This window comes from Phalacrocorax aristotelis, chromosome 3 (assembly GCF_949628215.1).
Source record: "Phalacrocorax aristotelis chromosome 3, bGulAri2.1, whole genome shotgun sequence".
In the NCBI taxonomy this organism is placed as follows: Eukaryota; Metazoa; Chordata; class Aves; order Suliformes; family Phalacrocoracidae; genus Phalacrocorax; species Phalacrocorax aristotelis.
Genome location: NC_134278.1, coordinates 37,271,389 through 37,559,746, shown reverse-complemented (window position 1 = coordinate 37,559,746; position 288,358 = coordinate 37,271,389). Strand labels below are relative to the sequence as shown.

Here is a 288,358-nt window from a genome sequence, read left to right as displayed (position 1 = left end):
GCAATTCATGCTATCCAAATATAGAGGCGAACAAGTGTCTACTGGCAGTGCTTATTTTTCTGTACTAACTATTGAGGGAACCCAGACAGTGAGGTTGGTCTAGGGTCCAGATTCAACTCACCTTACATCAGTTGTCTTACACTTGTCTATTTGGTATATTCTAGTCATCTACCTCCCCTTATAGTCACTGCAGAGAGATACAATGCATTCAGCAAATTATTCATCCCATCTTAAATGACGTGCCTGAAACAGATGGGACAAATTCACCTCTGGATTTGCCTATTTCTCTGAACTGTGAACAGGGAAATATAGAAGACCCCTCTCAGCCCAGATACCTAACTTTTAAATGGCTGAAGTTACATACAATTAACCCTCCCCTCAGGAGCAAACAGTACATTTATATAAGAAAATAATGAGCTTAGACAATGAAGCAGAAGAGCTTAAACACCAGGCAGAGAATATGAAAGTGGATGGGATGGGGATGACAGATACTGGAGAATAACAGTAGCTGTTGCAACACAGCACCAAAGGGCATACAAGGATGCATGAAAGGCAGAAATGCAGGTCATAAGACAGCAATATATACTGCTGATTTGATAAGACTCTGAAATTATGAAAGAGAGCATGAACAAAACAGAAATGGTTTTGTTCAAAGTCTCTTGTTAACAGTCTTAAAGGAATCATGCAAGACCTAACTACTAGACAGCCCCAGGGATGTAACCATCTGTTTACATGCATAGAGAACTTCAATGTTACTAGAGAATTAGCTAATAAGGCCTTTGAAAACCATGATGTTATGGGAAAAAAATATATTTTCTGATATGAGACAGAGCACAAATGTTCATTATCATGGTAAGGGTCCAGTTAGTATGACAGCCAGTAGGGTTCTAGGCCAAATACACAGAGATCCGTTTTCAGACTACTTACTGTGGCATTTCAACAAACTTTGTGTCTATTGTGGCATCTCAATTCTAGAGTGAAATGAGTAATTCAGCACCCTGCTACCCAGAGGTTCCAAAAGCCTGCAGTCACAGTTTGCTATTGATGCCAAACACAGGGTGCACTCGTACCTGGATTTTGTGTCTTCACTCCTCAGTTCCAAGTCTATCTGATTTGCCTTTAACCTGAAGATCTCTGCACTTCACTGTGTTGTGTAGTACAGGTACGTCCTTCTAAATCAGAGTACAGTTTAAGTCCCTTTCACAGAATCACAGAATCACAGAATGGTAGGGGTTGGAAGGGACCTTTGGAGATTATCTCATCCAACCCACCTGCTTGAGCAGGCACACCTAGAGCAGGGGGCACAGGAACGCGTCCAGGCGGGTTTTGAATATCTCCAGGGAAGGAGACTCCACCACCTCTCTGGGCAGCCTGTGCCACTGCTCTGGCACCCTCACAGGAAAGAATCTTTTTCTCATATTTAAGTGGAACTTCCTGCATTGCAACGTGTGCCCATTGCCCCTTGTCCTGTCATTGGGCACCACTGAAAAGAGCTTGGTCCCATCCTTTTGACACCGCCTTTAGATAATTATAAGTATGTAGTTTACATATTGAGACTTCCAAGCCTTTTGCAGCACATCACTGTTGGAACATGCTTTGTATAATCAATGGGAGGCACTGCTGTCCATACAGCAATGTGGGCCAGAGAGTTGCCAGGTGAGGAACTAAGGAAAATCTGACCTGTAACAAAGAATGGGTTACTTGCTTGTTAACCCAACTCAATGACAACTTATGCTACTTTCAAGTGTTAGAAGACCACAGCAAGTAGGAGAACATGTGAAGCAAGGGCCAGCTGTCGCTGGTGGATGTAATTGTCCCTGAGGGGGTGGAACAGAGCATTTCTGCATAGCCCCTGGGAGCCTGCAAGCACTGACATTATAAAAACAGAGCAGAGAAGAAAGCAGGGAGAAGAAAATCCTGACCTCACAATATCAAGGAACAGCATGAGGATCTGTGCCCTACTCTGATGACACATAAGGACTGACACAATCTTGCTTACCTCTAGCCTTGCTAGTTTATAGCAGACGCTGAATTAGTGTACTGTATAGTTGTTGATAGTAAAGTCATCCTGTCCTGACTAGTGACAGAGAGTCACTATTTGCCTTTCAGGTGCCATGATAAGTCAGAAGAGGTCTTTGGTCCCACTGTAAGGAATCCCTTGCCAACCTCCTGTAAGAACCAGCTAGCAAAGGCACCAGAGACATAGCCTCTGCCAAGGCTGGTCCACAGTGCCACAGTCTACAAGCAGACAAGGGAGAACATCTCCTTTCCACAGAGAAACAGACCACAGAGCAGACTGCCAACATCAGCACCGTGGCCTTAGTGTCAATGTGCAGGGTAAGGGGATTAGAAATTAAAGGGAACTTTAGTTAACACACTTTTAAAAACAAAGGAAACTAAAGGACAGAGACTTGAGGCATATTTAATTGTCTGAAATTAGGGTCTACCACCTACTTTCCCTTCACCCAGAAATAAAAAATTAAAACTTGTGTTTTTGGCAACCAGGATGGAAATGAGAGAAATCATGTTTTGCTAGGGCAACCAGTATTTGGATATAGGTCTTTTGTTTCTAATATTGACATTCAAATTTGGCTCAGGCCATCAGGGACTGGAACTCACCAGTGCCTGGCACCTCTTTGGTAGTTCATACAGAAAGAAATGGTCATCTCAAGCGGGCTCCTCATGGACAATTGTTCGCACCAGGGGAACCATAATCGCAGTTAAACCTAACTGAGGTAATTTTGGACAGTTCCTGGGGAGACACAGCAAGCTGAATGGGTGGGGAAATGGAAGTCTACCTGTCTTTGTTAGGATAGTGCTGACGCGGAAGTCACGGACACCGCACATGACCAATATGATCAAGCAAATGCCAGTTTATTACAGACACAGCGCGGTTAATATAGCTCTGCAACCACCTTATCACACACAAGCCTCTACTGTTTATTATATACAAGCCTATTATTAGTTGGTCAGCACGGCCTTGGGCTTTATCCCAAGGATAGCTACTAGCAGCATTGGCAACTCCCGCCTTGTTTTGCTACGCTGTAACGAGACACTCCTGCCGGTGGTATGGGATGCGGCCCCTGTTGACAGAGTAGCACCTGTGGCCAATCTTGGAATGCAACTTATCAGGAAGACGTAATGCCATCCCACACGTTCCCACAGTAAGTTCGTACCATGCCGCTTTGTAAGCCTTGGGAAATACAAAATCACAGCTGTTATTAATAGCTACATACATTGGTTTTAACTCGTAACGTCCCTGAGGCCTTCTTGTTCCCAGGCCGATTAAGTCCGCGCAGTCCGAGCCTGGATTGTTCACTACGTGTCCTTTGCTTTCCAGATATCCCACAGGATAGTCCCTCTGTACCTCCCCTGTGTACTTGGACAAGGTAGAACTAGCTACTAGTTCTCATTAGGGACATCACCATCAAATTGTAGGGGTACACTGGTGGAGTAATAAGAAGGTTCATTGGTGATACCACTATTTTCTAAGTAGGCTGAAGTCTGTCTCCAACTAACTGGGACCTGAGACAGGAAATAAACAGAAAAAAAACCACTAGAAGTCATTTTTATATATATATATTCAACACCTCTGTATGCAGTCAGGCAATTGCCTAGAGGTGCCAGTATTAGGTCTGATTGTTGGTTTTTGTCATTATGAGTGCCTGAAAGACTCTTCTATTTTTAGTCTGCCTGGTGTACCACATCTTCTATCACAGCTACTCCAAAAATTTATTTTGTGTTACTCCGGTTTTCTAGCTTTGAAAGGAAGGAAAGCTTCCATTTGTTTAAAGAGAAATCTCCAGCAGGAGAAAAAAAGCCAGCGGGATCTGTTCCTCTGTGTCCTCAGCTGAACTAGGCATTCCAAGGTCATTTAAGAATTCTTCCTTATCCAAAGATGTAGGATCAGACATACAAAAAATTATGGTGCAGCCAAAATATCATTTCTTCACAGGAAACACCAAATGAAAGGTCTATGAAATGAAAAATATTTATCTGAAACTGTCTGAAACTGGCCCTGTTGTTATGCTCATAAAAGAGTTATTGACTAAGTACTTCTAGCACAGAAAAACGCATTAAGACACATATTAGAAACTATAGTAGTCAAAAGTAAAAAGGCATTTTGTCCCATTTCCCAATCTCTTCGTAAGAGTAAACAAATCTGGCACAGCCATCCAAACTCTCTCTGGTTTAGATTTTGGTCAGTGATTGTGATGACCATTTTGACAGCATCAAAGAGAAACTGGGATCTACACTTAAATAATAAGAAATCCCAAATTGAGGTGTGACACACTTGTTTACCAATTTAGACATCCCCACCTGACCTTGAATCCCTAATCTCCCCTTACATCTGGTCTGTGTCTCTGCTCTAGGGTTACCTGTACCATGCTCTAGACTAAATGATCAAATTGATTCACTTATAATAAAGGGATGTGGAACTTTCAGCATACTGGGAGAAGAGTTTGGCAACTGTGAAAAATAAACCCTCTTAATTTACAGGAAAAATAGCTGGAGTCATTAAAAAGATGAATGAAAAATTGTACATGACCATTGTTCGTTTAGGTCTCCATCCTTTTTATTTTTCTCACAGGTTATTCACAAATTCCTTTAATTCACATTTAGCACTTCTTTGGACAGTGATTCCTGCTTTCTTTAATATCAAACATAACAAATTTAAGTAGCATTAAAGAGAATAATGTCCTTTTTTTAGTATGTCACACGGCCCTGACTCCAAACCAAACCAAATCACATAAAAGTTAGCTATTCTAGAGGAGGTGGCCAAACACTAACTCACAAAATCAAGCTATGTTATTTTTTTATCATGTTTCCTCCAAATGTAATTAAAAATGGATATAAGCATGTAATCCAATATGACTTAGTAGACTACTTCCTGAAGCAGAGCTGCAGATAGTTTGAGGGAAGAACATTCAGATTAATTAATAAAGCAAATCCTTTTAGCTTTACATAGGATGTTTTCATTTAATTATAAATGGCCTGCCTGTTGAGTAGTCAAAAATACTGTATTTTCCCTCCACCATAAAAGGTTTGGTACTAATTTCTCAAAAAGGCATTGGTGGCAATGAAAACAAGGAATATATATCATTTAACATGCAAAAAGCATATGTTGACATTAGCTTCTCGTATGAAAAATAATTATTCTTACTGATATTATAAAAACTATTTCCCTTTTGCAAAGAACACGAAATTTGTAGGCTGATAGCTTGGAAAGCACAATGGTAGTGTATAGTTGAATTCATTTAATCTACTGCAGCTAGGTAGAAGTTATATACAGGAGAAAATTCAGGTCTTTTTTCCCAAGGATTCTGTGCTCAAAACTTGTTTCAACAGAGCAGCTTCATCCTAGTACTGGGAAGTTCAAGCACCAGAGGAAGATCTGGGACAAAATCAGCCATAGAATAGACAGCCCTATAAATTGACCTTCATGGAGAGGTTCTTTATATGATATGTTGTGGGCAGAATGACATAGTTCCCACATAAATATTAGGTGTTTCCTACCTTGCAGGCAGATCAGAAAGAGTCCTAGCCACAGGCCACATACAGTCAGTGATTAGACCTCCTGATGAAAGAAGACAAAGACACATTTGATAAATTCAGATGTTTGCTGGTCTTAGTAGTAATAGTGGTCATCAGTCTACCTGCTGACAAAGAACAGTGATTTACAGGTGTCATGATAAAAGAGGTGTTTAAGGAGATGTTTAAATGAGAAAAAGATAAGTAATATTCACATTTTTGATTGAGACCTCCTCCCAAACATAGGAAACAGACTATCACAACACAAATGACCATCTAACAGTACATATTGATTGCACAGGGATTTAAGAGTATAAATTACATGCCATGAGAGAGGAAACAAAAAATGGGATAAACCAAAAGAAACAACTAATTTGAAAATAGGTGGTAGGTGCATTGGTTAAATGTTTTCCCTTCTTCCTGTACTACAGTCAAAAAGATCAGGGCAAACTACAGTGAAACTATTGAAAATCTGCTCTTAAATATATTCCCAAACCTATGAAATGCTCTCTCTTCAACTGCCTGTTGGCAGACAAAATAGCTGCAAGGCGAAAAAGCTGAAAAGAGGATGCATCACAGAAATCCTGGTGTTTCCACAAAGTCAAGAATTTGTTAGATTTGTTGAGATTACTTTGTTGTTATTAAGGATTGCTATTGCTCCTGGCCAGTTAGTGAAAGAAGATGGTCTTAAATCTGCAACTTAGTCAAATCCTCACAAGAACAAAAAGCCCTTCATCCTTATAACATGAGATGTTACCTGACAGTCTGTGGGGGTTCCCAGGAGTTTTTCATCTCATGTTTTTCTGACCTTTTATGGGAATGGCTCCAAAAGTATTTAATTGGGTCTTCTTATTCATTGATTATTCTGCCGAGTGCAATATTGCTCTGCTTCCTTTAATCCATTATTCTCAAACACCTTAGTTCTGGGAGATGCTTTGGACAATGGACTAATCCCAAATTTTAATTAGTCTTTGAACATAAATGTTTTCCTTCACTCAGTAGGCTTAAAACGGGAGGGCTCTTTCTTGCATCATCCTTGTCCTTAAGATGATCAGTGAAAAGAACTTCCAAGTTTATTAACACCCATAAATTGTCTCCTTTCTGAGCTAACAGCAAAGCAAAAGTGCTGCTTCTCAGGTCCACAGCTCCATAGCAGCCCAAGTTCTAAAGGCCTTCTCACTCACAATCCAAGGTACATATAAATCATGCAATTGTAAAATACTCACAGCTCTACAGCCCATATTAGATACCGACTTGGTGTCAGATCAAGATCTCAGCGGACCTTCTTCCTTCAATGCATTCTGATTTTTACCAGAAGTAAAACTAGACACAGAAACATTGAGGAGGGTAGCTGTGTACTCAAATGGACCCTAGCATCTGGATGCGCTGAAGACCCAGAGTGTTGGGTTCCTTTTTATTTTACAGAAGCTTTCAAAAATATTGGAAATTTCGTTTTACCTGATCACATTTTGAAGTACTGAAAAGAAAGTATTTTCCTTTACTCATTTTCAGTTAGGATAACCATTTAGGATGACTCTCAAATAGAAAAAGCTAAATGAGAGCTTTCAAAGAAAAGCCAAACAGCCTATCAGTATGGCTGAAGGACTATTAACTATCTTATTAAATATCCCATCTTATTTTCCTTTATGAAAAGCTTGTAAGAACAGTGCATCCTTAGCCGTGATAATCTGGCAACTGTGGTTACAGTCTCCCACATTATGTCATTATCAATCAGTAGCTATGTTTAAAATTAGTATTTCCAATAGTACTTGAAGGAAACCACAAGATTTGACAGTCCTCTGTGCCTTCATTTTCTTTACTGGAGCTGTCTGAGCAAATTTGTGCTAGTTTTGGCTGGGATAAAGTCAATTTTCTTCACAGTAGCTAGGATGGGGCTGTGTTTTGGATCTGTGCTGGAAACAATGTTGATAATACAGGGATGTTTTCATTACTGCTGAGCAGTGCTTACACAGAGTCAAGGCCTTTTCTGCTTCTCACCCCACCCCACCAGCGAGGAGGCTGGGGGAGCACAAGGATTTGGGAGGGGACAGAGCTGGGACAACTAACCCCAACTGACCAAAGGGATATTCTATACCACATGACGTCATGCTCCGTATATAAATCTGTGGGAAGAAGAAGAAAGTGAGGGGACATTGGGAGTGATGGTGTTTATCTTCCAAAGTAGCTGTTACAGGTGATGGAGCCCTGCTTTCCTGGAGATGGGAAGTAGTGAATGAATTTCTTATTTTGCTTTGCTTGTGTGTGTGGCTTTTCCTTTACCTGTTAAACTGTCTTTATCTCAACCCAAAAGTTTTCTTACTTTTACTCTTTTGATTCTTTCCCCTATCATACCACAGGGGGGAGTGAGTGAGCAGCTGGGTGGTCCTTAGTTGCCAGCTAGGGTTAAACCATGACAAAACTGAAGGGTGTTGGAGGGACCAGTAAGCAGCTTAAATAGTTCACCAGCTTCTGTGGAGATTAAAAAAAATTAAAAACTATAGAAAAAACTGGGTTGAAGAAAACATATCAAATAAAATCACTAAGATTTTTCCATTTAAAAATATGAACCATCACTGATATCTTAGGTTGGAAAATGTTAGTCAGCCTTCTATTTCAGCATCATTGTTTCAAAGATCTCACAAGTAGATCCAGTGCTTGATACCAGTTCATTCTGCTCCAGCTGAAGCGAGTTGTATTGCAGCACCACAAGTACAGCACCCTCTTAATTCAGGCATTCTGGCCTTTCACGTCATACCCCCAACATCACCACTGATGTAATTTTGCTCAAGATCTTTCTTCCTTAATTACACATTTTTTTCCTTGAGTGAATAAGAAGTTGACACATTTGTTTTGGGAAATGTATCGTTTCAGTGTAGTACAGCAGCTGCAGGTGTTAGCACAGCACAGCAACAGCAATACCTACCTGCAACAAAAAAGTATCTGCTGGAGCATTTCACAAAGCAAAGAGCAGCCCACACAAACAAGACACCGAGCAAGCACACCAGCTGTACCCTGAGGCACTGTTCACGGAAGTTTGGAAGGAGGGGAGTTGTTAGGTTTGTTTTGGGTTGGTTTTCCAGAAACTAAGCACAATGGGCAAACTTTTGTCCTGTTATAAGCTGATACATTCTGCAGCTGAGTTTCGTAATGCCTCATTTAGATTTCTTCCAACAAAATGGGAGAGTACAGCTCTGGAATTTGTTCCAGCAGTTAGACAACTATATGGTATGGAAAGAGCACCACTTTTGCTCAGAGCATGTTTTTCAATAATACAAGCAGCAACAGGATAAATCCGAGTCTGTTATTATGTCTCTATTTAAAGAGAAAGCTAAGGTAACAAGGATTATAGGCAGAGAAAAAAAGAGAAATTGAAGGATTGAGATAATTCAGTAGTAAAGAACATAGCAAAAGAGTATCCCATGAAAGATGGGTGTACGTGGAATGGGATCCCTGCTTTTCCTTAACAGTGATTTCCTGCAAAACTATCTGCTGATGATAGAGGAGGAAGTATCTGTGGGAATTTGAACTGAATACTCAGTTGTCACCCAAGCCTGTACTAACCCACAAGTAAAATATCTTGAGTGGTGAAAATAAAGTATATCAGACTTTGTGTAGCTTATCATAATTTAATAACAGAATTTTAAAATGTAATTAAAAAGATAATGAGAGCCCCCCAAAAAATCTAGGCCAAAACCTAACATCCTTTCTAACTATTTCTGAACCAAAAGGTCCCAGTTTTAGGGTCCAGTGAAGCCTAGCTTAGTCAAAGACAAAATCAACCTTTGTGTTCATTTTATTTGGAGTATTCATTGCCCCAGGGAGGTCTGCAGTCCCAGGAACAGTAAAAGGCAATGCAGACCAGCTGCAGTTTTCCATTGTTAGCTGGTCTCTGATCAAAAAGGTCTACAGACAGGCAGAGGTCCAGCTGCTCTGATAAGCCCTGACGGGCACAGGTATACCTGTAATCCTTCTTTCTCACTTCCAGTGTCAAAACCATGCAGAGGATTGGGGTGGCTGAAAACAGGGGGCTTTGGGGGACCCAAAGTGTGCTCATGGCTTCTGCCTTCACCCCATCCCTCTAGCAGGGGCATGGGCTGACCGACAGGATAAGGCTTGAGCTGCCCCTCTCATTTCCCTTTCCATATCCCTGTGGGCCTCTTTTTAAAACCCACATGTCACCATTTCCCACAAGAGTAAATAGCAAAGTCTAAATTAACATACCATTGAGAAAGGCAGTGTTGTCCTTTAATTAAGGAAACACTCTGGCTCTATCACCGGTAGTTTTATCAGCTAGGTTTAGCTTTCTAAAAGAAGTGTTCCCTGGGTTATCAGCCTGTCCATTTCTTTTCACTTTTCAACAAGAAGCAAAGCTTGTTTGGAGAGCCAATATCTTCTGACATTAAAAAATGAGCTGGTTTGCTAGGAGATATTCTCCCCTGTCTCACTCATGCCTGTGAGCTTCCTCATTTATAAATCTCAACAGTACTACAACATTTTTTAGGCAGTTATGTGATTCCTGAATTTTTAAAAACAGCCGCTTCCAGTGGAGGGAGGTGGGGGAAAGGCATCAGCTGTTACACTGAAAATCCTTACCTCTTTTCCTGCACCTTTTTTCCTCTGGAATGTGACTGAAGCTTAATTAAAAGTCATAATCGAAAGGATAAAAGCAAGAGTGTTTCCTCATTTTTTGCAAAGAAATCTTGCAGGAATCTTCCATATAGGAGTCACTTTTTAACTGTTTGACCACACAAGGAGAAGAGGGTTTGAGGGATGGAACACCTCTCCTATAAAGAAAGGCTGAAAGAGTTGGGGTTGTTCAGCCTAGAAAAGGAAGGCTCTGGGGAGATCTTTGCCACCTTTCAGTACGTAGAGGGGGCTTATAAGAGAGATGGGGACAAATTAGTAGTAGGACCTGTTGCAATAGGACAAGGGGTAATGCTTTTAAACTAAAGGCGGGTAGATATAGACGAGATATAAGGAAGGAATTTTTTACACTGAGGGTAGTGAAGCACTGGAACAGGTTGCCCAGAGAGGTGGTAGATGTCCCATCCCTGGAAACATTCAAGGTCAGGCTGGACAGGGCTCTGAGCAACCTGATATAGTTGAAGATCCTCCTGCTTATTGCAGGGGCATTGGACTAAATGAGGCTTAAAGGTCCCTTCCAACTCAAACTATTCTACGATTCTATGACAGAAAGAGTTGAAGCGAAGGAAATAGAAAGGAGTAGTCTGGCAGTACCACCATACTTTTTAATATCTTTCAAGCCTTTAATTACCTCTGTCACATGGTGCTTATCAGTGTAAAATGGAAGTGTTACATTTCCACAGAACAGACTTTATTAATCCAGCCTTCAGTTTGTACATGTGAGTGCAGATGTGCTCCTCTCCGTAACCTTTGCAATTCAAAGACAAGCGTGCCCATGTGTTAGATAGCTATTGACTGAACACTGCAACAGTCTGCTGGACCTTTAGTTATGTCTTTATTAAGGACTGTGGTGCCTGAATTGGAATTAGAAGTAATTACTTAGTCACAGACTGAATGAATTTACAAGACAAACTTGTGCTGACAATCCCATGATTCAGACAGTATTTTACAATTATCAGTTCAGGATAGGCTCTAATTTGCTTTTAAAAAGTAATGGTTTAGGTATGAAATAAATGGAATTATATTTATTAAGTCCTGAACCCACTTGATTAAAAGACCATTTCTTCTTTTGTCTTTGGCCAATAAATCACCCTATTCTTCTTTATTCACTTGGTGACAGTAGCCATCAGTGAGTTTAGAGGAAAAAGGTTGTGGCTTTCTGCTTCATTTTCCAGACCCTGGGCTTAGGTGAGGTTAACATAGGCTACATTACATCACCCATGTGATGTGAGTTCGTGCTCATTCTTTAAGGATGTTTTCCCCACACAAGATCACTTTGGGTTTTTGAAGCAGCCTCCTCAACAGCCAGCATGACCCATCTTCCTCTGCTCCCTGACCTTCAGGAAAGAAGAATAAAGAATGGTTTGAGGAAATGAAGGAAGGCATTTGTGGCCATAGTTGGCTTCATTTGCACATTATAACACTGGAAATTAGTAATTATGGAGGTGAGATGTTTTTCAGGGCATTTCAGTTCCCTAAAATATGTTACCTTATTTGTTTCTATTCTGGTAGAGTTCTTTTCAAACCAGTTGGGATATACAAAGAGAAAACCTGATATCCTTGATTTTATATCAACTTAGGTGAGTTTTGTTGACCATGCTTTGGAAAATGCAAGTTTTTTCCTGTCTGGAGAAGTTTAGCTCTCCAAGTCCAGGGCTCAGGGGTAGCTCTCTTGATTTATAACATTTAGGGAAAAACTTGAAATGTAATGTCAGAAGTGAACAAAATTAAGCATAGTAAGGAGGATAGTAGTAATGCCAGAATTCTTTCTCCACTGCCCCAGTTTCTTAACTTGTGAAATAAATTTAGTCCTGGCATGAGTGAATGTGACACCCACTGAAGTCAATATGATGTCTGCTATTTATACCAGGACTCTGACAGGTTATGTTTCTTGTCATTTGTATTTTTCATCTGCAGTAGATAAGAGGAAAGGGAAAGGGGAAAAAGGAAAGGGAAGTTGTGGGGTGGGGGGAAGATAAAATGACAAATTCAGTACAAAGTTATAAAATCTGTATAGACAAATACCATAAAACTTTTTAAGATTTGAACCCAAGAACTTTGGAAAACACTGAAATGGCCTAGTTACATTAATGATTAAAAAAATTTATGTTCCCAGAGCAACTTCAGGCAGGACTCCATGAACTCTACTTACCTATGTGACTTTTTTAATTACTACTACTAAATCATCTTTCCATTTGCTAAACCCCACTCGGTTTATACTGGAGTCCTACAGTGCACAAGAATTTCCTGAGTAGCGTGATCAGCTCTTATTCCCTCATTACACAAGTCTACACTCAGTTTGGCTGTAGTTCTTCATCACATAATGGTCAAATTAAATGAGGGAAAAATAAGCAGAAAAAATATGAGACTTTAATTGCAAATTCATCCCTTACCAAAGGAACATAGGAGTTCTGTTATTTTAATTTTATTTCCATTACCAAAAAACTTGCAATTTGTTTATAGCTTTGAGAAAAGATTATGCAAATCAAATTTGCCTTTGGATGTAATTTTCTATGTTTGCCAGCAAATTGGAGTAGGGAATTCCTTAACCTCGAGCACTTTTTGCCACAGGAATTCTCAACTGCTTATAGTTTTGACGTCCAATTTAAAACCCCATTTAAAAAGTACTCCGTCAATATTAAAAACCAAGGAAATCTTTAAAAACTAATAAAATTTTAGTGGTATAGTGCATATCCATAGTCAGGCCACTGCTTCACATCTCAGGAGGGCATTCTGATGAGCAGGATGTGTTATCATCTCAGCAAAAAACAACAGAGAATACCAATTTGTACTGGAAAAGGAACATTTCTTTCCTTGTTTTCCCATGGAAAAAGCTAATCTCCACTCTGAATTCCTGAAAACTATGAGTAGATCTTGTCCCTCCATCAAGCAATAAAGGTCTGCTGTTGTTGGTTGCATAATTATGAACTACAAAAAGAAAAAAAGAAATACAGAGAAGGCAAGGGCAGCTTTGTTACCACTGGGAATTCATACCAGAGCACAGGATCCACCCAAATATCTTCAATCCTCTCTGATCCTTCCAGCCTGGGACTGCCATGAGACCAGGGTTGTCTCTAACCATCTGCAGTTCCCTCACACAGTTCATCTGTAATACTCTTCCAGGCATTAGGATGTTCCTGTCATTCAAGGAAAAAAAATACAAACAAAAAGCAAGGCTACAAACACTGTCTTAGCTGGATTTTGTTAGTACGGCAAGATCTGCACGTAATTTTCATAAGGGAAGAACAAATACAAAAGGTACATGATTTAGCTTTGTTTTTTATATCTGAAAATAAGTCCAAAAAAACTTGTTTTCTACAAGCTACATGCTATTTACGTCTCTCATGGCATACTGACACTGTAGCAAATTTAGACCAGTGCTGACTTTATTTGAACTGGAGATTTGGATGCTCCACCTCTGCTAGTTTAATTTGCTTCACTCCACAACTGCCTTGCAAATATGGCATGAAAGTTTCCAAAGAAGTAAAGCAAATCTCTTAACGGCTGATCACAGAGGGGAAAAAAAACAACCAACCAACCAAACATAAAAACCAACAAACCAAACAAAATAAACAAACAAAAAAAAACAACCCGAACTCCCTGATCTTGCTGACTTATAGATTTATCTTCTAAGCTCTGTTATTTTATCAGCCAGAAGACAATGCACTGCTCTGAATTTCAGTAAAAGTAGATACAAGTGCATAACATATAGTTCATCCTATGATGTATTATTTTTGGACTGCTCCCAGAGAGGAAGAAGAAGAGTTAGTACAGAAACAAAGCTATTTTTTCTTTCAGGATAAAAAATAAAAATATCTTACCACTGCCACCAGGCTTATAAAAAATATTTTGCAAAAGAAATTTTAGCCAAAATAACATACAAGAGAAGGTTTTACAGCAATGATTTCTAATTAACTCCTAACCCTAAACAGAGAACAAGAATCTCCCAGAGTCAATCATGTTCCAGTATAAATCCATTCTGGTCCAGAAATGCACTCAGGACAACTTCATTCACTGACAGGTTAAGAGGTATTTTGTTTTGTGACTTGGGGTTACTGATAAACTTAACGTCCCAAGCATGTGTTACTTCATTTTTGAAAACCACCATGCTCAGCCAAGCTCCGTGTTCTCCACCCAGGGTGGATCTCCCTGGGTGCAGTTGACAGCATGCTATATAATACAGGATAATGCTATGTTATTACAGTACTTACTATATACAGCCAGACAAATCAAATTACAAATGTATTTATCCATACCACATTTTCTAGTAAACCATGTAACCAATTCCTTATATGTCTGAGGTTTGAAGGAAAAGAGTGTGAGAACTTGGTGCACAGCGGGCTGCCACTTTGTACTACATATTTTTAAGGGGCTCAGATCTCTTTAAGTTTGATTTTTTCCACCTTTCCAGACCATTGCAGGTATGTCTGGATGCCAGATGGGTGGTAGAGATCTGGGGGAGGTTTTCTTCTAGTTTTGCCAGAACAACAAATAATAAACCATCCAAATTCAACAGTATGTGCAACTGACTCTTCCTCCCAAACTTTCTCTGGACTCAACAGAGACTACTAAAGCTGAAAAGAGCAAAATGAGTCTTGAGCTTCATTGCACAAGGTGTTAGACATATATAAGAAATTTGACTACAGCATGCCTGGGAGGAAAAATGACAGAGAACAGTGAGCCAGCACAGCGCTCTGGCTGTTTTATGTTCCCAAAATGTATGCAGCCTCAGGGAATGTACATTTCAAGCACATTTTCCATTCCTGGTGAAATTACTTTCACAATACTGAGCAGCAGTTAGACTTATGGACAGGTAGTAATCAATGCTCATATTCATAACAACTTTTAACTTCCACAAACAGAATCTCACAGTCCTGGTCCAGGGCTAGTCACAACATTTTGTCAGCCTCAGCTGTTAGGGTATGGGCCTTGGTTCCAGTATTAGTAGCTACTTATTTGCTGGACTCAGACATCTAACGTGTGAATGTCCTATGTTCCCAGTAAAATACTTCAAAGACCAGAACAGTTACTCATTTGGTCACCTTCTTAAATAAACTCATGTCTCATTATTGGGTTCTAACTTTGCTTACTCATTTTCAGAGTGGAGGGATTGTTGGGGTCTATTCTTTTTTTAAATACATCGTGAAGTGACGTCAATCTGTGTTAAGCTATCCTTTAGTTTTGCCAAATTTCCAACCTGGTTTACTGTCTTTTCTGTTCCACAACTTTATATGTCACAAGCTAATGTCAGATGGGCTAAAGACTAGTATTTCTTCTTTAAATCTTAGATAGAGGTCATGTTCTTACCCTTTTTTCTGTCTTAGCAATAATGAACTTCAAATGGTTCTGTCATGTTAATGAAGCATAGTCTTCTCTTGCTGAAAATGAAGTATGAAGTCCCCTTTCAAACACTGCTTTTACAAATGTTTCTCCATTTGACCTCCTTAAAACACTTCCTTAAACTTTTCTTATATATCAGATAGTCTCTATTGTATTTCATATAATCCTATGATTTTGAAGGTTGACCAGTCCTCAGGAATGTCTCCTGAACTGAATGAACTTGTGAAAATATCTGTGAAAACATATCTTTCTGTTTCCGCTTCCTTCAGATCTCAGTAATGTTTTCTCTGAACAGAATGCCATGTCAAATTTACAAGCTTATAAATGTCATACGTATTTTTTGCTGTTGCCTACACAGTTCTGAGTCCCTTATCTCAGGAAAACCTGAGACTTTTGCAAACAGTTATCATTCTTCCCTGCAAAATCAGATGCCAAATGATTCTTGCTACTATTTTGCTGGTCCTCTCATGCCAGTCTCTGTTTCTCTGTTGTAATCCTTGAAAGTGCTCGTGCTTGTTTACCAACTGCATATTTTATTTTAAAATTGCAGTAGTTATTTAAAATTATCCTAAAGATACCCAAGACCAGTTTGCACATATCATTTTAATCCTCTTTCTATTTTATTTTAGGCTTCTTAATAATCTCCTCATTCGCATATGCAAAGCTCTTTGTAACTTTACACAGCACATCAGCATTTATGTTTGATCCATAGTAATAATAATGGAATGTTGTTTTTCTGTTCCCATTTTCTATTAAAAAATGTTCAGCAGAAAATAACTCCAGGTGCATGTGAAAGCAGAAGGGTCCTGATTATTCTACTAAGTTTCAAATACTTCCACTGCTGAGGACCAAAAGAAACAACGTAATTATTATCTAATCTCACTTCCCACCTAACAAAGACCAAAGAACATAACTCAACTCATTCTGCAAAGTCCCTGTTTCCCTTTCAAGTATATAATACCTTATAAAACAAAGAGAGATTTCGCATTTTAGATCAAGACCAATGTCTTGATTTAAAGGCAGAGAATCCACCATGCTTTACAGGTACAATTTTTTTCCAAATTAGATCACCTTCACTTCCAAGTTTACCTTCAGTCTCTAGCCTATGGATCATGTTAAGCTTTCTGCTGTGGAAATCAATATTCTCTTATTATCAGAAAAGACTTTCCTGTCTAGCTGTTTTAAATTGTGATCGTATTATTCCTTAAGGCATTTTAGAAGAAATCGACAGCTTCTTAGGAGCTTTAATGCATAAGCACCTTTTTTAAACTCAGATAACTCAGGGTCTATCCACTGTACCTTGTCTAATGTCTCTATATCTTTTGTGAAGGGTGGACACCAGAATAGTGTAGGATATTTACACCTGTACCTTCATTTTGGTTCAGTCCCTGTTTCGCTGTGGAGCTCAGATCCCTCAGAGCTTGGCACTGAACACCAGTTAGTTCATTCCTGTGCTATGATCCTTCGGAAATCACAAAATTCTGTCCTCAGGGAAGCTAGAAAAAAGGAAAGGGCATAGCTTTGCTCAGACTGAGTAGCCTACAAGCAGCACAGTTGTAGACTTTGCTAAATTTTACTTCTTCTACTCCAGACAGTCCTCCAACACAACCCTAGCAGGATCACACACACTAAAACATCACACCATGGTGCTATTTGAGGAGAATACACCCTCTGAAGTACAGTATCAAAGCAAAAGGTGTCTGGGTTATGAAGCAATCTTTTTCTTATTTTGACACAAATTCAAACTCTGGGGGGAGAAAATGCTGCAGAGCTGAAAGTGACGGCATGAAGCACAACAGAAAAGAGCATTCTGGTCAACGTCTGTAGGGAAACCAGCCCACATCCAGCATCCTGCCTCCCAAAAGGCATCATGGACACAATACCAGGAAGATAAAGGCCTGAGATGCACCTCGATACAGCAACATTTGCATATAGCCCATCACTTACTGTATGACTGGGTTAACATGTTACCACTGTTAAAATGGTTCCAGATACCCAGGGAACACACACTCTCACTGCACATCCACAATAAAAACAATGGCTTGTTGGGCTCGATTTTATCTCTTGCCCTCTGCTACTCCATTATATACACTTTCCCTTCTCCCCTGCATTGAAATACCACCTTCACTGTCCAGTCCCAGCAAACATCCACACATGGCCCAGGAGGTACTCTCCCTGCCCACATGAGAGGGTCCTGCACAGTCATGGGGAAAGGGGGAGGAATTAAGTTACAGCCCTGAATTTGCTCTTGCAGGGCAGGAAGGGGTCTCTTCCACTTACCACCCTCAGAAGTCCCTGGGACTTTTGCCCTTTCTTAGGTCAGTTCTTCCATGGTATGCTTGGGCATGGAGGCACTCAGGATACATGTTGCAGACAAACTTCTGCAGCAGGCACTCCAGCCAGCTGTGCACTTGCAGGAGCAAACCACAGAGAAATGAGTTTTCCCGTTGCATGACATCAGTCTGTTCCTGACTGGGAAACAGCATAAGGCATGCAGTAGTAGTGTGTCATGCAGGGATGACAGTATCCTGCAAGGCTACCTCTGCCTTGCAGGAGGACACACAGAGAAGCACGCAGCTTGGGATATGCTGACAGCAAGCTGCAAAGAAACTGCCCAGAAACACCATTGTCATGGTAGCCGCAAGCTATTTTCTGTTGTTATGCACACTGGCAGGATTTCCCTCCCCCATAAGCTCCCACGAAGATTCCCAGAACACTAAGGATGCCACTCTGATGCCATCTCCTGCAATGTTTGAGACATTTGCTTGTAGCAGGTGGAATATAGTCTGCCACAGAATGAGGTTAGCCCAGGTATCTTCGCATCAAATCCATGTAGCCTTGGGACACAGTCAAGAAACGCTGAAGAATATTATGTTTTCTAAATATCACTATGTGCTGCTACACTTGCTAAATCAGTCTCCAGACATACCCCTGAGGAATAAGAAACTTTTTAGCACCTGCCAAGAATAATACCCGCCAGTCAGCCACGTGGCTGCAGCAGATTGTTTGGCAGAAGACACTGGAGGCAGTTCTGGACTAACTGCCCTGCAGTCATTTACCTGAGAAAAGAACTGAGATGGTATTAAAAGGGCAGCTCCTTTGGGTGTTGCAGAGCAGGGAGCTCTTTGCTGTTACTCCTGCAGTAACACCACTGCTGCCATCCGTTTGCCATCCGCTAGTGCTGCTCTGACCTTCACTCCAAGCCATCTGCCCTTGCATGCTTTGGCACTAGTAAAATACATATTCTTCACAGAAGCTCATGAGTTGCAAACCTGTAAGGAAACAAATGCCCCATTTGCAATTCCTTTTTGAACAGCTTTTAATTCATTTTATGTGTTGCTAATCTTTTGGTAAGAATAACATTTGTGGTTAAATTAAACCTCTTACAGGAGTCTCCAGTTAGGTGCCTCTGCTTGACTGTGACTGAACATGAAAGTTTAAGTTACCACCCATAAGATCAGCTGCTATAACTGCTTCACACTTTCTATCTCCAGCTATAAGGTACCCTGATATATCCTAAACTTTAAGCCAAACTTTCTCTCAAAACTGGAAAGGGCATGAATTATTCCGGCAGTGAGATGATCACCTAAGTTAATCGAGTTAAAAGATGAGCTTATATTTTAAGTATATTTTATCCACTACTGTTTCAATCTAACTTGTAATAACTCATAAAAAACTTTACCTCAAAAAAAAACTCAGAGATTAATTATCCATGCTGTAAGCCTTCAATTTTTGATTTACTTGATTCTGTGACTGCCTTTCTACAACTCTGTCAAAGGCAAATATGAAGTTATCTATTTTCTACTTATATGGGTGATCTCCTTTGCCCATCTTACTTAAGGACACATCATTGACTTTTCTCTAGTTTTCAGAACTCCCACAATATCCCATGGTATGTTAATGAAAGAATTTCCAGCCCTAGTCTTCCAGAAATTTTAAAAGTAATTTACTTACTCCTAGGCATTCACAAATGCCCTAAAATATTTCATGTTTAACTCATCTACATATTAACATGCAGCTCTTTTTCATTTCCTTGAAGATGTAAATACTTATATGATGTAAATGTACAAACACATTTGCCAGGGCTGTTTTGTCACTTGGTGATCTATAATTCAGTCCCTGTAGTGCAAATAAGGTCAGAAAAATAACCATAGAAAATATTTTTTAATCATAGAATCATAGAATCATCAGTTAGTTTGGAAAAGACTTATAAGATCATCAAGTGCAACCGTTAACCCAGCACTGCCAAGTCCACCGCTAAACCGTGTCCCTAAGCACCACATCTACACATCTTTTAAATACCTCCAGGGATGGCGGCTCAACCACTTCCCTGGGCAGCCTGTTCCAGTGCCTGACAACCCTTTCAGTGAAGAAATTTTTCCGAATACCAAATCTAAGCCTCTCCTGTCACTACTTGAGGCCATTTCCTCTTGTCCTGTCACTCGTTATTTGGGAGAAGACACCAATACCCACCTTGCTACAAGCTCCTTTCAGGTAGCTGTAGAGAGCGATAAGGTCTCTCCTCAGCTTCCTTTTCTCAAGGCTAAACAACCCCAGTCCCCTCAGCCGCTCCTCATAGGACTTGTGCACTAGACCCTTCACTAGCTTCATTGTTACTCTTTGGATGCAACACTGGACTTCAACTCAACATGTTGATTTCCTGGCTCTAATTCCAATTTGGTTTATACCAGTCATACTGGCATAAGTGCATTGGCCCTTTTGATTTTAACCCTATCTGAACACATATGGTCTAGAGCAAAAGTACTGTTTCAAATTCATGTTTGTTTTCACCCAGCCCAACTTACTCTTGCAGATAAAAACATTTTTATCATTGTTAGTAATGCAAATCCAATATGCTCAGGACTGAGCAATTGGTATGCTATTCTGCCTCATATATTACCAAAAATAATTGTCAGTCAAAGTTTTCATTACAGGTTATTTATCTTCACCAGTGGAGATAATAAGAAGCTCGTATGTTTTGATCCCATTTCCTCAATGGACATTGTAGCTCTAGTAGCTGGAAAAATATTAAATTTTAATTTGTGAACCCAACACAAGTTATAAACTTGATCTTTGACTGCTTTTCATAGCTTAAAATGGATGTAAATTTGGCATTATGATGATCTATTCATGTTTTGCTTTCTCTTTACATGTAGATCACTGGTTATATAAGGACAGAGTACTTAATGATTAGAATATATTTGTATGTATACATATGTGCATTTATTTGTATGTATCTACATTTACTTGATTTGAGATGTGTCAGCACAATGCCAGCTGAAATTATTCAGTGCTTTCGTCTAGATTTTCTTCTCATCTAAGAATTAAGCTCCTCTACAGTAATATATAAACTTCTGTGTGATAATGTATAAAAATGTTAGCAATTTACAAAGTTAATAAATTTTAGAGACTTCAGCTCCAGAAAAAAAGTAAAAGCCAAGCAAAATTCAAACAGCCTCTCTCCTTCCCACCTTGCTCTCTAGCTTTGTAATTCTTCTCCACTGCCAAAGCCTGCAAAAACTTTAGACTGCACTTGCATTTACTGTAGCTACATTTTGAGCAAATATACAGCTGTCAAACACTTACTTCCTTGATCCTGGCAAAATAAGCATTTTATGAGGTTTCAGGGCAGGTGTATTTCTTGTAATTGTCTTTTTAAAAGAAACAATGATTTGTAGGACAGGATAAAGGGCTGATTTCCCCAGTCTATCAAATGGCTTTACATTGATATCTGTGTTAAGCTAGTGTGAAGTGAGTGTAAAATGTCACCAGTAAGAAATCAGCAGCTTCTGTGAGTCATAGAATCATAGAATCACGGACTTCTCCAAGTTGGAAGGGACCCACAAGGATCATTAACTGTAACTCCTGTCCCTGCACAGGACAGACCCAAAATTCACACCATGTCTCTGAGGGCCTTCTCCAAGTGCTTCTTGAATATTGTCAGGCTCAGTGCCGTGACTGCCTCCCTGGGGAGCCTGTTCCAGTGCTCCACCACCCTCTGGGTGAAGAACCTTCTCCTAATATCCAACCTAAACCTCCCCTGGCACATCTTCCTGCCATTCCCTTGGGTCCTGTCATCGGTCACCAGAGAGAAGAGAACAGCGCTTTCCCCTCCTCCTCCCCTTGTGAGGAAGCTGCAGACCGTGATGAGGTTTCCCCTCAGTCTCTGCTTCTCCAGGCTGAACAACAGACCAAGTGACTTTAGCTGCTAAGGAAGTCTGTTGAGGAAAAAATCAGAAGATGGCTGGTTCTGTCACTCCATCATCCAGAAGTATCATGCAAATGTATCATCCTGTTTTGAAAAGGTACTAGATTTTTTTCCCCTGTTCAAATACAACAGCAGACACTCCATACCTTGGCTGCACAAAAACCAAACCATCCTCTAATACAGAATGACTTTCACTTGCTTTTGCCCAAGAATGTTTTGGTGCCATGTACTATTTGAAGCTCTACACTTTTGTGAACTGGGAGAAAAAGATTTCAGATGAACAAAACCTTTCCCCTTGTTTATACCTTTTTCTTCTTAATTGCAAGGCAGACAGCTGAACTAAATAAGAAATTTATTAATTTAAATTAATTAATTAATTTAAAGTCTTCAGTCTTGTCTTCTAGTTGTGCTGTCTGATCTATGGCCAAGTCCTGCTCGAGTCATTACAGATATGCTTTCAGTTAAGTCCTCTGAAAAAAGATTTCATGCTGTTGCTTGAAGTGGCTGATATATTGTAATTGCTAAATGACTTCAGCAAGTGCATGCTTCTGCCTCAGCTAAGGCATATGAGGGATTTTTTTTGTTCCCCAAATCTGTGATCACTCACCTAAAATGGAAGGATTTTTTTTAAACTGCCCAAGAGGTTAGAAAATGGCTTGTTCAGTCTACCCTGTTTTCCTAGCACCCTTCTTTAAAGTATCTAATGCTATGGGGTCTTACTGCTAATCACAATGAGGAAAAAAAATTAACTCTAGTTTGTTTTTTAAAGAAATGTTGTCCAAATTCAGTAAGAGGGACTGATGCAGAAGAATCACTATGTACTTCGTTTTTCCTATATTTCACTTGTTCCCACGTGCTGGCCGCTGTCAGGAGGAGGACACTGGGCCCTTCACTCTCATTCGTCAGGGTTACTCTTCTGGTTTTATGTTTTGTTCTGAGTTTTAACAAAACTCTCAGATTCATTCGTACTTGCCATATCCTCTTACTACAGAATCTGACGAACAACCATTTCCAGCACACACTGCCCCTTTACTTGATCCCACTTCATTTAAAATGGGATAAACCTGAGGATATGCACCCAGTTCATGGGAATTGACTACAGAAGAGAAACGGGTTTTGCTGGTGCTTTTGATTTAGCTATGATCTAACTTTCTGACTGAACCTCATCTATAAATATAAAATATTGCTTGTTCAGCACATTCAGTGTGGTGACTGAAGAGCCATAGAAAGAAGGTGCATATTGGTTAGAGGAAGGCTATTGGTACAGGGCAGGTAGGCAAATTATTATAACGCTAAATTAACATATACTGCCACTGCATTGGAAAAGGAGAAGCATGCTCCTGTCTCCAAACAAAACTGCAAGCAACAGCATACATTACAACTGCCAGAGAAAGTGTTTAGAAAATAGAGGTTAAATGCTACCAGATGATATGAACAGGAAAATCAGAATTTCAGCTTGAACCTTTTTTGGGGGGGTCAGATGGATGTTTCTGGCTCCAGTGAGACCCGGTAGAGAGATGCCCCACGTCAAGCCCCAGAGGCTGCCTCCCACAGCCCAAGATGCCTGGAGGTCCCTGCCGAAAAGCTCAGGACAGTGCAGGCAGACTTTATAGGGCTTAGAGAAAATGCACGTATGGTGCTGGGCTTCCCACTGCTCTTGTATGGACTGTTGTGGTGTTGCTGCAAAGTCTCATAGCTCTGGGTTAATGCAGTCAGATTACAGGCAGCCTGATCACCACCTCACTAATAAACAGTTTCCCACTCTTTTGATCTTAAATGACTACCAGAATATAGTTGTGCCTGGAGTTATATGAATGGCTAAGAAAAAAATTACGCCAGAAGGCTTTACTGATGATCAGAGAAGAAGTATAGATATTTCCAGAGGATCATTCATTTAATCTAAAATAGGGAGAGTTAGTCACCCTGCAAATGCTGTTTTCATTCACCATGCCATTAGACACTATGCTGAAGTTCTGCCATCTACAGGAGGCCATGATCCATCTCCAGCTACAAGTGGAATAAAATAAACTCTAACAACAAGACTTTGGTTTAGAGCAATATGCAAACAACCTACATGTCTTTGCTTCCAGATTTTTTCATACACTGCTTATCTACCTAACAAGCAGCTTCTGCAGTCAGTTATTTCCATGGCTCCCTCCAGCTGCCAAAATGCATCCTGTCCTCCAGAAAATTCTCTTTCAATTTAAATCTGCAATGTAGTTTTACCATATGTTCTGAGAAATTATGAAGTCAGCAATGTTTTCTTTGCTATCTTCACTTTATTCCATACGAATCAAAATGCTATAGTCAAATAGCCCTTTTCACATTAATTTTTATTAATCACACCATTACGTATTGTGCAAAAAAGCTAACATGCCTGCATTAGGTTATTTAAATGGATGTTGCAACACTGTGCAAAGTCTAATTTGCTAGGACTTTACAAATACATGCAAAACTCTTCTTACTCTTGTGGGAACAACAGCTTTAGAAGACAGTATTTTAAATGTATGTGGCACAAATTCAGGGGTTTGCTGCACATATTTTATAGATGCTAACTGACAGGTTGTTTAGCTTGAGGGCTCTTGGGAACCTGTAGATGAAGCGATTTTGCCAGACATATCAAAATTCAAATGTTATTTTACTATAGCAAGCTTAATTCTACAATTAAGGTAGAGTGAGGTGTTGAAGTAGTGCAATGGACGTATACCAGTGTACAACATCAGAAGATGCTGTTTATGTCTTTTGCAAATATTAAACATCCATGTGTCAAAGAAGTATTTGTTACATTTATTACATCCTGGCTTTAGGAACTTTTCACGTCTACTTACCTTTTCTCTGCCCCTTTTGTTCTGTTGTTATCAGGTGAACTGAACAGAATTAAAACTGAACTAAAACAAACAGAAAAGCTGGTAAGTGTCCATAAAGTTTATTTCAATGGAAAATTTTCATCTGTTTTAAAATACTGAGATCTCTTTCATAGTTGAATAACACTCTGAAGTATAATCAATGGCAAATCACCTCTTTGAATGGGGGGCTGTTACTGGAGGAAAAGGCAGAGAAAAGGAAAACATTTCTTTTGCTGTGTTTGGCATTTCTTGGTCCTGGCCATGTTTTCATTTAGGGTTGGATATTTTTTTCTTCATGAAGGTAAGATCAAAGAAAACAGAATCTCCAAAACCTGAATTCTTAGAGTCAAGGATGAGAAACAGTCATTATTATGGTAACTTACTTGACTTCTTTTCTTTTTTTTTTTTGTTAAATACCGCTACACTGGGTAGAAAAATGTGCAGAATGACCTCACTGTTATCTGCGAAAACAGCTTGCTTTCAGATCAGTAATTGCAGAGGAATGAACTAATCTCTACTAGAGAAACCCTCTATCATGAAAGCACATTTTCCTTGCAACAGCATGGGACAAAGTAATATGATTCGGTAACCGTTAACGAACAGGTGGCAAGTCTCATAATCTCTCCTGATTATGGAGCTATAAACCAGAAGAAGAAATCTTACAAGAGCTCAGGCAAAGCTGAAGGCAATACATAGCTGAAACAACTTGTTCAACGGCACTGCAATGGATGCAGATGTTTTTTCACTAGCTTAATTCTGAAAATCTTATTTGCTTACTCATTCTTTGACCTTAGTGTTGGTTTTATTTGAATAAACACTGGTTAGGACATCCTGTCTTAGGTTTAATAAGTTAGGAGCACTAGCCAAGACCTGATTGGGCTCAACTAGATCTGAAAGGTCAAATTAAAAATAGAGAGCATAAAGATGTGGGTGACTGAAGCTGAAGTCAGACAGCCTACAAGACATGGATGATCTGGGTGTTGTGCCTGCTTCTCTCCCTTGGTCCCACAAGGGAGCAGGGTCTAGTACCTCTCACAGGTGGATGGTCTGAGTCCCCCAATGCTCAAACCTAGTTCTGAGTGTTAAATCAGACACCTGCAGATACTTTGCATATGGCCTACTTTTTGGCAGCTCTACCAAACCAGCTCTTTCACTTATTTGTCACATGGCTAGTCTTTTGTGTGACTTCTGCCCATCAGTTCTAATTCAGACAGGAACAGGTTTCAAAGTTCAGACTTTTACATTGTCAAACTCTCAGGGACAGATGGATGAGCCAGAAAATGATCAAAAAAAGAGCAGGACATGGAAAACAGCATGAGACCCAGACTGTTTCATAAGTGACCCCATGTGGTTAAGTATATCACATTCTGAAAGAAAATGTCTACTTTAAAGAAAATGTTGCAGAAATTCTTTGTTCAGGAGATGGATTTGATAAAACTACTTTATTATAACACTCTCATGCAGCTCAGTAGACCTGCTTACCATTACAAACTATTTCTTTAGCATTTAAAGTTATTTTTCTCTTTTATTTGCAGTACAAAAGAGCAGTCCTGTGGTTTTCCTGAACTATATGAATGAGTTGAGCCATCTATGAATCTGATAAAGAATGAAGGTAATATGTGAAGAAGCAGCATACTGAATAGAAATTCATGCTTGCTATGAATGATGCATGAAGGTTCTCTTCTAGAAGAAAAATATGAAGCTACTGTAAGGTCTCAATACTAGAGTAAGTTCAAATATTTTTCTAAAGGCATCTTTGTCTTTTCGTTCATTATTAGTAGTCAAGCTATTCTTTCTGTCCCTCATAAAAGATATTACATGTCATTATGGATAAAGCATAATATTTTTATTTCTCTCCAGTGAGCTCAGAAAAAATATAATCCAAACCAAAATAAAATAAATTCTTATTCTTTCCAGCAGAAAGTGGATAGCAACACAAAATGAGTTATATGTGGGTCATCAGTGAATTAATTTTCAACAATAAAAACTGGTTTTCTGCCAGATAACATAAAACTCACACCCAGAAAAAAGTAATACAAAATCCAAAGACTCCCAGTTCCTGTATTTCCTGACATAGTATCCAAAAACATTTTAATACAATCTCAGATGTCAGTGAAAATAAACACTTGTCTGTTACTTTGGGCCTCTTCCACTCCCTCTCCTTGCCATGCTGATTAATTTAAAAAAAAAAAAAAAAAAAAAAAAACCAAAAAAAACAACCAAGCAACAAAACTATCTGCACAATTTACAAATGTGATCAAACTTCATGTTTCCAGACATGGAGCAGTCACCAGCATGTTTCCTTACACGCACAACGTGAAGATTAATAGTAGAGCAAAATAAATAGGTCAGGACGGGGAATTTAACAGACACCTGCACTGAGAGGTGACAGAAAGTGAGGATTAGAACAACCACTTGAGATGTTCTGGCTGTAAGAAAGGCTGTCCCTGCTCTTACGCACCCTTAGCAAGCTCTTTTCCATACGAACACATACATATTCTGCTCAGTTATACTCATGTTAACCATTTACTATTTGTTCATGATCCAGAAGAAGCCCACTGGAAACTGCCTTTTTTAGAGCTAAGAGTTGCAACAAACCCCTGCTCTAAATACACCTGAGATCAAATTATCAGTAGGATCCTTCTATCAATTCCTTTTTCAAATACCTATTTCTGAATAATGTGTTCTTCGTGTATTGGTAGGAAACCATTCATAGCTAAGCCATTCAAAGTTTTAAATGAAGGTTCAAGCAACAAAAGTGAGGGAAGCCCTGCTGTGAACTAGGGCAACATGTGAGGCACTGCTCTGTCCCACCAGCAAGTCCCACCAGCCTGCTAAGGCTCCCGTGCAGCACAGAGAGCCAGAAATCCCAGAGAGTTATGTCACATCAGGCTCGACCTTCTGCCAGGTCACTAAACCCCCATGCCTTTCTTGACAAGGGTGATAGCACAGTTCTGGGCAATTGTGTAACTATCCAGAGTGCAGTGGGTGTGATCAGGTCAGAAATATTCTCCCTCTCTGTTCCCTGACCCAAAAAACATCAAGCATTCTGTTTCTTCCAGAAATAAGTCTTAACACACTCGTGGGTTCAGTTTCTCTGTCTAGGTCAGCTTCTGCTAGGGCAGCCCTGTGCTGTGCTGCAAGGCAGAGTCGTCAACACGTGGCGATGGCAGCAGGAGGTAGTTGGGGTTTTAGTCCAGGAGACAACCCTGGTAAGCACAGCATTAACATTCACAGCAAATGGCAGTGGGCAAGACAGTCCTCACCTGAGATAATAGGCTTCTTCCAGTGATTGCTCCTTGTCACTTAGGAACACATCAATCCCAACATCTGCTACCACAGGCTGTCATGTCATATATTGCCTTCCCTGGGGCCTATTTTGTAGCAAATAGTTAATGTCTACTTCTCCTACCAGCAGCCTGCTCCAGACCCTCACTGTGATGGTAAGAAAATTGTTTCTGGCTTCCAGTTTCAATTTATTCATGACCAGTTTATAACTGTTTCCTCCTGAGCCAATATTGTCCTTTAGCTTAACCAGCTCTTCTCCCTTCCTGATGTTTATCCTCCTGATATATTTATGCAGGGCAGACGTATCCCCTGTTAGCCTTTGCTGAACAAGGCAAGCTCAGGCAGTTCCACACATGGGATTAACTGAATCACTTCTCCTCCCACCCAGCACCCACCTTTCTTAAATCCATATCTATTTGCTGTTCTGTATTTGCTGTTCTTCAGGCAGATGGTGCCATCCCTGTCTTGATAGAGTTATGGCAATCTGGACAGTGGATGACCCTCATCTGATTATATCTTCTAATTCTCCCAAAACACAGGTTTTCTATGATGACGATGAATTAGTTTGGGAAATCAGTGCATGGTACAGAACTCTGGATCCCAGGAGTTCATGTCCTTAAGCCTGGTACCCCCAGGAAAAGCAGAAACCCAGAGTCTTTGGATATTAATTTAGTTGCTTTCAAATTCCCTTGTTCGTCCTAATTCTCTACAGCTCTGAGCGTAGCCTGTAGCATCTGAATCTCTCACCAGTGTGACAAAAAGAATAAATAAAAATGGGTCTTTTCATCCTGTGAGGAAATGTAGTGGCATTTGGGATTTAATAACATGCATCTTCACCGTCCTTCATGCATATTTCCCTTTCCTTTCTCCCCATACCTCTACCTACACTTACATGGATGCTTCAAATTCAGCCTGTTTCTTTGAAACCTAAAACCACCAGTATTTAATGCGATTCTGGCTGAACTGAGCCAGCACAGTTCAACAAATATAACAAATGAAATACAACTACAAATGAAATGAAACATAACTAAATGAAAACCCGCGTCATGTTATACTTGTAAATTTTTATCTTTGGACTTCTGAAGTTTAACATATCCTTCAGAAAATCCTGAGCTGCTAGGACTGACACGTGACTCAGGGAGTTAGTAACCACACACCTGAGGCCAGAGTGAGCCAAGCTGGATCATGTTTTCACAAGGGGGATAGAGGACCCTTCCCCCTTGCAGTTCCCTCCTGTTAGCGGGCACATGTGGGCACAACCTCTGCATGTGCTGGGGTCCAAAGCAGCCCAGAAGGGACACTGTGACTCTACTGCCACTGCCAATCACAATCCATGGGACATACCAGGATTTCAGCACCAAACTTGCTTATTCTGGCTTTTTTGGGAAAATTATGACAGTGAGGAGCTATTGCTTTCCAGGAGGACCTTGGGAGAAACTACTCCTGCTCTTGGTATCTGGACTTCTTCCCACATTTGCCTCGGAAGAGTTGGTTGGCAGTAAGGGAAGAAACTGCAGGAGGACTGGGCTTTGCCTGCATCATTTAGCATTCAGCTTCTTTGTCACAGCTGCCACCAGTTGTCCAAATGAAGGGTAAAGCAATGTTAACATCCTGTCTGGAAGAATAGAAATAGGGAATAAAATGTCTGTTATGGTTGAGAGATGCTTCAGGAAACATTTGCCTGTTGCTCGTGACGCTTTGCCAGTATACCTTTATAGTCTCCACACCCAAAGCATGTCGGTATCAGAAGCAGGACCCAGAGGAGTGCCAAGCTGAGGCATGTCATCCTTCTTTCCTGTTCACTGTGGTTTCAGGAATTTCAGTCCTTTCATTAGCTGTTTAATTATCCTGCAAATGTCTTGAGTCAATATTTTTATTTCCTGGTTTTACCTGCCAGTGGTGAACAGTCTGCTCCCCTTTTCAGAGCATCTAACTAAATTTAACAGGCAGGACAAAGAGGAACACTCCCATCGCTGCTGGATTGGGAAATTTAAGTATATTTAACAATTTAAAGTATGCGTGCAGACCTTGAAAACAACCATTTTGTTCTGAATAGGACTACTGTTCTGCTGAGAATTTTTTTGTGTTGTAGAAGTAGAAGGGTTTGGATTATATTGAAAATATGTAAAAACAAGAATGCTGGAGCTCCATGGATAGATTAACAGTCTAAAACTAAATTACTAAAGTATTAAAATGAATATTTGGAGGGTACCTTATATTATATAGTTTCTGAAGTGTGAAATCAAATTGGTTCTTAGCTGCTGGCCAATGACACATGGAGATAAATGGGTTTTTTTTAACTCTATCTTTCATTTTCTTTTATATAACCTGCAAAAAGTTGATCTGAACTAGCAACTCATCAAAAAAATCATTATTCATTAAAAATGCTGATGAACTCTCCTGAGGAGGAGATCTCCATTTAGGAGGTGATCATTCCTCAAAACTTCATAATACAAGAAATACAGTGTAGCAAAGCCATGTCGTAACTAGCACGCACTCCATGTGATGTCCAGGAAACACATCCTTCTGTGTTTAGTCTTCCTGACAGGAACTCTGAAAAGGTAAGCTAATACAATGTTGGCATCCTGCCTGGAACAATATATTTGGGGCATAGAGTTAGCTTTGTCGGATGCAAACCAAAAGCAGACTAAAGAAGGAGGCACATTGGTATTGTTATTAGTGAAAAAATGGGAAAGAAAAGGGCTGTGAGCATGCTATAATGCCCTGATTCAACATTTCTATCAAAAAAATTGGTCCATTGTTTATTTTTTGGTGGAAACTGAGCCTTTTAGAAAGCAGTACTGCAGAAAACAGCTGGATTTATACTCAAAGAGAACAGAAAAGGTGATTTACTGTATCTTTGTTTTGGAGGGTTTAGAGGAATTCAACAGGCAGGCTCTGTGGTTCCATAAGGAGAAGCCAGCCTAGCCAATTCTGAATTAAAATCAACAAAAATGGGGGCTGTACATCTAAGTAAGACAGCCATCATATAAAATACAGGTCAGATGGGTTTCCCTTGATGTACATCCAATTTTAACAATCCCAACTTTTTATTATTGTTATTTCAAAAATCCCAGCTGCACAGTGTTTTCAGGAAAAGGGGAACAGAGATGGCAGAAACAGGTACGGCTGAGTTCTTTGCCCTTTTAAATCTTGCCTATGGTATGTCAGCACGTCCTCACTGCACAGTTTCACAGATTAATATTTTCTGGAGCTGCTGGAAGCTCCGTTGCATAATCCAAGCAAGCCAGAAAGGATGCTGTTGACCTTCAAACATGCTGGACAAAATCTGGAGCTTGGATGTTCGGATATGCAAGTGGACTTTAAGGAACCAACCCTTGCACAGGGTATCGGTAGCACCGAGTACAAAAGCTGTATGAAGACTGCTTGTCTGACTGCTGTTTTCCACTGAGCCAAGCAAAACACCATCAGCAAATTACAAAACAGATGAACGTGATCCTATTTTTTTACACATAAAAGGAAACCTTCCTTACCCAGCCACATCTGTTCCTTTGATTTAACTCCATGTTCATTCCTGTTAGCAGTGGATCAGTGGTTTGGCAAGTGCATTGCAACCCGCTTCACTGAAAAAAAAAAAGGGTTTCTGGTGAAAGGAACACCTTTCTGAGACTTTGATATGAACATATTTAGCAAATTATTTTATTTACCCCTCCTCCTCATTAGTGTCTACATTCTGGGGTCGGTTGCAAACATTAAAGAATCTAGTTTCTTGCAAATTAATTGAAGAGGAGACCTCTCTCTCTAGTCACCCTAGATGCTGTCACAGCAGGACTGTGACTCTTTATAAGGCGCTTGCAGAGAAGTAGCAAATATATCCTGCTGATTTGTAATGTAGTTCCAGTGCAAGAAGTAAGGCTGCAATGTAATGCAACTCATTAATCGCTAAACTGTGAAACTACTCAAGTTGCAAGAGAATTATAACTTCTGAACAGAGAAACAGAGATAAAATTAGAGTTTCAGAACACAGAGACTACTAACTTGGAGCAGAAAACCATAGCTAAATGTAGAATAACTCTACACAGGGTGCACATACCACACATGCTTTTTAAAGAGAGATTAAACAGATCATAAGAGATGCTTATAAACTTTGCATTTATCCTGTGCTTATGACCTGGAGCTTGTCAGTCAATCAGCTAACAGCTAAAGATATGCAGCATTGCTCACAACATTTTAATGCTAAATGGACCCTCACCAGAGCTCACCTAACGTGTAAATTGCTGGGTGCATCTGAAATAGTAATGATAGACACTTTGAAGAGTCACTATTTGTACACAGGCTTCATTTTCAAGAATACATTTGCATCAAGCATGAGGCAGGGGAGGATTTTTCCATGATTAAACAAAAGTGACTGTGATCACTCTGTCAGCGAATATTCAGCCCAACTCTCTCCCTGAGAACTGAGGGCCGGGCCCCACTGCACTGCGCTCATCCACCAGAACTCTGCTAGACTGTGAGAAGATAAAGCATGTCAAGAAAGGGTAGGCAATTATAAATCCACACTGATCCAGGTTAATGAGAGTACCGCCCCATCGGTGTATGGCTGGTGAACACCAGTAGGAACGCAATTTTAGTAACAGAAACAGAATCCCACAAATATGCCTATAAATATGATGCGGGTCAGGGAACTCGTTTAAACATACTTTATGGCTTGAAGTGTCACACAGTCAGAAAGCGCAAACAAATGGCAAATAGCAGGCTCCCGAGCTTCAGGAATTCAGGGCTTGTGAATGACTGAAGTTGTCCAAATGGGCTATAAGCAGAATTTCAACAATGTGCAGGCCTTGAGCAAGAGTTCTGCATAAGATGAAACTTTGTATTTTCCTCAGAAGCTAACGCCAACACCTGATAGACAGACAGACAGACAGACAGACAGATGGATAGATAGAATGGCCAACTAGTAAGCACTGGTGTTGATAGTATCTAAAACGTGAGCTTGAAACATTCTTTCCTTGAATTCATATCCACTCCTTAGTCACCCTTTACTTCTATTCCCTGAATACATTTTCTATCCCCTATCTACCAGCCCTCACCTCTTCTCTGCCAGAAAGTACCTAACCCCTGGCATCCCTCTGCTCTTTTGTCTTATTTGAGTCTGGTTGCTTTTTACTCCCTTCTTTCTTTAGAAAGTTCCCCCTCCCACTGGCAACTTCTCCCTCCTTTCTTGCTTTCCAATACATTTTAAATACCCTTCCTTCTATTCAGCTGACAACTTCTCCCTTTGCCTTCAAATTCCTCTTTAAAACCTAGGAAGGCTGCCTGTCTTTGGCTCCTCACTAGTGATTAGCCTGAGCACATTCAGAGTATTGGCTTTCTGGGACAGTAGCTTTGCTTATCTGTGTAATTTATAGGCAGCATGTAGATTTACACTGCAGAACAAATAAATAATGTAGAAAAATAGGTCTGATGGAAAGTCTTGCTTTTCTGTTTTCATAAGCAAGGGTACTTTGAGTCTTCAGTATAAATATCTGAAGGGTGGGTGTCAGGATGATGGGACTAGGCTCTTTTCAGTGGTGCCCAATGACAGGACAAGGGGCAATGGGCACAAGCTGGAACACAGGAAGTTCCACTTAAATATGAGAAAAAACTTCTTTACTTTGAGGGTGCCAGAGCAGTGGCACAGGCTGCCCAGAGAGGTGGTGGAGTCTCCTTCCCTGGAGACATTCAAAACCTTCCCGGACACGTTCCTGTGCCCCCTGCTCTAGGTGTGCCTGCTCAAGCAGGGGGGTTGGACGAGATGATCTCCAGAGGTTCCTTCCAACCCCTACCATTCTGTGATTCTGCAATTCTGTATGCTGCTACTTCTCTACTTTCTTTATGTTTTAAATTGTCTAAGTGCGTTGCTGAAAATATAAAAGGTTCTGATAAGCCTTTAAAATAAAGTAAAATTTTACTTTAAAATATTATTTGTTGGAACTAATATCTTTTTCAACATGACCTCATCTTCATGATCTAACAACTTACACTGGAAATGTGCTGATTTTTTCAAGCTAACATTAGAATCATATTCTTCCAAGTACCCACCCACTGATACTCTCCACCTTGACATAATGAGATCACTCTTCTCTCTCCTAAGATCATGTATAACATATTGACAGCCAGACCCTACAGTTAGTTGTCAAAGGCTTTGGAAATGAGTCAGTGAGGATGTTCTGAAAATTTTGTTTTCATTAATGAATTCATGCTATCAGCTTCTTCTAGGATGCTATGCCATTGAAAAAAAATGCACAAAGTCTGGTTTCCCTGAACATAGCAGGAATGAGAAATGAGGCAATCACTATTTACAGCTACTGGTCTTCCTCCAACTCGCACGTTGCTCCAATTGTTTTATTTTTCTCTCACACAGATACCTGTTTTTCTGGTTGCTTCCAACTCCCTCTGTTCCTTGTCTGCTTCTGCTGTTAAAACACACGCACACACACTTTTATTTCCCCCAAACAGAAACATCCCAAAATATCTTTGCATTACAATCTCTGCAAATACTCTCTGACTTAATCTCTGACTAGTCTTGGATGGCCCCAGAGTTTCTGAAAGTCTCTCCTCTTGTTTCAGCTCTGGAGCTCTGAATTTTATTTTTTTCCCCTATTTGTCCTGAAGGACAAGTGGCAAATGTGGCATACTCTTTATATAATCCACTTTTTAAAGTGAGCATTTTTCAACTTCTTTATTTTTCCCCATTGTACTCCCCATTTCCACTCAACTTAGTGTAAGTCAATCTTTCTGGTTTTTTTTTCTTTTTCTTTTTAAATCCAGATTATTTTCTTAGTTCTTTTTGTGTGTGGAATGTGCTGTTCTGCAGCTCTCTCACAAACAGAGACTGGGAGGGGAAGCTGTGCAAATACTACCAGTTGCTGTTTTGGAGATAACTTCTAGATAGACGGGGAACTGATCTGCTTCAAAGTTTCATCTTGAGTGGTAGTTCTAGTGATATTTCTGTTCAGGACAATGTCCTTATCCCAGTGGTCAAATTATTGCCCAAATTCCAATTGCAGAAGTAGAGGCAAGATTTTATTTCTAAACTTTTGCAATAATATCTTGATGAGTTAAAATATCATAAACATAAACAAAATAAAAAATATGTTAAGCTATATAGAAGACAATAGTTAGGATTTATTTGTCTCTTTTTTTGCAGAAATGGAGAACCGAGGTACAAGGGGGCAGATGACTGAATTGTTGCAGGAAATCTGCCACAGGTCTAGGAGCTGGATCTAGATCTTTAAGTCCTTTTCCAGTTCCTTGAAAACAAACTTCCATGATTCGTGTACAGAAAAATGTTCTTGGTGTTCATTTCTAACTTACACAACTAAAATGGCAATAATCACCTCATCTAACTTTGCCATCACCAGTATTTAAGTTGTAAAAAAAAGTTTTTATTAAATAGAAAATGCATGTGAGCAATAGTCCAGGTGCTAGTCTAGGGGAAAGCTTACTTTGTAGTTTCATCCAGTATAAAACGTTCCCATGTCTTTTACTATGAGGTCAAAAATGTCCAGGAGAAACACCAGTCTATGGCATGGTACAGGAGCTCCTCCATGCCTCTCCAGTTGTGCTCCTTGCTGCCCGGTGCTCATTTTTACCTCTGCCCGGGGACGTCGCTGCTGTCCGAGCAAGCAGAGCAGCTCAGCAGGCAGCAGTCTGTATTTTCAGAGTTGGCAATGAGTCATGCGTGAAGCTGGCTGACAACCCATGCTGTCTGTATGTATGCAGCCATGGATCGTTACACAGCAATAAAGTACAATATCTTGTTCAAAACCTGTCTCATTTTATTTGGATCCCTGCTGACTTTGCTGGCACTGAGCCATGCCTGGTGTTTACTGACCTTTCGGAGCAGCACTGTCGGCCTTAAGAATAAAAATAACTTCTTCTGCGGTTGTGCACAGATACTGAGGCTGTAGGGTGCACGCTCAGCGATGTGCACAGCAGCCTTTAGGCCCATCTGTAGGCCATGGGGAAGGATCAGGATGGCCAGCCAGTACCGTTGTTGCTGGAACTGTTGCCTTGGTTTGAGCAGTAATGTGATCTTTGTAATGAGCAGCCCTGAAGTTTGGGGGGTTTTCAGCCCTTAGGTTAGGAAGGTTTGATTGCACGCCTACGGGGAGAGGGATCTGGCTGCACTGGGGGTCTTGCTCAAGTTGGCTTAGATGAGACATGCAGAAGTTGAGGGACCCCGACTCAGTCAATGCATTGGGACAACTGTTAGCTTTCTTTTAACATGAATGTGGTGTGATGTTTACATACTCCAGTTTTCAAGAAAGCATTATTCAAGTACTAGGAAGATTTCTACCTGGATGTCGTGTGCCTCTATGTGGCAGGGGCTTGCCAGTTGTCTCTGCAGGGACAGATGGACACTATTCAACCGCTGGCCAGCACAGACACAGAGTTAATTTAAGTTAAAGTTAATTTAACTAAACTTAATTAATTTAATTTCATTTTATTACTTTTATTCAATTAAATGTATTAATCATATAATTCCAATAATTAAAATATTGGTTTAATTTCATTAAATTTAACTTAATAAATTTAATAAATTCCATTTAACTAAGACAAAACAAAGCAAGCCCTGTGTTTTTATGTAAGAAGACAACTAATACCTTGGTAGTGTATGATGGTCACTCTATTTCAGAGAAGGAGTTGCAGTATCCGGGCCACATTTGCTGGTTTGTGCTGAAAGGCCAGGCTGACAGGGGATTAGTAGGAAGCTAGTTCTAGGACAGATTATCCCTGTGCATGAAGGTAAAGAAATTTCACTTATAGTAACACATACTGACACCGCATTTGTAAGGCTGCCTCTGGCAGTGTATTCCTAGGGTTAGCACAGTGGTGTCCTTCCAGGCCTGCAAAAACTTGCATGGGATTTTGTTCCAGGCAGAAAATGGCTTGTCTGACCTGCTTCTGTGCTTGCAGTCTCAGCAAAACTTCCCAAACCATCATTGTTTCAGAAGGTCATTTTCCCTCTTGAAAATCCACGACAGCTTCAAGGAACATTTCATCTCCATTTCTGTAAGATTTGGTTAGCTCATGGTACCCCCACTCCATGCCACTTCTCACAAGCATTGACCTGATATTGTCAGACAGACGAGCAGATACATAACAAGAACAACCAAGATAAATCTAATTGTTTCAGACATTTGAGACATGTGTGGTATTTAAATTGTTCATACCATGGAATATGACAAAATAAATTAGTAGCAGAGAAAAATACTACATAGTGCCATTACAGGGCAAACATTTTTGTGTGTTTAGTCAAAGCACTGCCTAATAAGATGTATGAGTGTCAGGGAATATCCATTTTAGCTATGCACTTAATTCTCCGTATTCAGCATACCAGTAATTTAGATGCCTTCATTTAAATTCTTCCAACACTTTTATTAAAGTAATAGTTTCTGTTTCTCTCTTCTTTTAAAGAACACAGCACTTGCTTTTGACACATTGCTGACACTTATTTTTTCTCTTTGGGGATACAAGCTGTATTTTTTCTGTAATAGCCAGAATAAAATCAAGAGACAAGAACCTAGTATTTTTATTCCTTTGTCAGATAAATACTCCACAGTAAAAAGGAGACAGTAAATTATAGAAAGAAACCAACACTATGCCCACAGAATTCTAGTATTTATTCCTACATCAAGAGACCTATATACAGTAACTGAAATTCCTCTTTTTTGATTCAAAAGGGAGTTTTGCATGTTTGGTGATCAAATACTGTGAAGGAAGTTACATGTTTTTTGCTAGTCATAAGCAAGCCACGGGATGAAAGAAATGCAGTTAGAAGAGGAACTGACTAATGTATAACCTGTTTTCACTGTAATCCTGCTGTATGGAGTGAATAAAGCAATGTTTCTCCATGTCTCCCTCTGCAAATGAATGAAAAGGTTTCTTAATATTTGTGCACTGGATTCAATAGAGGCATCTTCACTCCTGTCCCACCGGAGAGTATCCTTGCAGAGGTAGTCCACCTTTGACTACTACAGATGCCTGAAGCCTGGAGGAACTATTTTTTTACCTCTTGAGTGGAGGAACTTCATTTTTGCTCACCAAGTAACAGCACAGAAAGCATTATACATGACTGAGCTCCTTCCCCTGCCATCACAGGCTGGGCTGCCCTATTCACCTTTTGTACTTGACTGGGAAATGTAAATGATCAGATCTTTACGTGCCCAGACAAAAATGATCGAAGCTTTAAGAGGCATGAACAGGATGATAAATAGCACTCATTTTCCACAGTGGCATACCTGTTAGAAGTGCTAAACATCTTTGCTGTACTAATTTCTCTCACAGTAACCTATATAGGTAGTTACAAAGATTATATGGATAACTGTCCATAGAGAGTGCAGTCCAGCTAATCAGTGACACTGTGTCAACATTCAGATTTGTATACTTGTCACAAATGAGCACACAGAGGTGTATGAAATACTGTGCTTTCCTACTTCGAAAGCACAGAGTGTCAAAGACACCATGATGGTGCAGATAGATAGAATACCTTGAAACTATTCCTAAAAATGTTTCAAAAAAATCATAAAAGTCATAAACCTTTCCACTGGCTCTAGTGGCAGGTCTCCCATCCTTTCACTTTCCAAATCATCTGCTGTATTTACTCAAAAGTATATTCTGGTTGTCAGTTCTTTCCCTCTAAACTTGCTACATGCAGTGAGAGGGAGAAAATGGTAAAACAGAATTATTTTAACCTGGAGTTATAGAGTTTATTTAATTGCATTTTGGGGTGAACCTCAAGAACATTTTCAGGAGCATCTTGATCATCTGTGCAGAGAACTTTACAAATGCAGAGCAGGTCTGTGCAAGTGTCCTGTTTTGAGTCAGGATACGGTTAATTTTCTTCACTGTAGCTGGTATAGTGCTGTGTTTTGGATTTAGTATGAGAATAATGTTGATAACACACTGACAGTTTAGTTATATTGCTAAGTAGTGTTTACACTAGTCAAGGACTTTTCAGCTTCCCTTGCTCCACCAGGTGCACAAGACACTGTGAGGGAACACAGCTGAGACAGCTGAAACAAACTAACCAAAGGGATATTCCATACCATATGATGTCATGTTCAGTATATAAACTGTTGGGAGTTTCCTGGGGCAGCAATCGCTGCTCGGGGACTGGTTGGGTATCATTTGGCAGGTGGTGAGCGGTTGCATCACTTGTTTTTCCTGGGTTTTGTTCCTCTCTCTTTCTCTCTTGTAGTTTTCTTTTTAGTTACAATTACAATTACATTAATATAATTTACTATTATTATTATTATTATTATTATAGTATTTTAATTTTAAAACTCTTCTTACCTCAACCCACAAGTTTTCTTACTTTTGCCCTTTTGATTCTCTCCCCCATCTCACTGCAGGGGGGAGTGTGAGTGAGTGGCTGGGTGGTGTTTAGCTGCCTGCTGGGTTGAACCACAACAGCAAGGCTGCTGTCTGTAGCACACATGCTGCCCAGTGCTCAGGCAGACCCCAAAACTGTGTCGCTGGTATTTCATTAGGTGATTTCATATCTGTAAAATGAGAGTGCACAGAAATCGCAAGAAGCGGTCTGAATGCTGAGGGAAAATAGCCCTATCTTCCCCTTAGGATGGATATAAACATAGCCTAGGAGCTTCCTACCTTGCTCTTTCTCAGGAGACCATTTAGGAACTATTCAAAGGGCACCCACTGAGGTCTCTAGGGACTACAGCTTACTGGGAGTTGGTTGCACTAAAAATGGCCTGTGCCCATTCCCCTGCACAGGGAATTCCTAATTCTACCACTCAAAGGTAGGCCTCTGCATAGAGGCAGACCTAGACAAACCAGTCCGAGCTCATTGCCTATCACAGAGCTTCTGTGTGCTAGCTAGGAAATTTAACTCATCATCACAACACAGCTTTGTTAGTTTCCACAAATGGTATAAAAATATCTCTACAGATCAAAGTGAGGCAAGTGTTGAAGAAGTCGTGCAAGCAAAAGGTCCACCTATTGCAGAGTCTGCAAGTTATTGTTCTAGGAGACATTTAAAGAGGTTGGTCTTGCTAACTGCTATGCCTGCTTCTGCGAAAAGCACCTATACCCAGCAAATACATGGCAATATTGGCTAGACCTCTCTTCAGTGTAAGCATGAGGAGATGGCAGGACCTCTCAGCAGAAGAAAAAGCTTTCTCTCAAAACATTCACATTCCACACAGGCCAGATGCTGATGTTAATATTAGCAGAAAAGACAAAAAGAAGTTTAGAAACCCAGAGAAAGCAGAGAAAAAAGCAGGCAGGACACAGAAAACCCCAGTGGCAGAACAGTTCCATCAAGATCCTGGGCTTCAGGCCATACCCAGCACAGCTGCAGAAATGAAACCGAGATACCACAGAAACAGGAAAGGAGAGTCTACCTCCCCAGAAACAGGGAGAGGAGAAACAAGTCCCTAGGAAGCTGGGGAAGCAGCAGGGGAAACATCTTGAAGCAGAGACTTGCTTTGATGCTGATTATAAATCAACTTCGCCAAAATGGATGAGCCATTTGGACCCATTCCCTGCTGTTTAAGGATTTGTCCCTGAAGTGATGAGCACATGTGAAAACCCACATGTGCACTGAGGAAGGGAAGGCAGATGACATCAGGCTTGAATTCAGATTAGAAAAATGTGCATGAAAGAGAAAAAAAAAAAAACAAACCAAAACAGCCTCACATTGCAGCGTAGGAAAGTTTGGTTCTCCTTTTCAGTCTTCCTCCAACAGATGGGATTTTCGGCTCCAAAAGGCAAATTTGTTACAGATCAGCCACCTCTCTAGGTACCCAGGCTGTCTTAGACCACCATCTTGCAGGAAGGTTGAAACTAATTTGTACAACTAGTACTCCACAGTGCTTCAGCTGGCAGCAGCTGCTCGTCTGTCAGGGCTGTCAGAGGCAGCTGCCCTGTGCTCAGCTGCTGCTCTGGGTCCATCATACAGACTATAGCAGTCATTTCCTGGGCGTGCAGAGGAGATGGATGAAACCAGGGCTGCTGGTACTGTATCATACAGAAGAAAAAGTAAGACCTCCAAACCATGTAAATGGTCTTAAAAGACCAAGAATCTTCAAAGCATTTGCCTTCAGAGATAAGTGTTCACATTTTGGTTTTGTTTTGTTTCTCTACTAGGGAGAGTGAATTGCAAGGACTGCACACACCAGGGCCATCTTCACTCAAAGAGGAATTTGCAAAATTAATACCAAAACAGGTACAAAACAAGTAATCCATTACTTCAGTCCCTGACATTTTCCAGCATCTGGTGGATGTTACTATTATGGTCATATTAATATTTAAAATGGAACTTTTAAAATAGGTTCACATAGGCTTTTTAAAAATTATTTCACCTCTTCTAAACAGCCCCTTAGAAATAATCTCAAGACAAGACCATCACATTTTTAGGTTCTTGTGCTGATACCATCACTGTATATAACACACATAACAGGGCATTTTTGTTTCATCTTCGTAGCATTCACAGTTTTCTTATGATTGTATATAAAAACATAACCTAGGAGTGCTGATTTTGCAGCTTATTTTGGACGGTTTGATGCTTCCAATTATTAAATACATGAGCTGTGATGGCAACACTGCATGCATTTTAACTAGGAAGAAATAAGGGGACAAAATGCTGAGAATACGGCTCATATCAGCCAAATCTCTCTACTCCCAGGGAAATAAAATACATCTGTGTGAAAACACTATCACCTCATTCTCATAATTTTTATTTCCAAAAGTCAATGGGGTAATGACATCAGAGTTTGTACAACTTATTATTTTTAATGTTGCAGGAATATTAAATAAATGTACTGGTTTGGGATATTCTGAATGCATTCAGCATCTCAAACAAATTCATTCTTCTAAAGCTTGAACACACCTGATTACAAAAAATCCAGGTCAGCAAGAATACTTGTGTTCACAGGGGTATTTAGAACCTTAATTTGAAGCATCCCCTCTCTAGTTGATCTGGTCAAAGTCCTTTTACTTCGAATTTAAATTAGAGGTAAATGCTAGGGAGTTGTTAGCAGCTCCCAGTCAGTCCTTCCTGTCCTACATTTAAGCTAAAGACAAGCGTAGATCATGTGTGGATCCAAGAGCTGCCCACAGCCGCTGTATATTAGAAAGGTCTGAGTATGCCCCATGTGACTCAATAGACTGCTGCATCTCAGCCAGCTCTAGATCTGCAAGCACAAGGGTGGCTGACAGCTGCTTCAGGCCCATAGGCTTTCTACAAAACCTGGACACACAAAAATAATGCTTTGGTTGTTTATTAAACATAATGAATTTTTTTTTTAAATGAGCGGTCTCTCAATTGGTTTGCATGTCAGTGTTTAGATCTCACAGATTCCTGTAGGAAATCTGACATAAAAAATTGAACCTGAAGCAGGCTAATTTGTGCACAGTTGAAGATTACAGAAATGTGTGTTATACTGATATAAATAATGAAAAGCAACTAATTTTTTAATTTTATTCTAAATCTTTGTGTCTATATAAATTAACACATATGCAGATTTTTTAAAAGATATGTCTATCTAATCCTAGCATAATTAATAGCCTGTAAAACTCAGCTGTCCTCATTGAGCCTGAGCTATAATATTATGTTTTCATTATCTTAATTACTCTGAAGACAGGCTGCCTAGCAAGTGTACAATGACCATGGGAAACAAAGTTCATAATGAGATCTTGAAGATCTGCACAACAGAGTAAATTAGAGAAGTTCTGTGTATGATTTCATTATGCACATCTCAGTAATGGCAGGAAAAATTCTGGCTTATTTAGCATAACCTGTATTAAAGACACATTTTTCAGTTACCCCAGAACACTGTGCAACTAGATAGCCATGCTTTTATAAAAACATATATAAAGCAAAGCCTCAAACTTAGCCACTGTGGACTCCACTGTGGTAACCTACTGCATAGATTTACATTGGCAATGCCATAGAAGTCATGCACGCTGAAAGAATTTATTTCTGAGTCTAATTTTCCTCTGTGGATTTTGCCATTTGATTAACATTTTTGCTTTGTCTTTTACAGGCTCTTTGAAGGCGGTGGAAATTGCATCTAGCTCTGATTAATGGTGCGATTCATGCTAGAAGATAAAACCTTCACTCAAGCTGGAATGTAAATGAAACCTTTCAAACTAGCAGAGTTTTTAATAGAAACAAAATGAATTAACTTAACCTGGAATCTTACACATGCACACAAAAAATCAGGTACCTAAATAATCTCATTTATCTCTGCTACAGTTCTTGATAAAAGGCAAAGGCTATATCAAATACAGTTCGTTGTGCTGCCAAGATAATACTCTTGTTTCCCAAAGCAGACAGCACTAGCACTGTGTCAGTACTGTGCAATCTAAGGGATCAGCCAGTAGCAAGTCCTGCCGGGTGTATGCCACGTGAAGGCAGTTTTCAAACCTGTAAACAGAAATCAGATGCCCAGCCATCACTGGCTGTCAGGAGGAGGAGCTGGGTGCTCAACAGCCCCTTGCTCCCCCACTTTGAGGTAGCTGACTCTACTTAGAGTCACAGCAGCTACACCGGAGGTTGCAAGCCTGACAAACACAATCATTAATATCATTATTTGGGATGTCATGGTGAAAGAAGTAGGTGTTACATCTGAAATCGAGTCATAATCAGAAAGTTTAAGAATTGCTCTTCCAAGGTATCATTTTGGAGTTGGTGCTAAATCGTTTGAGAACAAGGAGATTCCTGTCTCTAAGTCAAGCCATCATTGCAGAAGGGATAAGGTTAGGAGAGGAAGCTACTCATCAGGGCATATTACAAGCGTCAGGTGAATTGTGGATTACCTAGAGCATGAAATTAGTAATTAGCTCCTAAAAAATATCTCTTTCAACAAAAGAGAAGTTTGTCCAGACCAAGATATGAAAAAGCATAGGTTCCCTCTGCAAAAGCACAGAATGAACGAACAGGAAGAGAAGGGATGGGGATGGAGAGCATACCCACCTCTGCACCCTGTGCACACCAGGAAAATCAGAACTGTGCTACCCTTGCCTCTTCTCAAAGGTCCCTGAAGTCAAAGCTGGGGAGCAAATAATATGAGAAAACTAACATTTCAGACCTTGTTCCCCACATAAGGAAGTGACTCCCACCTCCAGGCCTGTCCATCTGGTATCTCTCACTAGTGCCCAAGTGCAGGAATGTTCTTTGCTTTTGTTTCTGAGGAGGATCCCATGGCAACAAAATGAGGCAAGGTCCAAGAGCACGTAAGAGTAACCTACCCGTTAAAACACTTTGCTGAAATGTAAAGGTCCCCACTTCAGCTGAGTTGGTTTGTTTCATTTTAGCTTATTTGTCATAAGAAGTCTGAGACTGCACACAAACCCCACTTCCTTTATTCCCACTCCCCTCCCTCACTTATACATCCACCTACAGTGCTATTAAGCTGAGGAGCAGGAGTTTTCTTTGACTACCCTAGAGGCGCACCAAGTGTGGGGTGGGCATGTGTTTGCACACACCAGGATCAGGGTATAAGGAGCCATAGAGTATGTATAATTTCCTTATCTCACACCTGCCTCCATGCACTGCAAAAGCCTTTCCTTCCAGTGCATGCAGGAGGGTAGCATGGAGCCAGACACACCTGAAGGGAAAGTGGACAGCAGAATAGGGATGCTGTAATGCTGTACCCTTCCATCCACGTAGCTGGTAGATTAAGGCTTGGAGGCATGTGTCCCAGGACATGGGCATCTCTTTACACATCAAAGCTCAAATTTATTTCATTGCATAGAAAACAGAAATTAAATTTAGCTTTGGTTGTCAAAAAAATTGTTGTCGTAATGGGCCAGATTAATTTCTGGCATGAACAGACAAAATTGTTATTGATTTTGATGATTTATGGTAGCAATTTGTCCTCAGTGTGACTCCACTGACTTTGCTGCAGTTACATCAAAGCTTAATTTAGCCTGATATTTTTATCAAAGGGAGGAACAGAATTAAAAGAGCACGTGTCTCGGTTTGGTCATTTGTTTTCTACTTTTCCATTTTACACAAACTGCGTTTCTTTAAGCTATGTATCCTCCAGCTCTCTGTTTACTGATATTGCAATAGCCTTGGGGTTTTTTTTCCTCTGACTACTATTTGAATCTGGGTTTATTGACAAATTGTCACCTGTGATGTGTTTGCTGTCTTACAAGATTACAGATGACTGCTGCCTTGCACTGCTTCTCTTCTCCCTATACCTCTGGCATACTGAGTGTGTTGTTTTCTGGCCAGTGAAAACCACCAAAGAACTTGTATTAAATGCTTTTTATGCATTCCTCAGCCTAGAACTTTTCTTCTTTTAATGACTTCGCAGATAACGTCCTGAACAACTGCAGGGCAAAGATCTTCATATAAATTGTTAACACCTTCAAAATACATATATTTCATAGATGGTATATAATTGATAATAAAATCTCTCTTCTTTTTAAAAAACTTCATTCTTTGGTCATCTGCAAAATTACCATTACAGTGAAAAACAAGCACAATACTCAAAATGGTTGCCATGTGCAAGAACACGAATATCTGTTCTCTTTGTAAGCTGGATTCTTGGAACCCACGTAGTTGCCAAACCCAACAGCTTGAACTGTTTTATCATGCCTGCTTAATTCATATTCTGGGCATCTGCTGGCATGAGTGTTTTACAAACATTGACATTCTGTTTCACAGCAATGGTGCTGGTATGGGTAGCCCCTGGAAGCTCTCATTTCTGCCAGGTTGGGCATAGAGTTGTTGAAGAATAACACAGAGCTACCAAAAATGTTGTCGTGCTGTATAGCTGGGTTGCTAGAGACAGAAAAAAAAACAAGTGAAGGCCCCTGAAAGCACTTTAAAGACACTCTGAAATCCTGTCTTCAGGCTTGTCAGAGCAATATCAGAACCTGTTAGAACATGGCTACCTAGCAAGGTATCTCCAGAGAAATCTGCAATAAGGTTGCTGCAGACCTTGGAGCATAGCATGTAGACCCACAGGAGACTGGGAGAACAACAAGGAAACTTCAAGGCACTCAGCAGTCATCAGAAATTTACAAAATCAACCTGAAGCCATACCTGCTCCTCAGGGGTTTGTCTCTCCCCACACACTTGAGCATGTGGGCACTGAAGGCAATTAGCTACAGTGCACAGAAGAAAGTTGTTGCTGAGCAAGATGGAAAACTACAGGCAGTGCTGAAGGAGTAGGTGTGTATGCACCGGTACCTGTGTTCTGCTGTTCGTTTTCTCTGTGTATTCTTACTTAATTTCTGCCACAGAGATCCTACTGCAGTAATTAACTGTGGTGTGACAACTTTTCGATGTCTTCATGCACAAACAGTCCCATTCAGTAAGCATAATGAGTCACCTGAAATGTTCCTCAAAGCCCTTGAACAAAGCATACGAGGATTTGTATCACCTTTTCTGACAGGAGACCATCGAAGAGGTACACTGCCTGTTCCTCTGGATCTGCTTACTCATTCCCTCTGCTGCTGAGGCTCTACAGTGGAGGAGTTTCAGACTTTTCTAATTACATTCGCATTTAGCAACCTTCTGCTGAGCTACTGTTCAAAAAACAGCCATAATAAATAAAAAAAATCAAACCCAGGGCTGCCAGTTCAGACAGCCGGCATGCTCGCTCTGAGGACATCTGCCCTTTCCCTAGCACGAAGATCACAGATTGTCAGCAGTGGCCTTTCCACTCATAGTAGCCTTCCTGCATTAGGCTTCTATGTCCTTGGCCCACCAAAAAACCAAAAGACCTTAGAGACTTCTTTTGGATTTCTTCTTTTTTTACTTCTTTATTGGGCTTTGCACAGCCCTGGAAAAATGTCTGCAATATCTTTCATAAACATCATCATTTATTAATGTACTGCAAGTCTGAAACAGCCCAGTTGTTTGGGTGCTTGGTAACGTCTGAGGTTAGCTCATTTATAAAGAGGAGCAACATTGGAAAGTGTTTCTCTTCAGAGAACCATGCTGATGAAAAGTTGCTTAGAGCTCATCCAAAATTCTGTCTCACACCAGATCTTTAATATAGTTTCTTTTGGATGAACTTACAGCATGTGTGGTTTTTTCTCCCTAATAACCACCAGTATATTTGTATGCATTATTTTAATGCAGAGATTTTATTTTGATGTTATGTGAGAGATGTGGAAACCGCACCTGGGAAATTTGGCTGGCATTTCTGTAGAAATGTAACAATAGTGTGACAGCTTAACCAAGTGAGTACTGGTATTTAACTTGGTTTTTTTTTTTCACCTAGTAATTTCAAATGTAATTTGAATATTCATAAGAGCAAGACAGTGACTCATTAAAAGATATATCATGTTCTACAGAGTGAAATGCTGTGGAAATAAGCAGTATGTTTGCAGGTTGAACAGATCAAATACAGCACAGGCTGCAAGAGAAGGACATGCAAAAAAACTATCACCTTTCTCTTTTCTGAATGTGTGCATAAGGCAAGGATTAGGATCATCATGTAATATTCAGGAGAGTTGCATGGGAAATACATTCCCCATAGCAACAGCTGTTTTAGACGTTAGAGCAAGATTAAAGAGAACCTATTTCATCTATCTTTTGTTTTAAATGAATGGTTATCTGCCAAACCAGCAGGTCAAAACAGGCGCTTCTGTGAAGATAAACATCTCTTTGCAAAAATTATAATCTTTCTGTGGATTTGGTTTTCTTATCTGATAATGGGCATTCATGTGCCATACTCTAGGTCTCTGTGTAATTACTTATTCACCATTTCAGTTCTACAAGGTTAGCCAAAAAGGCCCTGAAGTAAGTAAAAAGGAATGCAAAAATAGTAATAAATTCAAGATGTTAAACTCTGATTTGTACCTAATTCTGTTAATACATACAGTTCAAATTAAAATGTAACATCAGACTTCTGGATTTGTTGGCTTAAAAAAACCCAAACAATAAAAGACAAGATTGTATTATAAAAATATTATAAACCAGTTTTGCTCTTATCTCTAGCTCTGTTAAAAGACAACTAGAAGCAAGTAATAACTTCTGTAAAACAGTCATTATCAGAGATTAGTATTTTGAAATAGCGTCCAAAAATTTGTCAGTCATTAAAGAGCAAATAGAAAAGATTTGACCTCACTCCTTGTACAAAGAGATTAGGCACAAATCCTCAAAGGCTTAGATACTCAAGTTCTGTTGAAGGCCCAGGTTCATTTCATCTAACCAAAGGATTTTAAATTAGGAGTCAACACAGCCTCCCTCTAAAAATCCTTAAAGAAAAATTAGGGGTACCAGATGGATGACCCAGCTTCTCTAAAAACTAAATAGCCTTCTGAGGAAGTCTGCCTGTTGCTTCTGGGGTGCTTGCAGGGGCCAATGCTCCTACTGAAAGCAACTGAAGGCAAAATTCAAGCACTGTGCTGGAAGTGCTGTGGCTTATTAATAGTTCAATGCTTCAACACTTGTGACAAGTTAGATGTGTGGGATGTGCCAGCTGCCACTGATAAACAAGGAGAGGGACAGAGAGAAACTGGATAAAATTTATGGCAAAGGACTATGTACTCATGAATTTTTTACATAAGCATGTCCTGATGGTACTTGCAAATTTATTAAGTGATTAATTTTACTTATGTTAACCAGATCATGTACTGCAGGCAGCATGGAAGAAGCATTTGTCTTTGAAGTAATTTGAAGACCAGATAGTGGCTTGGTGAGCAGGGCCTGAATTTGTCCTCAGTTCCAGGTATGCGTTCACAACCTTTTTGTGAGTCTCTAAATCAGAATATATAATATTTGAGCTGATATTCACAAAAATCTACATGGAAAATCTTACATTTGACAGTTAAGAGTGAACATGTTGATTAAGTTTTGATAGAAGGAACTTAAATGTCCTGGCTGCTTCGGCCATTGCATGTATGATTTATCTGTGAAAAAATCAGTTATGGGACCTTGATTGACCATGAAAAAAGGCATCTGCTGGTATGTGGGAGACTCAGGTTTAGCTCCCTGTTTCAAATATTTCACAGTCCACCTTTCCAAGACAATACTTTGAAAGTACCAGTCTCTCAGATAAGCTGGCAGCAGGGTGATCGGGATATGTGCCTGAACTATAGGATCACAAAGTTTCCAGTTCTCTGTCAGATTTTTTTCAGCTCCTTTGTGCCCATTAGTCCCTCTGACCATGGATGCAGCTGACACTTGCTGTGCTATGGGACATGCCCAAGGTGTCCTACTCTCTTTCCTTTGGTTATGGTGATGTAGGCTGTAGACACTGGTCTCTTTGGAGCACCAAAGAAATGGCACAGCTTCAGTCAGATACACATCATCTGAGGGAAAGCATCTGGCACTGCATACCTCTTGCAGTTAGCAAGGATGCCTTCTCTCACTTGCCTACTCCAGCTTTAGCTATCTTCCCAAAAACTGAGTTCAGGACCAGAGGCAGGGCCAGGATGAAGCACATAGAAAACCAAAAGAGAATTAAAGTCCTTTGGAAAGACCCTCTGCTACAGCACATCCTCATGAATAGGCCAGAATTTCATGTCTGATTGTTTTTCGGTGGCACAGGGGTACGTCATGTGGTTGCACCCGTTCAAAGGAGGGCATTTATATATTCCCCACTAAAAGGGCTGAATTACTCAGGCAGAGGAAGAGGCTGTTCAGTCTGTCCCTCAGGCTTGCCAAACCTCTCTCATCTCAAGGGAGAGCCTCATTACAAAGAGGGTTTCCCCCTTCTTTCACAGAGCACTTTCAGTCATTTCAATGTGAGCTGGGATCTTATTGTTGTTAGAAATGTATACCTTTCTTGGAGCTAAAATGGTCATTGCTAGAACTAAAACCAAAATGTCTCTATGTCTGGGAAAATAAGAAGTAGCACAAATAGTCACAACTGCAAATGGACACTGCTTTTCTTTCCAAGTGACTGTGACCCCAGATGGTAGGACATGACTGCATGCTGGCAGCCCTTAAAATACTAAAATAAAGCCCCATTTCAAGTACATTTGCATCTAGAAATAGAAACGTATCCTCTGTATTTATGTTATATTAGTGGTTGGTTTTGGTAATTTTGCCTAAAGTTGTCCAGAAATTAAAAAAAAAAGAGAGAAGAAAAAAGTTTTGCATGAATCATCCATGGTCTTCATAAATCTACATCATTACCAAAGTATGTCCCAAATTGCTGCATGAATACCAGGCTTGAAACACTGGTGGGAAAAGGAGGGTATAAAATTATGTCAGAGTACAACTGGTACTAATATGAAGGCAAGGCAATAGCATTCTGTTAGTCTATGAAATTTCTGTGGTGCTACTCTAACTTTAAGACATATGCCTTTGATACAAGAACAGATGTGGTAATGGTCTATTTTACATACGATGTTATGCTTCCATCAGTCTGTGGCAATGTAACCTCAAACCATTAGAGCAAAATAAGGCTGAACTTATAACTTTTTTAATACTTATTATACAATGTAGCATTGCAATGGCAATACTCACTACAGATCTGACTGAGGGAGCCTCTGAAGAGAAGCTGCTGACACACTATGATTCTCCTGATGACATCTTAAAATGAAGACTAATTTATTGAAGACAGTTGTACTTGTCTTTCAACAGCTATCTCATGGAATGGTTTACATATTTTTTTCATGATCTCTTAGTTATATAAAGATTTATGAACATTTGCTAGTGGACACATTAAATTGTCACCCACAAAATGATGATGAGCATATCCATTCCTTCTAATTTTTTTTTTTGCTTGTTTACTGTTAAACATAAGAAGGTGAGGACAGTCTAGCATGGGAACAGATTGCCCAGAGAGGCTGTGCAGTCTCCATCCTTGGAGGTTTTCAAAACCCTTATGGATACAGTCTTGAACAATCTGGTCTGATGTCATAGCTTTCCTTGCTTTGCGATGGAGGTGGTCTTCCTAAGGTCCCTTTGCTCCTGAACTATGCTATGATCCTATGATCCTAAGATTTATTATTTACAATTTTATAGGTAAGATAGTCTGCACTAGAGTCTCATCTTTCAGCATTGTATTTCCACCATAGCAGAATTAAATTGTACAGAAAGCTCTGTATCACAGATCCTGGATCTCAACAGGTATTGCCTGGAGGATGGTATGGTGGAACACAGTCAGTCAAGAGGATTTGTGGAAGGGGATAATTCGTGGCTCGAGTATAGGCAACTAAGGGTGATGCATGGTTGGATCTACTATTCACTAATAAGGAAGAGCTGATCAGAGATGTGATAATCAATGGCAATGTTGGCTGCAGTAACTGCAAAATAATGGAGCTTGAAATCCAGAGGGGAGCAAGGAAGGAGATAGCAGAGCAGAGGAGAGAGCAGACTTCAGGCTATTCAAGGAACTGGTAGGTGGCATCACTGCATCTCTGAAGGGTAAAATGAGCTCAGGGAAGCTGGCAGATCCTTAAAGAATAAGCCATCACAATCTTTAGGAAACCTAGCAGACTTATCAGGATATTGGTTTGGCTGAGCAGGAAAGTCATGACAAAGCTCCAGTGCAAAAAGGCAACATAAAGGGGATGCAGGACCAGGCTATAAAGGATGAATCTGGAAATGTTACCAGGGCATGCAGAGATGGTACCACTGTGCTGATTTTGGCTGGGATGGAGTTAATTTTCTTCATAGCAGCTAGTGTGGGCCTATGTTTTGGCTTTGAGCTGGAAACAATGTTGATAACACAGGGTTGTTTTCATTACTGCTGAGCAGCGCTTACACAGAGTCAAGGCCTTTTCTGCTTCTCACCCCACCCCACCAGCGAGCGGCTGGGGGTGCACAAGGAGCTGGGAGGGGACAGAGCTGGGACAACTAACCCCAGCTGACCAAAGGGATGTCCCATATCATATGACATCATGCTCAGCATATAAAGCTGGGGGAAGAAGAACTGAGGGAATGTTTGGAGAGATGGCATTTGTCTTCCCAAGTAACCATTACATGTGATGGAGGCCTGCTTTTCTGGAAATGGTTGAAAACCTGCCCGCCCATGGGAAGTAGTGAATTAATTTTTTATTTTTCTTTGCTTGCATGTGGAGCTTTTGCTTTACTTATTAAACTGTCTTTATCTCAACCTGAGAGATTTTTCGCTTTCACTCTTCTGATTCTCACCCCGATCATACCACAGGGGGGGAGTGAGTGAGCAGCTGGGTGGTGCTTAGCTGCGGGCTGAGGTTAAGCAACAGTTATAAAAACCAAAGGCCAGGTGGAGTTGAGGCTTTCAAGTAATACCATGGGCAACAAGAAGATCTTCTACGACCAAATTAATAGTAAAAGGCTGAACAGGGAAAATGTGTGTGTTGCTAAATGGAGCGGTAGTTTAGCAAGAGCAGGCAAGTTGATGTATTCAATGCCTTCTCTGCCTGTGTTCACCAATAAGGTCTCCCAATGAAAGGGTTCAGGGAGGAGAGCAGCTAACAGCACAGGATGAGGACCGAGACTGGGATTACAGACAAAAACTTGAGCCAGAGAAAAACTGGTCCTGGGCACATGAAGAAGGAAAAGCAGATTGCCAGAACAGATTTACTAGAGGGAAATCATGCTTGACCAACCTGATATTATTCTGTGATAACTTTCCTGGATATCTAGCTGAGAGGAGAGTGGTGGGTGTCATTTACCTTGACTTTAATGAGGCTTTCATCATTATCTCCCATAATAATCTTGTGTCCAAGTTAAGACTTTAAAGTCTGGGTGGGTGGAAAAAAAAAAAGTGAGTAAAAAACTGGTTGGACAATTGGGTTCACAGGTTAGTGTTTAATGGGTTGTACTCTACCTGGTGGCCAGTGACAAATCAGCATTACATGAGTCTATACTGGAACTTGTCCCATTTAACGTCCTTATCAGTGACCTGAAGGAGGTGATAGAGTGCACCCTCATCAAGTTTGTGGTTAATGCCAAACTGTGGAGACCAGTCAATATGCTCAAGGGCAGGGCTACTATCCAGAGAGAGCTATGCATGTTGGAGGGATGGATCAATGTTCTGAAATTCAGAGAAGAATTGCTGGACTCCCCAGAAGAGAGTGACTGACCCACACTGCAACTGCAGAGCCTCAGGGCTGGCTCGTTTTCCCCTCAACAGGAAAAACACCTCTGCTTTGTGCCCTTCTTACATGCATGTATTGACAACCAAGAGTAGACTCTCCCCACCATGTAGAAATGCTGCTGAAAACCTACCAATGCGTCCTGACCACCCAACTGCACTACAAGTCAATCCTTAGACTTTCCATGAACTATCAGTCTATGGGCTCATTGACTTTGCTGCAAATCTTTCAGCAGATTGTAACAGACTTTGGGTCAAGACCTCTGTAAGCTATGACTCTCCTTTGTGTCAATATATTAGTAACTAGTTCATTGCTTGCCCTATTTATACCCTTGCTTTTTTTTTTTTTTTTTCAGAGTTGATCCTTCTATCTGAATGTCTAAACTCAACTCAGTTCTTTTATCTTTGACCCCTTTTTCATCACTCTTCAGAACTTTGTAGCTGACCCTGCTTTGATCAGGAAGCCAGACTAGAGAGCCCCTGAGCTCCCTTCATATCTGCATCATCATATGATGTTATGAACTGCTATTCTCTGCTACAATAGTAGCTGGAGAGTCTCTTTTCGGCTGTTTTATGGAAGAAACTAAATGCAGCTGCAGCACTAACTGGACTCCCTTTCTCTCACCCTCAGCTTTCCCCACACTCTTGGGTAATAGATAGCTAGGCATGTTTATGCTGCTCTCAGTTGATGAATTGTTTATGCAATCTTTCATGACATAACTGTAGCAAATGCTTTTAAAATAAACAACCAACAGACAAAGAGTTTGGCTCTTTTAGTAAGGACTAGGCTGTGACTTTGTTCCAAGACCCAGGACCCATGTTCACATTCAACATACTGCCTCTGTGGGAGAAGGAGGAAAAAAGGGGGAACAGAAGCAGGAGAATGTGAAAATTGTTGCTATCCTAGGCCAGCACCAGCATGTACACACCTCCTTACATTCCCAACCAAGTCTTTTTCCAGTTTTTGTCCACCTGCTGGGGGGGTGTGGGAGGGTGTCATATACAGATGAATTAAATTTGTATTGCTCCTCAGCCAAGGTATTGTAATAGGAATTTCAGTCTTCAGTGCTCTAGCCAAAGAGAGAGTAGGAGCTTTCTTAAGCATCCTCAGTCATACACATTCTTCATACCAGGAGCTAAAAATATTTAAGTCACTGGCACAGCAAACTGACATAACAGCTAAAACCTTTCATCTGCTAAACATATTAAAATAGGGAAAAGCTGTCCTACAGACATTGTCAATACATTTGAGCAGCTCTAGTGGAGTCTAGAGAAGGAAATTTAACACAAAAAAGATGCAAAAAGTATTTTGAGTTCCTCAGATATAAAGGTTACTTTACCTACCAAAATACAAGGCAGGAAGGAGAAGAGAGGAGAAATTTGACAAGACTTATAAAATTCTCCAAAATCTAAGTATCCATGTGGTAGGAATCTCACAGTTATGAACTTGCAGGAAATATCCATGGCCAGATTTCCAAGGGTACTGAGAATCTTGTGAGCCAGGCTTGAGGCCCTTCAGAAAAAAATCAACATAGGACAGAAGGACTTAAGGAGGAAACCTATGACCTGACTTACCATGTTAGATAGTCATGCTAAAACAGTCGACCCACAAAAATGTTGCATAACTCTTCCCAGTTCTGGTAGATACATATTGTCCTGGAGTTAGCTGGGATAGCATTAATTTTCTTTCTAGTAGTTGCTACAGTTCTGTGTTTTGGATTTAGGCTGAGAATAATGTCAATAACACACTGATGAGTTACTCAGTTACTGCTGAGCAGCGCTTACACAGAGTCAAGGCCTTTTCTGCTTTTCGCCACACCCCACCAGCAAGGAGGCTGGGGGTGCACAAGAAGCCGGGAGGGACAGAGCTGGGACAACTAACCCCAACTGACCAAGGGATATCCCATACCATATGAAGTCATCCTCAGTATATGAACTGGGGGAATTGGCAGTGACCGCTGCTCAGGGACAGGCTGGGCCTCATTGGGTGGGTGGTGAGCAATTGCATTGTGCATCACTTATGTTGTATATTCTTTTATCATCATTATTATTTTCCCTTTCTTTTCTGTCCTATTAAATTGTCTTTATCTCAACCCATGAGTTTTACCTTTTTTTCCAGTTGTCTCCCCCATCCCACTGCAGTGGGTGTGAATGAATGGCTGTGTGGTCTTTAGCTGCCTACTGGATTAAACCACAACACTTATTTATCCATTTCTTTGATACTATAATATATTGGGCATTTCAAGTTCTGTCCTGAGTGTCTCCAGAAGTGCCTCAGTCCTGGCAATGCCAAGCATCACTTCAGGACAAGGCAATGCAAGGCAGCGTCATAACTGGGTATTACTCCTGCCAGCTTTATGCCGAGCCAGGTTTGGCAGTGGTCCTGGAGTTCACCAACACAAAAGAGGGAGGAGGGAGGCTACATTTTAAATCTTTAATTGTAGCTGTAAGATATCTGGATCTAGTATCTATACCCACATCTCAGTTCCTCATGAACACATTAATTATAGATCCAGAGGGTATGCTACCAAGGCGGAGGAGGGCAGGGAGCTGGGTGGAAGTACCATTCCTGTCCGTTGAAGCTGTCTAACTTTTCATTAATTTAATTTAATTTAGCACTCCTTCCAGCTAATGCCACGACTTGTGGGACAGGGACCTGTGCAGCTACCTGCTCTGCCTCATTGACACTGGCCCTGTCCCATATAGAGGGGTTCTTTGGAAGGGGAGAGTTGAGAGCATCCAGGTGAGAGCATCCATTCCAGAGAGTGGCTGGGATCTGGCTTTGGGACTGGGGAACTCTCTTGAGTGTCACCACCTATTTGAATCTTCTCAGTCTCCTACCTGCTGAGTGAGTGCTTCACCTGCTTAGCAACTGCAACTGCACAAGGATAGAGAGCCTCTTCTGTCAGCCATGTCCCAAAAGTGACAACCTCACTTTTGGAAAGTATCCTGCATGTAGCACAGCAATTTTCTGCCATCTTGGATAAGGTACCAAAGACAGGGGCAAAGTATAAACATCATTTCTTCTCTTGAGTGTTTCCCATTGTATTCCTACCCAGCCAGAGCTCCATGTAGGCTCAGATCACAAGTGGGATGCTAAAGTCCCCCTGACGCACTCCAGATGGAGCTCGCATACCCAGCCTATGCTGTATGAATCCTTGCAGATGAATAGAAGCCTAAACACCCACCTTGCAAATCCAGCCTGAAGAGTGACTGGGAACCTTGAAACTTTTTGGAACGCTGTTATTTTCATGTACCACAATAAAGAGAGCCCTGAAAAGAGACAGAATCATCTCCTGGTACTGAAGGCCTTAGACCCCTCAAGAAAATATGTGAGTACAATGTATTTTCACTGCAAATGGGGACAAAATTCCAATCTCAGTATTATTTTAAAGAGCAAAGCTGAATTTGGTTTCAGTGAAGGTCAGACAGATGTTCCACCCAAGGAGCCAAAGCATTACTAACTATTATATTTGTGTTTTATTACAGAACCTCAGAACCGTAGTCATGAGCCAGGACCCAATGTAATGGATGATATATAAAAACTGAATATCCTTCCTGACATAAGTCTGAGAAACCCACTGGCTTCAGTGTGATTACTCACATTGCAAAGAAGCAGCTAATTTGCCCTAACAAATAAACAACCTATACAGTTTTACACAGACAAAAAAAAACATTTAACTATCCAATATCAGGCTCTAAAACAGGTTCACCATGAAAACGAGTATATGCATTTGTAACAAACAATGTGCCTTTCTTTCTTGGAAACAACGAACATCAAGAGAGTCCCTCTTCTTCTTTTGCTTTGGCATTTTTTTGTGTTGGTGATTTCCAAAGGGCAAGGCTGGCCCCATACCAAGAATAGCAAATTTAGGCAATGTAAAAGTTTATTATAAAACTACTTTAATGCAACATTGCATCTCTTGCTTGCAAATATAATTGAATAGTACATAAAAACCTTCTAGTAATTAACTCTTAAACTATGACTATGATTAGACCAAAGTGTTTTAATCTGTAGACAAGTTCTATCAGCCACACACAGTAACTTATTTTGCCAATGACCATGACTGGGCTTTACCTAGGAATTGGCCAAAACCTGCCACAAAATTGGAGATGTCCTAGAAGTTGCATGAGAAAATTACTTTCTTGCCTTCTTTCAATCTTAAATAAATAGCAGGGTACTGTGTGTGCTGAAAGGGAATCGTTTATGTTGGAATGAAACAGAGAAGGAAAAAAAGATGCAAAGACCAGAATAAAAGTAGGCTGGATGCCTGGAAATAAATATGAATATATTAGAAAACTATTTCAAACTAAGGATGTGAAAAATTGAAAGTCCAAACCAAAACTAGGAAAGGAACTTAATATAATTTGGTTTTACAACTAAGAAGTGGCATAAAAACAATTCAAAGCAGGGCAAGATTGCTTCTGAGATCTGGAAAAACTGGGAAAATTTCTGCTCCTTAGCTGCACTGATGTTAATCTCAAACTCCTTTGTTTTTGCAGATTTGCTCCATGATTAGTCCCAAATATTTTGCCTAAAACTCCTGCAAATGCAGGGTGATCATAATGCAACCTCCCTGTGGAAGCACAGAGATTATCTTTCAAATGACTTGTGGGATCACAGGTTTTTTCTGTCTGAAACGAGAGCAGAATCTAGGCCCACAAAAATATGCCTTCACCTTCACCCAGGGCTTCCGTTGGCAACAGCACAAGCTTTTTGTGCTTTAGCCAGAGGAATACTCTAATCTGTCTGGGTATGCCCGACAAACACCACCACCCTCTGTGGCAAAGGCACAGAGAGCGGGACGACAGCATGCACCAGATGGCGATTAATAAAAACTCTCCTTATTCACTTCCTACCACAGAATCTGGGAAGACTTTTTCTTCCTTATCTTTACCATTGAGAAAACGAAGAAATGCAAGACTAAAGCTATTAAATGGTACATGGCCAGATGGTGATAAAAGGCTAAACAGTGCTATGAAGTCATGACCAAAATGAGGGTCTTTCTGATAGTCTGCCTCTGTTTTGCAACATATACTATAAGAGAAATTTTTGCTGGTTTTGCTGTTTCATGATGAGCAATATCTCTTTTGTGGCTGCCAAATAAAGAAGAACTAGGTCATCATGTTTATTATAACGCAAAAGAAAAATAGTGGTCTCTTAAACACAATGGAGTCTGAAAAGGTTAATGACAGAGGACCAAGTGGCTTTACTGAGAAATTATCTGTAAACACAAAAGTAGAATGACTGCAGAAAGAGATCAAAAGCAAGAGCACGGACAAAAGGACTACAGGAAGGCCTAGGGAACAGAAAATGTACAGGTCTGTAAATAATGAATCGAAAAAAAACTACAAATGGAAAAGGTAAGAGTGGAGGACAGCCAACACATAAAACAATAAAAAGTATATTGAAAAGATGATATTTAAAAATATCACATAATAAAGAGGCTTTTGAGAAAACATGCACTAAAGAAAACCCACTGAATGAGCAAGAAAACCCATCAAACTGGAGGCCAGAGAGAGAAAATAGTCTGAAGCAATGAATGGTGAGAAAAGACATAAGATAGGTTAATAGAGGGAATATAGGATTTTAGACAAATGCTGGAGGACTTGGACTGTATATAGGGCAAATTACATGACAGGCAAAGGAGCAATTAGTAGAAAATAAGCCTGTCATTTAATCCTAGGAGCTGGTTAGAACCCAAGAGGATGAGAAATGTGGTTTAAGTGGTTTCTCTAAGATCAGCATCCCAGAAGCCCAGCTAAAGAACATAAACAGAAAGCTGGTGTCAATCATGCTTGTTGGAAGCGAAATGGCACAGAAATGATTTAACTTCATCCCTGAGGGCTAAATGTTGATTCCAACTTTGTTTTCGGGTTTCAGCCTACATTTAAGAAAACCCCTCTGTTCCATTTGCTGCCCAGAGCTTTTGACATTCCACTTCTTAACTTTCTTCCTTTTTTCATAACTAAAAGTATTACTGATCAAACCAAATTCAACAAATGTCAAAGGCATTCTTTCAAAGCTAGTATGTGGTCTCAAAACATCTCACTTCTTGGCAATGATTGAGAGCAAGAAGATTGGGCCTGAGACAAGATGATCATTATTATTTATAAGGAAAGGTATTCATATTTAGTCATACATTCCATCTAAGACATCCTATTTGAAGGTTGGTTGTAATTCCAGTCGGCTGTGTATCACTAGCTCTTATGGGAACCTTGGAGTTGAAGTGTCATGTTTAGTCATTGGAAAACTCTCTTCCACACAGGCATCTCAAGGCCCATGCAACTAAACAAAGGCATAGCTTTTTACTTTGGGGGGGAGCTATTGCCCCAGAGCTTCAGGCTACAGAGCATGTCAGGATACTGCAGGCTCCTGTTTGTAAGGATCATCGCAGATACAGGGCAGAAATGTCTTGATGCCAGCTACTGCTCTGTGAATTCCAACTGTGTTTTGTAAAAGTAATTAAAAGTATTTAGCTATAAGTTTAAAATAAACAGGAAGGCCTTATTGGAAAAGATAATCACAAGTAAGTGTGCATATATGTAAGAGCACACATACACATATAAACACACAGAGTCGTATGTACATCTAGATGTCTTTGATAGATATACTACAGCATCAGTCAGAACAGTTGTGTCACCACATAGGATTAGCAATATTAGAATGCTCAGGGCTTCTTTAGAACCAGTGGAAATCTTCAGGTAAGAAAAGCATTAAAAAAATTACTTCTCTTTGGAAATACACCTTCTTAGTGGTGGGGTTGGCTTAATATATCTGTATACTGCACTTTATGCTGATTCAGGAGCATATACAAGTCTAGACCAAAACAAATTGTAATGGGACACATGCAAACCACCAACATGAACTTTCTCAGCATTTAAGAAAACACTTGGCTGGAGTGAGGAAGACAGAGTAACCCTCCAAAGTAATTTTGGGTCAGGTGTGTTGAAGAACATTCTGGGTGTCTGTGTTACTGCAGAGACCTGGGCCATCTGGCCCTAACTGCTTCATCATAGAGCTTTGGCCAGGACTGTCCCCTGTAGTGACTGCCCTCTTCATTTCACTAAGGACTGCAATAAAATTATCTGTTCACTCTTTATACACATTGATCTTTCCACACCCAGACAAGGTCCAAAAACCTGACTGCCTGCTGCACCACACACTGTTTTCCACATGTACAACTGTGCACCCAGGGTGGTTCAGACACACAGCATGAACACCCAAGCTTTGCATGCAGTGAGCATCAGGAGTCTGAAACACCCTGACTCCTGGTCATGGACCTCCACACATCCAGAAAGGAAGGTGAGCTGGCATCTGCTCCCAAAACCAAAAGAAAAAACTCCTACCTACATTTCAATGAACACAAAAGAGTGATTTTGAGGTGTTGGCATCTTGTAAACAAGTCAGTGCAATTAAAATTGAGTTATAGTTTTTTGCTTTATTTCCAGATTTCTGTCTCCCATTGCCAGTGTTGCAGGTGTATACAGCGACTGCTTTCCTGTACATGGACAGGACCACAAAATCCCTTCATCTGTACATTTGTTTCTGTAGGCTCACAGAGCTATTTTTTTGAACACATCCATGACAAATGTAATTTAAAAAATGTTTTCCTTTTTTTTGTCATTATTTATTTCCAAAGTAATTAGTGGATTTTATTTATCTCCACCACCTTAGTAACAACACAACTGAAGTTGACACAGGAAGAGATGGGCAGAAATACTGCTCTTACCACAACACATTATTGATGTTTCTGCACCAACTGTGATTCTTGGCAATCCAGTCTAGCCTTTCCCAGCTTTGGTCGATGAAGTCATACCCACGACATCAACAAAGACAGATTCAACTTCTCACTCACATTAGGTGGGCTCTTCAATGTGCTCCTAAAGGAAGGTGATGCCTCCAGAAACCCTGTGAGAAACACCTTGAGATTATTTCCACGGTCGTTGCTAGCATCTGTGTGCCACGTGCTCCCTGAAGAGAAGGCAAATCATTGCTTGGGAACATGGGATCCCAAGGGTAAATGTGTTTTGCATTTCTCTAGTTCACTGAATGCCGCATGACTAGTGCCGATGGTTAGGTTTCTTGGGTAAGTGTGGGAAGCAGGGCTCAGTGCCTTTGTTACTTCCATCTGCTTTACCAGAAAAGCTAGGGGGGAGATGGCTGGGATTTCCATATTGCAAGTTTATGTCTTAAGCCTTTTAACACCTCAGTAAGTTTACTACAACAGCTGACGGTCACTGCAACACATAGCAAAGAAAAAAGTAATCACAAAATGTTCTTCTCTGTGTTTATTTTACATTCAACCTGCACGTACCGTCTGCATGTATGTTTGTCTGTCTGCTCAGGGACCCAGCAGCCCATTCTCCCCCCAGTCCAGTAGATTTGAAGCTGTTGAATGATATCAGTTAAATTTGACAGAAGACTGGAGGTCCCAACTCTCTCTCAAATGTTTCCGCAACACATAGGCTAAGCCCTGGTCCCTGGACCAAGTGGTACAGGATAACTCACATCTGCTCTTACTACAGGGCATGATCCTTAAGGCCACTTCCTCCCTTCAACATCTCAGTTTCTCCTACCCTCTTCATCCTGGACTGGAGCCTGGTAGGTGGGTGCCCAGTTACTCAGTTCCTACCAGCTTCCCAGGAGGTGGAGAGCTGCAGCTGGTGTCCCCAGGGAGAGAAAGGCTGCAGGCAATCACACTTCTTCCTGTACCAGGGCACTCAGCTCTTCCAGCTCCAGGCTATCTGCTTCAGAGTCTATTCCTGTTGCCAGCTTCCCCTTACTTTCACTGACGGTCTCTGTCACTGTAAAATATTCATATGTATTCATTTCCCCTGCCTTTCTAAGACGCACAGAAAAAAAGTGAGTCCCGCCTTAATGCTTTTTTAATGCTGTTGGGATTGTCACAGATCACAGCAGAACAACATTATGCTGTTGTAGGTACGAACTTCCAGTGGTATTCAAAAAAAATTTTCACTCTTCCAGGAAAACCTGTATTTTTATCAAGTATGGAGCATTTGGCAGTTGTGTTAACTTTGACAAGTTACAATGGGAGACAATAAAAATTAATAGTACCAACTTTTCTTTTCAGGTGTCAACAAAATTTATTTCATTACGGCAAAATTTTGCCTTTCAACAGTTTTTCCATTATTTCATTTTAACTTCTAGATCATAATTTTAGTATTATATTCTTATACATATTTCATTTTTTATATTGCAGTTTTGACATTATGCAAGTGAAATATTGCAATGGCTCTAAACATATCTTTTTCTAGAACAACAGGCTTATAACTCAGATTCTCTTTATAAACTACATTCTGTAGAGCTCAGCAAATAATAGAGTTTGTAGTCTGTGACTGAACCAAAAAAGTTAAAAAAGAAATTTCATTCAAGCCAAATTAAAACAGAAACTGACATTAAAAAAATAAATGAAAAATGGGGTAGATTATTAGCAAAAATGAAGTTTTTTCTTTCCTTTTAAGATCATTAATGTCTCTGCCCTTAAATATCTTATTAGCCATTGATTTGCCATGTTCAGCCCAGGATTCAGCCCATAAATGGTTTCTGTCCATGTGAAACCTAATTTTTGGTGGGCATAATGGGAAAATACTTTCCTTACTCAGCTCTCTTCTCAGGAGAGGATTTGCCCTGTGCCTCCTTTACCAAGCAAGACCTTTGGTCTTCGGAGAACCTAGCATGGGCTAAGATGCTCCTGTTTCTTTTTTTTTTTTTTTTTTTTTTAGATATTACTCATGTTTAAAATTATCTGGGAGCACTGAGCAGCACCAGTTTCATGTAAGCTTCCAGCATGTGGCCACCTTCATTGCCAGCACCATCTTTGGCCAGAAATGCCACATGTGCTTAACTTGAAATGACAGATTTTGTGAGTGGGAATACAAGGGGTAGTTATCAGCCAACAGATCCTGTGAAAAAATAAGGTTTAGGAGCTCCCCATGTCCTAAAGCAACTTGCCCATCTCCAGAAATCCTTTTGGTCTCCGTAGAGATCAACGTGGCAACTTGATCTAGTTACTAACATTGCTCTGACCAACTGAAGAGTGGGACTTGCTTAAAAACGCAGTTCTGAAGGGAAGAATAAAAAACAGAGGCAAACATTAAAATGTAAAAGATTTGCCTTCACAGGACGATGTTGCCAGTACAACAAAAAGAACTAATCCCCTGGGCGCTGGTGCTAACAAACCCTAGTTTCCCATGTTCTTTTGTCTCAGGACTGAATTCTCTGGTGTCCCCCAAATTCTAAATGCCTCGTTAAAATACTGTCCAGTTTGGGAGAGCTGTAATGCTACTTTCTTCTGTGGGACTCTGGTGTCTAATAAACACAGGGTGACAGGAATATCAAGGGCCCTTGCTCTCTTCTCCACCTGGCTGCTTATCTTTCAGAAGGTCACAGGAATCTTCCGGAGTTTCCATTACATTTTGTGAAACTAGCTAGGGAACTGAGCTAAAAACAGCAGCAGATACCAGAAGCCCTAATTCTGCCCTTTCCTCTGCTTCTATTGTTGGTTATGCTGCAACATAATACTAAGCAATACTAAGAAAGAGCTTGAACAACATCTGTCTGATTCAGGCAGCCCTTTTCTTGGTAGGTATGAAACCTAATCCTTTTGATGTTCTCCATTTCTGGCTTTTCTGGTTCAGATTCTCTGCTTTATACAGGATCGATCACCTTTCTTCCATTGACCTGCTCACTGAGCTCCTCATAACTGAAAAGGCAGGCTTTCATACTTACCATTATCTTATGAGAGACTTTTGCTAAAACCAGGAAGAATTTGGTCTTTCCTGGGATGCTGAAATCAAGAGTTAGAGTCTATTTTTTGTAAGACATTTAGATTCAATTCAAATTTTCTTGAATGCTCCCCTTTATCCTAAGACGCATCTGAACATTGCTCTGAAAAATACCTGCTTTAAACGGTCCTTAAAGTGAAAAAACAAGTTCACCATTGTGCTTCTCTAGCAACTAGGTTCTGCTCTCACCAAAATTATTGTAACTTTTTTTTGCTTATTTGACAATGCCCAGGAGGGAGCAAGGTGCTTTAAAACACAGATAAGAAAAGCCAGGTTACTGCCTGCAGCAGTTTGCAAATGTGATGTGGTGTTGGGGATGACAATAGAATAGGGAAACTCAGTGGGAAGCAAAAATCAAATATGAATAGAGAGACTGTCTGCTGTTCCCTGAGATCTACTGTGCAGCATGAAGGGGTAGAAAATCAAGCACTTTTAAATAACTATGAAATATAGCACCCCATTTTCTTGGAAGCATCATCATAAAACCTTGATTTTTAAAGAAGTCTAAATAAAAAGAAAGCAAAGCTCTTGTCATCAGCTCAGAAAAGCATTTTGACTTACCATTTACTTCAGTGGCAGCTTGATCACATTAACTCTTTTACTTTTTTGCCAGAATGGGAATAAGTATGGAATAAAGTCTAAGCCAGTGACTACTCTGGAAATACTGACATCAGAAACATTTTATTTCTCAAGCATTTTGCCTTTTTGAAATTTAATTACAGCATTGAATTTCTAGAATGTTAATTAATTACTGAAGTTTTTCCTCCAATTAATTTTTATAAAGATATAATTTTCAAATGGAGCCATTGTTTCTTAGCGCACTGTGGACAGAACAAAATAAGAGCAACTTTTTGAAGAAAAATGTTGTGGTTTCAATAGATTTTAACATTATTCTACTAACAAAAGAAGTGTTTGACTGCAGAAGCTACTTTAGGCTGGTCATGCCCCTAGCTTGGCTTGGGAAAACAAATCTAGGAAGCTCTTTATTTTCATCTATTTTTCTAAGCGAAAACTGCACCATTGACTCCGTAAGATTTAAAACTTGCTGTGGTGTGAGCCACAAGACTTTCTGCAGCTAGTTATAGTGTTATTTCAGTCTGAAACATCACCAAAAATAACTAGTATAAACTCATTATTTTTAAAGAAAACAAACTTATTTTTGTAGAAATTCAGAATACATACATTTTTGCTTGGACTTGTAATATCAGCTGAAGCCAGTGCTAAAAATTAAACATCCTTTAAAAATATATTCCTTATTCCTGTAAAGAACTTGATGAATCCATGCATCAAGCCAGCTTGGATTTCTCCAGACAATAGCATTCTAATTGTTATTATTCATGTAGCAATAGCATCTAAATACTTCAATGATTTTCAAGCCTCAGGGTGTTAAGTAATGTGAAAGGGAGACAGACACTGCTCCAAAGCATTCATGTTTGAAATGAAAAAGCAGTACAACGGATAGGTGGTGGGGAAAACAGAAGACAGAGGGAGAAGTGACCTACACAAGACATGTAACTGGGACAAAATGAAATTAAAATCCTAACCCTCACTGCAATCCCTTGTCCAAACAGATGTACTGTCTGTATGGTGATGGCACAATAACAAGGCTGAAATCCTAGCCCAGTAAAATCAGTGGCAGAATTTCTCACCAGTTTCAAACCAAGAATTAAAATCTCTCATGAGACCACACCTGGAGTACTGTGTTCTGCTTTGGGGCCGACCCAGCATAAACAGGACACGGACCTGCTCAAACAGGTCCAGAGGAGGGCCATGAAGATGCTCAGGGGACTAGAGTACCTCCCCTATGAGGACAGGATGACAGAGTTAGGTTTGTTTAGCCTAGAGAAGGCTGTGGGGAGACCTTATTGAGGCCTTCCAGTACTTAAAGGGGGCCCACAGGAAAGATGGGGAGGGACTCTTTAACAGGGAGTGTAGTGATAGGACAAGGGCTAATAGTTTTAAAATGAAAAAGGGCAGATTTAGATGATATATTAGGAAAAAATTCTTTACTGTGAGGGTGGTGAGGCATTGGAACAGGCTGCCCAGAGAAGTTGTGAATGCCTCATCCCTGGAAGTGTTCAAGGCCAGCTTCGATGGGGCAACCTGGTCTAGAGGAAGGTGTCCTTGACCATGGTGGGAGGGTTGGATGTAGATGATCTTTAAGGTCCCTTCCAACCCAAACCATTCTATGATTCTATGATTCTAAAAGGAATTTTAAGACTATGACACTTCATCCATCAAAGTCATTGTCAAAGTTCCTATTGACTGAGTGACTGAAGTCTTGTATTTCAACTCTATGCAGCATGCACCGGCTCCCAGCCGGTGCATTTAATAACTCTTTTTGCAGTTTTTTTCTAAACAGTTACTGAAGAACTTTTGTCAATACTCAGTGAGTCTCTCTAATCGCTCAAGCTTTCTGCATTTGGAGTTATTGAAATTTTTAAAAACAAAGGAGGAAAGCTGATAAGATGTATACCTACGCAGGCTTTCCTAAATATTGAGTTCCTGTGAATTCAGCTTCTGAATTTATTACACACATTAGTGTGTACAATTATGTTTCACTATCCTAAACTGTTTATTCTATTCTGAAGTCTGTGAGATATATTATAAACACACCAACACAAATTTTCTAATTCTTTTTAGTGATGCACTCTTTGTGAATACACTATATAACAGAACCTAAACACAAGTTTAAAACCTCTTGGCAGAGACTGCCTTCAGATTCCATATTCAGGGAGATGGAGATTCCAGCAGAGCGAAAAGCTTGTTATAACCAGAAGTATGTTAAATTTTGACTGATTCAATTATTCATTTGAAATAATATTGATTGCATATGTAATTATTTCTTTTCACTTTGAACAGCTTATGGACTAATGTACTAGCTCATTATTAAATTGTTTTTTAATCATAAATATTCATAGCGTAATCAAGATAATCTTCAGATTCAGAATGTTCACCAGATGTTCACTCTGACCACTTTTTGTTGTTATTTGTGCTGTGTGATTGGCCACTCAAACCGTATGGGATTGTTTCTAATCCCTGAATCAATGACAAAGGCTTAAATCTGGATACTGATGAAAAACAAAAGTTCACTTCTATTATGAAGCTTCAAATGAAAAAATCATGTCCCAAAAAAATCTTTCCTTTTTCATGAGTTATGAATGTTTTCACCCACTCCATGCAGACATCCAAATAATGATGAATAACATAACACATAATCCTAGGGCATTGCTTTTTCTCACAGTTTGGACAGGCCAGTCTTCTCTCATTTGACAAGCTCTGACTTTTCCCCAGGGTCTAAATATTAATGACAGCTTTGGACTTGTGTTGCTATAATCATCATCATCATTATTATTAGCCTTTGAACTTGCATTTCTTCAATTAATTCAATGTATTGATTCAATCAACATATTTACTTTTCACAACATGCTTTCAAATAAATATTTCTGGGCAAGGCAGACATATTGGCTCTTTGCTTTAAGAAAATAAATACCATTTTAGGAATATTAGGGGAAAGGACATATAAATTGGAACTTTTCTTAAAGATTTCTGCACATAGCAGCACATTTTTTCAGTTATATAAAAGTCAACTTTACTTGAACATTTCTGAGAAAACTAACAGTTTTCTTCAATATTTGGAAATTATTCCTACGTAAAACAGCATGTCTTAAACTTCCAAAGTTAAGACTATTAAAAACATTGTCCACATGGCATATTTCATAATGCTAGGGTATTCTATTCATACCCTTCCATCAGTCATCACCTTGGTATCTTAATGCACAAAGTTAAAAAATATGTTTTCCCTATTAAAAAAAATTTAAAACTGCCTTCTCAGAGATCACAGAAAGTTACTCCAGAAAATGACCAAGAATTTGCTCTAGTCTCAGCTTTAATCTGTATCTTTAAATATGAACTGAGAGAAAACAGAAAAATATGGCTACTGTTTAAATTTATAATTTTGCTATCTGCAAAATAACAAATAATTTGGGGGACACAAGAGTTAGATCAATTTGGTTCAAAACACACTTTAACCCAGACAAATGAAGGTGATATGTGCAGGAAGAATGACACAATTCACAGTAATCAAATGAGAGCTGTTTCCCTGAAAATCAGTGACAGGTAGGGTCTTAGGGTATATGACATGGAAGAGCTGATTAATGGTCATGGTTGTCCCTTGTTTACATAAAATTCTGTGAAGCTGCAAAATGCAGGAGATCCAGTCTGTACACCAAACAGCAACAAAATCTGGAGCTTGACCAGCCCTTTTGCAGGCGGTAGATTTCTGACATTATTCATTCATCAAAAGCTCAGCCTTTTTCTTCCATCATTCCAGTGTTTCATCACCAAGATGACATTTCATCATGAGTAACATTTCTGAACAGAAGTAGTATAAGGGAGTCCTGCCCTTGAGCAGTATTTTTCCTTCTTGAATTGAATTAAGACCTTGATACTATGCTGTAGTCATGTATTTAGAAGGGTTGCATTAGCTACAGTAACTGAGGACTACTTCAGGAATTATCTGCTGTGACTGACAAATCTCAGACCATGTTTTGCATGCATGGCCTCTAGAAAATAAAGCAGGAAGTTTCACATCCTTCTGTTCTGTGTTTTCCAGGATCATGAAGAATATCATGCCACTTAATGAGGTTTCTATTATATCACTAAGTGGTGCATTTGTGTAACAACTATGCACAGGCAGCCTGACATATCCCACCTAAACTGGATTTACTGGGCATGAACAATACATGCTGACCCATGCGTGCATTATGAATCTAACTATGGTTTCTACATATACAGCAGCCAGGCTGGAGCTACTTTACCTGCACAGCAGCATCCAACCTGCTAGAAGCTACCAAACATCCAGAGGATCCTAGGCAAGAGTAAAGTATCTCCAAAATTCACTTAGAACTTCTGAGTGGAAAAAAAGGATTCAGCTAGGAAAAACAGACATATAGTACCTCTAATGTAGAATACATATTTTGCTGAATTAAGGCCTTCATGCCTTTAAGAGAAGTGATTCATTCCTAAGAGAAGAAAGAGAATACAGCTCCCATTCTTCCCCTGCTTGTAGGAACAACATTTTAATCATGCATTAGTTTAAGTGTGGAAACAACAACTGGAAGAATAATGTAGAGATGCCCCCTGCTCCACGTGGTTATTCACGTATAACAGGAAACACCTCAGGCAAGAAAGGAAATTATTGAGTTCTGGGCAAGGTGGTCCCTGTTAACTTCTGTGAAGAAAAGGTATAGAAAGGGATCTGATTTGGGCCTCTGAGGCAGCTGGAGGTATTTCCTTAGCACATCCTTTTGAAAGCTCAGCTCTTTCATCAGCTTCAGCCAGCTCTTCACTGGCTATGAACGGTCCTACACTCAACCATGGACATTTGGGATCATGTTTACTCTTCTCAGTGGTTTCTCTCAAACATTGGATAGGGAGTCTTAATTCCTCGCTGGCAGTCCTGAATTTGACTCCAAGGATCAGCTGCCCATGAGTTATGCAAAGTTAATGCAATCTCTGCATGCCTCCTCTTCCCCCAGCCCCAAAAATATTGCAAATATATAGGATTGGGCACCTTAATGTATAGGAGACACTGATACTCTGACCTTTCAGAAAACTTTCTAGTCTGCCAAATTTCAGAAAACTTTCTAGTCTGCCAACATTAAGGAGAAAAAAAAAGAAAAGAAATTAAATCCTAGTCCTGCATCATAAAACATAATGGGTGAAAATGGATGATGACATTGTTCATTTGGAAGAACTGTTTCTCATTAGATCCCAGAGCATTTCTCCTACCACTTCCAATGCTGATTCAACCTGGTCATTTTACTCTGGAGAGAACCATATGTTTCAGATAAAAATCTGCAGTGGTCTTACTGTGGTTTTCACCACTTCTGCAGTACTCCAGTTATTTGTTTGTGTTCTCATTTAACTGGTTTCATTCTTCTAGGCCCACTGAGTGCTGCTATAAACCGTTGTTGCATTTAAAATGTATTGAATACTTCAAATAGATGAAGAGACTGAGATGAGACAGTCCGACCTATCTGTCAATAGTGTGAAATAAACTCAGTCCCACTTCTGGCTCTCTCCTTGTCTTCCATCTCTTCCAGCCTTTGAGCAGGATATTAATCATACACCTCCTGACTGATCACCATCCAAATTCAGCCCTTGTGGAAACTCAAGTTTTTATGAAATTGCACCAGAGGATGAAGCTGGCCTGCTGTGCAGAGAGCATAGAACGAATGAAGCCAAGAAAAAAACTGGTAAAGAAATGTAACGTAAGAAAAAATTCCTTGGTGTATACAGTAACATCCACAACTTCATTTCCTATTAGGGTAACGGACATATATACTACAGAAGGATAGTTATTCTCCATTTCTATCAACAGCAATTTTCATGCTACTCCATTTGCAGTGGCACCAGCTATAACCAGACAGGAGAATATTCAGGTCTCATAGCGACAGCCAGGAGGAAGAGCCAGGGGATGTACATACCTATGTATCTGCACAACCGAACTAAAGTAAGCAATGGTACAGGAGGCCTAGATGGGTTATTAGGAATACTAGATATGAATACTCTGCTGAAGATGAAAGGTGATATTTTTAATTCCAAACCTGATGATTCCTAATGACATGCCTCATTCTTAGATGAAGCTGGAGGGCTTCTGTATATGATCTGAATTTCACCCACAAGATCTGTTTTAAACTAAGAGAGTAGAAGGGATATACTTTTCTTATTTTATGTGTGCCTCTAAACTCAGCTTTAGACGGGAACAGAAAATACTCATAAATAAATAACTGTAATTTATTTGAATTTGTGTTGCATCATAGAGTTTTTTAGGAATTACTATCTCATCACTATCTAGTTATACAGATTTCTAAGAGAGGAAACTTCTTAGACCAAGGCAACCTACATTCCAGGTTGGAGGGAGGCAGGGGGTGGGGGGTCAGGCAGAGTTGACATCCTCATCTATTAGAAAATTCTTTAATTTGTAGAAAGATCTCTAAATAATATTTTATGAAATATTGTTGGTTTTTAAAAGGTTTTTTATTATTTTAATGGTAATCCATTTATTGATTGGTTTTATTTTCTGCAGGGCTCCATGTCAATGACTGGACACAACAAGAAAAATATACCAACACAGCTACAGAAATTTCAGGCAGATAGCTAGAAATGCCTTAAAACCATTTTAGAGGTTTGACTTCATTTCTATCCTTTGGGATTCTCAGCTACCATTGTACATTTTGATAAATCAAATTAGCAACTGGAACCCAGCCCTTCCATCTCTGTTTATACACTTCAAAAAACAAGAGCAACAAAATTTGAAAAGGATGGAGAGGGAAAAGGAAAATTACATAAATGAGACCGAAGGGAATAACAAAACAAAATCAAACATATCAGAAAAAATGAAGAGCAGAAGGCCAAGCTTATGTCTTCAGCTTTGCAAAGGATTATTTCCTAATGCATATTTTCCCACAGAGGTGATTTAGAAAAATAAAAATACCCAGGGTAGTCATTCAGTTCTGTAATGTAATATTAAAAAGCCACCATGTGTTTCTATCTTTACAAGACAAAGAATTTTCTATTTGTTGAAGGTGCAAACCAAAAAATTTGAATCTCTGAAAAGTTTCAAGTAAAAATAATTATTTCTTGCAGCTTTTTTTAAAACAGATGTCAGCTTGAAACAAGGTTCAGTTTACTTGTCTCTTCTTCAAAGGTCTCACTGTTTTGTTGCCAGAAAACATCTTCTCATTTTTATTTTGCGGCCATTCATAATGAAGAATCCCACCCTAACACACTTCGATGGCATATCATAGAAAAGGTGTAAGCTGGTCCATACCAACAACCAACAACAGCACAACAGCAGCAAAACGCCTGGCTGGCAGTAACAAGGAACTTGAAGACAACTTGAAGACATTGGGAGATGTTGTGCCTATGGGCCAGGCTCAGGCAGACTCACAGAACAGCAATGAGACTCCCAATGTCCATCAGTCAGCATGCAAGCCAACCCTGAACATAAGAAGACAGGACTGGTAATCCAGATTATAACATTTATTCTGATCAAAGGGAGAAGGTATGTTCCTCCCATCTACTTACATTATGCAGGACAAAGCTGTACTGACTGCTCTGGAGTGGTTTCAGTTCAGAAAGAAAGCTCATGTTGCATCCAAACTAAGGCAATCTCCACAGTCTCACAACATGTCTTTCTTAAAAGACAATATCCTTTGAATATTTGTGACAGTTAAAAATAAGTTTTCCTTCTTAAAAATGAACTCATGGAATACCTGTATTCAACATGTGCACAAATGCAGAGACATGGACAGTCTCATACCTACAACACTGTGCCTGGTACACAGCAAGGTTTGCTGCAGGGCACTGTTATTTTTTCCACTAAATTACCGAAGCACAACTAGTTTTGTGACAGTTTGGTAAACTTGGTGATGTGGGATATTTAGGCAAGACTTGGAATTTTCTGTTGGACATTTCATACTGTATTGCTATTATTGGCATATTTGGTGTTTAGACATTTTTTACAGCCTTCTGTAAACCAGTAAGTCTAAATAATTTAATTTTCTGCTGGAATTTTATTTCCAGTGAAAATGACCCATGTGTACTCCATCTGATTAAAAAAAAAATAAACCAACAACAACAAACAACAACCCACAAGTTTTTAACAAAAATGAAGCACCAGACTTAAAAGACGAGAAAAATTGCTGGCTATTTTCCTGCTTTGAGGTCTAGTCTGTCTCATGCAAAACCCTTTTCTTCCTTCCTTTTCTGCCTTCCCCACCAAAGAAAGATTTGGACTTTTTTTTCCCCTTTGAATTCTTCTTAAGTACTCGGAGATTATTCATTGGAAAACTATCCTGAGAAGTGGACTGCCTTATCTTCCTCTCACACTTTTCACAGCATGCAACCCCTGAGAACAGACTCAGTGACCTGGGAAACAGAGCAGAGCTCAGGGTCTAACCCCAATCCATTGCAGTCAACAAGCTATGAGCCTGGTCAAAACCCAGATTACTACAGAATCAGTCATCAACCACTGCATAAGCGAAAGACAGACCAGTTTTTATCAAAAACCGGTCCTCTTAAGTCAGGAATCCCTCTGCTGAAACACTGATTGCTAACCACAATGTCTGGAACACAGTCTCTGATTTTAGGAAAGCTCTGGGCAAAACAAAGACATTTGCCTTCCAGACACCGGACAACACAAACCACTAGAATGAAGCAGTACTGTGGTTTCATGTTGCATGCTTGTAATTAGAGCTCAGATTGATAGTTACTTCATTATCATCCTTCAAATCCTTCCTTAAGCTGTCTTTTGTCAAGACAAAAAGAAGTGGCAATGCTATTATGACTGCTTATAAAGCTAAGGCATATCTTCTCATTCCTGCTCAGCCTGTATCCATCTATTGCCTCATACTTAGAAGCTCTTTATTCTATATTTGTAAAGTGCCTATTAAAATGGGATCCAGTCCCATGACTGGCTATCCTGAGCATCACAACAAGATGAAGACAAGTCAGCATTGGGCTTCCCAGGCTCAACAGGATTATAATCTGAATGCATTTTTTAAGTTTATCTTAAGAAGTAACCCAACTGAGCTTACAAAATAAGTGGTTTTACGTTCTCATGGAATAAAGAGTGCATTATCCACTGTATTGTTTTTGATGCACTCAGCAAACCAAATTCATTATCGCAAATGTGTGATACAGTGTCATCATCCATGTCAGGGCTGTCTGTGTTAGCAGGTTCTGCCATACATATGTTCCCCCTCTTTGCTAGTACTACCACACCTGTGATGAAACCAGGCAGTCAGAGTACCTCAGGTGGCCATCAGCTGGGATAAGGTAACGGCAGTCAGTGGAACAAGACCTCCTCAGGTCTGCAACAAAAGTGGCCCTGAAAACCTCCAGATAGACCACCACCATTTTCCCTGTCAGCAGCATTTTACCCACATCAGGAGGAGGAAGAAGAGCCTGAGCCCAGGTTTTGCCCATATAATTAGCAAAAATTGAGGCAAATTTGCTGAAGTAAAGGATTTAGCGCTCAAGCAGTGCTAAGGAGGCTCATGGGATGATTTTCTGTGATTTTTGTTAATAGGAAAAAGTTTATCACTAATGCTATTAGGAGTAGGAAAGCCTACCTTATGCTGCTGGTAGTCATCCTAAGTTTGCCTTTCACACCCACTGGAGGTAAAAGAGGATGCTCTGGACCTGGTGCCACTGACACATCATTATTAGCCCTTCCCGATAGGAAGCAAGCCTTTAGCAATGTCTGAAAGTGGGAATGCTCTGCGTTATTATACTGTGCTTCCCTAACAAACATACTGCTCTGAGAAACTAATTTTCCTCAGTCTCCACAGCTTGCTTCTCCCTGGGACATGTGGATTTGTGACTGGCCACAGGAGGAGCTATCGCGGTCAGTGGAACGCCATGTTCCCAAGGTCCAGACCAGCATAACTCAGTGAAAAACAACCCAGTGCCTGGGAAGGGTCTTCCTCTTTCTTCCAGTGCTGGCTCTTCATTCCATTTGATTCTTTTCTTGAAACCACGGTCTCTCATATATTTTTAAGTCCCAGGGAAAACCAATCCAGCTTGTTCCTGAAATAACTTGAGCTCTATTATGGCAAGGCAAGAAGTCAGGGATTTGTTTTTCTTTCTCTCCTGGTTTAGTGTTTAGTGCTTTTTATGAGACATGCAGGTGGCAAACATCAAATTAAAATATAATCAGTCTTGACACTACATTGAGAATGAAGACAACGCTTTCCTTCATACTCATTTGAAAAGTGCTTATGTCTATAACAATATATGTCTGTCACCTCACTGCATGCAGATCCACATGCACTGTGTTTCAAAATGTACAGGGAAGGGAATAAAACACTTGTGATCAAGCTTAGTTTCCTCCAAAACTGAAAAATAACATTGGAACAGATGTAACTGTGTATTCAGATGCAGATGTATACAATTAAGCACTAAAAGAATATTTTAATGAAAAAAGTCGTGGTTGAATCCAACAACAAAAATTTGAAAAACAGTGAGGTCACTCATAATAGATGTATTGGAAATGGTATCTATACCTGAATTACTCTGCAAAAATTTACTCCTTTGTTGAAAAGTTCAAGCTTTGCCTCCCATCCTTGTAACAAAGGCTTGAAATTTGGTGGAAAGACTGCACTAACATTGGGCAGGAATGTTATGCCCGAGAAAAGCTGCCCAAATCTGGCTAAGGTTCTGAAGAAAAAAAAATTAAAATCCAAATACTTGTTAGCGTTTGGCAGCAAATCTATCCCAAAATGTATTTTACTGAGCATGCTCCACTGTGGATTGATGGGGCTTGGTCAGGACTTCACCGGTAATTGCTTTTACCTCTTGCTGGAGGCCACCATGGGAACAGACACAAGGAATGACCAGAGGGAGTTTGCTCCCTCCTGTTTTCTCTCTGGACACTTATTTTTCCCCTCATCATGCCATTCAGATTTGTTCAATAAACTAAAACATCCAAATAACCTGAGCTCTGTTCCACCCTACAAGAGCCTTAGCTTTCCAGCAAGTAGAAGAAACTTCTATTGACTATATTGTGGTAAGAACATGGTTTCAAGTAACCTAACCCCGAATGACAAAGATATTACCTCTACAACACATTCTTCTAACAGAAATTTTGTTTGGCTAATGACTTACTGTAAAACCCTCTTTATTTACAAAACACATTCCTGAAGTAAGAATATCATTTTGCACTCCTTGAAACACAAAACATGACTCTTAGGGAGGTTTTGTCCATGGTATAAAAGATGAAAAAAAAAAAGTTATGGTGTTCTGAATCCTTCAAAATTTGACTTTAGCATAGAAAGTCTGGAAAGATAACTTGCACAAATTAATTTAGCTTTCATTTAAATACTTTTACCTTCTTTTTTTTTTTGATGCTAGCTAAATGAAAGTTTGCACAGTGCAAACAGTAAAGATACATATTTGCTTTACTTCTTGAAATAGCAAGGGAATTTTCTATTTCTTGAAGATGGTAGCCAAGCTGAGAAATGGCATTTCCTAAGAGCTGAGCTGCAGCTGAAGACCAGAGCTACGCTCTGTTCTGGTTCGAGGAAGGATGAGATTGGAATCAGAGCAAATATGTTAGAGTTTTTTTGGACTTTCTTAGTCAGAGCAAGTACCTGGCAAGATTATTCATTTTATTTCAATTTATTATTAAAAACACTCTTTAATTTTTCAAGATTCTATGAGGCAATTTCAACTCATCCAGGGCAGATGGAATATTATTGATAAGGAGATGAAGGGGAATGTATGCCAAGCTTCTTCACATAAGCTGGTCCCCAGTTATTTTTCCCAGTAAAGATGAGTCAGTTATTTTATATTAAAGGCAGAGAAAATTATGCACAGGTGCTATACTGCAGATGACATGCACTGAAATCCCACATTGTCATACCCCAGGGTAATGCACCTGTAATCCCAAAACTCACATACACAAGAGCCTCCTGAGCTGCGTGGGTTGCTGCAGTTCAGGGAAAGCCCCCAGAAGAACAATAACTGACCAGAGACAAATTTCTGTCTCTTCTTCTTCCTTCCTTTGCAGCCTGTAGGAACCTGTTTGTTTTCCTTGCCCCAGGCACCTACATTTCCTTAAACCAGCTCCCCTGGATGACAGAGAGTAATCCAAATGGCAACGCTAAAGAATAAGCATTCCTGTTACCAACTGATGAAAACATCTGTGTAGGAAGTTAATAATGAAACCAGAATTATACAAGCATACTGTGTTAAATCTGAAGTGCCCCCACCTTTGGATTTCTTAAGAGGCTGCCAAACACAGCTGGGCAGCATTTATTAGCTGATGAGAGATTAGCCAGTGCAGCTTCAGATGGTTTCAGAAGTGAAATTGATTGTCCTAATTATTTTTTTAGCCACACAGTACCTATCAATATTTATAAGTGGCAGGAAAGTAAAGCCGACTTACTTTTAAATAAATTAGAGAAGCACTAATCTAGAGCAGTTACATAATTCAGAAATAACCTGCTTAACCTTTACTTACATTTCCCAAACCACTTCCCCAGAGTGAGTAGCCTCTACAAAGAAAGGAAAAGAGGCAGACCTGTAGTACAGTGTACTTTTCCATTACACGTAAGTAATATAATATAAAATACTAGTTTAAACTGAACAAAAGAGTGTAACCCATATGAGCTCATGGTCATTTCATATAATAAATTGAGTCCAAAATGCAATCTAAATTGCTGTGTCTTATACCCCCTTTGCACACAGTACATTTCAGCAGGAGATGTGATGAAGCAGGGTGAAAGGATCAAACAACAGCCAAGTTTGCTGCCTGCAGACCCCCAGCCCGTAGGCACACTGAGGTTCAACGGACACTGACTGTAAACAAAATAACTGAGACGTGTCTGTGGTGGAAGTCATCTCAATGACTTCTTGACATCTGAACATTCTTAAGATGCCCTCATGCTTCTGGGAAGGTTGCTGAAACTAATATTATTATCAAAAAGTTAGTACAACAGAATGTTAACAACTCTTTTATGTTTAAACCTTCTCAATAGTTGCTGATTATTCTTTACACACTTGATAAATTTTTCACCATCTCTTCCTATACATGAACCTCATGAGGAACATCAGATGAGAGGAGAAAGGGGCAGGCTGAAGCTAAAGAAAAGAAAATATTTCTTTGCAAAACAGGTTATTCAGCTGCAGAAGTCCCTTCTGCAATAATGTTGAGCATGCTAAAGCGCATGTGAGCTTGACCATGCTGGGCCAGGCCAAGGGTCTATATGGTGCAGTACCCTGTCTTCAGCAGGGTCTTCAGCCTTAGAAAGGAGTCAGACCCAATATGGCTGTTCTTACCTTCTTATACAACCCTTCCCTGCTGGCCTGAATCCTTTTAGGTGGACACTTTCATTGAAAATATCTCCAAAGGAGACTTTAGTATGATCTTCTCTATACCCAAGTCATCACAAATCACCCAAATATCTTTATTAAATCCAGAAACTTCAACTAAGTAATTTCCTTCTTCAAGAAATTAAAAGTAAGATGCACGCAGAAAGTGGGAAAGAGCTCGGAGCCACAAGGCAAGCCCTCTACAAAGGCAAAAATACTGATCACAGAAAAGATCAGATTGTAACAGAAGCTATGTTACACCTTTAGCTACTAAAGAGGTGGAAAATCACATCAAAATCCCTGCCAATGTGCTGAAGAGAAGGCCAGGAGGTAAGATGTCCTGTCAACTTTGGATCATGAGAAGATGAAATGCATCAGGCAGACAGCGAAGCCAACAGGATTTGCTGCACAGTCTCAGGGGGTTCATGAATCCTGCCTGGCAGCCAGACCTTGGTACTCTGGGGAAACATGCAATAGAACAAGAAAACAAAAAACGTCAACAAAGAGAGAACATGTCAACACAGACAGAGCTTCTTGGAGAAAGGCTCTTCTTTAACCTGTTTAAGAAGACCTAAAACTGCAACTTTTCTCCTCAGCACTATCGAAGTTTGACCTGTGAAACAGTTTTTGCTTGACCACCTGCAATAAACGGGTCCAAACATTATGACCACAGACATGTCACATTTCTGAAACCAAAGAAAACCCTCTCTCACCCTGGATTACATACTCAAGACTTGTTATCATTCTCCAGCAACAGCCAACGTAACAGACTTTTTAATATTTGTCCGATTTAAACTTTGCACAACATATGCTCAATCCTTCAGTCCTAACAGATGGTGGGAAAGGAATATTCCAGATGCTATGGTTTAAGCCCCATTGAACCAAGAAATAAATCACCTCTTGTTTATTTTTTGGGACCTGGCTTGGAAACTTGGTTATGTTAAATCAATGAAAACACTGCCTTTGACTTGAGAGAAGTTAGCATCTATGAATATATTATTCAAAGCTGGAGTTGGGGAAAAAATCTGTAAAACACAGGCAGCAAGTGGCTCTTCAGTATAACTGGACCTGGTCCTCCTAGAGAAAACAAGTACATATTCCGCAGCCTCATAGGATCCATGAGACCAGAGTTCACCAAAGTGCTTAGGCCTTGCTCCTTACTGCAGCCCGGAGCCAGATCTCAGTCCTCCTCCTCCCAGCCCCTGGCTGTCTCTTGCCCTTCCTGTACCATCTCTCACCCAGCCTGTACCACTGCCACCATCCCAAAAGGTACGGCCCTCATTCAAGGGAAAGGGCACAACATTTCACCCCCCACATCCCACTGGTAAATAAGTATATTTTCCTCTAGCTTCCTTCCTGGAAAAAATTGCCCAGGAATCATGTCAAATTGCTGAAATTTCCAGTTCTTCCTTCAACTTCCTGTAAAAACAACAAAGAGAAAAACCCCAAACGAAAAAGCTTGAGGTCAATGCCCAGGATGGCAAATTTCAGACCAAATGGTTAAAATCTATCAAAACTATTGGTGCCCAAGAATAGGACCTTGTAAGAGAGAGTACTAAGGAGCCTCACACACCACTGAAGTGTGTCCAGGTTTGAGCTGCACTGGAAAAGTCGTTTTGAATTGCCAGTACTATGCAAAGGCTTGTAAAGCAAAGGAAGAAAGATGTGAAACTGCCCTATTGGGATTAGCCTCTGTTTGGCAGGGGACAGCCATGAAACGCCTGACCTTGCCAGAAATGTGGTGACATAACTGGAGCCAGGTTCAAACACTCTTCCAGGAGACAAGGGGAATATCAGCTGCGTAAGGGACCTTGGCTTGGATCAAGCTTTTATTGACCAATCATCAAAAAGTCCTGCTGAGATTTACAGAGGCTGCTGAATTGATTCATTGCCGGCTGGGCAGGAGTATGACACTCTTCAATCTGGCAACCACCTTCAGCACTTCAGCACTTCAGCACTTCAGCACACTGACTTGTGTGATTGGTGGTATTTTGGCATAATTTGGGAGGCAACTGGGATCTGGGCAAAGACCTGAGCAGTTTTCACACCTGCTAGTGGTCAATGATGGCTTTTCTCCATACCTCTTGCCTTGACACACACATGCAGAGAAAGAGTACTTTGTTTCACCTGTGTGTCTTTTATACTGTTATCTGCACTTTAAAACACATTCAAGTGAAAGAAATAATGCAAAGCCCACATAAGACACTACACATCTCCTGTGTAACAAATGCATCCAGACCACATAAAATATCTTCTGCCATCAAGCCTTTTCAGTGTTCTTAGAAATTTTAAAAAGGCATCTGTGCAACAGTAGAATAACAAATACAGCCCATTTTATTACATAGCAGAAAATAACAAACTTCTAGACACACATAAGTCAGGAGCACAGAGGATTTTTCTTTTTAAAGAAGGACATTTTCACTTTAAAATTCAGGATAAAAAAGTTCTTCAGAGCATCAACATAATACAGCTTTCTTATCTCAGATTAAGAAAAATATTCTCTTCTGGGCAATTATTGATAAATATGCATTTTGGCACCCACTTCTGCAGCTACCAAGCCTACCTAGATAGCTTAGAATCATAGAATCATAGAATCATTAAGGTTGGAAAAGATCTCTAGGACCATCAAGTCCAACTGTCAACCCAACACTACCATGTCTCCTAAACCATGCCCTGAAGTGCACGTCTACACGTCTTTTAAATACCTCCATGGATGGCAACTCTACCACCTCGCTGGGCAGCCTGTTCCAATGCCTGACCACTCTTTCAGTAAAGACATTTTTCCTAATATCCAACCTAAACTTCCCCTGATGCAGCTTGAAGCTGTTTCCTCTCATTCTATTGCTAGTGACCTGGGAGAAGAGACCAGCACCCACCTCACTGCAACCTCCTTTCAGGTAGTTGTAGAGAGCAATGAGGTCTCCCCTCAGCCTCCTCTTCTACAGACTAAACAACTCCAGCTACCTCAACCTATCCTCAGAAGACCTGCTCTCCAGACCCTTCACCAACTTTGTTGCCCTTCTATGGAAACACTCCAGCACCTCAATGTCTATCTTGTAGTGAGGGGCCCAAAACTGAGCACAGGATTCAAGCTGCAGCCTCATCAGTGCTGAGTACAGGGGGATGATCACTGCCCTACTCCTGCTGGCCACACTATTCCTGATACAAGCCAGGATGCTGTTGGCCTTCTTGGCCACCTGGGCACAGTGCTGGCTCACGTTCAGCTGGCTGTCAACCAACGCCCCCAGATCCTTCTCCACCGGGCAGCTCTCCAGCCACTCTTCCCCAAGCCCGTAACATTGCATGGGGTTTTTGTGACCCAAGTGCAGGACCCAGCACTTGGCCTTGTTGAAGCTTATACAATTGACCTTGGCCCATCGATCCAGCCTGTCCAAGTCCCTCTATAGAGCCTTCCTACCCTTGAGCAGATCAACACTCCCACCCAACATGGTGTCAACTGCAAACTAACTAAGGATGCACTCGATCCCCTCATCCAGATCACTGATAAAGATATTGAACAAGACTGGCCCCAGCACTGAGGCCTGGGGAACACCACTCATGACCAGCTGCCAACTGGATTTAGCTCCGTTCACCACAACTCTCTGGTCCCAGCCATCCAGACAGTTTTTTACCCAATGAAGAGTACACCCATCCAAGCCATGAGCCGCCAGCTTCTCTAGACGGATAATGTGGGAGACAGTATCAACGGCTTTACTAAAGTCCAGGTAGATAACATCCACAGCCTTTCCCTCATCCACTAGGCAGGTCACCCTGTCATAAAAGGAGATCAGGTTGGTCAGGCAGGACCTGTCTTTCATGAAGCCATGCTGGCTGTCCTGCACATGCCTAGTGACGTCACTCAAAATGAACTACTCCATAACCTTCCCCAGCATCAAGGTCAGGCTGACTGGCCTGTAGTTCCCCAGACCCTCCTTCCAACCCTTCTTGTAGATGGGCAGCACAATGGCAAGCCTCCAGTCATGTGGGACCTCCCCTGTTAACCAGGACTGCTGGTAAATGATGAAGAGTGGCTTGGCAAGCTCCTCTACCAGCTCCCTTAGTACTCTTGGGTGGATTCCATCCGGCCCCATAGACTTGTGAGTGTCCAGGGGGCACAGCAGGTTGTAAACTGCTTTCTCCTGGATTATGGGGGGTTTATTCTGTCATCTGTCCCTGCCTTCCAGCTCAGGGGGTGAATACCCTGGGGGTAACTGGTCTGAGTGTTAAAGACTGAGGCAAAGAAGGCATTTAGTACCTCAGCCTTTTCCTCATCCTCAGTTGCAATGTTCCCCATCACATCCAATAGAGGATGGAGATTCTCTTTGATTCTCTTTTTGTTGTCAATATATTTGTAAAAACAATATTCGTTATCCCTTACAGCAGTGGCCAGGTTGAGTTCTAGCTGGGCTTTTGCTTGCCTAATTTTCTCCCTGCAAGACCTTACGAGGTCTCTGTACTCTTCATGTGTTACCTGCCCCTTCTTCCGGAAGCGCTAGACTCTCCTTTTTTTCCTGAGTGTCAGCAGAAGCTCCCTGTTCAGCCAGGCTGGTCGTCTTACCCGTCGGTTCATCTTGCAGCACTTGGGGACAGCCTGCTCCTGTGCCTTCAAGACTTCCTTCTGGAAGAAAGCCCAGCCTTCCTGGACTTCTTTTCCCTTCAGGACTTCCTTCCAAGGGACTCTCCAAACCAGTGCCCTGAAGAGGACAAAGTCTGCCCTCCAGAAGTCCATGGTAGTGGTTCTGCTGACCCCTCTTTTTACTTCGCCAAGAATTGAGAACTCAATTATATCATAGTCACTAAGTCCAAGACGGCCTCCGACCACCACATCTCCCACTTGTCTTTCTCTGTTTGTGAACAGGAGGTCAAATAAGGCATCTACCCTGGTAGGTTCACTTACCAGCTGTGTGAGGAAGTTATCTTCCACACACTCCAGGAACCTCCTAGACTGTTTCTTCTCTGCTGTGTTGTATTTCCAGCAGACATCTGGTAAATTGAAGTCCCCTGTGAGAACAAGGGCAACTGATTGTGATACTTCCACCAGCTGCTTGTAGAACACTTCATCTACCTCTTCATCCTGGTTAGGTGGTCTATAACAGACCCCCTGCAGGATATCTGCCTTGTTGGCCTTCCCCCTCATCCTTACCCATAAACACTGGACCTTATCATCGAAGTCACTAAGCTCTACATAATCAAAGCACTCCCTAACATACAGAGTCACCCCACCACCTCTCCTTCCTTGCCTATCCCTTCTGAAGAGCTTATAGCCATTCATCGCAGCACTCAAGTCATAAAAGTCATCCCACCACGTCTCTGTGATGGCAACTAAGACATAGATATCCTGCTGCACAATGGCTTCCAGCTCCTCCTGTTTGTTGCCCATGCTGCATGCATTGGCATAGATGCACTTGAGCTGGGCTGCTGGTTTCACCTCCAACCCTGGCATGCCACCCCTAGGCTCTTCTCTGGTGGGCCTGGCTACATCCCCTTCCCCCTTCAAACCTAGTTTAAAGCCCTCTTGATGAGCCCTGCCAACTCATTTGCAAGAATCCTTTTCCCCCTTTGAGACAGGTGAACTCCATCTGCCACCAGCAGACTTGGTGCCACATAAACCTTCCCACGATCAAAAAACCCAAAATTCCACCAATGGCACCAGCCTCTGAGCCACGTGTTAATCAGACGAGTCTTCCCGTTCCTTTCAGTATTGTTTTTCCCTGCCACTGACAGGATTGAGGAAAACACTACCTGCCCTCCCAATCCTTCAACCAGTCACCCCAGTACCCTGAAGTCCTTTTTGATTGCTCTTGGGCTTCTCTCTACAACCTCATCACTGCCCACCTGCACAATCAATAGCAGGTAGTAATCAGAGGGCTGTATCAGACCAGGGAATTTCCTAGTAACATCTCTGACCCAAGCCCCAGGGAGGCAGCAGACTTCTCTGTGGGATGGGTCTGGTTGGCATACTGGGCCCTCTGTACCCCTCAGAAGGGAATCGCTTACAACCATTACCTTCCTTTTCATCTTAACAAAGGTGGTCATAATGCATGGGGCTGACCAACTCTCCCTAGGCAACTCCCCGGATCGACCTTCACCTACATCCTCATCTGCCTGACCCTCAAGATCCAGAGCCCTGTACCTGTTGTGTAGGGGCAGCTGGGAAGGTAAGGGAGGCTGGGAGGGGATTCGCCTGCTGCCCCAAGCAGGGACCTGTTTCCATTCCCCCCCATCTTTTAGGTTCCATCCTTCTGCTTCTGATGGTGGAAAGGGCTTGTTTCCACATGGAAATGTCTCTTGCTCATTCCAGACATGAGTCAGAGGTTGAACTATGAGCCAGTTTGAGCACCCCAATTCCTGGCAGCCCAGAAGAAAAGTGAGGATGTAAAGGACTCGGAGACAAACCATGATCCTATCTTGGTCATGATTTGCTCAGATCAGTCAGACGTGAAACCAAGTTCAGTGCACAAGTGACTTCTCCAATGTGACCAGTCGTGCCCTCAGAGGTCTCAGACACATTGAGGCCCAGCTTTGCTTGTAGCACTTTTCTTTTCCAATGTGTCCTCCTCCTCTTCCCTGGCTCTGGGATACCAGAACTTACCTCCTCAGAATAGGAGAGCAAGGATAGACAGGGAGAGGAGTGGTGGGGCACCACAACCAAGGCCTGTGCTGGAAGGACAGCTTTGGTGAGCATTGCACCCAAAGGGAAAAGCCTGGGCTTCAAGGGACAGGGAAGCTCTGTTTGCTGGTGCTGTCACCCCCTGCCCCTGCTGGAGCTGGAGCTGGGATGGGGGTAGAGGCAGTGAACGCTGTCTGGAAGTATTTTAATTTGCTGTCAGACAGCAACAAGCCAGCTGCTGCTGAGGATAGAACATCATCTGCCACTTGGAAAGAATTAATGTGCAGTAAGACGCGGGCTCTGGATGCAAACCTGCGGTGCCTGACCTCAAGCCAAGGCAGAGCCTGGGCTTCATCGGTTATAGGCATGTCTGTGTGGACAGAACAACGATAGGTGAGCCGCTGGCTGCAGTCAGTGCAGCAGTCCCTATGGCCCTGTGTTTTCCTAGCTAATATTTAGTTGAGAGGCCTCCAAGGAAAACCCATGGGATGCTGGTGCTGGTGATTCAATAAGTGTCATTCTTCCCTCTGACTCAGTGCGCAACCATTTCCCATAAACAGGGTTAACAAGTAGTCGATGGCCAGAGTTGTCTTTTCGGCCAGACATAAAAAACAGAAGTCCTGAACAGTAGTGTGAAAAACATTTGTAACTACAGCAAACTAAAGGGATTTTCCTAGCTCAGTATAAACAAATGGGTTCACTTCTGCACATTTTGTTATAGTAGGATAAGGCCCATTTTCCACTGGGGGCATGCCAGCTTTAGAGCAAAGCTAGTCCTGGTTTAGGGTGAAAATTACTTTTTTATTATGTATGAACAAGGTGGTATTTTTGTCTGGGTTTTGTCCTGCTGTGAGGGATGTAAGGTCAGGCAGAAAAGAGGAGCTGCTGCACCCAGAGCATGAAGGAAGTGATGGAGAGCAGGAAGGATCATGGTGGTGGAGCTCCATCCAGCAGGGTGCCTTAGCCTGGCGTTTACCAGGCAGATGTTTGAAATGATGCCCTGATAAATGCCACTGGTGCCTTCATCCATCGCCAAGCTGAGCAGTGGTGCTGAGCCAGTGTGCTGATGTTCCTGGCGGCCGGGGACATGCACAGCTGCACCAGGCTGCCCCTGCAGAGCTGTGCTTTGCTGGCAATAATCAGAGCTCACATGCAGCCCCGGAGTTTCCTATTCTTACATATGCAGATTCTTCCTTCTGGCAAAAAATATATATAGTTATAAGGCAGGGTTTAGTTACAAAAAAAAGAGTAATTTGGGTTATATGGGATGCAGAGAAGGCAGAGTTACTGAATGCCTTCTTTGCTTCAGTGTTTACTGCTCAGGCTAGCCCTCAGGCATCCCAGCCCCCAGAGGAGAGAGAGAAAAACTGGAGAAAAGAACGCTTCCCCTTGGTTGGGGGGATTGGGTTAGAGATCATTTAGGCAAAATGGATCCTCACAAATCCATGGGCCCCAATAGGATGCACCCGTGAGTGCTGAGGGAGCTGGTGGATGCTTTCGCTAAGCCACTCTCCATCATCTTTGAAAGGTCATGGAGGACAGGAGAGGTGCCTGAGGACTGCAGGGTAGCCAGTGCCACTTCAGTCTTCAAGAAGGGCAAGAAGGAGGACCCAGGAAACTACAGACCAGTCAGCCTCACCTCTATCCCTGGAAAGGTGATGGAGCAGTTAATTCTGGAGGTCATCTCCAGGCATGTAGAGGAAAAGAAGGTTATCAGTTGTCAACATGGATTCACCAAGGGAAGATCATGCTTGACCAACCTGATAGCCTTCTATGATGGCATGACTGGTTGGGTAGGTGAAGGGAGAGCAGTGGATGTTGCTTACCCTGACTTCAGCAAGGCTTTTGTCACTGTCTCCCATAACATCCTCACAGGCAAGCTTAGGAAGTGTGGGTAGATGAGTGGGCAGTGAGGTGGATGGAGAACTGGCAGAAGGGCAGAGCTCAGAGGGCTGTGATCAAGGGTGCAGAGTCTGGATGGAGGCCTGTCACTAGTGGTGTTCCCCAGGGGTCTGCGCTGGGTCCAGTCCTGTTCAATATATTCATCAATGACCTGGACGAAGGGACAGAGCGTACCCTCAGCAAGTTTGCTGATGATACCAAGCTGTGAGGAGTGGCTGATACACCAGAAAGCCATGCTGCCATCCAGCGAGACCTGGACAGGTTGGAGAGCTGGGCTGAGGGGAACATAATGGAATTCAACAAAAGCAAGTGCAAGGTCCTGCACCTGGGGAGGAACAACCCCATGCACCAGTACAGGCTGGGGCTGAACTACTGGAAAACAGCTCTGCTGAGAAGGACCTGGTAGTGCTGGTGGACAGCAAGTCGACCATGAGCCAGCAATGTGCCCTTGTGGCCAAGAAGGCCAAATGTATCCTGGGGTGCATAAAAAGGAGTGTGGCCAGCAGGTCGAAGGAGGTTATCCTCCCCCTCTATTCTACCCTAGTGAGACCTCATCTGGAGTACTGTGTCCGGTTCTGGGCTCCCCAGGTCAAGGAAGACAGGGAGCTACTGGAGGCAGTCCAGTGGAGAGCTACCAAGATGATCAGGGGACTGGAGCATTTCTTACGAGGAAAGGCTGAGAGACCTGGGTTTGTTTAACATGGAGAAGACTGAGGGGGGATCTTGTCCATGCTTATAAATATCTGAAGGTTGGGTGTCAAGAGGATGGGGCCAGATGCTTTTCAGTGGTGCCCAATGACAGGACAAGGGGCAACGGGCACAAGTTGGAACACAGGAAGTTCCACCTAAACATGAGGAAAAACTTCCTTCCAGTGAGGGCGACAGAGCAGTGGCACAGGCTGCCCAGAGAGGCTGTGGAGTCTCCTTCCCTAGAAACTTTCAAAACATGCCTGGACACAGTCTTGTGCAGCCTGTTCTAGGTGTACCTGCTCAAGCAGCGGGGTTGGACAAGATGATCTCCGGAGGTCCCTCCAAACCCCTACCAGACTGCCATTCTGTGATTCTGTGATTCTGTATCTAGATCAGAAAGCTATAGTGAAGACATCTCATAAAAAACAAGTTAAAGGCAGGTACAAGCTGTGTTGTGCAGTGCTGGCCAGGACTCAGGCACTCACCACATCGCACATGGGGGAACAGTCATTTACATCGTCTCCAGTACTCAGGCTACATAGGTGAAATGGATACCTTGCATGGCACAAAACTACAAAGCCAGGAGGTGTGGAAGTTCCTGAAGGCGGTACAAGGTGCTGTGTGGAGGAGGGCTGTCGGCCATGAGCAACGGAGGAGACCTCCACTGAGGGGGTTAATCACAGCAGCATTCACTGCTGCCAGGAGTGGAGGGACAAGGACACTCTCCACACCTGCCCAAACCAAGTAACTCATCCTTCCCTGCTGTTTCTCTGCTCTTCCGTGTGCCATGTGCAATTTCAGTATAAGGTCTTCAGAAACACAGCTCATCATTTCACTTTTATTGGCATGGGTGGCTATGGCTATTACTGTATGTTTAAGGATCTTAAACATGCAATGATTAGAAAACGGACATCTAATGCATATCTATCATAAGCCAGAACTTGTCCCAGTCCCACATGATGCCATGCTTGGCACATAAAGCTGGGGGAAGAAGAAGGAAGGGGATGTTGTTTGGAGTGATGGCATTTGTCTTCCCAAATAACTGTTAGACGTGATGGAGCCCTACTTTCCTGGAGATGGCTGAACACCTGCCTGTCAATGAGAAGCAGTGAATGAATTCCTTGTTTTGCTTTGCTTGTGTGCACGGCTTTTGCTTTACCTGTTAAACCGTCTTTATCTCAACCCACGAGTCTTCTCACTTTTACTCTTCCGATTCTCTCCCCCGTCCCACCAAGGAGGGGAGTGAGCGAGCAGCTGGGTGGTGCTTAGTTGCTGACTGGTGTTAAACCACAACATAATTACCATCTAGTAATCTGCTAGCAGGCTATGCAAAAACATGACTGTTACCCACTATCCACTGGACTTCACATGGCACAGAAACAACAGCTCTGGAGAGAGGCAAACTCTCCATCCATGTGTGGCTTCAGTCAAAATCAGTGCAAGTGCCCAGTGCCGCTGGAAAGCCAGTACTTTGTTTTCTCCTTGCAACCTGAAAGCCACCATTCCCATCTTCTAATCTCATGTTGTGTATCAGCTTAGGAACCCCCACTGGCTTTTTTCAAAATGTTTAGAGGTTCTTTATTTCTGTTCTCACTTCTTGTGAAGGGAGCCTTGGACAGACACACTGTTGGAAAGGAACTTGTCTGCTCAGGGAGGTTAAATTACTTGGTTACAGGCAGTCATTAGAAGTCAATCATCACAATTATTTCTTCCTGTTGGGCTTTATTTAATTGGTATTTTATTTCACCCCTGGGTGAGCTCAAAGGTGTTTTAAAGGGACTGGGAAAAAAGTCTCATTTGCAAGAAGCCATTGTTTCTCCTACAGAGAATACTTAGGCCTGGATGCAATTCAAGGTTAAGACACCTAAATTTAAGTGCCTCCTTGTGAAGTAGGTGCCTGAAATCCAGTTAGAGATGGAGCTTGGAGGGTGACTCAGCTTACTGTGAACATCCTGCAACTGCGCAGCTGAATCACTGCGTAGCCTCTGCCAACACTTAGAACAGGGTACAGAGCGTATTTTTTTGGTGCTTTGGCATTTCCCCTTTGCCCACTTGCTGCTCCTGAAGAGATGATCGCCTGCCCTGCACACTGAGCATGACTGGTGGGACTGCATGAAGCAAGGAGGGGAGACCTGTCCCCAGGCACCCACACCTCCACCCATGTACCCTGGTTCCTGGGCCTTGCTGCCATAAAACTGCCTTCACCATTCAGTAGCAGTACTTTTGGCACCAGCTTTTGGAAAGCCCAGAGTTTATCATCTGAGACCTGTAAAAGCATCTGACACTTTCAGATACCAATGATTTACTATTTTTATTATTTATGCACAGATAACCATGACTTATTATTTTCAGATATGAGCTCTTTACCATTTTGTCAAGAAAATGTTCCCATTGATGCATTTTGTTTCTCTCTTTCCCTTTTTGTGTGGTGACACAGCCACCCCTTTGCTCTGCCATCCATTAGCACCTCATTGGAGCACTGATGGGACTGGGTGTGTGGGACAACACATTTTTGATTTGCTTGCCCGCTTCCAAATGGGAGCTCATTTCCTAGTTTAACCAGTGCTGTACAGAGGGGTTTTGTTGATCTTAGGGCAATTGGGAGGTTAAGTTTACTCAGCGCTACAGCCTTTTGCACATATTTCACAGCTACCTAAACACTGTTTCTGTTCTTTCCCACTTCTGCCTGTGCTGATGGCTGCGGCCCCTCGGGTACAGCCACACGATGCACACACACAAACTGTGTTGCAATCCCCATGTGTTTTTAGGAAAGGCGGTTTTCGCTGAAGGCATAAATGCTTCACCGGGTAATGCAGATTGCTTCTGAACAACAGACATACTAATGAGGAGCTGCTGATAGGTCTCCCCCTTCCGTGCCTGGTGTTTCTCTTCCAACAAAACTATGAAAGCCATCAAAGGTGAATGTCTGATGTCTCTGGGAAGGAGTAAACAACAACCCACATCCAAACATTCACACTAATAAGCACGTTCTCAGAATTTCCTGATTAAAACTTTTTTTTTTCCCCTTAATTACATGCTCAAAATGCTTCAGGCTGAAATTGAAAATATAGCAGGGATCCAAATGAGAGAGATGGCAAGGCCATGGAAGCACATTGGAAATAAGCAGCTTGAGAGAGGGCAATGCCAAGAGCCATCCTCCCTCCTGTTTTGCTGAACTCCGCCTTTCCCATTACACTGTGGAGCAGGTCTGCTCCGCAATGGCAGACCTGTGCTGAGTCTCATGAGACTGGCTCCACCTTGGAGCCACAAGCAGGCATGCTGGGAAGGTGTCCCTGCATCCTTCGGCACTGGGCAATTGTTATAAAAGCCCTTTGTCCCAGGTGGGCTTCATCCATCCCTCCACCCCTCCCCAAAGTGCAGCCCACAGCAGCCCCAGGGACAGGGGCACAGTCAGCCTTTCCGCAGATGGAGATTTTTAATATCAGGTGACTCTCTGGACTGTGTTCGTAAATGTACATTCATACATCCAAAACCATTTCATTAGATTCCAGGCTCATCAGACCTAGAATTAAAGCTTAGTTTTATAAGAATGTTTCATTGTTACACGTTTAACTAAGCAGTAATAGTATCTACAGTTGAAGACTACTGAAATCAGAGGTGCCAGCGAGAAGCATAAGCACAAAGAAATCATCAGGGGAAAGAAAGGATATTTCTGCGGTATCACTCTGACAGCAGTAAAATGTCCATAAATGTAATTGAAGTTTAGCAGGCTACTGTTTCCCAGATCTTACGCACAAATGCCACCGAAGCTCGCAGTCTGCAGTTAGGCTTTATACCCATTCCTCCCAGCTGTGGCAAAGCAGAGCCCCAGAAACTCCGATCCAATAAAGTAACCCCACATGCGTCGCACACAGGGGCTCACTTTCAGCCAGCCTCATAAACAACAGGCAGAGGAACGTATTTATGAGCAAGAGGAACATATGAAAAGTGCTACAGCAGCTGAGTGCATGTAGATAAAACAGTGACAACCATGTAAATAGCCATTACCTTTGACATTTGGCTCCATAAAGACCTTCCTAAATAGCCAGTAGCTCCGCTTTAACTAAAAACAGCAAACAAGGCTGCGTGCTGATGATATCTGTCCATAAAGGATATTTATTTAGTTCATGCCTCAGGTAACTTGCAGAACATCCCTCATTTTAATCCAGCAAATAAGCCAGCACAGTTAAAACATTCCCATTTTGCAATACCTTAGTCATGATTGTTTAATAGGAAGCAATGGGATATTTTGCTTTGCAACACAACATAGCCAGCACTGATTTTATAACACACTTACTTCAGGTATTCTTTTCTTGTTTAGAGAAGGGGAAAAAAACCAGACTGAATTTAGCTTGAAGTCTGCATTAGCTCCTTGACTTGGAAAAATGCCTAAGAGAAACTCAGCAGAGATTACCAGTCCATTGCCATTTGTGGCACTATACAAACATGGTTCTCAATCCAGATCTGACAATCTCACACTTATCACTGAAACGCTGACAGTCTGCCCTGGGGCTAGGCGTTCAGCCCAGGGTGACAATGCTGTCATGGTAATCACAGTGACGCATGCATACAATACTTTGCCATGTCCTCTTTTCATCCTGAAAAATACTTGGACTTGCAGCAGCTCCTTAGAGCACCAGCGCAGCCAGATGTTTTGATTTAACCCTCAGTGCCCAAAACAGTGCCAACTCCACAAAAGGTCTACTGACTTCAACAAGCTCCTTTCACTTAAAAACAGAAATGAAACAAAAGTTAAATGGTTAATTACATACACTATCCCTTATCAAAATGAAATACAGTAAATAGTCCCCCAATTTCAGAAAGCCCACTAGGGTAAGGAGTCTATGTCCTAACTCATGAAGACAGGGTGTGTAAATGTGCAAGGAATTTGGCTGTGATAAACGCCTCCCAAAAAGGCACCTCTGGAAGTGACACTTGCAGCATCCCTTCCACTGACAGGCAGGCTCCTGGGGAATGAGGGACAGGGATTGGGGACAGCGGATGAAACATGCTCCTCTTCCATCGTACCAGAAGCATTTAAATCCACAGGGACATCTCCCACAACAAACCTACCTTTTATTGACCATATTCACTAAGGGTAGGGTTAGAAAAATCAGTAAGTTAATAAGATGACATCTTTCTCTGATGGCAACGACAGTACTAAGGCATCACTGGAGCTGATCTGACTCTGTGACTGTTCAGCACATACTGAAACCACACTAAACTTCCTTAAATCATCAAGCACCCAAGCTCCACTGCTGTTGAGTTTCCTGTTGATGCAGAAGTTATAGATCTCTCTTGCTGCCTACAGTAACAGTAACTTTCTCTTTTAAACATGCAGAAAAGAGAGTCATAACTCTTTTTGTGAAATCATCTCAGTGACAGTGCTTACAATGCCGCTACAACCTTTAGCATAATTTATGTAACATCATCATGAAGCCTGACGGATAGATAGTGGACAACTCTGGAAAAGAAAAGGTAACCAGGATACCGATCATGACATGTTTAAAACATATACTTGATGTTTCTTCAACAACTTGAAGCTGGAGCTGAAAGTCATAAATGTGTCATGGGGTACCTCAAGTCAGCATTATTTTCTGATGATATCTGTAAATGAAAGATAAAGTATGTTTTATTACCACGTGAGTACAATCTTTTAAAATGCCCCAGTTCATTAATAAATTATGAATTATTTTTGTAGGTAAAGAATTGCATGAACATGTAGAAATCTCAGGGGAAAAAAATGTTTCCATAATAAATAATGTTTTGCAGCTCTTCATTTAGCTATAGAATGTTTTCCAATTTTAAAAAAATTAAAATCATGTCTAAACTGCATTTTTAGACGAGTTATACACCACTGTTCCTACAGAGTTAATTAAAAAACGTAGATTTTAATTATTTGAAAAAATATATGCCTTTCTTTTAGCTACACCTGCAAGAAATAAAATATTGACCAATTATTTTTTTTTATTTTATAGTTTTTGGGGGGGCTTCAGCAGGAGAAAATGTACTTACATTATGAGTAAAGTGATTTAGTGATTTTTCTATTGGCAAAAACAATAAGGAACAAGCCAATTAGTGCATCATTAAAATTTCATGGAGGAAATCATGCTATGTCACAAGTTACTTTGCAAAAGAAAAGCTAAGAAATGCCACGTAAGCTCTGTGAGCCGTATGGCTACACCCAGTGCAATGTATGATGACCCCAGTTCATTAGAGAACAGAAGCAGATGGTAAAGTCCTTCCACTTAAAGAAGAATTTAGCACATGTGTAAAATCCCGTAATCATAAGGGTCATATGGATAAGGGTCATATCAAACATGCTGAGGTCATGCTTATTACCTCAGCACGTTTCACAGAATAGGGCTTGTCAGCAGCTTCACTTCCAGCGGGGGTAGGTAGGTGCTGGCGGTGCACGAGAAATGTGGGTGGCCGTGGAGAGGTCAAGTCCTGGGAACCGCTTTTGTTTTGTTTTCAGCAGAGCTGTTTGGGCCTCGTGACTCACTTAAGGACTATTTTACATCGTGATGCTTTTCCACATTTCTTAAGTAAATTCTACATTAAACGTGAACTAAAACAGACAGAGAAGCAACTTACCATAGAAATGGTGAGGGCTGCAAGCTGAAAGTAGAAGAGAAGTATTATTTTTAATCATTCCAAATCCTGCCTACAGCTCTGGAGTTTACCTGAGTTCAAGCTAAAATGAGGCTCGCAAACCACCGCTGAGGAATAAAAAACATTACAGGAAAAAAAGCCTTCTACATGGACTTTTTTAACATTTCCGCAGGGACAGGTTTCTTAGGTGTTAATTCGGGGCCTGGGAAGGGGCCAGAGCAACAGTCCCTTACAAACGAAATTGTGGGAAGGGTTTAGATAGGCACCAGAAGCTCTGGGGAGAGAGATGAGAAGGCAGAAGCAGGAATCTCGGGTAAGGACGAGATGCCCATGAGGGCAGGAACACGTTGGGCAACCAGGAGCCAGGTAGGGTGGGGATGTGCTCAGAAATCTTTGGCTGAGCTGGTTTCATCGCGAGGGCACTGTGTACTGTCACGTCAGACTGAGATGAAATGAGACTTAATTAACAGCCCTACAAAACCACAGTTTCATTGAAACATGCATCAAAAGGTGAGATTAATGTTTCTTATAGCTAAAATCAGTGCTGTTGCTTGCCTTGGTTTTTTTTCACACAGTTTAGGAAAAGCTAGAGAGCATGGTCTCCAGAAAAGAGATTAGGGACAATCACTGGACAACGAGCTGTTTAAACATGGTTTTATATCATATTGCATTTTTATACATTCTTTAAGCATTTCTTCACCATGCTGATCAATGCGCTACCATGATGTATTGGTTACAAAAATCATATCCACCAATATGACTATGACACAATAACCAAGACAACAAGATACAGTTACAGTTCGCTTTGAGTCTCATAACTAATTAAAAATAATTAATCGGGCACTATCGACATTCTGACTTAAAAAGAAAACAAAAAACAACTTTGTTATCCCTGCCATCCAGTTCAGAGGGTCCCAGAAGCTGATGAAGGGAATGAAGTACAACCTACTAGTTGTCTCCTCCAAATATTAGTCCAAAGTGCCCTCAAAAGGAAGCAAAAAGGTCTTGTGCTGTTGAATGCCCTGGGACGGGAAGAAGCCAGAGCTGCCTGAGAACAGCTTGTATCTTCTGCAGGACATTTGTTGCAGCCCCATGTGACTTGCTCTCTGGGTATTCATAAACTGCTCATTTTATCTAGTTTTATTGAAATATGAGCCTGTGGCTCCTTCTCAGGGAACCAATTGTTTTGCTGTTTCTGAGGCTTTATCAGGAATGAAATCTGACCACTGGTCTCCGTCATCCAGACTGTGAGACCGTGTTACATCCAATGCGACTGCAATGAAAAAGCACGGCAGAGTTGTGGGATCTGAGTTACAGCTTTGGGAGAGGTGTGTGTCATTGTGGGGGAGCAAGGGAGGCTCTTATATTTCCCAGCAGATAACTGGGGTCCATGGGGCAAGAGGGCAATTTGTTCTTGCATTTGAAAGCCCTCATCCGGGAGTAATGGCATGTGGTTGATGTGTGCGCAAATAAATACACATTTTACATTGCTGTTGTGATCCCAGGAAATGAGGGAAAGGTGAATCCTGCAGCTGATGTGTTCTTTGCTCATGTCCAAGACAAAGTGAATGGGAGTTTAATCTACAGATTCTCTTAGAAGTGATCAAGGAAGTAATTGAATTGAGCAGACAAACAGCAACAACAATCCCCTAAGCCCAAACCTGATCGAAGAGCAAGTGCTGATAATGCATGAGCTGTGATAAAACTGATTAGGCTGCTGACTGGGAAAAATTGGTCTTTTTTTGTTGCTGTTATATTGACCAGATCCTCTATTAATTCCTTAAAGCTGTGCTTGGGTAACACTTAGAGCACCACAGAACCTATTCTTTGAGAAATAACCTCAGTAAAGCCACAGATGCAACACACGCAGAGATAAATGAAACAGGAATCAGAGCTACACAAGTGGGCTATGATTCTTTTATCAAAAGGGAGGTAAAAATCATTAACTAGTTCTCAGAGAGAAACTTAAACAGAAAGCCCAAGGGGGTGGGTAGGGAAAGCGGTGTTCTTTCTAGGCTCGTTCACTCATATCCAGAGATAAGAGAGTGTTTCAGCTGGCTGAAGACCCATCCTAGATAGTTTGCTCTGTTTTTCATTTGGGAATGATTTAGTTTTCATCTTTTGCTTTCCTTTTCTGGTGTTTCCTAACCACCACCGAATATGAGTTGCAATCAGTGTAATCTCCACATAGGTGTTGGACAGAAACATGCAGGTTACATCCTGAAGATTGTCACCAGATTGAAGCAATCATTATCCCACTCCTGCCCACCTGTAGTTCTTTAGTAGTCCTCAGGAGTTCTGCAAACAATATCCAAACTACACAAATGCCGTGTCACTTTTCCTTCCTGTTTACATAAAAGTATACATTTGTACAGATAAACTTAGACCAGCTGATTACTGTGGGCTGACCTCCAGCCAGAGGGAGGGAACATCTGGAGGATAATAATTTTAGCCTCAGCTGCTTTCGCTGGGCATGGGAAGAGGCTTTAATGCACTCTTCCAAAAGGCAGAGGACAGAAAGTAGCTTTGTTTTGCACACATCAGCTTTCTAAGCAGCATGCACTGCAAGCAGCTCTGCAAGACCATGGGCAAATGAAAATCTGAGCAGAAGTGGTTGGATGATGAAGGGCAGATCAAGGGTTTTTAGTACACAGCAGACCAGTGTAGAAATGTGGGAGAACAGCTCAGTGCAGGCTAACCACAGGCCAGGTACTGTATCCCCTACTATCTTCTTCCAGCTAAACTTGCAGAGGAGCAGTTGCAAAAAAACGGGTTTTCTTTGCCATTAGAGTGAAGGATTTTCAAAAGTTCCCCAGGGATTCAGGTACAGAGCTGTTACTGGCTTTCAGCAGTTTCCTCCAAGCTTTTGAAATCCCAGCCTGCTTGCCTCCTGTACTCACATGACCTTCATGACTGCTGCATCTGGGCACCTCACCATCTTTCACACGTTAATCTTCCCAGCACCTCTGCTAGGCAGCCCAGCTGTAACAGCTCTGGTTTATAGCAAGCGGTGAATGGCAGTACAGAGACCAAAGGTTAGAGCCACAAAAAGACTCCTTGCCCAGCACTATGAAGTGTAGTATGGGTCTGGCAGTGCGTACAGCCTGAGGCCAAGTGCTTTTACAGGATACAGAGAGGCTCAGGGGTGCTCAGGGACAAGCAACTGCCCGTCCAGTGCCTCACAGGGACTGCAATCCATGGGGCAGCAGGAGGCACAGTCACTGCACCAGCAGAGCTCAAGGACATCTGAGGGTGCGAAGGCTCATCCCCAGTGTCACACAAACCTTTCCATACACACAGCGAGGTCCTTCTGAAACCATCTCAACTCACTGCTCCGTTTTGTTAGAAAGTTCCTTCCAGATGCTCTTTCTTGGGCAACCGGACAATTTCTGATCTAATTTTCTTCATCATCAATTTTTTTCTACTGTCAGCATTGCCATTTAACATAAATACTTCTTTTCTCTCCCTATGATTTCACATCATAATTTTTTAATAAAGGTCCTGCTTTCTTCGTATCATTAAACGAAACAAGTCACTCTCAGTCTCCACATGGAAGACAGAGTTCCCATTGCCTTGATCACCCTTAGAGCCTTCCACCACATCTGTTCCAGTTTATCTTTTTTTAAAACACAGCTGACCAGGGACGGAAACAGTTTTCTAAACAAAATCATACATAAAGCCTTGCACAGCAGTGCTAATGCTTCCAATTTCTACTGGGATGATGTTGTCTGTCTCATCCTAAAACTTGACTAGATTGTTTTAGCCCACATTTTGTCTGCAGCTGGTAACTCTCCTCCAGCTGGGCTCAGCTGCAGTCGCTGCTTGAGAGGAACGAGGAGTCCAGCCCGCCTCACACCTCGCTTCATGTTGTGTGTCCAGCAGCCCTGTGATGAGCACCTACTTCATACTTAACTTTTGGGGCTTTACCACTGGGGTCTTTTGTGAAAAGTGTCCATGGGCACTATAGGAAGCAAATGGAGGGAAAGCCACCCTCTCTTTTTTGGCTATTTCGCCCATCACCGAGATCCCAAAATAGTGAAGAGGCTCAAACCTGACTCCCGCAAGTCAGAAGCTTTTGCTTGCAGGCGCTTTTCCTTTCCAAAGGCACAAAAGATTTTCTGAAGTCTCAGGGGCATCAGAGCTACATTGCTGCTCCATGAGACCCCATCCCCTCTCCCCTGTCCTCACTTGCTAAGGAAAGTGCTGGGAGGGAATATGTGCTTGGCCTTTCTGATTCACCGGACCATGGTGCTGAAACTAGTGCCTCTCCATATTTTGGGCAGGTACCACTGAAGGAGGCAAGACAGCCAAGACAGCCAGCCGCATTTGCTTTCTTTTTCTTAGCCAGTGTTATCAGAGCTTTCTGACTAATTAGCAAATAGCAAAGGACAGTCTTGGGCTTTTGAAATGCATGTGGTCTGACGCTCAGAGCAATTTCTAGGGCGTAGAGGCAATTACTCCAAGGAATACCCCCATGTGCAATAAGAAACAGCTCCCCGGAGCTCCCCGTTGCCTGCTGCATCCACCTGGCTGGGCACTTAGTCTCTTTTTTCATTAATATCATTCTCTATAGGAGCCCATAATCAGTTTTAAATACCTGCCATAACCTTCTGGAATATGTACCCAAACACTTTATGAAACTTAAAAAAACTAAGAAAAGGGCTGCATTACAACAGGAATACTGAAGCTGCTGTGGTGCCTGGTGCCAGCCTTCCCGTGCTTCTGAGGTTAAAAGAAAATGAACAAAAAGTAAACACAGCAGAGAGAGCACAAAGTAAAAATTAATGAACATACTGAGGTACAGTTTGATAGAGGTATCAAGCAAGGACGCTGTAATTGTTTGGCTTAGTTCTTAATGTAAGAATCTTCTAACACTGAGAGGTGTCTTTGATCTGAACAAGGGAACTAGTGTCTTTGATATAGCGAAAAATAAGTGTGCTTGGAGAGAGACATATCCTGTGCCTCTTGCATAATTACGAAAATGTAACCGTTCGCTTTGGTGAGCTACAGGCATCTTTGATGGGATTTGCACAAGGAAGTGACTGGACAGACTCTGGGAAGTTGTGGGCCGGGAGCTTACTGCACATGTGAAGAGATGTACTGTGGTCTCCAAAATGTGGCCATTTGGGGGGGGGGGGAATTAAAAAAAGGTCTAGGTCTAAGTACAGATGATTATGCAGAAAACACATTTAGAACTTATTTTGAAGTCAGTCCAATTTTTATATCATAGCATTTCTCAACCACATTCCTAGCATTGCTTTGGAATGGCAAATGAAAAGGAAACTACCCTTTCTAGTGAAAAGCCAAACTTCTGTTCAGTTGAACTATTTGAAATGACCTGTGAAGGAACCACGTGCCTTATATTTCGGGGACTGCAGTAACCAGGAACATCCCATGACCAACTGCATCAAAGTTTCATTCAGGATAAAAAAGATCTGACCTCTTCCTATAGGTGAAAGATGTTCTGACAAGACTTTCAGTTCTGTCTGCTGGGTGAAATCCTGAATTCGTCAACTAGAGCTGTAGAAACTGAGCCCAGGTAGATCACCATTACAGTTTCTTCTTCCACTGGTCTTCCTATGTGTACCCTAAGCTTACTGTGGTTGTTGCTGTTATTAGGAATTACGATCACAAGATGTGATATGCCACTATTTACACAAACAGGAGGAAAACACTAGCACATCTCAGACTTTCCCGTTTAAGTCAATGAGCATCAGGACCAACGGAAGACACCAGATCTATCAGTCAGACTGGCGTCCCTATCCACTAGGCACCACGAGGCTGTTAGTGACTGAGAAAGAGTCAGTGTCACATACATAAACTACTTCCATCCCACTCTGTTACAGATACAGATGCAGCCATACACACACATCTGGCCATGAGTGCGTGACAGCTGTCGCCTCTCCAGCTATTGCCCTGGGACAGAAAGCTCTGCACTGCAGCGTGCATGAGTCAGTGGCTTCATGGGAAAGGAAAGTAGCCGCAGCTATAAGGCCGTGGGATCCAGCAAAAGCAATCTGGTGTTGTAATGCTCATCACCACTTCCAGTGTTGCACCGTAAACATAGTAAATAGATGAAATGAAAGCAAGGGAACAGCCTGAGGTTCCCATGTACACTTAAAATCGCTGGCCACCAGATTCACAGTAGCAGCGATACAAGTGGTATGAATTAAGCTCACAAGCGTTACTAATTTTTCTGGGTGTAAAAGGTCCTATTTTTTAAATTCAGATAAGGAGGGAATCAGCAATACAGTACATGCAAAATAAATTAGTCGTTCATCTGCAGGCCCAGCAGGTCATAACTGGGACTGCCCATTTCTTGTTCCTATCTGGTTTTGGTCTCCATGACTCATAAACCCAGCAGATGATTTCTCCAAAACCGCAGCCATTGGCCCTTTCATCGTCTTCTTTCCAGCTGATCTTCAGCTCATTTAGGTCTTCATTAATGTTTTGTTGACACAATGCTCTTGGTCATCCATGGCCTCTCTTCCCAAACATTTTCTGGACACGTGTTGGCCACAGGACCCTGCCAGCTTTCCACTTCACTATGTGCCTGACCTCACCAATGTTGCTATCATAGCTTACTGGCCACAGCCAGCTATCTCAGGCATTTCCAGACCCATAACTCAGCATGTTCTCTCAGCTCTTATCCTCTGTCAACATTATGAGACAAAGTGAACAGTTTTAACTCTTACCATCCATATTTATTTCCACCAGAAAGCACAGTGTTGGTACTTCACTGCTTCAATGTTTTACCTGTTGAAGGGTTTTCACCAGCTTCTCTCCCTGACCTTTCCTCTGGCTTTTCCATTGCTGCTGTACCAGTACAGGGGCACCAAGGAAACAAAATTCCTCAGCACTACTGACCTTTACTGCCTTTTGTTGAGCTGCATCTGCTGTTCTCCTCCAGTGAAAAGCAAACAAATCTTATCCAGGCCTCCTTCCTGTGTCAGACACTGCTTGGTACTTTTGCCTGCATGCTAGGAGTAGGTGCTGCAAGGCATCTGCTCACCTGCACAGCCAGGGCTCCTGCCATCAGCCGACACCACCCCAGCATTGCTACCTGAGGTATCTCTTAGCCCGCCTGAAAAAGAAGATGCAATTTTCATCACCTTTGCCCAATTTCTGTCATTACCTTAAACCAACCTGCTGGTTTGGGGATGGGGTTTTGCATGACGTTCACTGTTGGTGTAGAGTTGCAATTTTGTTTTTCTATTTCTTCTGACATCTCCCAGGTACTACAACCTTCCCTGGGCTCTTTCCAAACCACCACACCTATGAGGAGACCATTGCCAAGGCAATACGGCTCATGGTTGGCCCTGGCTCTCCAGTTCATTTTCTGTAGTCTCTGCCAGAGCCTATGTTTGCTCTGTACATGACCTCCCACCTCTGAAGCCTTCTCATCTACCCCTATTGGCAGCCACCGTCTCTTCCTATAGAACTAAGCTTGTCTTGCTGGTGGGAGATCTCACTGGAATTAAGCATGTAACCAAGGCATTCCCAGTTATTATTATTGCAGTTAGCACATGTGCCCCTGGCCTGGGCAAGCCACCGTGCCCTCCACTGCCGAAGACACCCCTCTGGGACCAACTATTGTTCTCTTGTTAACTTGCGCCACATTTCCATGAACACGATTTTGCCCATAGGAGGCCTCAAGAGCAAAAGCTGGTATGTTTTGTACAGGACAGCTCACCTCGACAAACATTTGCGGTGAGGATCACGCCTGGAGCACCAGTTTGTATCAAAATGTGAAGCGGGATTGTGGGAGAACATGGTGAAAAAGAATACTTCCAAAAAATATCAGCCTGAAAAGGTTGCTACATGTTTCTGGCACAGGGACCTGAATTAGAAAACTTTAAATATGTAAAACAACCCCAAAATGCTACACAAGATCAGTCCAATCATATCTGCCACATGACTGACTTTATTATAACTGGAAGCCATACAGGTACTGAACTTGGAATTTTTTAATACTTTGAGATATTTTGTGAGCTTCAGAATGGAATGCTTGGCATAAATATTGCTTGCAAAAGGGCTTTTCAGCAAATGTATTAATCTTATGGGATCTGTCAAAGTGAAAAATCCATCTATTTTTCCATGGATTTCCTGTATCTTTTGGCATGTGTATGGATTGGAAAAAATTTGGGGTTTTTTAATTATGATTATTATTTTGGAAGCTCATTAGTGTTCTTGAGACTTTAATCCTGGTAGCTGAACTGTGCAGCGTAACTACTGACCTGTGTACTAGTTGAAAACTAGAAAACTTATAAAGGGCTTGATAAAAGTTATTTCTCTCTGCAAACCCCTAAAGGTGCCAGTAGGTTTGGGTCCAGGTGCCAGCCCACGGCTTCCCCTTGAGGACATGGAAAACAAGGAACCAGCTCTGATTTTCACCCTGGGACCCCTGCTGCACCGGGAGCCACAGTCGGGGCAGCGGCGGGCTGAGACTCCCTCGGCATCAAGCGAGGGGCAAGCTCCCCTGCGGCAAGCATTCCTGTAGCATCCCATCCCACCCCCACCACTGCTTCCAGAGCCCACACGGTGCAAACCCCCTTGGCTGGTCTCATGACACTGGTTTCCTCTGGTGTGCGAGAGGCGACATCTGAAGCTTTGTTTCTCAGCAGGCCCCGCTCAGTTCAGTGGTAATAACATGTTTGCTGCTGGATGTAAAAATAGAAATGTATGGATATGGTAATCCCTCCCTGAAAGCCCAGCCAGTGTTGCTTAGGGAAGGGCTAAATGTGCAAGCTAAGCCCCATCACACTCTCTTGCATGTTCTTCATCGTCTTTAGCTGTACGTATGCTGCAGGCTGAGGGTGGCCAAGCCTGAGAGGCAGTGGCAAGAAAAAAAATAAATCAAGGACTTTGTTTAAACAGGCTTTTCTGTTAAAGAAAGTGTGTCAATATGGAAATCTTACATCCACATGAAAGTACTTTTAGCTGTCATTGCTACTAGCCCTGCCTTAAGTCTCTGGAGCTAAAACCAGATCCCAGCAAACAAACCAAAGTGTAATCCTTCTCTTCCAATGCACTTACCTGGGTGAATCTCTGGCATTTGGCACGCTGGCAGAAACTCAGCAGTTTTCTCTCAGGTGTATTTTCTCATGCAAGTAAAAGGAAGAGAACAAAAAAAAAAACATTTACAAAAGCAAAAAAGAAAAAACCCTGATGGTGGAAAAAAATGGTTTGGGGTGTTCAGGCTGATATAGCAGGACTTAAACCAACTTCATTCTTTTAAACACACATCTGGGTGTCAAGTTCACATCAAAGAATGAATTTAGTTCATTGCTGGCCAGATTTTTAGATGTTCTCCACATAAATCACTGGAGAAGCCTCTTGGTCATTTTTTCCCTTCCAACAATGACATAACAAGGAAGGAAAGGGGAAGCAAAGGAATTAAGCTGAACCTTGGTAATACATGCAGACTCCAACCGGGCAAAAAAATACAGTGAGTCTGCTAATATATACCAGGCTGAGTACATATAATACGGACACATATCAGCATACAATGTTTACTGACAATACCATGGTAAGCTTGAACTAGAAATGCAAGTGATGAGGTAGTTTTTAAGGTGATCATGCTGACAGCACTGAGGGAGATGCTCCTTAGCTCTTCCCTGATGTACCTGTGCCTCCCCCTGTGACAGACGCTGGCTGTGAGGGTCGGTGAGGATCTCATCCTGCTCACTCCATGTTCTGCAACGTTTCCAGTGGCCTTGCATAAGTAACAGCAAGTATCCCAGGGACTGAAGTTTGGGCTGGATAACGTCTTTTTGTTCCCAGCTCCGTGGCAGAGCAGGGCTGCTGCCTGCTTTTGGCACTGCAGCACAGCGTTGCCGGCCCTGCCCGTCAGCCATGCAAACAAGAGCTGCTGCAGGCACCAGCACGTCCATGTCGCCCTTCCCAAAACATGCTCCCTGTGTGCCAGCAACGCTCTGGGCGAGCTGATAGTGCCTTGGTCACAGCCCTCCATATCCCCGAGCACCCCACCACCGCCCTCGGGGAGGTTTGTGCTCTTTCACGGGCTGGCAGCTCTGCTGGGGTGCGTGTGGGAACTGGGGTCCCTGTGCCCCTGTGGCATGCTCATGGCCAGTTTATTTCCATGTTTAACAACCCAGCCCTGTGAGGTCCTGCACCAAACCCCAACATTTCTCCAGTCCAGGAGCAGCCAGACACACAGCCCCATGGTCCGTCTGTCCATCTCATGGCTGCCATCACCGGGGTCCCCCTGGTTTGCAGATAACAGCCAGGACAACAAAAAAGGGTTTCCAGGACTTTCTCCTCCTGTTTATACTGCTTGGATCAACGTTTTTCTCATAGAAATGTGACACTGCCAGACCTCAGCAGTCAAAAGGCAGAGCTGCAGTTACGCTGGGGGCAAGAGGAGCAAAACAAAGAGGAAAACAGAGCAGCCTTGAAAACAGGAGCCCAGAAGGAAGACGGGGCACCGGGCAGGTGGCAGCTTGCTCAGGGATCTGCCCCCACGCGCCTGCATCCGCTGCGCTGCGAATGCCTCCCTGCCTGGGGTTGGCTCTGACGGCACTCAGACAGGCAACGGAGGGAGCCGTGACTGGCACTTTGGAGTAGGATAATTATAATCTGGGCTCTGCAAGTGTGGGTTAGCTTTCACTGAAATAAACTGCTCAAATCTATGATGAATATCAACATTGTAGGCACAAGGGGCAAGGCAGTAAATTGTAGTAGGATGAAATACCTACATTTAATTATGTCAAATTATATAGAATTTGAGAGAGTTTTTCTGATGCATGCTATTTAAAGTTACGCCTAAGTGCACTTCCTTGCCTGAATAAAGCAGCTCTTGTTGCAAGATGTGGGCTTGCTTTGTAGTTTATGATTTATAGTCTTCACCACATTTTGTCACTTTCTTGTTTCTTGACTGAGATGTTTCTGAACATCTCATTTCAGATAATGGGATGCAGCTAGAGTGGTGTACTATATACAGCCTCTTAAAAATGTATGAGCAGTGTTTTGGTTTTTTTCTTTTTTTTTCTCCAAGATACTCAAGTATCTTGAGTATGCTCTTCACCAGAGTGTATATACAACACTTGCACATGCAGCCAGTAGTTATTGCTCCACCAGCCTAAAATTGACGCGTTTCTACAGCAGCTGGATGGGAACAGCACCACCAATCTCCATCGCTGACAATTTTTGATCAAGTCGATCAGGAGAGTATAAATGGTCCCAGACCAGACCAGCTGAGCTCACCCTTCGGCTCCACATCACTAGCAGCCTTCAGGGTCGAGCGCTGCTTTGGGATGTGCCTTGGGAGCCCTGTGCCCTGTGGCTGGGCTTGGCCCACTCCTGTCATTGTGGGACTGGCAAATTACAAAGCAAAGAGCGTCCGTCTCAGGGCAGAGGGACACCTAATCGTTTCCACTGTGGGCAGAGGAAACGACCAGCTGGTGAAGCCGAAAGGGTTGCCACCCACACAGTTCAATGGCCCTGGAAAGAAAAGAGGGTTTATGTACAAATGAGAGCCTGAAATCTTCCTGCCCGACGGGCTCAGCATGCAGGACCATGCAGAGAGCGAGCCTGCAGCTGTGTGCTGCACAGCCATGTTGGCAGAGCACCTGAAATTTTGTTCAGCCTTGGTAAGCACAACATTTAGCTGGCGGTGATGGCCCGGACCTGAACCACTTATTCGCATGCAAACATGCATGGGAACATTTCTGATTTGGTGCTCCTGCCAGCACGTAGCCCTTGGCACCCTCCCCGAGCCAGAGGGACGCGCTGAGGGGTGGCCGGTCCTGCACAAGCCTTGTCGCTGTCTCAGCTGGCACAGCCGGGGCCTGGTGATGGGGTGGCAAGTGCTAATGTTTTCCAGGTGTACAGGACCCGGGACAATAAAGTCATGGCTTTATTTCTCAGACACAGTGTCAGGTCTCTAAGTTCCCTGGCAGTGAATGGGGAGTGTTTGTTTGCAGCCATAACTCTCCTCGGTGCAAGGGACTGTGGTGAGGCTTGCCTAGCAGATTTCTCAGCACAGCATCAGAGCTAATGAAAGGATTAGAGAGCTTCATAAATAAGTAATAAAATAATAAAGCCTACATGAATTTAACTATTCCCCCTGGTTGAAAAATAAGCAAATAAATCCAAAGAGCCTGCTTAGAAAATGGCCCCATATTTCATACCTAGATGAAGGACCATAAGGTTTCATCTATGGATATGGACAGATGTTACCAACACAGTGGAAGGAAATGACTTAAAGCCAAGGATTGTTCATCCTTAAAAATAAAATTAATCAAACTTGTTGGGAAAAATACTTTAAACTTCAGCCTCAGGGAGCCAGATTCATTCAAGAGCAGCCTCACCCATTTCCCTGAGTGTGTCTAGATACAGACACACACAAATATCAGTTTGCTTTTGCAGCTATGCTCCACCGAGATCATTTTAACCATATCAATAATGTGAACAACCTTCTCCGCAAAACAGCAGGCTTGAACACAGGCAGTTCCTGTGCTGCCACGAAATGGCTTTGCAAGAGCAGAGGTAGCATCAACCTGAGGAGAATGAGCAACAGCAGAAACCCAGACAGAATTGCCCCAGGTTTCCCTTAACCCCGCACTATGGTAACTAAGGGCTCCGTTAGCGAAGCCGACAGCAAAACACTCGGCAATTTCACTGCTCATAACACAAGATGAATCACAGGTTCTCTGCTGAGAGCTGATTAGGTAAAGCGCCATCTCCCAAAGGCTCATGCTGTGCGTATGACAACACCCCTATCACAGCCCGAGTGGGTGTTTCAGCCTCTTGATGGTCCTGAGCAGTGAATAGCTGTAAGTCACCAAAACTGCCTCCACCGGGGGAGGGGAACAAGACCGAATGACAAGGGGTGGGAGGTGGTAGCAGGTAGCACACTGCAGTATCTAACAGCTGCACAGTCCACGATGGCCAAGCTGGTTCCCTCTCCTGAAGGGCGGGGGCTGAGATTGGCAGCAGAGGGGAAGCCTGGGGAAGCTGGGATCACTGGCTGGAGGTGGGCAGGGCTCTGACCCTGCTACAACATGTTAGTGCCCACCTCGCACCTCGTTGCCCTCTCACTCTCATTGCCCGGCAGCAATGGTACCCACTCCACTGCCTCCCCCAGCCCAGCCCTGGCCCCCACCTGGGGCAGCAAATTCTCCCCACACCTAGGGAAGCTGTGGGTTGTTTGTGGCATGGGGCAAAGCCAGGAAGGAAAGGAGTGAGGGAGAAGGCAAGGGCTTCAGACCATCTCTGCTCTGCAAGGCAGTTCAACACCCACTTGCCATTGCTTCAGCCACCTCTAACTCAAGGGTAACAAACACCAAATGAGGAACAGCTCAATAATACTTTGGTTTTATTACAAGCAAGACAAAAGTCACTTTAAAAGTTTAAAAGTGTTGTAGTTGCAAAAGTAGTTAGGTTGTTGGCAAAAAGGGAGGGGGAAAACTTTACTCAAGAGATGGGGGTGTGACAAGAAAAAATCATCGGAAAGGAACAAGTTATGGTTACTCTAACCTTGTCCTTACTTCTTTTTGTTCTCCATGTATTAACATGTGAATGGCAACCTGTTCACACTTTCCTTCCCAAGTTGAATTCTGTTTTGTGAATAAAACACAGGACCAATGGGTTACAACATGAGATGCCATGAAGCCATTGGAGCTGCACTGGAACAAGGCTACGCTTTGCTCCTCCAGTTCCTCACTGCTCTCTCAAGAGGCATCTTTGAAAATCCCTGAGGTCAAGCCAGTAGGCATTAGAGCTTTATCGTCACAGCAGACATGATCTGCCTGTTTTTTTTATGAGATAAATAATTACCCAAACCCACTCTAATAAGTGACACATACCTCTCAAGCATCATCTGCTTTGACTTGAGGCACTGCCCTGCACCAGGCTGGGTGGTAGAGGAAAGCCTACAGTTGCGGCTGTGGGTCCTGCTGGAGGCGTCTTCCCCCTGTCTTCTGCACAAACCAGCCCAAGATTTTGAATGTATCTAGGTTGGCTCCTTCCTGCAAAACCCTGGATTAGCAAATAAAGAGTGTGAGAGAGCTGAGCTACCCGAGCAGAAAGCTGAGGTGCTACACTGCAAATGCAAATACAAAGGCAAAAGCAAATGTAAATGCAAATGCAACTCCAAAGTCACACAGTGCCTGTCGGGTCCCGGGTCGGGACCCAGGTTGTCAGCAAACAACAATCTCTCTCTAACGTGCAACTCCACTGAGACCTACTGCCTGGATGTGCTGCTCTACCTCAGCCAGACCCAGTCCTCCACATTGCAGGGATGAGCCGGCTCATCCATTTGTCTCCTGTCATGGCTTATTTCCTACCTGTCAGGTACCAAACTGCTCTGACTCAGCTGCTGGAGGGAGGCACCGCGGGGTCTGCGTGGTGGCTGCTGTCTGCGCTGCCATGTCTGCCCTCGCACAGGTTGCTTCTGCAACCCCTTGAAGGTCACAGTCCCTGCGTTGCCCACGCGGTCCTGCTGCTGCAGCTCAGACAGAGGCAGCGTTCGTGCGAGCACTCCTGCCCTCGCCTCAGGCCAAACCAAAGGTACTTGGGATCCTGGCATTGCTCCACACAACCCTGGTGTCCTCCTCCACCAGTTGCACCTTGGCAAGGGCTGCCTCAAGGTCCTCAGCACAGCCTGAACTGGCAGGGCAGCAGAGGGGAAGCGGTGTATCAGCTTTACTAGCCGTGTGGCTTACGCCAGAGCCTGGGGAAGACAAGCAAACCGTGTTTGTATGCAGGGGGCTCTCACTGACCCACACGTGTGGGGGTGGAGGTGGCAGCAGGGACTGCTCTCCCTGCCAGCCCCCCGCCAGCCACTGGAGCAGCCCTGCACCTCCATCATCTCCCTTGCCCTCCAGGTTTCCACCTGGAAAAAGCAGGACAAGTCCAGGTCAGGCATGAGTGGCCCAAATTCAGAGTGGGAGCCAACCAGAGAGTCTTTGTCCAGAGGGGAAACAACTGTGTCGTCTGCGCTGCTTCATTGCCCAGGCTAAGGCGGGTGCCAGCAAGGGCTGTGGTGGAAAGACTGAAAAGAAACCATCTGCCTGCAGCCTGGGTCACTTACCTCAAAACTGCCCGAGACCACACAAAACTGGAACCAGCAGCGGCTCAGGCATGGCAGAGCTCACAAACACTGCAAGGAAAGTGCAGCCACAGGCATCATAAATTTAGAGAATTTCTGTTTTCAGCAAGTACTCAGCTGCAAGCAAACAGAGTGCAAGTAAACAGGAATTATTTAATTATCATATAAAAGTAATTAAGTAGATGCAGGAATCAACAGGGAGTCCTTCTCAAACACTGGTGGCACATCGCTGTCAGCAGCAGGATAGTTATCCACAGACCTACATGAGCAAGAACAGACACTAGTTTCTACTCTTAATGTAGTACAATTATTTTGGCTTTTTTTTCCCCCTCTAAGACAGACAAAAATAGGCTTTAAAAATGTAACCAAAGGCCATAAAACAATATCAAAGCAAGTAACATAAACCCAAAGCTGGGGTTGATTCAGTGTTGCACTTGTAATGTGAAATAGGTTAATGATCAAGTTAATACTTATTGTTAATCAGGAGCCTTAGAGGGCTGGGGACAACTATCGTGATGTTAAGTACCGGTTAGGCCATTGCTGTTTGTAGTGGCTGGACTGAGGGACAGACCATCTTCCCCCAACTTCTTACACCAGTTGGTGTGTAGCCCCAGCATCCACCTAAGACTTTGTCTGCTGCTTCTCCGCTCTCTTTCCCTTCTGTCAAGAGCATGGAATGGGCGATTTCATCCGAAGTTAAGCATCTAACATCCGCATTTGGGCTGTGATCCCATGGCAGCCACGGCCACTGAGAATCAGATCCTGTTGCCCACACAAGCATCTAGCAATGATGCCCAATATGACTTAGGGCATGAACTAGCAGGTATGACTGAGGACTGATGGGAGATCCAAGCACTTCAAGACTAGCCACCAAAGGGCAGGCAGGATACCTTACAGTATCTCTGTGGCACTATGCATAGACAACCGAGGCAGGCAGTTCAGCCCACAGAATGAGTGCCTAAAGGCACCTGATAGCTAGCCCAACTGCTCTGCTCGGGCATACACACCTGTATCTCGACACTTAAATTTAGGTGGCTTAACCCCGAGTTGAATCCCACACAGAGCTCCTGCAGGAAGCAGGGGGACTGCAGCTCCCTCATCTCCCATTAACTCACCCCTCTCGCTCATGGCTTTGCTGAACTTGAACCAGATCCTGTCCATGTCATCTTCAGATACTCATCAGAAACCTTGTGAGTTATGGCAACCGACTCCAGCAAGGGGACATTTATAAGGCTGGGAATTTGCTCGAAGTTAATTCACCTCAATGAACTAACTGCCCAGTGCAATATCAGCCTGTCACCCAGGAGACAATCTTTTCTTTAACACGCACAACACGTCATGTATCCCACCTTAAGTACTTACTGGGGTTTTGAGCAATTTATTTTGAAAATTGAGGCACGCACCAATCTCAGTGCTAGCTTTTTATGCAAGCTCACAGAAAAATAGTCAGACATCAGCCATCCAAGCCCCAGAAAACAAAGGGCTCCATTTAGATGCCTGAACGCAGGCATCTAGTGCCATTTGAGATGCCCAAAGGCACCCAAGATACACACGGGGTTGGCAGATATCACATAGGACCTATGGAAGCAGCAGCTGGAGACATGGAGACCGTGCAGGGTACCCCAGGGTGTCTCAAAGGGTACTCGATGCCAAAGCATAAGCGACCAAACAAAGTTCTAAAAATCTTGTTTATACTGAAGTCAGATGTACATCTCCCACACCTAACAAACACGTACCTTGCAGAGCAGCTAAGCAGCAAAAGAGCTACAAAAGAATTGCATCCTTTTTTCAGGTCTACTGAAATCTGGCAGAGCTTGCAGACTGTGTCAGCTTATTTTGTTATGAATATATAATGCTCACTGAACCCCATGAGCTGCTGTGATAACAATCTCTGCCAGCTTGCTGAATGGATTCCTTTCAGTTGCTGCCTCTGAAGTTATATGGCTAGAGCAGAGCTTCTGCAACATACCAGTGCATCAGGAACGCTGTTTTTTAGCTATGGGAGCAAGACAGCTGTCTCAAGAGATTCATGAGCTCAGAACTGATTATCAGACTGTAGGAGTGGAAGGTCACGGTGTCAAGGCTCCTGGCTACTGCAGTGAGAACGTGCTACTGGCTAATCCTCTTATAAACACATGCACTTCCATGAGGGAGAATACTTCTAATGATTTAAATCCAATTTTTATTAATGGCACTGTTTATTACGATGAGATTCTTATGGCACTACAGTCCTAACTGAGCTAGGTGACAGAAGAAGACTATACAAGTCTTTCATTTGCAGTTAATAAATGTGGAATCTCAGGAAGGCTGTGTACTTCTTTCTTGAATTCCAGGATCCAGCATTAAACTATGTACCATAAGTATTTCCAGCAATTAGAGTTAAATGAGCATGACTAGGTAAGATTACTAGTTTTCTGGACTATCAGCAAGGAGTACTGACACAGTTTTTGCTTTAGAAAGAGTGAGTTAGAGTGAAACAGTCACTGCCCAGGGTAAATCTGAGAATATTCCTCCACACATTTTTTGCATTATCTGATTAATCTAATTAAGGACCTAAGTTGTTAAAAACCAGAAAATATGACTTGTCTTTCGATTTTATTATTAAAGAACTTAATGTGAAACAGTTATTTGTATGTAACACCATACACCTTCCTGTCCAATTTAGAACTATATGTCATTTTCCGTAACACGCACTTTAAACAGCTGCCGTCCTTGAGCACAGGTTGCATGAGTGGATACTGCCATCTAGGCAGGCTTTTGGGAGCAGCACCTATTTTAGAACATTAATTGTCTTAGCCAGGGAAAAATACTCTATTATCCAAAATGGGGAGAAAGGAACAGCTTTTACACTATGAAAAAATGACACATCACCACTCACTGAAAATACAAAACCTGCCCCTCAAACAGATTGTAGTAGTCCACATTAAGAGCAAATATTTTCTATGTATTTATTAAGAAATACATTATTCTGTATTTCCATACACGCAACTTGAACTTAAGCTCTGCACTAAATTACAAAATGCTTTTATCTACGAAAACCGCAAATACAAAGTATATAGTATTGAGGCTATTAATTACCAAAGTATTTTTTACTATGGCAGTACCATAATTGTATCTATTTTATATGCTTTGAAATAAAGTATCAGTACATATTTAGAAGACAGTTACTAAAATATCTATTGATTTTCTACAAAGAGAGAAATAATTTTTAAAACTGTTTTTCTTCATAAAAAGAAAACAATTCCCGTCCAGCACAAAAAATATAAAATACATAATGCATCTATCTTATTTAAAACAATAAACTAACTTTATACATGGCATTTACAGGAGACTTACAGACAGAAGACTTAACTAATAATGTGATTTTTCATTAGAAACATTAAATACCTTCATCATCAGTTGTGAGATTCTGTAGGGAATGTATGAACGCAGAACCTTACAAAAAATGGTAGCAGGACCTGAAAAGATCATCATTTAGCACCTTCCATTTGTACAAGTCCTTTGAACGTGGCTTTTTGAATTGATTTCTACAGGAGGGCAAGCATCACCCCACGTTGCAAACCAGGAACCACGCTACAAGCGTTGCTCCTGAGGTTTGGGACAGTGAGGTGAGAGTTGCCTAAGAGCCCTGAGAAGCACATCACTTCGAGATGCGGGTGCATAATCAAGGACGTTGCCTCAAAGGCCAGCTTTCCCTTGGATTTCAGTGGATCTGCTTGATTAACAACCTCCCAGATCATCTGAATGGGTGACAGAGGGGCATGGCAGGGAATATCCACTGACGTTCAGAGTGAACTTACCCTCCTGAGCTTCCTCCCCGGCATGTTTCAGCCGCCACCTTGAGGACTGCCCTGAGCAGGTTTGTGTACAAAGGTATTCTTCTTTGTCCCTGAAAGATCCCCCTGAATAATAATGGAAATGTGGTTATCTGGCTACTGGCACATATCTTCCCAACCCCCCCTCTCCTTCCCCATATAATAAGAAGTAACACAGCATGAGATTGATTCGTACAGAGAGCAAAGCAACCAAAAAGACTAGGAACTGTTGAATTCACACTTCATTTACGTGGTGGAAAAATGAGCAGACCGGGTACCAAAGGAATTCAGTAATAAGCTTTGAAACTACTGTGCTGGAAGAAGATCTGCTGCCCTTTGAGCAGTCCCGGAATGTAGGACAAGAGAGGATAATTCTCAACATCTTTGCTGTGTCCTTGGCTTGCCATATGGAAAAGGGCATTATTAAAAATTCAGCAAACCTCCACTGAGCTCAGAAGGTCTCAGTCTGAAAGGCTGGACTCCTTTTTGCACTGAGGGATGTTTAGTGCCCTTTGTATTAGCACAGGAAAAACAAACATTCAAGTTTAATTTTGTAGTAAAATCTTTTTGGTAGTTTCATATTTCTGTGTCCTCACCACCAGAAAATGGTACGTGCTGCCTCTTCCCCCACCAGTGGCATGAATATGTCAGGGTGCTGTTACCTTTTCTCAACAAATTGGCACATTTTACACAACTGCTTAGAAGCAGACACATTCCATATCTAGAGGAAAACTAATGAAACAAAGATATAGCAGCAAAGATGTACCAATGGAGCCTCTCATTTATAGCAACAAAGCAAAAAATCTCTCCTCCCTTCTCAAGAAAAATGGGGTTTTCATCTCCCTTGCAGAAAGGAAAATCAGTATTTGGGACTATTTCACATGAAGTCACCCAACTGAAAGACAGCTCATGACACTGGTTAAAGGAGGTCTCCATCAGACCGGACAAATGAGCTGGTCTGGCTGTCTACGGTTTTTTTGGTTAAAAATACAGTCACATTCAAATAACCTCTTTGTGTTTTCCCAAAACAATAACAAAACCAAGAGACAACATGTGCATAATATGTTTTATTGAATAAAATCCTGCTTCTAATATTTACACAGTGAAGTTTAAAGATGTAACCTAGTGAAGCATGGCGACGTGTAACATTCGTATGACATCTGGAATATCTTTAAAGACATCTGAAACTACTTATTATAGCAATCACCTACCCATCACTGATTTCATAATTAGGGAAGATTTGAACTTTCTGAAGAATAGCCAAGATGAACATCAAGGATAGCTGAGTTTAGAGAAAACAGTCTGCTCTGTGAGTTCCAAACCCGAAAGCTCTGAGTAAAGTGTCGAGAGTTTTGAAGGCAGCTTCTACATTTCCCTGTTGTTGTTCTCATCTCTGCGGAAGAAGATGACAAAATAAATTACAAATCTTAAGGCTGAAATTATTGTCCACAACTTGAACACACAGCACCCTCCATGGTAATCTTACTTTTCAAATTTCTGATGTTGTCTTAACATCAAGGTGTGTAAACTATAACAAAATACTTACTTATTATGTCTATAAAGATTATATTAATTTTTTTAAGCTGCCAAAGTAGACGTGCAGAAATTGCAAACGTTGCAACTGATATCTAGTGTCAGGACAACACTAATTACCACCAAAAAGTAAAATAAAAAAAGGTTTATGCAAAAAACTTTATGATTAAATGCCTTCCATCCCACTCCAGCATGTTAAGCAAAGTGTTATGTGCTGTTTTTTTAAAGCCCATCTAGTAAGATGTACTATTGTTCTGCCATTACAATGAAGAAAGGTCTTGTAAAAAACCTATAGTCAATACCTTTCCTATTTATAGGTTTTTTGAAAGATAATTTCATTATTCCTGATCTTGCACGAATTCTCAGCAAGGTCTGAATGCAAGTATAGACTTGCAACAGCCGTACTAACAGACTAACTCATAGCACTAGGAGACTGCTATTTTATATTTACTCACTGGTTGTGAATAAGACATGATTCACTAGCCATTTGCATGATTTTTGCCATCCATCAGGAAAACATTATCAGCCAGGAATGTTGCATCCTACTCAAGCCTCTGGAGGTTGTTTATTCTATCAGGTTACAGACAGCGCATTATAAAAGGCAGGCAGTCTAGCCTGCCACATTTGGGATTCTCTGTTGAAAAGAACCTGGTAGTTAGGTTAAAAAGAAATGATTATGCACTGTCTCTCATATTTTATTTACCAAACAGGAAGAGGAATTATATTTTTTCCTGTGCTTCAGGTTAACCTGTAGGAAGCACTGCCTATTAACTGGGAGGGCAAAGGACAGACAATTACTAACCGCAATATCTACCAGATCTCTTCCTCTTTCCCAGCACAACTTACTGGTTGAGAAAGGGAAAGCACTGCTGTCATTTGCTACTCTCTCCCAATTGGAGCACTGGTTCTGAGCAAACAGTATTCAGTGTTGAAATACAACTTCAAATACATGCTTAGAAAGAAAAATAAATTTAAATCAATGCCCCCATCATCCCCTAACATCACCTCACCTTTAAGCACCAAGATTAAACTTTCCATAAAATAGTTCCATAATGAAGTTCAGTGTGATAACTTTGTATTGTTATAGACTAGATTTGTAACAGTAACGGTGTCTCTACATACACACACTCCCACTCTCATGGAGGGAAGCTGTCACCTGTCAGGGACAGCTTAAAATTCAGAATTTGACAAGAAAACAGAACATGCAGATGTGGTAGAAGAAGCTGCAAAAGGTAACAGAAAAGCACTTGGATATTTGCCAGTTCTATGCTACAGCCACCTCTCCATATATTTGTGTATCGCAAGAGTATATTTTATAAAATTTGTGGCTGTTTTCTTCTGTTTCTTCTTTTATTTTTTCCCCCTCCCCAAATGAACCGCCAGACCCAGTTCCATCTATGCAGGAAATCATATCTACCCTAATCTCACTGCTTCTTTTCTCTTTCTTTTTTCCAACTACAAAGAGTTATCTGGAACACAGCTGCCTACCTGGAAGCTATTTCTCTTATAGCTAACATAGCTATACATTTTAATAACTAAGAAGCTGCTGAAGGATACAGATTTTGCTCTTGCCTGTCTCATTGGTAAGGTATACAGTATGCATTGTCAAACGCTCTCCTTGAGCAGGTAAACCATCTGTACTGTCAATCTCAAGACAAGCCACTAAGCATGTGAGATACTGTCAACACAGATTGAATAAAATCAAATGTACATTAAGCTAATAAGCCTAAGTTTAGAAATGATTGACTGTAGCATCCAGCTTGAGACCCCGCATTAGCCTCAGACACAAAGTAGTAAGTTAATTCAGGCGCCTGAGAGGAACCTTTCTGGGTATAAGGTACATTTGTACACATAGCCAAACATATTTCAGAGAGGGGTTTGTTTCTTTTTTTTAAAGAAGATGCAGATTTATTCTTTAAGTGAGAAATACTTGCTTGGTGAATAAGGACAGAAAGATTTTGACACCCCATAACTTAAAGAAAAGTATACTGTAACTGGTAAAAGTAAGTTTGGAGTTAGCAAACCCATGCTTTAATATAGAACCTGTTTCCAGGTCTGAAGAGGACTTTTAAACAGTGGTAGACCATGAAACATTATACAACTTGGTGTTACCCAGCAACTAGGAGAGGGAACCGTATTGCTGCAGACTTTATGAAATGAAGTTGCAGGTAGCTTCTCACTCAAACTACAGAGCTTTCAGGCCATGTTAGAAAGGACAATCTGATATACACCATTGATATATTTGATAATTACCTTTTTTTTCCCCACAGCCTGCCTGAAAGCAATAGATGAAGCAACTTCTAGTAAGGTATTGATTAGGAGGGGAAAAGAAGGTGGTAGCCAGCCATGCCACCAGGCTGTATCTAACAGTAATTACTTGAAACATAAGCCAAGCAACAATTTATCCAGCTTGGCCATTTCTGTAACTCAGTAGCCAACCCTACATCCCTCTTCACCACACGGAACAGCTAGCTCCTCTGTCTCTCCAGCAGCAGGACAAGAAGGGCTCAAATTTTCTAACATCCAGAAGACTATGGCTGTGCTTGAATCCATACAAACCGTAACACCATTTCTTAGAAAAGATATCCCTGTTTGCCTACACGTGAGGTGGTTTGGAGCACATTAAGCTCATCAGTCCAGACTGATGGCAAGCCACTACTAAATGTTACACTGAGTACAAAAAGAAGCAGATATAAAGCAATCCTTCCATTTCTCAGAAACATAAGCATGCTACCTTATATGCAAACTCTGTGGTACTCCAGGAGGCAGGCTGGAGATCTACTATAACTGCTGTCAAGCACGTAAGACCAACTACCTACTATAGCACACAGTAAAATAAGGGAATACTCCCCTGAAGTGTGCCTTAAACAAGGCACGTTAAGGTTCTCTCTCAGAGAACCTCTGAGCAGCTCATTCTGTAACACTAATAGCTAGTCACACCAACCAAACGATGTGGTGTTATGGACCCCACCATCCAGATGTTTTCCTAGACAAACCAGAAAGCAGAGTTTTCTGTGTCTTTACACTGTTTTCCAGACAGCCCCTAATAAACCTGCTTCTTGATACACTAAATCCACGTTTTCAGCTGACCAATAACCTCCTCTGGTATTTGTGTGTGGTGCAGCCCGCAGGATAAATGTAAATATGAATGCAGATAACTTTTTCCACATTTTAGTCCTTATTACCTTCACAGAAAGATTTAGTGTGGACTTCCAATGTGGAAACTGGATTGTGTGCAAATTCAATACAATCTCAGAACTCACTTTATCATCCTATGGAGGAATGGGGCTTAAACTAAGTCTCTGAATCACCAAATGTCCTCGGTTTTTCTCCCTTTCCTTACACAGATATAAGAATCATTGGTCCTTTGGTTTCCTTTGCAAAGGAACAGATTAGAGGCTACCTAGCATGGCCCAGTAACTTGCCTCAAAAAGCAGATACAACCCATTCTCTTTAGGAGAGCTTCACTGACTTCATTACGGAGGCGCCAAACAAAAAAGAATGTAAGTCTTTAATAAGTCTACTTCAACTCAGATAAAAGGAAAGGACAACCGCCATAAAAAAGTGAGCATTTACCACGTACGCTACAAAAAAGACCACAACATTCTTCAGTTTTAATACTAAGGAAATGCTCTAGTATGTCAATAACAGGTGATTTTGGAGAAATATTGTAAGTGGAACTACATTATTTTTTGGATACACTGCCTCACTGGTAGTGTTCCCATTTCACATAGAGGCCCTCCACTATCAGCTACCGAGGAAAACAAAGGCAGTGAAATGCAGAAAGTCATCCTGAAAGTATGCATATAAACGAGATTAACATTAAAGTATTGACAACCTTCTGTCCCTGGCCCTAAATTTAATTCACAGCTTAACATACAGGCAAGGTGGACACAAGAGGGCGCCCCTAACATAGGGCCCACCTTGGCCCTTCCATTTGTGGTGTCAACAGCTAAAATTCCCCTGACTGCCTATTACGGGGTCTCCTTACTCCAAAGGAAAACAGGCCTGTTGGTTTCTTCTTTTCTTTTTAGTTCAGATGTACAAGACCCATCAAGACTCAATATCAAACACTAGGCTACTTGATTCACTTAATTAAAGGAAGTAGAGAATACAATGTGTTGATGCATTTCCAAACTATTAAACTTTGGTCATTAAACACCAGATCTCCCACAGCAATGCACAACACTAAGTCCCGGTTGACCACTGCACAGTCTAATGCTGCTTAGTACTATATTACAATGAAACAAAGACAAAAGATGTTTCAGACTGTGATTAATAGACATGTAATAAAAATATACATTACTTCACTGACTTGGTGCCTGAAGGGCTCTGCATACAGAAATCTTCAAGCATGATCAAATTACATAAATGTTAGAAAGAAAAATTATTCTTAGAATAAATACTAAATATATGCCTTATAATTATATTTGAACAGAACCACAAGATACTAAAGATACTTCATATATTTTCAATGCTCTGTGTATGTTTGCAATGCAGTGCCTATATTCAATGTAAACTGGGCCTTATTAGTACCTCACAGGATTACAGGCCACCCTGAAGAATGAAAAATTTTAAAATTTAACACTATGGTTTGCCTCTGAAATAACTGTAAGTCTTCTAATATAGGTGAAAATATACTCTGTGCATTACTATTGCTTTCACCTTTCACCTTACATTCTTTTAACTTCTCGGGATACAAGACATTTAATTTTCAGTTTGATTAAGCAAGGTAATTAATTTTAAACACTGACTTCAATGGCACTACTTAAAAATATTCAGAAGCCTTTAAGACTGGAGACCCAAAGCCGTAAGAGGCAATTTTTAACTAACTAACTAAAGAGTAGTACTTTACCCCCAAACTTTGCAATCACTCTGTCAGAATCCTTGCAGGCAAACTGTCAGTATAAGACATTCTTTCTCACCTGCACTACTGCTCAGTAGTTAATCATTTTTCGAAGAGCATCATAGCATTTCCACTTGTCTGGGATGTAGAAAGGCTCGAAGATGTGAGGGAACGGAGTGTCATAGCCACATACTCTTGAAATAGGAGCTTCTAAATTCAAAAAGCATTCCTCCTATTAACAGAAATACAGAATAAATGTTAGTGAGGCCATTATTTTTAGGAGTCTTGCATCACAAATTGAGGTCGAATGAACTTTGCCAGACTGACAGTCCTGGAAACTCAAACCTTCTATTTATATCACAGCAGAAGTAGTCCAGACCAGAACAGTGCTTCCTTTTGCCCAAAGGTCCATATAAAAATAACAGCTTGTATTAATGTTATTTTCATTTTCTACATGTGTGCTGCATTAAATCATAGGCAGGTTATATTTAGTACGTCTGCTATACATCCAGACAAGTGCTGCCAAGAAACAAATATTTTAGGAACAAAGGAGTAAGAGTTTGTTTCCTGTGCCACTTTTAAATGTATAAAAAAATTACATAATCCAAGGGTGTGTATTATTTGTTGCATAAATGAACATCATACTCTAACTTCTTTGAACGCTTAGAATATTAAGACTCTGAGTTAAGCAGTTATGGAAATTATTAATTTGAACTCAAGTAGATTTGCATATCTCCAACCCTTCAGTCAAATCCATGCTCTGCACAAAACCCCACAACTAGTGTTCTATTTGGAGATCAGATTTGGCAGGGCAGTGACTGTGAGAATTTCATTACTCAACCTAGTAGGGCAGAAAATATTACATATACACCATATTAATCTGTAAGTAACCTGTGGAAATATGTATAACATTACCAGCTGTAATAACCAAATAAAATAAATAAATAAATAAATAAACAGGGGCTTTCCAATATTCCTACTCTCAAGTACCAGAGTGATGGCATGGCCCATTAAAATCTGCAAGAAGTAGATGCAGAAATAACTTTGCCAGATCACACTGATGCTGATGCTAATTATCAGTTCCCTTTCTCCCCATATCTTTAGCATATGCATTTGCTTTCCAGAGCAGACAAATGGAGAGACAAAACATGTCTCCTCCTGGCCTCTCCTTTATGGACTGCAGCAACTGAGACACCCTGGCCAACTTCCCCTGTACTTGGCTCAGCAAAATGGAAGGTGAAGGATTATCTACCAGTCCTTTTCCACCAGGCCCACAAGGAAAACAGTCAAAGACCTATGCGATTCTGCAGCGAAGTGCTAAGTATTTTCTCAGACTGATGAACTGTTTTGAACGCACACTGCCTTGCAGACCATGGCAGCCTAACTCTAACTTACTGTGCTTTCTACACGTCACGATATTTGGCAGCATAGAAGGTACTCACAACACACTGAGATTATAGCCTTTTGCTCCATCTACCACTTCAGTGCATTGTGAAGCAGCATATTTCTGGAAGATAGATGGAAGTAAAAGTCCAAGAGGTGGTGTGATTGCATACAGTGTCATTACATTTAATAATGAACTAATTCACCTAGAAAACGCCAGAGTCTAAATAGGTCTGAGGTAAAAATATATGCAAACAATATGAAGATTTTTTTTAGCTCCGTTTTCAGGCACTCTTTTGCTTTTCTCCGTGAAGGGAAAGATTCACATTAGTACAAAATGTGCCGGGAAGTAGACTGTATTAAACCCTTTACCCGTCCATGAGGTAGAACATGATGTCCTACCCTAACCTGCTGGCAAGGATATTTTTGGTACTGATCAGTCCTTGGCTCCCATGTTGTGACTGCCCAATAAGATGAAGCAAAAGCTTTCAGACCATCCCAAAATTGACTGCCCAGACCACCTGTGAAATCACATTACACCAAAACATACAAGTATATTCTAGACCTACAGCCTTCCAGTCCTGCATTGCTGTTTCAGAGTACCCGACACAGGACCACTACCTAGGAGAGACCCTTGGTTTACATCATAACCAGCTCCATGATAACATCCCAAACAAAGCTTGGAGAGAAAGTTCATTAGTTTCACTGAAAATATTTACTGCAATATTCTCCGTATATTGGGCATCCATGCAGAGAGCAGCACTGCACCTTCAGAGAAATGTCAGCTGCAAATGGCAGGCAGGGCGCTATACTCCCCTGAATGAGTCCCCAGGCTTGGCTGTAAATATAAATCTCAGCTGGTACGGCCCAAGCCATATAGAACAGTTGCAAGCATGCATATTTATTAATGCTTATTGCTATTATATTTAATTCAGAATAAAAATTAAGTCATAACACTCTCCAAAACTCCACTTAATTTTTTTTTCCTCAGGGAGAACGCAAAACAGATGTTACAAGCACACCCCCCGGGGTTTTAAAATTCAGCAACTGCTTTCAGTTTGAGCATACATCCATTGCTTTGAAACTTGTCCAGCTTCCAGAAAGTCACATGGATTCCCTTGCTGCAGTGAGGGATTCAGAGAGTGAAGCTGAGATGAGCAGAATGTTGTACCGTCAGATACAATCCAAGAATGACAACCCAAGAAAGGTGAAGAAGTCTTTAGCCTGAGCTACTCCCTGCGTCTATGTGTATATACAAAATTGCTACTATTTTTCTGGAAGTAAGGGTGTGTGCAGATTCTTAACTAAGTTATTGCACTCTATGAGTAAAATACTTCAGAGGCATTAAAAACAGACCCCAGCCACCAGTCAAATCCATGAGGGAAACTCTCTGCTTACACATTATCTGACTGAAGTCAACATGCTTTTCACAAAGGTTCACACTCAAGTGGCTCTGACTGTAACAGTGTCACACACAGAATTTCACATTTTAACAGTATATCATGGAAAAATTAATTTTCCTAGAAAACCGATAACATTTGTATAATGATACAGTAAATAAACTGCTTACAGTTTTACAGTATCATCATAGAATCATCGAACGGTTTGGGTTGGAAGGGAACACCAAAGATCATGTAGTCTACACACCCCCCATTGTAAGATCATTTTTACAATGTATTTTTCACCTTACTGGCCATACCCAAAGTCACAGGTAAATCCACTACACATGTATGTGTTATTAAGCAGAAGATTGTTAGATTATTGACGCATACGTTTTACAGATGCCGGTTTGGGTCAGGTGATGTGTTGGTTATGGAACTGACTGGAATAAGTCTCTCAATGTGAATGACCACAGTAAGAACAGAAATGCAGCAGACTAGCAAAATGAAGATGATTCAGCTGACATTACTCAATTTGCAGAGTTACTGACAATATTTGCAAGAATACTGATAAGAGCAGATTGCAAAGAATAAAAGCTTTTAAGGGTTTTTTTTTTATAGAGTGGAAATAAAATCATAACCCAGAAGGCAGACTATGAAGTTATCAAGAGAAGAAGGTATGTGAAAACAATCAAGAAAATGCACTTTTACTTTACAATTTAGAAGTATTGTAAAGAGACAAGAGTCTTGATCTTGCTAAGAGTTTGGCAAACACTTGACCTTGGCATCATGATTCTCATTCAAAACATAATAAAGCTAATGTTTTTATGACTTTCACCAGGCTCACAGTAGGATAGCTAGATTTACTTACAGAATCACAGTGATGCCCCTGCCATATGCTAAGTATTTAGTCCTCAAAAAGAAAAATTCACAAATCCACACATTTTACACATAAGCAGTCATGGAAAACAAGCTTAAGGAAATATCTCAATAAGATGATTTAGAGGGAAACCATATCTTTTCTTTTTACAAACATGTAAGGTGGTTAGATAGAAGATACTACTACTTTACCAGCTGTGCTTTGGATACATCTAGGTACGCGGCAAGTCTTTTGTAGGAATGAGGTCTTTGCTTATAATGAAGTATAATTAGTTTTGGAGACAGTTTTGCTTAAAATACAATTAATAAAGTTTATCAGCTCATGGGGTTTTGATTTATCTCTGGAATCAGTTCTAATTTATGGGAAAATATATTCAGTTATGTTCTTTAAATCAAAATCAAACTAAACTTTCTCACCAAGTTACAGAATATGAAACTTCCTGCTTGATGGAATTAACTGCATTGCGAGCAAATTACATTCTTCATTAGATGACATTGCACTTTGAAAAAATCATAGTGTTAGAAGATCTATATCCTAATATAAAACACTATATAGTCTATGGACGTATTTCTAACTCATCTTCCCTTTTGAGCCTGAAGAGCGCTTAACTCGAGTGATCAGTCCATCAAACAGCCTATCTTATCTGGATTCTTGTTCACACCTGCCACAAGTTAGACTGTAGGAGAAACAAGAGTCCACCTCATCCTGAATATGATACTGACACATCTGCTGTACGTATTGCTGTGCCAGAGGTTTTGCACCTCTGCAGCCACATTGCAGAGAAACTGACAGAGCATAATAAAATCACAAAGTCCAGCTCCTTTTAATTAGCAGGCATCCATTGTGCAAGCCCATCAGAAAAAGTCTACCACAGTATTTGAAAGAGTGATAGAAGATCAAAATTTTAAATTAAGTGGATTTACTCCATACTACTTGGACATATAAGGCCTGGCACTGGCCCAAAGAGCTCTTGCACAATAGGGGAATGAAAGCTTACAGCCTTCAGTAAGTCCCTGCATAATTCAAAGAGACTGTTTAAACAATCTGACATCTTTCAAGGGAAGACCTTAGGAAAAATCTTAAAAATTAAATGGTTTTGGAAGTAAAGTAGTAGGCATGGAATTTCTGATTCACTGCAAAAATCTTTTAGATTCAGTTTTCAAAAACAGTATGAAAAAGTCATACTTACTTAGTAGAATATCCACTAACTTCCAAAATTCAACTGAGGTAAAAAATTATTACATTAGGAAAAAAAATGCTTATAAGGGAACAGATATATTTCTTAGTGTAATATATCCAAATTGTCTTAATTTGACAAAAAAACAAAAATCAGACAAAACATTAAATGTCCTCAGTTTTTCAATATGACCTTTGCCAATTACCTTAATTTTCCTGAATTTCACTCAAAGCCTCCTGGGAAATACATTATTATAAAGGCATTTTAATTGGTCACATTATTTCATCTCAACATTTGATGTTTAATACTCATTTAGGAAGACTTTTCAAAATAGCTTAAGAACACAGGTCCCACTAAAAATTCATTCTTGAAATTCATAGAAGTCAGTCACATGTATCACACACACCACTTCAAAACAATCTTATGCCTTGATTTTTAGAATAGATGCTAAAAACAAGAACTTGCTACATGTTGCATGACCATACCTGAAATGCATCCTCTGGTACTGGGTACACTCCTCCTATTTCCCCAGATTATAATATTCTAGTATGCTAATATGGAAAACTTTATCAAATTTATTTTAGCTTTATTTAAGTATCTATTTTACTCTTATCAGAGATTCAGGTCCTCATTGCTAAATCAGGGTTCTGAGTGTAAAACTCAAAAACACATAGAACTGAGGATTGCAGGCATTTATAGAGCTCTACAATTGTACAGAAAGGACAAAATAAGAAAACAAATCCCTTATTGGGCATTGCTGAAAGAAAACACTGCTCATCCTTCTGCAACATATAGAAAAATAAAGCAATCTGGTCCACAGTTTAGGGGAAGTGCTTTTTGGCATCTGGCCAATAAGGCAATAGTTAAAGGGTTTATTGCTCCAGACCTTCCTTCCTCTGAAGGGAATCCCTATTATTCTATATTCACAGTACACAAACCTCCATATGCAAACACTTCGGTAAGTACCAGTAAATGAGACTATTTAATGTGTAGCTAGCAAGACAGCCAATTCTGAACTGATACTTTTCCCCTTAATTATCCTACTTAGGTCTTATTCTCTTTACTTCCATATATTTTGGATTTATTTAACTCTTCCCCTCTGACCGACATGGATTAAAATCAGTAAAAAGGAAGCAATTTTTTTTAATTTTTAAATTCTACTACCCTGTAGAATACTCCCTAAGCCTCCCCTAAAAATCAATTATTTCCGCAACATTTTATGTCCCAGGGGTCTCTCACATGCTATTCTTATTTGCAACACTACAGGTACTCAAAAAACTTAAGAGCTACAAGAATATCACATGACTACACAGCTACTATATGAGAACACTGATTTTACAACTCCTTTTTCCAATACAGGAATTTACTTTCTTTAGGATGACAAACAAAAAGTCAATTTTAAAGACTATTATGAATGGGCAGAGTTTGAGAGAAATTTTAATATTTCTTTTGGTTTTATAGCTATTATAATACAAACAAGACTAAACGTAAGGTTAGGGTCTATTGCACAGGCAAACTGTAGGAACATTTTTCATGCAAGACTACTTATTTTTCTGCTGACAATAACTAAAAAATTTAGACCCAGGAACTCAGTGTCTATTTGCAAAGGTTTAATTCAATTGTGGTTTCTGTCAGTTAGAACTCTGAATTTTGCCATCTCATCTATAGACTATAAAATTTAAAAAACACATATATATTCAAATAACTTTTCAGCGAGAAAATTCTTATCACATTAGAGTTTCTGTTCTGATATTCTTTTTCTGATTTATTTACGCTTTTGTTATAAATTAAAAAATTAAGTTAAGAAAACTTATTCCATATCACTTTGTAGAAGACTGTTACATTATCTATTATTTCCCCATATGGCTTTTCAACTGTAAATTACCTACTATTGTAAGAATGAGATGAATCCTACTATAGGTTAATAATGAGCATGATGAGCTCATTTACAACAAAAACTATTTTTTACATCAAAGCTTAGCTAAAGATTTTCAAAAGCTTTCCAAAGAGGTAGTTGATCAAATCCCGTTTTATAAAAGGGGGATTTCATGCAATAAAGCTGACACTAAACATAGATTAAAGGTCTTTCTTTGGTTTCTGCTTTAAAAAAAAAAGTCCAATTTGAACAGTTTTCTTTCAATAACAGAAAAATCAAGCTTCTGCAATTTTTGTGTCTCACAATTGTAGCACAGTACTTTCTTTGACAGCTGCAAGCACCAAATACTACAAATTTTGAACAGCATTTGCTTTGACAACAGATATATATGTTACATTCTTATGAAGTCACTTCTGTGAGCTACATAAGTACTATACAACCATGAAACGTTTTCAAGTTGAGATATATATACATACATACATTTCTTTTTTTGAGGGAGCATTTTTTCCAACAACTTAGCCATATTTGTCCTAAAATACTGTTATAAATCTCCTCCTGAGTTCTCAGAACTCTGCAGTTATATGTTGTAACCATTTACCTTCTATCAAAGAGTTTTCTCCCTTTTAAGATCACTTTAAAACAATCCTTTTATAGCTTAGCACAGCTTGTAATGATTGTTACCAAGTCTTTGAATTTACATAGTATCTTGTCAAATACAGAGAAATAGTTCACTGCTAAAATTATTTATCTTATGATTGCCAAACAGATAATATTTTTACTTACAGAATACATCAGCTATTAAAAACTAACACAGCACTTAGGGAAAAAAAAGTCTGTTCTGTGTAATTCTTCGGCTTATTACCATTAAAAAGCAATTAATGGTAAATACTGTCTTTGTAGAACTCAATCACATAAAAAATATTTATACAGGAAGTCAAATTTACTATATAAAAGGTAAAGTATTGTAACATCAAATGAACAAAATTATTTCAAAATAATTCACATCCCTCTTAAATCCATCATGCTAAAGTAAGAATTTACTTCAGCTACTTTTAATAATGAGCATTGACTCTATTAGCAGTTAATATACTTCTGAACACAGCACTTTTAGAATCCAGACTCTGCTGGTTTTGGCTGGGATAGAGTTAATTTTCTTCACAGTAGCTAGGATGGGGCTGTGTTTTGGATCTGTGCTGGAAACAGTGTGGATAATACAGGGATGTTTTCACTACTGCTGAGCAGCGCTTACACAGAGTCAAGGCCTTTTCTGCTTTGCACCCCACCCCACCAGCGAGGAGGCTGGGGGTGCACAAGGAGCTGGGAGGGGACACGGCTGGGACAGCTGACCCCAACTGAGCAAAGGGATGCCCCACACCATATGACGTCACGCGTAGTATGTAAATCTGGAGGAAGAACCGGCAAGGGGGGCACATTTGGAGTGACGGTGTTTGTCTTCCCAAGTAACTGTTACATGTGACGGAGCCCTGCTTTCCTGGGGATGGCTGAACATCTGCCTGCTGATGAGAAGCAGTGAATGAATTCCTTGTTTTACTTTGCTTGTGTGCATGGCTTTTGCTTTATCTATTAAACTTTCTTTATCTCAACCCATGACTTTTCCCACTTCTACCCTTCTGATTCTCTCCCCCACCCCACCAAAGGGGGAGTGAGCCAGCAGCTCGGTAGTACTCAGTTGCCTCAGTTAACTGGGGTTAAACTATGACAGACATACACAACATAATGCAACATTTTAATAGTAATACTCCATACTGTTTTAATAAATACTTTATTACTTAAACCTTTTAAAAATTATCTATGAGATATTGCATTATGATACTCACCTCAAAAAAAGTTCGATATATGAATTCTCTCTATTAATACTTTTACTAGAAAAGAAAGGGAGTGTGTGCGTGCTTTAAATATTGTCTTCATCAAAAGAAACACATAGGATTGGGTGGGGAGGATGGCGACAGTTAATATAAATTCCTTCTATATGACATGCATACACTTTTAGAAAACATATTTCTATTATACACCATACACTTAAAAGGTTTCCCAATAAATGTTCAAGGGATTTGAGCAAAAAGATATGCAAATTGCAAGCAACGTAAAATGAAAATAATACAACCCAGATAGTAAGAATCAACCATTCCTAGGTACTAAATAAAGTATTTTTTGAAGCTGCTTTCTTCAGGCAGGATAGAACTTTTTATGCTATGGCCATAACTGCAATCCTATAGGATGATGTTAGGTCACTATAGCAACTATGGGGTGGATCCACACCAGCAGCAGTTTTGCAAGACAATGCTGTTAATACGGGCTCTCTTTCTGTCATGTGGAAGTAAAGAATCCGTAAGTTGACTGAAATATCAAATGCACTTTTTTTCCCTGAAAAATCAGTATCTAGAGCACCCCATATGTTATTTTTCTGTAATCCTGGATACTCAGTTGACTTCCATTGCAGAGATGTGTTTGTGGGTTTTGCTCCTGGCACATCATTAGCTGATGAAACTAATGACACTGAAAGGATGTTTTAATTCAAGTCACTGAAAAATGTTTATGTTGCATACTTTTCCAGACCACTTGCAATTTCTTTATATTAAAAAATAACCAATTTACTCTGTTAAGCTCATTACTTCCATTTCACAGAAAAGAATGTGCATAATTAGACAAGTAAAACAAATGAGGATAATGTTGTCTTTGTTGTCACTTGTACCCCTGGGAGCTGTAAACACACTTTCTGAAAGAGGATTTGACCAGAAATTCAGAACAGACTCCTTGCAATAAGCTAGATTTGATTTTTAAAACCCATATGCATTATTTTTGCGGAGTTATTCTTTTTGTACCTCACTTACATTGCAACAAACTGCTTACAGGTAGAATAACATTACTGCTTATGAAACATTCATTGTGAATTTAAAAGGTTCGGCAATTTCCAAGAGGGAGAACTGAAACTAACTTCTGTAGCTACAATATTTTGCTGCTGACAGGAAACACCAAGTGACATGTTTATCTATATTAGATTGTACAGAGTGCCTCATCACTATTCATTTACATAACATAACCCTGTTATACATCAAGACTTTTATATGGACTCAAGGGTATTTTATTTCTTACTTATTTTACATCTCTTTGGAGCTTCATTATTTGCATCGCTTAAGACAGCACCAGCTATTTTAGCACAGGCTGCCTGGTGCAGTTAAATTCTCATTCATACACTGGTTTGAAGATTGCTTTCAAATTTCATTTTGGCTAGCTTCACAAATGAACTGGAACAATCTTTAATAACCCAATGCAAGACTGATACTGTTTGTTATCTTTATCAAGTTTACAACACAACCACTCCAACAAACATTCACGGTAACGGCATTAACTTGAAGCTGCTGGGATTAGAGCCTTGGACAGTGGCTTAGCTGTCTTCGTGGTAGAACTGCACGAAAAAAATCAGCACCACATTCCCAAGGTATTTACAAATCAAAAAAAACCCCTACAAAAACAAACAAAAACCCCCTTCTATTTATGTCAAACAGTTTATCCTTCCCACAAGAGGAGGCAAATGAATAAAAAGTAATTTTAATTTCTTCCCATCCCATTCTATGTTTTATACAAAAAGGTTAAGACCTTCCATGAAAATTTTACACAATTAAAATCCAGCCTGGTGGAGTCTAGTACTAGAATTGAAATACATTCAATTCATAATGACACACTGACAGAAATTATGCTCTTCTCAGTACATTTATAATCTGCATTGTTTAGGGCACAAGGTTTAGCAGCCAGCATGATTTTTCTCCACAAAACAAATGGCACAAGACAAATGCACTCGAGATGATGTAAACAGGACTTCCAGACTGCTAGAATATGCTACTGCCTTAAATGAACCACAACAAGGCTCTTTGGCAAGTAGATTTTTTTGATATTTAATTGTAATCCACTAGATGATCACTTCCCATCTTTTCACTACAAGAACTATATATACTACTTTTTCCTAGGCAATTATTGTTACTCCATATCTGAAACATTCTAAGGTCTTTCCTACAAATTACATATGTTATACAGTATATACCCAAAATATGACAAAATTAATCAAATAGAAGTTATTTATTCTGCAGAGCAGCAAACGACCTTAGAGCGCATTCGCTACGAATTATGTTATTCTATAGGATATTCCAAATTTACTGTGTACCTTCTTGAAGTGGCAGTTATGAATATTCACACCAGGACCCAAGTATTTTCTAAAAGCATGCCATATAAGCCCCCAGACAGTTAGAATGACTTCCCAGGCCCATGTGTATCTTTAGGTACTTGCTTTATTTAGTCACTTGGCATTACTAACTCATCTGTTCAATGATCCTACAAATTTAACACAGGTGAATAATCCAAGTGAAATTAATGGAGCTAAAATGTCTGCATAAAATTATTAATATGTGAGAATGTTTGCAGATCACAAGTCATTTTTCCACATGAATGAGCAATATAATAAACATTTGTTAAGCTTTTAAAGTGAAGTTCATCCTTCTTCTAATTACTCCCTACACCTTTTAATCACAAAGTTACAACTATCCTAATAATATAATCAGATTTTATACTGCTAGAACATCACTTATCACCTACCATTCTAATTACTTATGTAAGTATTTTGCAAAAAACATCTCCTGGTTAATTTCACCATGCCAGAAGTCACTGGAAGGATTTGCTGCTAAGTTTTAATAGCCAGTGAGTGGTACTTTTATTTTTACAGCTGTTTAGGCAGCTAAGAGATTCTTGTCAATCTACGTATCTGGCACAGTAAAATCCTCACAGAAGTACTTCACTCAACACACGCTAATGAAATTCAATGGAAATGCAATTTCAACTGCTGTTATTAAATAATTTAAAACAGCATATATCCAATTTTATACCAAAGCATTTGCATTTTGGGACAGCACAATGAGAACGATGCTGACACTCTGACTGGCCATCACCGAAAACTTCTCCAGTCCAAACCCAGAGCTTGGCCAGGCAACCAGGGAGAGGCAAATACAAAGGAAGTATCTCATCCACCCGTGAAAAGGTTGGGACTTACCTAGTACTTTTCCACAGTGTTTTTTGACATACCATCTTTGTAAAATGAACTTGGAGCAGGGAGGAAATATTAGATTACTTGAAACAGATGTATAAGGAATTTTATAGCGTATTCCTTAAACCAAGCTCGCATTTTACTTATGTGTTTAATTTATGGGAAGCTGCTCGATGATTCAAACACACAGGTAGAAGTAGTACAGTACCAAGCTTCAACTCATATATTAAATATCCTCTCATATAATGGCAAAAGTAAGTGTTAGGAAGGCTTACTGGTAAGTATAGAAAGGTAATTTTTATTCTACAGAAAAAGTGTAAAAAATTGAATGGAGTGAAATTCAATGAGGTTTTACAGAAAGTCTAAAGGTTTATGCAGAAAAATACTCAGAAGCACTGAATGAACCATACTGGAGACTCAGCCTTTGGGTGCAGGCTGATTTATAAAGCATGAAAGAATTATTTTATCATACAAACTTCAAATTTGTATACCAAGTTATGCCCAACTTTCTTACAATAATTAGCTTTTCTTCTTTCCTAGAGAGATGCATTTTTTTTATATAGTTTTGATCGTTTTTTACTACATTTCCTGAATTACTCTTCACATAAACATGTTACATTGCTATTCTACTGTAAAGAAAAATTGGTATTACTCTCCTTGGTCCAGCCAATAAAACAAACAAAAAAAAAACCCCCAAAAAACACAAAATAAACCAAAACCTCTAAGAAAATAAGAAAATAATACTTTATTAATTTTTCCAGCTATAAAAGCTTAATGTAACTCAGTTATAAAAGACCAAGAAATGTGTTGCAAGTCAAATACTTTAATTTTAAAATATTTAATAAAACTACTAAAACAGTTAGCATCACATCTCTTAATTTAAAAACTGGTCTAAAAATGAAGACCAGGAATAATATATTTCAGAGCCTATGAAATTTTAGTTTAGCTTTATCCCAGAATTAACAGTTTGAAACTATTGACCTTATTTTGAAGTGCCAACGAACTGAATGTATAAAAACAAATGCATGGGACCTATGAAATATCCAGCAACATTTAAGAACAGAAATACAGATAATGGAATTAATTCTTTTTATACGATAGAAAAACATAATGGTAGAGGTTAACTGTATATTCTAGGAGCCTTGCTGAAGGTTTCATTGGATTAGCCCAAATATTTAACTTGGTCTGTTGTAGAACTGTCTGTTTAAATAAATTTCAGAATTATCACATGAACTTTCCTTATATTTAAATCAATTATGAAACTTTAATTTTCACTCTATTAATGAACTTTCTGCTTTACAGCCAAAACTATAAAACTTTTATGTAACCTAATCTCTCTCTTCCACCAACAATGTTATCAATTGCATAGCAAATTTCTTAATGAAGAAATAAGAGTAAAAAGTAGAATATGTTAAATCAGGATCATTTGAGAATTAAAGGTCTCTATGTCCACTGATTTTTTCAATATTTAACATATTTTTTTGAAGCACATTGGACTTCTTGTTTTGCCCTGTATCCAGTACTGTAATTATACAGTAGCATAAACTCTAGACACTTGCAATCACAGAGACTGTGATATGTGATATATAGAAGGAAGCATAAAGAGAGAAACCAAAAAGCAGAATTCTGTGGAAGTCTGAGGTTTTTATTTAGGTCCATTTCCCTTGCTGATGGCTAAAGCCACCGTTGTTCAGATCAGATTTCCTGTCACATAAAGTCACTTCTGATGGCAGAAGGCAGGGATTAGGTGCACTGACACTGATGTGCTCTTCCAGCTGTGCAACCACAAAACCAAACACGTTTTTAAACAACGGTTATCCAGTTGGGAAAATTCCTGCACCCACCAGGCCATGTGTCTGATTTCCTCTCGATAAATTAGACCACCAGGCCATGCCCAGCTAAAGCTTTTTTCCTGAACTTCTGAGAAAGCATAAGGATACAAGACTTGACAAGGTCTCAGAATCGAAGTCTAGCCTCTGCCATCACAGAAGGCCAAAGTTTCTATCACAAATTGATCATTTTTGACTGTGTTGTACTGTACTGTGGTGATACTACCAATTTCTCAGGTTTTTTTATCTGCACTCCTACATGACAGGTGATCTTAAAACCCATTTTCTTATGTCAAGCCATTAATTTTAAATTAATTCATATGTTATTTTTCCCCAGAAGTGCTTAGTAAAAATAGGTGCTTTTCTGCTGTTTATCTTTGCTCACTTCTCCAGTAAATTTATAAACGTGACTTACAGTCCTGTAGCCTTCATAATGAGAGTTGGAAGAAGGCAAGCACTGTTAAGCTATTTTCATACAGTGAGCTCTCCACAGCTTCTGATTCCGCTAGCAGCTCCTCACTCACATAATCTGGTTTCAATGCTTTTCTTTTTTTTCTTAAAACTAGTTGACCACACATATATACAATATTCCACAAGAGATCCTACCGCTATCTTCTACAACAAAATAAGTACTTACTATTTCTACAGTAAGGGCCTCTCCAAACACAAGTGTCTTGTTTATTCAATTGCATGATGTTGGTGGTACACAACTGAGTGGAAGGTAACTGATACACGAGCTCTTCCTCTTTTGCCAAACTAATACGCTATAAGCTTATGTAATAAAAAGTTATTAGTTCCTAGCTATGTAACCACATACTTTACCCGACTAGATGGTATTGTGTTTCTACTTCTGAGACCCTCAATATCAACATGTTCGTTATAGGATCCTAATTTTTACTGTTTTACCAATAGACCGACTTTATGACTTACAAATTCTATTTTTTGAAACTGAGAAACTAAAGAGAGTGTTAAGATCCAACTGAGTCCTAAGATATGCTACTAGTAGCCTCTTACAACCCTGGTAATATTTTTGAGAGCCCAACGCAATACAGTCTCTTCATCACATACCTTGCAGTTCTCGTACTGTCAAGATTTTGTAATGTCAGGATCTAATCTGTCAGGTTAATCTGGCACAACATACCCTTGCTATATAAAGCCCAGCATATTCAGTAACCAATTAAGTTTCAGAAAACATCAGCCTGACAAAAAATTTTATCAGAATACAATAACTGAAGAAAATTAGTACTTTATGCTTTTAGGAGGGAATTCAGAGCTATGAAGATGGAAAACCAGTGTTGAGAAAAACACAGCTGGTACAGAAGTTATGGGGCTTTTCTCCCTGTATTTGGTGACTACATTCATTCTGGATTTTTCACGTGTCAGCCAGTAGAAATACAGTCAACCAATTATGCTAAAAACTAAGAAAGAACCCTGCAGAAACTGCAGGCATGGGTTTATACCACTGAAGATCCAGCTTTAAGTGTTTGATACTGTACTTTGTCTTGATCAAGACAAGAAACATGCTCTCAAATGTTTTCTTTTGTGGTTGGTTAAAAAAAAAAAGCCACAGAAATAAAGCTCACATGTATTTTCATGGTTTTCATTATTTTCATGGTTTGTATCTGCTATGAATTCAGGGATACTCCAGAAATTATGGGGTTTGCTGGCTGCATAGTTTCCTATCCATCTAAAAATCAATATTATTTTGAATGCTCTACAAAAAAAAGAGGTTTAAGCAGCTGTCTCTGAACAGTATATAATTTTTCAAGATATTCTACTTATTTTAGTGGTCACCACAAATTATATAGAGAAAGAAAAGCTTAGCTTTTAGTGGTTAATAAACAACTTCAGCCTAGAAGACCCTCTGACCAAACAAAGGCTGAAGTTTACTGTAGCATGGTGACCAAAGCCTGCTGACCAAAGCATGCTGAAACTCAAGCTGCTGCTTTGCAGTTTTCTTATTGCATACAATGGTTTCTAATAGCGAAACATCTTTTGAAGGATTTCTTCCTTATTTGATATAACTTTTCTAAATGACTACCATGCACCTTGAAACAGCTTTTTTCAAGACTTCTTTCCTTCTGCTTTATTTCCTCCTAAGTTAGGAATATAAAACATGTATCTGAATTTCTTAGCTCTGATTAACCAGTGTTTGTTCAGATACTCTTCTCTGTGCTGTTACATGTCACATTGTTTGTCAGCTTCTTTAAGAACAGAAACAAAACTATTAAGATAGGGTTTTTTCCTTTACTCTGGGATTTTCCTTTGGGATGGGTCACTTCAGAAGGTGTGAGGGGTTTAATTAAGTAAACTGCAGAATATTATTATGGTAACAGACACCTAATACATCTGAAAACAGGAGGAAAAAAGCTATAAGCTGTTTAAAATTAAAAAGTAAATACTCTTGCAGGTGAAAACTAAAGGAAACAAAATATTTCATACTAAAACCAAAAGCAAATCAAAACTTCAATACTATTGTTAAAAAATACATAAAACCTATGGTGCTTTAGAATACAGTTTGCAAGACAATTACAATTTACCTTGCAGATAGACTGCTAACGCTGCAAAGCACCTGAGCAGCTTTAAGGTGGATATCCTCAATTACAATATATCTGCATTGACAAATTAGAGGCTGGAGGTCTAATGCTATTTATGCTCTTGTAAGAGAAACAGTTATTTTAGGAGACTTTAAACAGGATCTTTAATTCTGAGTTGCTGTTGAAAAGTTTCAGATCTTTCCACAGGGAGATTTACTCTGAAATGTGCCACCCTTTGAAGACGTTTACTCTTATTGACTAGAAAGGAGGCCTGGACTAAATGGATTAGGGATGCAATTCTTTTATTAATCCTACCTGAGTAATTATGAAGAAAAATTCAAACCCAAGCCATCTCACAGCAGTGGTTGTCTTTACACAGATAGTTGCAGAGATGCAGTTAGAGGGAATTTTTGTGGAAGCCATTTAATACCAAACCAGACCAATACAAAATCTATTGTACCTAGTGAGAGTGTCCATCGATAACAGTAAAAGAGGCAATGTCACTTTAAAAATCCATCTATATTTCCCTCTCTTTTTCAGTCTTTATCAACTGACAAAGGTGATAATATCTTTATGGACATAAAATACAGGACAACATTTTTGTATGTTGTCAGTACACAGACAGTGAAAGGTCTTCAGATCTTGCAAGTTTATTGACTATCTGCTGGTATTCAAAGTTGGTGCAATATTCAGCTTTAAAGGTCATTGAAGATTGCAGGTAATCCAACAAATTATAGAAGACAACATAAGCCATTCATTAGGTGACTTGATAACTTCTGAAGTTGTTCCTATAAATTCATTTCAGCATGTTTTAGGTTAACCAACTGGCTTCTCAAATGAGGCTGGTAATGGAAATTACCATTTCCTAATAACAGAATCCAGTCAGGTAATATTTCTTAACCTTATACAAGTAATGAATGTATGCAAATATATAAACTGATAAGGAAAGATGTTTAACAGAATACACAGATCCACACGCAAAACACTGCGCTTCTAAGCCTATAGGTAATGTTACATGTAGTACTTAGAAACAGATGTTTCCCTCTGGTAGCTCAAGACTCCATATGGAAATGGGAGAAGTTCAGATTTTCCTACTCAAAGCTAAATCAGAGAACTTAAGAATTGTAAAGGATTCTTTATAACTTTTGCAAAGATTATAACATCCACATTTAGTCACTTAATCCTGTCACACTTATCTATATGAGAAATCCTTTTCTTAGTATTCTGAATTAAGACAGTGATTAAATACATAAAGATTAGAGGATTTTGCCTCAAAGGAAATTAGATTTCTAAATTTTGGTTTAACCAAGGAGGATTCCTCTGAAGGGAAGCTGTTAAAATGGTCTTGAAAATGCAACATTGACGATGTAATTTCAGTTTTCAATAACACCAGATTGCTTCTTCTGTATTACTTACCAGGTTCCTTGCTCATCTGAAGCATTCTCAATCCATTCTGAAGATAAATTGCTTATCTGAAGCACTCTGAATAAATGGCAACAATTTGTTGACTCAACACATAGCAATATATGGTGTTACAGCTGCTATTTTCGGAGACATTTTCACTCCTTTCACTTCTGCCCTTTGAGACTGAATACAGCAAAATCCCATCAACATATTTATTAGCACATAATCACGTTAATTCCATCAACATCAATATATATTGCAGTTGACTCAGAGATATGCGCATACTGCAGACTTGATCTTGACACCTACAGTATACATAAGAATATTCACTGTTAGCTTTTTGTTTTCAATATTTCTTATTCTCAGCCAAATAGGATTCATAAATTCATAAACCCGATCGCAGCAGAACAGAGGAATAAATTAGGTCACAACAAGATGCAGCAGCTGCACAGCACATATCTAGGCACATTTTTCAGGATTCTTGCTAAGATGACACTGAAGTCTTGCATCACTATGCTAGTGAACAGAGTATCTGTCTGCAACATATCCTTTGCAAAGATTTTTGTTTACTTTTAACTTCCCAGTGGTAGTAACACATAGACTTGGTGACATATTACTGAATGTTTTGTTTGTGAATCTGTTGCAGGAAAAAATCCATATCAGTATAGTTTTGTAGACAACAGTTCTGTTTTGCTCTATAAGGGATACTTCTCGCATCACAAAAAAAGGAAATACAACTCATGGGTTTCTTAGTGACTTAAAGGCTTAAATATAGTACCACCAAGTTTTATACATAAAATTAGAAATGCTCTTAACTCCAAGGTATGACAGAGGTGACAGGCAACCATGCCCAAGGACCGTGGCGTCCAGCACTGAAGTCCAGCAACTGTGAGTGGTGGGACAGCAGGAGCGAGCCTGACTTTTGGCCTGAGGATGCCAGGCCAGCTGAGACCTTCCTGCTGGAATTGAGAACAAGTGAATGCAGCACTGCAGCAAGGAAGGGAGGACAAGCAAGTGATGTGTGAGATATTTGATATTCAGATCTCCTTCGTTGTTATAAAAGCCCCAGTACCCAGATCCGCTACGGGTGGTTGTTTACTCTGGCCACCTCCTTATGGATTTTTCCTTCCCTCCCTGCCGCGGAAACACAGTGAGTCAGAGCAACAGCATGAGTGAAGGACCTCCTGAAAGTTAACCTCATCCTCATACTTCCACAGTGAGTTTAAAACCAGAATTATAATGGTAGATAATGCAAAATCAAACACACATTTCAGCTACACTCTGTTTTACCATCAGAGTGCTCCAAAGACACTTTCTTCAGTCTGTAAGGTGACAAACCTATTAATTTCTGATCCAGAAACAAAAGCCTCAGGTACAAACAGAAGAACAAACCAGACCAAGAACAAAACCAAAAGTCCTGAATTCTGGAAACCCAGGTTCAAAAAGGTCTCAGGATCCTTAGGGAAATATTGCACAGATTCCCCATCCCCAGAGCACCCGGCATGTCTGACGTGCCTGCATGTTGCCTGCATTACTGGTTGTGCAGTAACTGAAAGCTCTGCTTCTCTGCGGTCAAAGAACCATTCGCATTTTAGCAGCACGCTCCCTGTCCCACACCTGATCCTGCTCAGAACCCACAACCTAAATGCTCTGCAGCCCAAATCTGACAGGGAGTTGTGCTCTGGGTAAGGCCAGTGAATGCCATTGCATTAACACCAGAAAGTAGCTCACAGACACCTTTGTCCAAGGTTGCTTGGCAGTGGCCAGGCCAGTGAGAATCTTGACAGTTGGACCCTAATCCCCAGGCAGGGTAGCTGCAGCTGTTCTGCAACAAACAAATAAAAAATAAACAATCAAGAAAGACCACCCTGTTCACTACAGAAATACTAATTTTTCAAGTACTCACATGAATACAGAACCACCCTAATAACTAGCTACAGAGGGGTAGAATTGGAAAGAGAAGCATTCTCCTTGTGGCACTCCAGAAGCTACAGTGACACCAAACAGCAAAGAAGGGAGCACAAGTATGATGCTTCTGACCCATGGCCAGGGTGCTCTCGCCTCCGGGACAGCAGCTCCTGAATTCCTGTTCCACCTAATACATACATTTTATCCAATGCCTGCAAACGCAAAACAGAGAAACAGCCCAGGGAAGAAACTCATGCTTTCAATAAATAGTATCAAGTTTGTCAGAAATTCCTCCTGGACAGACAGAACTACTCCCTGACAAACTGCCTGGCAAAGCTGCAAAAAGATTTGACACTGGCATCTTTTGACATAACAATATTTTGTCAAAAAATCCACAGCCAGTCCTAAAATAGAGGCACTTTATGTTTTTTACTATAGGATGAAAGCACTGCATGTAATTAGCTTCCTGCCTGATTGAAATAATAGGTTTGCAGGGACTAAATACTAGCAGCCCCAAAACAGTGGAACTGGATGGTCATTCCCCCTCCTGGTCCTCAGTGATTTTTGTCTGCATTCTTCCTTCCCTACCGTTATTGCCTCAGATCTAGCCATGACTTACAGACACACTCAAATATAAGAGTCTGCACATCTTTTACAGTCCGTCTTAAAGAAAAATCCTGAAACTATGTTAGGCAAAGAGACAGATACATTATATTTCTATTGGAGTATTTCATAAATGAAATGCGATGCTTGTTTCTCTTGAATAACACCAGTCAATGCTAGCCACCCAAGGGGCCTTCCAGGATTTAATTACCGAAACTTGGGCTTGCAGATAACTTCTTTTCTGTGACAATGCTGAGCAGTATAAAGTTTGACTGTATTCAGAGCAGCAGCCAATCTTAAAATACTTCAGGATTCATCCGTCTCAGCTGTCCAACAAAAGCATGGAGCTTTCACATCATAATGCAGATTTAAGGAGTGGGTTTTTCTGCTGTTTTTTTTTTTCCCCCCTTAAGTTTTTGCAGGAACACCACGTGAGTTGTCTTTGGACTCATAAACGCAAAAGCTGTTTCTTGTATGCTTTTTGGATTTCAATGTTACCAGTATTTCTGCCTCCCTGACGGAACATCTTAGGTCTGAGGTTTCATGATTCAAAGCAATTATGTTATAAAATTGAATGTTAAAACAATTCATTTACACATATGTTTATATTGCTCCAAAGATTTTATACACTGAGATCACATTATAAAGCACATGGCACCACACTTGTGTTTCAGTTTCAGCTAACAGACGATTCACATTCAGTAAATTGTTTCAAAATAAGATGACTGCACTTCATTTCACAGTTTGTGTATTTTTATAATTATAATATTATACCCTAATGTATTTTTTGTAGTGAATTAATTACATTATTTGGCAAAAGTACAAATGTAGCCCCATGATATTTCCATTGTATTATTCAAAACTGTTCTTGACTGTAAAACCTATGAACAGCTGTAGTAAGGAAAATTTTTACTTTAGTTGTTAAAGAAAAAAAATTAAACATACAGAGTTCCAGATACAATACCATAATTAATATAATAATTTTTACATATGGAAAACTTAGGTTTCAGATTTATAATTTTTTTTAATAAAAAATTATGTTTTTTTTCTGAACAGCTAATACTAATAATTTGTTCAACTTTTTTTGATCTTTAGAATTAATAATCTGTTAAAAAGTGATAAATTATAAACAGATCAATTTAGAATAGAAATAATGTATTTAAAATTACAGTCCTGTATTTAAGTTTGGTATTTATGTTCCATAATCTACCGTAAAAATCTCATGCTATGAAATAGGCATGAGAATGGCTTTCAGATTTCAAAGCTGTAGGGCTACTACAAACCAGAGCACATGGAAGCAATTAACTTAAATTGCAATCATCTTATGCTGTGTTTATAGAAAATAAAGCTTTAAAAATACTTATTTTAAATGGTGATATTTTGCAAATATGCTTGTATATATAACGAGAATTAAAGGAAATTTATTATCTTTTAGTGTCAAGCAATGCAAAGAAATATACTGAGGTTATAACAAAACCATACATTTTCTCTAGAGTATATTTCATAATTGTTACTAATATTGATATAGAAAGACACCATAAATTCTTTCATTCTTACTTTCACTAATTACAATTCTGAATTCTTTCTAGTCTGTAAACAAAAGGGCTGGCTCAAAATTGTCAGAAAAAGTTAACATTGCATGGAGATTAACAGCTCCAGCCTTGTGAGCTGTGAAATGCTTTCCACGTTTAGTGAAAACTGTCACACCTCAGTGAGACATGACAGCAATAAACAACACAAAGGATTAGGTCTGAATTTTTTTGTGAAGGAAATGGTACAAAGCATGTTAATGCACCAAACTGTCTTATTTTTACTTATTTTACTGATCGAACATGTTACAGCCCACTAAACTGTGGATTTAAAGCAAGAAACATTTCATCTGTAAAACAACTCTCCGGTTTGGTTTTTGTGTCTTGGGGCAGGACTCCAGTTCAACTCCATGGGTATTGTGGCTATATAAAATAGGCATCCACACTGTCAAATATTCGTATTTCTGTAATATCTGGTCAAAAACTGTAAAAGCTAAGACAACCGATTTTGCTTTACACTTATTGTAATTCAATGGATTTGAATATAGCAACCAGTCTTTTTCGACTGCTGCTTGCATAGTAAGCCCCTGAGAAAAGCAACGGCAGCATGTTCAATTAATCATATTTGCTCCAAAAAAACCAATTTTGCATGCCCTCTTCATTTCTGAATACATTTATTTCTGAATTCAAGTGGCAAACACCTTCTACAAATTCTCAAGGCCAGCTACTTCCCTACCCAAAATTTCCACCTCGCTCAGGATGCATTTCAAGAACAAAGCACACCACCGCGGTGACAGGTAAAGCTCCCCAGTGTGGAGCCCCTCCAGCTAAGGGAGATTCCCACCTCTCCGAGGGGACAGACCCCTCCTCTCCACCTAGCAGGCAGGGGTGGCACAGCGACCACCCTCCAACCTTTGGCGGCAAAATTCAATCCCTGAAGTTGCAAAGCAAACACTGCACCCCAATTTGGCAGGTTTAACACACCTAAAAGCAGTTTTTGTTACTCAGAAGCCACTGAATAAATTTGTGTTCCTGTATTACCCAGAGGGAAATGGCAGCAACCGCAGCTGAGTATTACCTGAAAGAATTTCAAAATGCATTTTGGACTAAAATATTTAAATTAAAACTGTTCCGTCAACAAAATGTCTGAAATTGGTCCATCAGAGCGGGCAGTTTCTAACCTCAGTTGGCTATTTTAGAGCCAGCATCTGGTTTAAGCCAGTTGTCTGAAACCTCCTCACAATTTGAGGGAGAAGACAGGCCCCCCCGCAGGGGCAAGTCAGTCCCCGGGAGCTTTGCAAGACCAAGACTTCTGCTTTGTGACTGCAGAGGGAGCTTATGGCAACAAAACTTCCCAGCCCTTTTGCTTAATCTGGCCCAGGCAAGTGTCAAGTCCAGCAAAAATTAAATAAAAAATTAAGTCCCATTTTTATCAAAAATTATCAACACCAAATTTAAGTTATTCAAGCCATTAGAACATGACAGAACTACATACAGAACTACATACAGTGTGTACAAAACTACCATGAGACCTGGTCATCCCGATGGTTGCTTACATAGTGAAGTGATCTCTGTTTTTCATACGGCACAATAAATCAATACATGCTGGTAGATGTCACTGCAGAGCGTGTCTTAAATCAAGAGAGCCACTGAGGAACAGCTGAAAAACTGTCCAGTGAAAGAACTGCAAAGAACCAGCACTAAAAACTCCCATATGCAAAAAAGCGCTACAGCATAAAAGGAAAGTATAAAAATACTTTTGTGGTATTGAAATGTTCAACAGTTTATACCACTGTAACAAACTTGACTATCAGCATGCTTATCTGCCCGGCAGTGTCTTTAACTAATTTGGTTTTTACTGCAGATCAAATCTTTTTCCACTTCTCTAGTGTCAGCCACTGGCTCCAGCATTTCATCATTTTATTGCATCGCTCAGTGCCTGGATGAAATAAGTGAGTCTATCTTGGATTAACGGCTCTGGCCTCGCTCAGTTTAAAACATAAAGACCCACGTTTTGCAGCTGAAAATCCTAGTTTTCAACTCTCTTGCTATAAATATTTAGCACTCCTGAGCTGAGAAAAAATTTCCTTTCCTTAATACTTGAGGGTGAAGACTCACAGGAGAAACATGATTAATGGGTCGCTCACCATTTCCCAGCTACGGAATCGAAACCGTCAGCGGTTCCAACCAGCTCGAACGTTCTGCTTTGCTAAGTCTGCATTAGTTTTTCCAGCGAACCGAGTAGTTAGAGGTTACAGTACATGATTAAATCAAAGCACCAACAGCATTTGCAGAGCAAATTATTGCATATATCTTGCTTTTCAAAAATTCAGATAAGACTGTTGAATACTTCTCACTTGTAAGATCTGGCACACATGTAGCAATTTTGATTGTATTATCCTGAGCAAAAAATTACTAGCAACTTTTATACTTTTAGTCAAGTATGTTTTATTCTTTATCTTATTCTCCAGAAATTGTTTCTCAATGAAGAAAAAAAAACCTGGAAAGTTCAGAAAAGTGTCAACATAATTAAACAATTATAAGCATATGAAACAACTCTCCATAACAAAATATCTGTGAAAATGCCTGACTGACAGGAAAGATCATCTCTCAACAATAGAATATATTTTCCTGATATAGCCCTGTTCCATTGAATACAATCTGTGAATATTTTTATGTACATACTCCTCTCAGTCTACACAATTACTAAAGGTAGTAAGTCAATGGCAGAGCCTGTTTTTTATTTATTTTATTTTATTTATTTTGTTGTGCTTCATATGCTTGTCCTCCAGAATTAATGTAATCTGTCCTTCTCAAGACTATCATCTTGATTGTACACCCCCTCCTTTCCTCCTTATGAATTCTGAGTTTTGCAAACTTTCCTGAGTTCCCCTGAACTCAGTTCTCCTTTTGGACTCCATTCTCAACTCCAGTACTGTTTCTCTGCAGTAATATTAGTGACAGAATTAAATTGCTTTGCACAGAAATTCAGATTTCTAAGACACTGTTTCAGGGTATCTAAAAACTCAGGCATCTGGCAAATGTACCAGACTGATCAAGCTCATGTTGTTAATGTATTTCTTACTAGTATTTAAAGATTTCAAGAAGTAGCTGCTTACTTTAATTGGTAAAGTGTCATTTTGTCTATAGCATTACACTAAACCAGTCAAATTTTTACGGACCTATTTCAACTCTTTGTATTATATGTTCTGAGAGAATTATTATTTAATTCCTTTTAAAAAACTTTTAATCCCCACACTTCTCAGCTGTATTGTGTAAAACACTACTGCTTATTCTTCACGAATCATTTCAAAACTGTCATTCATCCAGCAAGTAATATTTGAAAGGGTACACTATGCCTTCTGTGAGAATAATTCAATGTTGGGACTTGAAACCTTAGTTGGATTTCACTTACAAACTTTCCACTGACTATTTGGTATTACAGGGTAAGGGGCTCTTTTTGCAGTTGTCTTCAGAAAATAAGTTTATCTTTAGCCTTTAATTCCTCCTTTTCACAGACACGATTGCAAGGTGCTCCTACAAGCCAGTGAGCTGTAAGCATATAAAACTAAGGTTTCTAGATACTTAGGGAACTATATCTTGCTAGATCATGCAGGAGGTAACTTTGTTGAATACGCTACGGTAGACCAAATAGTAGTTTTGATTGGGTTTTGGTCCCATGAATACCTATTTACACCCTAATCATAGGTGAGAGCATCCTCCCTCACTGAGATTTACAACTGTGAGTCCTTATTTCATAGTAACCTAGAGGTACGTAGACATATTCAAAGGTATAAATATTTAAAGGGTAGCTGCTTCTTTTGCTTCATTTGCATTTTATTAATAAGTTCCTCACATTACAGCACATATCATACTACTATTAGATATTGCCCTCAGTGCAAAATTCTTAATTGCCTCTACATTTTAAAGCTAATCTCCTCCACACCTGCCCTTCAGAGATAAGCATGTTAACCTCAGTTCTAAATGCATTCTTTACCATATTAAAAATATTGAGTACCCTAAGTATACAACTGTCTGTTGAAATAGCGCAATAGCCCCCCAGTATTTGGCAACAAATGTCTACTCTGGAGATAAATTGTTTGACTAATTCAGCAAACCTGAGTGTCTCCACGTGCTGACAACAAATAATTTACTATCACCATGTCTCCTTTCAACAATAAAGCTGAGAAAAATACTTCTGAGAACAAAGTGCTCAACTTCGAATGTTTGTGAATTGTCTGAATAGATTATATGAGTACTTCTTACTCAGAATTAGAGATTTTCAGCACATAATTCTTACCAGACACAGAATTAATAAATCGTCTTCTGTGAATCATGTGGTTTGTTCTCTGCTGGTTCTTTACCTCAGCTGTCTGTTATTTCTCCCCTCTAAAGGTGGAACTTCTCCATAACTTCAGCTTAAGTCAGGCACCTTAACTAACCTAGCATCAAAGATCTTTAGACAGGAAATATAAGACACAGCAGAGATCATACACCGTCTGCCTATGTCAATGTATTTTAGAAAAGGGTCAGCTATTTTCCATGAGTCTGTTTCATCTGCTATTTAAAAAAAAAAATTAGATGGGACAAATTGGACCTTGATTGATTAAAACTCTGACAAAACAGTTTGTATTAAGAAACTGACTATCCACAACACAACTTTAAACTATTGGCTAATATTCAATTACAGAAGCAGCTCATTTGCCTTTGGAGAACATTCACCTTCAAGCATAGATATATGCAGCCTATGAATATAAAATATTCACAACTGTAATCAAGTCAGCATTTGCTGTGAATGTTTTAAACAATTTTATTTTCATTTTTTGAGTAATGCAAAATGAGCAAATATACCAATCACATCAACACATCTCTGAGCTGAACTATATAGATCATGTTTTTATCACTTGTAAGTGAATTTAGCAAGCTTTGTACAACAGCTGAAAGTTTAAAGAACTAATTTTCAACTGTTGACATATTTATTGATTACATCGATGCCGAGTGGAGGTAAATTACATGAGTACTGGAGCTCAGTTAAACAGTAATTCAATAAAATGACACAATAATTGTTGATGAGCACGCACCCAAAGCAGCAGGCTCAGCAAGATCAATTAGCTGCTTGCTGATACTGCCAAGGTTTAGGGCCATAGCCTGCATTCTAAGTCACAGCACCTCTGTGACTTCCAGAAACATTTTGTGCTGAGTTCTGCAAAATCCTTTACAGAGTGCAGTTGCTTACTCTGCAATCCATCTTAAGACAACAACAGGTTTACTTGCAACTTCAAAACGCTTCTCTAATTTTTTTATGGCCTGAGTTAAAAACAAATCAGTTCGCCATTATAAGTTTTCCTTAGATCATTTAAAAATGTTTTCTTGTAAATGAGACCATATGATTGCTTCCCTTCCAAGAATATTTGAAAGAGCTGCTAAAATAAGTGAATAGTGTTGAATTTGGGAAGAGGCAAAAATGAAATTAAGAAACAACGAAATGAAACGAAACTAAATAAGAAACATTAAAAACAAAGGTAAGGAGACAAAAGAAAAGCAAATTTTTTAATTAAGTAACATGGGCATTTAACTTAATTGTGTGGAGATCTGAAGGGTTCTTCAGAATATCTAGGCCATTGCCCCAAAAAGCACAAGCAACTGTGTTTCACCCAGACAGCTCCCAGTAAACCCAAATATAAAATGGATTCAAACATAAAAACTCAGCAGAAGCTATTTGACACTGAAAAGCAAGAGACAAAGTGAAAGCTGTTTGTCAACAGCAGCCAAGGCTCATCCAGCACCAAGGAACTGATAAGGTGAAATACGTGCAAGTAATCCCAGGTAACAGATGAACACCCAGGCTGCAACACTGCACTGTCAATGCTAATTACTCCCACACAAGCACATCACGGGCTTCCAAACTTTCCAAAATGAAGTTCAGTTTTATCTAAATCAGCAAACAATATATAAAATAGGAATCCAGGAGAGAAAACTTTCCAAATTTTCTTCAGAGAAGTGTTCTATTTGTCCACTTCCTGAGGCCAATTCCAGCTGTTGCAAATGAATGTTATGCAGAAAACCTACAGAGAAATCTGATGCTGAAGACCTTGCATCCCTTCAGGATACGAAGCCCAACGGAATTCCAAAATAAACACCTTCCTTCTCTCAAAAACAATAAAATATTCATTTACCTTATCTTTTCCACATATCTCAAAGCATCACTGCTTGAACATTAAAGACAGGTAAGTCAGGAGAATGTTCAAACAAAACCCAAATTGACCTGTTTGATGATGACTGGGCTTGACAGACCAGATGAGAGGTAATTTAGGCAGTGAGAGATGTTAACGCAATATGTAGCAAAAGCATTCCAGTCTCACACGGTCACTGCAGCTTTCATATTGACACAATAACTGCTAGGCTCTAGGGTTTTTTTGCAGAAATGCTATCATTAGTTTTCCTTTCTTTCCACCATAATTGTCTAAATTAATTAGGAAAATTCATTATGTAAGAACAGACTAGCCAATGCAATTCTGCCAATCCATTCCATGCAGGCCACTGGGTACTGCATAAACAAAACTCAGCATGACCTTTAAACTAAATCGGGTGGCTGGCACAGTGTTGATTTTTTTGCTTAGAGGGACTCTCCGGTTCTAGAGAAGGATTTATAATAGCTGGCTCCTTCCTCAAATGCAGTATAAATGCAGGAACAAGACAAAATGGGGTTGTGATCTGCAGGGCAACATAATTAATTCATCTTTTTATGCAGGGCAAGAGGACCATCTACAAAACTGTGATTCTGCAACTGTAAGCCAGTCAGCCTAACATCAAGTTCCTAGAAAGATGGAGCATGCCATCCTTGATGCTGTGTCCAAGAACAGCAAGGACCACAGTTGTTTGGGAACAGCCAACATGAATTTAACAAGGGCAAATCTTGCCTGATCAACCTGACTGCCTTCTAAGATGAGACATCATATTTAATGGACACAGGGAGAACAGCAGATATTGTTTTACCAGGACTTCAGCATGGCTATCGCCAGCCTCCCGTAGTCTCCCTTTAGCCAAGCTGGTGAAACATGGGTTAAAAGAACAAGCATGGGTGGAAAACTGGCTGGGACAATCAGGCTGAAAGGGTGGTGATCAGCAGAACAAGATCCAGTTGGCACCTGGTTACTAGACACGTTCTTCCGGGATCAACATTCATCAACATCTTTATTAACAATCTTGACGATGCGATGGAGCGCACTCTCAGCAAGACTGCGGGTGACACCAAACTAGGGGGAAAGGACTGATAAGCTGGAACACGGAGCAGCTATTCAGTGGCACCTCGGCAGCCAGAGAAACGGACTGACAAGCACCTCAATACGCACGATAAGTCCTGCACCCAGGCACCAATCACCCCGTGCACCAGTACAAGCTGGGTGCAGCCAGCCAGAATGGAGCTCTACAGAAAAGAAGCCAGAAATCCCGCTGGGCAACGAGCTGCGTGTCAGGCAGCAGCAGCCAGCAAAGGCAGCAAATGGCATACTGGGCTGGGTTAGTAACTCCAAGACCAGCCTGGTTTTGAAGACTTTGCTTTCAATGTCTGTCTTTCATGGTTTTGTAAACTGTATTCCTTACATGACTCAAATGTAATCCTCATGGGTTAATACTACTACTGGTAGTAGTTTTCAGCTAACAACTTGTTCATCAGCTCTCACTGTCATTTCTTTCATACATGTAAACTTTTCATGGATTTTAATTTTAAAAGTAAGTAAAAGAGGTTGGAAAAGAGAATGGATACACCATAGTCTGACAGATACATTTCTGTCTGAATTATTTTTGCTTTGAAGGAACACTCTTGTGCTAAAGAGTCATAACACATAAACCCTGTTCATACTATATTAGTTCAAAAGAATAAAAGCCAAAAATAATTGGCATCAGCAAGGATTTCAGATTTTAAAAAGAGTGAGCACAATACATTCCTTGTGTTATTCCTCTGTACTGTACTAGGAACTCTGTAATATTCCATCATTACAAAATGTGCTTGTGAAAGAATATAAAAATAGGCAAACAAAATAAAGACCAAGACACTCAAGCTCAGAACACACAGTGCACAAAGTACATTCCCATTGTATTTACCCAGTCATTAGCTATCTGTTTGCATTGTATATGGGGAAGTGCAAAGTAAACTAGAAAGCCTGCTTGCGTAGTCGCTGACATCAGTATTGTGGGGTTATTAGACACTGGACAACCTTTTGCAAAAAGCTTTTACGATTTGAGATCTTTCTAAAATAACAGATATGGATTTACTGGGAGAACTGAGATAGTTATAAGCCCTCGTTGCCCTGCTTTCCCTAATTAACACTCCTCGCTATGGTGGGCACGGTCCCTGGCATTGCATGGCAGAGGTAGCAAACATTCATGCTTCTGCTAACGTTAACACCCTTGAATTTCAATGTATGATAATTTAAAACACAAACACAGAATACAAGATGATGCATTTCTCTGTTAACAAAGAGCCATTATTTGCCTCCCATGTCAATCCCAAGGCGTGGAAAATGGAAGGAAGAGGGGCCACAGCTACGAAAATATCCCCGAGATCTGTTAATGGTCTTCTAGAGACCTGCAGGTCACGCTGCCAAGCACGGATGAGAAAGTGGAGAAAATGGTTCAATGGGCGATGAACCCAGTAGCGTGAACACACCCTTCTCAGCCCCAAAGAAACTATATAGGAATAATTCAATATGATCTTTAGCACCGAACACAGACATGACTGTGTAGCAGAACAGCTACACTAAACCTGCGGTTTTTGCAAGCATCGTAATAAGATAACAGTATGAAGGCAGCATGCTTCTTCCAAAGAAAAATTAGTTTCTCCTATTATTTCTTGTTATCTAAAAGTTTGTCAAAGTGTACAGGGGGAAAAAGATCACTTATATGCAGCTTAATGCAACAACTGTCATGATTTTCCATGGTCAATGGATACCAGCAGTTCAGCACCACTTACATGACTTAAACAAACCTGAAACCGTGGGAAGAACAAAACCTTCCAAAAAAAAAAAAAAGGAAGCTTTTTACAGCTAAAAAAAATTAAGAGGAGTTCTTCCATTCTGGAAGTACATCAAAACAGTATTTATTTCACTGTTTATTTTCAAACTTGAAAATTGCCAGTAAAATCTGCAGCCATACTTCTCCATTCTTTTTCCTGCAATTTGCGTACCCTAAGGTTCCAGAAAGCATAAAAATTGCCGGTTCATACAGAGGAGAAAAAAGGCATAGTGCAATGCGATTGCTTTTAATCACTTCAGCTGTAAAGCCAAAATTAATAGTAATTTGAAAACTCTCTATATCAGCTATCTTCCTCAACTGCTTTGTGTTTTTAATATACTTACTGCTAATAAATTATGGCAAAATGAAAAGTGAACACAGATTAGAAAAATTTGCAGCTGATGGGGGAAAGCAATGATGACTGTAAGACTCGTAAGCAGTGGGGCTGCCTGGAACGCAGCCAGGAATTGGCCCTTATGCCTTTGCATAAACTGTCAGTTACAAGGAATAAAGCTATTGTCCAAATGCAGCCATTTCCAAGGAAATTGTTACAGCTCCAGCATTTGAAGTGGGTGTAAATGACAGTTCTTAAAGAAAACCAAGGGGTTTCATTCTCAGCCTCAACAGATATCAAAAGCAGGGGAGGGAGAAAATATCACCTTTGGGTTTTGTACAAAATGATGCTGTTCTGCTCAAGTTAACACATTTGTAAGCTTAATATCCAGCATGACTCCTTTCTAGCCAATGGATTTGTACCAGAGATTTTTAGTTCTGACAGAAGGGTTTGGGGTGTTTTGGTACTTTGAACAACCTTTTTTGTCCTGTCATTTGCAGCTGTTCAGGTTGTACTTTCCCCTCCCGGGAAGCAGATGCTTCATATCATTCCCTATGGAGATATTACACACGGACTGAATAAACTTACCACTATTTGAAGAGGCTTTCCTCCCCTTGCTTGGGATGGCAGGGGCAGTAAAGGAAACATATGTGTGTTTAACTCTGCCACCACAACTCAATAGCTTGCCACAAGCAAAACAATCTGTACACCCAGAAAACCATGAAACAGCCTTTCCTAATGTTACCCCACACTTTCAGAGCTTTTCAGTCATTCTTCCTGTTTGTTTCAGAGCAGTGTTTTAAGAGCTTACTTTCACCACAATCGTGGCTGTGGTATTAGCTTTGTCACATCCAGTCTAGAATAGAAGTAATCTATACATTGTCCTTTACGTATTTAACAATTTACTTCAGTCTTGTTTTGAAACACTGCAATCACCGGCACTATTTCTGTGTCTCTCAGTGCTTCCCAACCTAATGGCAGAAGCAGGACCAAATTAAGATTCACACTAGGCAAAATCTGATAATTAGCCCTCATTCTGCTGACTTTTTAAAGTGCCAGACAACTCATAAGGCAGTGAGGGCTGGGCTCTCAACTAAAGCCGACAGAATGCCTGTTAGCTTGCAAATAAAGGACTGGGACTGCAGACTTGGAGTAAGTTTTTAAATATTGCAAAGGTCTTTTCAAGTCAGATAAAGCTGAATTACTTCCACAGGTCTAAGTGATCTCATTATATTTTTAGCAGAACTCCCAGCTAATGACTCAGAGCAGGAATAACAGTACAAAGAACCACATCCCACTGTAAAACACTGGAACGTACGCAACCAAACAGGTTTTTTTTCCCCAGAAAAATATTTTAAAATGCCAGTGAGGAGGACTTTTTTTTAATAGTAAAAAATATAGACATAATTAATATTTTAAGGGCTGATTAAAGAAAAACTACCTATGTAATTAAAAAACTGTGTAGCCTGCCAACTTCAATAACAAACCAAACCTCCATTTTCTTTAGCACTGTAAAGCTGTTTTGTTTAAGATATGCTGCAATTTTATTTAACTATCATGCGGCGGTCAGATTAATTAAGAGATTTCCTTTTGCAATACATGTTTGTATGCTTAGAAATACATTTTATTCTGATCATAGTGTCAGTGCTAGCACTGGAATGCAATTTTTCAATAGCAGATTTTTCTTCCTTCTTTAATTCAAATAGTAGTATATTCTACTGCAACTTAGACCAGAAATCCACTTTTGTAACGTGAAGTCGCTTGTCTGCAAGGGTTTCAACAGTTTTCACAGTACAACTCTATATGCAGCACTATAATTCTGTATTCCACTTTAAAACCTATATGTGGTATTTTCCTTGAAATTACTAGCAGCTAATTTTATTATGCCATCTAGGGTGTATTTAGCCACAGTGTTCAGAATAAGCAATAATGAGTAATAGCCTCACCATGGGCTCAGAGTGGAGCTTTAATTGTTTCTGCTTATTAGACTGTTCGCACATATTAAATACAAAATATATGATCAGTTTAACAGAAAAAGCATTATTTTACCATAGTGGATATTCAACTGTCCAACAAACGTTATGTGCATAGTACAGATTATTATGCCCGCATCTCAATCAGATCTGCAAATCAGTTCCTGAAAAAGCAATGTTTTTACCCACAGGAGGCCAAAATTACATACTCACATAATCACAGAAGTCAGACAACCTTCTAGAAGTTAAGTTCTTAAAAGCTGAACATCCCTGACAGATGAAAACCCAATTTAGTATGGAAAGATGCCTGAAACAGAGGCAAAATTCTCAGCTACCCTTTTTTGCAAGCCATCCCACCTATTAATAGTGCTTGCTCTAGGGCAAGTTCAGCCCATGGATGAGGAAATAAATGAGAGAGAAGGAAATGAAAATTATTTTTTTCTTCCAAATGTTAATTTTATTCTTATTTCAAAAGAAATTCTTGATATATTAGCATAATAGATTTCAGTACACATTAACATAATACACATGCAAGCCAAGTATCAACCCCTGCCCCTGGGAAGCCAAACTTGAACATCTAATTTGTAAACCATGAGCCCTTCAGCACAAGGAGGACATGGAACTGTTGGGAGACGGTCCAGAGGAGGGCCACAAAAATGATCCAAGGGCTGGAACACCTCTCCTGTGAAGAAAGGCTGAGAGAGTTGGGGTTGTTCAGCCTGGAGAAGAGAAGGCTGCGGGGAGACCTTATTGTGGCCTTCCAGTACTTACAGGGTGACTACAGGAAAGATGGGGGCAACCTGTTTAGCAAGGCCTGTTGTGACAGGACAAGGAGTAATGGCTTTAAACTAAAGGGGGTAGATATAGACTGGATATAAGCTAAAATTTTTTTAGTATGAGGGTGGTGAAACACTGGAACAGGTTGTCCAGAGAAGCTGTGAATGCCACATCCCTGGAAGGTTCAAGGTCAGGTTGGACGGGGCTCTGAGCAACCTGATCTCGTGGAATGTGTCCCTGCTCACTACAGGGGGGTTGGATTAGATGGCCTGTAAAGGTCCCTTCCAACCCAAGCCATTCTATGATTCTATGAAACACACCACTGTTAAATGTGAAAGTGCTGCTGTCTCAGAAGAAATAAGATACTCCCAAAAATACAATCGATATTAAGAGAATCTTTTAAACAACACAATTTCTTATATTCTTATTTTTAAAGCACTCTAAAGTTGTTCTCAAACCAGTAAATAACTGGGCATATATGCTCACAAAAGTAGCTTCTTTTCAGTCAAACAGTTTTGATTATAAAGCTGCTGCATAAAAATGTGATGTCTCTCAAAAGGTACCTTGCTAAAGAATTCAGATAGTCTAGGAAACCTTCTTTATAGAGTTTTGAAATGCTGGCTCTCCCAAAGTTCACTAATGACTTGTTGATCTCAGTAGCTCAATTACCCTTCAACAGAAAACTTCAACACAGATTGATTAATACCAGTTACTAATGTCATTGGCATTAAGTCATGATGCTTCTTTCCTTTTTCCCCCAGCACTTTCCTATGAAAGAGTATCGCTGTGATTATGTCCTTTTTATCTTATTTCTTAAGCATATGATTTATGGAATATAAACTTTAAAAGTAAGAACTGGGAGATACTTAGATTACCTTTTTCATATACCCAGATGATCACTCTTTTTCAAGAATGAGAAGTTCTCAGAGAAAGAAGCTGGCAGGAACGTTTCAGTAAGCTTCAGGACAGATGCGGGTTTTTTAAGTCATGCCATGTATTTAGAACACCAAATACAGACTTCTTAGTCTAACTACATGTATCATATAAAGAAACAGAGCCCTTTAAAAAGAAAGCCATGTAGGAGAAGGACTGAAAAAAGGAAAACTGTATAGTCTCTCAAATGACTTAAGATCAAATGTTAAAAAACAAAATGACCTTTTCTGATTCTCCTTGACTGACCCACCATAACCGTGGCCTGTTTTTCAGAGGGTTGTGTGATATCTGTAAATGCACTGTGTTGCCCTGCATAACTTTCAGCATGCAAGGCACACTTCTAAGAGTTAACCTGCATTTTGGAAGGACTAATGGAGGAGTATCCTACTTTCTGCATGTAATTCAGAATGAGGATTCCTTTTTTACTGCTACTTTTACCTTTTGAAGTGGCATGGGTGAAATTTTGAACTGAATCATTGCGTTGAGGGAACATGAGTCCTCTCAAAAAATGCACAATGTTTTGACTAATTTAGCGTAAGATTTATCTCTCCTAATATACAATAAGCTCTGGTTATTTATCTAATATAAAGTACAAAGCCATATAAGATTCTGTTACAATATTGCTGAAACCAACAAAACCAGAGAGGGCAAAACCACGAGACATTTGCTTTCTAGAAGACCCTGTGATATTCATTCTTTTTGTAATGTATCAATAATATTATTTGTAACACATTAGTATTTTCTTGGCATTTTCTTTGCCCAAAGCCACTGCACTTTTCAGAGTTTTAGTTATCACAAGATCATTCATCAGTGTGCAGTACGACTAATGTTATTGGTTAAACAGCAGAAGGTACAAAAATGCAAAGCACTGTAGTTTTTGCTGTTAAGAGGTCGAGCTTTCCAATTCTACACATGTGCAATCAGTTATAGAAAAAAATTAACAGGTGACACTTGGGGCCAACCATCCCTTCCACGCACTGACTTGTAAAAGAAATGGAGTACTTAAAAAAAAAAGTATTCAGAATGAAATCTTAATTCCACTGACTTCATTGCCTGGGCCTACGTTTTCACCCTTGGGGACTTAGAGCCAGACCCACAGTGCCAGAGACATGTGGGGAGGGAGAGGATACAGTATCCGGATAATGGCTCTAAAATCTCAGCAGCTTATATTTCCTACTACCTCCCTGCCTAAGAGTTAGGTATTTTTTAATGCTACCTTTAATAGAGAGCCACATTTACTCTATATTACTTGCTAGTCTGCAATCTAGGAGAGCACTTTCTTTAAAATGTACAAGAGAAATGGTACTTTTTCACCAAGTGATGGGAGAGAGCAACACAGTTCTGCCCCCCACTTCTGACTTCCATCCAAGAGGATACTTACACTCCTCGGACGTCAAAGTTACTGCACTGCTCGTCATTTGTTCATGCTTAGTGCTTCAGCAAAACACAGTTGGGTGGTCAGAACTCCACTTGCCATAACACGGACAAAAGGCACTTATTCAGTGATGACAGGGAGCAAAATATTATTTCCAAGCCAATGTATCTTGGGAACAATTCCAACTACACGGATCAACTTTTCCAGAGTCAGAAACTTTCATATATAGATTAATAAAAGATGTTTTTGGCTCTTTGTAGAGAAACTTTTTCAGCTTTGAAGGGCATTTTATAAAATGACTGCTTCGACGTTTGGTACAGTGGAAGACCTTCCTTCCTGACTCAGTCACATCTACCATTAAATCCTCATCGATTTTTGCTCCTTGTGAGATAAGTGTCTGTAGAAGTATTTGTACTATATGTACCTATAACTTTGTTTCCTGCTTAGAGGTTCACGGTTAAGCACGGTAGCAGTAACAAACATTTCCAGTGGGAGGTAGCCAGACACCTGTACTGCTATTGCTCTTTCAAAAAAGCTGCCTTTCAAAATCCCACTATGATAGCAAACACAGCACAACTACATAAAGCATCATAGGCACTGCCTATATACAGCATATGAGTCATATCTACAACTAGGATAGTAACTCATGTTCGTTCTCTTATGCTGGTGTTACAGTACGTCATAGAACTTTAGCAGTCTAAAGCATCACCACAGATAAGGCCATAGGAACACAGAGGCATGCAGGGCTCTCTCCCAACGCTGTTATTCTTCTCATGTTACTGACTGAAATCAGCAATTTTCTTTTTCTCGGGAACTAATTCTGGGTTTACATCTGCTACTCAGGAATTCTTAATCACTTTTAATTGCTTTTGTAGCTTTTTAATTGTGGCTTTTTAACTGCTACATCCCTACATGATAGCAAGGAACATGTGCCCACTTAAATTCAAAAGGATGACTGGACAAAAAAGACTATTCCAGAATTCCTTCTTCTGTGCCTATCTAAACTATCACACGGAAACTCAGCACTGTCCTAACTTACCCTACAATCTTATGTCCAGATTTAAGACCTTAAGCCAATGTGACACTTGGCCACTGACAAGCTGTGTCTGTCCCCAGGGAGAGGAGGCAATTCCCTGTTCCCTTCTCAAGGATGCAGCAGAAGCTGCTAGACTAGTTTTTTTAGGCAGTAAAACTTCAGCCTCCATTTTCTCTTCTGTATTAAAGACCTTAAGGTAGCCAACAGCAACAGTATAAAATTCACGACACTCTGGAAGGGCACAGAAGCGCAGAATAGTTCAAGAGGCTCTTTTTAGATCCTCTCCTATGAATACATTCAGCTCGGAACGGAAATAATTTGATCTTGTCTGCGTACATAAAACATCAATAGATACACACTGTTTTACAGGCCTTTTATGTATTAATTAAACCTGTAAGAAAAGAAAAAAAATAAGCTATGTTCCTTACATATATTATTTTAAAAACTTCAGTGAGCTATTAATATGCAAGCATTGATTTTTCTGGTTTGTACTATATTTTTTTCTCCATTCTGCATAGATTTTTTTTTGTATGCTGTGGACCATTCTTCTCCAGTCACGCTACTATGAATTATGTCAAACTGGTGATCTAGGCAGACCATTTCTAAGGGCCATACCAAAATATGAAAGGGCCAGGAAAAAACAGAACAATACGCTTTCATGACACCTTGCAACCCCAAACCAGCCCACTAAAGTAAATTAGAAGCTACTGAGTGTCTGTTCCAAAGAAGTAAACCTGACATGCAGTGCAACTAAAAAAACTCCACATATTCTCTACCCTACCTTGCCAGGGTGTCTTAGTATGTATTAAGTTGCTATACCTGTGGCTAATAAAGGATTCTAGCATCCCATTTAAGTGTTTTGAGAAATGATGCTAAAGGTTGAGTGACTTCAACCACCCAAGAAGTTTTTTATAGCTCTAAAGCACTGAAAATTGGAAAAAAAGTCATTACCACACTTTTATGGGGGACTCCTGGGCACGCCATCGCAAATTGCTGTTCAAAGCTCTACTTGGAGTTCTAAAGCAACTCATAACTCATTCGGAAAAAAAGATAATGCCAAACAAAATAAAGCAAGTTAAACACAGCATTGTTAGGTTTTCAAGCAGAATAGAAGTTAAATATCGAGTCAGTAATTACTTCGCAGAGTTGCCTTAATCTAGAGTCCTGCCACAGATCATCTTTATCAGACTAGAGTCAGAGTTTCAAAGCACTGTAAAGCCTATTAAAACGGGAAGGATTTTCGTATAATAATTTGAATTAAGCAACAAGTTGGAGATTTCACATGGTGTAATATTAAAGGCCTGCTCAGTAACAGCTTTAACATTTACCCAAAGTTGCTATAGGAAAGTTCATAGTTTTGATGTCTTCCTAAATCATCATTAGTTACATTTACATACCAGTTAAAAATGCTGACGCTACTTGACTGTAATATGGTATTAGAGATAAACATGGAAAAGTATCACCGCATCACAGCCCAGAAAACACAGGATACGCAGTCCATAGGAGGTTTTTTGCCCTCCTCACTATTTGGAGCAAAACCTTCTAATTTCCATCAGCTCCATGGGCTCTCAGAAGCATAATGTTAGAATCACATTCTAACATTCTAATCAAAGCAGTTCGAATTCAAATTGTATTTCTGAAAATGCAAACTGTACCTTAGAGTAAGTATAAATACAAACTATTTCCTTCCCCTAGGACAACAATTTCTAACAGCTAGACATATGAAGATGCAAACAGGAGTTGAGTGCACAGCAGAGGAAGTTTTAATTCTGCCTCAGTGCCCATACTTTTGGTCTTTTTCAGAATTAGTGTATGGAAGGCCAAACACATTGTTCAAAGTTATAAATCAAAATGAATGAACACAGATGCATCAGCAGGACAACGATGCTGGAGCTCAGCCTCAGGCATATGAACATTTGTATGCCAAATTAAATATCAGAACGTGGAAAAAAATGTCCTCAGTAAATACACTAAGAGCATACCTAACACTACACACTCGACTGATTAAGGTGAATCCAACACTAAACTCGTTCAGCAGCCAAAACTTTTGATTTCACTGAACCACAATGACTCTCAGTGTATTCTGCAACTTTACCACTTTTTATTGTCCTGGGATAAACTCCTTGGTCCTCTTCAAGAATTTGAATATGAAACAAAAAAGTACTCAGCTGCACACTTGCATACCCCACTCATACAGGAAAACCAGTTCAGACAGGAGAAAACAAATGAGGTTTATGAATCTGGAAGAAATGGTGCCCCCTGCCGAACAGACAGCACAGCTGAAAATGGACAGGAGGGGCCTATTTTGCTTCAGTGCAATTATTCAATACGTTACTTGAAAATAAGTAACTCTACATAGAAAGTGTACAAGTTAATGTCAAGCTTCAAAAATTATTTTCTTGGCTGAATGCTTCCCTAAAAAGTACCTGGTCTTACCTGGTACCTCCTACCACAAATACCTGTCTGGAGAGGCAGGCAGTCTCAAGTTGCCTGCTGTCTTGATGTTTCCCTACTCATCCATGGCGAGCTGTTTACTGGCACACGCCTGTCACCCTACCCACCCTTTCCATCTGTGAACTCTGATCCCATAGCAGGACAGCTGGCCTGTGTAGCATAATCCAAGTGGGCAGGTGTTTATTCTCATACACTGGGAATGGCCCCTCAAAACCTTACTGGTGGCTTCGTTCCCTCACTTATTGAAGACTCCTAATGAGTTAGCACTTACTGTCCCTCTCCTTTCAGTACCTATGGAAACCGCCAAGCTCCTGTCACATTCTTGTCTCTTCCTCTCTAAAGAAAAAAGAAGGAATGGCTTTAGCTCCTGCCAGCAGTGGGGATACTCCCATGGTGCGAGGGAAAAAGCTTACTCCAACCCGTCATTTTTAGACACCACAGATCCAAACCTGAGTAGTCAGGGCACACTCTCATTGTGTAGAAACCCATGTCCAAATCAGCGCCGGTGGGATTCAAGCTTGGGTTAATCATTTGCCATCAGAAGGATGTGTCACAAGTGGCTGGCTGGAACACAGCCTGCAGGCAGGGCAGGCAGGGCATTGGTTTGTGTTCCCTCTCATGCAGGGGATGAGACTGTCCCCAAAAACAAGAGGAGCAAGAGTGCATGAGCAACCTCACAGCTGGGACATCTCTTGGCATGTGTGCCCACTCCTGAGGGGACCTCTTCATGAAGTGTTTCACAGAAGCTGAAGAGACTTCAAGCTGAACTGCAGATAAGACATTTTTGATTTTTGTTGTGTCTAGAGACTGGACTAACTGGACATGTAAACACTCTGTGTTTACAACTTCAAAGAGTGTGTTTTGGGGCAGAATTTATAAAAATCCACCACAACCTTTGAGCACTTCATTTTCCAACTTGAATGTTATTTCAGGATTTGGGGGTTGTTTACTTATTTTAGGAAATGTATTTGGGAGTTTTACACAGTACAGACAGATGACTGTGTCCCATTTAATATTTGGCTATATTCAATTCATTAAACCATTTTTTCTCTCCTCAGTACTGAATTTATTCCAGCCCTGTTGAAATCTATTCCAACACAACACTCCCTTGTAGCCTGAACTGATAACACAGGCCCCTATTATGATGATTTTTTGGTTTGCACTTCAGAGATATTTGTTCCTCACTGTGTCCACCAAAAATAAAATAAGCATGAAGCCCCATGAGTAAATTGGACTTTATGACATGATACACCAAAGAAAGCTTCTTAGAAGTCCATTAATCTTTTGCTGCATTTCTTGAAGTTATGACCCATACAGAAGCCTTGTTTCATAGGTACCAGAACATGAAACAAGATTAAAATTAACATATTTCCACAGAGTGAGTCAGACTGTATGCTAAGAAACTTCGGTGTAACATCCAGAACAATTTTGGCATCAAAAAGTTAGCATGGAGAAAATACAGGCAGTACCCTGAGAACATTCGTTGCTTGTTGGATTTTGATTCCCTTTTGAAAGTGATACACGTTCAGAAAAATACCACCTCTGCCAGACAAACACAACCACCAAATCCCTACAGCTGGGCTCCCAAGCCCCAGGTACTGTGCAGGCACTGTAGCATGGAATCTCACAAGCAATGAGGGGCCAAGGTCTAGAAGGGGGCACACAGTGGAGTGCAAGGCACAAAATTTCTTTTTCTCTTTACAAAAGAAAACAGAAAGTCTCAAATATGTATTGCTGTACCCAAGCTCTTCAGAAAGCTCTTTTATACTAAGAGTTATTCTGTATCTTCAAAGATTCACATTAAATACATAAGTCTCATTCCTAATACGAAAGGTCATTTTTTTGTACTGATTTTACCCAGCTTTCCAGTATCACTGGTGAATCTTATTTTTAAGATTTTTTGCAGTTTATAAGCTTCAGTTTTTATTGATGAACAATACCACTTTATTTCCTTTGAGAAAGCTTGATTTTGTAATATTGCCTATTCACTTTTATTTTCTACATTGCTTACCAAAATATGCAATGACATTCAATACTACCCAAGACTTCAGACTTGCATAGCAAAAATTGCTTCTAGTTCATGCTGCCTCATAAACTGGGGGTTTGCTGAACTGCCTTTATTCATGTTTTATAAACACAAGGAACATCTTCATGCACCTTTCACACACACCTTTGACTCAGGTCACTGAATGGCAGCTTTATGTTGGTATTTCCCTCACTGCTCCAGACTCCTTACTTAGGAAAAAACATTTTTCTTCTCCACTATTCTGGCTTATTTGTAAATGTTTTTATTTTCTTTTCCGTCAAATCACTGCTCTTTTTCTATGGTATTATTATACATTTTATGCCCATCTTGAATTTACTTCCCTGTGTTTATTCCAGCTTTTCTTTATAATCTCTGCCAGCATTTCCTAGATCATACTCCTGGTTACAGAACCAGGCTTTTATAGCTTGTGATTCCTATTAGATGGGCTAAAAGAGTGAAAGTGGCAAAGTTAAAGAGGACAGTAAATTAATTACTACATTGTGTCAATCTTTCATCTCTTCCAACTTTACTGCCTATTGTGACTGTGTCAAAGCAAAGTTAAAAAACATGAAATCAGATTTAATAATTTTCTTATGTCAGCTGAATGACCGTACTCCACTACCTGCATATATTTTAGCACGCTTTTTTTTTTAGGTATCCGTGTTACATTTAGCCCAGAGCCTCTCTGTTCAGCCATTCTATGAAATGGTAGTCGACAGTGAAAAAAAAGCCTGTCCCCTATGAAAAGCTGTCCAGGTTGGCGTGTGCTCAATCATCTTTATAATCAACTTGGAAAAACATGTTTGAGTCTTCATTTCTTATTTCTTCAACTGCATAGAAAATTATTTCAAAATTTCCTTCATTTCTAAAATTAAGTAATTCTAACAACTTGTACCTCAGATTCCTCCAACTTCTTAAGACATACACATTCCATTATATCTCAATGGTCAGTTCAAAAGGCAATTTGCTTCAACACATATTGTAAGAATGAGATCATTTAAATATAAATTAAGAACAATTACACTGGAAGCATTGCTTTCAATAAAGACAGACTTTAATACAGGTTTACAGCCTGTTCATTAAAATTAGATTTTAAGTGGCACCAGCACAAGATTTGATGTTAACTCACCAGAATTTCAAATAAACCCCACAGACCACTGCAGGTTATTAATTGGTTCCTATTGCACTAAGTACAGACACAGATGGATAATCTGAAACTCAAACCTGGTCGCACAAATATTTTGGAGTACTGCATTGCAAACACTCCCTCAAAGCACCACAAAGAGCCATGGAGAACTGTCAAAGCTTCATTGGGAAAAACTTCAGCTCATGTGAAAACTGAAATAATAGGACTGTTTGGAATATCTCAACATCCCAAATTCTAAAGACACATAATGCAATAGTATGAAAAATTATTTAGGTCAAACACTCTGAAAGCATTTTGTTGGAAAAGTGAAATTTTTTAATTAGGACTATAAAATAATAGTTATTTAAGACAGTTCCAGTCCAATATCAGACCTAGAGCTATTTTACTTTCGATCTTCAGACTGCTGAAATGACTGAAATTTTTTTGTTGTTGTTGTTCAAGATACTTTTTTGTTTTGGCAAATTCTTTCTATGGTAACCTGCTTTAGAATAAAATTGCTCTGAAACTCTTACATTTTCAAAAAGCATTCCGAGACATATCCACTTTTCTTTTTCCTGAAATGCTTCTCACGAAAATAGCTCATCTAATCGTTTCTCCTAATGTCACACACTAGCAGGAAATTACACCACTTACCGGAGATTAGGCCTTTTTTTTTTGCAGCAGGAGGAAATCTAAAGCACCACCAGTCCAAATAGACAAAGGTTATTATATCCAATTTTTAGATACAGACTGAAGAACTGAAAAAATAAGATCATGTAACTCAATCCTCAGAAACAGGTTATTTCATTGACTTTGCTGGGACCTATCCCCTGACTAATGTCAATTTTTTGTAAGACTGAAACTTCTGTGCAACTGAGAAACACACCAAGTCCTCTGGAAGGACTCCTGAGGACTGAGCTCTGTTCACCTGTACATTTCTTTAGTAGCTGAGCCAATATCCCCTGTTCCCCAGATCCTCACAAGGCATAGCCAGATGCCCAGGGACAAAGTAGTCACCAGGTAATAAAAAAATAAACTGCAATGTAAGACAGAAAACCACAATTGGTCTGTCCCTGCAAGAATGAAGAAAATATGTTCCTTTTTACATCTGTGCAATCCTTTACAAAAACCACTGTGCTGATTTGTTATTTTATAGACAACAATGATCCTTACTAGGACAGCTAACACCTTTCTTTCATGTCATGTGCATTTCTTGTGTTTTAATAACAGCATATATTTTCATGGTGTATGCGGCTGTAATGTTACTGATGTACACAAAGATCAAAAATCCTAAATGAAGTTTTAAATTCCTTAAATGAAAACATTCAAATTTAGTAAGTATTTTCTATTTTTCAGGAACTTAACCATTATTTGTAGAGAATAGGTAGAAACCACCAAGACCTTCCTATGACATAAATTTTCTGTATTTGCAAGATCAGTGTCAGATGGTATACGCTAATTCCCTACATTTATTTCAGTCCTATCAGAAAATAGTAACCACAATACTATTGTGACCATAATACAACCTTCCCACATCCAGTCCCATAGAAAGCAGGAATGGCACAACACATTTGATGTACAAGCCCCAAAAATCAAGCCACTAGTCAGTACATGCATCCTAATCCTTTCCCAACAGTCACACATCTTCAACAACAACCTACAAATCTCCCCAGCGACCTTAAACCTGTTCTCCTCAATTTCCAATTTCTAAATATATTCTCCTCCAAACCACTTTCACTTCTCAGAACAGTAGTATAGATTTAAGAGAGTTTGGATAAAGAAGGACAAGAAAGGTGACTTGAATAACGAGAAAGAACATTATATATTGTACTATGCCAATTCAGTGCTGACAGTCTTGCGGTCAAGCAGTTGCCATTGATTGGACCCAAATGTGCCAGAAATCAAGCAGAATAGCCTCTAATGTTCAAAACATGTGCACATTCTATCACACACAGAAGCTACCTAAAACCAGCAAACAGCAAGAACTGCATATTGTATTAGTGACTATTAAAAATTCTATTTTAAAAACAAAAGTTATTTGTTTCAGGTTTACATGGAATTTCTCTCAGAATTGTATAATCCAAAATGCTTTTAATGAAATACCAGACAGCATTCTTCAGACTGCCAGGAAATTTTCAGCTATACCCAAATTTCAAAGAGTGTCTTCTAATACATTATGTACCACAAAAAAAAAAAAAAGTGTTTGAGATTTCATATTGAAAGGCCACCTACTTTTAGAGGAAATAAAGGAAGTTTCATTTAACTCCTTCCTAAAACAGAATCTGAGAATTCTCTTCAAATCTGATTTGTTGCTTAGACCAGAATAAGATTCAGAAGACCTTCAGTGGAAGTTTAGCTTTCTAATGTATTACATCCTTAAGTAAAAGATAAATAATTTTGAAATCATACAAAAAGATGATGGTAATGACTTCTTAAAAGAAAAAAAAAAAATCACCTTTGAGTTAGTTCTAGATGAGCTTTTCAACAACTACTCATTGTTGAAACCAAACCTTTATTATCTGAAGTACTCTTTCAAATTACATTGGTCAGTTACTGCAGCTTTACATTTGGATTCCTTACCCTCTTTACACTGCAAGCTCAACAGGAGTGCTCCATTCAGAAGTAACTCATCTTTCTACAAAGAGATCAATACAGCTATGCTCAAAAGCTCATCCCAGTAAAAGCAACCTAGAATAATAGTCCCTTCATTTGCAAGAAAAAAGCAACACATCACAACTTAAATTGGAACGCTGATGACACAGTACAGTAGCAGCTACAAATAAAGAGATCTGATAAAAGGGTTATCAACCCTTGCAAGCATGAAAGACTTCTAAAATCCTGGATTAGTTTAAAAATTAGATTTAAAAAGGATTAGTTCTTCATGCAACTGAGTTCATCTTCCCTTGTAGAACCTATTGTTTCATAGTCCCCTACTAAGAAGTCTTGCCCTTCTTTCTGAAATTGTGTCCACAGTCATCTTCATTTTGTTGATAAGACAAGAATGATAAGGAGGAAGTGGGATTGCAAACTGTAAAGCAGCTTTTTACCACAGGGGCACTACTGACAGACAGACCTGGATTAGAGTTTAACCTAATCCCAGAAACATTGCTTTAATTAGAGAAACATGCATATACGTTGGACAACCTCACCTATAAGTAGCTCTGGAACAGCAGACACTTAAAAGGTGAAATATTACAAATTAAAATAAAGCAATTATAGGATTAACAAAAGTAAAAGGTAGACTAATACAACATGCACTTACACTACCCTGATATAAATTCCTAAACCCAAGATCCTTATCCTTGGTCCTTGCAGTTGCTGGCAGCTGCACACACAAGCGCCTACTCACAGTCCCACTCCAGCTGCTGGGACAGACATCCACCCCAACTTACACATCACCACACAGAGACACACATGCTGCAGATCCCTGCAGTTAACTGGGCTTCGACACCACAGTCTGTCTAGTAGCCTGCCCTGGATCCTCGATCTCCCTTGCTGTCTCACTGCCAGACACACACCAATGGGTCTCTCAGTTGACACCAGATCCCCTGGTCTCTCCAGTAGCTGGCTTCGACACGCTGGCTCCTCCAGCAGCCAACCCCTCCAGCTGACTCACTCTCAGAGACATAGATATATCTATGTATACGCACACACGTACACATATATATACACACACCTGCCTCACTTAACCTCCCTCTAGCTTGGTATTTGCTAGTGACAGACACCAACACACTTGGCCTCTGCTAGTCTGGTACTCCCAGGCCCACTGGTCCCAACGACCCATGCTCGTACTGCAGTGGCTGGCACTTAGGCCTCCATACACACACATGCACACTGTATAGAAAGAGTCTCACCCAGGAAAATAGTTAGAAATGGAGTTTAATGAGAAGATGGGACACATCATGCTGATCAAGCTCCAGGGCATGGCCACTCATATCAACTGGCCTGTTTATATACGGCCAGTCCTTTTTATCCCCTTATCTCTCAATTTCCCCATATCTATTCTTCCCCACACCACCTTGGTCCCCACCTCTCCCCACCTTTGGTTCACCCTCTAAACATCCCATAAGTCTTGTATGATTCCAAAATGCTCCTCCCTGCGTCCCTTAAGTCCCAAATGTTGGCAGGCAGCAATCCCCCTCAGTCTGCAGGGCATCCCTGACTCCTGGTGCTGGGTGTCCCCATCCTGGCCCATGGGCCTGAGGCTGGGGACAGCCCTGGCAGGAGCTGAGTTGGGTGCTCCATTTCCTGAACTGGATTATTGGGGTTCCCCTGTCTGCCGCTGTGCCACTGGGCTCCTTTGGACGCGTGCGTATGTATGGAGATAAGCCTTCTATCACACAACATGATCTGCTCCTGTTTCCCTTTTTCCTCCCTCTCATCCCTCTTTGAAAACATTCTGTCTCTCTCTCCCTCTCTCTTTTTTTTTACAGGGACACAAATACTCGATTTAGATTTTTTTATATTACAAGTGATTAATATACTGATGATTTCCATACCCGATGCTTCATTATTTTGGAAGTGATGTCTCAATGGGCCCTTCTCCAAGGCTTCTCAAACTGTGCTCCAACTGTATGCCTTAAGCAAAAGTTTAGTGCCCTCTCTGATGATCATGACAGTTTTGCAAGCTTTTATATCAAACATAACAGATATGAAGTATTAACTGTACCTGTATTGAATTTATCCTATCATGTGCTGCTCACTTCAGAATACCCATTGAGATCGCGTATGAAACATTAGTACAAAGGGCAAAGTCACATCACAAAGACTTTTAACTACACCATCTCATCCTGTTCTTAGTTTTGTGTTTGAGAAATCAGAGTAAATGACTATTTAATGCCATAATGTGCCCCTTTAAAATACTCTATTTGACATAGAACAAATCTTATTTAACATCCTCTCTGAATGCTGCTTTTAATCTCTCACATGCAAAAAGTAAACTCTTCAATATAGTTTTCTCCTGTAGTTCATCATTTCCATTCATACTCTTTTCCTTGAAGTGTGCATCACCATGAAGTGTTTGTGACAGTTAACTTTTAAACAACCTATGTACTTTTATTCACCTTATTCCTATGATGAGAGACCTCACAGCAAGGATGGAATAACAATATGGAAACTAACCATCTAATCCAACTGGACACACTTTATTGAAGTCTTATTACTTCCATGTGTAAGAGGAAACTAAAGCCAACTGCAATCCCCAATTTTTGGCATTCTCAGTATGCATTGTATCCAGCAAAAGAGAATTTCACTTTTCATTTTTATTTTTACAGCATAGTGATACTAGACGTATGGACTTAACTTGATCGTTTAGAGATCAAGTGTTTAACTGAATAAAAAAAAGCAAGGCCTTTATTTTGCCTAAAGCAATGCTGTTCTTTAAAAAGTTGTAAAGCTTCGTAAATATTATTCTAATCTCTTTTGCAGTATGAATATTCTTAAATTTAACTGGTATCAAAATTTTAGTACGGATGATAAAATCTTCAAGAATGGATATAAAGAGTAATGACAATAGGGTTATAACATGGATTCAAGTCAACCAATTTATGTGAAAGAAACTCGCCATGGATAAATTCAATGCCAAAGAGTTATATTCCAATTTATTCTGAGGTAGATGTGTGATAAATTAACTGATATTTCTCAAAATACAAATACTAGTTTCCTAAAAAATATTAATATAAAATTATAAGCTATTATAATGAAACAAATAATTGCTTTCAATATTTACAGAAATAAATACAACCTTCAATAAAGCATTTTAAACTGTGTTCTAAATAAGCTATATTTGTCAAGATACATCTCTCATATGAAAAACAATCCCAAGATGGATCAATCAAGTAAGTACCTTTCCTAGTGGAAGTCTGAGGAGATCAAAAACTCATTTTGTACCTTCAGTAATATATTGAGCAACCCATGTTCTTCTAATAATATCTACTGATAATCTTTTTTTCTTTTCAACTCACTTTTTTCTCCAATACATATGCTCTTCCTTTTTTATGCCAGTAAATTATGAGATTGCTGCACGGCTTAGAATAGTTTTCTCCTCAGTGTTAACAATAACCCAAGACACTAAAAGACAGGCTCTTTTACTTGAGTTTATTTCATATTTTTATAATAATTTAAGAAAAATCATCACTTTCAACACTCACAGTTGGCAGCACATTATGGCTTTACTAGACCTATTTCAATCAGAGGGGCTACCTACGAAAGAGGGGAGGTAAAATACTAATTACTCAGAAGGATGATAAATAATTTGGTTCTTAATGGAGAAAAAATTTTGATAGAAAAAAATAAATGAAAAAAATCTTCATATAATTGTATTAAAATTAACACAGTTACTCTTAAAAGAAATAGTATCACAAAGATCAAGAAAGTTTTCTGACTCCTTATGGATATTTAATTCAAAATTATATCCCCAGAACAATTAACTCTATTCCTTCCTACAAAAAGGCTAATTCCCAACTTTTAACTACTGCCCGTACGATTTATATTTTGTGAATTTTAGAATCCCAGCTCTCTCTAGTCCTATAATTTAACTACTCTAATAGAATAGAATAATCAGAAAACAGTAACCAGACAGTGATGGACACAATTAGTTTAGATGTTTCTATAAACCAGTATCACTGACGTGCAGAGGAACAAAATCAAGGTAAGGGGAAAATCTGTATGGAAGTACAGATAAAAAACACGTCAGAAAGCTCAAAAAGACTTCCAAAATAGTTAAAGCCTAATACTCCAGACAACTGATACTGATGTACATCTCAACCCATCAAAGCTGTTCTGTGCACAGCAGCTCTACATGTGTGTGAGTGTCACTACAACTAGACATAAAACACTTCCACAGACTGCCTTCCTAATGATGCCTCTGACACTACGTCTAACACCACATTACACTGTACTGAACCTGGGTGCTTTTTCTGTGTCCAATTTCAACATTCCTAGAATGTACTTTTAAGAAGCTTTGGGGAGAAAAATATGAGAAAGGTAAAAAAGGTACATTAAAAACAGACTATACATAAAGATTTTTTTCTTTGCATCTGACAGCACATCCTCCCTGCTTTTCAGCGAAAGTTAAATTTTCTAGCCTAGCAGATGCTATGCAGAGTGCCCAGTAGGTACATGGTTTCTCAGCTGTTCAGATAAAGTAACACAAGCATCCACAAAACTGAAATTAAATAAAAATGTAAATGAGAATAACTTAAAATATGAAAAACTCAACTTTTAATGTAGTAATAAATATTATTTCCATAGGTAAATATATGCAGCCACACAAAACACTTAAATACAAATAACCTGTGTACCTGAACTGTGGAACTGATTTCAGATGCAAATCCTCCTGTCAAAGGAGCCTCATGGCTAATCAGCAATCGTCCAGTCTTCACCACCGACTGAAAAGGAAAAACAAATACCAAAATGTAATCAAAATACAGCTCTTGTGATTTCTTACTTGTACTACTTGTGGAATATATGAAATATATGACATTGTTAGCAGTGTTAGAACGTAGCTAGCTTTCCCTTCTTCATTTTCATGGAAAAATAAATCATCCTAAAAGTCTAAATTGAGTAATTAATAGGATGTTTCTATATTTACTAAAAAAGTGTTTACATCTTCCGCACCCTTTTAAGCAAATATCAAGAATAAAAATTGATTCCATTGAATATGAATTTACCCTATCAATGCAAACTGTAACATTTCTGAAGAATACCGATTTCAACAAGAAGTCAGTAAAAACTTGGATCGTGAAAATACTAAGACACACAGGTAAAGAAATCCTTCACTAATACATATCTCATACGCAACCAGATCCTAAGTCATGAATCATAGCTATTCTGAAAGTAAAACTGTTAAATAAAAATTTTAGCAAGAAAACAATCATGTGGATTAATGCTGCTTACTTAAGTTTTACATGACAAGTAGAAGCAACTTTTTCTAATTTCAAATCTCACTTTGTGCAGTTCTTATGTGATCTACTTTATAAATAATTACATAGCAGAATATATACAGAAGGTGATCTAAGCATCTTTTAATCAAAAAAACAAACTGGGTTCATTGTGAAACATAACAAAGCAAAATATTTTTAATGTGATGGGAGTATAAAGCTTCACCACACCTAAATATCTTGAAGTTTATTGCAACTACATGCTAAATTGCCTAGAATCAAACAATATCAGATACCTTCAGGCAGAAATATGGCAAAATCTCACTTTTCATAATACACATTTTGTATTTTCATACGGTGCATAAAAATTTTCATGAACTTCTAGAGATGTACATCAGAAAATAAAAATCAGAATAATATGCATGTAAACCTTTCAAGAACAGTTACAGCCTGATTTTTAAGATAAGTACATAATGTACTGCTGGTGTACTACTAGTCATCAAGTGAAAAGCCCAAAACAGTGCTAGCTATCAGGTCAGACTTGCTTAATACTGTGATCTTCAATTTTTTGTCTACACCAGCACATTCTCCAGTTGGGCAGCTCCGTGTTTACTACATAATAGAATACATAAATGCAATGCCTTAATTATACACCACTTCTGATTCAAGTACTTTTCTAGTTCTTTTGCTTTTCTAGCAATGACTCAGTCAATGGCTTTAAGTAGCTCAGCCACAGATGTACTGGCAAGTAAAAGGCTTATAAACAAGATGATCAATATACCGTGCTATGAAATGGTTTGACAACATTCAGAGCTAAACAAGACAGGAAAACGCATTTCAACGGTTGGAAAGTAATCCACAGTTACATAGGCTGATTTCTTCAGTTTCTTTTGCCAGCACTGAAAATTCACATCTAAAGAGCAGAGTCACCGACTGCACTATAAATCTGTCCGATACATCAAAATGACAGTTCAACGAACAAAATGTACACTCCAGCTTTACGTTGATAGGATAAAACTGATACAATCAGTTTTAAGTTGCTATGGTGAATCTGATATAATGCATCAATTTTAAAGTTTTTTTTGAGAATCTACTTACTTTTATTTTAAACAAAGATTCTTTTCCATATTTTTGTTCTGAGAAGCTCACACTTTGAAACACTGAAAGCTATAGTTAAAGTTACAGATTTGGTTTCTCAGAATTTAATCGTATGAAACAGACACTGTTGGAATGCATATAAGAAAATCCACATGGGATCAGACCAATAATCTGGCAGTCCACTATCCTGTCTCCACAACAGAGATAATATGATGTTTAGGGAAGAGTAAGAATAGGGCCTTTAATGCGTTGTTCACTATTTCTCAACCTCCAACTATTTTTGCATCACGGGTTTCCTGAGTTCAGTACAGTTTCTTGCTCTAAGTAACCAATAACTTCTCTTGCATTAATTTATCTGTTCTCACATGGAACCCACGTAAACAATAAAGACAAAAAATTCTCATTTTGGAAACCTGCTTTTCCTATATGAGAAATCCTTATTTTTACATGTGATTCCCAAGGGCTTCAAGGATTCCTTGCCTGTAGGACCTTGTTAAGAGCGAGCTAGCAGCTCTGATCACCAAGCACTGCGTACAAGCATCCCAGCCCTGCTATAAAAAGCACCATATATCGCTCCTGATGGGAAACCATGCTAGCATAGCTTTGGTGCTTTTAGTACCCATCCGAGCTTGTTTAGGGTCAGCATGGATACCTGCGCCACATTGTGCCATGTAGAAATACCTTAAAAATTCCCCTAACAGTTAAACCAGAATCCAAACGAGCAGAAATTAACCACTACACTGCACTGCAAGTAGAGTCCTGGACTTTAAGGATGGATGTGAATATTGCGGTTCCTGAATATTACAGGTTCCCCTGCATCAATTTCTACTTCACATTTAGCACTTCTTGCTAAGCTACAGTGAGTCTTTCAGAAAGACATGCAATCTCAATTATTATTATTTTTTATTATTACTTTTTTTTTTTCCCAGTGCTTGCAAATGCATCAGCTACTGGTGTTAACTGCCTTCCCTGTCAAAATTTTGCACCTTCTTTCCAAACTAATTTGGCTGCACCTTCAAGCTGTTGGTTTTTATTTTACTTCTGTTTGCTAGATGAAGAAACTATTTATTATCACATTTCTGCTCCCCACAGAAATATGTTCAGATTGTGATCAAATGATCTCTTAACCACGCTTCTGCTTAACTAAGCAAACTGAACTCTAAATCTTTCACCATACAACACACTTCCAATTCCTTCATCATTCTTACAACCTTGCCCTAAATCATCTCCCGTTTTCAATGCCGTTCTTGAAGAACACCCATCTGGAACCAGCATTCCAGCCTTTTTCAGAACAACAGCAAAGATGGAGATAACATATCCTTGATACTGCGGTTCTTGGATATATGAGGCCTTTTGGCCAAAGCATAACAACACAAGTCCAGTTTCAACTGATGACTGCGACTCCCTGTTCTTGGGAAAGAGGGTCTTGTCATTAAAGGATAACTGCTTCTTGGAATAAAGATGGAAATGTAGTATGCATTTATTTCAAGATACAAAATTATATTTTGATATGCTGAAAAATATATTGTGTGCCTGAACCCAGCTCAGTTAATGAACCTATCTTTTCTTTATCAGTGACTAAGTCTCTATTTTATCTATTTCTCCAGCTGTTAGTTACCTCTAACTTACCAGTAACAGTTTAAAATGTTTTCCATATCCTGAACAGAAATATTTAAAAAACTAGTTAAAAATCAGACTCTGCAGAATCTCACTGACTTTACTATTTCCATTCACTAGCACTGCCATTACACAACATACAGTTTAAATCAATGCAGCACTAATGCCTTACTTCTCAACTATGTTAACTTGGTTTCTGAGCACCTAATTATGAATTGTTGAACACTTATTTCTGAGTTATTTCTCCCTACTTGCTTCTTCTTTGCTAATTTAATAGTTTTATAGATTATTCCTTCTAACTGATTTGGGACACTGCTTTGGGGGAGTTTGGGGGGCATGTGTGTTTGTTTGGGGTTTTTTGTGGAAAAAACACTATAAGGTATCAGATTAATAAATTACTGGTAGAAAGATTCTTTGGTCCATTAAGCATATTGGGTGTCCGTATGCCCTCTTCATTTCAATTATTATATTGTTTCCTCTATCTTACAGATGACAGTACTCTACAGTAATAACAGCAGCCAATAACAACCAATGTGATTTTCTTAAATTTTTAAATACATATTACATGTAAAAATGTTTCAGACCCTATAGATCAGAAGAAAGACATAGCCCATGAAGAAGCAGCCCAACCTCTTCCTACATTGATAGGGTTCTAGAATGGCTAATTTATTTAATTTCTAGATCTTCATATGGAAATTTCATCTTATTTCCTGGAAGTAAGATGGTTAATCAGTTAAAAGGGAAAATTTCAGAAGTCACTGCTCTACAATCTATAGGGCACAGTGGACATTTTTAATGATTATTTTCAGATATCAGTGCTCTTCTATAAAACATTAACTTCATTTTTATACTATAAAACATTAGTCCCTGCCAAATCAAATGAGGCAAGCATTCAACCTCCAGGATAACCAAAGCCCGACATTCAGAAGACCATTTACAGTCCAAATAAATGCAGCACAGTACCATCCAGTAATGGGGTTCTCACCCTTCACACTTAATGGGAAATACCACTGGCATAAAACTGGAGAAGACAGTGGTTAAATCAGGACAGTGTAACAAATTAGCCAGCATAGAATCCTGCCATTTTATCACCTTTTAAAGAGGTAGATAATTGGAGTGATTTTTTTTTTAATTTGGATTAACTGAAGAAAAGGATGGCCTTTCAAGGAATGATCTATTCTGTCCCTTGAACCAGAGACTTCCTGCATTTCTATAAGAGCTTGATTCGCTCCCATTTCCCCAACATCCCCACTCTATCTTCCAACACTCCAGTCTTTACACTTCTACTTACCTCAGCAAGAGATTAAAATTTTAAGATGCATGCACATTCTGTAGCTCATATAGAGTACTTTTAAAAATGCATCTTCAAAAAATATGCTGTGGCTCAGGGGAATGGCACTGATAAAAATGTTCCTTCTTTACATCCACAACCAGAAGTTGCTGTTTGCTGATACTTAAAGACCAGAGAGACTTCTGAGGGTGCTAAGAGATTCTGTAGATATCACCTATCTCAAATTAAATGAAAATGGCAACTCTTTTTTACCATCTTAGTAACAGACCATAGAGGAAAGTCAGAAGCAACATCCAGGCATTTAGAGAGCATGGCTCCTTTTGTGTCACGATCACTCTGCACTACCACAGCTGAGCTCAGCTGATACAACCCTGGTTTCTCCCAAAAGGGAGAGGTCCTACCCTACCCAGAACCTCCTGTTCCTAGCCCATCCCTGGCATCTCCTCAAGCACTGAAGGGGACAGCTGAAGGAGATAAACTGATTTATCTGACAGCAGTGCACAGTTAGCACAAAGCACCAAACACCACCCCAGAGCCAGGTTCAGAGATCAGCAGCAGATCAGGATTTGCTCACAGAAAGCTTCAGCAGTGCCCCCTCCCTCAGAGGGCAGCTGAGACCCAGGTCATGGCATACCACTGTCACCTGTGCTTTATCCAGTCCTTAGAGAAAAGGCTCTAGGGCGTTCAACTACTAAACCCAAAACAAAACTAGAAACCACTATTGACTATACTTTCCCACCTAAATTTCGTTGTCGGGGCTGTTTTACTTTGGTGTCATCCACATGGATGACAAATGACATTGTGTCAGAGCAAAAGGGTAGCAGCACGAACACCCTAAAAATGAAATGTAAAAAAAACACCCTAATGCCTTTGCAAGACTAACACTTTCAGATTGCACTCTGAAAGTTTTCTGAACTGCAGCCCAGTGTTTCTGCAGTGAAGCAGCTGAGCAAATTATTTTCAAACTCCCTGACCACCCTCTTTATCCAACAGTTTCTATAATCACTTTCTGTTCAACTCTCAGTTCATCATGTTGGCTACTTTCTCCTCTCCTACAGGCACTGATGACAGAAGAAAACAACAGAAGTCTAGCGCTTCCAAGCAATTTGAGATCTAAGTGCCGACACTACCAGTAACATACTATGCCCTTACTTAGGAAAGAGCAGACTTAAACCAAAATGAGTTTGATGGTCAACTGCATGTTATGCCCGTACTCTACACACATAGCAACAGCGCTACTTCCAGAGTAACCAGCTGCTTCACTAGCAGAGCAACTGCCTTTAAAGAAATGATCAAAGTCAGAATTAGATTATAAATGTCTGTTATTGTGCCACAATGGCAAGTTGCCTATTTTCTTTAAAAAGAAAATCTTGTTCTCAGAATAAAAATATTTTCCATCTCTTACAGAAAAGGAATTATTATTATGTTCACTTTCACATTTAAAGTTTTTCGTACTTTCAATCATGTTCTTTACAGGCTATAAAAAAAATCCTGCATAACTGAAGAAATAGCTTTTCAAAGTAATTTTAAGGAAGCTGGCACAAGTACTGAAATTGTATTTGTATTATATCTCATTTCACACTAAGCATGTATGCAATCAATTATAAAACTGTATAACAATGAACGTTAACAGATATGTCCCTTCACTGAAAACCAGTCCGAATATGGAAGCTTAAATAAAAAAGCCAACCAACTTGGTAAAGTTTCAATAAATGCCTTGAAAAAAAAACAGGTTTTTGTTTTTCATTTTTAGATTAGCTTTAATGAATTTGTGCTTGGAAACTGTAAAACCTGAGGGAGGCTACTTTCCCCAACCCATTAGTTCTACTTTCCTTTTAATGTTTCAATAAGAAATGAAATTGCACAGCAGCATTCTTGGTACTTAATATCATAAGCACAGGGATAGAAATAAGATCCCAGATTTTTATTCAGCATTTCCCACAGAGAAATGTCTAACATAACCTGCCACATGAATCACTGAGCATCAGATTTACTATGCATGTGCAGATCCATAGCATTACACATTAGGTCCAACATACCCCAGATACAATGAACTGTTTGTGCATGTGATACGCTGACAATCTTAAATGCATTTACTATGTCCCCAATTTCCAGACATCCCAGAGTTGGCAAGTTGGCATTGTGGAATCTGTGGTAAACCAAATAGAAGTCAAAGCACTTTTTATTGGTTTTTTTTTACCAGGGTGCAAAGAGAAGGAATAGAAGGGAAGAGGAATAGGATGTGTCCTAAGAGCCTGGAAACACAAAAACCTTGTAACTGCCTGATGATGATGATCTAGTTTGCAAAACATAAGTACCAGTTGCACAGAACAACCACCTTCTCCTGGAAGCCATAAAAGCTTGGAATAGTATGAACTCTTTAAAGATCCAACACAGCGGAAAAAATAATTCTTAACATTAAAGAAAAAATATTAAATCATTACCCTGAATTAGAAGAAAAGAAAATATTTTGGTGTGTTTTTCAACAGTATTAAATTCCCAGAGAAGCAAAATGAGAGCGCGCCGTCAAATCTACTATATCATGACTATGCCACACTCCAAAGTTTACTGAAATTCATTTATCAGTAAAATCAAGAGGCAAAGGCAAACAAATGACATGACACACCATTATTTCATCACACACAGCTCAACAGCCCAAAGTATGAATAAGATTTCTCAATTACTGGTAATGAGGCAGCCAGCTTTACACTCATTCTGTTAAGATTCATAAGACTGGTGTAACTATAATAAATTTATCAGAGTATTGCAATAATATCACAGAGAATCCTAGCTGAGCACTGGCAACAGTGTACGTAGATCAAAGTTAAAACTACTTAGAAAGGAAAAAACATCATTCTTATTCAATCACTTAGGAAGGCCACTGGAGAAAAATCTTGAACAATGCTTTTCAAACAATGAAATGAAAAACACAGGCAGTTCTGTAATAGACAGGTATGGCGACTAACAGCAGGGAATGAAAAAGAAAATGTACTTTCTTTTTAACTTGACACAAATAGCTAAAATGTTGCCAATCATTTTAACTGATCCACATTAGCAGAGCACAAATCTTTGTCTTCCTGCTAGTAGTTAACCAAAACAGAGGCTTTTAATCCATTATTGCCTGCTTGTTCAGCTGATGCAGCCGAGGTTTGTGCTCTCTGACCTACAAGCCTGGAATTCATTGGCAGCAGATGCACAGCCCCAGGCTGCTGCGACAGGCTGTGGCCGGGACAGAGCTTCCCCAAAGAAAAAGCATCTGTGATGTGTAATTTACACAGTGAGGACAAGCAGATCCTTTAGGGCTCCCGATTGCAAAGAGCACAAAGATGAACAGGCACGGATTCTCATTTTGCACAAAGAATCAAAACATGGTTCTTGGAAGAAGACAATAGTAACAGAAAACAGCGACTAGTGAAGGAACAGAGGACAGCCCTCCACTACTGTTCAACACAGCATGGTGTGACCTTAGCACGTCAGGGCGCAGAAACTGTTCCCAGGAAGAATTATGGTCCTTACACCTCAAATACCACTGCACTAAACAGTCGAGGCTTTACTGCCTCTCACCTCAAGTGAGGTCCCCGCAGTGAGTTAGGTGTTCAGCCTGACATCCCCCTATATGGAAGTACCTACATTTTCCAAGCAACAGATCTGATTAAGCATCTCCTTTTAATAGAAAGGATTACAAATAAAATTATCAGCATTGGTGTAAAAGTTTGCCTGCCCCATTTATTTACCTAACCATTTACACCCTTTAGACTGTGCCCATCTACCTAAGAGCAAGGGCTCCAGCCCTCAACCATCCTGATGACCTTATCAATATCTTTCTTTTATTGGGGGCCCAAGCCTTGAGTATCGAGTGGAGGGAGACAATTGCTGCCTTTGATCACCAGGCCACACTCCAGCTGACACAGCTCAGGATGATGTTGGCCCTTGCTGCTGCCAGAGCCACTGCAGGCTCACGTTCAGCTCACTGCCCATCAGGGTCCCCAAGGGCTTTGCCTACAGAGCTGCTCCCCAGCCAAGCACTCCTGGTCTCTACTATCACAAACTCTTCCTTCCCAGGTGAAGGACCTGCCATTTGACTTTGCTGAATTTCATAAAGTCATTGTCAGCCCATTCCTCCAGCTTGTCTATGTTCCTCCGGTTGGCAGCCCTGCCCTCAAGCATATCACTTGTTTCCCCCTCCCCAGAGTTTGGTCTCGTCTGTTAAGCTTGATGGGGGTGCACTCCACCTCCTCCACATATTGATAATGATGTTTGAACAGGACAGGTCCCAGTAGAGACTCCCTGAGGTACTCACTTATCACTGGCCTCTAGGTAGAATACTGTACTCTACCCATTAACCGTGACGCTCTAGGCCCAATCATGCAAACAGCATTTTACCTATCCAGCTGTCCATCTTATCAGAGCGTAACATCCTAACTTGAATACAGGAATATTTTCAGATGTAGTATCAAAAGCCTTGCCGAAGCCAAGGGAAGTGTCATCCATTGCTCACCCCTTGTCCATAGATCCAGACTCTTCGATCACAGAAGGCAATCACATTGGTCAAGCATGAGTTAGCCTTAGCAAGACCATGCTTACTTTTCCTCATTGTCTCCATAATTTGTTCAGAATTTATGAGACACTTTCAGTCTGTGTGAAGAACATCAGTTTCAGTGATTAAAAACACCACCAAAGAATTTACTGATAATTCCTTTATGAAATACACAACACTGTCCTGAATTTGGTCACAAAAAGGCAACCAAGTGCTCACTGAAGCAGGAGACATGCATCTGCACGCAGTCTGTGTGCTGTCAGTGCGGTGAACCACAGCAGGGAGCATCCCAGCAATCTCAGTACACATTTGCAGAACTGCATTCTAAATCATTATTTAGGAAATATGATTGCAGTTTTCTTTTCAGGCAACTCTTCAGTCACTTCTGGATGACGGGATAGAATGTACCCTCAGCAAAGTTGCAGATGACAAAACTGGGAGGAATGGCTGATAGGCCAGAGGGTTGTGCTGCCATTTGGAGGGACCTGGAGAGGCTGGAGAAATGAGCTGACAGGAACATCATGAACTTCAAAAAGGGAAGTGCAAAGTCCTGCCCCTGGGAAGGAACAACCCCAGGCACCAGTATATGCTGGGCGCCGCACAGCTGGAAAGTGGCTTGGCAGGAAAGGGACGCAGGCATCCTGGTGGACACCACATTGACCATGAGCCAGAAATGTGCCCCTGCAGCAAAGAAGGTTATCCCATGTTGCATTAGGAGGAGTGTTGCCAGCTCGTCAAGGGAGGAAGGAGGTGATCCTTCCCCTCTGCTCAGCATTGGTAAGGCCACACCTGGAGTGCTGTGTCCTGTTCTGGGCTCCTCAGTATAAGGGACATGGACATACGGGAGAGAGGCCAACAAAGGGCCACAAAGATGATTAAGAGACTAGGACTAAGGGGTCTCATCAATGTATACACACACCTGAAGGGAGGATGCAAACAAGACAGAGCCAGGCTCTTTTGGTGGTGCCCAGTGGCAGGACTGCATGGTTTATGCTATTATGCTGAAGTTGCATTACGCACTGATTAAATCTTACCACTTTGAAATCCACATCAGGACAGATCTTTTCCCCAGTTTAAAATGTAGGAACAGTTCATAAAGAACTAATGTGACCACAGCTGGGATGCACATATGAAACAACTTGCAGAGAAATGTTAGCGCAACCATAAAACTTACTGCCTCGACACACCAGGATTTTATTATTCCAATATGTATCGTTTTACACTATAAATGCCAAAAATAATTCTGAAAGACTATCATGGCTTCTTCCTGCATAGCATGGAAAACATAATGCTGTGTGAAGATAGTGGTGAAGAGATAATGAGAAATGAAAACAAGCACAGAAGTAATGCAAAGTAACCTGGAAAATTTTAAAAATTGCAATAAAACCAAAAGGGTTGGCTACAGGACTAGGCAGAACATCCTAAGTAGCAATGAAGAGAGCGGATAATAAAACAGTTTTGGCCTTTACATCCTACACAACATTGTCAGAGTATGGCTGAGATGTTCAACTGAGAGATTTATAAGCTTCCTGCAAAGCCAAGAACCAAGGGCCGGTTCCCAACGTTTTAGGCACCATAAAAATAGAGTAGCAGATAATTCCTCTCCAAAACAACTTTCAATTTAAATAGCTGAGACTGTGAAAAGAGAAAAGAGATACGACACACAGCAGGGAGCATCTCAACACAGTTTGGGCTGCTTGATATGGTTTTTAATAGAAGAGTGCTAAACTAGAGTAAAAGGACTGATAATCTATCAACCAGTGACTAATTTTCTAATGCCTTTCAGTAAAGTTTCTCTTGTAAAACAAAGCTGCTACAAACCCTCTTGTAATTCATTCATAACACCATCCTACATGCCCTAAAGCAGTTAATTGCTAAGAAGACGGTAGCTGCTAATAATGGTCATAGGATGTGGAGACAATGGAGAAAAGTTACATCATGTGCAGACGGATACACTTGCTTAATCTAAAAATATTTAGGAACAAATTAACCAACTTCAGTAAGAGATAGGCAAAGAAAAATTACTTCTGGAATTCCATAGTCTGACCTTCTGATATCCTTAAAATAAATTGCTACATACACACTGGAATCAATTGTTTAGGAAGAAACAACTGATTCAGAAGTCAAAAGTAAATTTGCAAATAAAACCCACCTGGCTTATTCTTATCACTTCATATACACTATACTGATTCTATTGCATTCTTGTGCTCTACCTCTTCACATCTCATTTGTTTTCTGATACTGGAATCTCTCCTTAACAGTGGCAGTTAATATTTTTAATATACATTTGGTGCAAGGAGTCCCTGTTTACTTCTGAGGACCCCATATACAACCTGGATAACACTACTGATGTAAGATGACTATAAAAAAAGCTTCTTTTGACCAAATGCCTCTAAATCTCCCATTCTAGTAATTACTATGAACGGATTCTTTAAATAGTCTTTTTAAGTATAAAGGCAACTGAACTAATGGAAAATATTCATGAATCCGCTGGACTGGTAACTCATAATTCCTCAATACTTTGAACTATATTTGTCTATTTAACCACAATTAAATACATCTATTCAAGCAATCTTTCTGAGAGTGTAGCCTAAAACGTAAAACTTCATAGCAATGGTTTCAGAAAACAAGAACTTCAGCAGCAGCCTCCAAACTTCACCAGTATGACCAGTAGTTAATAACGCACCATGGACAAATTTGTCCTTCCTTCCCCTACTAGACTACTTTTTAATTCCCTGTTTATGGAAGCAAAATTAGGAAGTCTCAGCAGATTCAGACAGACAATGCTGCACACCAAAGAGATCCTTCTCACTAAAGAGGTCCTTTTCATCCCAGAAATCTTCAAGGACACATTATAAGACCCTCTTCAAGTTTTGTGTAGCTTCACTGCATTCAGCTGATGTTCCAAAGACAAAAGTCCTTTTCTAAGCCTTTTTATTCCCTTATCATTTTAATTGCCCTGTTAATCATGCAAAAGTCTTCACAAACTAACTTGCTGCTTCAGTTTTTTCTATACTTATGCTCAAAACTAACATTTAAAGGTCTCCGAAGTTATAAGCCTACTAATAAATTAATACTTAACCCTGAGATTAGTTAGTCCTCCTTTTACCTTTCAGCAATTACGTGCATATTGCTTACTAACAGTTGCAGGAGTTGAAAATTTCAGTTGCCCCACAAACTCCTGGAATAGTCAGTCTGTGATAATACAAATCCTTTTCACTATAATACTTTTTTATTAAAAAAAAAAATCCAAGGTTTTAAGTTTGAGTGGTTTTTGAGGTTCCTCCAAGCCAACTTTTAAGGAAAGGCTGCAGTCTTCTACACCCAAAAAGGCAGGGAAAACACCTATGTTGCACAGGATGTAAGTACTAAACTCTTAGAGGTGCCTACCTCAGGACTACCAAGGTACCTAAACTCCTGAGACACTAAGAGGATCTAGCTAGTTTTATTTATCCCCTTCCCCATAACCACCACCTTTGCCTTTTCAGCACCAGGTGCTTTAACTCTCATTTAGAGCCATATGGAAAACTCAGACAGCGAAGCTGTTAAGTCCACTGCTGAGTCATAAAACACTGAGGATGAACAGTGGCTCAGCTAGATTTCTACACACAATTTATTCTTTTATTCTTGAAAGACAGATGGGATCTTGGTCAGTTCTGAAAGGGCGCCCATGGACAATCCAGCTATTTGTAAGATCTATAAATCTCCTGTTAGTCCAAATGTTGTACTACACTTTCTGTTCAGAACACCAGATAAACAACCTCTCCAGGTATTTTGGAGGGTCGAAGAATGGGCCAGCTAATTCACTACCATACTCACACCCCAGTACACACACAACAACACTGCACGGAACAAATTTTAGCAGTATTCATCCACAAGCAAAACACTGTGCTGCCAGATATGACCCACATATCCTCTGAATAATTTTATTGACACTAACTATAGGTTGGAGAACTTGGAAAAAAGCAAACAATTATTCTTAAAAGAAAAAAAAAAGGAGCATCAGGTCACCAAGAAAATAAGTAAACAGTCTGAAATTTTATCGCTGAACCCACCATAATAATTTAATTTTCTCCCATAAAATTCTCAGTAGCTTCTAACCCGATTCAAATAACCATGTAGGACAGAAAACAGTTAGCATCCCAGCAAAAATCCTGCTTTGATCAACCCATGACACAACATTAAAAGACGTACAGAAACTAGCTGAACATCACCTCCACATTAAAACTGTTATGAAAAAAACTAACAAAATATATGGCAAGTTACACACACCTCCTAATACAAAGGCTATCAGTCAATAAGAAGGTGCAGCACGTGACAAAGCCAGTAGGTAGAACAACAGGAGACAGCCTGCAATTGACATTTATGACCTGGGCACCCTTTCTATTTTCCAAATAGAAAGATCAAAATGAAACTGATGTTTCAGAACTAGACAAAGGGGTTTGGTTTTTTGACCAAAAATAAGAACAGGGAAATTCTGTTCTACTCCATACCAAGAAATTGGCATAGCATTAAAATAATTCTCCTTGATCAGGACTTTCTATGCTTAAAAACACTTTTGTCCTGAGTCAGATTTCACCTAAATCCCTCAGCAGGGAACAACATTCCTAAGTTGATTCCCATTCCCTGGATCTACTTATCTAACCATAGATGGTCCATGCTCTTGAGGATCTCACAAACAACCCGGACATCGTATCAGTTCCCCTTACAATGTACACAAATAGCAAGTGAAAGTTAAAAGGAGATTTCTCAACCCAAGACTAATATGCAGCCTTCTAAAAAAAGAGACGTAGATGTTTAAAAAGCTTGCTCTAGTTCTTCAAACTTTCATAGACCCAAAGTTTGGCTAAAATCATTAACTCAGCCAAAATCAGTGTTCTCTAGTTGCCATGTGTTCACAAAACATTTAAGACACAGAAGAAGGGAACATCAATAAGTGTCTAGCCTTCAACAAACACCCATGAAGATGTCTTCCACATGGCTGGTGGGGGCAGGGAGAGCCACTTTGCTGACATTCATGATATCAGCAACTGTCTTTTTCAAGTAATACTGAAAGAATCACATCAAGGAAGACCAGAGAATGTATGCTAAATCTGAAAGCTAGTGCATTTTATAATCTGAATAACAATTCTGAAAAGCTACACTACACTGCTAAAAAAAATTTTCACTAAAACTCCACAAGAAGTGGGAGCTTTGGTATCTATGCATCCAGCATCTGCTTCATTTCTATTTCCTGAACTTAACTCCAGTTCTGATCGCACAAATTCGTACAGCTCATCACAAGACAGATGAATCCATTTCACTGCAGCTGTTGAACCTACTTGTGCCTAGGATTGATTTGACTTAGCATCTAAATTACTCACGCAGATTACATGGGAAAGCATGAGGCAATACAATGCAAAGATCTGAGCAAAATAATCACTAAATAATTTAAGAATACGAAGTAGACCAAGACGGTCAAGTAGATGTCTGAAAATGAGACCTGTGCCATCTCTGACCCATTTCAAAAATGAGCATTAGCAGATGTCTAATGGATGTGATAACTATTTGAATGATACAGATTGTTTACAGAATTTTGTGCCAAATATCTTGCAAACTTACATTTTAAAAATTACTGTATCCCTTGTTTACATTATTCTGAAAACATTTTTTCTGTATTACTTCCCATTTAAATTAATTTTTCTAGAGCAAGAACCAATTCCTCTTCTCTTTTCATTCTTTTACTGCTATATTTTTTCCTATCCTCCCTTCTATTTTTTGTGCCCTCTTCATCAAAACCATCTAAGCAATCTTCATCACATTTCTTCTTTGATCTCCGCTCTTTTCTCTCAGTTACACACTCTCCATAACTGACCTACTTCAGCATATAGAGAAATGAACAGTCATTTTCAAGGGATATATTAATTTTCAGCCTGTTTTCTGTCCATGGCCTGTTAGCCAAGGAAACGAGGGTTCTGTGACCTGATCTTGTTTTTCTGTCCATTTGTCAGCCAAATGCAAGACTTAATATATTTTAAGTTCCTGCAAGCTTGGTAAAAATCAGTCTGTCTGGGTGAGGGAGAAGTTACTCCTACTAACTTAGTAACCCAATAAAAGACAAGCTGCATTTAACACTATCTTTCCCACAGCTCTTTCAGCAACCAGTAAGCACCAATGAATTGTCTTTATTGCTACTTTTTGTCTAGCCAGCCATTTATAAAGGCACTGAGGATTCTAATGTAGGTAAACAGAGAATACATGGAATGGTGGAATGTAGGAAATATGTAACATAAATCCATAGAAAATAAAGTGACCTTTAGTTTGATCTTTTTGATGCATCTCACTCAATCCAGTAATATGGATTTAACTTCTTTTTCCCCTGAAGAATGACTACAGTTGCAATGCCTGGGATAAGGGCAAAACATTACCTCTCAGTATCAATCAATCAAGATTACATCATACAGCTTCAGACTTTTTGTCCCATACAATCGGTCCAGAAAACAGGAAAAGTAAAAACTGCAAATTTATATAGACTGAGTCATCATGTAAACAGAGGTTGAGATTCAACAATCTTTCCTTTATAGATAAACTTGAGTTTTATAATCTATTACTCTATTTTCTGGCAAATGCCACTATCAAAATCTTCCAGCATGTTCCATCAACATCTGTCTTGCATATCCAAGCTAAAACTAATAAAACGATTAGACTACACTAAAAGAACTTCTCCCAATGCTCAAAGACATTAAAAAGGTTAGCCATGTGCCTTTTAGTTTTGTTTGTACTCAAATTCATTCTCCATTTCCATTAAGTTTAATGGTCTTTGTGCACAAGCAACATGCTACTTAGAGCTATAGTAAGCCACTGACATTTGATGGCATAGCATAGGCCAATAAAACAGTAACATACAAAGTGACCTAGAAACTGTCACAAAATGTACACATTTTTTATTGATGTCAATGGAAGTCTCTTCAAGGACAAATACCAAATGAAGCCTCACGTTTGACACAGACATTTCTTGACACACAATAGAGCTACATTTAATTGCTACATTGAATCTTTTAACACAAGTGTTAGCTCCAGTATCGCTACTTATAGAGACTTCAAAATGTACACAAAAGAAAGTCTATCTATAGAGAAATAAATATATTTTACTTTTAAATAGCCTCTCCTGATAAGCTGGAAAAAGTCATGAAAGTAACATGGGAAAAACAGCCTGCTTCTATTAACTGATATAAATTTTTCCATTGTACTGATCACCATAGCACCAAAATGAGTCAGCAGCACGAACAAATTATCAGCATTAAGAGTTTATAAATATTCCATATCTATTTAATGTATACTCCTCAAAGAACCAACTCTTTCGTTTCTTGTATTGAACATGATACACAGACTCTAGCATTTTTCACTTAGATCAACAGCTTAAAAGACACATTGAACCCTTTACATGCTTATCAACTAAGACAGCAGCCATCCGTGTACATGAAAAAAATAATCAAAGCCTGTAAATCATTCACTTCAGAGTTCTGAATATTGCTGAATAATAAAGTCTTTGTTCCCCCCTTTGTGTTTAATCATGTATTACTAACATATCTGAGACACAGTGTTTACTCTAAATACTTTGAAATGTGGTAGTCTTCGACTAAGTGTCACATGAAGATTTTTCTCCCAAATTACTAAGGCAGTTTTTATGGTCAACGGCAGATATGATGCAGACGGAAAACCACGAAGTTGGCATAAGAACCATATAAGGCACAAATGAGCCCTTCTCGTCTGAGACTGTAATTTCCTAATGTAATGCTATTGAGTAACACTCATTCAGAAATTAATTCTGCATCATTATAATCATTGGAATGTCTGTAGAGATCTCCTCATTTACATCCTCTATATATGCAAGGACCAGAGAGAGAAAACATTAAATACGGATGCCTAGAAATATCTCAGAGCGTGACAACGAAAGCAGCATAACCAAACTTGTCAAATGAGCAAAACCATACTGACCAGAATGTCAATTCATTCTTGGAGAGCAATAATTAGCAGAGCTGTAGATCTGTTATGGATCTTTATAAAACTTGGTTTGGTAGTGGAAAGGCGAAAGGGAAAACCAATAACCTAGCATTGTAGGTAGTAAACAAAATGGGGTTGTTTGCTAGTTCTCACCGTTTTCCTACTCTGAGAAACATTGTCATTTGCTTACAGAAAACCACCGTACACTCCCTTTCACAGAAGCTCAAAAATTTGTTACTGCTCAGTAACAAAATCTGTATTCTCTGATATTCTTTGGAACTCTTTTTGCAGAAAAATTTTCATAAGCAGGTTTATCACAGTTTCTAGATTTCTCCGCTAAAATTTTCTGGAGTAAAATGTAATCATTTTAGAGAAAGACTGTTGTTTAGCCTTCGTTGCCACTTATTTTCTCGAAACGGGAATTGGTAAAGCACATACTAAACAGCCTGCATGCAGAATTCAGAAAACTGGAAAAAGGGACTAAGTGGTTGTATTGTAGTGCCTTGAAGAAAATTAGATGAAAGATCTAAATCTTTAAGAGCTACTGGAAGCCCAAAATTATGACCGTATTTACATTAGACAATACAGGAAAAAGGAGATACCAATACATATTTTATAAATGGCAAACCCATGGCATAAAGAAATCAAGTAACTTGCCAAATATCCTAAGTAGTATGCGGCAGAAAGGCCTCGTACGTAAGGCACTTGACTAATGTAAATCACAATCTCTTCCTCTATAGTCCTGCATTTCTAATGACGTTTAGTTACTAAAGCATTGAGCCTCTCAATTATGTAATTTTAGATTGTTCAGAGTCTTGATCAGCATTTCTGTATTACCACGAAATACCTTATTTCTTTAGAAGTTTGCCGAGGTATACAAGATTCATAACATTTTAACACTTGTGGTGAAGGCTTAAAACTTAATCACTAACGCAGTTTCCTCAGCACTTTGCTGAATCAACAGCTTGCTCAATCATGTCAGTTCTGACATTAATTTAGGTGATAATGAAATAAAGATGAAATTAATAAAGAATACAGGAGGGAGGGAGGATATAAGTCTTGACTTCTACTTTACAGTGACCTTTATTTTGATCTTTTCCCAACACTGGGAAAAAAACTGGTATTTTATTATAGTGCGATGCAGGCCAGAAAACTACTTAACACTATGATGCTTTAAGTAAAACAAGTTACAATCTTACTAGTTGACAACTATTGAAGTCACAGGAGAAAATTCATAGCTAAATTGATCTTTCGTAATAAGCAAATTCCAATGTGAGACTAAGTCATTTCTGAAACACGAAAGGTTCCATATATTAGCTTTTCCATTACTCCAAGTAATTGCCCCAAGAAAATCTCTACATTTTGCAACATTTCAAAATGCAAGCAAATGTAATTAAGTAAAACAACCAAGATCTTAATGGTTTAACTTCAAAACAGCTAAATCATTCATGATGATAGTTTTTAAATCTAGACACATACATACCCAACAGCATATGCATCAACTATTGTATATACATTTTGATTGTACAGTAGAAGGGACAATTTACACATGACAAGGTAGACAGATTACTTTGGTAGATTCACCTTCTTTCACAGGAAAATAAAACTATAAAACTACATTAACAAAAACTGCTGACAGTATTTTTAAGATCTAAAACTCACGTTTTCCTCTAGTCAATCCATGATTTAAAACATCATTAAGCTCTAAGCCAAAAACAATGATAGCATAAAGAGATTTCTCTAACATCAACAAAACACTGCAGCTGGTAATTATAAATTAATTGTTTCCACAGGCTTTTTAAAGCACAACATTTGTTGCCATCATATTGCAAATAGTTCAACAGTAACAAATGGAAAAATGAAGTCACATTGCTGTGCTTAATAATCCAAATTTCTTTTTTTCCTCCTCGGCTCTAACTCCATTTTCCCTGTAGGGAGAAGCAGCCAGAAAAGAATCACACCTTCTAAATTTTGTAAAGAAATTGGAATTTCTAAGAGAAATCTTTCAAAGCTTTAAAAAAACCTAATAATTCAATTTTTGCTTTTAGTGTTAAAATAATGAACCAGTTTACTGGCAAAGGATAAAGACGTGCCACTTACTCTTTAAATTCAAATAGAATCAATCCCCTTTTGCAGTAAAACCATTTAAGCCCTTTTTCCTTAAGAAACTTGTAATTTTCTGAACACAGCACTACTGTGAACTTCAAAGTTTAGGTGACATGTCAATAAATGCACCACTAATGCAAGAGAAGATAATATAGTATAGATTAGTACTTAGTGGTAATGTTTTACCACATGCCAAAACAGTGGGTTTAGTTTTGTCATTTGCAGACCAAGTAACGTAATAAAACTTGCAATATGTTCTTTTTTGTTTTTTAGCTGGATGGAGAAATCGTAATGCACACTTACAGCACGAGCATTATACTGTAACCAAGTGGTTATAAATTACCACTTACTGTTTTCCTCATCTGGAAAGTTTGGTTAGCATTCTCTGTAAACAACTGCAAGTCTTAAGCTACAATAAACCAAAGTACAGTTCCAACTTACAGCACACTGCACTGCTGATCCAAGTAATGTGACTACTATTTAAACAGAATATTGCTCAGGCAAGTGGATAAATACCTCACATACAGTTCAAATGGAACAAAGAATGAATTGCATGATCTTAAAATTATACCACTGTAAGCATTTATAAAGCTGGCAACCTCTTATCTTCATGAAATTTAGGCCGAATGAACAATTCCCCTCACATCACCTGATTTTAAAAAATTATAAAGATTATTCTAACGTTTAACACGATTATTTTAGATTGCTTCAGATTAAGATCTTCCAGTACTTTGCTAATGCAATTTCTGGCTGCTTTTCTTCTTATATGTTATCTTTCACATTCTGTCTTCGAAAAGAAGAGAAAACAGCCTGAACTAATTCCTCCTAAAGACTTCTTTGTTGCAATTAGAGTTTATAAATAAAAATCTTACCTTTATTTGAATCAAATAAACTCACAAGAGAACCCTGTAACACCAGCACCTCTAGTTCAAAAGCTACAATGTTGATCAATGGTAAAAGCATTTGCAGAGTAATAACACGAGCAGAAAAGTATGGGTGGAAGAACGGTGTGAATGAAAAGAATACAGGAAACATTTTTTTACTAACATTTACCGAAAGCAAAGAGCACCTGACTGCCCTGCATGCTTCGCACTGTAGTGAGATTCATTATGCAATAAGTAAAATCACACTTCAAAAACTATACAGATGGGTAGTTCTTAGTCAAGTCGAGGGCAGAATAGGAGAACATGAATCAAGAATATGATGACATTCTAGCACTGTCAACTGAATCTCCTGCTTCTTCTCAGATGCCACTGATCCATTCTGCTTATCCTACCACTGTGGCCCAACTTGTGTTCTTCTCAAAGTAACAATGGCATATGCCATAGCTCAGAACACTTCCCTTCATTTGACTCCTTTTGTCCAGCATTTACTGCTTTAACTAGATTGTACTTCAAGTACAAGGGCTAGTAATTAATATAACACATCCCTGAAAATGGATACCTGAAAGAAAAGAGCAACAAAAGCAGTAACAAATGTTGCAACAGTAATTCTTCCTGCTCTTTGTGTTTGGAAGAGACAAAGACAACCACTGGAATCAAAGACTTACTTTTTTGCTTTCTTTTTTTCTCAGTGCCTAGGAGAAGGATCAAGTTGAACAACAGCAAAGCTTTCCTCTTTTTCAGCACAGAGAACAGAATACAATCACTTGCCAATAACAAACAGGCACAAAGATGTCCAGAGATATTAAAGGACTGATATTAAAGGTAAATTAGCTGAGCATCTTCCATAAGATGAAGTCACATGGGTGTAACAGCATCATTAATCAGCTGCTCTATCCATTTTCTTCAATTTAAAGCAACCGCAACATGAAACTTATCCCAGAATATTTTAAAATATTACATAGAAAAAGATAAGTTATTTAAAAAAATATTTTCAGGTACTCTTTAATACAAGAATAAAATAGTCTCTTATGACTTTGCCACCTTAAGTTACAATTAGCAATAAAGTACATTACACAAAACCTTATTGTTTCCAACAACATCACAGAATCACAGAGTGGTAGGGGTTGGAAGGGACCTCTGGAGATCATCTTGCCCAACCCCCCTGCTTGAGCAGGCACACCTAGAGCAGGGGGCACAGGAACGCGTCCAGGCATGTTTTGAATGTCTCCAGGGAAGAAGGCTCCACAGCCTCCCTGGGCAGCCTGTGCCCCTGCTCTGTCACCCTCACAGGAAAGGAGTTTTTCCTCATACTGAAGTGGAACTTCCTGTGTTCCAACTTGTGCCCATTGCCCCTTGTCCTGTCACTGGGCACCACTGAAATGAGTCTGGCCCCATCCTCTTGACACCCACCCTTCATGGTGGGTGTCACATCACCCAGAAACTCATGGTCCCTTTCAGGTAAGATTTCTGTTACACACCCAGGAAACAAACTTAAACTAAAATTAAATGCTCTAGTTGATTATAAAATCTGCGAGGAATATGAAGAGCTCTCCTAAGACATTTCATACTCTCAGTCATTGTAGGGAACTATTAGAACACTGAGTTTAAGCTGAATCTAAGAGCCATAACAGGTGAGTACAGATGTTATATAGCAATGACACCTATAAAAGCTACACTGCCACCTAGGTAAAGTTGAGGTGAGCTTAATAAAAGCTGCTAGGTGAAACATTCAAAGTGAAAAGGGAAGGAAGGTGACTGGTATGCTGTTAAATGTGCTGCTATATAATTAAAAATGCTAGTGCATAGTTCTCTTGCTGTAACTACAGAGAAGTCTATTAAACCCTTTACATAATACAAGCCTACATTTCCTATACAATGTTACACAATTCATCTACAGAGAGATGTCTGCATAAAATGAAGCAGTAGTATCACCTTCAACTGTAATTTCATTGCATGAGGAAACATAGCACAAGCCTATAACACACATTCTTCTCCATTTTGGAACCACTTTTTGCCATATCCCTAAATTCCTTCCACAAGTTTTTCCTCCAGGTACTGGATGACATCATCTTCTTTCTTCTCCATCCTTAATTTCACTTTTCACACAGCTTTGCTTCAATACACTCCCAACCTTGCCTTAGCTTCACTTTTTTTAGCATAGGTACAAATGCCCTAAATAAATGCAGAGGACTCTATAGGTATTTTATTATAATTGCAGGTTCCAGCAATGCCAGTCACAGTCATTATATCCCACCAAAAAATAATATAATGCAATTATTGACTTCCCAACCACAAAGCTAACAATTCTCCACCCAGTAAATCAAACTTGTACAAGTGGTATCCAAAATCCAAGAGCACCCACTAAAGTAGTTAAGCGAACCTATTCAGTCTTGCTGTTCTATCACAATTTGTTATGATTGATATGGGCAAGATAACGAACAGGTCAGCAAGCAGATTAGACTGTGCTTTGAGATATGGATGAATAATTCTAGCAAATACAACCCCGCAAGCAAAATCCTCACAAAGAACAAAATAAAAAAATGAACTTTAGGTTGACACCCAAAAGCCTAAGCAATTAATGTCTGGAAAATTTATATGGAACTAAGTTTTCCATAGGTCTTTTAGACAGTTTTAAGTACAGACAGAGCTACTACATTCCCTTTTAATTAAAAAGCTATATGCAACTGAGCTGGGAGCAAAATTTCAAGCAGAACAGATTAAGAGCAAAAGGTAAGATCTGTCCCTTGAAGTTCTGTCCGGTACTACCTGCAAAAGGATATTCTGCACAACAGGCAGCTTCTTGGTTCTGTAGGGTTAGTTCTATACAACAATTGAAATTAAATCTGAGACAAGGGGCGGGGGGAATTGCTAAAATACCCTGCTGGAATGTAGTACCATATTTTTTTATTATTATTATTTGCTTTTATGTTAAAAAAAGTCTTCAGGACCTTCTAAAATATACACATCAGTTTAAGATTCTTAAAATGCACATCAAATAAAACATCTGAATATTAGTAGTAACAGTTTTAAATACCAAAAACAGTTTGCAAACTTAAAGAACTAGAAAAAAAATAGTCTGATCTGTCTTGGGGCAGGGGTGGGGGGGTGGGTGTGGAAAAAACCCAGACTTGTTTTTCCCATGTGTTAAACTGCTATATATTAATGCAATAATTCAAGTCCATGCATCTCATTCTACAACATTTTTCATGACATTACAGGACAGTAATTTCGCCCCCCCATATCCACTTGGAAAAGTAAAATGTCCACCAAACCCATGCAAATTCAGTCATAATCATATTAAGTGAAATGTTATCAGAAATTTTAGGACAGTGCAAGTTACATAAAAAGATCAAATAAGCAAACTGCAAGGTTTTCAGCTTAGTTCAATCTCCATCTGATAAATTAATAGAAAACTTATTAGCACATATCCAGAAAATCAAACATTTCAACATGATAAAGGTCTTAATGTGTGTTAGAGCCTTCAAAAAGTACATAACAAGAAAATACAACGCAGGATAATATACAAGAAAATAACTGGTTTCTATCATAATGAGTCAATTAGGTAACCACACATTCAGGATTTCATGCATTAGCTCAGCTCACCAGATTTACAAGGGGGAAATAGTCAAAGCAGGCTAAAAAATTTCAAGAGGCTTGGGGGATTTTAGGTGTACTCCACAGTAGCTTAAAAGAAAAAGTTACCATAGAATATACTGGATTTAGAACAAACCCTTCTATTTTCATCAGCATTGTTGTGCGGCAGACCAAAAGTGAAAGCACTGCGTAAGTACAGGCTCCTTAGCACAAAACAAAGATAGGTGGGAAGGTAAATGGTTTGTCCAGTCCCACATAAGCAGCACTGGAAAAGGTAACAGCATAATGAAAACTAAGTCTAATCAGTATATCTATCAGGTCAGCGTTTAGCCTCTCGTCCTACCAGATACAGCTCTAAGACCTTGGTAAATATTGTAGTGAGTAAAGATCTTAATGAAAAACAAAGATCTTATTATTTAAAAAAAAATTAAAATCAAATCAAACAACTTTTAAATTTGGAAATCTTTTCAGCCTACATAGTTTATGCAGTCTGTTTGTATTACAAGCATTTCAGATTGCCTTCACAGGAAGCTGTGAAAAGAAAAATACTTACTATAAGCCAAATACAATCCATTATGCTATTAATAAATGCATATGCTATTACATAATAATTGAGTAAAAAGCAGATTAAATGTTAGCATCACAAATTTCAACATTATCTTAAAAATTACTAGATTATTGCAGAAATACTTAAAAATTCATTCCTTTGGGGTAAAGGTTAATAATGCACAAATAATAAGAATCTATAGCATCTGAAACCTAAAAAAAAAAGTTTAAAAAAGTAGCTGGCTCAACTAAGTGACAACAGCAGGATAAATAGCTACAGACATTTAAAGAAAGGCAATACTGTAGAGAAGTAATAATTATCTATATGGAAGAATGATTCATTTAAGATTACCATCGTGGAACTTCATCCCAACTTCCATTAGAATTCAGTCAGCACTGGTTGCAATGGAAAAAAAAAAACAAAACCACATATTGGAGTTATAAAATAGCTTCTAACTATAGACTACGCACCACTACTCATTTATTTGCATAAGTGCCTTTAAATCTGAAGCTTGTAATACGGAATGTGGGCAAAAGGGAAAAGGGTTTATGAGGAATTCATGGACCATAACATCAGCACTATGTTCATAAATGTTAACAGAAACTACACACGAATGCCTTTTCTCTATTTAATCAAGGTTTTCAATAGTCAGAGTCTTTCTCAAGTACCATTTATCAATACATATGTGAAAACCAGACACAGAAATTGAAAGACTGAGAACTATTTTAGTACTGGGAGGAAGAAAGGAGAAAACAGAACTATACATACACAAACACCTCAGCGCTGAGGTACTTCCCTGAAACAATAAGATGCATAGGAACAAACAAGAAGGCTTCCATTCATAGCTTTCTTGAAATATAGAAGAGCAAAAGGCGTGAATAACTGGTTTCTAAAATGGTCATATATTATCATAACTTTTAAATGACTGCCTGCAAGCATGGTTCCAGTGTTCTGCTTCTGGAAGCCAAGCAACAGCCTAGAGCATGCTCCAGCAACCTGAAACTACAAAAGACACAAGTTTCTTATGGAAACAGTGACAAAGTTAACTGTCATCACACAAGCAGTACAACTTTAATCACATTTTATAGGTACGAGATCCACTCAGTAAGAAATCCAAAGAGCAACATGTAAAATGGCAAAAGATCAAGAACACATAGCCAAGAAACATAAAACTGATCCCAGGATACCTGCATTGCAGTTGTGCCGTTCAATGCCTGGTGAGTTCAGTTAATGTATAAAAAAAACCCACATCAGGCTCACTGATCTTGATTTTCCTTTATTCACAGTCCAATTGGATGAAGTAAACTTAAAGTAATGGGAACAACAAACTGATAGACTAATAGGTCTGCCAGGACATGCTGCCTATGAAGTACAGGACACCAAGGATCTACCGACAATTATTCAATCAATTTGATGACAACAGCTGACAAAAACGCCACCTGGGCATTAAGGAGAAAGTTTAGTACACAGTGTAGAAATGGCTCCCATCAAATAGCCTCGATGGAAGACAGGCAGATTTTGCCCTAATCTGCTCCCCAGTGCTGTATTACCCACCGTTTCCCACTGTGGCTGCTTTCTCTTTTGCTCAGATTTGCTCTTTCCAATGAGAGGGCAGATGTTTTTTCAGCCTGCCGAGCATTTATGTTGGCCTCCATGGGGAGGTCTGCAGAGCCTTTCCTACAGAAGAGCAAAGCAACACCAAGCACCCAGAGAATACACCTCTTCACTTGTCTATAACAGTGTCCTAAAGAAGCAAATTCAGAATTACTATCATTGATAAAGACAATCCATCGGCTATGTTTCTGTGAAGACACCACTATATTTTACAAAATTCACAGTTATCCCGGCTCACAGTAACTCACAAGCCCTTAATACCGCAGTTCAGTTTACAGTGCTTTTACTACTAAGTCATGAAGCAATAATTTTCAGCATTTCTTTGCACCACAGCAGCAACAGTTCAGAGAACGTCAGGATGACTAATCAGGTAATAAATGCAAATCTTCATCATTATGCAGGGCAAATACTTGCCTTCTAAATGATACAAAAGCTCAAAAATGTATATTTGCAAATTTTCATTTGCAAAACTGAAAATGGCAGATTGATACTAATCAATTTGAAGTTTAAATAACATGCTCAGCGCAATTCAGCGTGAATAAAATACACTAATTTGCCCAATCCCTCAACAGTACTTAATCCTGAGCTAGATTTCCCACTTCCAGTAACACGCGCATTTCAATATAAAAAAAACACTACAACCACAGAATTTTACCCTGAATGTGACCAGTGAAGCACTGGGAAGTGTGCCATTGGCTTTTTAATCAATACCACACCACCCAACAGTTCATAGACAGAAAAATCCACACAGCCTAGTCTCTCCAAAACTTTCAAGCAAATCTTTTAAGTATGAAGAAGGGGGGAAAAGTTTTGTCTGAAAACTTTATTTCTGAAAGGGAGAAGAACTACCTTTAGTTTAGTTAAAACAGTTTTGTGGGTTATAAAGTAACAAATTTTATAGATATTTCATGTACATCTCATGTTTCAGTTTCTTGAGCAGCACCATTCATGAGAGCTTAGCCTTCCAATAATAGCACAGCTGATCAATCAAGTAGTAGGAAAGTGTTACCTGCCTGGATAGGACCTGACATCTCTGCAGTGGCTGCAGTAAATGCACGTGTCTGCATGCACATGCAACAGCTGGGGAGTCAGCAGAACATGGTCAAGGCAGATGTTCGGTTATCAGCAGTGTATGTTGAGAACATTAATTCCATGTGTTCGTGTTTACAGTTGAAGGTAAAAAGAGGAGAAATCACTCCTGATCTCAGCTCCCTCATACATGAATAAAGCAAACAGCTGTAGAATGCTGATGTTAGAGCAAGCACAGGGAATGCACTCTCTCCCTCAAAAAAATCCAAAACAGTAATCTACTCTATGGACAGCTAACACCTCTCTCTGAATCATAACCGCTGTTATCACTCTTCTCCAGCCCTAGAGAATAAAGCAAGAGCTTTATTCAGAAATCACTGAAGACTGTCAAAGTAAACAAGAGTCTTACCAAATTTTTCACTGGCCCATGAAATGACATAGTGCTTTGAGAATGTATATATAGACAAGAGGCTCAGTAATCTAAAGACAACCCTTCACCGCTGCTTCCTTAGGAAATGTAACAAAGGCAGCACATACTCTTTAAACAAGCTTGTGTCACTTTCGTAACACAACACCACAACTTTCTATGCTGACCTGTTCAGCTACATAGTGGGAGCTGATGTTGGGTTCACTTTTAAATCTTCTAGAGGTAAAGCACAAAGAGTTGCATCGTGTCTCATTCACGATGAGAAGCACTATACTGGAGCTCTATGTATGTACAATCTGTACAATCTATCCCTTTTTTCTTGGGAATCACTTTAGAAAGATTACAGGCCAGTGTGTGTTTCAGTGTATATAAAACTCTATGCTCAGTAGAAGTAAACTGCTGATGGACTTGCCTTGCAAAAGGCTTGCTCCCATCTCTGTAAGGGAAATCTTCAACTTCTGTCATGAAAAAGGCATTATAAATAAAAACATTTTTCTTCCTTTAGGAAACAGGTCTACAAGTAAGGACAGCTGTATGACACTACTGAGATCTTGCATTTCTTCCATACGGCTGAACTAAGTGGCTATGGTGACTGAGCAAAAAGGTCCTTAAAAAAAGCCTTAAAAACTTACTCAAGTCAACAACCTAAAATAACTACATATAACCACCCCGGTGTCTCACAGTACCTCACGTGTTAGGCAGAGAGAGCAAAAAGCAACCTGACACAGGCCCAAAAGCAGATCACAAAGTCAGGAGGTTAGGACACTTGTTGCAACAAGTCTACAGTGGATCCAGGCTTCTCAACTAAGGCATGAGGAAAGGTTTACTTAAGAGCCTAAACACACAGCTCATACATATACCCCTTTAGGATCCACTGCCTAAGCAACCACAACAAATTATATCCTTCAGAGACTGAAGTGTGCTTAGAGCATGCTGATAATCTGCTAACACTGAACTGACAGCGAAATATCATGGCCCTGGGGACAAATGCTTATGAGCTACTCAGCTCTTCAATTAGAGATGGTGGTATGGGCACACATTCAAGAGGAGCAAGACCTGGATTCAACGCCTTGTCAGCACATGGATTCTCCAATGCCATCTTCCATCTCCCTGGGGTGTGATCTTGTCAAATTATAGGATAAAATAGGATATCACCGTGTTCATATTCTATTGTTGTTATTATTACCCTGAATTGCACAGAATAAGCCTGAAACAACAGTAAGAAAGGGGGGGGGGGGGGGGGGGGGGAAAGGGAATGTGATCATTCCTGTAAGGAGGGCACTCTCAAAAAGAAAAGGTCCTGGGTTCCCACCTTCGTCTTCAGAATGCTGTGTATTATTAAAAGGCTTTACAGTGCAAAAGGCATCAAAAGCTGGCAGATTCAACGAGTGACACTTTCAGTGTGATCTGGATCTTTTAAGAGCAGTCCAAGTTTAAGTGATCATGACATACAAGCATGCTAGCTCAAACCTAAGCATATAACCAGAAAACAAGTAATATATTAAAAACAGTCCTTGCTACCATCAAAAGAAAACAAAGTCATGTTTTTTTAAAAAAAAAGTTTCTCTGGTACAAACACTTAATAAAATTCAGAAAAATCATCACTTCAGAAGTTAGTTTTCTAAGCCCATGAAAAATCAGATATAAAACTCAGAGGAGGTGTCACATCAAGCTTTCACAGCATTGAGCCTATCAAACAACATATGCACAGAAGTCACAATTTCAGCAGTTTGAAATATGTTCAAAATTACAAATTCTGATTAAATATAGACAACTAAGGAATACACTACATTTTCCATAGTTTAACTTTTTTACCTGTCTGGATTTCTGTGAAAAGCAACGAAGTATAAAATACAGGTCTAAACTAACTTAGGTGACTTAAAATATTTCCTGTATGTCTTTTTAAGCTGTCGGACTCTACAATCAATGATTCCTCTTGATCCAGGACAGGAGTGCTATTTTTTTAAAAAAATGCTAGAGGATCTTGAAACAGGCTAGATCAATTTTCAGGGGCAAGGAAATATTTGGTCTATTGCCTTTAAAGTAAGGAAGGACATCTTTCTTCCACAAGAAGCTTTCCCAAGTTAAATAGTGATGAAGCCATATGAAAATATATATATATTTATATAAATACACACACACATCTTCTTAGCTTTTATTCTAGCAAAGAGATGTAAGATTTTTTTTTAAACAGGCCAACTACTTATGTTCTTTCTGTCAGCAGCAGGTGTCATCTCTCAGCTATACAAGGGTGCAATTTATCTCACCTAACATTTCACTACACTCATCAATCAGGGCTCCCTTAACTTTTTTTTTAAAAAAAAAAACAAAACTTTTAAACCAATACATTTCCAGAGGCCAATATATCTCATCCCAAAATAGGCTGCTGAAACAGCTGGGATGAACGACCCTCAGGAGATATCCTTTCTCAAGAATAGCTCTATGAGCTGCTGTAACTAGCTCAAACTTGAATACTCATTCTTAGTCATCTGAAGACTGACAAAACAAAAATCTAGCCACTGTTTGCATGTTTACCCATCCCGAGGGTTCACCCATACCCATCCCTTAGGTACATCTTAGGAATTGTACCTAAGAGAAGGTTTCAGTTACTGCTGGGATCCATTCAAAGCCCATGGCAGCCTGCTCCAGGCAGGTGCACCCTCATCTCCTCCTCAGGCAGATGACAAATTCTAACCTATTTCAAAACTGAAAATAACCTCAAAATCTTAAAAATGCAAACACAATATCAGTAAAGTTAGGCAGCAATTTTAATTTGTGTTCACTATATTTATGATTTATGTTCATTTATGTTTCACTCAGAGCTATATATTCATAAACATGCTTACAGGAGCAATGCAAAGTCAAAGCAGCTGCTTAGATTGGCTAAAAAGAGGCCTCTGGTGGCAGTTGTAAAGTATAACTTCTCATAGTTTCCTGAAATACATATTTTCATGATAAAAACAGCTACAGAAAGCAGACTAAGCAGTTAGATTTGAAGTGAAAATGTTGACATATGACTGCTCATCTCCACAGCAGTAACCGTTTCAACCCATCCTTCTTCATGCCTACACCACAGTTGTCAAATTAGTCTTAAAGTTGCATGCATATCTAGTCAAGTAAAGCATCTCATTTTAAATAGCTGCATTGAAAACTTCAGCATTAATGTTATTTCATTTCTAAAGATAGCAACAATTAAGATTGAGGACTGTTCTTTCCCCGACACCAACCATGAAGGCTCCTTGATTTTGTTTAAAAATTACATAGACTGACAAGGAAAATTCACAGAAATATTTATATATAAAAATGCAGCATTTCTTGGATAAGCATAGGAATAAAATAAGCCTGCACAGTAAAACAGATTAGACTGGCAAATGCATGTAAAATTCAGTTTCTTTATTAAATTTTCATGACACTGACCCATATGGAACATAGGGAAAACAAGCATTAGGCACGTGATTAGGAACAATCACACAGCCTACAAGAAAGTACATAAGGCTCCCTGCCTTCTAGAAAGAGCCAGCAGACAGGAGAATCGTAATAACATGGAGAATTGTAACAGCTATGCTAAGGTTGGTATGAAAGGCGTGAATGGAGATGTGCACGTGCCAGGACTGAACGCAGCAGCAGGCCAAGGACTAAAATAACAGCCTGTACTGATCACAAAGGACACCACTCCCAGCAGTAAAACCGATAGATGTGTTTTTACATCAAAACCCAAAGTTCTCCGATTAGATCACAGCACAGGACGACCACACATCCCAGCACCAGCAGAACAACAATAAAGTTGCAGCGTATCACATGCACCATCCTTTTCCTCTACATCCAACAAGACCAGATGACAGGCATATTTCAAACACATATGTAAAACAAGGGAAAACTAAAGAACTTGGCCTGAGGTTTATGGAGGCTGACAAAAGTGATAGCCTGAGGCAAAGGGCAGCCTCTAACAGCTGATGATTTGCTTATTGGTTGTACTGGAGTAAAAGCAATCCCATTATCATTTAAGAGCCCGCAAAGGGGACAAAGCAGACCAATGGACAGGTGAGAACTTTTCTGCCACTCTCTTGGTCCTTGACACTGGCATCTCAGGAAGGCAATTAACAAGTCCCATCACGAGAACTGACCCCATAAGGCACCGTCATCTGCAACAGCTGCACTAAGCAGTTCCTCTTGGGATGAGGCTACAGTAAGCAGCTACAACTATCATTTCCATCCTTTTATTTGTGTTAGCAATCACCCTAAGATGTGTCCAGGATGCAAATTAAGTTTAAAAGTTTCAGTATTGCATGGTACCAAATGCAAATCATCAATTATTTTCAGCTGAGCAAAACAGCCGAGATCTACAGAAGAAGATAATTTAACATCTCTCCCATCAGACTGGCATACCTGCAGCCATACTAACATAACATGTTTTAGTAAGGCTAAAAACATTTACTATTTGTTACTTATAATAACTAGCTGAACTGCCTAGCCAACATGCACTGTATTTTTCTTGAAATAACTCTTTTAATTCTTAATAGTAAATTCATTAACAGATTCAAAGCAACAGGTCTGTCTGTTCCATCTTTTTATTTATGCTACAGTTACCTTAGATGTTCATGATGAAACATAAGCTGAAAATGTTCATGGAATTTCTATTTTTAAAAGTACAGATTTGCAAAACATTGTACAACTAAAGCTCTGCACTTCCTAGGCACAGCTGCATTTTTTCCTGATGGTGTTTCAGTGCAGGTCCAATCCAATGAAACAGACTTAACTGCTCTTTGAGAGATGCTTTGTTTTCATAGAATGACAGCTCAAATCTTTATAGGAGGAAAAATATTAGCTAAATAAAAAGGAATAATTGTACTTGTCCAGAAGGGATTGTAAAGGATTTATTACTGCCGAAGTTTCTCTTCATATTGATGACAACTCAACACGTTTCATTCTTTAGAGATAGAAAGTACATCCAAGTAACACGAAATATACTGCAAACAAACACTGAAAACACTTCAGCAGAGAAGATCACATTTTTATGAAGCAACACATAGCTATGCACGCAAGTACGCAACTTGTTACACATCCACAACTGGACAACAGGACGCTGCCAATAGCAGATGCCCAACATGGATCTTTCCTCCCATAATCTGCTCCAGCCAGTCCCAGTGGCAATCCCTCAGACAAACATAACAGTAAAATTCATACTGCAGAGAAATAGAAGCTTTGCTGCAGAGAAGCAGACCAATGGCTCATCTTTCCCTTTATCGCACTTAATTTGTTAATGTTTTACCTGACTAAGAGGAAGCCCCCTACTGAACAACTTCAGAACATCAAAACACTTCTCTACATAATTAAGATACTCCAAATATATAGAGAGAGTCAGATAAGGGGGTGTGCCTGATCTGCCCTATTTAAACATCTGTACAATCTGACTTAGCTGTAGATATGACATCATAGTGTCTTAAATCAGAAACTGCAGGCAGAGAAGGTACCTGATGGAATCACACACCTTTTTCAAGCCCATGGATCTAGGCCTGAGTTAACTAAGCTGCAGACATCTCTCAAGTTTCAGTGTGATTTGATCAGCAGCATAAAATGAGTTATCGTACAGAGATTGAGCTGTTAGCCACAGTCCTGCAGGACTGTGGATTTGACAGCTTAAGGAAGCTTGCAGCTCTTAGTAGAAGCAGCAAGCATTCTGCTAACCCACACAGCTTGTCCAAGCTTAAATCAAGGGCACCACAACCATAAAGCGAGGGGTAAAACTTTGGCTATGCTTTAATTGCTAATGATGCATGTAATGCATAGACAAAAACACCTGCAGAACCTTTCTGAGCACTGCAGTCCAAAAGCATGTTCACCAGCATTTGTACACTGGATGGCATCAGGTAGCAGCTCTTCTCTCATAGTTCTCAAGTAGCTTGACAAAAAATGGTTTCATGGAAGAGCCTTCAGACTAGTTTTCATGAGGTAGCTATGGAAAAGACCTGTCTATAGGATTCCAAAGCAACAATACTAACATCTATTTTGCAGAATCTAAGTTTATTCATGTATTTATAATGTTAAAAGTACCTCATCAAATGGGTATGTGAAAAATAAGGGGAGGGGGGTGGAGATTACAGGCACTGTAAATAATGCACACAAAAAATTGATACTTCAGGAAAACAGGGAAAAAGTAAGGTAATAACCAGGAGGGGGGAAATCAAGTTTTCCAGATACAAGGTTTTCCTTTAATAACCTCCAGTTTGTTTGGTGTTTGGGTTTTGTTTTTTTTTCCAAACTTCCCAAATGGCACTTTTAAAAAGCGTACCTTGGGATCCTTACTTACACTTACAAACACTTTTGGGAAATACTCCCCCTCCCATTTCCTTTAAGGTCTTTCCTCCCAAAAGCTTTTAGCTGCCGAAGAGAAAGTACAAGGGGGAAAAAAAGGGTAAGCAGACCAAGGTATATGTAAGTACAATAACCACTTCCCATGGTTTCTCAGTATATGGAAATTCAAATTCCAGTTTCAGCTGCCCAGTGCTTTGAAAGAAACTCTTTGTAGAATCAATGACTTCCATAAAGCAGACGAGGACTTTACAGTACCTATGAATTTCAAACCAAAGAGTCTGAGAAGAGTAAATGCTGCCTTCTCTTCCCAACGCAAGAATTCATATACCTTAAATCAAAACATTTATTTCTAGAAATATGGATAAACAAAACTAAGGCACATTACTGCAGACCTACAACTAGATAAGATCTTGGTGTAACACAGCAGCAAAAAAAAAAAAAACCCAAAACATTTCACTTGATCTTTTCAGACCCAAAGACTGAAAAGATGATAAAAAGAGCCAGAAATCAGGGAAACACAGTTTTCAAGCACAGGTCTCATTAAATCCTGCCCCCCTGCTTCAACGCAGAAAACACGTATTCTAACTTTATTTTGAACCCTGAAACATAACTCTCTTCAAATGCTAAAGCAAATGCTTGGTCCATATAATGTGCATTTACTCTTCGTATATGGTACAGAACAAAAAATACAGAACAATACATTCAGTACATATCAAAAATGTAGGCATTTAAAAAAAACTTAAAGAACAAAGTCATCATTAATTACATTTAAGTTGTTGTTACTAGTGCTGGTTTTTTGTTTGTTGTGTTTTTAATTTAACATGCATCATTTTCTTACCTTGCAAACAGTCTCTGTATCCCAGGGTAAGATGGTCCTCAGATCAATAACTTCACAGGACACACCAAGCTTTTCTTGAGCCATTGCTGCCACTTCTTTGATCACATGTACCTGAAAAGGCAATGTATTATCACCAAGTAAATATTTAATTTCTGTTTAAGATGTTCTAAATTACGCATACTGAATAGAAGCAGTGATTTAACACATTACCTGCATGTTTAGCAGAAACCTTTTTTATTCAGTAATCTAATAAGCGTTTATTACTCAGTTGATTTTTGTTATTTACTACTTGCATTATTCCTAGTATTTTAGCACCACTTCAAAAACTAACTGCAATGAAGAATCACTGAAAAGAAAACTGTTGCTTTCTAGGAAAGTATCTTTCAGTGAACAGTATCAGGCCTCACTAGTTTATATCTGTAGTCAGTTGGAGTTTAGGATAACATTTTTTAGGACTGTAACTAAGCTAAGACCCAACTATACCAGAGTAATGTATTTTGATGTAGCAGTCACATGAAATCCTGCAAGAAGCATTACGTACACTCAAAAATAGCCCTAGTAACTACACTTACTATGATTTATTGAAAGTGTAATAGATTACCAAGTGGTCATCTCCAAAGCATTATCTTATGAACAGTTAAGAGATAGTAAGTACCACATAAAAAATTACCTGTAAACATCCAGTCCTGACCCCCACAATCAAAGCATATCAGCACTAATATGACAACATGACCATTCACTGGTCTTCCAACACAGCTAATACCAATGTTACAAGTATTGCATTATCTGATTATTGCAATTACCATTTTACTAAAACAAAAAAATACTCCCCTCTAGCAAGAGGCTTGTACTGACTTAGAACACATTATTCACTCTTCTCCAACCACAGAATGTATTTAGCAGCACGTGTAAGTGCACCAAAGTAGATGTAAAACAATCCACATCTAATAACAACCTTTCCATAAGGCATGTTACGATATGAACAGAAAAGAAAGCAATGCTGCATACATTCATAACTGTATCTTGACAGTATGTCATACAACACTTTTAAGCAAAACATATTGTAAGCAGTGGCTTCCCTAACACAAACATTAGCAAGCAAATGCTTCAACACAGAAAATAACAACTGTTATGACAACAGCTCACATTATCTTCCATAAATATCCCAGCTCAAAGTGTTTGCTCATGAGATATGAGGGTAAAAATGAACTTCGATATGATGTTGTCAATAAACTCTGATGATTCCCTCATTGCTAGAACATTTAGTAACACAGGTTTGGACTGAGCCAGATGACCCCCATCGAGCAACTTCTAGGCATAGGTCAGGGTTGGAGGCCAAGGACCATCCCCAATAAGCAATTCAGATTAGGTCATCTTGGTCTGGAAGGCAACAGAATTTAACAATATGGACACAGTCAAGCAGTGTCAATTTCCTGAGGGGCAGAGAGCAGTATTAAACTCTACATAGAGCAAAAATCTATGCTGAAAGAAGATGATTAAGGGTTTAAACCTGCATCTACATAATGCAAATATAAATAGCTAAACACCAAAGGACTATTTTAAAAGGTAAATCAATACAAGTATTATAATAATAAAAAGAAAATATAGCTTGCAGTGTTTTTATTTAAACTTCTAATACATCTGTGCTGTAATAAGAGGGTTTGAGAATTTTCAACATGACACACAGGATGGATGTTTTTGACATTTCTCTGATGTACAAGTGAGAATGTTCATCTAGTTCACAGAGGGTAAGGATTAGTTAATGGCCACGAAACACCAAGCACGACTGGGAAGGAACTAAAAGCCTTCACCACCCCTCACTAGTACCACCCAGGAAAGCAAGCATCAGCAACGCCACCAGAGCAGCAGCTGCCACGCAACTACATAACGTCCAAACTCATACAAGAAGTAACCACTAAGTACGTGCAAAGTACTCTGCCTATTGACAATGAACTCCGGATTGGTTGCACATTTAGCAATCAAGTTCCAAGTTTATGTACACAGCCTGCAAACACCCTCAGCACAAACTTACTGAACGTATTTGAACTGACACATCCAGAACACACTGGATTTTCTGCATATGTGCTAAACATCTGTCCCCATGCTGTATTATACAGCCACACCCATGGTTTGGTCAGCTCCTAAATTTGGATTAGGGCTACACATCTGTCCTATTATGATTCACATCAAACGAACCGCCGGTATTAACACTTGGCCTACATATCCCAAGCTCCAAAGCAGAGTTTTTTTGAAGGATGTAATTCCAAGTCCTCTCTGCACTACTGCCTACTGGGTAAACCCAGGATATTATTACATCTCCATAGCCAGCTTTAAAGTCATTATTTTATCAATTCCCTTTTGGCGAATATGATGAACACTAAGATTTCGTCCAAATGGAGCAAAAATTTGCATTTCCAAAAGGGAACACGGAGAACCATAGAAACTGTGTTCTGCTGGAGAAACGAGTACAAGTAAAGATACTGAAGGAGTCCATAATTTAATACCAGTGCAAAGTTATAAAAGACTAGTAGGAATAACCATATATATATAAAAGGAGATCAAGTAGTGTGAGGACAAGGAAACTATCACAGAAAAGCACTGAAGATTACAGTTTTCAAACAAAAACAAAAAAAAAACCCACACCTCACCAGGAGGCACAACCCCAGGTATCAATTCAATACTCTTGTGGTGAAAGTTATAACACGTGCCTTTGCTGGATGACAAATAGCTTGTAAGAGCCTTACTGACCTGAGTGCCCCAAGCAACCAGTGTCACATCACTGCCCGTCTGCAGGACCTCAGCTTGAGACAGTGGAATGTTGTAAGGCTCCACTGGAACTTGTTCCACTGAATAAATAAAAACAAAGGGAAAAATAAGCATTAGATTCCTTTGCTATTCAATATTATTGCATAAAAATATACACTGAAAATTTTCTTCAATGTTAGTTCCATCTAAAACAATCAACCAAAAATCACATTAGCTTTTATTTCAAAGGTTTAGCTGTAATTAAAAATACTTTAAAATGTAATATTATAAACACATTCAGTGTAGCGTTTCATTTATATTACATACATCAGCAATACAATATACATATACACAACAATGATAGTAATAAGTCCTGGTGTACCCCAAGTCAAAATATCAGCATCAAATTTGGAGATGAACACTGCTATAATTGATTAAAAAAAAGTCTCAGGTAAATGCTGCAGTTAATTCTAATACAGCATCAAGAAGAGTCTTGGAATTATACGTTAACACTAAGATGAGAAGGAAAAGCTGTGCCAGCGGCCTCCTGACATCTGCCAAGAATGATGCTCCACAGTTTTATGTTCAAACAGAGGGAAAAGGTTTTCAGAACCTACACAGAAAGTATCAGCAAGAACTTGTGATTATAGCAGTTTTAAATTAGTCTAAGTATTTTTGCTTTGAAGACAAATGTTTTCTATCCACCAAAAATACATCACAATTCGAGAGAGTAGACAAAAATTAAGCATCTTGTCTTCTCTAAGACATTTAAGGTGGTTCCACTCAGCTTAAAACCCATTTACTAGTTTTCAGATGGAAACTCATTAGGTCAGTTGTGCTAGTTTTGAATCAATGCTCCAATGCACGATACATTGATTGGTTTAATGATTTAAACTGTGATAAGACATCCATACATCATATTTTTAAAGAAATATTGTTTTCATCTGAAGGTGAACTTGTCTATGCACCAGCAAGTCAAATAATACTTCTTAAAATAAATTCCAGTGATAAGTGGGAGGAAAAAAGAAAAATCTTACTCAACTCTTTCTAAATACACAAAACCAATTTATAATGAAGGTGCTCTACTTTTGTTCTTAACATATTTCATAGTTCATAAAATAGTCATTGAGTTCCTGCTGAACAAAATTGTTTCCTGAAGTTATGGTAAAGAATCCTACCAAGTAATACCAGCATGAGAAGTTAAGTGTTTTGTAGTTTTTCTTCATCGGTATAGCAGATCCAATACAAGTAGAATAACCTAGGTTTTTTCCTGGCTTACATTATAAACATAGCTTTTCAATAAATCAAGTGATAAATGTTTTTTACATTACAGCAGATGATTTTTTTTTTCCCCAGTAATGATTCATCAATACTACAAAATTCACAGAATCACAGAATGGCTGAGGTAGGAAGCAACCTCTGGAGATCACCTAGTCCAAGCCCCCCTGCTCAGATCAAGGTCACCTACAGCTGGTCATTCAGGGCCGTGTCCAATTGGGTTTTAAGTACTTTCATGGTCAGAGACTCCACAACCTCTCTGGGCAACCTGTTCCGGTGTTTAACCACCCCTCACAGTAAAAAAATTTTTGCCTATCCTTATGTTAGAGATATCTCACTTCATCTGAATGGGCACAGAGGAGACATACATATTAACTAAATCATTCTTCCTAAAAACAGAACAGGAAATTTTTTTTCAGCATAATTCAAGAACGCATGCCCATTCAATCAAGGAAAAAAAAAAAAAATTTTACACACAAGGTTCTTTTAAATATAGCATATAATCAGATCACTTTGCAAACCATTATTTTTAATTTATTAAAATGTCAGTGTCTTCTTGTAATAATTTCTTTGAATAACAAGTGGTTAAAGGAATATAGCGTGGGGAAATAAAGAGGGGAAAGGCACATCCAGCCCTTGCTTACTGCACATTACTGGTTGAGAGTAAAGCAATCCAGGCTTCTATGGATTTTGCACCTCGTAAAACCCTGAGGCAAAAGAAAGGAGAGATCCCGAAAGATAATGAAACCCACACCTACACTAATTGGCACTGCATAACTGTCTTTTTCATGGGATTGTCATCTACAGGAAACCTGGAGAACAAGAACCTTATAGAGATGCCACCCGACCTTTGAGTGGAAACGCAGGCAACTGACATGAATGAGAAAGTTTTGAAGTAACAGTGGGATGAACTGGAAGGTGTACGTGACACAAAGAGAGCTCCTGCTCTGTGTATTGTTTTTTTTTAATCCACTTAGGGAAATTAAATATACAGTTACACAAATTAACTAGTTTATTATTATAGCTAAACCATTCTGCAACGAGATGTCCGTTAGATGAGCTTATCTAGAATTCCTGACACAAATGCAAAATTCAGCTTGTCAAATATTTACAGGGAAGTCCAGATTTGGCAGGATTTTATTCAAATGCCTTTTCAAAAACTCCTCCCTCAACTAACAATGATTAAAAGTAGCATATGAAGTTATTCTGTGCATATTCTTCCATAATAATTAACCAAACCAGGACAACAATGCTGATACAAAGCAGCCAATTCATCTGTTACTGAAGATATAAATAAAATACTTTAAATAAAATATTTCAAATACAGATTTCAAATAATTACAACTTCTTGTTAATTGCTTTATCAGAGAAAAAGGGCCATCACAAGTTAATTTTAAGACACTGCACCATCTGCTGCTTTTTCTAAAAGAGCAATCTGAACAGCAGAAGGAAAACACGTGTTTTCTCATCTTACCTGTCTTGTCTCTATAACAACCACTGATGCAAGTCGTATTTATTTCTACACCACCAATGTCATATATAGTACAATTAAATGAAACTGAAAAGGTCAAAAAACATCAGAGTAGGTTCTCCACAAGATGTCTAAACCTGATAATGTCAAGGTGACTCATCATCTCCTTTGATTCATAATCATTATGTGCTCTTGACACTGCACAGGCTGTTAACTACTTTTTATAAATCAAAGCGTCATTTTTTCTTTTTAATTCAGTTATTTTCTTAGTATCTCTGACATTTAGGGCAACGTCACCACGGCACTTTCAATAACATTATAATCTCATAAGTTAACCAGCAACAGAATTCTCTCTATATATGTGTACTTGTATATTTAACCCTGGACTTTTACCCAGAAAGGCTTGTTTCTTTGCTCCTTTCTAATTTTATACAAGGCAAATTAACACACACAGAACTTCTGATGGCCACTGTAAGGTTATGTGGAAGGAGAGAGCATCTCTTCCCTTAAGGGGTGTCTGGACAAGGATCCTTTCAATGCAAAGGGATAATAGGAAGAAGGAGAAGCCATAAGGAAGAACACACAGGGACACAAACCAACCAACAAACAATGAGGGAGGCCCTAACAAGAACCAAACTTGCTCAGTCCCACTTATTGATAATGGTATGGGGAATGTTGGAGTTTCTTTCAGTGGTATTATCTGATGGAGGACCCTGTCAAATGGGATGATAAAGAAAAAGAAACTATAAACAAAATATACAGAGACACAAACCTGAAGACAAACGTAACAAAGACAAGAAACAAACCTGGTCAGGCACACAGAGTGAAACTATGGGTAGAATAGGAGTTTACAACTGCTATAAGCATGCAAACCTGAGGGCCAGAGTGTTGGCATGGGGGTGCATGGAACTACACCAGCTGATGAAGGCATGTGAAGGTAAAGGGGGCTGGGGAGGAAACAAGGCGAGGAACAAGACACTGGGCCAGCAACGGGAATCAAACCAGGGAGTAGACACCCTGGGCCTGTGGTGTGAGCTACAGGAACAAGTGGGGGTCTTGGCTACCAGCTGCTGGGAGGGACTGGAGTGAGGCAACTAAAAGGCTGTTCTATCTCCTGTGGGAACCATGCAGGGCTGCTAGACTGGCAAAGATCCTCCACTCAAAGAGTTTTGAAAGGAAGAAAGCTGTCCAGGGGGAGAAACACTGTTGTTCCCCACTCCACATACATACAACCAAGCTGGTGGTGACACTGCCATGACTGTCCAAGCAAGTAAACAAAGAGTAAGGGTGAGCACTCCAAAGATCCCAGGCACACTGAGGAACAGAAAGTCCTCTGCTAAACAAACTGGTAGTAAAGGGGGTGACTGTGCAAGAGAAACAGGCAGCCTTGCCTGTGGGCTTAGCCACAGATGCAGCACTGTACTGCTTCACAAGTGGGAAGAAGAAATCTGCAATTACTAGCTACAACTATGCATGCTAAGTATACAACTACTTTTCCAATCTAGCTACTGCTTTGTGATATATGTCCTACATACATATATATCTATATACACATATATATGCACATATGTAACATGTTATACATACATAAACACATATCTGTATATAGGGACTATTTCCAACTGTTTACACATCACAGCTAATGGAGAATATGAAACTTATCAATGGTATTTCATTCAACCAAAATAGATAGTTCTCTTCCGTAACTTTCAAAACTTACTATTAACAGACACCCAGGCAAAGTTTAAGATCTTAGCTTCAAGTCCACTCCCTCCTCTTGGTGTTACTAGGGCTCTTGACTAAGGTGTGAGTTACTTTTTGAATGAACTGGGAAAGGTTTTCAAAACATTCTTGCAAAGCTGTTCTTGACTTTGGAAGTTGCCTTTTCTCCTCAGTTCATCACAGTGTGAGTGTGGTGAACTTAAGGCAATGCTACTTCAATATCCACCTTTCTCCCAGGGATGACCAAGGTTAGGATTTAAGGCCTAATTTTATTCTTGTATCTTGTGTGGGCAAAGGCACGTTTGGATAGCAAGTATTCATATAGAAATGAATGTTGATTTAATATAACATGGTGAGTTTTACCTCATGTCTGAATAAGCATAAAGCATATTTGAATTAAAAAAAAATCTGTGTTCATTTGAGAAGACATCCAGCTAAATTCATTATTCAAAAAAAATAGCATGAAATCACAATATCCGTGTGTCAGTCATACTGAAATGTTTTGTGCTACAGCTCTGATTTACCTTGGAGACTAGACTTAGAATAATCTTTAAGTGTTTTGAAATATTTTTTTTTTGTATAATGTTGTCATGGTTTAGCCAGCAACTCAGCCCTACCCAGCTGCTCACTCACTCCCCCAACAGCAGGATGGAGGGGAGAATCAGAAGGGTAAAGCTCGTGGGTTGAGATAAAACAGTTTAATAATTAAAATATAACAACATCAGCAACAATAATGCAATGGAAAGGAAAACAATGAGAAAGGTGTGAAACCGGGGGGGGGGGGCAGAATGAAAAAACCAAAAACAGCTCACTGCCCACTGACCTGACACCACCAGTCCCTGAGCCACAACCCAACCCACCCCATGCACCAACTGCCCCTATTAATATACTGGTCATGGTGTCACATGGTATGGAAGGAACATCCCATTGGCCAGTTTGGGTCAGCTGACTTGGCTGTGGCCCCACCCCTCCCAGCCTCTTGCCCACATGGCAGAGCACGGGAGGCTGGAAAGGTCCCTGACTACTACAGGCGCTACTTGGTGACACTGAGCTGCTGCTTAACAGCAACTAAAGCATCAATGTGCCATCAGCACTTTACCAGCTACAGTGAAGAGAATTAACTCTATCCCAGCCAAAACCAGCACAAATGTCTTTAATGTTATGAAAAAAATCTATGCTGGAAGGTTGGGGAAAAAAAAAACACAACCCAAAAAACAACCAAAAAAACTCCCCACCAACCCTGAAAGCAATTGGTGGGCCTATATAGCTCCTTGGAGGTGTGCATCAGGTGCAAAATCACAAGGTTGACTCTACACAAGAGCTTCCATAAAACACCAATGACCTGGCACCCTGCTTAACATTCTCAAAAAGCAACTTCAGGTTATACATCCTAAGCTGGATGTATATTACCTTCCATCACTAGCATCCAACATCTAATTTCAACAACAATAGCAACACCTGGGGGGAGACGCAGAGAGCATAGTCTTCTGTCTGGTTGCGGTGCAGTCGGTGTGGGGTTTTGTCATTTTTTCTTTGGTTTTTTGTTTTAAACAAAGCATTATTAGTAGCTTCAACCCACATGAACAAGGACAGATATCCTGTGTTTTAAAGACTATCCCATCTACAGTGTATTTTAATCTGAAATTTCAAATATATTAACAGTTCTGAACAAAATATCATGGTTATCTATTTAGAGATCTCATAGGGAGAAATAAAATTCCTTTAGAGGAGAATGATGAAGCTCATATGCCTACATTAATTTTACAGATAGAAAATAGTACTTCCCATTATTGCCTCTGACAATTGTCTCTGTAACATCAGTCATTAAGTTCTCTGCAACAAACATGTTTATTCACGTGAAGCTAAAACAAAAAACAAATTATGGTAGGGGCAATATAATTTCATTATTTAATGCCTTAGCCATCATCATGGAAATAAAGAAATTATTCTTTTTTTGTCTGGAACAATGAAGTCCCAAGTCTTAGGTGGGGTTTTATACCACATTATACTATTAATATCCTGTCTTTCTCCTAAAAATGTATCACTGTCAAAGTGGAAGTTTCTGGGAGAAATCAATAACTCCTCCCATCCTGCCCCCCAAAAAAGAAAAAAAATATAGATAAATAAAGCAACAGAGAATACCTGATACTATTTTGTCCTCTTGTTTTGGAAAGCCTGCATGTTCCCAGCCTTGGGATGACCCTGTAGTATTCTGGAACACTAATTGGTTTAGTGGTGAACTTGGCAGTGCAAGGTGAACAGTTAGACTTGATGAACTTAAAGGTCTTTTCCAACCTAAACAATTCTATGATGCTAAGAAATACATATATAGTTCAAGTTTACTGTGTAAGCAAATTTCTGAATCTTTACCATCCTCTTTCTCCTGCCGGAATCAACATACTTATACGGGATATTATAACAATTTGCTCTACTCAAAACTCAAGACAGTTCCATTTTTAAAATCCTTCTTTCCACCATTTATCCTGTTCTTGTTCATCTGGCTTGTGTATGAATAGCACTCTGGACAAAACAAACAATCATGATAACCTTGGTCCATTTCTGAATTCACCAGGTCACTTCATCTCTGTGGTGGAATTACAAGAAACCCTGACCACAGCCAGCAGCATAAGAATCTCTAGAAGAGATTAATTTTCTAGGAGTAACTCCCAGACACCACTCTTCTTCCAGTTCAAGCTGACCCAACCCACAAAGGACAGCTGAACAGTTAAGAAGATGAACAATGCCAGAGGGAAAGGTTTCCAATGAAAAGAGAAGGAACATTGAAACCCTTCCACATAATAAAATATTCTGCCCTATATAGCAGAAATAATAAAAAGTCCACTCAAAATTGTCTCAAAACAGAAGTTGTTACCTGTCACAATCATCCCCATCACATTTTGACTCAAATGTACTATAAATTTCAGCCTAGATCACTAAACTGCTGTTCTTAGAAATTTTAAGACAAAAATATAGCTACAGTCTCTGAAAATCAGGCCATCGGAATACAGGAAGAAATCCCAGTCTTTCAGAAACTACCAACATCATCTTGCAGCAATGCTGCGGTTGGTTATTGACCGGCACATAACCACATTAACCACTATTTCAGCATGTCTTTACTCAAGATTTCAATCACAAGGCTGATTTATGTTCACTAGACAATCCAGTAATTGCTTTACAAGCCATTTCCTCAAACACAAAAACCTCCCTATATTCTCAAAAGCTGTGTGACATTGATGTCAGCCATTCATTCCACTGTGAAAGCAAGTATTTTATTAACCCTACAGTCTGTATCTGTGACCTGTAAATACTGACAAAAAAAAAAAGAGGGTTGTTTTAAAGATCCAGGAATTTTAAACTTCTTTTTTTTTCTTTGTTTAACAGGACTCTAAGACTCAGGTTCATTTTCCAAACTACTTCATCTAAATGAAGGGTCAGAGGTCTTCATTGCTAAATTTCAGTAAGCTCTCAAAACACACTGAACTTAAGGAATGCAATACCCTTTGGCTACATCACACCACACTGCACTAAAATAGCTGCACTTTTAAAGATACATTGCTAACAGGAATTCTGGGTATCTTTTGAAAATAAAAAAGCAAATAAGCAGTTTCCTCAGTAAATATCCTATTTGCTCCTGAGTTATTCTGCTATATTTTTGTAGCTTTTATGCCTGCCTTCTAAATCTTTCCCTTGTTATTCTGTGGTTCTCTTCTCTAGAAAGAGGATAAATTTACTAACAAAATGTATGGACTGATGGAAAAGTTCTGTTAAAAGGTCCAAAGTAAAATACAAACATTTTGTCCCTTGCTCAACTTCAGTCCACACAGAGTCAACTTATAAATTAGATTGACAGATTCAAGCATAACTGGTTTATAAAACTATATGACATAGACACGCTGATGGTTAAGTGATGGCTTGAGTTCTATTTTATCACTTTGCCTGTCTCCACATGCAAAATTTGTTTTCATCCATTACCTACTCTCAGTCCAGTTTCTCTAGTCCAAAGAAGCAGCTGATTTTTACAACTCAAGCACTGTCATCTTCAAATTACTCTGTTCTTATATGTTACACATAATGATAGCTGTTAAAACTTCCTTGAACCAAAAAGTTCCCTATGACTAAAACAAATTTCAAAAGTAATGGCAATCACACTTCCCTCCACATAAGACAAACCCAAGGGGGCAAATTTTCAAGATTTTTAGAAATTAAGCACTTCAAAGAAATCTGAACTTTGGGAAAATGGTGATGGTGATGTTCAGCTCTTTCAGAAAAATAAAAACTGACCTGGAAACATTTTAGTATCTAGAGTTATCAAGGAAAAAGCAGTTTAACTTTTGTCAAATTTATATTGCAATTTGATAAAGGATAATGCCTCTTAGTTCTCTTTCTTTTTTTTTTTCTAATCCAAGCCTATACAAATTACTCCACTTCCAAAGTTAACTGAGCATGAATTAGACTGTAAATGTTCATTTATCTTTGCAGCCAAATTTAAAGATCTTACTCAGTTTTCACAATTCCTCTAAAAACACAAGCCCCGAACATAGCTAGAGACAAAGCAAGTCAAGATGTCTGCTTTGGTACTGGTTTAGCTGTGACTATCAACATATATGGGGGGGAAGTGTTGCTTTATTGGAAAATACAGCATATAAATCTTTACCTGCAGCTCTGTAGAGTATTTTAGGTTCAAAGAATATGCATGGATTTTTGTCCTCTATGCACGACAGCAGCAGTCCTTTGGCCTGAAGAGGACTCCTTGGAATAACAATCTGTAAAAATATTTTTTAATAGTTCATTTTAAACTGCAATTTTGCTACAAGCGTCCTCAATTAATATTTAAAACCCAGCAATTATTTGATTTAAATAAACCTATGGACAGATTGAGCAGTTCTTACAAAGTGAATTAACATCAGTGCTACGTTACTAACACACTCCAAATTCTGAATTTTATTTTGTTCATTGATGAGGCTTGCATAGTTCCCCTCTAAAGCCTCTAGTGTTTTAAATACTAACGGACTCCCCTGCGATAAGATAGACCCAACATCCTAACAATAACATTTTGAGGTAGAAGGAACAGAATAAAGTCAGTCAGATTAAATATATATATAAAAGTTAATTTAGTAAAATGAATGTAGATGTATGACAAAAAAAAAAATCAGCTGAGTGATCCTCAGTTGCTTGGGTAAAGATTCATCAGAGCAAGTCTGGAAGGTATTCAGACTTTGTCCAGTAGGTTTTGAAGTCTAAAAAAGGTAATAGCTACTTAAAGTTGACTTAAAGACATAATTCCTTTTCTTATGGTGGGACCCTGAAATTTGCTTATTTTGGAAATGAACAAATACCAAAAAATACCTGAAACTATTATCAAGCAAAGAGAAAAATAAGCATAGCCTCCAGATGTAGTCTGAATACTTGGAAGGAAAAAGTATAATTGATTTGCCAACAGAAGTGTTAATTTTGGATGATCTAAGAGAATGTGTATTATGAACATAGAATTACCAAATTATCACAGTTTAAGTGAAAATAGAATGTAACAGCTCAATTCCCTCAAATCAGAATGACCGGCTAATTTACATCCCAGAGATCTCAAAGAGCTGACACATTCAGCATGAAGGCTACAAGCAAACATTTTTATAGCTGTGAAGTTGGAAGTGGCCCTCTCTGACTGAAAACATTAAGCGAGTGCTACAACTAAAGAAAATTTTAAAAATCCACGTAACTACAGACTTGTTAACATACTGCCTCCAGAAGTTTCCAAGGCTTCAAAATATTTTTTGAGAGTAAGAACATTTAATTATATAGAAGTAATAGAAAAGAGTCAAAACACAACCTAAATCTGCTATCACATTAAATTAACTTGATAAGTGATTTTTCTAAATAAGGTAGAAGCAGTCTGTTAACGTTTCACCAAGGCGTTTGGTGAAAGACACATGGGAAATTATCCAGCTGATGGAAGTTACTAGTGCAGCTCCTTAGGGACCATTTTTAGGGCAGACTTTATTTACTTTATTCATTTGTGATGTCAAGTCAGAACATGGTAATGAAAACTATTCAAAAGCTGAGAGTGACTACCGCTACAGAGGATGATACCAAAAAGATCCAGTTCACAATTAGGACATGACTGACAAAAGCAAAAGCAAACTGAACAGTACATACTGAAAAGTCACACATTTAAGGACTACATTTTTCTTATAAATTTAGAACTCAGCAGTAGAAACTCAGATCTGAATTTATTATCTGCTCAAATGGATGACACTATGCAGTACAGCCATTAAAAAGCATAATAATATAAGCAAGGAAATGTTAGTGCTATTGCAAAAAATCACTGCTAGAAACTCAGCTGGAATACTTCATTGCTATATCAACTGTTTTGAAATGAATGAAAGAGGTGTCAAAAGAGCTTCAGAAATTGCTAACATCTCTTTGATAGTTTGATTTGTTTAGTCTAACAAAACAAAGACTAAAGGGAAAACAATGTACTACTATATGAAAGGTAAATGAAGGACAGGTAAGTTAAATATAGAAGTTAGTCAGAAACACATGTAGGCTGGAAATGAAAACAAAGCTTCTAGACATGACAGCAAATATTCTGGAGCAGTCCTACAATGGAATGGAAAGAGTCAATACAATAATTCTGGAAGACATTCTGATCCATTAAGACATACATCCTCACAACAGTAGACAAAAGATACAACCATCTAGCAATGTCCTCATGACCCCAACCAGCCTTGTCTTAAGTACTAATGATTACAGTCCTTCCGCTGAACAGCCGAAGTGGTACAACCTCCCTTTTGCTTAGGAATTCCAAACCTCACCTTTCACTTAATAAAACCACAAAATAAAAATCTTAAGTCAGGAACCTGCTGCTGAGTTTAATAAGAAGGCAGTTTTGAAAAACCACTCTCCCTAAAGATCAGTCCTACCCTTCCCAGCTTGTAATACACAGCCTTTCCTCCTGTATTTTGGAGGAAAATATGCATAGATATGGGACTTCTGCAAATTCATCTGAACCACTAGTTCCTTTGCATTTCTGGATTCATTCATTAAGGGCCAGGTTTGGGTTCATTCAAAAGACAACTTGCAACCTTGAAGATAAAGCCTTAAACATTATTAACTGCATTAATGAAAACCTTTGCAAAAAGTATTAAAGAAACAACATTGTTTTCACAAAAATACAAAATTCAAAAGATAGATTCTAAAATACTTTCCTGTGCATCAAAAACTAGTACATTGGTCCATCAGTTCCACAGAATTTAATGTGCCCTTTAACTGAGATGACAGCTGTCAGTGGCAGTAATCTATTTTAGCACTTTACCCCAGGAAATGTGAAAGTGAAAAAAACAAGAAGAAAGATCAGAGATGAGAGAAAAGAAATAAAATTACTTGGAGTGATTAAATAAAAATCTGACTTATAACTTATTCAGAAGACTAAGCACAGCAGTACTAGGTTGCTACAAATTAGAAAGTTTTAACCACCAGAGTGGACCGCTAAATCTCAGCACTTGGTTCAGCATATTAGGATCTGAGACTGACCAACAAGATCAGTGTAAATTAGCTAGTCCTGGCATCAGTATCTCAATCATACAAGTTACCTTGTGCCTCCATATGATAAACTACTCTAGTTTTTAAACAAGCTCAAGAAGCCATTTGATTCAATTACCTGGCAAAAGACTTTATAGATTGCTTTTGTCTATATCAGGAAATATTTTCAAGTTAAGAATAGGAACACTTCAAAGATCATAAAGAACACCCAAAACCAAAAATGCATTCAATTTCTTAAATACCATTAAATAAAATGTGAATAATAGAAGACTTAAGTACAGAGAAACGGCTACGGCCTCCCTATAAATGAGTAATATCTGAAGTTTTAAAACACCAAAATCATATATAGACAGTAGTTTAAACAATAGATGAACAACAAACGTGTCTTCGGCATACAAATACTCGGTTTGCTTAAGTCTTCCACATTAATCAAGGTACAAGTAATTTCTCAATGGACTGGATGCCAGTTAACCCAGAAGTACAAGTCCATAGACAAAAATTTACTCAGAAAAAAATGGAGAGCTGGCAAATGGTGCTCTCAATCTGAGATGACTAGATCCCACCCATCTCTATTCTCCAGGAAAGTTATCCAAGCACTAGGAATCTTAGCTTCAAGGGATGCCACCACCTCATGCAGAAAGCTTGCCGGAAATTATCATTCAGAGAGTGGCAGAACAGCTGAGGCTGGCAGGGACTTCCAGAGGTCACCTGATCCGATGGCCCTGCTCAAGCAGAGCCACCTAGAGCTGGTTGCCCAGGACTGTGTGCAGACAACTTCTGAATCTCTCCAAGGATGGAGACTCCACAACCTCTCTGGGAAACTTGTTCCAAGTGCTTCCTTATGTTCAGATGGAAACTCTTGGTTTCAGTTTGTACCCATTGCTTCTCACTGTCATTCATATAAATCAATTTGATAATGCACTTAAGAAGGCAGATGCAGAAAGAAAGAAAGAAAAGTACTATTTATTAGTGTTAGCTTTTAGTTTCTGTACTACACTGGACACAAACGAAGGTCAAATGTATGCTTTTAGAGCAAAAAGCACACAAATGCAAAATGCTGTGTCTATTAAAGATTGTTTCAATGATGGCTATATATTCTCAAACTCTTCATACAGTTTAAGTTCTATAACTTGAAAACTACTATTAGAGTTTAATTAACATATTCAGATTGTGTGTTGTGGATTTTGACTCCCATTCTTCTTCCCCTGCTTGCATCCAGACTCACTGTTAATCAGGTTCATTAAAAAACAAACAAAAACAAGCAAACAAATAAAAATTAGTCTTCATAAAACAAGAGTTACTGTACCTTTATTCCTGGACAGTGAGCAAAAAAAGCTTCTGGACTTTGAGAGTGATACAGTGCACCGTGACCCACACAGCCCCAGGGGGCTCTAATGGTGAGGCTTCCACAATTAAAGAGATCTCCGGAGCGGTAACGATATTTTGCTGCTTCATTAACAATCTGGAAAGATTTATATACAAAAGTAACATTCAGCCCAATATCTTTAGTTATGCATCATTAAGCCTCTACAATACATGAAATATATCTACGTCATCTGCTCCATGCATGGAATTCAGAGGATGAAATTAGAAGCAAAGGAACCCTGTAAGTCAGTGGAAAGAAAAATATTCTCCAAGGCAAATAAGGCAATAATTTAGTGTGTTCAAGTTAGATGCCTAGGCCTCGGGGGTAGCCACACAGCCCAGTTGTTTCCCCATTCCCATACTGTCAACCAACCCAGCTGAAATCTGTAGTTTTGTCCCTACAAATTGTAGGACCAATTTGTAGTCCAAATTTGTAGTTTGGACACATGGCTGGCTGCAGAAACAGAGAAGTGAGAGACGGCATTGGGAAGACACGGCGGCAAAATTTAAGGCTGCTGAAACAAACACAGCCACAAAACTGAAAATAAAAACAGAGACATTTGCCTCAAGCCACATCTTTTATTTCCATTATTTAATCAGCCTTCAAACCACCCTTGGTATCTTCCTGTTTACTTAAAGCCTGCATAAATATTAGTAATACAGCTGTGGATATGTTTGAAAAAATTACACATTCAAACCAAGTATTGATGCTAACGGAAGAGTAATTTAAGCAAACATAAGATTTCTTTTTACTTCTCTCAAATTTATTAGTACTGACCTGATCAAATGCTGGAAAAATGTAATCTGCAAACTGAATTTCCGCAATGGCTGTAGCACCTGCAACAGCAGCTCCAATACCAAAGCCAACAATTCCTTGTTCACACAAGGGGGTGTTGAAAACTCTATCTTTACCTATTTATAAAAACAAAACAAAAAAAACACAATTCCTTTAACACACCAGCTTGAAGTGGGAAACTCAGCCCCAGAAATATTCAAGTCATAAACAAATCACCTGCAATTAAGCATGTGGCTCTTTAGATGGGCTTTTTTAGGTATAGCAACACTAAACATCAATAACAGGTAAAAATACTTTAATTTGTCACAGCTCAGTGGAAGACAAGGAGAAACAAAATTAAAGATAAGAACAGTTTCTGTAACTTACAATGGTCTTAACGCTTCAAGGAAAATACTTTCTTTTTTGATGAATATATAGATTAACATGCATACTCCCATGCTTATTATAGGAGAAGTAAAGAATATTTACAAGTATTAAAACAAGCTTACAATAAAGAAAAGTATTGTTACTGCAATTTTTTTCAGGCAGTCAAAACTAACTGTCCATACTCAAAGGCAGATGGTTCTACGACAGCATCTGTATGAAAGTATGCTGTATCTTTCTCACACTCCCCATAAGCATTACCCAGTCTTACCTGTCTTCTTTCATAAGATAAGGCTGTGCTTCCTAAAGAATTTGGTTTGTCTCCAAGGCAAAAGAAAAAAAAAAAAACTGTTCCTGCTGTTGGAGGCCCAAGACTGGAAATCAAATATTTTGGGGTTTGTATCTTCCCCGTAGGAATGCAAAAGGTCATTTTAGCCCTGACATATTTCTGTGTCAAAGTAACTTTAGATTCCAAATATGCATCAATCTAACAGATGGCTGAAGACAAAATTGTTCAGTTAATGAAATTAAAAACAAGGAGGGGGAAGGAGGATGAAACACCACTACAATCCTCTATACAACATATTTACAATATTTGCCAGCAATACTGTACTCCCTTGGAAGATCAACAGAAGAACCTAGTTATGCTATTAAATTTTCCCTTTAGAACACTGGAAAATAGACTGTAAGTTTCTATAGGAGTCCGTCATGCATAACTATGCCAAGGCTTGAAATTGGATGGGAAAAAAGTGAGCACAATGCACACCAGTGGCTATGAAATAAATCAAACAATAACTAAATAACCGCCAAATAAAGAACTAAAAAGACTAAACTAATCAATTAATAATTAGGAAAGTTGTTACTCTGAAGACTCCTAATTTCAATAGCTGCAAGTTAACAAACTAGAGAAAGGGAAGCTAACAAAAGGCTTTAGAAAGGGTTGATAAGAGGAGAACCACTGCCCAAAGTGTATTTACGATACACTAAAGGGAGCCGTGTTTTACAAATCTTTCAAGTACATGTCTTTTTTCTTCACACATCACCCAGCACAACACTGCCACTGCTTGTACCCTGTCCACGTGCTTCACCTGGTGTTTTGAGTTTCATACTTCCAGGTTTACTTTGGTTTGGATTTTTATTGTTTTTGTTGGTTGTTTTAGTAAAATTTTTTTTGATACATCAGCAATTAGTTTTTGGCTCTCCCTCTGTCTTCCTCTCTTTTCCCTCCACCAGGAACATGACTAAGACACCATTCATTCAAGGCAAGTAAAAAAAATGCCACCAAATGATACTAGAATGTTGGTATTGTCAGTGAAGCTACGCAAGCCAACACAAGTCTACCGCAAGTGCAGGACACTCCACAATTTGGCATACAAGACAGAGGCAACATTTTCAAGCACCTTAAAGATCATCCTTTTGAAGGGAAACACCATTTTCTGAAATTAGTCATTCCAAATTTCTATGACTTCAACTCATTTCTTATAAATCATTGTTTGAAACAAAAATTCCCTGTGACTTATTTTTAAGATACATGCACACTGGGTTGCTTCTTGTTTAGAAATACATTTCTAAGAAAGTTTTCTAATTCTTATGACTTAGAAGGCCTGCAGTTGCTGCTGGAGATCAAAATGTTACCACAGCTAGCTCAGAAATTAAAACTGAATTCCAGATTAACAAAATTATTGCATAGCTTTTAAAAGAGAGTAGGGCTTTGTTGTCTGGATGTCAAACACACTCAATATTACCCTGACCAACTCAGAAACACAGCGAAGTACCTTAGAGATCAGAAAACGTTTTACAAGTACAAAAACCTGCTCCCTCTCATTTCCAAGGTATATGAGCAAGCTGATCTCAGTAATTTCCATATGTGGGTCATCTGTGCTTTGTTTCATACCTCCTGGAAGAAAAATAATCTCTACAGGTACCGTGTTCAAAAGTTGTTCAGACTAAAAATGGCGTGGGAAGTAAGAGTGGCAGCAACTTCATACTGCTGCCATTTATTCTTGCTGGGCATTTATTTCACCAGCGTGCTGCTGTAATGCCACTAGTCTGCATATTTCTATTCTTTCTTTACTAGTACTACCAACGTGTCTGGTAATGCCACAGCATAAAAACAGCCCCAGTCCTGAAAGCTTTTTTCATTACAAGCAGCAGAAAGACAGAATGCTCTGGGAAACCCAGAACTGGGGAAGATATTTATAGAAGATGTAATTTGTTTTTATTGTCCTCATAATTAAGTTATACTCACTTCTGACAGACCTCAATTATGTCTTGGCTTTACTGCCAAGAGTTAACAAAAATCAGTTCAGAAAGCTTCACACAGGAATCATCTCTCCCCTTAAGAGCTGACAAAAGGGGAAGATTCTGGTCACACCAGTACCATGCTTCTCCCACGCAGAATAAGAAACGGCTTTCAAGGCTATTTAGTCCCATTTCTACAGCATAAATATATCAGTAAACTAATACATAGGATGGAGAAGGAAAATAATGCCATGGAAAGATGAAAGAACTTCTGCAAGAATAACACAAAATTATTTTTGAACCTAAAGAGAGTGTATGCTGTGTAAATTGTTCTCATTCCTTAAGGATGGCTGTAATCTCAGTTCCCAAGCTACACAGCATCATTTGGCTTGCTCCCTCCAGTGATGGGCATCATGGTCAAGGAAAGAGTAATATAAGCCACCTACACAAATGTGTAGCTGCCCCAGGTCTTACCACCATCGGTGAAGGTGGGGAAGCCCCTGTTTCAGATGCAATCAAAAGAGTTGTCCCTGTACCTGTATCCATCTGTAAAACTATAAACAGTTGGCAAACTTCTCCTTCCCTCGTTTTTATTTAATCTAGGGTGCCATGAATTAGACATCAGACTGAGGGGTTAGAAAATGAAAAAAGGTGAAATTCATAGCATTATTATATTGGAATCAAAATATTCAATTGGCCTTCTTTTCTTCATGTAATTTCTATTCCATTTTAACACATACTGATTTACTGAAATACAGTTAAATCTGGTTTAAAACTACCACACAGCCTACATAGACTAATGTCTGAGCAGAATAAAAAAACAGATCATTGAGAAGTACCCAGAAGTCAGATCATACTAAGCTTACCTAGCCCTATTCTTTATTAACATATTTTTCCGAGTACACTGAAACTGCCTTATACATTAGTTCTATAAATATCACCACACAAAAATTGAAATGTATTTGAATAATCCTCTAAAATGAGCTTTCACCTTATAAAAACTTCAAATTTAATTGTTTAATATCAATTTGTAATAGGTGAATTAATTTAGAAGCATGTTAGATCCAGCACACTAGCTTGCCCGTCTATGATTCAGCATATAAAAGACATCCTAACAAAACTGCTGAAATACTATTGAGATATTAAGTTAGAGGCAGTATGCTGCTATCAGTGGAGTACGATGAAATAAATTAAGTGAGAACCAATAAAAGTAAATGTGAGATACAACATGACAGTTATAACATGACCAGCTTGAAGCACCTAATTTGGACTTCGAGAATTAAAGGCATAATCCTGAAGTACTATGGCTTGAAACAGTGAAGAAAGCCACGTAATGGTCACTGAGCGAGATTCATTACTCAGGAATGGTTTTGATTTTACATGTACAACAATAATAGTGATCCCTTCTTCAAAGCAAAACCTAAAGCACCTTGCTATTCATTAGATGGGAAAATGAGCCTTGGACAGTTTCAAGGGTTGGGTTGTTTGGGTTTAATAAAATCTAGCCTTTTAAGACAAAAAGATACACATGTCATTAGGATAAAATAGATTTAATCATTTCCCAAAACATTAAAAATTGTATGGCATGGCTTTAACCTCCTACCTTTGTTTATACAATATGAAAATCATTATGAAAACAAATATAAATTATTTAAACACTGAAAATTTAAAGTCATTAAGCCTATGTATTTTTACCTATTTTATTTCACTTTTTCCCACATTTTTTTCAGAATGTGAAAAGGAAGTCTATTTTGATAAAACAGCCATTCACATCACCCTTTGCAAACCATTCACCCAGTTGAAATCTGACTCAAGCAGACAAGTAACCCAGAGATACTTTCTTTTTCCATATTTCATTTCTGTTCCAACAAAGAAACATTTCCTAAAATGTACTCTTCTATTATTTGCGTCAGCCACGCAGCTCAAAATTAGCTAACGCAAACTCTACAAGCTGACTTGTCACTCCAGGTGAAAGTAGTACCTCTATGTTACCTGAAACCAGGTGCGTCAGCTTCTGAAGAAAGATGTTATGCTGGTGTCCATTTCAATTAACCTGCCCAGCTTTACAAACATCCCTCATTTCAGCCATCTGAACACGTTGGTGCCCTTTTCCAAGTGGTGAGGGAAGCAATACGGCAAACAGGGTAATGTGAAAAAAGATTATTCTTCTCACCTCTCCATCCCAATAACTCAGGAGGAAGGAAGACTAGATTAAGCAAGTGAATAAATATACTAGAAGTGTTGCCTAATAACTTAAAACTGAAAAGATGAAAAACCTTAATGAAAAAGCAGTATTTGTTCAAAAGCCATTTTTAAATGGTTACTTCATCCTCCCTTGATTTCTTTTTACTTAAATAAAAAGATTGATCTTTGTGCTTTCCAAAATGAAGAGTTAAGTACCCCACAAGCATTCTAATTACCACGGACCCTCTGTCTAAGGGGCAACAGCTTTAAGGAAGTGTTACAGTCATCTTCTCGTCCTCCAAGAATAAAAAGTTTCATAGCAACCTAACAGAACATGTTTACAGACATATGCAGTCGATTATTGTGCATTAATGTTTTGGCCTGCTTCAACTTTATTTGTTCCAAGCTGTCAGGAAAAAAGTATTTCAGATTTCGGTATCTGCAATGGAAACACGTTCCTGTCTTAACTTCAAAAATGAGATATTCAAACAATAGCAAATCTCCTATAATATTAACACACCACCCAAGGCTCCAGCTCTGAGTAATTTCATATCACTCTGTAAGAGCCTACGTTGGACCATCTGAGTGGTTTTAGGAGTGCTGCTGGTGATTTAGTCAAAGAAGGGTGTTTTCTTTTGTTTTTAAAGACCTACACCACTTGCAGTAAGAAAAGGCATCTTAAAAGATGTCAGTACTAAGCAGTATTAACAATACATCTGGGCAGCATTTTATTTGTCCCCATTATCTCACTAACTTCCATTCGAAACATCCATTAGAAGTCAAATAGAAGAGTCCAACAAGATAAACATATTGTGTCCTCAAATTCATCATGGATGCATGTGGAGAAACAGAGGATCAGAAAGAAAAGGAAGTCCCAGCAGATGAGCTTCTTTGTTACTCTGTGGGACTTTGTGCAGAAAATTCAAGTAGAAATGGCTGACTTCAAATCAGTCCTGCATTTAAAGACTTGTTCTAATCCTAGAATATCTAGGATTTTTCATAACGTACATCTACATAAGTCTACTAATTCTATTCCTTATTATAATTCAACACAATCTATCCAGCATTCAGACTTTCTTGGTCCCACAATCCCTTTTAAGCTCTGTTTTACAACTTGTGACACTTGTTATCTTCCATTTCTCTGATACTATGTAAGAGGGCAGCCATCACAGCAAGTAGTTTGGTAAATTCATACTCAGCTCTTTTAGAGCTCCTGGTTGAACACAAAACAGTTCTAGTAATTTCTTATTAATTTTAATCAATTTGTTCTACCACTTCTGTTGATATCCTAGTCACAGTTCATCAGCTTTAAAAAAGTGTGCTCAACGACACTCTTTCTCCATACTCAATACCGGTAAAAACACATTAGCTTTTCAGCCGAATACACAAAACTTCAAGACTTCTTGTCCAAAGCAGGGCTTCAGTTTCACAGACACAGAAATGGCTTACCTCTCAATCTTTAATCCTTGCACACTGATGTGCCATGCCATTTAAAAAGCTGCTTTTTCCAGAGCTGCCCATGTTAAAATAGATCATTTCACCTACCTAACAGATGAAAAGTAATTATATGCAGTTAAAAGGATTTCATATGCAAGTAGCTTATAACTTCTTATGATGAATTTTACCTACTGTGTGTAGAATAACACAATATACAGAACTGAGCTTTGTTCTTCCCCACTTCTGTATCCTACAGGAGTTGCACAGAATGAGCAAAGAACATTTGTGTGTGCCCAGACATCCCCAACAGGCTTCAAGGACTCAGCCATACCTCTGGCACAGCTCAGGCAACTACCCAGCTGAGCGGCCAGTCTCAGCCCCCATTTAAGTCACTGCAAAGACTCAAATGCAATGAGTTGGGGTCTGTTACAGGAGAAATACATATATCCACACGCACAAAAATCACTGTGAATACACAACCTATGCTTTCGTAAGAAGTTTAGCATTTAGTTACTTTGAACAAAACATTCATTCAAATTTTTATCAATTAGCAACTAATTCCACAGCAGATTGCTATCACTTTTTCCTTAAATATTCCAAAAAGTCATGTTATGGCAATAAGATACATAAATTAGTCAAAAAAAATGTACTTCAGAAATCCATGAGCAACTAAGAACAGGATCAGAATGGAGATTTGCATGCACTGAACTAAATTAGCTGCTTCCTCTTCTGCTGCTGCAAAATCTGCTGTCATACTCTACTCTGCAATGAAGGACCCAACTTCTTATTCTAGACAGAAGTTTTAAAGGCCAAATGACAGATAAGTCTGTCTTACTCGGTTTCACTTGTTTACAGGAGGCTTGATTAAGCTTCATCTGGAAAAAAAATCACTTAGGAAAAAAAAAAGAATCCTTCTGAAGCACTAATCACCACAGTATTGCACAAAGAAAAGGACACCTGTTCTGACAGGTAACTGGTAAGAACAGGAATTCCTCACAGGTTTATCATTTATTCCACTGACATGACCAACATTTCTGAAGAATACTTCAAGTAAATCAGAAATTAAAAACAGCTGAAAGGTAAGTTCTCCTTTTAAGTCTCCCCCAGTTACTAATTCCAATGCATTCATACATTTGAATAGACACAGTAGGTAAAATTCTAGCTCAAAGTTCTAGTTCTAGCTCAAAGCATTCTCAACACATCATTCTCTTACTCAGGACAGCACATTTGTTTTCCTAGAGCTCCACAGAGCCAAACTGCAGCTTCACCTCCTCTCCCCCAAGATTCCCTTATGAGAAAAGCATGTTTCATTTAATCCTCACTCTCAAAGACCCTAAACAATATCAGAGTCAGGAGAACTGCTGAAGTACAAAGAAAATGTTACCATGGATGGGGAGCAACCTCCTCAATTATCTACAAATTCTTACAATCTGCACCATTACTGAATTGCAGGTTTGGAAGGAAAAGAAACTTGTTTTCTAGTAAAACTTAGTAAATTCTTAAAGTTGTTCACAGCATGAACATAACATTAAGCATTTACTCAAGTGTCAGGCTTATAAGCCCTCTGGATGAAGGAGGACCCAGGAAAGTTTATAAACAAACAACTCTGCCTTCCTAAAGCAAATAGGGAAAACTTGCTTTTCTGGCCCTCTCCCCCACTTCAGATTTCCTGTCATTTGTGACAAACTAGCATCCCACCAAAAGCTGGAACAAGCTGCCCAGAGAGGTTGTAGAAACTCCTTCCTTGGATATATCCAACACTCACCTGAACAAGACCACAAACAAACTAAACTGGCTCTACGCTGAATCATAGAATGGAATCATAGAATCATGGAATCATTAAAGTTGGAAGAGACCTCTAGGATCAAGTCTAACAGTCAACCCAACACTACCATGTCTCCTAAACCATGCCCTGAAGTGCCACATCTACATGTCTTTTAAATACCTCCAGGGATGGCGAGTGCTGGTTTGGACCAGATGACCTTCAAGGTCTTTTCCTTCCAACCCTTATTCTATGATTCATTAGCAGCCCCAAGCAGGGTTACATGCTGACTGCCCAAACTTTTTATGTCTGTACCTCTCCTGCTGATGGAAGCATCTCACAACGTTGATAAAATAGTACTGATTCAGCTCCACATAGTTAGAAAAATATCAAGTAGCTGACATCAAAGTGGCATATTTGCTCGCCAGAATTTCTTTTTACTGATGACTATGCAGGTAGCCCATTCCACACTGAATTCCTTCTGATCATCTGTCTCATATACCCAGTTGTATCAGCCTAAAGAAAAAAAAAACACGATGCCTAACTGCACCAAGGCATTCAAGTGTTCCTCCAGCTATGATTAATAACATTCCTTTCTCAACCACAAAAAATTTTGCTGTGTGAGAAGTACACTTGCAGAAAAGCATAACTGACTGTAAAGATAGATGTGCGAAGCTATACCAGATGACAGAACACACACTTGCAAAAGTACGCTCTAAAACTGACATCTACCAAACACGTAAGTGGGGTTTAACCAAGGGATAATATATCACCTTTATTTAAGAGGCTTCAGTCAGTTCCATGAATTTTCAGACTACCTGCAACATTACATGACACGACAAAAGACCCAACAGGGAAAAACACAACAGCTACCAAAGCTAGGTATTACTACCTGTTAATAAAAATTCTGCTGTAACAGGCTGGGTACACTACCTGGATGACAAACCAAGGAATAAGCAAAACTGTGTCAAGTACAAGGCACTCTCTCCCACACTCCTCAGTATCAGTTGTGCAGAAATACTTCACAGTACATTTGAAAGCATGCTGGATCTACCCTAAATCATGAAGCAACTATCCTCAACACTACAGCAAGGATTTAATGCTGCTCAGGACCAAAGAAGTACTCAGGAACAAAGTGCTGAATGACCAGTAATCTGTAGTAATGAAAAACATCTTATGAATCTCACTTGTAACCATGCCAGTCCCTTGATAACACAAAGCACGTGCATTAGAAAAATCAATAAATTGATCTGTACTTGGTGCTTCCATAGAAGTGTGAAAACTCCTTGCCAGGTTTTGAGGATTTAATGTTTGTACAAATCAAAAAGGAAGGAGATCTTTTATAATAAATGACTAGCATGTTCTGTCAGGCTGGTCACTGCAAGATGGCTCTGAATCAAGCTAAATTAAGATTAACCTGCTCCTCAAAGTGCTTCTGTTGCAAAACAGCTTAGACAATTGACTGAACTGGGGTGGTAGTCTTGACCTTTTTCACCCATCTAGGCTTCTAGCAAATTACTTCCAAGAAAACTGAGTGGTTTACTCCCTGTAATAAAGTCCGCAGCACCTTCTTAAACTGAGGTGGTGATAATTACCACACTCTTATCACCAACCTCAGAGGCAGAAAAACCAGCAGACATACTAAATTAGTCCCACTTGATGAGGAAGCAGAGAGCATACTGATCACAGGACTGACCAAGGAAATCGAGAACCATTAATTCCACCTAAGGCATAGTAAAGGCATAAACACTGACGTCTAAAATAAGGTATACGAACTGTGCTTGGAGACCTGGTATTAATACAGACTGTGAATGTTATGTTTATCGATTCCAACTTCTGTCTTTAATACATCATGTTTCATCCTCTTTGACACTATATTACTAAAATATTACTTTTAAATGTTTCACTGCAAGTAGTTTCTGAAGTGGAAAATTCCATTTTTATGAAGTTCAGCAGCACATACTTTTTTGACCAGCAATGTACCTTTAAAATGTGTCAGAACAGCTTTCTTAAGCTCCATATTGAGTATCAAGTTCTATATTAAAAAGTATATCCCTTGCCTTTCACTCAAACAGGTTGTTTACACCATATAGACAAAAAAAACTTAATAAATATTAGTAAGTCCCAAAGAAATACTGTTTTCACACCAGACACACTATCATAAAAATTTAAAAAAATAAAAACTTAAATAAAATCTATTTAGCTCTGACAGAGACTGATTTATATCAATATCCTACAGACACAGCGTAAAAGAACATACTACATTGTATCAAGTTCGCAACTGTTTCTAACTGTAAATCTTAAGAAAAGAATTGGCTATTTAAGATGAAAATGAACAAAATGTACTATTGTGTAACAAGTCTGGAACACATTCTCCAGATGTTACTGTTCAAAGACATTTATATAAATCAGAACAAAATCCAGATCTTGCCAAACTGCTCTGGAAGAACAAAGCAAGAAAGCTGCAGAATTATCTGCTTAAAATCCATCCACAAAGAAACAAGGATAACCAAACTCCAGGCTATATAGCTTTTACTCAATCTATACACTACAACTAGTTATTTTTAACTCTGAATAAAAAGTTCCACCCTCAGCTTAAGTCCACCATGTCAAAAATTCTGAACTACTATGTTCTACCACATGCAATATATCAGGAAGGACCAGCACCTACATAAAAGCAGCAGCACAGCGCTTCTTCAACAAGCTTGCAGTCTGCTTCTGAAGCATCAAGCTAACATTTTCTGTCTGTTTATACAATAAACCCCTAACACTTATTTCTAATGATACTTCAGGCTGAGTTTTTCTCCTCCCTATAATAGCATGCTGCTAAGTTCCTAAAGCATGCGAAAGGCCAGACTATTGATACAAAAAACTCACAGAAAAACCCCAGTGTGTCTCCCCACCTGTTGAAGTAATACCCAACCACTAGTAGCTTCTGGGAGACAGAAAACACTACCTGCATTACAGGCCCCAACCAGCCCATCCAAATTCTTGTACTTCCCGCCCTTGCACTGTAATGCTTGGCACCATGAGAACAGACCCAGAACCTCCAACGACAGATCTCTGCTCCCTGGCCAGGAACATGCTGTGAAGTCTCCACAATAAACAATTTCCTGAAATCACTAACAAAAAATCTTTATAATAGAAACGTTTTAAAGTATCTTAGGGATTTTGGAGGCAAATTATTGGATTTTTTTAAAAAAACACAGTGTTTCTACCTCAATTAACTCCGCTTCAAAAGGCTCTCCCATTATTTCATGCTACTAGTAGCTGTCAGGATGTTAAGCAATTTTTGTAAGGCTGCCATTTTTTATTAAGGCTCATTAAATAATATTTCGTCAAGTAAATACTTTTTGTCAAAGAATGACTACCACAATTTTAGAAAGGCTGGTGTCCCTTGGGCATGGCTAGGTACAGCATTCTCCTGGCCAAATAAACAAAAATTCCTGAATTATTTTACTAGACTATAAACAAAAGACTCATTTACTGAGAATGAAGTGTTCCCTGAAAATTCACACAGGTGTTTACACCTTAGACACAAGGTCTACAGAATAACTAGCAGGGATTACTGTGGATCAGACACTGGAAATAAATATTATTGCTGTGAGACAAGCTAGCATTATCATGAGACATATCAACAGAAAGCTGTATGCAACCAGGTTTTCCTCAGTAAGACCCAGAGTAATGAATCCAGTTTTGATGGCTCATATCCTTCAGTTGCAGCAACTAGAGCCTAGAGAAAACTGATCAATAAGAAAAAGCTTCAAACCATAAGAATAATCCTGCACTGGGACCACGTGTGCAGGGAAGCCAGGGAATCTCCATCACTAAAGGCTAGGAACAGCTTTTGCCAGCTGATCTGTCCCAAAACATAGCCTGTGCTTCAGAGACCTAATTCTGTAAGGCAGGCAGAAAGTAGAGGAAAATAAATATGCAAGTGATAAATAATTTTTAAAGGATCCAGCTGATTGTTAATGTGGCTAGGTCATCCTTACATAAGGATGTTATTTTCTTGCTATAACTGTGGTTTCGTATGCAGTTCAGTCACTTGCTTCTGATGTGTTTGAAATTTTCCACAAGGGAAATCTTTGATTCAATTCCCTCCACCCTCATGAGATTCAATAAAAGTGTTATTTCTTCTCTTGATTTTTCCTTTTCTTCTGTGATTTTCCAATTTGCAATAAAGTATCCTGGACTGATTGAACAGACACTAATTACTGTTTACAATCTGTTCCCCATCCATTTCACACTTTTTTTTTAATATGGTTTGGAAGAAAAAGAAAAAAAATCCTACCAATTTTATCTATGCTTCTAGCTGCATCAAAGTAATAAAACATAGGAAGGATTATTTACAAAACAAGCCTATATGCTTGAACAGAGTAGGGCAAGAAAAGAATTAAATCTTAAGTTATGTGTGCGTACTTATTGTACCATTTATACTCCACGCAAGGAAATCTATTTTAGCTATGAAAAATGAGGACAAAAACTGAAGCTGCTTATTCCTCCTTTACTACTGTCTGCATGTATGAATGTCTCTAGCCATGTATGTAATTCAGAATTGCCTGAAAAGAAATTATATGAGATTGATTTTATTTTATCCTACATATAGGAGTGACACATAGTTGTTCTCACCATTCATTTTATCAAGTCGTCTACCCAGAAAAGAAGCAATTACTGGCTGCCTAGAAGTACAATGGAAGGGCCTTAGGCATTAAAGCATACCACAAACTGACAGTCAACACCACACTGCTAATAAAGGCAGCAAACATCACTCCAGAATACATTAGCAGTTACACAAAAATCTTATGAAAAGCATTTTGTTCTAATTGACTTTGTAGAAGAGCACCATAAGCTGCTGTGGGCAGTACACCTCTGTAAGCACTGACAAAGAAGAGAGCAATAACAGGGACCAAACACAACAGCTAAAAGAAACCAGAACAGACAAAAATAAAAGCCATGAGTCAAAGACCCTCCAACCAGTGATAAAACATTAATCCAGAAAGGAGAAAACCTATATTCTTGTTCACCCTGCTACCACACCGAGGATCCCAAACAGTGACAAACTAATCACATGAGCAAAAGAAATTTATTCCAAAAAGTTTCAAAAGAACAACTGCTGAAAATACCATTTTTGCTGCATCTCCACAGAGATCAGCTTTGATATCTCAGTCAACTCTTCCGGGAGCAAGTTCAAAACTCCTGAGGGACAGAACTGAGGCCAAGTTTCTTCTATTCTGGGCAAAGACTCATTTCTGGTAGAAGACACCACAGTGGCATCCTCCAGGAACTGAGAGAATCTTTGAAATAAAAATTCCCATTCAAAGTATACACATTCTACCCATATTTCCAAATAGCTGTAAGTGAACTAAAATGGCATTATTCAAGAATTCCCTACTGAAAAGTAAAAAAAAAAAACTCATTTACACTACTCTTTCAATCCAAAAAAAAATTTACAATAGCTCAAAAACTTAGAAATTAATCTAATCAGGCATCCAAGTATTAGGAATCTAACTTAAGCAGTCACCTAGACTCCCTTGGTGGGAAACAGATATGCCATGAAAGAGAAATACAGACTGCTGTGTGACAGAAGGCTGAGTGCACCCTCGCTAAGTTTGCAAATGACACCAAGCTGGGCAGGAGTGTTGATCTACTCAAGGGTAGGAAGGCTCTGCAGAGGGATCTGGACAGGCTGGATCGATGGGCCAAGATCAATTCTATGAGCTTCATCAAGGCCAAGCACCAAGTCCTGCACTTGGGTCACAATAACCCCACTCAACACTACAGGCCTGGGGAAGAGTGGCTGGAAGGCTGCCCAGTGGAAAAGGATCTCGGGGTCTTGGATAACAGCCAGCTGAACATGAGCCAGCAGTGTGCCCAGGTGGCCAAGGCAGCCAACAACATCCTGGCTTGTATCAGAAATAGTATGGCCAGCAAGACCAGGGAAGTGATCGTCGCCCTGTATTCGGCACTGGTGGAAGCTGCAACTTGAATCCTGTGCTCGGTTTTGGGCCCCTCACTACAAGAAAGATATTGATGTGCTGGAGCATGGACAAAGAGGAACAAAGCTGGTGAAGGGTCTAGAGCACAAGCCTTCTGAGGAGCAGCTGAGGGAACTGGGGTTGTTTAGCCTGGAGAAAAGGAAGCTGAGGGGAGACCTTATCGCTCCCTATAACTACCTGAAGGGGGGCTGTTGTGAGGTGGGTGTTGGTCTCTTCTCCCAAGTAACAAGCAATAGGACAAGAGGAAATGGCATCAGGTTGTGCCGGGGGAGGTTTAGATAGGATATTAGTTAAAATTTCTTCACCAAAAGGGTCGTCAAGCATTGGAACAGGCAACTGGTTGAGTCACTATCCCTGGAGGTATTTAAAAGATGTGTAGATGTGGTGCTTAGGGACATGGTTTAGTGGTGGCCTTCGCAGTGGTAGGTTAACAGTTGGACTCTATGATCTTAAAGGTCTTTTCCAATCTAAATGATTCCGTGGTTCTATGATTCTATGTTCATAGTCTTAAACACACTTGTATAGGCAGCACAAATTACGTGCTAGAATTAATATGGAACCTGGAGGAAACCTGAACTTCTTGCTTATATCAGATCCAGCTTTCAAATGGTGCATTTGCCAAGATGTATCCTACACACAATATTTAGACTAAAACTTCCTTTACTAAGGACCATGTTTTTTTCCAATTTCATATTAAAAATCTATTTTTGTTGGGTACCAACACATGGATTCACTGCATCCATACCCAACTCATAGCTGGCTTTGCAGAATACTGATGATACTACTAGACACCTTTCTAATGTCTTTAAAGACTTCTTCCAAAAATATCACAGTATCACAGAAGTCATCTTTGAACTTTTAAAATCCTCCAGCACCCTTTGCCTCATGCAACTTCTGGAACTGTAAAACCTTTAGCAAGTGTCTATCATTTCTATAATTCACCATTAACTTGCTTAATGCTGAGTATATTTATATGTGAAGGTGTTTCACAGTTTTGTTTCAGAATTCCACTAGCTACCTGTTCTCAGGCAATCACATTGGAATTACCTTATTCTCTAGAGGTCAGTGATCCCCAATGCTTCCATTTTTATTCTAATCTGTGAGAGCACTCTCTACAAGCAAGCTCTCATTCCTCTAAATAGAACCTCTTTCCTGTCCAATAACTATCTCTCTCCTACACAAATTCACCGTTCACAAAAAGTTCCATCTTACAGGCACCGGTCTAATGCTCCTTTCTTGCCTCACACAACTCCAGAAACATATTTTCTCTTCCCAACATCCTCCTTTTGTTCAAGCATTGATCAAATGTGATTGCACTTAACCTGCTAGCTCTTGAAGTTGCTGCGACCCTCTGCAAGTTCGTCATCAGGAGAAAGAGATTTTTCACTTTTTCACCTGCTGACCATCCTTCTTCCAACTCCCTTAACCTCTGCTATGTGGATAATTCAAGACTATTTTCAGAGGACTACACTCAAAATTATTTTTTCAGTCCAGGTTTTCAGATACATTAACAGGAACATGAAAAACTTTAATGAGCTCTAATTAGGTATCACACATACCAAGGAAGGCAGTCCCTAAAATGAACTGCAATCTGATTAGTTAGAGAGTCATAAGGCTCAAACACTACTCCTGTTCTCAAAGGAAACTGCTAGTTCCCTGGCTATCCAAATTTGCATGAAATCTTAACAACATGAAAAAATAAATTCTGCTCTTTCACATTTCTTTACTATGTCAACTTTTCTCTCTATAGTGCAAACATTCTGGCAAGCATAATAACTTCCTAACTTTTGTGTGAAACGTAACTTCACTGAAACATATTATCCAAACACATACATACAAATGTGTGCATCTCGGTGAGACATCCACATGTAACTGATAAGACCTGCAAGCAGCTGTAGTATTGGAAAGCCTGTACATAAATATTTGTTAGCACACAGACATGAATTACTAAAGATGTATATTACTTTTTGAGATGACAACAAACATGGGCAATAGCTCGATGTAAGATTCAAATTTTTTACATGTATTCAGTTCTTACAATTCTTCTGGGTTTGGTTTCTACCACCTACCCAAATCTCATCTACAAAAGTGAACACATGAACCAAAAAAACTCAGTCTTTCCAAAGCACCGCTATGGAGAAAGACCTGCCAAGCCAGCGTTACTTCTGTCGGATTCTCAGAATTCTGAGCAAGGACTGATCCTATTCCACATTCTCAGAATATCAAGCTTTGACATAGTCAGAAGGCTCTTGATCCTTACCCTCTCTAAGGATAGACTTCTGACGTGGCAGTAAGTACATATTAGAGCCTCCCTTCAAGCGTAGACCAGAATGGTATTAAAGACAAATCTCTACTGAGGCCGATGACTACATAGAGGCACTTCTAGATAAGGAAGCCCTCAAGCTTTAAGTGTTTGGAGGACAGCAGAGAGAGTATTCAAGAAAAGTATTATATATACTTGACTTCCTTTGTTTATATCATCTCAATCTTCATTTTTGGCCACAGTAGGCTAGACGGGTCTTTTTTTTGAGTTATCAAAAAAAAAAACCTGCTCTGGCATTCTTCTGAGCAGCCTCACTTGTCAATCACTATTTCTGCTATTCTTGTTTGTCAGTCTTTACTTTTGTCCACTTTCTCCATTTTTACCTTATCTGTTTTTTCCTCCCATTTCTCAGCCTCCTGTCATCTAATCCCTACCTCTGATCTCCTCTGTATTTTTGTCATGTGGATGATACTGATCTTTACACGCTGCAACTTTATTTCACACTTCAGGCACAGCATTAGAACACATGTATTCACACTCTAAGGTCGTTGTTTCAAATCCATCTGCAGACTCAGACAAATTTACACTTATTTCATTCAGATAGCATTTTCTTCAAAAGATAATAACGTACTTCCCTTTTTAAAATACATAAATGTCTGCACACATTACCTAGGCTACAAAAATACAGTAGTCACAAAAGCAGGTTATCAATCACGCAATTTACATCTGTGCTTTAGAGACAGGAAACACCTCCAGGCAGCAGGACTATGGAACAGCAGACATTCATTACTTCAATAAAGATACTCTACAGGTTAGGTTACACAACCTCTGCAAAATGGTGACAATCAAAAACCTGGCAGGGGGTGATGGGGAAGGAGACACGAAATAAAACAAGAATATGTCTTCCAGTATGCAAGAGCAGAGAGAAGGGACGAAGTTAAAAAAAAAAAACTGTACAAGACTTATTTCCCTTCCCTTTTCTGAAAGGAACTCTTCTCATAAAAATTTCAGGAAGTCTACTCGTCTTCAGGATGGAGGATTATACAGCAACAGATTTCTAAGCATTCAGCTCATGCAAAGTGTACTGACACCAATAGAAGGATCATAAGCAGCAAAAGCAATGCCAGGAAACTGGAACTGCATATTTCAGATGTCGACATAAGGTGTGTAGGAACAACCATACTATCCTAAGTCACAGCTATGGTGGAAAAGAAACTTCCACGTACTGACCTGTTTATATACCATTCCTCAGTTAAACATTTTCAAACAAAATTCTTTGTAGCATGTCAAAAATTTATCTGATCAAAAATTAGGATTTACTTCCTTATGAAGTCAATGAGCTTGACTTCTTTCACTTACTAGCATAGGCCTCTAGCTGTGTTCATGTTACAACATTACTCTACACTCCGGCTTAAATGGATTTCCTGGCAAAAAAATAAAAAAGTTTTGATCTGATGACAGATTTATTCCAAAAGCAAATTTCTTCTCTTATCTCTCCAGAGAAGCTTCAGTAACAGTCTGGATAGCAACCAACATCTGTACAGTACTACTACCAAGTATTAATACACTAAATTCTCCCTACTATAATATTAGGTGATATTTAGACCTTGCCCTCTATAAAAGTGCTTAAAAAGGAACTATCAATTTGTATCAGAATACCTACTTACAGGCATAGACTGCCACCTAGTGATTTTGATTATCCACAAAAAAAACCAACCACCAAACAAAAAACTGAACAACCTCCCTCTTCTAGGAGAGAAGAAAAAGATCGCTCATTCCTTCATATTTTACATCAACATATAGAAACAACCTCATATTATATGACTTGTGTCTCCTATTATTATGTTGATAGTAAATGCAGGAGGGGAATGGAGAAAGAAGAGGCAGTAAGTGTATGTAATCTTCCTTGTACAGGTAAGATCCATGAGATTGCTTGTTCATCAATTCTGTCTGGAATTCCTCCTTACTTTACATGGACTCTAGCCTTTGCATAAAACCAGCACTGCATCCATAATTTGTTTAATCTCTAAGACTACACTGATAGAGAGCCATACCCCCTCAAAATTTTGGACTCCTTCAATTTTTGCACTTTCAGTCCTTCCTGGTTCTCTTCCACACTGTAACTATATTTTCAGTACATCCTCTTGCTCATCTTTGCCATTCCCTGTTCAGCCACTCCCTCTTTTCTGCAAGATTTCACTATTAGTGAAGAAAGAAGCCAAAAGTTACCTGTGTCATTTTATCTGCCTTACAAAGTTAAATTATCATTATGTGAATGACTCCTAAATTTTCCTTTTATCTTCAGACTTCTCCTTCTGTCCAAACTTGTATTTCAGATATTGCCTTCATTTACTTATGGGCACCTTAACAGCAGCATAAAGAACTCATTCATTTTTCCCCATCAAGCCTTCTCCACCCCCTTCTCTCAATCACTACCATCTTTAGTTCACTCCTCATCTAGACCTAAAGCTCAGAATCTGCAAGACAAATGTATTTGTAAGACAAACTTGGGTGGTGTTTGTGTGTTTGTTTTTTTTTGTTTGGTTGGTTTGGTTTTTGTGTTTGTTTGGCTTGGTTTTGTGTTTTGTGTTTTTTTTCTGAGTAGGAAAACAGCAACAAACTTTTCAAATTTCTCCTTCTCTTCTAGCTTACACACTTTTCCTCCAGTAAATACAATCTTTGCAATGCTCTGAATCAATGTGAAGAGATAGTTGCTGACCTTGTTAAATTGATCTCACTAGTACTTTATGTACCTGTGCATTTTGTTTTACAACCACATGAAACAAGAGCATTACTTAGTTTTTCCTTATTAAATCTGTCCTCTTTTTCACCATAAAGAGGTCAGTACCCTCTATGATCAAATAGCAATACTAGCTTTCATTAGCTTTTGTTCCATGTTCATATACGTACTTCCATAATTTCTCATGTTGCCTCTCATGCTTTAAAGGAGCTCTTTTCAAATATTCCCAAAGTTACGTCGTATCTTCCTCAAAAATATCATTTAAAAATCTTTGTTGTTATACCCGTAAAATAAGTCTGATTCTAGCTAGGCTGCTGCTGTGATACTGACTAACACAGAGTAAGTAGTTCTTTGCACTCCCTCAGCAGTACACATCTCAACAGTACCCCTGCACTCCAGCGCAGGGGCTATCACAGAGTCGTTGAACAGCACTGGCACTTCCGAATACACCATCAATAAAATGCTACTACAAGAATTAAATAATGTCCTTCCTCCACTCCAATATTGTAAGATTTTCTTACTTCAAAGAAAACCAACAAATGACCTTCAAAGCAATACCCTAACAATATAAAGTTTGTTCCTTTTGTCTTTTAAACTGGATAAGTTCACTAAAAAACAAGAAGGTTGCTTATGGAGCCATCTGCTCCTGTTGCTTATTTCCCAAATTAAGTCTTCTGTTGCCCATGTTTCCAGCAACCAATTGCTGTCTCAGAGGCTTCATGTTCACATGAAGGCTAGTAAACAGAGTTAACATATCACACCAGAGTTACAGAACTATAACTCAATCGCAATAAATAAAAATAAAATAAAAACACTAAGACCACTGCTAATAAAAGTCCTACCCAAACTATTTGAACGTTAACGTATAAACCAGGGAGTGAGAAAACATCCACATAATTGAAGCAGAGAAACAAAAACAACAAAATATGGTTATGTTTCTAAAACTTCCTAAAAGTATAGTCTTCCTCCTCTCCCTTTTTTTGTTCACTCCAAAAAAGTGTATCTTGGTGATCTCCAAGAAGGCAGTTACTAACCCCCTCCAGATGAGGAGAATTAAATAGATTCAATCATTGGCTGCAAGTGGTCCACATCACCTTTGTGCCTTGAAGGAAGCAAGCTGCTGAAACTTAACATTTCATAACCTCTTCTTCTGTTTAATAGCTCAGTGGGGCAGACAGAGACTGTCAAATTAAAAGCTATCACATTACTGTATTCACAGCCAGTTTCCAAGACCTGTAAACTGATATGTAGTGCCTAGCATGCCATACATGAAACATCGATTCTTTTTTTAGCATTCCAGTAAGAGTACTTCTCTCAGCAAAATGGGTACTTAATTAAACCACACCAAATGGATAACCAAAGAAGAAACTTGATTGGAAGAGCAGTGAAGGACTTTGAAAAGTGCTCTGGATTTGCCAATCAGGTATCACTGACTAGGTAGTTAAATTCTATCCATCAAGAACTGTGAACGTGATACTTAAATGCTTGTGCAACAACATATGGTCTGAAAGTCTCTTCCTTCTCCCAACCTTTCTTAGAAACCAGCTGTAGATAGCCAGCTTTCTTAGATACTCAGCTGTAGGAGACTGTCCCCCAGAAATAGCAGAACTAAGTTTCTTCCAAAATGGACACAATATATGGATTAATTTAAATCACAGATTACACAAGAGATTTTTAAAAGCTCCTGCAAGTTTTAAAGAAATTCCCAATTTAAAACTTACTTAAAAAATACGTTTTCAACAGAAATTAAAAAGTTCCTACAAGTAACTACTTCTCCTCTGCCACTGAACTCATCTCAACCGAAGTATGAGATGATTAAGTACCATCTTATTTTTCATATACTTTTACAAACCTGTTCTTCCTACCTAGTGATAAAGGCTACTTCTAAGATTCGAGACAGAGGTTGTACCATTTCTGTGAATGCCTTCACATGAGCCTCCCAAACAAGTAAACCAATCACGTTCTAGATGAAGCACAAGCATAGCCATAACGCATCATTTCTGTATTGGCTTCCCAGGCCATGCTAAAAAATCCTGTATTTTATAAAGAGTTTAAATCCATTTTAATGTAATTCCTTCACAGTTCTTGACAGATAGGACCAAAAAGCATCACCATTTGATGCCTTCATTTGATTATAGTAATTAAATGGGGCCACAATGATGACTATCTGGTCCAACTGCAGTTAAAAAAAAATGAAGTTATATTGATAAAGTTAGTTGAAGAAACAGAAGACTCCTAAAATTATGTCAGCAAGTTTCCACGGCTTTGGAGGCTTACATAAATGGTAACACATCCAAAACTTTTTCTGTTTCCAAGGGCAGAAAGGAAAACAGAAGTCCATTTACAAGACCTTTCTCCCGCATGTTCTTCTCATCTCCCACAAACCACAGAGGGGTACAAAAGAACAGAGATGCTAATAAGAAAATAATGTCAGATTTAAAAGTTAACTTACCATATTTGTCTCGCAAGCCAACAGTACACCTGAAGACTCCACCGAAGGCCACATCTTCACCAAATATTACTGAAAAATAAGAACAGTAGAGGATGCTAATGTTATTCCAATGCACCTTATTTTTAATGAATGTGTTTCAAAGGCTTTTATATGACACACTAATACAAGTAGCACCTAACATTTCATTTTACTTCCAGATTCATCTAGACCTAAGCATTTCTCACGCATAGCCTAGCTATAACAAATAAAGAACCAAGGTTAATGAGGAATCAGTACAACATAGCTATGTCTCAAAACAGAATTCATGAAACTGATTCAGCTGTGCTTTCAGTAAACGATCTATTTATTTTTCTGAAATATTCTATAATATCCAATGAATAAAAGCAATTCCAAGAAACAATTACATTCAATCACTGAAGAGTTATTGAAGTTATGTGTTCTGCTTCAACTGGTAACCATCTGCATTCTTCATCCATGGATGTCAATAGATGCAGTGTTTTGAAAAATGTCAAACTGAAGTCTTCTTCAAAATACCAATACAACATGAAATTTGAAACCTTCTCCAAACATACTTGCCAGATCCCTGAAGAGGGACTTCAGAGGAACTCCTCTACAGAAAAGATGGATATCTAATAACCAGGACAATTCTCATTATTCACCACTACTATCCTTATAGCGTGGGTGATGTAGCCAATAAAGTTTTATCACTAAAAGTAATTGCCTTTAAAATGTAGCTTCATATCAACCAATCTGGGTTTTTTTTCTTTGAATTTATAGAATTATGATGTATAATTTTTCTTAAAACAGTTTTGTTATTTCAATTCACAGAAATAGGTATTGCCTATTTCAGTTTTTTGGGGCGTGTAAAAGCTGTGCAGCAGTATCACCAATAGTGGCTTGCATGAACTGGGGTCAGTTCTGATAACTCCCAAATTCCTCAATACTCTACATATTCTAAATGATAAAATAATAAGTTAGCCTCTTGCCTTTCAAATATTATTTTTATTTAAATAAAATACATTTCTGATTGGAAGCACTAAAAGGGATTAACACACTTCTGTCAATCATATTAATGGCACCACTTAAAGAAAAATAACATGTATGATGATGTAAAACCAATGCAGTCATGGAGATTGAAGTAAGTGCCCCAATCACCTCTCTAATTCATTTTTACTATTAATTTCTCTGCTTTTTTATGTACTTAAAATTTTTGTAAGGCCTTCCCATTACCATATGGCTACTCACTATTGTGCCAAATCAGCATTAAAAACTCCCATTTAATGCTGGTGTCAGCAAACTTGCATGGATTTACTCATTCTGTTCAGCCACTGAAAATATTTTCCTGGACAGATGCTAATTCTCATCAACAAAAGTATGATGATTTCCACTAGTTAAACAACAGTTGCTCAATTCCCATACAACTAAAAACATATGAAGCACATGCTTTCTATTGCAATAAGTACTAATTAATTCAGTAAGTAGGGTGATACTGACAACTCACACGTCTGGACTGTAGAACTCCAACATCATCTTTCACAGAGCTTTGCAAAGATCCAGCCCTGCAAAGCTGAGGAGCAAGACTGGAACCTTAGAGTGACTAAAAGGCTGAAGATGATAGATCAGTTTAGAGTCCTGCTGTACTAACATTCTACTTATTTTTATATGTCTGATTCCACAGAAATTCTGTTCTTGGCACTAGTTTACCCTCAGTTGTCTGTAGGCTGAGAGGGAATGTATAGAGGCATAGTACTAGACAGACAACATGAAATTTGTCCTAACAGATTAGACAATTACTCAGACTTCAAGTTGAGCAGCGATTCAAGCAGTGCCAGAAAGAGTTACTAACACACCAAAATGAAAAACCAAAATTACACAAGACCATACAGATTTTGCAGCTATGTTCATGACATTAAACAGCGCTCTCAGATATCTGGCCATCATCACACCTTTGTTGTGACAACAGAAGCAAGAGACCTCCTGTTATGTACAACAGTTACAAGTGGAGTAAATAGTTTTGTGCAAAAGAGTTTAAGATGACACTTTTAAATCAAGCTATGATGAACTAGCTTCCTCAAAGTTATAGGTTACCCAGACGGCAAAAGCCTAGAAAATCTTAAATTGCCTATCACAACGATGAACAAAAATCAGTAAAGCTGGAAGGGAATTTTGGAGGGCAGAGAAGGAGAGACGGGAAAATGGACAGAGCAGGGAATATATAGTCTCTAAAAAAAATATCACTTTTTGAGCAGAGAGTTGAAGGAATTAAAAACTTAAGATTTACATTTTAAGAACTCCTTTACTTACTGGTGGGATTCATCCTGCCCTTACGTACACTTCACATTGGTAATACCAGAAGCACGTTCAGCAATTTATCTTTCTGTTCCAACTTTCAAGCAAAATACACCCAGCTAATACAGAAGACAACTGCATCTTAGATTACATAATCCATACAACATATTTAAGGTTTTTTTGAGATCAAAGTGTAGGAATAGCTTATTAGAACACTTCAAAGGTCGCAAGACATACATTTAATACTGTACACACAGAGACAAAACAAAATGCAATTTATACAAAGCAAAACATGCTAACAGTACAGTATACCTGCAGTCGGATCTTTGGCTAAAGCGTTGTCCAAGGCACTTGTTATAGATTGGAAGAGATTCATCTTCTGAGTTTGCCCTGTGTGAAAGTGATTATTTAGCCATTTAATTTGATTCAAAACACAAAGTACTTTAGAAAACACTGGTGCAAAACATGACTAAACATTTAGTTAACAGTCATAAACAAGATCCCTGTTAGGAGTACCCAAGACTCATTTGCTCAGTAAACTTAAATTATGGGATAGGTGGGACTGAGCACAGTGTACTTCACAGTCCCAAGGACTATAATTCTACTACCCTGCATTCAACATTTTTTCAAAAGCCATGCTCTTAGCTAAGGCAAATGCAGCTTTACAATGCTTAGTCAAACACTAGGAACAATGACTAATACAACAGTTTTTCAAAGGAAGAAACCATAGTAAAGCATTATTGTTTCGAGGACTGGGATCCCTTCTGCTAAGATTCATCAGATCTCAGGCTTACTTCATCATTCTTTAATTATTTTTTTAAAAGCTCCAGCATTTCCTGTTCACAGACTCCTATTATTACCAGAAGTTTCCTAGACCACCAGCCTGCTCTCTGGACTGCAGTTAGACTGTGTCAGAGCATTAAATTCACACTCCAAAAAAAGAGAACTTGATGCTGAACAGATATAGTTAAAATAGGTAAAGAAAATGCACCAGACTGCTGTATTTAAATCTTCTGCAGCATGGAGTGAAAGAAAACCTTCAAAACCAAGAAAGGCTACCTGGGTGCCTTTCTTCATTCCAGCTCTGCAAGGAAAAACAAACAGGCCTGAAAGCAAAGATGGAACAAAACGATAGCCCAGGCCCCACTACCATGACCAACTCATATTCTTCAAGCAAATAAAATCAGAAACTGAGTGAATAAGAAATTGCCTGGCTGACATTTAGTAGCTTTTTAACCAGCAAAACTTTTAAGTCATGACTAGGAGTCACAGCCCAGAAGAACACTACCTACCAGCACACACTGCATGTTTAAAAAAAAAACAAGCACATGATGGTTAGGTGAACACCCCAGACAAATATGAGAATGGGTGTTAGAAATCAGAAGGGAGAACTACATTGTTTCCAGTAGCTACAGTATCTTTCAAAAACCATTCAGCTTCCCATCCTCCTGAACTGTAATTAACATTAGCATTTTTTGCTAAAGACTCGTGTCATGCCACACCAAAGCTGAGTAGCTGCATTCCCACACTTTCCTGTGCTTAGTAGCTTTGCTTGGTACACTTGACATGGCCCTTTACAAAGAGGAAACTGTAAAAAAAATTGTTATGGGAACTGCTCAAATTATATGAAAGCTACAAATAATCAATTTACAAATTCAAGGGAAGGAAAGCTGAGGAACAGCAGTTGTTTCTCTCTCTCTAGTCATCTACCTTAGTATCTAGGTTATCTTTTCCACAAGATACAATCCTTCCAGTATCGGATACAAATAAATGCCTATTTTTTAAGCAACTGTGAGAAACTCCTCACACTGCCTGCTCTGACCTGCTGCTCTCACTTATCATAAAGGCCTTGTATCAGCCCGCACAGGAAAGGGGAAACTAACTGCGCCCTTCAGATTTGAACTGTGGAGTCGGAGAAGCATTATCATAATATCAGGATTGGTATTGGCATAACTTTATTTTACTTTCACTGTTTTTCACAGAATTTCAAAGCATATTTTAAAACAAAGGGAAGTAGTTTTCTATTAACAAACAGCAACAAAAACTGTCCTGCCCCACTACTGCTTCTTCAATCTGATCTCAAGCAGGGAGCTGCTGCACACAGGCTTTACCCCGCAACATCCCGGATGCCTACACACCCCGACAGCCAGCAGAAACGGCCAAGGGTTTTCTCAGATTTAATGACCAAGCTGGAACACCGAAGTACCCAATGAAGTAACACCTTTCTAGAAAACAATGTGGTTCATATGAAAGACACAGCTACCCTGCAGCAGGCAGGCTTCTTTCAGGAGAACTCAGCACTAGTCTTTTGCAGGGATGCATCTTGGAAATAAAGTCAAAATGCTAACTCTCATCTGAGCTGCTCATTTCCAACAGAGCTGTGTTTGCTCTCAATCAGGGATCATGGGGATTACCTCAAACCTTTCACTGGATAACACTCTTGATTAATGATTTAATGACAGGTTTATTGCCACATTAATGACTTAAGCATGCAATAAAAAAACAGGGATGGATGCAAGTCATGAAGTTACTGCTAAAAGCAGTACTGAAGCAAGAGAGTGGCAGGGGGAGGGCTCGCAGGTCACAGCAGATGGTCGATGGGCCTAGTGTAACTATTGCACCGACTGCCCAAAATCACTTCACCCCCCGCCCGACACCGGTGAGGCGCCGAAGAGGCCTGAAGCACCACCGCCCCCCTCCGCCCCCCCGCCCGCCCCGCCCTTCCCACCCAAGTTTTTCCGCGAAAAACCCGCAAGTGGAAGCGCTACGGACGCAGCGGGGAAAAAGCAGCCGGGAGAGGCGGCGGCCGCCGCCTGGGGTCTCGCCCCAGCGCAACGGGGCCTCGGCGGGGCCGGGCGGCCCGGGGCAGCGGTGGGAAGCGTCCCCCCTTTCCTTCCCTCCCTGCCTGCCCCTCCGCCCCACCCCGGCCGGGCGGGTGGGGGTCTCCCTCGAGAAGGCGGCGGCGGCAGGGCGGACCCGGCAGCAAGAGCGACGGTGAGCCCGGCCCTCGGGGTTGGACCCCGGCCCGGCCCCGCTCTCACCGTACGCGCTGGGCGCCGGGTCCGGTTGGAAAGCGAAGTGCGCCGCCGACCGGCGTGGCGAGGCCGGCAGCAGGGTTAGCCGGCTCCAGAGCCCGCACCCGCCCCTGCCTCGGCGGCGCCCCGCCATCGCCCCGGAGGCGAGAGCACCGCGCAGCACCAGCCGCGCCCCCGCCGCCGCTGCCGCCATGGCCGCCGCTGTCAGGGGCCGCCGCAACCGCCGCGCGTGTTCTAAAGAGGCGGGGTCCTGGGCGGGCTTCCTGACTGGCCAGCGGCGGGTGGAGGGCGGGCCAATCAGAAGCCGCTCTGCGGTGGGTGGAGGGGTGGGAGGGGAGAGAAAGGGTTTAGTGCGCCTGCGCGGAAGGCGGGGTGTGGGGGCGGGGCTGGGGTGGGGCGAGGTGAGGCTGTGCGCCCTGAGGGCGGGAGCGGGAGTTGCGCGTGCGCGGTAATGGCCGGGGCTGCGTCCGTTAGGGCCCGCCGTTACCTGCGGGCGGTCGCGGCAGCGGTTGGGGCGGATCAGCTGCTGTGTGCTTTGGCCGGGCCGGTGGGTGCTTTCACCCTTGTAGCCGTTGCTGGTAACGTTGTGCAGGGAGTGCCAAACTGGACCTCACCTTTCCGTCAGTGCTGCCACAACTGTGTCTGACACAAGTCTTCACCTTTCCCCTTGAACGTTTTTCTTTCTCATATTGCCATCCTAGCGAGCACCGAGAAAACTTAATAAATGTCTGGAATCCTCGAATTGTACCCCAGCAGGTGGCCCAGAAGGATAAGAATTAATACACCTGCAGGTGTTACCTGTTCCCTCTGTCTGTCAAACCCCATCTCAACTGCACATCCAAACTCTGAGTCAGGCTGCCTTTTAATTCTTGTCCAAGGTCTTTTTTTCCAAACACTCTTGCTCATACCTGCATTATATTTTTTTAACAGTTGAAATGAGCGTGTTTCATATGCATTTTTCTTGTTAGGTTTTATAAAATGTTCTTCCTAGTGTTGTTATCAAAGTGACCACCTCACATTCCTTCTCCATGTGCTTCTGTCACCCAGGTGAATCTTCTTCTACTTTTGCAGCCTTTCTTCTTCCATACGGCCATTGTTGCCACCTCTCAGTTGCCTCTGCATCAATCCTTACCCTTTGTCATGGTTTAGCCCCAGCCAGCGACCAAGCACCACCCAGCTACCCACCCACTCCCCCACAGTGGGATGGGGGAGAGAATCAGAAGAGTAAAAGTGAGAAAACTCGTGGGTTGAAATAAAGACAGTTTAATAGGTAAAGCAAACGCCATGCACACAAGAAAAGTAAACTAAGGAATTAATTCACTGCTTCCCATGGGCAGGCAGGTGTTCAGCCATCTCCAGGAAAGCAGGGCTCCATCACGCGTAATGGTTACTTGGGAAGACAAACACCATCACTTCCAACATCCCCCTCCTTCCTTCTTCTTCCCCCAGCTTTATATACTGAGCATGACATCATACAGTGTGGCATATCCCTTGGGTCAGTTGGGCTCAGCTGTCCCCGCTGTGTCCCCTCCCAATTCCTTGTGCACGCGGCAGAGGGTGGGAAGCTGAAAGAGTTCTTGACTGGTAAGCACTACTTAGCAACAACTAAAATATCTGCACATTATCACCACTGTTTTCAGCACAAATCCAAAACACAGCCCCATACTAGCTACTACAAAGAAAATTAGCTCTATCCCAGCTGAAACCAGGATACCCTTTAACCAGTGCTTCACGTCTCGTCTATACTCATGCCTCTCCATCAACCCCTTTCATGCAGCCTCCAACACATGTGACAAGACCCTTCAAGTTGTTCTTCTTTGTCTGTGTTGATATTATCCGTAAGACTGACCATACTGGATAGCATTTTTACTCTGCTCCAAGAAACTCCAAAACCTTGCCTCAGAGAAAAAGACTAGGAACTTGCGTGATGTATATATGGCATCATCTCTTACAATTGAAGGGGCACATGTGTAACCACATCTGAATAAAGCCTTGTTTTAAACACTGGAATATTAGATTTCATATCTAGTATGAAGTATATATCACTATTATTATTAGATACTGTTTTTTTTCTGTCTGAATTCCAAGCCATTACTGAATATCCCTGTTAATGACCACAGGGCCATTTCAGTGAAGACCATTTTTTCATTATGTATTGTGCGGAAAAATATTTTTTCATGTTGATTTTTAATTTCTTAATCATTGGGATTTATGCAAGATAAAAGGCTTAATCCTATGGCTAACTGGGGAGACCAGTCGCTTGCTCTTTAACATGCCCTTTAATCTCAGACACTCTGACAACTCACTCGAGATCATGGGATCAAACAAGTTCTTCTAACGTATCCCAATATATCCCGTGGAAGCAAAATACTGATTAGTATGTAAAGGGGGTGAGAATTTTTGTAAACAATAGAAAATAATTTCTGCAATGAAAGAGGAGTATAAATGTCAAATGTTGAGTTTGCTTCCAGCTCCACTGGAAGGCAAAATGTAATTATTTCAAAAAGTTAAGAACATAGCCAACATTGTAAACACCGAATTATATATGGCCTATTATTTGTATGGATAATAATCTAAGAGTTTACAATTATCCAAGTTCATTATTCAAATAATTGTATTTCTTTCAGTAAGCAATGTATTCAGTAAGGGAACAGCAGGAAGATGTGCCAGGGGAGGTTTAGGTTGGATATTAGGAGAAGGTTCTTCACCCAGTGGGTGGTGGAGCACTGGAACAGGCTCCCCAGGGAGGCAGTCACCGCACCAAGCCCGACAATATTCAAGAAGCACTTGGACAAGGCCCTCAGAGACATGGTGTGAATTCGGGGCTGTCCTGTGCAGCAACAGGAGTTGGACTTGATGATCCCTTGTGGGTCCAACTCAGGACATTCTATGATTCGAGTAGGAGGAATTTAGCTATATTGCACATTGTTGTGGCCAGATCTGTAAAACTTACAAATGGAGAACACATAGTATAGAAAGCTATTACTTGTGAATCTGTCATCTATTATTAGTACGTCAGTTGTTGGACCTGTGAATTGCTGAACTCAGACTATAAACTATGGGATATATTTGGTTTGTGTACAGTTAGTATTTGTCATGCTTTATTATTTGTAAAAAGTAGCAATAACCTCGGTCATATATTCCAGGAGATGCTTCAGTTTAAACACTGGTGGATAAAGGATACTCCTTGCAGTCTTAGTTCAGTGGCTGTTGTCTCCTACATCTGGTGATATAGGGAACTTTAAAAGAACAGTCATGTAGCCCAGTATCTTACAGAGGAAATGATGGCATTTGTGATGGAAGGGTGGAGGGAAGAAATACCTTCAGTAAGACCTGTTCACCTGCTATTCAGACTTAGGTGACAGCAAAAAAAAGTGGCTGGAGATGAGGCTTGCTACCTAAATTATTACTGCCTTTTGAGTACAAAGGTAGTTTGTCCACATGGTCCTGGGGATTTGCCCTGGTACTGAAAAGGGAAATGGGTGATCAAAGAGGTTTATCCAAATGTTCTTTGGCTGATCAATATGTTAGTGGAGGTGAGTCCTAGCATTCATGTCTTTCCAGCTCTGATGGGGTAATAATTATATCCCCATTGTCGCTGGTATATGGTATGATATTCCAGCACCTTCAGTTACGTTTTGAAGACAGCTCTCTCATTTGGAAGTTGTTCAGTCACTTAGGGCCACTTCTGTTGAATCTATACACCAGATGAAATTTTAAGAGCTGAAGTCAGCTACATTCCCCATCTGTGTCTATTGGTCATTACGTGCATCCCTAGTGTTATTGACAACCATTAAAAACTCTGGCGGTCATTACTATTATTTCTGAATAACCATGCAGAGCAATTAATGAGGATCTGATGATGGCTGCAGACCCTACTGGCATGGACCAGATTATGCCCATGGTTATGCCGGCATCAATCAGATGTAACTCCTTTGAAGTCCATGTTTTTTACCTTGATTGACGTGGATCTAATTGTGAACAAATTGCAAGTATTGGACTCTGATGTGAGCTTGTGGCTCCATGCCTACTATTCTACTCCAAAAGCTCTCAAAATTTGGACATAGCTTGCAGCTGAACCTTAGGCTCCTCCTGAGCTTGTCACATTTCCCAGTAGGTGTTGCTTTATTTAAATTACCCCTCTGTAGATGATGAGGCATTCAGGTGATTTCTCTTGCGTGCCTTCAAGCATAGTTTCGCTGTTTTCTTGTCAATTCTGTCTGTCATGCTGTATTGTTGCTGTAAGTTTTCCGCGACGCTCTGTTGTTCATTGAAGAAATTTTGTAGCATGTTCTCCACCCAAAGAGTTGATTAGCTGATCCACCCCCTCTTACAGGAGCTGCTAGCAAGCACTCTTGACATGCTAATATTATTCTTGGCACTACAACTGTTTTCTTCCTCCCTTTGCTGTCTTCTGTCTTCCTCATACCCTAATTATGACCAGCTTCATCGTTCTTTTTCTGTCATTTATTGGTACTTTGGGGCTGTTTTCTCCCCTGTCCTGAGTTCCTCACTCACATGAAGGGGGTTATTTTGCTGGTTAGGGACAGTCTCTCTTTCCTGGGTATGTGTAACTGTGGAACTGTTTCCTGAAGTGTGGTGTGGAAAGGAGAAGATGTAGCTTTTGGCTTGGCAGTTTTTATTATCAGTCCTGTACAGATTAGATGTGTGAACAGAAAGGGTAGCCTTAACCCCTAGGAACAAGTAAGACAAACTGAACAACAGCAAAGCAGCAATGGTTTTGAGCAAAGGGACTTAGAAGTGCATGGTTTCATCTTAGGTAGCATAATGCCAGGGACCATTTTGCAGTTTAGCAGAGAAGTTTTTATTTTAGACTTCGATAAAAGGCAGACCAGGGGCACTGTATCTGGAACCAGCCAAGTTGTAGTCTGGCAGAGAGCAAATAAAAAATGGAAAAGCAGCTTTAATGGAGTAGTTTTGAACTCATTTGCATGTAGGGTCAGAAATCATCCATTTACGTCTGCTGTATCACCCACCTCTGTGTTAAGACAGTATTTCCCACTCAGTCTAGAATAGTAACTGCGGCTTTTGTCCCCAGCTGCTTTTTAGATTTTTAAACACTTCACCAGAATTATCATGCTCAAATTAAAGACAATCCGATTTTTAATTTGTATGAGTAATTCCTAACATTAAGTGAAGCAATGCTAGGAACAGTGGTGTCTATCCACAGAGACATTATTCAGCTTTTTTATAAGATGTTTTGGTGTTTCATAATTATGGGAAGAGAATCCCACTCTCCTCTGTTTAATTCAATCAGTTTTAATTGCTTTGAAACCACAGAGCATACTTAACCCTATTTGCTACTGTGACTCAATCTAGAAATGCCTGTACAGGGAAATGATTTCTAATAGTTGACAGCTCATAATTCTACTGCAAAAAAGTCATAATGAAATCCAGTTTGAACAAGGAATAAGGACCACATTTTTATCTTGAGGATAATTAAATGTAGAAACAATTTACCTGAGAACATGCTGGATTCACGTCACTTTATTCTTCAAATAATAACTAGATTTCTTTGTAGAAGATGTACTACATCTCAGACAAAGTTATGATCTTGGTACCAAAACTAGTGGGTGAGGTCATACTGAAATAATCATATTATTACCTTCCAGTTCTAAAATACCTGTTGTTGTTCACTAATAAATGAGAATTGCTATTTGACCAATCAGGGAAGTATGCCAAAAAATCTCAGTCAATGAGATTTGGAAATGAGTGGAAAGATGGATTCTTTATATATATATACACACACATAACTGACATTATAAGCAGTGTCCAAAAAGCAAATATAAAAAAAGTCTTGTATTCAGAATTCTTGGGATAAAACATATCCATCCAGCAGATCATAAATAAAACATGCTGGAATGCCTCTCTGTTATTTTGATAATATAGTACAGTATACTGGTCAGTTTTGATGCCTGCTTGTAGTATGGTCGTGTTCAGTGGAAGTTAAAAATGGGAGAGTAAAAAGGTGTGATGGATCAACTTGTGCCAGTAACCCACTGAGCCAAAGCCTCGCTGTTTCCCCGTAGTTAGTCATTCCCCCAGAGCACAGTGCAGTTCCCATGTCTGTTTGAATGAGCTGCCATTATAGAGCATTTTGCCCCTTATGGGTAAGTCTCAAGCATAATTCTGTATTTTTGCTATTATTTTTATTGGAGGACTATCCACTTATTTTATTCAGACTGATAGTGTTAGCTCTGATTTAAAAAATAATAAACTGTAAACTTATCATGTGTACAGGTAGAAGTGTGTTACAAAAGGAGGTAGAAAGGAAAATCCACTGTCCATGAATTATCTTTTGTCAGATGAGATGGTTTTATTCGGTTCAGTTAGCTTTAAGTAATGGTCATGTGACCTTAAAAAGTCACCTTTGGATCACATGAGTTCCCTACAGGTTTCCACAGCATTCTGCCTGCCATGGGCAGGTACTGCTCTAGAGATAACCGTGTACGAAGCAACATGTTCCACAGGTTTAAATATGTGTTTGAGATTCTGTTCGCCTTGCCCCAGACTGACCTTGCGCTGCTGATCAGAGTGGGAGCTGTGGTCAGTTACAAAAATAGTAAATCCCATGCCCTAATGTTAATGGAAATTTCAGTAAATTAAACATACAGAATTTGTACTCTACCAGCAAGTGAACAAGTAAGACTCATACTCCTGCCGTACAATTGTAAAATTTAGACTTTTAAGTATGGAGACATCAATTTCTATGCATCAGTTGTCGGTTTGTTGAACTAGTGTCAATAGCCAGAGGGGCAATATTGCGTAAGTCAGTGCAGTATCCAGGCCCACATTTCATTGCTCTCAAATGTGAGAAGATTGAAAAGAACTGTGGTCAGTGTGTGAATAATCAAAGCTACCCAAAAATAGATCATACTCTAGGGACACCTGTGGTACTAATTTTATAAAAGCAAAACCCCACATTCAGCTGACAGTTCTCCTAAATTTAATCCAAACGGCATATTTTTTTCCTTTTACATACCTCTCCCTTTTAGTTTGACCATCTTTGCAATTAGAGAGTGTTCTAGATATTTTTTCCCTCTTACATACCTCTCCCTTTTAGTTTGACCATCTTTGCAATTAGAGAGCGTTCTAGATATTTTTTCCCTCAGCTAATTTGCAAAGGTTTTGGATATTGGATCGTATTCCGATTCTAATGCTGCAGTCAGCGTGGCACTGGTGTCTGCACCAATGCAGTCACCCACCTGCAGCCATCTTTAAATAAGGTAGCTGGTTGGGGTATTTATCATTATTTCTTTTTTCCTTCACCCAATCCGTTTTCTTCATGCCAGCCAAAAATGCGTAGGTGCATTTTTAATTTTAATATAAAGAGAGTGTATCTTTCCATATGCTCTTTTGACTAAAGATTTTCGTCACCACAGAGTACCTGCAAATTCTCTTGGTTAACACGCAAAGCAGGAGTGCTTAACACTTGTGCAGTCCGTATGGCTCTGGGGAAATATAAGATTGGTTCAACATTTTTGTGCCTCATTCAAGAGAACAACTAGGTTGTGGCAATGCGGTACACTGATTCTTTCTAATTTTTATATAAAGACTTTTTTCAAGTGCGTATATGACAAATTTCTGCCTAAGCTTATTTTAGAGGAACAGAAGATCTTGTAGAAGGTTTTCAGAGGCACCCATAGGCAGCACAGGCATCCCCTAGGCAGCACAGGCATTTCATGTAGAAATACAGCTTCACAAACACCCAGAATTTAGACTAAATTAGGCAGCCTGGATCTCACTGAAAGCAAGTAATAGTAATAAGAATAGGAATAGGAATTCGTATTTTTACCCATAACCTTGATCTTTCTTTATATTTAAATAAGTTTATTGAAGTCTACTAGAAATAGCATGGCTTGAGAATTGTCTTACTGATTTGTGATTTTTCACATACACCATTAGGTGGCAGGGAACAATAAAGATTTACTTGATGAAATGTCATACATATGTTGAAATACAGATGTGTCAGATTGTTCTCTCCACCCTTTTTGAATCAGAATTATTTCCTACTGTGAACTGTCAAGAGCTTTGTCTAGTTAATTAAATGACTTACCAGCAGGGCTCACTGCTTTCATCAAGACTGTTTCAGATTTCATTTCTGTGCAATCATTTTGTCAAATGAGATAGAAACAAAGCATATTCATCCTACTGGGAATTCTCTAAAAACTAAATCTCACCACAGTTGTGTCTCTACTTCTAACCTTTACGTCTGCTTCTGGTCAGGCTAAATCTGACTGCTGGAAATAGGCCCTGGGCCAGGCTAATTCCAGCAGGCCTTAGTGGGAGGCAAGAAACTTTATTATTTTGGGGGGAGTCTTGGTTCTAAACTGGTTGTAAGGGCTGGGCTTTTGTCTGTGTCCAGCTATAAATAAGGATCTTTTACATAGCATAGGTACAAGAAGATTGAAGCGATGGGGTTTAGATACCCAGGCTGACAGATGGGTGAATGTAAAAGACAGGGAATTTATACTGCCAGCAAGATTTGTTTCTCTAAATCTGGACAGCTGCTGGTTTGAGGATTGCAGTGGATGTCACGGATGAGAGGGTAGGTGGCAGGAAGCACAGAGCAAGACTTGTCTGCTTGATAACTCACTTGATGATTGATGTATGGGAAGTTAATTCCGCTACTAGTGACTCTGTAGGAGTTAAGGATGCCTATGCTCAGCATTTCCCAGAGATGTAGAATTAAGTCCCTGGCAGGAGCAGCCCCTAAGAGATTTATTCTTATTCCCCTGAACTCTTCTAGCGCTGTTGGTAGGAACTGTGCCACAGATATTGTCGCATGTGCTTAACTGGAAAGTCCCAGTGCAGATTTTTCCAAATGTTTTGTGTAGTAATCTCATGTCAAAGAAAGAAGTAATAATTCCAGAAAATATGATACAGCTGCAGTTTGCCATACCCGTTTGTAAGCTAACACTTGTGAGGAGGAAAAGCACAGGAGGGTTATTTTTTTGATTTGTTACTGACTAGTCTGATGTGCAGAGAAATTCAGCTCAATGCAGCTTTAACATGACTGAGTGAGTGACAGCAGAGAGACTGAAATCTATTCTTCACAATAAAGTGTGTGTTAGCAACGCACAGAACTGCTACAGTGCGTCTGTTTTGTCCCAGGCAATAGCGTCTGGAAGCAGGGAGTCCTTTGTTCCCACAGCTCTGCCCCAGTGTTGCCCAAGAACACTGACAGTAAGCACACAAGCTGTAAGCTCATTCTTTGAGAGGTCTACACGTCTGCTTGGATTTGGGTTCAGTATTTTTCATCTTAGTCCCTGAGTTTCAGTCACCGTGTTGTATCTGCCCAATCCAGACGTAGGCAATCCTGTGGGAAACTGTGTCCAAACAGGAATCTTCAATAGTTCAAAATCCCAAACCCAATAATAATGATGGTACTACAAGGTGACTTAAGCAACAGATTCTATTAACTTGGATTGCAGAAAATCTGATTCCTTCAAAATAGAAATACTTCCTGCTTGCGCACATCACAGTGCCTTGGCCACCATGGCTGTTGGCATAAAAGGTGGGTCATCTGCAACAGCCATTTGTTTCCTTCACAGATAACTCACAGATACAGATTTCAGAAAGCTGTTGAACAGGACTGAAGCTATTTCATTGTGCTATCAGCCTTAGCATCTGACAGCAGTCTTGGTACTCCAAATGGATTAGTCTTGCAGTCAATCCATAGATCACCCTACCCTATTTCTACCTTGTAACTCTGTAGATTATGGATATCCCAGGAAAGATGCAGCAGAGCCCTGGAGATCATGGGAAAGGAGCTGCAGTGGGTAAGGAGACTGCACTCGGACCCTGTGTGAAACCAAAGAACCAATGTTTTTTGTAGTGCATTGTGAGCCATTCAATAGTCAAAAGCTGCTGTCTTTGCAAGACTTGATGAAAAGCAGGAGTCACTAAGTGAGTGTGTTTCGCTGAGGGGATTGTGTTCAGTGGTGCTGTGCAGGCCCTCTGAAGGAGAGGCTGCTGGAAACAGGTAGGTGTCATGCAATGCAATAACCAATGCGAGCTGTGTGCACGTTGTAATTTGCCCCTGGAGCCCGCAGCACACTGTGGCCCCTGGCTTGGATTTCACATGAAGTGATCTCTGCTTGTAAATACTAATGATGCTACTATGCTCTCACTAGGTTGGTGCCTAACAGGACATTGGTTAATGCGGTTGACTGGGTCTGGGGCAGAGGTAATCTCCTTATCTTTGTGGAACAGGGAGGAACAATCAAAGATCAAGCTGATCACTTATTGTGCCTTTTGTTTTTAAAACCGCGGATAAGTAGTATGAAATATTTGGATCTCCAGAAAGAAAAGGTCTTTTCAGTCTGCATGACTCACACGTGGGTTACCATATGCCTGCAGCTAGGGAAAACTGTTTATCTGTTATCAGACCGTTTTCCATATGATGTTCTTCCCAGTTGTTTCAGGAATGTCAAGAGCTGCTTACTGAGCTGGGCCCATATCCTGAAAATTTCCATTTGTGCTTTTGGTCCTTTCATTGTTTTACAATCAGATGTGAAAGTCTGCCCCAGAAGAGGATAAACATGTTCTGAGATATTGTCATATTTTGGGAATGCGAGGACCTAAACCAGAGTCAGTCTCACTGGATCCTCCTTAGAAGTTATAGTGGTTTGCAAGAGTGGTCACAAACACTTTTTTGATTTCTCCTGAGCTGCGTCCAAGAGGACGAAGTTCAGATCCCTTTGCAGAATTTTGTATCTGCCATCTGCTTTCTGAAGTCAATGTAATAAAGATGAGAGTTCTCATGACAAATTATCTGCTTCAGCACAAAAACCCACATCATTAATTTTTATTGCAATTCTCCCTCATCTCCTTTTACAGACAGCATTGAACAGCTTGGTTTTGTTTTTCTTGAACCGCCTAGATAATAAACTGTAAATTTATACTTTCTAGTACTTTCTTTTGAGGAGCCCCCACTAAACTAAAACATATTTCAGGATGCAAAGAAGGGATAACATTTCACTGTAAGGTAAGAGGAAAACCGTTGGTCTGAACTAACTCAAATTAATGAATGAAAGAATTTCCTTTGAAAGAGGGATCTCAGGCAGGACTAATAGATGCAGGTTAGCTGGAGAAATAAAAAAATTCAGGAAAGCAGCAGGACAAAGTGTATTTCCTAGGCTTTTGGTGACCCTGTGAAGACTCATGCTCTATACCATCTTGCTCTGTCTTCTCTGCTAGGCTTCTCACATCACCTAGAAATGAGATTAGTGGAAAGAAGGAAGTGTGCTTTTCTTAGCATGCAGAGAAGATGATAACAAGAAGTAGGATAAGACAGAAAACAGGAATAGTTTTGTTCAGGTCTGCAAGATACTGGAATGATTTGCATTGCAGTAGATGAATGCCTAGGGTTGTTTTCCTTCAAATGTGCCAGGAGGTGGTACAAGACCGGCTGATGGTTTCATATGTACTGTCAAAGCTACTGCCTACGACTGCTCACATTCAGCTTCTTGTGAAAGGCTGTTACAGACAAGACCAAATGAAAAACCGCTCTTGCAAGCAATGCCTTACCTGCCCAAAACAACAGCAAGGGTGGTTTATGTAGCAATTTGTAGGAGGAGGTCTGAGGATTTTCATCCTTTCTTTAAGGCTTGGATCTAGGAAAAGAACCTGAAGGGTAAGAGAGGAGGAAGGATGCAGTTGCAAAACAACAAAAAAGACTAAATGATGGAGAAGGATAAGTTGAGAAATGAATTTGCAGTAATGGAAAGGGATGTGGAAAAGCAGGCAGTTGGTGGAATGGCAAAAGAGTTGCAACAGGGGAGAGGAAGATATGATTGAGATAGCTGAGAGGTGGAGCCTAAGACAGAGCAATGAGGCCGTATGTGAGACAATGACATAGAACAGGAAGCAAAGTGACCTCCAGGTGAAGGAGAGAGCAGATGGGGGCAAATCTGGGATCCACCTCTGCACCAGAGAGATTCATCCTCTGACTCAAGCAGGTCAGGTGAACATAATGGTAGGCCATCAGTCAAAAACAAGAGAATGAGATATGGACCAGAAGTTGAAAACTACCAGAGTAGGGATGGCAGGAGGGGCTGCCAGAGGCAGATGGCTAGGGGACACAACTGTTGTCTATAAATGTCTTCAATGAACACCTTGGAGTGAGAAAAGCCTATTTGAATTGAATGGCAATATTCGTACAACAAAGAATGTGCATATATTAGTTGTTCATAAGCTAGAATTGGAATTAGAAAGTTCCTAATTTTCTAATCAGATCAAGAGGCTCTGGGTGCTGTCCCATGAGGAAAAGAACAAGCAAACACATCCTAGATTATCTCCAGGTGGAGCTCGATAAGTTTGGGGATGTAATCATATACAAGATCGATATCCACAATGAGAGAGACCAGATTGGATGTTGTAGGAGGACCTTCCTAGTCCCTGCCCTAATCTTCCTTTCCTAATAATGATGCTGTTGACTCATATATATTGACCAGGACAGGTGCAGACAGACATGTATTTGCCTGACTCGCTTTCCAAGCCAACTGGATGCCACCCACCTCTGGAATCTGTGTAGCTGGAGTGGCCCAGGGCTGTACCCAAGTTGTTAAATCTGTGCGAATACATGACTTTCAGATCTGAACTGGCTTGCTTTTGCCTAACTTGGAGTGTGGGCGAGGGAGTCCACACCTATCCATCCACCCTCAGAGGGCTGTGCAGGGCTCACATGTTTGGTCCCTTAGAGGAGTGTGAAAGCTACTTAGATTAGGGGCACAGGGACTGCACAAGCTGGTGTAGCAGAACTGAGGGGACTCAAGATCCCAGAAGAAATGTAGTAACACCTGCTAATCCAGGGTATCATACCGGCACACTCAGGAGCCATGTGCAACATCTCTCTGGTCACTTTTGTATGACGGTGTGATGTTTGGTGGCAGACTAGAAGTGTGATTCACCAACATTGTGCATGACATGTCACCAGTAACGACAACTGACTCTTACACCTTTGATTGCCCTCCCAGTTGTGCTGAGTTCCTAGACAACACTGCGCAGTGGAGATGATGCCACTGTTCCTCCTAGTAAAAGCATCCCTTCCTTGTCTGTCATCATACTTTGCATCGGGTTCCCAGAAGTTTCATTGTTCCTTAACAAACGTACAACCCTCTGCTCATGCAGCAGTCACCACAGCCATCTACTGCATCAAGTTATGTTCCAATGTACCGACTCATATTTGTATGTTTGGAAGCAAATGTTTGTATATTATAGGCATATGACAGATTGTTTTTAACTGCTGATAAGATCCTTGTGGGGAAAGACTGTTAGACCCTTCACCGCGTGGTCATTGTGTAAACAAGACCTTTATTTTGCAAATTCCTCTCCTGACATCCTGACTGCTGTCTCAACAGCACTAAATTTCCATTTTCCCCTCCTAGTGAAGATCTATGCTTCTGTCAGTGTGTGTGGCTCACACTGTTTATGCTGTGACTGAAATGGGACCATTCCCACGCTACTTGAAAGTCTTGCATTCTTAGTTCCCAGGATTACCTGCTAGCAGATAGCTGTGGCCATGTCTTCCTTTGATGAAGTTCTTTTCTTAGGTGAGCTGTGGAGTGCTCATCTTGCAACATTTCTTCTACTCCCCATGGGCAGAGAGAGAGGGAGAGTGCACAGGAAGAATGACAACTTGTCCTTTCAAAATCACAGCCTCACCTAGGACAACAGTTAATAATAAGCCCAAGCAAAACTGAACTACTGACTCACCCTCCCCTCTCCTGGGCCACTGGAAAAAATTGAGGATTCCTTTACAATTAGTAACACTGGCTTCAGTGAGATCCTTTTTTGTCATTAAAAGAATTGGAGCTTCTTTAGCTTATGCCTTTATTATAGAAACTTGTCTCCAGTTATTCTTCCCTGAGTTAGGCTGCTTTTATCAGTGGACCTGTGATGGAAATAAGTGGCATATATTTTCTTGTGTGACTGTATTAATATGAAGTACAGCACTGCATTTTTCACATACCTGTACCCTACAATAGTTGGCTGAGCTGCAAATAAAATTATATCTAAGACTGAGATTATGACTTGCAAGTGCTTTCCAGCAAAAGTGAAATTTTAGGTTTTGAAAGACATACCTTTGTTTCTACAAAAGAGGTAGTAAAGGCATTCCACAGAAGAAAAAAACATAGAAATATTGATATAAATAAGGACACAGAGGTATGAGTGTGATGTCTCATGTGTCTTTGAGATCTGCTATTACTTAAACAAAATACATTAATGTTTTCTCAGAGAATAGTGTGTCTTCTTAGTCTGTTCTAGGCAGGTTAATAAAGTCACTGAGTTATCTTTGTTTCCAAGCCTGTATCAGGTATCTGTTGTTTATTAGAAATTACACATTTAGCTGGAAGCATAAGTCTAAAACTTACTGTTTAAAGAAGATCAGGACTGCAAAGCCAAGCCTGCTAACATTAGAAGATGTTAAAAGTTAACATTGCATGTGCAAACTGCATCCAGGCTGCTTCTGTATATGTTGTAGAGGTGGGATTAATCTCACTTTTACCATCCAGTTACTCTCAGATAGTAAGGTAGGCTCCTTAGCTGTATCAATAGGCAGAGGTAAAGCACTTCATAGTGTTATTCATCCAAACCTGAAAGAGGTGCCTAAGAGAAGGGAGGCATACCTCCCTCGGAGCATGCTCATCTCTCTGTGTTCTAGGGAGAGTGCAAGTGACTCGCTTGCAAGGTGCATCCCACCATAGCAAATGCCAGGTTATTTTTGCCACAGGATCACTGCCTTACTCAATGCTTACTCAATCTTACTCTTCAGTATCTTCTCTCTTTATCCTTTCCCTGTAATGTACAGTCCTCTGCATTATTTTACTGTGTGCTATTGAATATAGAATAGAACACAGAATTATTCATTTTCAGTGGGACTTTCTAAGGTGCTCAGGTATAGCATTTGTTAGCTTTTTACAAACACTTGTGAATAGCTTCAAAGATCTGTCACGAAAAGAGGCAATATTATTATGACTTCTTTTTTACAAAGGAGGAAAGAAAGCAGCATGATTAGAGCCATTTGAAAGCAGCCCTGGACTTTGGGTGTGCAGAGGCTGATTTTTCAGTGCTTACAGCACTATGGATCATTTTGGAAGTGTGAGATGCAGTTTGTTGTGACCTGGATTGCAGCTGTGAGAGCCTACTGACCTCTGCAAACAACGCTTCCCCAGGCCCCATGTTTGCCACCATGAAAAATGAGAAACTTTTTTTCCAGTTAACACTGTTAGTAGCAGCTTTACTGAGGGGCACACACCACTCTGGAGTACTTGGAATAATGCCACTTGAGTTTACGTGGTTGCCCCACAGTCTGTAAGGTGTCATTCATCCAGTTTAACTGTAAGAGCATTGTTTCTGTCACTGCAGACCCATTTTAATCCAGGTTCTGCAATGTTGGTGCTGCAACAAAAGCAGCTGAGCCTTTAGCAGAGAGCAGCCGCCTCCACTGCACAGTCATAACAAATTCCCACAGCACAGGGCATTCTTTGCCCCACGTAAGGTAGGGAGTCCCGAGGGGAAACCACGGGAGTTTGTAATCAAGCCATTAAAAGAGCTTATGATAATATTCAGAAGGAGAAGGATAATATTCAGGAGGCTGGAATAAGGTTTCACAAGCAAATTGAATTTACGTTTTCATTCTTGATTTTGAAAATGTAGGTTTCTTCTAACTTTGAAAATATTGTCATACAGTATTTTGACAAAGTCAGCAACTGGGAAAGGAGAGCTGTCTGAGTGAAAGCTCTGCCTGGGTCATCAACACTAGGTACTTTATTTGGCAGGACTCCATCAGCTAAGCTCACCTTCTGGGTGGTGGCAATACTGTCATCTCCTGGGCACTAGAGGGGGATGGATACACATACTTTGCTGGTGGATTTCACAGCTGGAGAAACAGTGCTTCTGCTTCTGGTTTCAGTTCCAGAAGTTAAAGGAAACGGTGACAAACCTTTCTCTTCTCGTTGTTTTTTTCCTCTTTTTTTTTTTTTTTGGGGGGGGGGTTGGGGGGGAGGAATTTTCCCTTATCTTCCTCTTGCCTTCTGTTCATTTCTGTCTCTGCTTCTCCATTCCAATATGTTATTTCCCTTGACTCCTAAAGGCTGTCTTGTGCTGTGCCTTTCCTCCTTCCAGAGGGAGCTTCTGCTTTTGCTCTTAACCTCTGCTCATGATCCCTCACCTCTCCTGTTCATGCCTGCCTCTTGTATATGCAAAGCCTCCACCTTCATATGCAGCCAATTACATTAGATACAGATTCTTACTCTGTCCTCAGCAAGAAAATAGTATCTCAGCCCCTTTGAACAGGATATCAAGCAAATGATTATTAACATCCATGCTCTCTCTGTGATCAGGTCTGTGAGATGGGGAATGTTTGGTTACATAGAGCTTTAGCTCAAGGTTGTTCAGTTTTTTAGTTGCATACATATTAAAGAAGATGTGTTTTGTTAAAGAAGGATTGGACCCTCCACTGAAAAAACTCAGAAATTAATTCCTCTAAGTTTCATGGAAATTACGGAGAGAAGAACAGGACAGGAAAGATACAAATAGCGTCCCTTACTGCAGCCAAAGTATAAGCTTAAAGTTTTTTTTATCCTGACGTATGGCCAGTCAGCACACTCATAGCTTGGCGCCAACCCCGACACGTGCTGCCTCTTCTCCAGCCAGACAGATAGGAGACAGCGAGACGTTGTGGGGCATGCCATAGCACACTTGGAGGTGGAGACATGGAACTCTTGCAGTGAGAGATGGAGGAACAGTTTGTACACATCTGTAGGAAACCATATTTCAGCATTTCTGCTGTCCAAGGGACATCTGCCATCTGTTTGGAGGGATGTGAGGGTAATTATAAAAGGGTGGAGGGATGGCTAAAGGGGAAAGATCTTAAATATGTAGGAAGCTGGCCTACATCAGTTCTGCTGCTTATGGCAGAACACAGTAGCTTTCAGCCTTTGTCATTCCCATCCTGGAAACAATCCTGAATAATGGCTTTTGTTTAGTCAACAATTTTTTTAATCATATTATTCAGTTTCTTAGTCAGGGAAGGACTTTGTAAATAATGGGAGAGGAATTTAATGCCCACTTTTTAATGCCCATTTAATGTTTACTGCAAGACATAGAAAAGGAACCTATAAGAAAGCAGTTAATAAGGGGGAGCTCCACCAAGCGATTAGAGCCAGGGACTGGAGTTCTCAGTGGAACAGAAAAGGGTCTGGGATCAGGGCATGACATCCCAGGAAAAAAGAAAGATTTATCCTGATTTTACCATTGATCAGTCTTTTATGTATCTCTTCATCTTCAGTTGGTGATGCACTGAATAAAATTTGCCACCACCCCTTTTCCTGAAAGCAAAAACTTCTAGAAATCCAAAACCATATAGTATCATTTTTTGAACAACTATAAAAATGCTCACTAGATATAATACAGTTGAACCTAGCACAACTGGAAAGTTGTGCTTCTACACAGTCTTTGAATATGTTAGACTAAAGGTTTTTGAAAGCACACAGAATCATGAAATGCTTAGATTTCTCTGCTTTTAATTCTAAAATGGGACAAAAAGTATTTTTTTACAGGTTTACGAAGATGCATCGATGATTTGTTTGAAATGTGTTTAGCTCATAAAAAATCCTCTCATTTCTTCAAAAACAGGTATTTGAGAGCACTGTCATCTGTTTTCAAAGCCAGTCTGGCTTGATATGTAGGGTTTCCAGAAGTAATACATTTAGGGTGCCCTCTCCTAGGATGGGCCTGAAGAAGAGCTCTTCAATAGCATCTGCATCAATGTCTTGAAGAGAGGCAATTAGCTGAAGAATCCAAGCAAACCTGCGTAGGTTTCTGTGGAACATTGTTGAGATAAACTCCATCAAGGCTTGCTGAGCTTCCTGCTGCAGTGTTTGTACATAGGGGAGCCATTTTAGGACATGGCATCCTGTCAAAACAAAAAGTAAAATAATAAATCTTGAGTAAACACTTTCATTCTGTGCCCTTCATGATAGGTGTCTTCCTTTCTAGTTTATAGTACTACTTTCTCTAGAAAACAATAAAAACTTTCTAAACATACCTTTTAGAAAAAGAAGATATGTGTAGTTTGATAATTTGAAGGAACATTGAGCAGCATTGTAAGCACATTAGAATCTAGCCTGTTACATTAAGTCCTTTGAATCCTTACAGCTTTGAAGTGGTAACAGGAGGTAACTTTGACTCAGTACAGATGGAGAAGGAGCTTTATAGTGTTGTCTACCCACCAAATGATGCTGAGACCATAGTCTGCGTAGGTGGAAACATTCCAGCTCTAATCTAAAATAGGTAGGTAACATCAGGAAGATGGAGGCAGTGGTTTAGAGCAGTGAGCAGGCTGGCAGCCTGAAGACATAGGTTTCCAGTCTACCCAGCCCCATCTCCTCCCTATTGTTGCCTCTGCTTGCTAGACTAAGCTGGGGCATTATGGTTCACCATGCTATCTAGGTAGCTCCATTTACAGTCTAGAAAGAGCAAAACCTTCTCTGTGAGGTGTATCATGACCCACAGGAGTACGATAGATAATTGTATTTCCTGGTTTTGTACTCGCTTTCCTCAGCCATTTGTGAAGAGGGAGAGGTCTCTGCCCTATAGGGTTGCGGTCTTGAGCCTCAATCACATACTTCCCATAGCACGTGACTTCAAACCTCTTGGCTCACTGAGGGTCTTTGTGGGTGCCAGGGCTCATTTCAAAGGACACCCCATGTTTATCCTTTGCCTCTAGTGGGACTGCTTTGTCATGTAGCTCTCAGCAACCTGTTGCCTCCTGTCCTCACCACCTCAGGATAACACCATCTTTTCTTTCCTAGAATTGCTGCAGCCTGGACAGGGGTACCATGAATCCCCAAGTTTTGACTTCTGCCTTTCCTGCCTCCCACATCTTATTTTAACCCATCTCCCAGCCTATTTAACATCTTTTACAGTGACTGACTCTGTAGCCCCTGGGATGGGATCTGAATAGTTTAGACCAGGGAGTGTTTCACACAGCATCATTCATTTGTGTGGGAGGTTCTGCCTTCTTGCCTAATGCCTTGTACTAGGGCAAAACCAACCTAGTTGGGTTTTTTTAGTCTGTGGCTGGCTGCCCTTTGTCAGTCTTCAGCAGCTCTCTTCTTCCTGGATGTCACTACCAGAGGAGAAGAAGCCTCAGCAAAGCCTGCAACCAGGCTAGACAGAAATGAAGGGTTTGGAAAAGTCATCCTCTCCCCCAGGATTACCATGAGCTGCAAGCTGTGAGGAGGGTTCCAAGTGTTAGATTTTTCAGAGAAAGGAAGTTGTCAGGATTTTGTATATTCAGGATGACATTTCAATTGCTTATATCCCTTCAAATTTGCTTCATTTCCCCATTTGGTCTTCTTTTATATGTAATCAAACACTGGTTTTAATTTATGAATGATGAGAAACATCTTGTTCTGAGATCTGTTTTAATAATATTCAGTCAAACACATGTCTCCAGCTGAACTGTAAACCTCTTAAGAGTGCTTTTTTTAACAGAAGTTCTGTTGCAGCCTTGTTGGAGTTATATACACGTATATTTATATAACTCCGTAAATATATATATATGGCACTGATACAATAACAGCACTGTATTTCACAATCCCCATCTCTTCACTGTGCAGTTCCCATTGCTTTTCAGACAATTTTCAAAAGCAGCAAGAGCAGTTTCACCTCACTCTCTGCTGTTCATGCATGGTGTGACAGTCCTACCTGCTCCTTCCTTTGACATATTGCCTGGGTCCTAGAGAAGGCCTCACAGCTGGACCCTTCACCTATACACACTTCGACCTCTCCAAAGCCAAAGCACCCCTGTGAAGAGCAGGGCTGGCAATATGTTCTGGAGAGCCTGGATTCGGTTGATGCAAGGCTGCCTATTTCCCCTCAGGGACTGAGTGAGCACTTTCTCCTTCACAGGTGCTTGCTGGCCCAGATGTGGTCAGTCAGTAACCCAGTCAGAGCGTCCGCGCAGAAGTACTACGCAGGTTGTGCTTTAGTGGGACGACCTGCACTCCACGCTGCCTGCCACCGTGTCCCCATAGGGGCCTTTTTATGATAGCAAGCACAATCTCTATGCCACAAGAGATCATTTAGGGCACAGGCAAAGCTCTGCCATATTTGTCATGTTTCTTGCCCAAGCACTGGCCTAGCTGTGCTGCTACAGCTGTATTGCTGAGCACCCTGTTGAACTCCAGCTCACAACCCAGCTCTGGAGTGCTCCATGCCTCGTCCTTCCCCTTTGCCTAGCCAGTTTTGGTAGCACTAACAGGAATAAAACATTCAGGGTGGGAGCCCACATGAGGTACTCCGTGATCCAAGAGAGGCTTTATCGTTGTTGCTGGCTGGTGGTGGCTGCCTGAAATCCTCTTAGGTCTGAGGCCTGCAAAATATTAAAATTTGGCCAAACATTAAGCCAAAACTGAGAGGGCAGCTGAAAATCTGCTGCATGTATGTAGAAAACATTTTCTGACCTTGGTGGAAAGTGTTCAAAAACTATTAAAAATAGTAATTGTGAAATGACAGCTATACAGCTTTGTTTGCAGCAAAACCGGTAAAGGGAGGACAGTTTGGACTATGTATAAGCCTTGAGTACCTGTTTCAGCCCAGAGTTAGACTGTGACTCTGTTTCATCTGGAGTCAATCTAGGCTTAACTGAATTCCTCCCAGCCGCCTTCTGCAGCCCATGGAGAAAGGCACCTCCATAGAATAGGGTCATCCCACCAGAGAAGTAGGGAGTCCCCCTGAAACTCAGGATTGTGCCTGCAGACAGCATGAAGGGCTGCTGGGCCTCTCATATGGCACCCCAGGGAAGCAGCAGGAGTTAGAAAGCACAGAGCCAGAGCATAACCCTGCTTCTGCTGCATTATCCTTAAGTGAAAATCACATTTTATCCACACAGATAATAAAAATGCCTGCTAGTTAAACAGCATAAGCCGCTGCACATAAGGGATTTCTCCTCTTATCATCACCTTGGATATAACTGGTGGTTTCTTTCAGCCTGAGTTTATTGTGAAAAACTGAGAAAATAACTTGCACTGAAACAAACTCCACTGGTTTGATGCTGTGGTATAGACACATAAGACAATACCAAACATCTGGATAACATTACTCAAGAATCAGAATTTGAATCCTAGTGGAAACAAATATAAAGTCACTACAGCCTTTGAGGAGCCTATAAACCATTCACCACAAGAAATATCATGGAACAACTGAAGCGTTCAAGTATCCTTTTGGTGCAGTCCCAAGTATAGCACACTGCTGACAGTGCAGCCAACAGCAGCGATTGCTGTGGAAGGAGTCGGGGATCTGAGCCAGAGCAGGCTGGAGTCAATAAGTCTTTCCATTTACTTTAGGGGACTTAGGGCTCAGCTTTTAATGACTCACACACTCTGTGGTGCTGACCTAGGCAACCTTCCTTCCTAAAGAGGCTGAACTTGGCACCAGAAGTGAGAGGATGCAATCACTAGTCTGAGTTTGCCCTGCGACTGCTGTCCCAGGCTTTGAATGTAGAGATACTAAAGGATGGATGGATAGATAGATAGATTGATGGATAGATAGATAAGTAGGTAGGTAGGTAGGTAGGTAGGTAGGTAGGTAGGTAGGTAGATAAATAAAAACAGTATAACCTCAACACAAAAACCTTTTGCCTCATTGGTGAAAATCAGATGATATAGATTATTTCATCTTCTCCAGTGTTCTTACTACAGAGGAAGCCTCTTTTAAAATGCTTCTAATACTCACATCACGTACCCGTGTACCACCTCTCCATTGCTGTACTACAGGTGAAGTTGCTGTATTACCTTTGAACTAGAAATCTGTTCAAAGTGACACGGTTAATTCTTTATGACCTAAAATTTGCCTAGTAGAAGCTGTTTTGGCTTACAGTGGGTGACCTACTGCACACATCCAAGGAACCTAAATAAACTACTTCATGCGGAAAATCATTAAATTGTGGAATATAGATTTTTGAGAACATTTAGCTATGTTTATAGAAAAGAGTAAGACTAAACATTTGTCTATACACAAATGAAAATGCCAAATGTCATTCTAGGCACATAATCATCTGTGTAATTTCCAGAGGGACTTACCAGAATTAAAAAGAGTAATTCCTTTAAGATAGGCATATTCTTTTGCACTTATGTCCAGGTCCCAGAATTTCCACAATAAATTCTTTATCTTCTGAACTTCTGCTAAAGACGCTTCCAGCGAGCTGCCCAGTTCATTGGTAGCTGTCAAAGGCTGATTGAGGAGGATTTTTTTCAATAAACTAGGGGCTGAAATCTCTCTCAGGTCAAAATCCACCCTTTCTTGTGCCATGCCCAGGACAAAAAGAGGGGTCCAGTTCTGCTGTATGAGAACAAGCTGATCGTCCCAAGGCATGTGGTAAAAAGAAGGCAAGTTTCTAATAAAAGTTAAAGTCTTCAAGTGCACTTCAGAAGCTCTTCTGCACGTGGCTTCAGGCGTTTTCAGGACAACTCTTCTGTCCATACAAGAGCAGCCCTTGCTTCCCTTGGAGTGGTGGGCACTGCCATACTGCTGGTGCCACTTGGTCTCCCTTCCATCCTCTTTGTTAAGGATCTGGTACAGGATGCTTGTAGCGTGGTGTGTCTCACACTGACATTTCCTAAATTTCTCTGCTGGGATCTTGGTAGCCATAGAGCCAGAGTTCCCTGTGGCAGGAAACTCTGCACGTGGAGCTATGCATCGACAGCAGGGCAGAGCACTTCTGCCACACAGCGAGGCATTGTGTGCTTTTTATATACACAGGTGGTTGAAAAGTAATATGACCCTGATCTGTAAAGTTACCTTGAACTTTATTTGCACCAGTCTCTTTTGAACAAGGCAGGGCTGCGGGCGTCGCACAGGGCTGCCGTAGCCCCAGGGGAGCGGGAGGGCTGGTGCCCGCCGGCAGCACGGGTGCTGCTTACCACTGTGAGGCTGTGCCTGGCCTTCTGCCACCGTCCCAGCAGCTCTGTGCTGCTGCCACCAGCTATATAACACACCCAGCCCCTGAGGGGAAGCCCAGTGAAAACTATGATACCATAAGAGAAGAAGGAACAAACTGTCTGTATTTTAATAGACAGACACTGACCTTGCCCACTAGCTAATGCTCCGGAGTGCACAGAAATACACTTGTACTTGTGAATGGTGCTGTGGTAGCAGTGCCTTGAATAGACGCTTCTATTTCTTGTTAAAAGGAGCCACCTGAAGACACTGTGGATGTCCACCATTACTTTTACTACAGTAATTTTTTTACTTTTTAGTTTTACTATTACAGAGCACTTAATGTTGTTTGTACTTTACACTGTAGCTAATAGGATGTGACGCCTATGTCAAGGAACTCACAGGTGAAAGCCCTGGAGATGGACATCCCATGTGTAGGAATTGTTTCACATTCCTGGGAGATTTGAGAGAAACTTCAGAGAAAGTGAGCTGCTTTCTCTGACTCATGACAATGTTATCTGTGCATTTCACATAGGATAATTTCAAACACAGAACATGCAGACTTCTCCCAGACTTGCTTTGTAATTAAATATCCTTCATACAAGCTGTGGCAATAAAACTGATGAAGAAATGGCAATTCATACTGTTGTATGTTTGAACTTTTGTAGCAGAGCAAGAGCTGAATGATAGAATTGTCAAGACTCTTCAGTTGACATCAGGAAGCATTAAGTAGCAGGAATGCAAGGAACTCAGCCTTAATAAGAAGAAATTGATACTTCAAGTTTTTGTTACTTCGCACTCTCTTGCTTGCTTTTGTATAGGGGAAGAGGTACTAAGTTTTTTCACCAACCATAACGTTTATGCATTCCTACCATCTGGGCTCTTAGCATGTCTTAAGAATAATGAGCATTAAAAACAACAGCTCCAAGAGCTACTTCTGTTAGATCTCCAAGCCTTGGGTGTGTAAAGGCTAAACCATCAGATGCATAGCTGCAAATTTGTCCTTTGCTACATACAATTGTTTGGTTTTTCCATGCTGGGCCATTTTAAAATTTCCCTTTATTTACCTCTCCATGATATTTATGTTGCAAAATTCTCCCCTTCTGAGGAGAGAAGAAGTGGAGGAAGAGACGACTGCTCCAAAGTTGAGCAATCTAGGAGTGTGCTGCTGAGGTGCAACTACCGCTAACTGCAGTGGGGGGTCAAGGGGGCCCAGAGCACTGAACACCTGATGGGATTTGCTTGTTCACCTCTCCATCCATTCAACAGCTCTCTACTGTTCTCCTTTGCTGGGGTATCAAAGAGCTTTTTAGGTTAAATGGCACAGCAACAGAAAAGTCCCCAGAAAGTCCTGTTCTTATTCTTACTGTAAGATTCTAGCTGGGCTGAGGTTCAGTGGAATGAACCTCATTAGGAATAGTTGCAGGGCTAATGCCATCTGAGATTCTGCATGAGTTACATAGATTGTAACTAGAAAGAGATACTGAGCGTGCTAAAACCATTCTTACACAGAGTTTGATTGTGAAAAGAAGTTCTGTCTCCTAATTGCTGGTGAGCATGGTGGTGTTTCTGTCATCTAGGTAGGAGAGTGGGCTCTGATAAACCCAACTCCTCCGCTCCAAGGAAAAAAACCTTTTACTTCAGCTGAAATTAGCACCATTTCACAGTTAACCATCATTTCACCCTCATGGTTCATGTCATCGCTTCACAGTTCCTATTAATTGTGCTTATTAGAGTTCTACTCCAGATTAAATTGGTTCCTTTCCTACTTTTTTTTTTCTGAGATCTGCATCAGTCATATGCAGAGAGTCTTGCTGTCAGTAACATATGGTATTGGATACCATTTCTATTTATCATAACTGATTTCCTTTGGTTGTGTATAGTTCTAAGAGGCAGAAGCAAATGACATAGGCAAACGCTCATGTTCTGAAACTTTGAAGTCACTGCTCATTCAACACTGTGAACTGTTTAAAAGACTATCATAATTCAACTATGGGGCAGAAAACCTGGTGTCGTCCTCGCAGTAGAGTGTCTATATATATACACACAAGTACATGTATGTTGGACTGTATGTATTGGTGCACAATGTGTATAGTAACGGATTTATTACTAAGCAGTGATGCGAGCTACTTTCCTAAAAGGTGATACTGGAGGCAGATGCATTTCTAGGGAAGAAGAATCTTCCACTATTATTTCATGTGGGCTACAAGAAGGAAGCACCTTCCTAGGAAGCTGTCAGCAGCCTTTTTAAGGTCATCTTGTCACACCAGTCTGATTCATGCACGTATTCAGTGATCTCTTATCTCTCTGGTCTCCCATACAAACATTTAATTGGCCTATAAAAATCTATATGACTTTAGAACAGGATTCTCCCTAGTACATTTATACATTTATACATTTATACATTTTGTTTTCTGGGAGGAGTGGGGTGAATCTCATGTCACTGGTACTTTTGAGGACACCTGACTTCACAAACAGCCTTAATGATGACAAAAGGAGCCAGTAATAAAACCAATATCTTTTCTAGAAGGGTCCCGTCTCCTCCTTGTCCCACGGTGCACGTCATGTTTCTTGAGCAATAGAAGTATTTGTTTCTCGACTAGAGGGACCTAGAGCTACCATTCAGACTGCCTACTTTGGCTAGGCAGATAGTGGGAAGTACCATCCCCAAGTTAAAGCCTGCTCATTTTTGAAACAAGCTCTGAAACAGTGCTTATGCTCCAACAGATAATGCTGTGGCAAACTAGGATTTAGCCCTTATATCTGAAGCAGGGGTACATAAATTATAAATCCAGTTAATTTAAACATGTTTAGCTTATCTTGAAGGTCAGTGGGTGAACTTCTCAAGTGACTGAAGTTAAGCATAAGCATAAGCTTAAAATACTTTGCTTGATTAGGTCTGGTAAAATCAGCATCTTTTTGATGATAGTCATTTGAATAGAAGTAGCAAATTAATAAAGAGGCAGCTGCCCTGGGAGACCCTGCAGTGAAATGTTGTCTGTCACTGAAACTAAGCATGTTTTAAACTTGCTTCTGGTGACTGAGTTAGAGAAAATGCAACTGCCTCTAAACTTCTGCCCCACATCTTGATGTGAAGTAGGAGTTCTGAGAAGCCCCCTTCCTCAAAGCCTACCCCAGGCATCTACGTTTAATGCATGTTCTGCTGTTCTTTGTCTCCAAACCCACTGGAGTAGCATTTAAAGTTACTTTTGGCAGGTGCTGGTCGCTGGCTGAAGAAGGGAGAGTGTTTGCCTTCATTTTAGATTGAAGACATTTTGTCAGAGACTTTATGCTGCCTGACCATACTTCAGCTGTTATGCATGCAAACATGTGCCATCTGGAGCTATAACCAAATCTGAGACTAAAGTATTAGTACAGAAAGTAAATAATCAGCTCGGTGATGCTCCTCAGGCAGAAGATGGGGTGACACAGGCATGCATTTCTTTACTCTTCAGCTTCTTATGAATCTGAAGCAGCAATGGATTTCCATATATGCAAATGCATAAATAAACTCAAAAGGGCTTTCATGGTTGTTTAAAACAAGCAAATAAACAAACAAAAAAAAACCCCAGCTGGACAAGTAAACTTTTCCCATGATTTTTGAACAGCTTTATCCTGCCTTGGTAACATGGGATCAGAGCCACCTTCATGTAAAAACCTGAGCAGTCACCTCTCTGCAGTTGCAGCAGAGCTGTGCATGCCATAGCAGACATGCTGCTACTGGGCCATTTTATCCCTTGGTTAAAGGTAAGGGTTTGTTTTAAGCAGCATATGGAAAGGGGCGTGAATCTGGAGGCATGAGTAGGTTTTAAGCTGCCCAACATCAATCATTTGCTTTCTTCATACTAGAAAAATTGGTGATTTTTTTATAAGGGTAAATTGGCAGAATTTTATAAGGGCACACCTTGGGGGGGCAGGGTGGTAGTCATTATAAAATAAACCAGAAATTATCTTGTACCAGATTGTGCCATTTTTCTACAGCTCCCCTACTAAGGAGACAATGTTTGTACAGTCACCCTTATCAGCACTGGGACAGGCACCATCTGTCATATTAAATATAGATAGATATACCATTTATTATTGCTCAGCAAGTGGAAAATGCTGGAAAGCAAAGTAGAAAATGGGCAAAGTTTTCAAAAATCAATGATAGAAAATGCTCCTGCCTAGCAATTCATCTCCAGAGTGGCACTGAAAAGGTCACCCTTCCCTTCAGCCCCCTCCCCTGCTGAGAAGAGTGTTTGAGATGATAAACATTTTAACATAGTATGGAGCCCACTTTCCTATTAAACTTAAGTCTGTCTTATTTCATTGACGATAAATGCCTAATCTAGCGATTAGCTCTCTATAAATACCACAGATTAGCAAGTGAAGGTTAGATGGCAGATCAGATATGTGGTGTATATCTTCAGATTTGTCTTTACACATTTTATTTATGATAAAATGAGCAGGGTCTTAACAAATAATCTGTGGTCAAAAAAACTAAACCCCAAACACTTCCATTTTATTTTGAAATATGAGGGACAAGTAACTTCTACCAGAGGTATAGGTTGCATTGAGATTTCCCCATGACAAAATTAACATGCCCAAAGTTCCCTGTTTGCCATAGTATAACTTGTCTATCAATAACGCTTAAACTAAGATCTATCTATTCAGATTGGGGGGAAAAAAGGAAGAAAACAATCTCAAAATTTGGATTTTCTTAGCGCTCAGACTACTTAAAAACTGATAGAAAAATCTACATAATTTGGGTTTGATTCCTCATAACAAGTTACTGATTATGACTCATGGACCCTGTATATACAAGTCTCCAAGTGTTCACCCAACCCTAGAGAGATTCTTCATCAGCTATTTCCTCACCACAGTTTACCCAGAAGAGCCTCATTTCTTCTACCTGTCTCTGACCATCTACCCACCTTGACTGCTGCGACTCTCATCTACCACACCCCTGCCAAGGAGATACCTGCTCCGTTCTCTCGCAGCTGGATTTGAAGTAAGGCTGGGAAGAGTTCAGACACAGCTGTGGTAGGATCCTACTGAAGATCTATTTCCTTACTATTTTCCTACTATTTCTCAAAAGGGCAGGGACAGAGCAGTTCACAAACCCACTGTATCCGCGGACTAGGACATCAGGGGATCCCTGGAACTGAGAGGACTGACAAAACCCAGCCCACTTTTGGAGCTTAAACATCTTTGCAAAAGCTGTACATCCAAGTCTAAGCACATCCTCGATTGCATGAGCTTGAATTCCTTCAGATTTTAGAGATTCTCTGGTATTACATACAACTTATACTCAATCTGTTAAACATTTACCTAGCTGGCACCACTGAAGACCAAGGGTCTGCCAATCTCTAGGCAATTATTCCTTTAGGAATAGGTTGGTCTGACAAAACTGGGAAGGAAGAAAAGATACTGAGTTATATACATGTTGGAAATTGTAAAGGAAATCATTCTATCTCCATGCGTGAGGCTCTATTGTCCAGATACTTTGTGGAAAGAGCCAGTTTTCTGGCAACCGTAGGGTCCAGCAGGAGTGAAGAAGAAAGGCTGTGAAAACCTTGCCAAAGAACAGTATGGTTGTGAGCAAACAGGATTTGGAAACTAAGGCTAAGAAAATTAATTTCAAGTGCTCAAACCCAGAGTAAGATAGTCACAGTGCCTCTGTGTAGGAAGAACCAGGATGCTGAGAGAGTAAAAGATCCCAAAACTTTTAAACAGCACAGGCCAAAAACTGTAGGGAAAGGAGGAAAAGGTAAACCTGAGCACATTTAATAAGAGCAGATTATGTCAGGATAAATGCTATTTGCAAATATTCATATGAACATTTGAGTTGCCCACGGAGTCAAAGGTGACCAGAAGACACAGGCACTTCCATGTCATTCACTGGTAGTTTGAAAGACATTCAGACCTTTTTTCTGGACCTATTTCTATATGCAATAAGTGAATGCTTTGCTCATTCAGTATTGACATTTCAGCGTTGTGTGATCAACGGCTGCTTACTCTGGCATTTATGTTATTCCTGTCACTCTGAAAAACAGCTCTGAGATTTTTAGAAGCAACCACATTTGCAAAAATCATATTTTTGAAAGAGAAGTCTGGCTCCATTTGTCTCATGAAACTCTGCACTTACCCACTTTAAAAAAAACCCCAAACTATTATTTTAAGGTCAGTGGAAACTCCGTTAAAGTGTTTCAGGAAATCGCCAGATCATTAGAGCAATGGAAATTGAAATGTATGCAATGTTCTGATTTCAAAAACATTATAAAACAGTGGGCAAGAAATCAAGTGTGTTCTCTAGTCTTAGTGTAACGTTCTCCTTCAGGACCCACAGAATTTGGGAGTGATTTTATCACGCTATATGCCAGTGACTGCTCCTAGCTTGCAGTGGCTACCAAAAGGTATTTTTCCTTTAGAGGTGCCTGCACTGTCACTTCTCAGACTGGCCTTTGAAACCAAGTGGAGACATACCCTTTTCTTCTTTAGCTGCTCTAGGAAACACATGTGTGAGGAGCATTGTCCTAGAGAGAGTGTCTGATACCTAGAACTACCACCCTCAAGGGAACAGATGCTGTAGAGTCCAGCCAAGTACTTGAAATCATGTTCAGAAAGGCAAGATTCATCTGAAAGCAGCTGAGCCTGGTGGAGAATCCAGATCAGTCAGTAGAGCTGCAAGGCTTGTGTGAACACGTAAAGAGAAAAAAAAAAGACCAAGAGAAGCAAATGTCTGCAGAGCATTTAGGTTAGTGCTCAACAATCCTTTCTCTCTCCCTGATTCCTGTGACAAGATGGTAAGAGCTTCATGGCAGCCCTGTAGGAGGGTACAGCCAAACTCAGTCGGGCCGAGTCATTTATACTTTCAGGACCTGCTTCCCTTTATAGCTCAGATCCAACAGTGGGCATCATTCTAGTCCAAACCTCTCCCTCTTTTCCTCCCTCCTCCTGCCCCACATACTTGTTCATTAGGTCAAGCAGGAAAGGCTCTAGCACTTCCTTCCATTAGGCCAGTACCTGATACCATCTGTTGTGGAGATGGGAGATGTGAATCTCCCTTGGCCGGGGCTGTAGAGTTTGTCTTTGCTCAGGCAGGTCACAGCTATTCCCATAACTGGCCAAGACCTTTACCAAACTCTGAGCTCATTGTGAAGTAGAACTGAGCTGGGAAATGCCCAAATCCCAGGGTATAAATGTTTTGTCTTAAACCTCCTATTCTGTACCCACACCATGTACCCTGCTAATCGTGTTTTACACAATCTCCTAAGTGTGAACAAATGACACAGCTCATTACTCAATCTTATTCAAGACTGAGTTGATGGCAACCACACACATGGAGGTGACAGTATTTTGGGGGCTACCTCAACCCAGTTCCCAGCTCAGTGTTTGGACAGGCTGCTGGGACAAGATCTACTAAGCTGACCTGACAGGTCCCATCCTGTGGTAAAAGGCCACCCCTCAGAGCTCTGTGCTCCTGCTGGGTCCTGCACACTTCTGCACCCACCAAACTCCTCAGAGTGTCTTATCTGCTCTGGAAAGCAGGAGGAAAGTTATCTGCAGAGAGAAGAAAATTACCTTGAGCTGGTTCATCGGTGGAAAAGGACAGCAGAGCTGGTCTGAGGGATGGGCAAAACCCTTATATCTGGTTCATCGGAAGACGACTCTCACCAGCTCGAGTGACACTCTTACCAGGACCTTTGTAGGAGGGCTCCCTCCAACACTTCGGGTTATGTCAGACATGGAAATGATGACTGTGCCCAGCACAGGTATTTTAGCAAAGACAGATAACTCCTTTTACTGCATTTTTCCAGGCATGAGAAATAATGATCCACAGCAACAGTCATGACAGTAATTATGATTTTTTTGTTGCACGTTAACCTGATGAATAAGGCCCTGCATACATTTACATGTGTCAGGACCTGCAGGAGGTAGCTGGGAGGGAAGACCCTGCTGCAGCTTCTCTATCTGCTCCGGCTCACTCAGGCAGCAGCATTTCCCATCCTGGGGCATCCACCAGTGATTTTGATTGCCAGGCAGTTGTGACGAGCATGGGAGCCAGGGTCTGCAACCCGTTCAGTGACAAAAGCAGCATTTGGAAGGACAGCATTCACATTTGCTCTGTTTGCTATCATGCATGCTAATATTACTTTACTAATAAACTATGAACTATGGCAAATAATAGATTTGTTTTTCAGGCCAAATATAAGACTGGAACACACAGTAGAAAACAAACCTGTGAAAATTTTAATTTCACACACATTTTCTCTGCAGCAGCTATCAACATGAGATGTCTGGTTTATTGTGACTTCAAGTGTCACTTTTAAACCCCCAAAATCTAGAGCAAAAATGAGGTCAAAACAAATGGGGAGAAAAATAATTCTGTTTTTATTTTAAATGTCAAAACAAGATGTAACTTTAAGCACTTTTAAACTTAAAACAAATATTACAGAATATATTAAAAGTGACGTGCACGTTAGCTACAAATACTTATTTTTGCAAGCACTTTTCCCCCCCCTAAATTCATGCGTCCACAGCAAGCTGTATGGTTTGAAAAAACACTAAGCAGGGGTGTCACTCTTTCATTAGCCAGCCTTCCTCACCTTCTGTTTGAATTTGTGTTTCAGTGTGCACGGAGGGTTAGCAGATTGTTGATAAAGCATTAAAAAACACACAGCTAGAGGCACAATGTCAGGCAGCAAGAGAACAGAGAAAATGAGTAGAACGTAGAAAATCCCACCCCACTAAATAATCATAACAGGAGAGGAAGAGGTCTCTGGAAGGTCAAACTTTCTTCTGGAAAATATTCCTGAGGACATGTTGGCAAAAGAGTAGGTGCACAAATATTGATGTCATCAAAGTGAATGACTTCACCAGTGCAGTAGCACTGAAGTGCTCCAGTTCCTGTTTTATTACACCTCTGCTGTTTGCAGTAAACCCATGAAAATGATTCAGATGCCACATGGTCACGCAACCACTTTGGTGCTGAAAAGGATAAGGGCGAGAGTAAGAGCGAGGTCTTTGTGCATTCTGTTGCATATTAAATCCTGACACCGAAATCTCAACAGATGGAGGTGTCTGGAAGAAGAGAACAACTAAGGAAGCAAACTGAACAAGCAAATAAAAGAAAATTATTGGAAAAAAATATTATTACTGGGGTTTTTTTCATTGTTATTGTTTATTAAGAAAGTAACACTTCACTGTCTTCTAAGCTAGGAGTTTTCTTTGAAAGTTTTCACCTCATAGAAGATAAAAACAGGGAATGCAGGAAGATTTTTCACTTTAATTTTCTTTTCTAACAGCAAAATAATTTTTCCCTGCAAATAAAGCATTTCTAGCACTGATGCCCACAAGAAACCACACAACAAGTGGTTGGGTTTGGATGTGCCTTAGCTGCACGTAGCTGATACTATGATACAAAAATACTAAGAGAAACAATGGCATGTGAAGATACATCAAAATGTGCATTAACTTCCTTTATAATCAAATGTTTTCTGCTAGCCCTTTCTTTCCCGCCTTCTGGTTTGTGTGCTTGTTTGTCACCGGGTGTTTGTAGAGCAGGTAAAACAACTGGACTTTGACCTTCTTTGGAGTCACCACAAAAAAAATTAATATAAAAAGTAACCATGCCCGAGCAACTTACAGGTGCATCCTAGCTCGTTCCTCTCAAAAAACTCAGAACTTTTCCAAAAGTGAAAGTAAAGATGGAAGGCAGGTGAGCCCTGATTACCATATATCATTATTTCTAAGGTACTTGCTGGGATATACCCTCATGTATGTATATCGCATGTAACAGGTGCTATTAACGGTAGTACAGATAGCAGGAGCAGCAGTGGTGGAAAAATACTCCCCTGTTTATAGGGCATTATGAAGCTTTGCTCAGTCACTCTGCTTCCAAGACTTCTTTTTTCTCACTCCATCATTTGACAAATCCAGATACACTTCTGAGTCCCCGAATGTGCAGATGGATTAGCTACAAACAGGATGATGACCACACACCTGGTACTTCTATGCATGAACCAAGAGACTTCTGATCTGACAATGATGTCCATGAGTCTATAATTTATTTTCACTCTAACCGCCTTAAAGGTAAACCAGACTACCCAGATGTAATTGCAAAATCCAAGGACAAGAGAATTATAGGCAGGTTGACTTCACAGATGGAAAACAACTGATAAGAGACCAATATGACAGCTGACTGTAGTTAACCTTTAATTGGGATCCAGCAGCAGTACGTGCTTGCTAAATGTGCTGTTTCAAAAGCAAAAATACACATAATCATATGTTGTTTATGCAACAAGTAAAATTAATGGAAAATGTTAATCTCTGGTCTGACACGAACATGTTTACGTTAGAAAGCCACAATGGAGTGAGTACCATTTGACACCAAGCCTCAGGTAGGACTGCCTTGATTTCATCTTTACCTCATGCTGTGAAACCAGTGCTTTAACGTCAGCTTTGCAAAGACACCAAAGTTGTTTTTTCTTTCTAAATAAAATGATCATTTACATGTATTTAAGCACAAGCAAGCCTCTTTAATCAGGTTTTTGCCTATGCTTTGCTGTGTTTTAGAACAGTCCAAGAGAAAGCCCAGGGGCAGCTTTCCCCTATGTTCCACTGCATGTTGGTATTTCAGTCAGTTTGAATGAATAGGATTTCCACGTGAGATGAAAAGGGGAGGTGAAGGTTATTTTGGGCAGTGCTGCCATATAAGATAGAGCAATAAATACAGAGCAGGTGTGCAATGGGCACTCTGTGGTGGCACAGATGGAACCTGTATCTCACCGCATCAGAGACGGTGGCCAGGAGGACCACCTGCAATAAAGTAAGAATTTGTATGAAAAACATGCACTGGAGAAGATGAGGCGTGAAGGTACTAGAGGCTGCCAAGCCAATGGATTTATGTGAAAGAAAACAAGGAGTGAGAGGGATTTGCAGGTAACCACTCCTCGTGGCATGGATGGAGCAATTGGGCAGGAAGGGAAAGGAGCTGAAGGCTGAGAAGCAGAGCTGAGCTACCCAGTGCCTCAGAGGGAGTGCGCAGAGTTCATAGACAACCAGAGGAAAGCCTACAGGCCTCTGAAGGTGGTAGAAACACCTCACAAAAGCATACAGTCAAGCCTATTTCTTAATGCCTTTTTGAACTGAGCAGGTGCCTGTTACATAGCCATCTCTCAGATGCTGGTGAACAGGAACCATATTCTTTTGACATCTATACCAAACTGCTTTAAAAGGGTGACTCAGAAATATTCCTGGAGTCAATGCTCACAGTTAATAGTTCTGACTACAGAAAATCGGTTAGTTAGCTGGCCTGACAGAGGAAGGGGGTAACGGACACAACGACTTGTGCAGTTGATGTCTGGGCTTTCAAGCAACACATTGACTCAGGCTATGTGAAGCAAGACACATTCCAGGTACCACGGGCTGACTGGGATGGTGGGACACCCTTATGCAGCTCTCCCACTGCAACAGCTCTATGAGAGGGAGACATCTGGGTTCTTCCTGTGGAAAGCCAGGGAATTATTTCTATTGATATTCCTCCTCCAAACAGTTCATAAAAATCAGCTGTTGTCCGATTTGCAGCCTCTGTGGAGAGCGTGGGCTGCACCTCACCCCCAGCTGGCACAAGCTCACCAGAATGACTGGCAGTCCCAGATCTCACAGCCTGATCGCCAGCCTCATTCAGCAAAGCTAAAATCTCAGAGAGATAAATATTTGGCGAGCAATCAGCTGACCCAGCGAGAAGAGGTGTTTGTCTTTCCCAGCCCTTAGACCAACACCAGCCTACCAAAAGCTTTTTCTTTGATCCAGGTGAAATTTCATCTGTTGCAGAGGAGCTCTGGAAGGGATGAGTCACTGAGAAAGATAAGGTCCCCAACGAGGCCATAAATAATAAAAACAAATCTAGGCAGCAATGTCACCTTTACGTTTTAGGCCACTGAATTTGAGCATAATTAAGTGCAGCGTGCAGCTAGTGAAGCTGCAGCTCAGAGAGGCCACACAGTTTGTCGCACAACCCCGGTGGTAGATTTGAGACTCAAAACCATTTTTCCTGATTCTTTGCCTGATGCCCTGCCAGCCACAGCCCTTTGGAGTCCCGGGCCGAGCGCCAGATTAAATCTACTCATGTTCTTTCTCCCTTTGTAGGACAGAGCTCTCCTACTGAAGCTTTGTGCATTTGGGAGCCTGTTCTTGTGCTGACAAGCCTGAAGTGGCCCAGCCTCGGAAATAGAAACACTTTTGGGGCACAACTCCAAGGCCTGCAGCACTTGCCAGAGAAACACACACCTCCTCCTTTGTATTCCTCTGAGGTAATAAGCTTAAATTCAAAGTACCTCTCGGGAGGTTTCCCCAGGCAGCCCTCTGCAATGCTTTGAAGCACTCCTGCGTGACTAGCAACTGTCCCTAGCAGGAGAAGACCACCCATTTGTCCTTTCCAGTTTAGTCAGACCCTCAGTCAACCCTCCCTGCCAAAATTCAGAACCAACCTAAAACTAGCAAGTAACCATCCACCATCAGCATCACCCTCCTTCGAGTGACAAAGCCAAGACACTGCATCTTTGAGTGGATGCAGGGCGACTCAAGGCCGCTTGGGTCCTGGGGCTTGCTCAGCCTCTGCTGCTGTCAGGAGCTGTGCGATACTGGGCAGACCCGCTCAGCCACATGAAGGTGACCTTGTTTAAGGGACTGCCTTTGCTGAGTGAATGCAGCTGCACTCAAATCTGGACTTGCCCCTGCCTGCAGGGGATGTTGCAGAGGGTAATAAAAAACATGACTGCGTTAGCCTGGTTGCAGCTGGAAATGTTGGAGGCTGAGATTAAAGCAGTGTGTGAAGGGAGAGGAAGGATGGGAAACAGGCACTGGAGATGGAAGGGAAGGAAGCAGCAGTTCAGCATCTCAGTTGGAGGAGGCATTGCCTGCTGGAGCAATGGTGTGGGGGGCTGCATGCCTGGCCCCACCACGATGCCGGGCACAGTAGCTGCCTTCAGCTTTCAGGCTCTTTGCAAATAAATGAGTTGTCACTGCGCTGGCTCTCCAAGCAAAGGTCATATCTCACAAGAGCTCAGAGCTAAATTACTCCTTGTTTTCTCTCCATTTGAGTCTGTTCATCCACAAAGCTCATCTCCCTGTTTGGAGTTACTGGAAAGGGTTGATATAAGATGTGTACAGCAACAGGGGGTCTTTTGTGCTAGGGCAAGATGCCCATAATCCAAAAGAAGATAAAACAGATCAGAAATAGGCATTCTTACAAGAGGGTGGTGGTTTTAAATAAATTAAGCAATTGCTTTTTTTCTAAAAGATTCCTTTAAAATGCAGGGAAGAGTCCACCACGCAGTTAACAGAAACTCTGCTTTCAGCAATACTGTGGTGCCCTCAAGTGGATGCAAAACTCAGAAACGTGCTACAGTCTGCATCCTCCTCGTGAGCGTGGTCCCTGCACTCTGGTTTGCAACCCCAGACCGCAAACACAGTGCATGGCCACCCTAAGAGCCCTTTGCAATGCCAGAGGAATAAATGCGCTTTAGCGTTAAAAGAATGCCAGACCAAGTTTCTCACTTTTAGCTAAAAGAAATTTATTTTTTCAATGAAATATTTGACGGGGGGGAAGCCACTTCGGTTGCAGCATTTCCCTCCTGATGTTTCCAAGGGGTAAGCAGAAAATCAAGGGCCTTTTGGCCCCAGCCACAGACGAAATGCCATTGATCTTGATTCCCTTCCTGGATGCAGTATTGTTTACCTTCCTCTGGAAATCAGCAGTTGATGCTGAATTGCCTGACACCAGCCCTTGCCAATGTGCCCTCCAGCCACCTCGCTGTGCCAGCAGCTGTGAAATACTGTTTTGCCCTCTACTGCTTCACCAGTGGGGCAAACTACCCACCAGAAGTTTTGCCTGAGCCGACTACTGCCTTCCCAACAAATTCAAAGAACAGCACAAGCCCAGGAGAGGCAGTCTGGGTCAGACGACCCTAGTCTGGGAGAGAAGCGAGTTCAGGTGTGTGGATGTGAGCCACGCAGTGCCCTGGCCCTCAGGAACCGTGAGGGGGCCCGGGTCTGCTCTACAGACACAGCCACTGAGGCAGAGGGAAAGATCCTCCTCTGGGAGGTCTGTGTCACATAATAAGGGTGAAGGTGCAATCTGGGCACCGCACGAAGCAGGTTTGTGAAACCAGCAGGAGTCCTGAGCCAGGCGTGATGCTAGTCACCAAGAGATACTGTGACATTTAACTGGAAACCAATGCCAAAATCACCCCTCTCTACAGTAATGTCATTGTCACAGCAGAAGACAGACAGAAAGCAGCAATAAAGACATTGCCATAAAGATTATCAGCACTGAACTGGACATACAGGTTAACAGTACATTAGAAAAGACACAGCCCCCATTTATGGCTTCCTCCTTCCCACGTTTGTTACAAATGTACCGTGCTTTCTGTCGTATCAGAAAGATATAGGTGCAGCACAGGCTCCAACAGACACCCTTAAAGAAGGCAGGGAAAATCTTGAGAAGCTGGAGTGGAAATAAAAAGACCCTGACACCCAGTTCACATAATTTTAAAAAATCCCTCATCTTTAAGACTATACAATGAGCCTGGCTGAGCTTACTGCTCAGAGGTCGCAGGGCAAGTCATGCTACTACTAGAGAGGAGTTAATCACGGTGGGTGATGTAAAACTTAAATTAGCTAAGTATAGCTGTTAAATTACCTCAGCTAAGCACTCCATGGGCAGAGATCTGTTAGAAGAGCAAGGCAGGTGCTGATGCACAATCACGCACATGCTCAGCTCGCTGCCTGTCATGGCCTTTTCTGCAGAGCTGCTCCCCAGCCAGGCACTCCCAGCCTGTCCTGGTGCCCACGGTTCTTCCTCCACAGGGCAGGGCTTGGCATTTGTCCTTGCTGAATTTTATGGGGTTGCTGTTGATTTGTTCCTCCAGCCTGCCCAGGAAAAGCAGCCCTGCCCTCCAAGCGTTTAGCATCTGCAAATTTGATGAGGGTGCATTGCATCACCTCCCCCAGGCCATTGATGAAGGTGTTGAACAGGACACGCCCCAGCAACAAGTAGAGAACTGCAGGGGTCTGTAAAGTACAACCCATTAGCCACTGCCCTCTGAGCTAGTCACCCAACCAGCGTTTCACCCATCTTATAACTGACGATCCATCCACCCAGTCCCTAATATCCTGCCTTGGATACAAGAGTATTGTGGGAGGCAGTGTCAAAAGCCTTGCTAAAGTCAAGGTAAATGTCATCCCTTGATCTCCCCTCATGCCCAGATCCAGTCATTTCATCATAGAAGGCAATCAGGTTGGTCGAGCATGACTTAATCTTCTGAGCAGCTGTGGAAAAAACTGGGCAATATAAGACTAGGGCTACAGCAAACTGTATTTATTAGAAGGAGCATTCCTAGGTATATAGAGAAATAATGGTCAATAGGAGTCAATCAGAAACAGCTATCTAGCAGAGCAGGAAGGAATACAAACTTCCTTAAGACAGTAAATTAAGTTCAGAAAAAGGTACCTAATTTAGCTCCCCGAATCAGCTGCTTTAGAGCATTCCCATGCAGAAATACCCATCACACTGATACAAATCCTACTAAAGATTTAACTCTTGAAGGAGTTAAAAAGAACCTGATTACAGTAACTGTGAGGCATGGAGGGAGTACATGGGCATTGTACTCTGAAAACACCAGCAGCACGTGCTTCAGCCTGAGAGGCTGGTAGCATGCGGACCAGGCACCCAGAGACACTCAGTAACCAGTGTGGTTGAGCAGAAACAGCAGGTTTGGTGACAGTGTACAGTCATAACAAATTTTAGACCTGTTCATTGGCAGACCAGTGTTGTCTGACTCTGGTCAAAAAACCACTGCGATCAATGGCCTCAAGAAACACGCGTTTCAGACATTGCCAAAGGGCTCTGTGTGTTTGAAGTCAACACATGTAATTTGCAAATCAAATGCCAACCTGGGAGAGTGTCCTGGTTTCGGCTGGGATAGCGGTAATTTTATTCACAGCAGCTGGTATGGGGCTGTGCTTTGGATTTGTGCTGAAAACAGTGGTGATAACACAGGGATGTTTTAGTTGTTGCTAAGTAGTGCTTACACTAGTCAAGGACTTCTCCAGCTACCCATGCTCTGCTGGGTGCACGAGAAGTTGGGAGGGGGCACAGCCAGGTCAGCTGAGCCCAGCTGGCCAAAGGGAAAGTCCATACCGCATGATGTCATGCTCAGCATATAAAGCTGGGGGAAGAAGGGGGTGGGGCATTCAGAGTGATGGTGTTTGTCTTCCCAAGTAACCATTACGCATGATGGAGCCCTGCTTTCCTGGAGGTGGCTGAACACCTGCCTGCCCATGGGAAGCAGTCAATTAATTTCTTGGCTTGCTTCGCTTGTGCGTGCAGTTTTTGCTTTACCTATTAAACTGTCTTTATCTCAACCCATGAGTTTTCTCACTTTTACTCTTCTGATTCTCTCCCCTGTCCCACTGTGGGGGAGTGGGTGGTTGGCTGGGTGGTGCTTGGTCACTGGCTGGGGCTAAACCACAGCACAGAGATTTGGTGAGTGCAGAAATTTTCCCCTGAGAACCGTCAGAAGGGAGCTAAAATACAGACCAGAGCCAGTGGTGTGTCAGTGAAGTATTGTACAGCTCAGACAATTACAAGAGCTGTAACTCAAACTAAAACCATACCTAAAAAAGAAGATAGAACTATGAATACAAAAGATTATGAACAACCTCTTACTGGCATAAGAGAAAACTGTCAGTACAGGTAGAAACATGCTTAAGGGCACCTAGACTGACTACTAAAATTATTTTATATATATATAGATATAAAGCTCTAAGAAGAAGACGACGACTAAAAGAGATTTCATATTAGCTTGAAATGAATAGGTGGATTGAAGAAGGTTGTCAAGACCTGCCAGTTTTATGCCAAAAGTACAGGCCCATGTAAAGAAGAGAAGGGACTGGTGACACGGGCATACCAGCTCTTATACCAATGCCGGTATCAATTTGACAAGGGCTAGACGACGATGTATTGCTCTAGAACATCATCACTGATGACAACATACCCCAGGATGGTACCTGACAACAGTATGAAGAGAAAACCACCCCACACTGGCACCACTTTGTTGCATTGTCAAAGCAATTTGTCAATCAAAACTTGACGCTTTGGACAGTTGACTAACCACAAAGGAAGCAAACCTGCACTCCAGCTGCCGCTGGTACAGATCTGATTTTGACACAGTCACAACAGACATTAAAAGTTAGCCATCGTTAATGCAAGGACAACCAGGAAACAGCAGTTAGAGCAGAAAAGCAACATCAAGCAACTAGAAGGTGATGTTATGATCAGGGAGAATAGTTGAGCTCGGGGCGCAGAAGATGCAGCAGAACATCCTTCGGCTGATGAGTTCTCCTCGAGTCAGTTCCTCGGCACTGACCAAGCACCACTCCTGACCCCATCTGAAATCATATTCCCAGGGCAGATCTGGCCACGCCATGCTGGCAGCATGAGGAAGGTACTGATTTATGTCTTGCCTCAGACTGAGCTCTTCAGGCTTCCGATTCCTTTCTGACCAGCAAATGTCATCCATACCTGCCACCCTAGGTAGCAGGACTGCTGTCCAGAGACCATAAGGGCTAAACCAGATATTAAATATTACCAGATGCTATACCCTTATGGGCGGTTGGCCTCCTCAAAAAATAGGAGAAAAAACCATGTTGTAGAGGCAACCTGGAGAACAACATTTCTCTTTACCAAATAGCCCCTAGATCTGTAAGAGCAAAAGCCAGTTGGTTTCCTTTTGTTAAGCAAGGAGGATAGAAGGGTTCCAGGATTTTCTTTTAGAAAAAACAAGCGGTCACAGATTAAAATTAAGTGGCAGGACAAACAAACAAAGGTAGGTCTAAGAAGGTGGCTTTTGATATTTAAAATCTGAAAAAGCATTAATAAAAAATTGCAAAACTTAAAAAAAAGGAAAAACGTCTCCAAAAATTATTTCTCATCTAAAAGTACAGCTAAGATTGACCTTGCAAATGATATTAAAACAAATAGGGTGTTCTATCATACGTAAAAAGCAACAAGGAAAAATAAGGACAATATACAGATAACTGAATTTACACACAACCCCAAAAGAAACCAGTTCTCTGCCTTGGTTTCCAGTGAAGACCATAAAGTCTTCACGGAGCAAAGGCAGGACAACCACTGAAACCAAGCATGGTGTTGCACAAATCCATCACTTGGGAATTGGAAGGGCAACTTCATTTTTGCTCAAGGGAAGGCACTGATCACCATCTCAGAAGCATCACTGCCCATTTGCTCCAGGACATTCTTTCCTTAGCATCCAGTATTGGTCAGTGACAAGATATTAGGCTATGCAGACCTTAATTCTAACTCCACCAGCTCCTCTTCTGTAATTCTGAAGGGACTGCCATAAGAAATTGCAGGTGAGGTAGACTCAGTTTAAAGTGAGAGTCACATGCTTCAGGGGAAGTTTGGTTGCATCAGGGGAGGTTTCGATTGGGTATTAGGAAAAATTTCCTTACTGGAAGAGTGGTCAGGCATTGGAACAGGCTGCCCAGAGAGGTGGTGGAGTCGCCATCCCTGGAGGTGTTCAAAAAACATGTCGACGTGGCACTTCAGGGCATGGTTTAGGAGGCATGGTGGTGTTGGGTTGACGGTTGGACTTGATGATCCTAGAGGTCTTTTCCAACCTTAATGATTCTATGATTCTTGAAGATCATCAAGATTTTCAGAAAAGGCAAAAAG

The 288,358-nt window shown here is 40.0% G+C and overlaps 2 protein-coding genes across 2 annotated transcripts; both read right to left on the bottom strand.

The window, feature by feature from the left end:
• Positions 1-113,279: 113,279 nt before the first annotated feature.
• BCKDHB (branched chain keto acid dehydrogenase E1 subunit beta) lies at positions 113,280-246,878 on the bottom strand. Its single transcript, XM_075087154.1, has 11 exons — positions 246,652-246,878; positions 243,923-244,000; positions 241,322-241,390; positions 219,863-219,996; positions 219,026-219,181; positions 214,838-214,946; positions 205,716-205,813; positions 202,968-203,078; positions 168,512-168,598; positions 118,686-118,838; positions 113,280-113,620 (listed from the first exon to the last, which is right to left on the bottom strand). Exons 1-10 carry the CDS (start codon positions 246,836-246,838, stop codon positions 118,698-118,700), a joined length of 1,170 nt encoding a protein of 389 aa, XP_074943255.1. The 5' UTR covers positions 246,839-246,878; the 3' UTR covers positions 113,280-113,620; positions 118,686-118,697.
• Positions 246,879-264,228: 17,350 nt separating this feature from the next.
• On the bottom strand, positions 264,229-269,366 carry LOC142055735 (nuclear receptor subfamily 0 group B member 2-like). The gene is made up of 2 exons (XM_075089843.1): positions 268,761-269,366; positions 264,229-264,589 (listed from the first exon to the last, which is right to left on the bottom strand). The coding sequence occupies exons 1-2, from the start codon at positions 269,326-269,328 to the stop codon at positions 264,336-264,338; spliced, it is 822 nt and encodes a 273-aa protein (XP_074945944.1). The 5' UTR covers positions 269,329-269,366; the 3' UTR covers positions 264,229-264,335.
• Between the last annotated feature and the right edge of the window lie 18,992 nt (positions 269,367-288,358).

Bases quoted from the DNA above. Each gene is read 5' to 3' on its own strand.
- BCKDHB (XM_075087154.1), bottom strand. From the start codon at position 246,838: ATGGCGGCAGCGGCGGCGGGGGCGCGGCTGGTGCTGCGCGGTGCTCTC. The intron at 244,001-246,651 runs GTGAGAGCGGGG...ACTTTCACACAG, and splicing joins CCCGGCGCCCAGCGCGTACG to GGCAAACTCAGAAGATGAAT. The intron at 219,997-241,321 runs GTAAGTTAACTT...TTTTATAAATAG, and splicing joins TGGCTTGCGAGACAAATATG to GTAAAGATAGAGTTTTCAAC.
- LOC142055735 (XM_075089843.1), bottom strand. From the start codon at position 269,328: ATGGCTACCAAGATCCCAGCAGAGAAATTTAGGAAATGTCAGTGTGAG. The intron at 264,590-268,760 runs GTAAGTCCCTCT...TTGTTTTGACAG, and splicing joins AATTACTCTTTTTAATTCTG to GATGCCATGTCCTAAAATGG.